The sequence below is a fragment of the Bubalus kerabau genome, chromosome 16, assembly GCF_029407905.1.
Source record: "Bubalus kerabau isolate K-KA32 ecotype Philippines breed swamp buffalo chromosome 16, PCC_UOA_SB_1v2, whole genome shotgun sequence".
In the NCBI taxonomy this organism is placed as follows: domain Eukaryota; kingdom Metazoa; phylum Chordata; class Mammalia; order Artiodactyla; family Bovidae; genus Bubalus; species Bubalus kerabau.
Window position 1 is genome coordinate 49,147,222 of NC_073639.1, and position 277,048 is coordinate 49,424,269.

Genomic DNA, 277,048 nt, shown 5'->3' on the forward strand with positions numbered 1-277,048 from the left:
ACTTCTCCTGGGACCGGGGCCCCTCACCTTCCTCAGCTGAGGGACAGGCTGAGGCCTCTCTGCGGTGGGGGGAGCTGGGGAGAGGAACCCCCTCACACACACTCCACCCCCACTGAGCCCTGGGTATAGCCCCTGAGGGGGCAGAGTGGGAGTGGATTTGGAGGGGCAAACAAATGCTCTGAAGCCTGTGAGATGGAGAAGCTAGGCTCCCCACCCTGAAGAGTGTTCTGGCAGCTCAGCCCAGAGGGTGGAGGAGCTGAGGGCCTGGAGGGCCCAGGGCGGGAAGGCAGGGCCACCTGCAGGGCAGAGACCAGCACCCAGAGCTTTTGGAACAGAAAGAACACCCAGAGCATCAGTGCTAAGCAAGCTCCCCAAACCCAGACCCACCTCCGCTGCTGTAAAAGTGCATCGGGAGAAATTCCACCCTCCTTCTCGCCTGCTGTGTCCCCTGACCTGTGGCATCACACAGGGTGACCGCAAGGCTTTGTCCCACTCCTGGTCCAGCCACGGGCTTTGCACAGGAGGCTGCTGGGTCCACAGACAATGAGAAGAACCTGAGATGTAAGCTTCCACCTGCCCCCACCCCACACTGACCCGGGTCTAGAGTCCTACCCCAAGGCTGCTAGTGCAAAGCCTTGTACCAAGGTCACAGAAGCGGAGCCCAGAATCAAGGTCATCCCCAAAGCTGACTGAGCCCCATTGTGTGTGTGTGCTAAGTCGCTTCAGCCATGTCCAAGTCTTTGCGACCCCATGGACTGTAGCCCGCTAGGCTCCTCTGTCCATGGGATTCTCCAGGCAAGAATACTGGAGTGGGTTGCCGTGCCCTCTGCCAAGGGATCTTCCTGACCCAGGGATCAAACCCACGTCTCTTATGTCTCCTGCACTGGCAAGTGGGTTCTTTACTGCTGAGCCACCTGGGAAGCTTCTGAGCCCCATTGTAACCATTACCAAAAGATCCCTGATCCTTACTGGCTAGCTCCCTGACCCCATGTCAGGCAAAAATACCCACCCCGGTACTCAACCTACAGTGCCCAAACCAACCACCTGATGCCACCCTTTCAGCAGGAGCTTACTTTGTCCTGAGGCTATAAACAGTGGCTACTAACCCACAAAAGGGGACTTTCCAGGTGGCTTTAGTGGTAAAGAACCCCCCTGCCAGTGCAGGAGACACAGGAGACACGGCTTTGATCCCTAGGTTGGAAAGATCCCCCGGAGAAGGAAATGGCAACTTGCTCCAGTATTCTTGCCGGGGAAATCCCAAGGACAGAGGAGCCTGGCAGGCTGCAGTCCGCGGGGTCACAGAGTCAGACACGACTGAGTGACTCAGCCCACACACACAACCCACAAAAGGGGTGGGCTGTCCCTTGAGCTGGCCCACTGTTCTAACAGTCGACTCTGCTTGGCCCGTCAGGAGGTCGGCGCTCTGTGCTCGTAGTGCCCACATTAGCTCTGCTTTTTGTTCTTAATAAACTCACTCCCTTATGCAATACTCTGTGTCTGGAAATTCTATTTCAGCCTGTGCCCAGACAGCCATGATACTGCAGACCAGGGCTCAGCCTGAGAACAGAGGCCCCCACCTCGGCCTGTGCTGGGTCACCCCCGGGGTGAAGCCTGGTTCTGAAGCTGAGAGCTGAGAACACACAGGGACAGAGTCACCGACTTGGCTACTTGCTGGGGGAAAGCTGATCCCGGCGCACTGGCTTGAGAACTGCCCGAACCTCCTGAAGACCCTCCCCTCCTTTTCCCCCAAAACGGAGACCCTCCTGTGCTTCTGGTGGTCTCCCCACCTCATGTTCAGAGTTCCAGCGTGCAGCCCCACTTCCAGTCACTCCAGCCTCCAAGAGGTCCCTGCACTGGGAGTCCTCCCCACTCCCTCACCCTGCCCCCAGGCTCCAGGGCTCCCTCTTCACCTCCTGTCTCTGCCCCAGTGCTCTCTCCCTTCACTGCCTTCTGGAACACTGAACATTTAAAAAATTTTGTCTCATTTGCCATCTGTCCACCTCGATTAGAATACAAGCTCCAGAAGGGCAGGGGCTTTGGGCTGCAGCATCATCTCTGCAATGCCTCAGGCACACGGTTGTGCCAGTAAGTCTTGAATGAAAGAATAATTGAATGTATGAATGAATGAATATAAGGGGAGAGACCCTAAGTGCAGGCCCAGAGGGTGTTCATCCCAGTTCCCACTCGTCTGCCCGCACCTCCATCCCCAGTCTCCATCCAGCCCCATGGCCATCCGTGGTCTTTGGGCTCCCAAATGCAAGTCCAGGCCCACACCACCAGGAGCCAGTTCTGGCCGTGCGGGGCCATCTTCCTTGAAGATTCGCACCTACCTCATCTGCACCCTGTGTCCGGACCCCCAGAAGGTGACCCCCTCTCCACCCAGCTGAACAAGCCTCCATCCGGGTCAGAGCCTCCTAACCGGCTCCTCTGACAGCCCTGCCTGTCAAGGACGCCAGGTGTGTTTTATGAGAAAGTATTAAATTTTATTTTTCAACTCAGCAGCTGAATCAGTGGGAACATAATTTCCCCACCAGGGAAGAATCTGAAGGTTGATCAGACAGGTCAGGCTGAAGTGCCAGGTGGACATACTTCAGCTGACAAGCTTATGAGTCTCCTGGGGGCCAGACTGTGGCTGAAGTCAAGGAGCGGGCATTGTCCTCCACATGGGGACAGGGCACTCTCCAAGTCTGGCTGGAAGGAGGAGGAGGAACCTCTGGCTGCGGATGGCCAAGGCCCGAGCTCCCGTCCCATCCGTGGCGAGATCAGGTCTGTGACCACAGTCACCAGCGACCAGCTCCCGGCCTCAGTTGACAAGCAAGCTTTGCTGCCGGCTCCATGAGGTCAGACCAGGGTCCCTCCCAGCCCTGCACCCTTGCCCTCACCTGGTGAATCCTGCTCCCTGATTCCTGCTCCCAGAGCACCCACAGCCTAAGGGCCGCCACTGAGCCTGTGGGCAGGGGTTGTTTCAGCTCTGGTTACTTGGCCGAGCCATCACATGATGAGTGGGAAGCCGAGGTTCCAGATCCACACCCCCACCTCATCATACCACCCCCCCCCTCCGCCCGCAGTCCAGGGAGAGCACAAGTCCTCACAAAGATGCCCGAGCCTGCGGCAAGGCTCTGAGGCATGGGACAGACAGGGGGGCAGTGATTCAGTGCTCACCGGCCCCACCATGGCCAGCCCAGCCCTGAGGACGGGTCAGCCCCTACATCCCGCCCACAATGACCATCGCTTCCCCAGAGCCCAGCCGACCCCAGCTTCTCAACAATGGCTCATGGGGCTGGGTGTGGTTGAGCCTCCACTGTCTGTGGGGTTCCTGACTGTGGGACCCCCAACATGGGACCCTCGCTAGTCATGCATTCTGGGTGGGAAGTATGGCAGAGAACTTGTGGGCAGGTTTAGACCACACTTCCTCAGAAACTTCATAACTTTGGACTCTAGGGACAAATTAATCAAGATAGAAAAGCTCCTCGCACTGATTCAAATGATAAAGGGAAAACTTGGCTCAGAAGTGAGGAAAAAAAACACATGGTTCTGGCTTCAGGCATGGCTCGATCTAGGGGCTGGATGGACCCAGTGATGTGCCCAAGGTTACTGAGGGTGCCTGGCTGTGCGCCTTCGCTCTAGTGACTCAAGAAGACCCTGTGAAGTAAGAGATTAACTGTGCTCAAAGTGAGAGCTGGCCCTAGACCAGCTCCTAGGAAGTGACCTCAGGCCCTAGGTCCTGTCCAATCAGTGTCTTTGTTTACTTGGGGGTCTTGGGCCGTGTGGTATCAGCTTGACCTCTGGGGGCAAGACAGGTCAGCCATGTGTGTAATCATCTTAAGTGGCCAAGCTCCAGTAAAAACTCTGGACCCCCAGGCTGGGGTGAGCCCCCTGGTTGGCCACACTTCACACGCTGTCACATGTCACTGTTAGGAGAGCTCAGCACTGTCCACATGACCCCTGGGAGGGGACAGTGGGAGCTGGTGGCTGGTCTCTCCTGATCTGGCCACCTGCACTGCTCTTCCTATTGCCATTTGTAGTCTGGGCTTTTCCTTGAAGTAAATCATGAGTCCTCTGGCTTCACTGAGCAATGCTGAGCCCTTCTCATGAATTGTTAAATCTGAGTGTAGTCTTGGGGTCCCCTAAGCTGCAGAACCAAAGCATTTTCACATGATTTCTTGGAGAAGGGTGTGGGTTCAATTTCAGGTACAGCTGGGTCCAGAAGCAAGAATGAAGGATCAGGTTCCCCCCTAGCCCATGCACTGCCTCTGCTCGGCCCTGTCTCCCACCTGAGCCCCATACACTAAAAAGGCTCCCTTTGCTCACAGTAGGTAGTACAGAGCCTCGGGGTGGGGGCAGGGACACCCCAGTCCTCGCACATCTCCAACCCTAGACTCTGCTGGGGCCCTGTGGGGCAGAGATGGGCTTTGTGGTCCCCAGGAGGGTACAGTCCTGGGCTTAGCATGCTGAGCAATGATCGAGGATGTCCTGGAGGTAGGGATCAGTCTCTACAAGTCTCTGGGACCCCTCAAAGTGTTTGCCCTTGATGGGGTGGGTGCAGCCAGCCCTGGCCATTTATCCATCAGAGATGGGACATAATCAAACCCCAGAGGTCTTGCTGCTTCTGCAAGCAGACTTGGCAACGATTTCTGGCTCTGTGAGCAATGCTGCAACACCCTGAACCTTCAGGGTAGTATCTTTTGGGAGTGGACCCCTGCTGTTCTTACCTGGCCGAGCACTGGCCAAGCTCAGAGACCAGCCTCAGTGGGTCAGTTCTGCCCAGCACCCGTTTTTGTGAGTGAATTGCCTGCATTTAGACTCAGGGGACATCTCAAATGTGTGGAGGGAGATGAGATACGACAGTGGTGACTGCTCTAGAGCTCTGGGGTCTTCCTTCAGCACCCACCCACCTCCACCTAACTAGCAGAAAGCCCTCTTCCACCTGCCCGGAGCACCCTGCCATCATCGCCAGAGGGACCTGAGCCCATCAATGTCCCCATGTGAGTCAAGTATGTTTTCAGGAAAAGGAAATTAAAAGGCATCGAAGTGCCTCCCACTTGCCAAGAGGTGAATTTGCCATCACACCACCCCTTAGAAGGCCCCTGGCTGGGTGGATGCAGCCAAGTGGGCTGTCAGAGGGAGGAGGGACCAAGGAAGGGGGCACATAGCCAGGACAACTTGTGGAAGGAAACAGATACAGAGAGAGACAGCAAGATCCTGGGAGCAGGAGAGAAAAGCACAGACAGAGCAGACGGAGCCAGAACCCTGCCCAGACGCCCCCTGGAGCCCTTGCGTTTGCAGCCAGAACAAATGAACGAGGTCATCTCTGTGGTCCAAACGAAATAAACTGCAAACTCAGAGATGATTCCCAGTCTTCTCTGAAATATTAATAAGCAATCCCATTGCTGACAGTGAAGGAATTGGAGTACAGGGTTTCCCAGGAGCCACTCTGGAGACCACAACCCTCTAGCTGCCCCCTGGGACCTTCACAGGTCTCACCCAGGCACAGGAGAAGTGGGGCAGTGGCCGGGGAGGGCGTGAGAGCCCTGCCGGTCTCCTAACTCTGCATTTCCAGCCACCAAAGGCGATTACCACCACTGCCTGGGAAGACGGCCATGCCATTATTGAATTTTAAATGAAGCCGAAATTGACTGCAGAGGCAAGGGGAAATATTTCATAGCACAGTAATTTTTCCTCAGAGTGCAGTTGCTACAACCAATAAAAATGACCAGCTCTGGAACCAGGTAGCGGTGCAGAGCCGACCCACAGGGCCCTGCTCCTAGTCCTGACCCAAGGCGCTGGCCAAGCCCCTCTATCTGCCCCATAGACCACCCCCCCAGACACCTCCTGGATCCTGTGTGCACCTGGCCACCTGGCCTCTGACCTTTTTCTTCCAGGACATCTCACGTGGCTCTCCCCCTGCTGCCGAGCTTCCTTGTGGCCTGGCAGCTGGTGACCCAGGAGTGAATGATGGAGAGAGAGGACCCTGAAGACTGAAGCCGTGGTCTTTCATGCTGAATCTTGGAAGTGACATGCCCTCTCTTCTGAGGTGCTATTGGTGATGGTGGTGCAGCTGTAACCTGCTCCTAGGCTGCACCGGCATGAATGCAGGGATCATTGGAGCCACCGGGGAGGCTGGCCCCTCACCCGGAAAACGGCTGGAGTGTAGACTCAAAGACAGCAATGACCCTGTGGGAGCTGGGGTCAGCAGAGGTGACTGTCATAGACGTTGAACAGCAAGGAACTCACTCAGCCAGCCACGGACCCATGGCTGTGTACCAAAACATCCCTAATCAATGTCTCAGTGGTAAAGAATCCACCCGCCAGTGCAAGAGACTCAGGTTCGATCCCTGGTCCAGGAAGAGCCCACATGCCGCAGAGCGAATAGCCTATGTGCCACAACTGTCGAGCCTGTGCTGTAGAGCCTGGGAGCCACAACTGCTGAAGCCCGTGCACCCTAGAGCCTGTGCTCCACAAGAAGAGGAGCCACCGCAGTGAGAAGCCAGGGCACCACAGCCAGAGATTAGCCCTCTCTTGCCGAAACTAGACAAAGCCTGCACAGCAATGAAGACTCAGCAGAGCCAAATAAAATAAATACATAAATTTTAAAGCTCCACTCAATAAAAAAAATTATTTATATATATATATATATATGTATAAAATACAGGTGCAGAACAATTGTTTTCTTACACCAGGGGTCCCCAGGCCACCCAGCAAGAGGTGAGTGGTAGGTGGGTGAACAGTGGGCAGGTGAACGGCGGGCACGGGAGTGAAGCGTCTTCTGTATTTACAGCTGCCTAAGCTCCGCCTCCTGTCAGATCGGCAGCCTTAGGAGCACAATAAATGTAATGCACTTGAATCATCCTGAAACCACCCCCAGCCCCAGTCTGGTCCATGGAAAAATTTTTCTTCCATGAAACCAGTCCCAGTGCCAAAATGGTCGGGGACAACTGGCTCACGCCATCGGCTCTGCTGGTCAGGCTCAGACAGGACACAGGAGGGCTGCCTGGGTGTCCTCTGGTCCATAGGACAGGGGCCTCTGCTGGGAAAGGGACTCCATGTCCAGGCGCTAGAACCATCGAGAAGCTCTTACGTTCAGGCACCTGCTCAGGACCCCCTCCGTTGTTCCTAGGAGCCTGCAGAACCCCCGGGGGTGGCCTCCTCCACCCCAATCACTATGGCCACCCTGGCAGGCCCAGAGCTCTGCCGACCTGGAGATGAGAGCCATCTCCATGACCTAGCACCTCATCTCTTAACTACTTCTTTCTGTTCTCTGCCTGCAGTTCTCATTCTCTTCTGCAGCTGAACCCAGATGGTGTGGGATCAGCCAGCTGGTCCACGCCCTCCTCAGCCATGAGCCACACTGGCTCCACCAGACGGCCGGGTGAGAAACCTCCATTGGGCCGTGGTGACAGTGTTATCAGTGGCCACCGATCATTCCCCCGGTGCCAGACCTGACACCTACCTGCCCAACAGAGGGGCCTGACCCCAGGCTTTGGTGATGGCAGAGAGGGCCCTGTGAAGCCCTTCCCAGCTGGGTCTTGGTACACCGTGCTAGGATTTTGGGGTGCCCTGGACATCATGTGGATGGTGCCCAGGTCCATGGCAGGGGGGTGGGCAGAGAAAGGCTGACAGAAAGGAAGGCAGAGAGAAAAGGAGACAGCGTTTCATCTCCTGGAGCTGGGCTTGCCACCCACCCAGCCCACCTGCCACGTCCTGAACCCAGGAGCCTGTGTACACATCTCCTCACAGGGCACAAGGCACTTTTCAGGGCAGTTCTCTGATGGTCCAGATTGGTTAAGAATCTGCCTCCCAATATAGGGGACTCAGGTTTGATCTCTGGTTGGGGAACTAAGATCCTACATGCAGCTGAGCCCACGTGCCGCAACTAAGACCCGACGTAGCCAAAATAAATAAATAAAATTATTTTTTTTTAAAAGCACTTTACAGACAAGATTAAATTAAGGGTTTTGCAATATGGAGCTTGTCCTGAGTGATTGATGGGCCCAAGGTCATCTCAAGGAAGCAGACCTGAGGATGAAAGCAGAGGTTGGAGTCATGAGCTCTGAGTTGGAGGAAGGAGCTGGGAGCCCAGGAATACAGGCGTCTCTGAAAGCTGGAGAATGCAGGGAGCGATTCTCCCTGGAGCCCCAGAGAGACCAACCGACCCACACCTTGATCTCATCCAGCAAGACTCTGTGGACTTCGGTCCTGCAGACTGCTGCTGCTGCTAAGTCACTTCAGTCATGTCCAACTCTGTGTGACCCCATAGACGGCAACCCACCAGGCTCCCCCGTCCCTGGGATTCTCCAGGCAAGAACACTGGAGTGGGTTGCCATTTCCTTCTCTAATGCATGAAAGTGAAAAGTGAAAGGGAAGTTGCTCAGTCATGTCCGACTCTTCATGACTCCATGGACGGCAGCCTACCAGGCTCCTCCGTCCATGGGATTTTCCAGGCAGGAGTACTGGAGTGGGGTGCCATTGCCTTCTCCGTCCTGCAGACTATAGGATAATAAATCTGTGTCATCTCAAGCCTTTCATTTCCTATAGCAGCCACAGGAAACTCCAACACTGTCTTCCCAGTGATGTGGCCTCGGGCTCCTGTGGATACAAGCCGGCCCAAGGTGGCCCTCACTTGCCTCCAGAGGGTCCCGCCTGGTTCAGAAAGGGGTCCTGCAGGCAGTGCTGAGTGGTCAGCCCGAGGCTTCCTGAGTCCAGGAAGGAGGTTGGTGGTGGGGTCCTACTGATCCCTGCTGAAGAGCCACATGCCTTGGGACAAAGGAGCCAAGTTGTCACTATGCTAAGTCGCTTCGGTCATGTCCAACTGTTTACAACCCCATGGACTGTTGCCCACCAGGCTCCTCTGTCCATGGGATTCTCCAGGCAAGAATACTGGAGTGGGTTGCCGTGGCTTCCTCCAGGGGATCTTCACTGGAGGAGTTGTCTCCAGCCCCACTTCCAAACTGGGACTCAGACTACAAGCTTCTGGGGCCCAAAGCCCAGGGCACGTGGAGACAGACATCGAAGGGCTGGACTGTGCAGCCCTTTCCTGAGGTTTCCTTGATGGGGCCGTGGAGACAGACAGACCAGGGACATGCCTGTCTGTCTGGAGGTGGGAGGGGCATGGAGGACAGCTTTGCAGAGGCCCTTCCTGCCCAGGGACCTGGGTCCAAGGCTGCTGCCATCAGAGAATCGCTTACTGCAAAAGCAGCTTCTCCGGGGACTTCCCTGGTGGTCCAGTGGCTAAGACTCGAGCTCCCAATGCAGGGGGCCCGGGTTCAATCCCTGGTCAGGGAACTAGATCCCACATGTGTGGCAACTGAGAGATCTTGCATGCCACAATGAAGATGGGAGATCCCGTGGGTCACAGCCAGGACGCAGCACAGCCAAATAAATAAATAAATAAATGCTTACAAAGCAGCTTCTGTGTCCCTCAAGCAAAGGCAGGAAAGTGGGGGACACAGTGAAGAGTGAGGTTGGGTTGTGGGGAGGCTGGGGGGCTGCCTTCACCCGTCCCAAGAGCAGGTGCCACAGCCTATGCATAAGAAGGCCTGTGCTCAATGTCTCATGGCAGAATCCCCATGGACCCCCAGATGACCTGGAAGCTGGGCCCCTCTGCCCCCTGCCTTTTCCAGGTGGTGCCCACTGCCCTGGGCCAGCAGCCCCTTCCTCCACCATCAAAGCACCTCCCTCCAGCCTCTGTAAAGTCTCTTTTCCTCAGCATTCTGACTCCGGCCCTCCTCCTCTTAAAAGGACCCTTGTGATCCATGGGGCCCCTGGAACATCCAGAGCAGACACCCCCACCTCAACATCCTTAACTGAACCCCACTTGCCCCATGAGGTTCCAGGCTTAGGACGTGGACACACCTGATGTGAAGAGCAGACTCACTGGAAAAGACCTTGACGCTGGGAAAGACTGAAGGCAGGAGGAGAAGGGGGCAACAGAGGATGAGATGGCTGGATGGCATCACTGACTCGATGGACATGAGTTTGAACAAGCTCTGGGAGATGGTGAAGGACAGGGAAGTCTGGAGTGCTGCAGTCCAAGGGGTCACAAAGACTCAGACACAACTGAGTGACTGAACAACAACAGCTCTCTAGGGACACAGCTCTACCCACAGCAGGATGTGATAAATGGATCTAGCCCCTGTTAATGGTGGATGAGGGAGTCTGGTATCTTCCCTTCAAGGAGAATTTGCATCTGAGTAGCCAATCCTGTACCTTGCTGATGCCAACCACAGGCCAGGAGGACAATTTGGAAGACAGGTGGTAGCAGCGTTTTAGTGCCCATCAAGGCACACCTTCGGGGGTGCCCAGCCTGGTCACCCCCTTGGCCCACGCCAACCAGGACTCTGGTGGCTACCTACCCCAGTTATCCTAAACTGAGGCCGACTTTACTTCTGACCTGAAATTAAAGCCCTGCTTGGTTCTGCTCTTGACTTACGGGCCCAAAGCAGAAGAGCTGTACTTGGCCTCCTGTCCCATCAGGTCCTCCTGCTGAAGTCAGGCCACCTTCCAGCAAGGCCCCGAGCTCCCTGCCACCGGAGCTGTCATCCCCTGGGGACATCAAAACCCAGCCCCACGCCTCCCTCATCTATGGGGCCCCAGGCTCTCTTGCCACCTCTGCAGAGGTGCCCAAGCACCAGCTGAAATTCTAATCAACCTGCAGCCTGAGAACGCTGCAGTCCCTGGACAACCCATGTCAGTCGGACACGACTTAGCAACTGAACAACGACAACAACATCATTTCTTGGGTATTTTTAAAGTGATATTTTAGGCATATGTGTGTATATGTTTTTTTAAAAGTAGATATGAGCATATGCAAGATCTCTTTTTTAAAACAACATTTATTTATAACTACACTGGGTCTTCGATGGTGGGCTTTCTCTAGTGGTGGTACGCGGGCTGCTCATTGCAGTAGATTCTCAATGCTGAGCACAGGCTCTAGACGCGGAGGCTCAGTAGTTGCCCTGTGGCATGTGAGATCTTCCCAGACCAGGGATCGAACCTGTGTCCCCTGCATTGGCAAGCAGGTTCTTATCCACCAGACCACCAGGGAAGTCCCCAACCAAATTTCTTAAGGGGCTAAAGTTGACCGGTCCAGGGATAGGAGACGCTGTCCCAGCCACGCAGCAGGACAGAGAGAGGCCAGGCCCCAGCGTCTGTTTACCCAGAATGACCATCTCTGGCCACCTCCACATAGTACTGATCCCTTGAGGTGGACACTGGTTACCATCGGGTGAGCCCTGGCTGGGTCAGGGTCTCCTCAACACATTTTCACTGTAATGGGCTAAACTGAATCTCCCCAAAATTCACGTCCACTGAAACATCAGAAGATGACCTTGTTTGGCAATAAGGCCTTTGCAGGTGTAGTTAAGATGAGATCATACTGGAGTAGGGAGGGCCTTGGATTCCATATAGGCTGTCCTTATAAGGTTAGACCAGACACACAAGGAGAAGTCATGTGAAGACAACACCCCTCCCACAGACTGGGCAGGCGGGCAGGTGGCTGCAGTCAAGGACTGTCGGGCACCCCAGAAGAGGCAGGAAGGGCCGTTGCCTAGAACCTCAGAGGGGGCATGGCCTCATGGCCCCTGGATCTTAGACCTTTGGCCCCTAGAACAACGAGAGAATAAATTCCTGTGGTTTTAAGCCTCAAAGTTTGTGATGCTTGTTATGCAGCCCTTGGACACTAATTCCCCCACATTTCTTCATTTACCCCTCACGAGGGGCTTCCCCGATAGCTCAGTTGGTAAAGAATCTGCCTGCAATGCAGGAGACCTTGGTTTGATTCCTGGGTCAGGAAGATCCACTGGAGAAGGGATAGGCTACCCACTCCAGTATTCTTGGACTTCCCTTGTGGCTCAGCTGGTAAAGAATCCACCTGCAATGCGGGAGACCTGGGTTCGATCCCTGGGTTGGGAAGAGCCCTTGGAGAAGGGAAAGGCTACCCACTCCAGTATTCTGGCCTGGAGAATTCCATGGACTCTACAGTCCATGGAGTCACAAAGAGTGGGACACGACTGAGTGACTTTCGCTTTCATCTCTCATGAGTTCAGTTCTGTTCTTGTCCCCACTTTACAGATGGGGACACTGAGGCCCAGCAAGGCTAGGTCACTTGCCCATGGCTCCCCCCATGCACAGCCCCCCTCCCTGTGCTTGTAAGAGGAAGGACCTTCCCCTCCCACAGCCCAGGGTCAGCAGAGGCTCCACGGTTTGACAACCTTCCAGTTCAGAGGTGAGGTTTATGTCCTTCCCCCCTTGAGTCTAGGAGCATAGCCAGTGGCCCCAGAAGATTTCTGGATCTGAGTCTTAAAAAGCCAAGCAGCGTCCACATGCTCTCAGAGCCCCACCTGCCATGTGGAATTCATACTCCTGAGGTCCCTGGAGCTGAGGAACCAGCCCTGGGAGTCTGGCTGCCTCCAAATGACCCAGCCCCACCGTAGACTCCATCATTCTGTTGGGGCCCCAGATACTGTGGAGCTAAGTGAGCTGCCCAGGGGCTTCCGTCTAATTCCTGACCCAAAGGACTTGGGTGTTTGGGCTGTTTCATGCCACTGAGTTTGGGGCAGTTTGTTACACACTAACAGTAACCAGAGGGGTAGAAGCCCTGCAGGGAAATGCACACACCCTCCCAGGGGCTGTTGGGCTGCACCCTGCTTGGGGAAGCTCACGCAGCTTGTGATACAAAGCATGTGATGGGCTTCAATACCCCAGCCGGGACTGTTGGGGAAGGGGTGCAGCACTGAACGGCTTTGCAGACAGAGAAAGGTCCCACATGGTGGGGACGGGGTACAAAGGAGACCCTTCATCTGGTAAGAAATTTGGATTTCCAGGGTGAAAACTCACCTCTCTGAACTCCACTGCCTGGGGGGTGGGGGCATCAAGGCGGAGGCCCTGCTACTCGGGACCATCCCTCCCCTCTGCCCCCTGCCCTGTGACGGGGTCAGGGGCAGCTTCTGGGCCTGGCAAGGATGCAGAGTGAGGAACACAGAAGGTGTCACAGAGCAGATACTGCCACCTCTTCCTGGCAGAACACCTGGTCACGCATCTAATATTCAATCCACTTCCCAAGAATCTGTTGCGTCCAGTAATACTAGAAATTTGTCACAGCCTCTTGGAAATGCGAACAAATACTCTTCATGGGTCAAAAAAAGAAAGGCGGTGGAGGGACTTCTCTGGCAGCCCAGTGGTTAAGATTCCACTGCAAGGGGCACAGGTTTGATCTCTCGTCAGGGAACTAAGATCCCACATGCTCCAGAGCACAGCCTAAAGAAGAAAAACAGAAGGAGAATCAATACTGCAATGACAGACATTCGATGGAAAGTCAATATATCACAACTCAGGGGACACTGGGGGCAGCCAGACAGAGAGTGCTCTGTGCACACGCTGTGCCTGTACGTGTCCCAGGCAGAGGGGAGGCGAGGGCATGTGGGACTTACAATGTGACGCTGCCATTTTTAATTAAAAGATCCTGAGGAGGAGACAGATGTGCACCGAGCTGGTAACCATGGTCAAGTCTGGGACTGACATCCTGGGGACCATTAATGGACAACTCCTATAAAAAGGGAAAAACATAACTCCCCTGCAGATAGAAATGAGCCTCTGTCAGAGTCTATTTAACCAGTAATTAAGGAAAGGGCTGGAAAGACTTCAAACAGTTCCCGGGGAACCCAAGTGAAGGCCGATCAGGAGAACTGAAGCGAATCCCCCAAAATGATACCAAGCTGGCCCCTCCACCTGCAGAAGGGATACGACCATCCCTCCTACAGACCAAGTTCATTCCGTGGACGAGAACTATGTCCTTGGTCATGTCCACTAACGAAGACCTGGACACAGACATAACCTAGGAAGGTCGCTAGACCAGGGGTGGACAGGCTGCGGCCCGCAGGCTGGATCTGACCCCCTGCTTTTGTAGAGAGCTTTCTATGTTGTTGTTCCGGTGCTCAGTCATGTCCTATTCTTTGCGACCCCATGGACTGCAGCACGCTGGGCTTCCCTGTCCTTCACCATCTCCTGGAGCTTGCTCAAACTCCTGTCCATTAAGTCAGTGATGCCATCCAACCATCTCGTCCTCTGTTATTCCCTTCTCCTCCTGCCTTCAGTCCTTCCCAGCATCAGGATCCTTTCCAGTGAGTCAGCTCTCTGCGTCAGATGGCCAAAGTATTGGGGCTTCAACTTTAACATCAGTCCTTCCAATGAATATTCAGGACTGATCTCCTTTAGGATGGACTGGTTGGATCTCCTTGCAGTCCAAGGGACTCTCAAGAGTCTTCTCCAACACCACAGTTCAAAAGCATCCATTTTGTGGTGCTCAGCCTTCTTTATGGTCCAACTCTCACATCCATACATGACTACTGGAAAAACCATAGTTTTGACTAGATGGACCTTTGTTGGCAAAGTAATGTCTCTGCTTTTTAATACAGTGCCTAGGTTTGTCATAGCTTTTCTTCCAAGGAGCAAGTCTTAATTTCATGGCTGCAGTCACCATCTGCACTGATTTTGGACCCCAAGAAAACAGTTAGATGACATGGATTGAAATGAAAACTGACTTTTGCCCCTGCTTTTGTAGAGAGTTTTCTTGGCACACAGCATTCATGTCCACTGTGTCCTGGTGGCTTTCTGCAGCAGAGGTGAGCTACTACCACCAGCCAACCTCCAGGCCTTTGCAGAAGCTTTGCGGATGGTCCCACTGGGCAGTCCCCAGCCTCCCAAAGACGTCTCCTGGGAGCCTTCTTGATCATTTCAGAGTCTCACAGGTTCTCTGTATGCGACTTTTCCCTTCCCACCTACATCTGCTTCTATAATAACTGAAGTTCAATAATGGGCATGGATGAACTGTGCAGTGAAAAAACATTCTACCCTGTTGCAGCACATCTGCCTGGACACGCCTTTAAGCCTGAGACAATGTCAGTGGTCCAGGCCTTGTCTGACCTCTGATGGCCCTACACACCAGCTCAGTTACTCCCACTCTCACCCTAGAACACCCCAGACCTCAGGGGAGCTCAACCTGAGGTTCCAGCCACCCCAACTCCTGCCAAGCCGAGCGGAGGCCAGCTGTCCCCCCGAAGCCCTGCCTAGGCTGCAGACTCACGAGCGAAATCGATGTTGTTGTGCCACTAAGTTTTAGGGTGATTTCCCGAGCAGCTAAGGCTCCTGGAACCGCCCGCTTTGTGTATGAGACAACTGAGACCTGGATGGTCCGAGCGACTTTTCTGAGCACAGAGCAGAGCCCGAGCTGGTGGGCGCCAGGCCGTGACCTCACCCTCAGCTGCTAAGATGGGATTGAGGCCCCAGGGCAGGAATGGCTTCTATTAACCGAGGATCCCCCTTGGAGGAGGGTGACTCAGTTCTGAGGGGACCCCCTACCCTGACCCCTGGTCCAACGGGAAACCCTTGATGGAGGGGCAGCTGCATTCCCCCAGCTTGAAGCCCTGACTGACATCTCAGGAGACACGCCTCTGACATCCAATTTTCTGCAGCTAATTTGCTAAATGCCAGTGAAATGCTTGAGCATTCCTTATCTCTGGAGAGCGTTCTCCACGTCTCGTCAGACTTCCTCATTACGTGTGTGACTATGACTTAATTGCCAGCCAGCCTCATTCATCTCCTGGAGGGAGACAGGGAGACAGACAGGGAGAGAGGGAGAGACTGAGAATCAGAAGGAGGGCAGCTCTGGAGACAGGACTGCCCTGCATGCTCGGGATGTACCAGCATACGGGCTGTGTGCCGGGCACACAGTGGGCAGCATCTACCCCCTACCCCGGCCCCAGTGACTGAGCACACTGCCCTCCCTCCAAGCTTTTCTGAAACTCTGGGAAAACTCTGGACTGAAGGCCCTGGAGCCCAACTCTGTGCCGAGGGGCAGTCAGTGGGGGGCCACTCATGGATCCAGGAAGGGGTCCCCTGTGTCCCTAGCTCAGTAAGTTAAGAGGCAGGACCACGGGACCTGCAGGAGACGCTGCGTCCCTGTGTTTCTGCAGCGGGATGCAAATTCTATTCCAAGCTCCAACTCTGAGTGAGGCAGAAATGGGGTCTCTGTTGGCCAGGGTGCCCCTTTTCCCCGATGGTGTCAGGATGGAGGTGTGTGTGCCAGGGTGAGGGCTGGTAGAGAGAAGCAGCGCCTAATCCGGGAGCGGCTCTGGTGACCAGAGCTGAAGAGCCAGCAGGGAGGGAGGTGGCCCTGAGATTGGAGCCACAGGAAGCTGTCACCCTGAGCAGGTTGGGGTGGGGAGCCAAGGTGTGTATGGGAGCCCCAGCTCCCATGGGGCTGCCTGCGAGGAGCCTGGACTCAGGTCACAGGGAAGGACTTGGTGGTCCCTTGACACACGGGGCACTACCTGTCCTGGCTGGCACCCCAAGAGGCACGTCCTCCCCACCATCCTGTCTGGAGGCCACTGGTCCGCTCTTCCCCACCGTTGAGGCTCCTGTCTGCCCTGCTGTCCCCAGCGATCCTGGATGCACCATCCAAGGTCCTCCACCAACCTTCCTTCTCTGGAGGTGTCTCCTGCACTGCTTGGATCACCCGGGGAAGCTTATCAAGGTGGGGTCGGGCGCAGGGGTCTCATCCCACCTAGTGCTTGGTGGGGTAGCAGGTGCAGGGATCCTCTTTCTCAGGGGCCCTCCAATCTTATGCACACTCCCTTCCCTAAGAACATCCCCATCCTGACCCTGACTGCCAAGTCTAGGGTCCTTGAAACTCCCTCATGATGGACAACCCCCTGGGAGGACTCCCCCAGGCACCTGAGGGCTCTGTTCTCATGATCCCAATTTACTGCAGGGAAGTGTAAATTCCCTCTGGAGGGGGAGTGGGCACTGCTCAGTCCAAAGCCCCACTGGGGACTCCGATGGACCCCAGCCCCATGGACAGCGATCCCAGGAGACAGGATGCCCGGGGCCTGGGTCCCTCCTGGAGCCAGACAAAGGCCAGCCCTCGATCTGGACCAGGTTAAATCATCCACCAGATGCCAGACTCCCCAGGGTGGGCAGGCACCTCCTTCCTTCAGACCCCAGCCCAGGTGCCTCTGCCTGAGGCCTGGGACTGACCCAGCTTGTGGCAGCCACCTGACCTTAGGGGGAGAGGATTGCGGGGAGCTGTCCGTGAGAACGGGGTCCTTTGTCCGAAGGACACAGCTCTGGGAGCTGCCTCAGTCCTTGAGGGTTTGCTTGCAAACATAGCTCTCTGTCCCGCCACCCCAGAGATTAGGCGCTTATTTACTGCAGGCACCTGGAGTTCTGTGCAAACTTCTCACGCACAGAGAAATGTTATCTGGTGTAAGAAATAATAACAGGGTGCCATTCCACATGCTCTCAAGATTTCTTGTGACTGTTTGTAAGATGTATAGGTCAACCAAGAAAAAAATGTTAACTGTCTTGTCTTTCTCACGCTCTTCTGTATAAATATAAGATGCTGAATAAAGTTGGGGTCAGACTGCATCCCTTCGTGGAGACGTGTCTGAACCTCTCAACCCCATCTTTGTTGTAGATTTCTCTTGCTTTAGTTTCTTTTCTCAGCCCCGCCGTGCACGTTCTCAGGACCTGATCGACTTTGCCGGCTGGCACCGGCAGAGGATGGCAGAGCCTCTGCCTTGTGGCTTTCCAAGTGGGGGCTTCTGGTTCTCAGATGCCTTCCAACGGGCTTCATCATGAAGCAGGAGGGGTCAAGATATACACCCATGGGGGCAATGAAAAGTTCTGGAACTAGATACAGGCCGTGGTCACACACCCATGAATGCACAAATGCCACAGAGCCATGCATTTTAAAGCGCTTAATTTTATGCTTTGTGGACTTCAACTTTTAAAATTTAGTATACCTCAAATATCAGATGGGGCATACTTATACCAAAAATGTGTTCATTGTATATCTGAAATTTTTAAAAGCCGATTGTAAAAACTCTGACCCAAGCTAGGAAATAACATGTCTATGTGGGGTGGGGGTGGGGGGCGTACTCGACCTCTCCTAGAGGGTGGGCAGCACACAGGATGTAGTCATTCTAGGAGTACAGAAACGGGGAAAGAAAAAAGACCCCAGCAGGATACCCCGCCCTCCCCTCTCCAACCCTGCTCATTTCTCACCACCGCTCACTGCTCACCTACAGCCACTCAGCCAATCGCATGGCCCCTGGGAAGGGCACTCTCAGCCCCTTTCTCCAACAGGAAACAGGAACCTGCCCAAGGTCAACCATCCAAAGTGCAGCTGTCTGGGGGTCAGAGTGGCTGTGGGCGGGCGTCCCCAAGCTGCCAGAGTGAGGAACTGCGGTGAGCACAGGAGGCTGAACCCAGGTAAGACCAAGAAAACATGTTCGCATTTCATAATTTATTTAAAATTTTTACATACTGCTATTTTTCAAGAAAAGCGAGAGGACTCAGGCCCGTCCAGCACTGCCCCCTGGTGTCCCTGATGAGGCCATGGCAGCCTCTGGCTCACTGGACACTCCTGGTGCCAGGCTGTCTGGGACCCTGGAAACCACTCACCACGAACGTGCATGAGGGCCCCCTGCCCCGAGGCAGGGCCTGCGCCCCAGGGACAAGGCGATCTCCAGGGCGGGGAGGAGCATCCCTGGTTCTCTCAGGACAGTGGGGCCGTGCCGTGTGCTGCTCCCAACGGGGTGCTGAGTGCACACTAGGACCCTGGGCCGGCAGTGAGGGTCCCCGGAGACCAAATTGGCTTAACTATTCCCTGCTGTGACTCCCAGGGTGCCTGCTGTGAGCTCACACCCTGCTCCTCTGGATGGGGGTGCAGGTGGAGTTGGGGAGGGGTGTGCCCAGAACATGGTGGGGACAGGAGGCTGCTGGGGGCAGCGAGGGTCTTTTCCTGATGGGCTTGAGAGCCACCGCCCGCCCCCTGCCCCCGCCACTGCTCGTTCAGTCCCTGCCAAATGTAAGCTAGCATCAGTTGTGTGCTTGAATAAACCAGTTTCTTAAAGAAATGGGGTCACTGCTGTAGATGGAGAACCAAGCATCCATGGTAAAACAGGAAACTAAAAAAAAAATAACCACCCTGGAAACACAAGCAGCTGCTGGCCTGCGGCCAAGGCGCCTCCTCTGCTCAGGGAGTGGACGGGCTGGAGGGATGAACCAGCATGCTTCTAACTGCAGCCCTGGGGGCAGGGACTGCTCCTGTACCCCCTCCCCCCATAAACCCCCACCTGTGTCCCCACCAGGCTGCAGAGAATGGAGGGTCCCTGGATAGCATGTTCCAGCGAGGCCAGCAACACACTGCAGTCGTGAGGGCACGCTGCCAGCACTGATCCCAGCCCCACAGGCTAAGGAAGAGGGGTGGGCTTCCCTAGACCCCGACCCACCAAGCACCAGCCCACCCGAATAGCTCTCCTATGAAACCACTTATGGGGGGTGGTGGGGAGCAGGAGGCACAGGGTCAGCTCAGCGTGAAGTGCTGGGCACAGAGGTCCTCCCGCCGGCCCAGCAGGCCCCGTGCTGGGATGAACTCCAGCGGCACCGACCCAGGCCCCTTCTTCTTCAGGTCCCGCTCAAAGATCTACAAGGAAAGGATGGACAGTTAGTCTGCACTGTGCAGCCATGGCCACCCCATCCTCTCGCCCCCCCACCCTCTCCACTGCAGCCCCGCCCCACACCCTTACCTCGAAGGCGGTGACCTCCAGCAGCGGGGCGATGCTGACCTCGGGCACGGACAGTGCCTGGTTGATGGCGCTGGCGGCCTTGGACACCTCGGGGTGGTAATGCTGCTGGAGGGCCTGGAGGGACATATGGGATTTCACTAGCCCTTCTCGGGCAGCACTGAGCAGTGGACATCCCAGCGCTTCAGCAGCCTGGGGAGGGGGACAGAGTGGAAACTCCAGACAAAGACTCCCTTGGGAAACCAAAGTGATGGGGCAAGATGGGATCCTGGAGGACAAAGGCCAGAGGAAGGAGCTGGGCAGAGACACACAAGCAGAGCTGGGCGGGTGGCCAGGGAAAGTGCCCCAGGGAGGGTGGCTCCAGGAAGCTTAGGGTGTGATCTGGGCAGTCAGGGTGCCCTTACCTGCAGCTCCCACAGGGAGCTCTCCAGGGCTCGGCTCTGGGCCGGGTCCTCCTCTGCGGGGTCATAGGGGTCGGCGTCCAGCTCTAGGAACAAGATCCAGGGCTGATCTCCACTCACCCCCATGTATTGGCCTCGCGGCCCAGCCTCCTCCACCTCCAGCTGCACTCACCAGGGCCCCGGGGCCGATGCATGAGAACCCGGCAGGCCGGGTGTCTGCGCAGCAGGTTGCAGATAAAGGGCAGGACCATGAGCAGGGCCTCAGGGGGTGCTGTCAGGGCCAGGCGGGCCAGGCGCTTGGCGAAGGCAGCCACCAGGTAGGCAGGCAGGTGCCTGGGCAGGGGAGTGGGCGTGAGACCCAGCTGCCCCCTGCACCGGCCCCCAGCTCCCCTTCCTACCCCACAGGACTTGGTGGGGCCCAGGTGGCCCCTGTCGCACTGAGCTAGGCCAGGTGTCCCCTAGTCTCACCCCCACCCCTGTACTCACGAGGATGACAGGAAGAGGTCGGCCAAGTGAAAGAAGCGGGCCCGGTACTTCACGTGGAAGACGGACGGATCAAGAAGGCCATACAGCTTCCGGTAGAAGTCGGGGTACTCCCTAGGAGGGTGAGGTAAGTGAGGGGGGCACGTGTGGGGAGAAGCCACAGAGAGAATAGATCAGAACCCCGATCTGGGGGCCTCTCTGGTGGCTCAGTGGTTAAAAAAAATCCACTTGCCAATGCAGGAGACTTGGGTTCAATCCCTGGTCCAGGAAGATCTTGCATGCTTGAGGCAACTAAGCCCGTGCACCATGACTATTGAGCCTGTGCTCCGCAACAAGAGAAGTCACCGCGACTACAGCGTGCTCGCCTCAACGAGAAAAGTCCACGTGGCAATGGAGAGCCAGCACAGCCAGAAAGAGATAAATTAAGTTTTTAAAAAATGCCAGCTCAGGTCAAGGACCTTTTAGCAGAGCTAAAAGGCCCACAAACCCCTAGGCAGACACTCACAGGTTGTGTTTATGAATCAAGATGAAAAGTCCATTCAAGGCCAGCAGGCTGACGGCTCCACCTGTAGACAGACACAGCTGTGAAGCCCCAACCTAACAGCACCCCAACTCCGGGAATGAGATTCCAGCAAAGCCAGAGGCCATCTGCCAGATGGGAGATAGGAAAAAACCTCCAGCACAAATACTGCTGACCAGCTGGGCTCCTGCTCTCAACCCTGCTAGATGCCAGCATCCAGGAATGCAGAGCACCACCCCATGCCCGGTCCCGCTCTGGGCCCGCCGGGCATCTCCTGCTCACCGATGTCATAGGCGCGGGTGAGGAAGTCGATCATGAGGCTGGGCTGCGCCAGGTGGGGCAGGATGGAGTCGTGCATGATCACCAGCACCTTCTTGCAGACGCGGAGAGGCAGCTGCGGGAAGCAGCAGGTCAGGGTGCCGGCTTCCCCATCCCGAGAGCCCCACACTGGAGCCCTGCCCTGGGTCCCTCCCCTTCTTCCTACCTGGTGCTTGAGGAAGCGGAGCCACATCTGCTGGAAGGCCTTCCTGTGCTCCTGCAGGGAAGCAGCAGGGGTCGAGGCCCCCCATGTTCTCAATCCCACTCCACCCTCCCCCTGCCTCTGATAACAGGACAGGACCTAAGCGATTGCAGCGAGAGAAAACCTCCCTCAGGACCACAGGGTCGGTGTTCATAGCCCACCCTGGCAATAACACTCAGCACCCAAGAGGTCCGGGCAGGCTGCCTCTGACCTCTGGGAACCGTGCCTGTGGGCATCCTCTCCCCCTTGGGGCCTCCTGTGATCCCACTGTCAAGGCTAGGAAGGAGGTGCTGGCCCAGGGTCGGGTGGTTCCCAGGAAGGCCAACCACCCATCTGTCCAGGGAGTCTCACCTTCAGATGAACAACCTTCCACTTGTCTGACAGCTCTGCAAGGAATGCAAGGTGTCACCAGACGTGCGACCCGGCCGAGCCCCTCCTGCCCGCCCTCCCACCCCCAACACTCACCTGTGTGCTTCACATAGAAGCTGGAGAGGGTGCTCTCCTGGCGGGGCAGGCTCACAGAGGACAGCAGCATGAAGGCATTGTTCCAGAAAGTGAGGGGCACCTGCCAGAGGCCAGGCTGAGCACCTAGATGCTGAATGCCCACTGCCTCCTCCCTCCCTGCTCCCAGGGACCTGGGTGGCTCACCTCAGGGCGCCCATCGGTGGCCCGGGCCACAGCGTCGGAAGCGGCCTGCATTGTATGGTAGCGGATGTCGTCATGTTCCAGATACTCCCGGAACTGGGAGAGGAGCAGGGAGCGGTCCTCCTCTGGAGACAGCAAGCCTCCCACCACCAACTGCATGTGGGGAGCAGGGCAGGGCACTGAGCATCTCTCTCACCCCCAGGACAGACAGCCCAGAGGTGGAGCTCACAAAGCCGAGTCTAGAGGAGCTGCAAGAGTCCCCTCAACCCTGCAACCCACAGATGGCCGGGGGAGACCCCGGGACTCACCATGAAGAGCTGGTGGGGGAACAGATAGTTGCCTTCCCACTTGGGCTTCTCCAGCGGGTGCTCACCCTCCAGCTGCACAAACTTCATGAGTGTGCTGAGGGCCAGCTCCTAGGAGGAGGGATGGCAAAGGGACCATGCTGCACATCCACCACACTTACCCCTGCAGACAGGTGCTCAGACCTGAATGCCGGCAAAACCACACTCCGGGCAGAGTCAGGAGACAGAATGAACCCACACCCTCGAAACCAGCCACAGAAAGAGAGAACATCCTTACCTAGCGAGGGGTCTGCAGTCACAGCCCCAGACCCCTGCTGTGCAGAGAAGGTGGGGCAGGGGCCATACAGGTAAGAAGCAGAGCCAATCACCCCAGCTCACCTTGACCTGAAAGGAGGGGTGAGCCAACAGCTCCCCCAGGCGGTTGCAGCAGCTCTGGTACCGGTGCCGCATCCAAATCTTGTATTTGCGAGTGGCCCCCCGGGACCCTGTAGGAGGGACAGGGTGGTCAGTCCACACCCTGACTGGTGCCAGCCCCAACCTCCCCCTGCCTTCTACTCTGGGCAACCAGGGAATGAGTGGAAATGAGTCACTGTGGCTCCAGACCTGGGGTGGGACCAGCACGTTCCCACAGGCAGGCAGGGTAGGTCCTACTTGGGCTAGGCCCTCTCTCTTCACCCCAAGACCCAGACATCCCAAGGACCAGCCACATAAACCTAAATCTTTGTGGTACTAACAGTCAACGCTCCAGAATGTCAAATCCCACAAGAGGCACAAGACACAGTTACACCCCATCCATCCTTTACTTAAACTCAGCCTCAAAGTCTGTATTACTTTGAACCCCACCCCTTTCCCCAAATATAATCCCCTGATCCCACCCACGTGCATGGCCCGTGATGAAGTTTGGGGTGGGGTTGGGGGGGCTCATTCCATGTCAGCGAAGTCCCTCTCCAACCCTGTCAAGATTAGGCCCTCCTGGACACTCACCTGTCAGGACTATCTCCTCAGAGGGCAGTTGTCCCACAAACAGTTCTCCTCGGGCCAGCAGGGCCCCGAAAAGTCGGCTACATGCGTGCACGGCTTCCTGGATCTCCTCCTGGTCCTCAGACTGTGGGGAGATGCCGGTGTTCGCAGGGTACCCCGTCAGGAACTGTGGCCCCTGCTCCCTTTCCCGACCAGGACCTCAGCCCCCTCCCCCTCTACCCCTGATCCCGGCGTGACTCCCCCATCCCACCTCTGTCAAAGCTCCCCCAGCCCCGCCCCAAGACCCTCCAACCTAGAGCCCTGGGAGGCTGGAGAAAACTTCCAGTATAGCCCGGACTCCACCTCACAATTATCTGCCCCCATCCGAGACCAAGTCCCACTTCGTTCGAGCCCGAGGAGACCCCCATTCTGGTCTCTAACCCGCGGACCCGGCCGCGACCCCCGCCACACCACACGTGCCCCAACCTGCAGAACGGCCAGGATGTCGAACACGGCGTTGGCCTCGCCGCGGCTGGCCAGCACCGCCTCCACTAAGTGGCCCAGCGCCCGCCGCGCGTCCCCGGGGCCGGCGTCCCCCTCCATGCCACCACCCCACGCGGGACAGACCAGACCCGTCGTTCCGCCGCCTGGCGCGCCACTGACGTCACGCCCCGTCCTCGCCGTCATCGCGGCGCGCCGAGCAGGAGAGGTGCGTGGTGGCCGGCATGGCGCTTTTCCACGTCGCGCGGTACGCTGGCCCCGAGGCGGCCGGGGCGGAGGCCGAGGCAGACGGCCGGGCTCGCGCGCTGCTGGAGCGGCTGCAGTGCCGGGCCCGAGAGCGGCAGCTGCAGAAGCAGCCGCCGCAGCAAGCGCCCGAGGAGGCCGCGCAGAGCGCGTCGGCGGCGGGGAGACGGCGGCGGCGACCTCGCAGAACTCGGAGGCGCGAGGGCGGCAGGGAATCAGGGAGCCCGCCCGCGCCCCCCAACAAGCGGCAGAAGACCGACGACGAGGACGAGAACGAGGACGAGGGCGCAGGTGGGGTCTCGCGAGCCGGGGCGGGGTCCTGAGACTCGGGGCCGCGTGGTGCTGACAGCCGCTCCGGCCCCGCTTCTACCGCGCAGAGAGCAGTGAAGAGACACCCGCGGAGAGCATTGTGGGCGCCGAAGCCGCAGGATCGCCGGAGGGCCGGAGCGGACCGCCCCCCGAAGAGGCCTCTGGACCCCTAACCCACGCCCTGGTGCTCGGGGGCTTCGGGAGAAGCAAGGTGCCAAAGGTGAGAGGCCGGGGGAAAGCTGCAGAGCTGGGGTGACTGTCGTTAACGCGGCTCGTGTTCGTGGAACAGCTTGGAGAACGGTGCCTGCACCTGGTGGGTGTCAGGTTTGTGTTCAGTGAGTGAATTACTGAGTAGGCTGACTATTGACGCCTCAGCTGTTTTGTCTGCGGTGGCTACTAATCGTTTGAGTTCTGTGCAAGCTCAGCGTTTGTACCTTCAATTGTAAAACTTCTCTTTTTTTATAATCTATGAGATCGACTTGGTTTCTGTGCTGCTGTCACAGAGATCTCGAAACAGCTTCTCTTCCTTGGTGTACATTTAAGGAGGTTCTACTGTGCTCACACTTGCTTACCAAACAAACAGGAGATTCTACCTAGGAGTTGCAGCTTTATCTTAGCACAAGAGATTTCAATAAACAAATACTGGAGCTAAAGGGTGTTTGGATGGTGACAGTCACTCGGAAAAATAAGACAGGCTTGGCAGAGCCCTTGTAAAGAGATCCACTTTTTTTTTTTCTTTTAGTTTTATCAGAGTATTGGAGAAGGCAATGGCACCCCACTCCAGTGCTCTTGCCTGGAAAATGCCATGGACGGAGGAGCCAGGAAGGATGCAGTCCATGGGGTCGCTGAGGGTCGGACATGACTGAGGGCCTTCACTTTCACTTTTCACTTTCATGCATTGGAGAAGGAAATGGCAACCCACTCCAGTGTTCTTGCCTGGAGAATCCCAGGGACGGGGGAGCCTGGTGAGCTGCCGTCTATGGGGTCGCACAGAGTCGGACACGACTGAAGTGACTTAGCAGCAGCAGCAGCAGTATCAGAGTATTGATTTACAGCATTTTGTTAATTTCTGCTATATAGCAAAGTGAGTCAGTTATATATTTCTTGCTCAGTCGTGTCTGACTCTTTGCCACCCCATGGACTTCAACACGCCAGGCTTCCCTGTCCTTCACCATCTCCCAGAGCTTGCTCAAACTCATGTCCATTAAGTCGGTGATACCATCCAACCATCTTGTCCTTTGTTGTCCCCTTCTCCTGCCTTCAATCTTTCCCAGCATCCGGGTCTTTTTTAATGAGTCAGCTCTTCACATCAGGTGGCCAAAGTTTTGGAGTTTCAGCTTCAGCATCAGTCCTTCCAATGAATATTCAGGATTGATTTCCTTTAGGATTGACAGATTGGATCTCCTTGCAGTCCAAGGGACTCTCAGGAATCTTCTCCAACACCACAGTTCAAAAGCATCAGTTTTTTGGCCCTCACCCTTCTTTATGGTCCAACTCTCACATCCATACATGACTACTGGAAAAACAATACCCTTGACTATATGGACCTTTGTTGGCAAAGTAATGTTTCTGCTTTTTAATACACTGTCTAGATTGGTCATAGCTTTTCTTCCAAGTAGCAAGCATTTTATATCCATTCTCTTTTAGATTCTATTCCCATATAGCTTATTACACAGTATGGAATAGAGTTTCCTGTGCTGTAGAGTAGGTTCTTATTGGGAGATCCACATTGAGTTGGGATCTGTCTTTGTCAAAGACAGAAATCAGCCTAGTTAAGATGGGGGAAGAGGGACAGGGAAGTGTGTGCCAGGCAGAAGGCCGGATTGGAGCACAGGCCCTGAGGTAGTAATGAGCTTAGTGTATAAAAAGCATGGAGGGGATTGTGTACTTGGGGGGTGAGAAACTGCCAGGTCACGGGGCCCTGGAGCTGTGCCTCAGAGCACAGATATTTTTAGAGCATGGATGTTATTATAGGTGCGAAGGTAAGTCCCTGGGTGGTTTGTTTGGCTCAGGGAGTGGCACATTTTGGATTGTATTTCTCAGTTCCTTTAAATGTCACGTGGAGAGTGAGTTGTAGGGGTCAAGGAAAAGCTGGGAAAAGCTGGGCACTCCCTGATGGTCCAGTGATTAGGATTCCACACTTTCACTGCCAAGGACCTGGGTTAGATCTCTGAGGGTTCAGTCCCTCAACAACAACTCAGATCCCATAGGCAGTGGAGGAAAAAAAGAGCTGGGAGAAGTTTGAAGCCTTGCCTGTTTCTACAGCCTCTTTAGCCTGAGTGTTTTGAGTTCTTGGCTTCCCAGGCCTTGCCCAGCTGGCTCTGGAGAATTCACCCGGTTTTTCTTTTCTGTCCTTTGTGATAGGTCCAGCCTTTCCTGCCAGTGTGGTTGGCTCAGCCAAGCTGCGTTGGAAAGAATGTAACTGAAGGCTTGGTGCCTATTGAAGACATCCCTGAAGTTCACCCAGACCTGCAGAAGAAGCTGCGGGCACAGGGCATCTCATCCTACTTTCCAGGTGCCCCAGCCCTGGGCAGGTGGACTGGGGACAGGGGTAGGGTTCCTTCTAGAGCATGTTCAGAGCCATGCAGGGCTTCACTCAGCAACTGCCAACACAGGCAGCCCCTGTACACGTCCAGTGTCATGTGTGGACTTGGTCTCAGTGCCTTCAGCCTCTTCGACACTCCCGGAGGTCCTGGTGCCGACCCTGAGGGAGAGCCCAGCCTAGAGGTCACAGACAGGGAAGATGCTATTTCTGGCCTCAGAGCCTGTGCTAATCCTGGGTGTCCCTGCACAGACATGACCTGCCTCTTTCCCTTCCCTGTCCAGTGCAGGCTGCAGTGATTCCTGCTCTCCTAGAGAGCACAGCCAATGGGTTTCTGATCAGCAGAGGCGGCTACCGGCCTAGCGACCTCTGTGTTTCTGCCCCAACGGGCAGCGGGAAGACCCTGGCCTTCGTCATCCCTGTGGTGCAGGTGAGCATAAGGACCCCTCACCGTCCAGTTGGGCATGCAGGCAGGGAGTGACCCTGCTGACACGAGCGGTCGTCCACCTCTGCAGGCCCTGCTACATCGAGCTGTGTGCCAGGTTCGTGCCCTGGTTGTGCTGCCAACCAAGGAGCTGGCCCAGCAGGTACGTGGACCCCATGCCTGGAGGTCAGATCCAGGGTCTTTGTTGCTGCAGGGGGGCCTCAGATCACACTGGTGATGGCCACTCCTCTTCCAGGTGAGCAAAGTGTTCAACATCTACACGGATGCCACTCTTCTTCGAGTGGCCCTGATCACCGGGCAGAAGTCACTGGCTAAGGAGCAGGAGAGCCTTGTGCAGAAGACGTAGGTCCTCCTGGGCTGTGGGCATCTCAGGGAGGCAGGCTCACTTGGTCAGTGCCCGGGGACCTCGCTGAGCCACCCTCTGTTCCACAGAGCAGACGGCTTCCGCTGCCTGGCCGACATCATGGTGGCCACCCCTGGCCGCCTGGTGGACCACATTGACCAGACCCCAGGATTCAGCCTCCAGCACCTCCGTTTCCTGGTAGGTCATCTGCCTGGAGGGAGGCCTACCAGGGTCCAGCCCCGGCAGGAACCAGGGATTCTCTCGGGAGGATGGCGAGATTAAAAGAATAGATTAAGAGATAAGGAAAGAATTTTGCAGTTAAGAAAATAGAGGAGAGAAAAGAGACTGATATTCCTTGGTTTACGCAGAAAGCCAATAAAGCCCCAGTACGGGACTTGCTTTGTTCACGGAGGCCGCAGGCGCCCTCTCGAATCGTGGAAGGTGCCCCACCTTAGGCACCTTCTCAAGTGGGTCTTAGAAGCCCAGGCAGGAAAGTGAACGCAGAGAGCCCCTGCGCTCCAGGGAGATCAGCCTGAAAAGGAAAGAGAACGACACAGGGAGACCGAGCTTTGGTGAGCAAGGCCCGCACTTTATTTTCCAAAGTAGTTTTTATACCTTAAGTTGTGTATAGAGGATAATGGGGGGGGGGGGAGGGGGGCGGGTAGAGTCATGCAAGGTCAGCAGTCCTTGATCCTTATCGAAGCCAGGCTTGCTTTCTGCAAACTTATCATATGCAAAAGCTTTAGGTGATTTACATCATCTTCTGGCCAGGAGGCCTGTTAACATTTTATGACCCTTTCTTCAGAAAACTTATTTTTCTCTAAAGGTGATTATTCTAAAGTCAGGCGCCACCCTCTGAAAGCATTAGATAAAGTTGCATTTCTATACGGCAAAAGTGTGGTGGGCTATAACAAGAAAAGAATTAACTCAAGGGTCCAAGGTTACAAACATTAAAGCTACTACTTATATTTCTATACACCAACTATATTCATCAATACACTCCCAGGGACACAGTAGGTAAGGGATATGGAAACTTGGCAGCAAGCATTAGCTCAACAAAGAAATCCTCTACTAGTTCCATTTAACAATTTTAACTCTCTGAGAAGCTCTGCATTGTTAGAATATCTTAAGCTTCCCGTGGTTGGGAGGCTGTGAATCTGAACAAACCTGTCAAGCAAGCTAGAAAGTCATCAGAGGGGTTTGAATTGAAACACTCCTATTATGCCCAGGAGACTTATTAACTAGAGTTTTAAGTTGATTTTCTTACAGAGAAAGGTGGTCGGGGATAGCCCCTCGTAATGTCAGAAGAGTTGGTGAAAGTCGTAAAATAGTAAAACAGATTCTGGTTTTGGGGTAGACGCTCAGGCAGGCCCAGAGGGGCACCCCTCGAGTTCTGGCTCGCCTTGCCCACCAGAACTCTCCCACGTGGCCTTGTCATGGGTGGGGACTCCCGTGCTGGCTCCCGGCAGAGGCCGGGCCTAGAGCTGAAGCTGACCTCAGCTTCCTGTCTCCTGCAGATCATTGATGAGGCTGACCGCATGATCGACAGCATGCACCAGTCCTGGCTGCCGCGGGTGGTGGCTGCTGCCTTTCCCAGTGAGGGCCCCAGGGATCCCTGTGCTGTGCTCCAGAGAACGCAGCCCCGGGTGGTGACTGCTGCCAGGTACCTAGCCCTGAGCTTGCTCTGCTTCCGGCCCAGTGGGGCTGCCCTGAGCTGGTCCCTCGAGCCGTCCACGCCGGGCTGGAGGGCCTGCTGGTTGGGCTGTAGCTGCTTTTCCAGTACCCCATTCCCTTTCAGCATGTGCTGTCCCCAGATGCCCCTGCAGAAGCTACTCTTCTCAGCCACCCTGACCCAGAACCCTGAAAAGCTGCAGCAGCTTGGCCTTTACCAGCCCCGGCTCTTCTCAACGGGGTCAGCACACAGGGGCTCCAGTGACCCCGACATTGATATGGACGGGGACTCAGGTGGGAAGTACACCTTCCCCGCAGGGCTCACGGTGAGCAGGGCACTGGGGGTGGAGAGGGGGTGCATCTAGGCACCCGGGCCCTGACCAAGCCCATGCCGTCCCCCACAGCATCACTACGTGCCCTGCAGTCTCCGCTTCAAGCCATTGGTCATCCTGCATCTGATCTTGGAAATGAACTTCTCACGGGTCCTCTGTTTCACCAACTCCCGTGAGAACTCACACAGGTGAGGCCTGGCTGCCCAGGGCGGGTGCAGGAGCAGAGGCAGAGGTGGTTCTGGCCCCAGCCCACTGGGCTTTGGCTTCTCCCACGCAGGCTGTTCCTGCTGGTCCAGGCTTTTGGGGGTGTGACCGTGGCCGAGTTCTCCTCCCGCTACGGGCCTGGCCAGAGGAAGAGCATCTTGAAGCAGTTTGAGCAGGGAAAGATCCAGCTGTGAGTACCTGGCGAGACAGGCCGTGTTCTGCTCTGGGGAGGGGTGCTCACTCAGGGCTCAGCTGGGTTCCTGAAGGTCCCCTGGTGCAGGAAATGCGCCTCTGGACTTCATAGGCGTGTCCCCTGCAGACTGGGAGTAGGGGTGTGTCACTGCTCCTGGCCTCAGACAGGACCCACAGCCCCTTGTATCCCGGCAGTCTCATCAGCACTGATGCCACGGCCCGTGGCATCGATGTGCAGGGCGTGCAGCTGGTGGTCAACTACGATGCCCCACAATATCTGCGGACCTACGTGCACAGGTGCGGGCCTGACCCTGGGTCTGGGGGCAGGGGTGGCCTGGGGAGGAACCACAGTTCCCTCAGATCCCTAAGGGGCTGGGGGCCAGTGCTCTGCAGTAGCTGTGCTTGGTTTCAGGGTTGGAAGAACTGCCCGTGCAGGAAAATCTGGACAGGCCTTCACGCTGCTCCTTAAAGTCCAGGTCAGTCTGTGTGGTCTCCGCAGGAGGCCAGGGCTGGGTTCTACTCCGGCCGCCCAGGGTGGGGCAGGGGGGCGGGGAGGAACCTCATCCCCTCGTGTGCTTCCCTCCAGGAGAGGAGGTTCCTCCGCATGCTCGAGGAAGGTGGGGTGCCCGGGCTGGAGCGGCATGACACCCCCAGCGAGCTTCTGCAGCCACTGGTCCCACGGTACGAGGAGGCCTTGTCCCTGCTGGAGAAGGCTGTCAAGGTAAGGGGCCAACTGCGGGGGCTCATCTCTCGGGGAAACCCGAAGTGGAGGGAGGAGACGGGGCTGGGAGGCCTACGGTTGGGCTCACTTTCTGAGCAGGCTTAGGGCATCTCGGGTTTGGAGGGGCAGGGCTGGCGCAGGGAGTGAGGGAGGGTGGTGTGGGCCAACCCTGTCTCCCCTCCTGCAGGAGGAGCGGAAGCAGAAGGCAGCCTAGGCCAGGACTGGGGACACATCATTGAGGGCTCCCTCCTTTCTGGAAAGATCCTGAGCAGTGGCTGCCAGACGCATGAGCAGGAGACAGGGATTCCTCAATTGCAAGAGTCTTGGTCCCCAGGTACTCGACTGCCTCAGACCAGGCCCCAGGACACACATGAGGCTTGGCCTAGGCCCAAGACCGGCAAGGGGGCACAAGGTCAGGTCAGCTTCCCGTAGGCGGTCTTCCTGGAAACAAGGCTCCAATGAAGCTGTTCACACTCGCCCAGAACTGACGGGGTGGTGTCTGCCTTCGTTTGGCTGTAAGCTGGGGGTCAGCCTTGAAGTGCCTTCAAGAATTCAGTTCTTCTAAGGACGTGAGCCACCACCCTGAGTGGGAGAGGTGGCCCTGGGTCCCTCACTGTTGGGGCAAAGCACTGGCCACTTGGTAGCCATTCCCTGAGAGGCATTGCAGAGACCCGAGGACACGCTGTGGTCATCAGTGCTTTACTTCATGATTATTCAGAGCGTGTGAGATGAACATCCAGAAAATGGCTTCAGAGCACTAACCGCTGGATGTGAGCAAGCCTCATCTCCAAAACTCATGTGCTGATGTTAAATAAAGTGTTAAACTGGGGACTAACTGTGGCTTCTCATCTCTGCCTGGACACGTGTCACTTGTTTTAGCAGAGTAACAACCCAACCCACGAGTCCTGGCGTCCCGAGTGCTCGCTGTCACCGAGTCAGGGAGGCAGTGGCCGCTACCTGGAGCTGCACTGCTTTCTGAAAAAAGTCCCTGGGAGCACGGGGTCCTGCTGTCCGGCTGTGGTCTGAGCCTGTGTGTTGGAGGGACGTGATTACAGATGGCTTGGCTCGCACCTTCCTGGGGAGCTGGAGCCAGTCTGCACAAGTGGTGGGGCGAGAGGAGGCACGGGTGTAGCCAGTGGTGAAGCAGAAGCCTCTGACCCACTTGTCAGGAAACCTCAGGCTGGATGCGTCCAGTTTATTGAAAAACAGTGCCCCAAATTACTGGAGTCTTATTTCTGATAAACAAACAGCCCCTACTGACTGGGTCTAGCTTTTGCTCACAGAAGGTAAGGTTGACTGGAATCAACTTCCGGGAGATGGACTGGGGAATGCCATAGACCCTCTCCCTAACAAAACTACTGGCAAGATCACAAAAACATAGCTGCTTAGAGTCCAGAAATTGTCCTAAGGGCAGATAGCAAATGGAGAAACATTTCTCTAAGAAAATCCAGACAAGGGCCAGCTGTGTTTGAGCTCCTGTGCCACCCCACCCCCCACCCCTGCCCAGCATGGTGGAGGCTCCCCTCCTGGTGGGTTTGGCCAACAAGCCATCAGAAGGTGCTCGGTGTCACTGATGACCCAGGAGGTGTGTACCAGACACAGGCCACCCCCGCAGCAGTGAGCCGCGACAGTACAGGTGTGGCACTGACATGGGGACAGCCCCACACGCTGGCACTGTTGGTGGGTGTGACCCGTCATCCGTGCAGCTGCTGTGTGACCCCAGTCCCACACCTGGGCACATGCCCCAGAGAATGAATGTGTGTTCACGCAGGACACAGTGTTCCTCCTAACAGCCAGGGAGTAGAAACATCCCAGGTGTTCATCACCTGATGAATGGATGAGAAGACAGGGTGTGTGCACACCAGAATAAAAGAAATGAAGTGTGGACGTGGGCTGGGGAGGGGCAGGCAAGGGCAGTGGCTGGTGGTGGGTGCAGTGCCCCGTGGTGATAGGGTTATTGGAAATCCCGGCTTGCCCCTCAGCTTGCCCTTTTCTTTACATCCAGACACACTTATATCAGAAGAAGGTGACTAAAGACAACAGCTGAGCCTGAAAGTTTTATAATAAATGCTAGCAGGACAAAAAATTGCAGTATCATGTTTACCGAGTATTGTGAGGTAGCCAGGCTAGCCCCAACCCCACTGTCCCAGCAGGGCCCAGGGTATGCACAGTGGCCCCGAGCCTGTCCACGAGTTCTCGGAAGGGGTGCAAGTGGCGGGGAGGGTACACGTGCAGGGATACAGGTGGAGGCTCTGGGCCAGGTCAGCAGAGAGGGCGGGAGGCCAGGAGGCTTCAACCAGGGGCCAAGGGTGCCATGTGCCGAGGACTCCATGTAACTCTGCCCCTGAGCAGTGGGAGTGGGGAGGGGGTCTGAGTCCAGACCTGCTGGCATCCTCACTTCCAAGGAAGTAGCCAAGTGACCGCAAGGAAACTGGACATGGCTTGCCTTAGACTTTGCTCTGAACCTGGAGATACAGAGTCGGCCTGCAGCAGCCCCTGCACCTGCTGGGCCCCCGGGGCCCTACATGTCTGGGAGACCGGAGGGAACAGTGCTTTTCAGGTGGGCTGGAGGTACAGATCACTTTTTGGTGCTGGGTTTCAACAGTGACCTGCTAGGCATTTTATCTGGAATAAAAAGACTTCAGGAAAGAGCGAAGTAGGAGGGATTAACAGTGCTGCTGCTGCTGCTAAGTTGCTTCAGTCGTGTCGACTCTGTGTGACCCCATAGATGGCAGCCCACCAGGCTCCACCGTCCCTGGGATTCTCCAGACAAGAACACTGGAGTGGGTTGCCATTTCCTTCTCCAATGTATGAAAATGAAAAGTGAAAGTGAAGTCGCTCAGTCGTGTCCAACTCTTAGCGACCTCATGGACTGCAGCCTACCAGGCTCCTCCGTCCATGGGATTTTCCAGGCAAGAGTACTGGAGTGGGGTGCCATTGCCTTCTCCGATTAACAGTGCAGTAAACCAATTAAACTCATCGAAAAAGATTTGTCATTACCAGAAGCAGGGACTGGAAATGGTCAAAAGGTACAGACTTCCATTTATTAGGTAAATAAGTACCAGGAATGTAATGTACAACATGACAAGTATAATTAACACGCTGTAGATTATGCATGATACGTATGAAAGTTGTTGAGAGTAGATCATGGACTTCCCTAGCGGTCCAGTGGCTAAGACTCCACACTGTCAATGCAGGGGACCTGGATTCCATCCCTGGTCGGGGAAGTAGATCCCACATGCCATAAGTAAGCAATCCTGCGTGTTCTAACTAAATCCTTCACTGCATGCTGCAGTGAAGATCAAAGATCCTTTATGCTGTAACTAACACCTGGCATGGCCAAATAGATAAATTATTTTAAAAAGAGTAAATCCTGAATTTTCACCATAAGGGAATTTTTTTCTATTTAATGTTCTATCTACACGAGATGAACACTCACTAACCTTAGTGTGAGAATCATTCCATGCTGTGCGCCAGGTCATTATGCTGTGCACAGTGCTGTAGGTCAACTACATCTCGATAAAAGTGGGAAAAAAGGAAAGACTGGAAGAGGGTGGGAACGCGGCCAACCAGCAGTGGCCTTGGGCCCACCAGCAGCAGGGTAGGCTGGCAGGCACTGAGCTCACGAAGGATCTAGGAGGACCTGAGACCCCAGAACTGCATCCCCCAGGGTTTAGGAACTGATCATGTTTCAGGCGGCCCCCAGAGCAGGGGGCCTGGTGGGGAACCCCCCGAGTCCAGCAGCTGCGCTGGTCACGACGTCCCTGGGCAGGCTGGTTTGCCCTCTTATGTGACCCCTGGGTCAGGCCAGAAGACAGTGTGGCCTCAGTGCAACCGCTCTGCTGCCCTCGCCTACCTAGGGGTGCAGGGTAAGGATGGGGAGTGAGGCAGCTTTGCCAGATTAGGGGGGAGAAGGCAACAGCAGGTCCTGTCATCCAGGAAAGACCCAGGTGCTGCCTCTGAGCTGGAGCTGGGGGAGGTACCATACCCTGGGGCAGCAAAGGCTCCCTCCTGCTGAAGAACAGTCTAGAATGTGCCCACAGGTGCTTCTGGGAGCTTTCTCTGGCAGGTGTGTGAAGGGGGTGCCCTGGCCTGACAGTTTCCCCTCCCCCAGCACATCGCCACCTTCTGATACAAGAGACAGAAGATGATGGCGAGGCTACGGCCACAGCTCTGAACACTTGTGTGTGAACCTGCATCTCCACTCAGAGCATCATGAGAGTCAGGCATGAAAAGGCAAAGAAGGGGGCTGTCGGGTATCACCCAATACTCCATCTATGACCAGACACTTGTCATAATCCTATAAAACTACGTGTGACCACACGACTCTTAAATAACCAAGGGTCCAGCTCATGCTCCCCTCTGTGAATCCCTATTCCCATTTCATCCCCCACAGATCTAATCCTAACTTTTTTTTTTTTGACTTATTTTATAGACCCCAGATCATGTGTCTCTGCAATAGAAATGTGCTCAAAAACTGACCACAAGACTCTTAAGTATTCAAAAATAATCTTCTGGATTGATAAACTGGTACAATTATTATTGGTATGACAAGTATACTATGATTATAGTAAACAATTACTAAAAGGCTATCTCTTCTTCAGTTAGTTCCTATATCCACAGGAGTCAATGTCAACTCTATTGTTTACCAATGTACAGATCAAAACACTGAAAAAAATACCATTCCCAAAAATAAACTGATGGAATGAGAAAGAGCTTTGTTGTTGAAACGTTCATCAATCCTTTGCTCCCTTTCTGAGCTCTCGGGTCTGTGGCCAAAAACCGCGTCCAGACCAGTGCCTTCCTAGCTGGAAGGATGAGTCCTGCAGGTGGAGACAAAGCAGAAGCCACCACTTGGCTAGAAGCAGCTGCAGCCCCGCCCCAGCCCACATGAGAGCATCTGTCCTCAGACCTGCGCCCACAGCAGGCAACTGCGGGCACAGCAGGCAGAGAGACGGATGAGGGGTGTGAAGGCTGCAGAGGCCACTCCCCTGGAGCCATCAGGGAGGCACTCCTCGGAGCCTGTTTATCCCAACACCAGAAAGAACTTTCTGGTTTCCAGAGTTATCACTGAGAAGTTAGCCAGGTTTTCCCCACACCCCTCTCAATCACTAATTTTCTAACAGACTGTTTACTCTCCCATGAAGTTTTCAAAAATCTGCAGTGAAATCTGCATCCAGTAAAAATCACCACCCCCATCCCCGGCCTTTCTTTTCTGGGCAGCTTGTGGGATTTTAGTTCTCCAACCAGGCCTTCGGCAGTGAAAGCTTGGAGCCCTAACCACTGGACCTCCAGTGAAAGTGTCAGTCATGTTCGACTCTTTGCAAACCCATGGACTGTAGCCTGTCAGACTCCTCTGCCCATGGAATTCTCCAGGCAAGAATCCTGCAGTGGGTTGCCATTTCCTTCTCCAGGGGATCTTCCCCAACTCAGGGATCAAACCTGAGTCTCCTGCGTTGCAAGCAGACTCTTAACCTACTGAGCCACCAGGGATCTGGTACTGGACTGCCAGGGAAATCCCAAATTTTTTGGATGCATGGTATTGTGAGTGTTGAGAAAGGCTATGAACAGGACATTTGCATCACCCCCAAATCTCCAATGGCCCTTCTGAGGTCAATCCTTTCCCCCTACAGCCATCTCACCCCTAAAACCCCCAAGCTGTAGTCTGACTCTATAGTTTTGCCATCTCCAGGATGTCATATAGGTGAAATCATACAGAATGCAGGGGCTTCCCTGGTGGCTCAACTGGTAAAGAACCTGCCTGCTAGGAGATGTAAGAGACGTGGGTTTGATCCCTGGGTCGGGAAGATCCCCTAGAAAGGAAATGGTAGCCAATCCAGTATTCTTGCCTGGAAAATTCCATAGACAGAGAAGCCTGGCCGGCTACAGTCCATGGGGTCGCAAGAGTCAGATACGACTGAGCATGCACACACAACTACAGAATGCAGCCTCTGGTGTCTGGCCCCTTCTTTTCTGCACAGTACACTTGAGACCCGCGTGCTGTCCCAGCACCAGCAGCCTGGTCCTGCTTCCCAAGTGCTGTGTCGTCGTCTGGAGGGAACGCAGTTTGCTTCTCCCTTTGCCAGGTGAATGACTGGGTTGCTTCCAGTTTGCAGAGATTATGAATAAAACTGCTCTCCATGTTTGCATACAGGTGATTATGTAAATGCCTGTTTTCACCTCTCCTGTGTGAACAGCGAGAAGTAAGGTTGCTGGGTCAGAGTCAATGATGGTTTAAATAATACAAGCTGCTTCCAAAGAGGCTTTATACACTTTCAAGTGCCCACCAACAGAGCATGGGAACGGGCTGTCCTACATCCTCAGGAGCCAAGGTCTTCACTGTTGAGCCAGTCTAACATGTGTGTCCTTGTATCTCACTGCTGTTTTATAATATATGAACTTTTAAAAATCAGTACATCTAATTATGAGATCTTATTCAAAGTAGTGGCCAATGTGAACAACATTTTAAGATGCCCACAACTCGAACACAAAAGTAACTGATCAAAAGTAGTAGTGGGAAAGTTGTAGGCATTGCTTTTACTACCGTGATTTGCTGCCAGTGTTCAGATTCCCAAGTAAAGCTAAAATTTCAGCTATATCCGTGAAAATAAAGATGTAATATTTTCTTCCATCAAGTTCACAGATACTGCTGACTTCTACGAGGGTTTAGAAGTCCTGCTTTCAGAGTAAATTCTGGACACATTCAGGACACACGGTTGCGAAGATTTAGAGAAGAGGCAGGACCCTATTCAAGAATCCCCTCTGCAGTGCAGACGTGCATTCTGTGATATTTCTGTCCTTGCTGTTTGTGGTGGTTGCTGGAGGTTCCCACTTGGAGCCTGTATGTTCAGGACTCGCTTTTGATGTATTTGAAAACAAGTTCACCTACTCAAGTTATGGTTTTCCTTGAATAGCAAACAGCTTCCAAGTCCTTATCAGACTGCCAGCTTAGTTAACGTGTTAAGGGGAACAATTCATTTCACTGTCTTCCACCTCAGAGGTCAGCAGGGTGTGACCTGCGGGGCGGCCAGGGATGGGGGCAATGTGGACACTGTGCTGACGGGGTAGTCTTGGGGGCAGATCTTCTTGGCCAGCCGCCCCTTCTTCAATACTCAGGCCTCCTGGTACGATGGTGAGAGGGTGGGGGCTGAGTGGGTGGAGTCTACTTCTATTCTGAGCTGTCTTCTAGGTCCTGTGGGTAACTGCAGTCTGAATCATAGGCGCTCTGGACCCCACAGGTCACAAACGGCACAATGACGCGAGTGGGGCCATCTAATTGGTTGAAATCTGGATCATAAGAGTGGTCTAGTAGCGGCTTGGTCAGGTCAGGCAGGAAGCCCTCAGGAGGGTCATAACCCTTACAGACAGCAAAGGCCTCGATGCTGGCATTCCGGCTGCTCCTGGGCTTGGCACAGAGCACGCTGGAGAAGAAGACACGCAGCTGGCTGTAGACCAGTGTCACATCCCGGCCTCGGAAGATCTTGGCCACAAAGCAGCCCCCTGGCTTCAGGACGTGTGTAGCAATGTTCAGGGCAGCTAGGAGGAGCTGTGACTGCATATACTCATCGACGTCATGGAGGCCGGTCACATCAGGGGCCCCATCGCACACCACTAGGTCCGCGGGGCAGCCCTCAAAGTGCTGGACGATCTCCTTGGCAGTGGACAGCTGGGTGATGTCCCCCTGGATCTGCACCACGCCCGGCAGTGGGGCCATAGACTGCAGATCCACAGCCACCACGTGGCCAGAGCCCTGGCCCCCAATCTTCCGACTCAGCACCTGGGTCCAGCCGCCTGGGGCCGCGCACAGGTCAATGGCCCGCATCACACCTTGGAAGAGGTGGAATTCCTCATCCAGCTGCAGCAGCTTGAAGGCGCTGTGGGCACGCCAGCCATTCTCCTTGGCAAGGCGGTGATAGACATCCTGCTTGTCCTCTGATGTCTGGCCCATCTCACAGTTTGTCCAGGCACCTGCCAAGAGTAAGCTCAAATTTTCAGTTTGGAGAAAAGGAGTGAAGCAGGTTGCCAGTCCAGGAGCAGTACAAGCCTCGGCGAGAACGCAAACCAGTGAGAAGTTACCGGATTTCAGTTTGTGTTCTCAGTTGATCTGAGTATGTCGCAAATGCCTAAGGGCAAGCAGAGTGTGGCAAGCCTGTCATCATCAAGGAAAGCGGTCGTTTGTGCGAAGCAGAGACCAGACCTGAATGTACCACGTGAGTTCTAGTATCTGGTGCCTATGTGGCCAGTCTGGCGAACTCTCTCACTGCTGTTCTGCGGGGGGCACAGGTTCAATCCGTGGTCAGGTCAGGAAACTTGGACCCTGTATACCACGTGGCATGGCCAAAAACGAAAGAAAAGAAAAATGAATTATTTCTCATTAAGTTTTCACAGTTCTTCATTGGGAAATGATAATAAATATATAATATACTGGTCTCTATCCCCGGCTCCTGACACAAAGCTCCTAGAACCCATGGAATCTCCTGAGTGTTAGGGCTGCCAGGAGGGTCTTTTGATCTAACCAGGTGACTCTTGGTGGGCTCCTGGCCAGAGGATGATCACCAGAAAGACTATATACTATGGTCAGAAGCTTGGAACCTTCAGCCTTACTCCCCATCCTCTGCAGAGTAGAAAAGGGCTAGACATTGAGTTAATAATCAGGCCCAAGTAATGGGACCTCCACTGAATCCCAAAGGACAGGTCTAGGGAAGCTTCCTGGCTGGTGAATGCAGAAAGGTGTGGAGACTGGAGCCCAGCAAGGGCACAGGGGCTCCACACACCTTCCCCACACTCTGCCCTGTGAATCTCTTCCATCTGGCAGTTCCTGAGTTATACCCTTTAATCAAAAACCAGTAACCTAGGAAGTAAACTTTTCCTGAGTTCTGTTCTAGCAAATGATTCAACCTGAGGATAGTGGAATCCTCCTGATTTATAGCCGGTGGGTCAAATGGCCAGGTGACAACCTGGTCTAACTGGCACCTGAACTGGGGTTATCTGAGGGGCTCTGCGCTAGCCCTGGGCTCTCAGCATCCAACTGAGCTCTGCCAGGACAGCTGGCCAATGTCACAGGAACCTGGAGAACTGCTTGGTGTGGGAAACCCCACACATCTGGTGTCAGAAGTGTATTGAGTACAGAAGATAGGTGTTTTATTATTATTTATATATTCTATGTACTTCATGTATGGATGTGCGAGTTGGACTGTGAAGAAAGCTGAGCACCGAAGAATTGATGCTTTTGAACTGTGGTGTTGGAGAAGACTCTTGAAGAGTCCCTTGGACTGCAAAGAGATCCAACCAGTCCATTCTAAAGGAGATCAGTCCTGGATGTTCTTTGGAAGGAATGATGCTAAAGCTGAAACTCCAGTACTTTGGCCACCTCATGTGAAGAGCTGACTCAATGGAAAAGACTCTGATGCTGGGAGGGATTGGGGGCAGAAGGGGACGACAGAGGATGAGATGGCTGGATGGCATCACTGACTGGATGGACGTGAGTTTGAGTGAACTCCAGGAGTTGGTGATGGACACGGAGGCCTGGCGTGCTGCGATTCATGGGGTCACAAAAAGTCGGACACGACTGAGCGGCTGAACTGAACTGATATACTTCATTAAGTTGTGTCTTTTGCAAATGTTTTCTCCTAGTAACTCTTTTCATTCTCTTTATGTTTTTCACACAGCAAACTTGTTTTTAAGTTCCACTTTTTTTCTTTTATAGATTGTGCTTTTGGTGTTGTATCCAAGAAATCTTTTTTAAAACTTTTATTTTTGGCTGCACCAGGTCTTCATTGCTGCACATGGGCTTTCTCTAGTTGGGGCAGGTAGTGGCTACTATTTGTTGGGGTGCCCACGCTTCTCATTGCAGTGGCTTCTCCTGTTGTGGAGAACAGGCTCTGGGCACCCGGGTTCAGTAGTTGTGGCACACAGGCTTAGCTGCTCCCAAGATCAAGGATCGAACCTGTGTCCCTTGCACTGGCAGGCAGATTCTTATCTACGGTACCACCAGGGAAGTCCCAAGAAATTTTATCCAAGGCTACAAAGATTTTTTTCCTGTATTTCAGAATTGTGAGTTTTACATTTCCGATCCATTTTGCACCCATTCTTATTATGGTATGAGGTAAAGATTGAGATTATTGCTATAAAGTTTTAAATTTCAGTTGTTTTAGTTTCTAGATCTGGTTCATGTTTTCATCTGCTTGGTCTCTGATGACCCTGTCTCTTCTCCATGCTTGTTATTTCCTCCTTTTGCTTCTTTCATCATATTAAATACATTTTGCATATCTTATTCTAGATCCAGCAATTCTAGCATCTAACATATCTTCAGCTGTGAGTCTCTCACTCCTGAGGCCTCTTTGCTATGTATACTGTGGTTTTCTATTATGAATGTACATTCTGGGGGGTCCGCTGGCCTGAGGCTTGGCGGTGAGGGTTCCTCCAGTGAGGCTAACATTTTCTGAGGTCAGTTTTCTGGGCTTAGACATGGTGCTAATGGCTTCCCTCACTGATTATTCATGAGACCACCAGCAGACCAAGCCCACCATCATCCCATGTGACACAGAGGGAACTGAGGCTGAGAGGGGAGCCTCCCGCATAGGACAAAATGCAGTTGGTATCTTCAGCTCCTCCACTCCTTCACAACTTGGGACTAAAGCCCACACAGGCGATTTCCTATTTCCAAATGTGCTTGAATAAAGTACATGTATTGTAGACAAATATATTTTATAAGATGTTCAGATCTTGTTTCTTCCATCACAGTACATCATATAAATTCAGGGGAAACATTTGTAAGTTTTTCAGGTCACATTATCTGATACAGAATTTCTTTTAAAGATTTTTATGTGAACCATTAAAAAACTCTTTATTAAAGTCACAAAGTTGCTTCTGTTTTGTTTTGGCTTTTTGGATGCACAGCATGTGGGACCTCAGCTCCCTGACCAGGGATCAAACCCACACCCCCTGCATTAGAAGGAGAAGTCTTTTTTGTTTTTTAAATATTTATTTTTGTTTATTCATTTATTTGGCTGTACCAGGTCGTAGTTACAACATGCAAACTCTTGCTTGTGGCATGTGGGATCTAGTTCCCCAACCAGACATTGAACCTGGCCGCCCTGCATTGGGAGTGCACAGTCTTAGCCACTGGACCACCAGGGAATTCCCTAGAAGGTGAAGTCTTAACCACTGAACCTCCAGGGAAATCCCTGATAAAGAATTTCTATGCAGAAAAATTCTCAAACTCAATTTGAAGGAAAAAAATTTTTTTTAATTTATTTTTCTGCATCTGGTCTTACTTGCAGCATTAAGTGATCTTCATTGCTGCCTGTGGGATCTTTAGTTGCGGCAAGTGGGACCATGGAGTCTTAACTATTGGACCACTAGGGAAGTCCCAAAAACTTTTTCCAATTTTTTTTTTTTTTTAATTTTATCAGTGTACAGTTGAAATGAAAAGTTGCTTAATTATATACAAAAAGAAACAGAGATGCCATAAAGGAAAAAACAATTATGTAAAAATGTTCTGTGGGTGTGTGTTGTGTTAGTTGCTCAGTCATGTCCAACTCTTTGCGACCCCACGGACTGTAGCACACCAGGCTTCTCTGTCCATGGAATTCTCCAGGCAAGAATACCAGAGTGGACTTCCATTCCCTTCTCCAGAGGAACTTCCTGACACAGGGATCAAACCCTGGTCTAGTGCATCACAGGCAGATTCTTTACCATTTGAGCTATAGGCAAGACCTATGTTTTAACAAAGTAAAAAGGTTCTAAACAAAGTAAAAAGACAAAAATAATCAAGGGGGAAATATATGCAGTGTTTTATTTATAGCTGCAAAGGGAAAATATCCCTAATATAAAAAGAGCCCCTCTAAATTAGTAAGAAAACAACTTACTGGGGAAATGGGGAAGAGTATGAAGGGCATCTACAGAAGAGATCATGACAGCGGGCAACAGCAGCTGAGAAAAAGTAACAGAGCTCAACAGCAGAATGCCCTTTCACTTACTCAACTGGCAAACCTTTATGATGTAAAGTAAAGGGTCCTCCCCTACATGGCATACAGGAATATAAGTTGCTATATTTGGGGAGAAATATTCTGTCAATACCTGTTAAGATTTTTTACAATTTATTCATTTTTAAAACCAATCATTTATTAAACTTTTTATTTTATACTGGAGTATGGTTGATCACAATAAACTGGAAAATTCTGAAAGAGATGGGAATACCAGACCACCTCACCTGCCTCTTGAGAAACCTATATGCAGGTCAGGAATCAACAGTTAGAACTGGTCACGGAACAACAGACTGGTTCCAAATAGGAAAAGGAGTACATCAAGGTTGTATATTGTCACCCTGTTTATTTAGCTTATATGCAGAGTACATCATGAGAAATGCTGGGCTGGAAGAAGCACAAGCTGGAATCAAGATTGCCTGGAGAAATATCAATAACTTCAGATGTGCAGATGACACCACCCTTATGGCAGAAAGTGAAGAAGAACTAAAAAGCCTCTTGATGAAAGTGAAAGAGGAAGAGTGAAAAAGTTGGCTTAAAGCCCAACATTTAGAAAACGAAGATCATGGCATCTGGTCCCATCACTTCATGGGAAATAGATGGGGAAACAGTGGAAGCAGTGTCAGACTTTATTTTTGGGGGCTCCAAAATCACTGCAGATGATTGCAGCCATGAAATTAAAAGACACTTACTCCTTGGAAGGAAAAGTTATGACCAACCTAGATAGCATATTCAAAAGCAGAGACATTACTTTGCCAACAAAGGTCCGTCTAGTCAAGGCTATGGTTTTTCCAGTGGTCATGTATGGATGTGAGAGTTGGACTGTGAAGAAAGCTGAGCGCCGAAGAATTGCTTTTGAACTGTGGTGTTGGAGAAGACTCTTGAGAGTCCCTTGGAGTGCAAGGAGATCCAACCAGTCCATTCTAAAGGAGATCAGTCCTGGGTGTTCATTGGAAGGACTGATGCTGAAGCTGAAACTCCAATACTTTGGCCACCTCATGCGAAGAGTTGACTCTCATTGGAAAAGACTCTGATGCTGGGAGGGACTGGCGGCAGGAGGAGAAGAGGACAACAGAAGATGAGACGGCTGGATGGGATCACCAACTCTAAGGACATGAGTTTGAGTGACCTCTGGGAGTTGGTGATGGACAGGGAGGCCTGGCGTGCTGTGATTCATGGGGTCGCAAAGTTGGACACAACTGAGTGAGTGAACTGAACTGATGGTTGATTAACAATGCTGTGATAGTTTCAGGTGGACAGCAAAGGGACTTAGTCATACATATACATGTATCCATTCTCCCCCTAACTCCCCTCCCACCCAGGCTGCCATATAACACTGAACAGTTCTGTGCTATACAGTAGGATCTCTATTAAGATTTTAAATATGTGTATCTTTGACCCATTATCCTAATTTAGTTCCTACTAATGGGAATCTATAGAAACAAAGCAGAACGACCTACGTTTTAAAATACTTACCTCAGCTTTCAATGACTGGAATCAAAGATCTCTCTTGGTAAATGTCACATTGCACTTGAAAATACGTGGGTTATTTTCAAATATCTTTTGATATTAATTTCTAACATAATTCCACAGTGATAAGAAAACAGACTCTGTATGATTTAATACCTTTATACCACGAAATGTTTGCACCTTGTTTTATGTTTCTGGATATGTTCCAGTGTCTCCTGGTTTATACTCTATGGGAACTTGAATAAAATTTTTATTCTGCTGTTAGGTGAAAACTGCATAAATCTTAATTATGTTGAATTGGCTCATAGCATTTTCAGGTCTACTATATCCTACATTTCTGTCTATTCATTCTATTATTTTTGAAAGCTTGATACTGAAACCAAATCCAACTAAAAATCTTAATTTATCTACTTAAAAATAATTGTGATAGTGGGTCTATATGTAACTTTGTTCTGTATTTTCCAAGTCTCCTGTAGATGTGTTATCATACTTTCATAATTTAAAAAATTAAAAAAAATTTTTTTTAAATACTCACCTCAGTATGACTCTGTAGTGGTAAAAGCCGGACTCTAAGTGAAAAACCCATCAATGGGGAATAATGAAATAAATATAGTATATGCTTGCTGTGGATTATTATCAGTCATAAAAAGAATTAAGTTGTTTATCTCTTGACTTGAATAGCTGTTGGACATCTATTATGTGAGGAAAAAAAATGGGGTGGGGTGGGGTAAATAGGTCTAAGAAGAACAGAAAGGAATTCTTATTTTTCTATGTTGTTTGAATTTTTATGAGTCTACTTAAAAACTAACTGGTTAAGACTCCATACTTCCAGTGCAGGAAGGGCAGGTTCAATCCCCGGTCAGGGAAGTATGATTCCATATGCTGTGGTGTGGTCAAAAATAAATAAATCAAAATACAAAAATAAGCCAGGTGACTTTCCTGGTGGTCCAGTGGTTAAGAATCCACGTTCCAATGTATGGGGCATGGGCTGGATTCCTGATCAGGGAACTAAGATCCCACATGCTGTGGGACAACTAAGCCTGCAATACCACAACTAAGACCTGAAGCATCCAAATACAAAAGTAAATACGTAAGTACTTTAAAAAAGGAAGTCAGACACAAATATGTAATCTCTGTGGCAGCTGGAATGAAACAAACACAGGAGAACAGCAAAGCTGGGTTTTCCTTCTTCTTAGAGTACCTCAGCATGACAACTCTGCATCGAGCACAATCTTTGACCACTCTCCTCCACATGGTTGGTGTCACCAAAACTTTGAGGGGCCAAGACTCATTTTAGATCATTTTGTTCTCCTAGTCCAAACGTGTCGTGCCCCATAGTTCTCAGGGTCATTTCTAAAAACCATATTCTTAAAGCACCCGACAACTGATGATCCTCCCAAAACTTCCCCAAGGACCCCTACATTGCATTATCATCAACTTTCAAATATTAAAACTTCACTGCTTTTGAGCATCCATAAAGGAAACTGTTATGATGATAATTGATATTTAATTATTAATCTTATGAACCATCAGTGGTGTATCAACAGGCCCAGGAGTACAGAGTCACACCCAGAAGTACTCTGTATCACGCTGTTCTCATTAAACCTATTTTTCTTCGCAATCTCATCTGCTACATATTGTTAAAGGAGAAAGTTCTATTTATCTATTACCTCAACGTCAACATTAAGTAGACACTTTTATAAATAAACTAACAACATGTCCATTTGCTTGGCTAAAGGTGAGAGAAATGTGTGTGCAAAACCTGAGTCATTTTGTAGGCGTTGGCCATCTCTACACAATACACAAAGCCCGCAGGAAGATTTTAAGATTCGACATCGCATCTGGAAAATAAACCTGGTTTTGAGAGACCCTCCACGCCCTCAGTTCTGCAGACGCTGAGACAGCACAAGTCATTCTCAGACCCCGGCCCCGTGAGTGAGGTAGGGGAACCGTTAACCTAATCTGGCAGCTTGGGAGCCTAGAGATTTGTCGCACGTGAACTGAGAGCTACTCGAAGCTAAACCAGGTTTCCGTGAGGAAGGAATCCTTATCAGCTTCGGGGACAGACTTCCGTCCCTGAAACTGCGCAAAGGTGTTCGCAGTTCTCGCTGGGTCCTGGGGAAGGCCTCCGGGGAGAGGGGGTGGGGAAGCGCCTCTTCCGACTGACGCCCCCAACGGGGTCGCCAGACGACGCGCCGACATGGAGCACCCGGAGGCGTCAGCACCGAGGACAGCGCCCTCCAGGGGCCGGCTGGGGGCTCCCGGGAGGAGAGTCACCAGGAAAAAGGTCACGGGGGGGGGGGGGGGGGGGCGCGGAGGATTGAGGGCGAGGTGGGCCGGGGGAACCGCGGGGCCACGGGCGGGCGCGGGGGCTGAAAGCTGCGCCCCCATGAGCGGCCCCCCGCTCCCCGCCCGGGTGCGGACAAGCTTCTGCACTCACCGTGGCTGCCCGGCGACGCGGCGGCGAGCGCCAGCGGGGCGAGAGCTGCGTCAGCCGGGTGACCAGGCCCTTTCAACTTACCAGCCGGCCGGCCTAGGCCAGTACGCAGGCGCAGCGTCGGCTAAGAGGGGCGGGACAAGGGTGTAGGAACCGGAAGGAGAGGCGGGATGCGGGCGGGACCTGCGCGCGGGTGCTCGGTCAGCGCCTGCGCACTCCCCCGGCCTTGTTCACCCGCGGTCACCTGGGCCCAAGCCCTCGTTCAATCGTTCTGTTTTGCGTCCAACTCGTCCGTCCGCTCCTCCCCCGTCCCGTCCACCCCCTCATCACATACTTAATTACCTGTTAACGTTGACGAAGCACATCTCGTCCTTGCCCTGATAAAACCTGCGGTCCAGGGAGGAGGGGACACACATCAACAAGTAAATAACCAATTAGAAAATAAGGCTAGGCCAGACAGGCCGAGCAGCTTGAGAAAGGGAGGTGGTGGTTGAGTGCCTGGTGGTTGAGTGCCTATTTTCAGTTGGGGGAAGGGAGTCAGAAGACGCCTAATAGGCTAAGCTGGGATATAAAGGTCCACAGGGATAATTTGTTTTCTCCTGTGACCAGGGAGATGGTCCAGTGTGTCTATCCCTGGTTTCACTCTTGCTGCCACTAAACACCATCTGCACTGCAGACAGGGTGAGCTTAAAAAATTGAAAATCGTCGTCTTCCAGGTTTCAACCTTCCCCATTTGCTTAGAATGAAATTCAGATTGCTTGTCATGACCTTGTCCCTGTTTCTGCATGGTACTTACTTACACTGTTTTGAATTCTATTATCTGTATGGAGTATGAGAATGTAACCTCCTTTTCTACTTTGCTCATAGATTTAGCTCCAGGGCCTTGAAAACAAATTGCCACATGGTGTGAAAAGAAGCGAAGCGAAAAGCAAAGGAGAAAAGGAAAGATATAAACATCTGAATGCAGAGTTCCAAAGAATAGCAAGAAGAGATAAGAAAGCCTTCTTCAGAGATCAATGCAAAGAAATAGAGGAAAACAACAGAATGGGAAAGACTAGGGATCTCTTCAAGAAAATCAGAGATACCAAAGGAACATTTCATGCAAAGATGAGCTCGATAAAGGACAGAAATGGTATGGACCTAACAGAAGCAGAGGATATTAAGAAGAGATGGCAAGAATACACAGAAGAACTGTACAAAAAAGATCTTCATGACCCAGATAATCACAATGGTGTGATCACTGACCTAGAGCCAGACATCCTGGAATGTGAAGTCAAGTGGGCCTTAGAAAGCATCACTACAAACAAAGCTAGTGGAGGTGATGGAACTCAGGGAGTTGGTGATGGACAGGGAGGCCTGGCGTGCTGTGATTCATGGGGTTGCAAAGAGTTGGACACGACTGAGCGACTGATCTGATCTGATCTGATGCTCAATAAAGGGATTCCTTGGTGGTTCAGACAGTAAAGCCTCTCTATCCTGCAATGCGGGAGACCTGGGTTCGATCCCTGGGTTGGGAAGATCCCCTGGAGAAAGAAATGTCAAACCACTCCAGTACTCTTGCCTAGAAAATTCCACGGATGGAGGAGCTTGGTGGGCTGCAGTCCATGGGGTCACAAAGATACGACTGAGCGACTTCACTTCACATGCTCAATAAAAATTAGCTGAATAAACCAATAATTTTCCATCCCTCTTATTAGCTTTGATTTTCTTAAAGAAATGAACCAAGTGTTGCTTTTTCAAAAAAAATTTCCATCACTAGTGATAAAGCTGGCATGTAATATGCTTCAATAAATATTTGCTAAAGAGGATAAAATAGGACCACAGCACAGCTGGGTAAACACTGCTACCTTGTACAAGGTAGTACTGGAGAACAAGAATATTATGAATAATAAAATGCATCCGGTCTTTCCTCCCTGTGTGGCTTTGGAACAGAGTGGCCAAGAACACATGGTCTCTGAGGAGAGAACTGGTGATTTCACTGAAAGACTCCATTCCTTCTAGTTCCTTCTATCCTGTGGGGGAGAGGCAAGGAGAAGAAAACTTCAGCTTCCAACACTACTTGGTTTCTCTGTATTGTGTTTTCACATGAATGAAATAAATACAACTAATATCTTATTTTAACTTGAACAGTAGTTTTCTATGAAAGACAAAACAAACAAGCATATAAAAAGGTCAATTTATTATACCTTTTGTTTGGTGGGATATCAGTGCCCTTTAAAACCCTACTATTCAAGTACAAATGATTATGTTTACAAAGTATTTACAATTTCAGTCTTCTTTCTTTATATTTTAAAACACAACAACTATCTGGACACAACAGTTAACAAAAAATCCTGAAGGTGGCAAAAGGGAAAGCCTCTGCCTGAGGAGGCTCACTTCAGTCTCCTGCTTCCCCCAACCCTCTGACCACCACCCGGCCCCCACTAGAACAAATGTCTCTGAATCAACGAAAAACTGGGTGACTGATATTTCCACGGTGGCCAATTCCAGTTTGACAGTGTTTGGCTGCTGTCTTTATGTTTTATGTTCTGAAGATTTCTTTCAATCATTACCACTGCACCGGGGCTGGGGGGGGGTGGGGGGTGAGGACCCTATTCTGCAAGGTAATATGGGATTCTGCCAACAGTATCAATCTGAGGAAACCTGGAAAACACCACCCTAAACTCACACTTAAATATGTAAAGTTTGACCTTTAAAACAGAAGGTCAAGAAAACAATACACTGGAACTTTTACCTACAAATGACACTATTGAAGACTATGAGGTCAGTGGCGACATCTAGATGTTACTAAATTGAGTGATACCAATGAAACTATTTTCTCTCCCATATCTTGCGACAGGAAATTGCAAAGGAAACAACTTCTTTCACTCACATGGTAAGACAGGGCAGGAGTTCCACACTGCAAATATTCAGACTCCAGTTCTGTTCTCTTAGAAGGCTTTTGAGAGACTTTTCTATTTTTCTTCTAGTGTTCTAGATTAATAGAGGACTTCTATTCAGGCAGCTATTTCTAGGATATTCTAAACAATCAACATTTCACCACCATCTACAAAGAGACCGTCAACACTCCATGACAGATAAGAACAAAACCATCAGCTGCACAAATTAAAATAAGCTGAAAAGGAGAATTCCTTTTTAGTTTTGCACATTTGAGGATTTAAAAAAATGTAGAAACTCTCCTCAGCACTCAGCTATGAAGTATTTCCTGCACGCAGTACTCTCTCATCACAGCAGGTACCAAAGCACAATGATCAAGTCAGAAGGCAAATTACAGTGTTCTGTTTTGGTATGTTCAATTTATTGAAATGTTAAATCCCTCCCACTTTCAACACCTGATTTTAACTTTTTTCCAAATTTCGTGCCAAGAAGGCAAAAATGAGCTGCTTAGTTGGTTTCACTAAGGTATCAATTGCCATACTGCTGTCCACATCAATTGATGGGAAATAAGAAAAATTCAGGACAGAACACTTTCCTTTTTGTCATAAAAAGTGATATAAAGGGGGAGGAAACTGATTAAAATGAAAAATCTCTTGGTATGCTAAAACTTTTCCTTAGTACACAGAGACCTCACACAACCTGATCTCCAGGACCAAAACTGTAAAATATGCAGCGGAGACAGAGCAGAGAGGGTGTCATCAGACGTGTGCCTTTTCCTTGGGTGGACACTTCCAGGTAAGCAGACATCATCACCCAATCAAGTCTACTGCAGTTGCCATAGTGGGAAAAAAAAAAACAACACCTAAAAGCAGCAAACACAGGGCCGCCTCTCTGCCCCTCAACCATGGGGCTGCCACGCCAAAGAGCTTGGACAGCTCCCTGCTTTAGGCAGAAACCCAAGCAGCCAATCTACTCACAGATGAGACATCATGACAAGTCTAGTATGAAGATGCCACCACATCCATTTCTGTAGATTATACTTGTAGGTACATAAACACACCACCTGTACAGAGACTTCTCACCTCCGCAGGTCACGCCTGGGCTGGGCCTGAAAGCAAAGGGGCGATGCAGGCTGCCTGCCCTCAGTGGGCATCTGGCCCCACCCTGCACTCAGCAGTGCACTCTGCAGTGTGACGACCCTTGCACAGCACTCTGGGCCCTGAACCACTCCCAGATGGGAGCCTCACAAAGTCTTCGGGAGCTGCCTCAATACTCTAAGTCCAATTACAAGTTTATCCAAAACCTGGGAAAATACTGTGGATGTACTGGGATGGGAGCAGTCCCAAAGGTTCCGTTTACATGGAAACTGGTCACTCTAGGGGAAGCCACACCAGTGCTCTTTGGAATGAAAATTCAACCTCAGGTCACTTCTGTTCAACACCAGCTGGGGACACGTTATAAATGTGCTTCGATGTGTATCAGTACTAAGCCTCTCCTTTAAGGGTCCAAACAAGTCACATTTTAGGAGGGAGGGGAAAAACCACACTGGTTTTCTCTGAGATGACCTACCTTAGATGTTAGACAGTTTTCCTCCTCCCATACTGTGTTTTCAAATAGGAATAAAGAACCAAACAGAGGCAGATGCTGTCAGACCACATTTTAGCTTCGTATGGTCTACTTTATGACTCACTGCACCTTCCAAATGGCTGCTTGCAACGTGCAAAACACTGTACACTAACAGAGAAATTCTAGCTGGCTTTCAAGACCCAGCACTATTGCTCTGGAGGAGAAATTAAAGGTCAAACATCTAGGAAAAACTGCCACTGTCACTTTTCGATCAGTCACGTAACACAGAAAGGGTGTTCGCTGAGGATTGCTGCTCCAGGTGCTGAACATCCCACAGGACCCAGTCCCAGGGTTCAGTAAATAAAGTCCATCCCGTCTTGGTGGGACGGTGGAACGCACAGGTAGCCTGCCTGGGGCTGCCCCTCTGTCCCAACTAGGGGCACGGAGGTTTGGTGGGCGTCTTTAACCTGACGGCAGGGACCCTCATCTGGAGCTTGGGCTGCTGGTTCGGGCTGTCGGAGGTGGCTGGCACCTGGGCAGGGGTGGGGACGCCAGGGGTCTGCAGCTGGGCGGCTGCTGTGGTCACCACTTGCTGCTGCATGAGCTTCTGCTGCACAACCTGTGCTGTCGCCGTCACTGCAGGGATCATCTGGACCTGCTGCCCAGCAGCTGTCGCCTGGGTGAGAGTCACAGTCTGTGGGGAAGCCTGAGCCAAAAGAGAAACACACAGTGTCGAAAATACATGTCAGATGACACACAAAATTAAACACTCTTGGGTGTGGGAAGGAGGGGTGTTTAGAAACTTAGCTAGCACGAATGCATCTGTGAAGTGTAAAAACTACCCAATATATCAAAATAGGACCTCCAGTTTCTAACCAAACAAAAGTCAGAACACTGAACTATTGGTGCTTTTAGGCTAAAAGTGGATGATGCCTCTGGGGAAACGCACAAGTCGACGACTGGGGACTGTCAGTGCTGGTGTTCAGCTTCTAATACCATTTGGTTTCTTGAAATCTACGTGCCAGCGTGATTTTGAACAAAAGAAAATTATTTTAAAGCACTGCTTTTATACTACCACATTTCTCAGCAGTAAATAAAATGGTAAGAACCCAAAAGCTAGGCTCTGTTAGGAAGGTGTGTTAGGTTGGTGCAAAAGTAACTGCTGTTTCGGATTGTGAATTTTAAATCATTGTACTAGGCTCAAACACATTTTTATTAGTCAAAATAGGAACCATTAAAATCAACACATTTTTGCCAATGGGAAGTAAGTTTGCTTATTCTTCTACCATAAAAATCTGTGCTTCTAGATTCAGTGAATTCTTGAAAAGCATTTTCTGCATCCTGCTTGTGGTGAACGTGTTTTCCCTGCAAAAAGCTATCAAGAGATGAGATGAGTATGGTGGATGAGGCAAAAGTTCACAGCCCAATTTTTTCAACTTTTGAAGCATTGGTTGTGCGATGTGCAGTCGGGCGTTGTGAAGAATTGGGCCCTTTTTATTGACCAATGCCAGCTGCAGGTATTGCAGTTTTCAGTGCATCTCATCGATTTGCTGAGCATACTTCTCAGATGTAATGATTTTGACAGGATTCAGAAAGAATTCAGAGAATCAGACCACCAGCACACCACCAAACAGCGACCATGAACATTTCTGGTCCAAGTTTGGCTTTGGCAAGTGCTTTGAAGCTTCTTCTTGGTCCAGCCACTGAGCTAGTTGTCGTATAAATAATCCACCTTTCGTGGCACGTTACAACCTGATCGAGAAATGGTTCGTTGCTGTGTACAGTAAGAGAAGACGGCACTTCAAAGCAACGATTTTTTTTCATTTGCAGTCAGCTCATGAGGCATCACTTATTCAGCTTTTTCACCTTTCCAATTTGTTTCAAATGCCCAGGGATTGTAGAATGGTTGATGTGGAGTTCTTCAACAATTTCTCAGGTAGTTGTAAGAGGATCAGCTTCTATGATAGCTCTCAATTGGTCATTGTCAACTTCCGATGGCTGGAAACTACGCTCATCTTCAAGGCTCTCGCCTCCTTTGGAAAACTTCTTGAACCACCAGTGCACTGTGTGTTTGTTAGCAGTTTCTAGGCCAAATGCGGAGAAGGCGATGGCACCCACTCCAGTACTCTTGCCTGGAAAATCCCATGGGCGGAGGAGCCTGGTGGGCTGCAGTCCATGGGGTCGCTAAGAGTCCGGCACAACTGAGTGACTTCACTTTCACTTTTCACTTTCATGCATTGGTGAAGGGAATGGCAACCCACTCCAGTGTTCTTGCCTGGAGAATCCCAGGGATGGGGGAGCCTAGTGGGCTGCGTCTATGGGGTTGCACAGTCGGACACGACTGAAGTGACTTAGCAACAGCAGCAGCAGCAGCAGGCCAAATGCGTCACTGATATTGTGAGTTTTCTTCCCTACTTTACAACCCATTTTGAATTTGAATTAAAAAAAATCACTCAGATTTGCTTTTTGTCTAACATTTCCATAGTCTAAAATAAATCTAAAATAAACAGGAAGTAATACATCATTAGCAAAAAACATTAAGCGAGAACTGTACATTAAAATGATGTATAACACAACCACATTTATTAAGAATGTATTCTGATATCAAACAGCAAATTTCAATAATGCAAAAACTGCAATTACATTTGCACCAACCTATAAGTCCTGGTTGCTGCCTGTATTATTCTACTTCTGAACTCAAGGTCAATACGAGCAGATTCTCTTTTCTTTGTCTCCCTAAAACTCATGTGTGGTGGCTTCAGCTGTCAGGATACACCTAAGATTACTGGCTGAAGGAAGAAGCCCAGAAATGAGCCCCTTCTCTGTACACATGACACTGAGTCTGAACACATCTGTTCAGGCTTTTTCCTGCCAGATTAACGATATCAAGTGTTTTCCCCAAAGTTAATTGCTTTTTCTATACTATGAAAATGACAAGCAGTTCTCTGGGAATTAAAATTCTGTTTCTTCAGAGAGAAACCGAGATCTCTCTCTGTGAGTACCTCCTAGGTGGCTCTGGTCTCCGGATCCTACCTGTTGGGAAGCAGAGGCGACCTGCTGGATGCTGGCCACGGGTGTCTGCTGTTGGACGACTTGAGGGATTTTTGCAACCTTGGACAAAAGGAAAAAAGCCAAACACAGAGGCCGAATCAGTGTGTGCACGAAAAGAGATTTCTCACCCTTTCTCTCCTTCTCAGCTCTTAATGCAAAACAAAAACAAAACAGTGGTCAGATGCCACAAAATAGCAACTCTTAAAGTGTGCTCACCTGGAACCCAGAAAATTGGTTATTGCACTTTTGCACTGAATAACAACTGTCTTCCTAATCTGTAATCATCTGTAATCTGAGGCTTTACTGGTCTCATATTTCAGACAGTCACATTTTTCTTTTCCTAAAAATCTCTGGAAGTTTACATGAGAGAATTAAGTGGAAGACGGGACATGTGGGCACCACTCCAGGCGTGCTTCCACTGTTAAGCGCCCTGGACCCCCGCCACGGGTCGGCCCTAGTCCCGAGACGTGCCACCAGGTGGTGCCTTCATCACTGTTCTTCATCACAACCGAGATATCTTTACAAAACAAAATTTTCCACCCGATGGTCACTTTTTGTAAACCTGCATATCATGCTGTCTTGACAATAAGACAATTCAGGCCATCTGTCTACTCAGGGCTTCAGGGGCACTGGCTCACAGAAGCAGAAGGGGCTCCCGAGTAGGCAGCTGCTGGGGGCCATGGAAACCCTGCTCAGGCCTCTAACTGGTAGAACAGGGATGAAAATAAGTCATGCCCAAGATAATACTGGAGAAAATGTGAAATTATATGATGTACTTGCAAATAACAAGCTCTGAGTAAACATGAATTCTCATTAAGAAATTAAAATTAATCAAAAGACATTTACTAGTTTACTATAACTTAAATCAAAAACTGTGAGTAGAATTTACTGAGATCAAAGCAACCCCTGACTGAACCCTGTGTGTTCCTCTGACAGGAAAGATGGGCAATCAGCTGCTATAGCACACGGGCCACAGCTCAGATGGACAGACACTGAATATGCTGAAATGCCGTGGATAAAACCAAGGTGACATCTATATTTTGTTTTTATTTTACCCTAGCCCCTCTTTATTTTTTTAATTGGAGGATGATTGCTTTACAATACTGTGTTGGTTTCTGCCATACAATAATACGAATCAGCCATAACCATATAAATATCCCCTGCCTCTTGAGCTCCCTCCCACCCCTCCCATAAGGTGACATCTCAAATGCATCAATAAATTTGCAGACAGTCCAGAGCTCCCAGTTCCAAAATCTAAGCAAAGAGGGGAGACCCCAAGCCATGACAAGGCTCCCAAGACCCTGTGCTGCAGGTGAAGCCTTAGACTGGGTTTTCACCACCCCCCGGGTGTGGCAGACAGGAGACGCGTCCAAACCTGCTCTCAGGGGGAGCTAACAGGAGGGCCTCATGCTGCCCCCTTCAGCTGCAATCCTGTCACTCAAAGGGTCTGTGAGGAGGTCACCTGAGACTTCAGTGGTGGGCAGGGGAGGAGGAGACACAGGCTGAGAGACCAAACCCTCAAGCCACAAGCTCATGTGGTCCTGATTGCACCCACAGAAGCCTAGCAGAAGGAAGAACCTACCTTCCACCCAAACCTCAAAGCCTTCCCACAAACAAGCTTCAAGGGAAACTGGCTCACAACAAGACAATTTCTATAAAGACAAAAAAACCCACAGTTCCTGAAGCAAGAACAGTGGAAAAGAAATAAGTAAAATCAGATGAACCTTGACTTCAAATAGAGGAATTACCAGACATGCACAAAATAGTATGCTGCTCTGCGCAGCCTGAAAACACATGTGTGAACAAGAAACTACAAAGACCAAGCAGATCTGAGATAAAAACAAACAAAACTTCAAAGAATAAGAATAAAATAAGTATCACCAAAATTAAAATTCAATGGGCAAACTTTTAACAGCAAATTAGACCTAACAAAAGGGAAAATCATTGAAGAGGAAGGCAGGTTAGAGGATGTCACTCAGAATACAGCACAAAGAGACAATGAGAGGAAAACACAAAAGACTGAAGGTGCGTGGAAGGCGGGAAATGGAGCAGCGGTGGCATCTACTGCAATAACGGCTGGCCAATGCCCAGGTTCCAGGGGATCGACAGATACCAAGCCAGGGCGTCATGGCATTCATAAAACCCAAGACAAAGAAAGGCACTTTCCAGGCAGTGCTAGTGGTAAAGAATCTGCCTGCAACGCAGGAGACACAATAGACGTGGGATTAATCCCTGGGTCGGGAAGATCCCCTGGAGAAGGAAGTGGCAACCCACTCTAGTACTCTTGATTGGGAAATCCCACGGACAGAGGAGCCTGGCAGGCTACAGTCCGTGGGGTCACAAATAGTCAGACATGACTGAGCAGGCACACCCAGAGCTTCTTTGTAGTTTGATGCTATAGGAGGTGTTTGTCCAGGTGCAAGTATTGCAGCAAAAGGCCCCAAGTCCCAGCCTGCCTCAAGACCACCAGTATTTCTCAAGCAGCAGTTATACACAAGACACTGGGCTAAATGCTGAGATTACGAAGATGGACAAAGAAAAGATCTCAAAAGAAAACAAGAAAAGACAAGTTACATAGAAGCAGTGACCTGCTAGACAGACATCTGACTTCTCATCAGCAATAAAAGACCAGGAAACAGGGACAGCTGTTAATGTGCTGAGAAAATAAATGTTCATCTAGAATTCCACACCAAGCAGAAGTATCTTTCAGGAATAAGAGTGAAATATACACATTTTCAAACACTACAGGAAACTCCAAAGAATGGACTTCAAGCAAAAGACAAGTAGTTTTACACGAAAAGTGACAGTGCAACAGAAGGAAACTGTGACCACAGCACACGTGGGTGCAGAGGCTGGAGCAACAGTGTGACAGACCAGCGCTCAGAGCAGAGCTGAGAGGGGCTCGTGCTGCTCTGTGAAAAGGCGCACCTGCACATGGACATTTTAGGAAAACTGCTTCAGAGAACCCAGAGAAAACAGGCAATTTTCACACAAGTAGAGGAGAAAAAAGAGAAAGACAAAAATAAATAGACAAATGGAAGAAGAGAAGACAAGTAAGGCAGGATGAGAACACAGAGCAAGCTGAAAACCCAAACAAAATGGAAGCCAAAGGCCACCCTTCCAGGTCTCACCACAAAGGCAAGCAAATCTGTCACATCAGCTGAGATGCAGGACGAAGGCAGTGCAGCAGCATCTACCCGACCATTTCTGTGACATGTGTGAAACAGTGAAAATGAAAGACGGAAACAATGCACCAGAAAATTCTAACACAAAATGGGTGGAGTTCTCAGTTTGAGGCAGAGCAGGCTGCCAGACCAAAACAGTACTTCAAAGTAATAAAATTAGAAAGTTTAATTTATGTGTAGCTAATAATAAAGGGCTTCCCAGGTGGTGCTAGTGGTAAAGAACCGGCCAGCCAATGCAGGAGACCAGGGTCCAATCCCTGAGTCAGGAAGATCCCCTGGAAAAGAAAATTGCAATCCATTCCAATATTCTTGACTGGAAAATTCCATGGACAGAGGAGCCTGGTGGGCTACAGTCTATGGAGTCGCAAAGAGTTGGACATGACTAAAGTGACTTAGCATACACACAATAATAAAGAACCTAATATAAAAAGCAAAAATAGAAAGGAACATAAGGAAAAACGGATAAATCCAAAATCAGAATGGGAGATTTTTTCTTCCAATTTTTGGACATGCCACGCAGCATGTGGGATCTTAGTTCTCTGACCAGGGATTAAACTCATGCCCCCTGCCTGCGTTGGAAGCATAGAGTACCAACTACCGGAGCTCCAGGGAAGTCCCAGAATGGGAGCTTTTAATACACCTGTCTCATAATTGACAGAATAAACCTGACCTGGAGGTGACAAAGGGAGCCCACAGCCACACCCTGCACCAACACAAACCATATCTCAGCACACTTCCCTGCAAGATCAGCGCTGGGCCGGGGCTGGAGTGTGAAGAGCAGCAGAGGGTTTGGCCCAGGTAAGGTCAGGACGAAACTGCTGTCCCGGGGCTGGAGGAGGAGTCGCAGTGCACAGGAGGATCTCAGGTAGTGGAGGTGCACACCTCCAGGGAGCCATCCTCAGGCAGCTGGCATGAAAACTGTGCCCGGGATCGGGGGGACGACACGACTTCCCTGTTTGTCCAGTGGTTAAGAATCCACCTCCCGATGTAGGGGATGCAGGTTTGATCCCTGGTTGGGGACTAAGATCCCACATGCCCCAGAGCAACTAAGCCCAAGCGTTACAATGCAAGATTCTGAGAGCCAAAACGAAGACCTGCCGCAGTCAGGAAACGTAATAAAAACAAACAAAAACCCTGTGAGGAATGGCAACTGGCTACAGATATGAATCTGGACTCATCAGCAGAGATGGGCTCATAGCCTCACGACTAGAGTGACCACGAGGAGAGTGGTGCAGACAGAGGGTTTTTAAAAAGACAAAACACCAAACAAGCAAAGGAACAAAAACTTGTAGCCAACTAGATCAAGAAGGGAATTTTCTTATGTGCTGAAGGATGAGTTTAAAAACTCAACCCTGCAGAATGACCAAGGAGAGCGATGTGGCCGAGCTTCCTATCTGCTCCTGCCCTACAAGGCCTCGTGAGCAGGAAGAACGGGAAGGAGGAAGGGGAAGGTGTCGCCACCAGGACTCACAGGTGACAGTGTCAACACAAATGATAGAAGAACAGACTGAGGCTGCAGGATTCAAAAGTCAACACACACAGTGCCTTAGAGACACATAAAAGAGAGGGAACTCACAGTAGAACAGCAGAAAATGCTACTACTCAGGAATAAAGCCGGGATGAGCAATAAGATCCTTATGGGAAAAAAACAAGAAACTTACTTGAAGGGCCTTAAACAAGATTTAAACAGTAAAGGGTGTCTCATGTTGGTGAATCTGAAGTCAAGGCTGCAGAGATGTCTACTCTCCCCCAAACTGATCTACAGGGTCAATGTATTCTAACAAAAACCCCATCAGTTTGATTGTGATGTGAACACTTAATATGCTGACTCAAAATTCAGAACTTCTGTTTGTAAAGTGAGTGAGAAGATAAGCTACAAGCTGGGAAAAGTATGACATAGACCCGAAGGTGAACGCCAGGATATACTACTGCACCAGGAAGCCCCGAACAGGCTCGTCCCTTGAAAGGGGCCCCAACAATCAGCAGATTCACCAAGAACAGAATCATACGGCTGCTAGAGGAAGGCAGACAGCAGGCCAGGCCGGCATGGGTGGAGGCCAGGGGACCACATAGCGTCTCAGCGGGGTGTGTGCCCAAGCCCCACACCCTGTCCCAGACATTACATGTGGCGCTTACATGCAGGACCCACAGGATGTGTGACACTGGGCTGGGCAGCACGGGGAGCAGGAGAGGGAGAGCTCATGAGTTCCTGAAGCACAGGGACGACCATGAGCCCTGGAGAAGCCTCACCAGCACAAAGGCCGCCACTGCGGTGGGCCCTCAGCGCAGTCCCCAGGCCACACTGCGGGGCCCCACAGTGTGTTTCATGGGGTGCTGATCTGTGGTCCCCCTTGTTCTACCTCTGAGTGCCCCTCTGCCAAGTCTGTTGTCGGTCCACAGGCTCCCTCCTGCTCACCTGGATCTGGGTCTGCACCTGCTGGGTCCCGGCCAGTTTCTGGGCCTGGGAGATGGGTGTGGTGAGAAACTGGGTTTTAAGGGCTGGCTGGGTGGCGTAGGTGACCTTCTGTGGTTGGCCCTGAGCAGCAATCTGCTGTGCTGTGATCTGAGGAAAGAGACCGCCCAGGGTTAGAGCTGCGTCCCCGTCTCAGAGCCACCAGGCCTCCTCCCGGGCCCTGCCTGCCCCCAGGTGCCCACAGCATTGACCACCCCAGCTCCCAGCCCTGCCTGCCCACTGCCCCCACCCCCAGCGCCCAGTCCCGGGTCATCGCTTCCTCTCCTGGGAGGTCCCCTCACAACCCAGGCTGGGCTTCATCTCCACATCCTCTTCAGAACCTGGGGCCACGTCAGCTCATCAGGTGAGTGAGTGAGTGAACTTGACAAGAAAGGAGACACACGTGCACAATTTCTCGAATCTAATTTTAAGAATCTGACATATACTCAAACACATTTAGGACAAATAGAAACAAACTATATGCACAATCTTTGCGTCTTTAGTCTGATTTTTAGCTTTCCCTGCCAGGAGAATTTAAATACTATTCAGAAAGCCATGAGTAATACACAAACCATATATTTGGTTACAAAGTCACCTCCATGAACAAACATTTTTAAGGTCTCAAAAGTCTTCTTTCAAGTCATATGAACATACAGACCAGCACATTCATAAAGCCCTTCTTCTCTCTTTTAGATGTTGGCTAAGCCTCCATGCTGACCCAGCCCTGCCTGTCCAGCACTCCCCACTCACAAGTCACTTCATTTCTCTACGTGTCAGTTTCTGAGAATGGGTGCCAGCGCCCACAGGGCCCTCAGCACACAGAGGGCAAGTTCCAGCTCCGGTTCAGAAAACACAGACACAGCACGCAGTTCAGTATCAGCAGTCAGAAATCAGCACGATGATACATCATGATCTGTAGGCCAGGCTTCATGCCACCAGAAGCAGACGGAAAACAGAATGCCTCGCACTCTGCTCCTGCTCGTCAACGGGCCTGCAAGTACAACCCCGAACCCCCACCTCCAAGGAGGACTTGCTTTGGGAGCTCAATCAGCCCAGAACTGCCTCCCAGCCTTCTGAGTCAGGGTATCAGCAACACACTGACAATACTCCTCTTGCAGTACCTTTGTCCACTGTCTCTTCCCTCCCTCCATCCATCCTCTGAACATGAGCACCAGCGTACACACACTCTCTCACATGGACACAGTCCTTGCCTGGCCTCTTGACAGCTCGACAGCCGTGGCCTGGCTCCACCTGTCCAGTACACCCAGGTGGGTCGCACACCATAGCTACACCCGTGTCCTGGAATCCTCTGGCACCTCCCCAGTCATGCAATTCCATAGACTGAGTCCATCATGGTTGCCCCCACAAGCCCTCGGTGCATGGGGGTCTCTCTCCCTCCAGGGTGAAGCCTAAGACCATCCTCTGTGCTGCCCAAGCCCACAACCATAGGGTCTCCTGTGTGAAGAGGCCAGGCAGCCAGGCAGGGCCCATTATTCAGGACCCTCTCCACCTCTGTGCATCCAATGCCTGGCAGCAGGGCCCACCTCAAATGCAGAGGGGATGCTAGGGACCCCAGTACCGAGTACCTTCTGCTGGACAGCGGCAGGGCCTGGGGCAGCCTGCGGCTGGATGGCCTTCTGCTGCTGGACGGCTTGCTGCTTGAGCTTCAGCAGCTGCTGGACGTGCACAGGCTGGGCCACGACAGTCTGTCCTGCGAACACCAAGCAGATCATTTAATTACGAGCACCAGGGACGAACAAGGTCTCAGGACTCACACTGAATACAGCTTCAGTGATTTCTTTACAGAAAATAACAGCCTGAAATGGTGCTGAGACAAATAAAGCCGTCTCTTATGACAACTTTAAATGTTTCTGGGTTCATAACAACATTCAGACAAAGGTCTGAGAAGCTGAGAATGCTAACGGTTAAATCAAGGAACACCTCCGCTAACACACACTGTGACCCACAGAAAAGGGCTGACGGCCATGGCTACTAGAAAAGGCTTGTCAGCCCCACTGAAGGCTGTAAGCAGCGGGTGATGTGCGGGGGGAGCAAGGGGCGGCGTGAGACAGGCACCTGCGGCTTTCTGCGGCTGCCCGATGGCCACACTGATCCCAGCAACGTTCATGGGCAGGGTCGTGACGCCCGGCGAGGAGACCACAGCTGCTGGCACTGACACCACCGGGGGCTTCGCCAGCGCCACCTGGGCTGGCTGGGGCGCTGGGGCCTGCATCTGCCCTTGCGCCTGCAGCTGTGAAGTGGGGACCCGGGTCTAGACAATGAAAATAATGGGAGAGTCCAGAGATATTCAGGATTCCATGCATCTGCAAACATTTCCCACCAGAGGTCAAGTGGTGAGAAACTGAAAAATTCATGAAGGTGCAATGTGGTGCTCAGCTAACGGAAAACACCTTGCTGTGGGCTGCCTACGCCCCCTGACCATCACCAAGAGACGCAGGGAGCGGAGCTCAGAAAGCCCCACGTGTGCCCGGGCACACTGCCGCTCAGCCACGGCTCCTATCCTGTCCCACAGGGCACGTGCGTCTCTGCCTCGCCCTCCACCTCAGAGCCTCACAGCAGCCCCAGACTGCCACGTCTCCTAGTCTCATCTCCTAGTCCTTCAGCGACAACCCTTACCCTGAGACTACTGCCACAGCCTCCCACGGGCCCCACTCGGGCCCCATCTCCTGAGACTTCGTTATCACACTGCTTCCAAACACTTCTTTCCTTAAGTTGTATTTTTAAAAAGGAAAATGGAAATAGACCCGTTTTTACATGTACAAAACTCAGAAAAAGAAAATATGTCTTATCTGTATGGCTCGCTGGGAAAGTGTGTAAAATGAGATGAACTTTAGGTATTTTGAAATCTGAGTCTCTTCCTTTTGTAACAATCCTTTTGCAAAGCTGCATACTATTCCACCATGTGCTTGCTATACAGTCTATTTAGTCGAGTCCTTAGTGATGGCGATTTAACCCTCTCCTAACATTCCCAATACAAGTTTGTATATTTATCACTTTGTACTTGTTCTATTATTTCTTTAGAATGTAACAGAAATGAATCACTGGGTAAGATAACATGCATGTTTCTTAGCTCAACTGACTAGAACTCTCTCCAGAGGGAGCCAGTTCCCGCCAGCAAGTCCCATTCAAGGAATGGGCTCCCCAACCTGGCCTTCAAGTGTGATCACTACTCTGCTCATTTGAATTGGCATTTTTTGTGAACACAGGCAACACCAAGCTTGCTCTCACAGTTTTTATCTACTTCTGTCCCTTCTCTTACAGACTCAGAGTAAAGCACACAAGAAGCAGAGCCTGGACCCCCAAATTACAGCTGTGTTGTGGGTGATGAGTTGTAGGATCTGGGTGTTACTAAAGGTGTGTGACTTGGTTTCTGCACCTGCAAAATGGAGTTAGCATCACAGCACCCACTCCCACCTCAGCACCAATCAGGTGACAGGCAGAGAGGCTCAGGCAGCACCCAGCCCAGAGCAGGGTTCCTAGTGCTAGTTGTCACCAGGTGTGACAGAGTGGCCCACCAGACACTCCCTCGACTCCTGCTGATTGTGACTGACCGTCCCAGACACCCCTCTCCCCCTAGCATCATCCCCTCCTTCAGAAATCTCCAACGTCTCTCCGTGCCCACAGAGCACTGTGATCCCGGAGCCTGGCTCTGGGGCCTCACTAGCCCCTCTGGCTCCTGCAGTCTCCCCTACCTCCCCTCTGCCCAGCAGCACTGGCATACTTTCCATGCGCCTGGTCTCATGCTCCCCTCATCCCCCAGGGAAACCCTGCTCTCCCTCCATGGTCTGGCTTGCTCCCCTCCTCCCTGACCTCTCAGGCCACCATAAGCTTTGTGACACTGATGTTCTGGAGCACGACTGTGTAAATGTTTCCCATACGTGTGCTGTGCTTCGCCCTCTCCAAGGAGAACTTAAAGTTCCTGGGGAAAGACCATGTCTTTACTTGTCACTCCACCATCACACCTGCAAGGGCCTGAGCAAGCAATAACAGTTCAGTTAAAATGTTAAGAAGACGCTGCTCTGGAAAAACAAGCGTATCAACGGGAACTTACGAGCCGGGCCACCTGGAGGTTGGCCACGGTGGTGCCCGTGAGCAGGGCGCCGGGCCTCGGGGCCGTGACCGTGGTGAGCTGGGGGCTCTGCTGCTGCGTGGGCTGCGGGGGCTGCACCTGCACTTGAGCCGTTGGCTGCGGGGGCCCCGCTGGGGCCTGTGCTGGGGGCGCCTGCTGGGGCAGCTGCAGTTTCTGCTTCTGCATTTTGATCAGGTGTTCCTAAAACCCAGATAAAGTAATCTTTTCATCAACATTAACTGTATTCCACTTTGTATATATCTTGGTTTTAAGTTACTGTTCTACTACCCATTAAATATTGAAGCAAACAGTTGCTACTATGCAGTCTGCAAACAATCCTCCAGGCTTTTGCCAAACATTTTTTAAATGTTCGTTTATCATGATGAAAACTAGCAACTGTGATTCTGACAGATCAGCAAATCTGTAACAAAATTTCTAGGTTCTGATCACTCATAAACAAGTTAATTTAAATCTGCAGTACCATCAAAAAAATTCTAAAAGTCTTAAAATCGTAGTCCTTCTTGAAATTTTAAAATGTATTATAAGCAGTAGCTCTAAATTTTGTATTCCAATTGTCTCCAAATTAAAGTTTAATTGATAAATAAACCCATGTCTTTAAAAGAAGTCGAAATAACAAGATAAAAATATTCTAGGGAATAAAAAATTTTTTAGGAAAACTGATATTCAGTTATTCATTCATGACTATCAGATCTCTTTCAAGATGCTGAAAAAGAAAAGGACTTTGCAACTGGTTTGGGAGAGGGCAGGGAAGAGAGGAAGGGAATCAGGTGCATGAGTGGGTCAGCGGGGCTCTGAGCAGCTGAAAGCGGGGAGCAGGCCACTGAAGGCCCTGCCATCACAGAGCGGAAGAAGCAGGGAGATGGGGGGTGGGGGGAGGCAACAGCGTGGGGAGTGGCACAGACCCGCTCTGACAACTCGCCCCTGCTGGGGTGGACAACCCTGATTCAGTGCTGCCCATCAGCACTCCGCAGCAATGGACATACTCTGGAGCTGGGCTGTCCAGTGAGAGATGGTCACAGCCATGTGTGGCCTTGCACCCCTGAGCTGTGGCTGGTGTGACGGAGGATGGAAAATTGAGCTTGGTCACATTTTGTTTCTGTGGTGTGCACTCGAGCGCCCCCCCTGGCTGGTGCTCGCAGGTTCTCAGGCCCCTCCAGCACCCTGGGCCCCTCTGTCACCTGCAAGGGGCAGGCCCGAGGGCAGGTACTTACTGTGGCAGCTCCGACAGCCAGCTGCAATTCTAAAATACCATCTTGTTTTTATTACATACGTTTTTCTGGCTCCTTTCTATGTTGAGTATTAATGCTTTTCCATTTGTGGCAGCATTTCCTTCTAAAATGAATGTATTTGGTTGTATAACAGCACAGGTGGTACAGAGGTTGGCAAAATTCAGGAACACCAGTACTCAAATGACTGACACTGAGAAATGGTCATGCAAATGAACCACTCCTAGAGAAACCAAGTGTTCACCACCTCGGCTCTTAAACTGTAGAGGAATGCTTTTCACCAACATTTTCTCAGGCTGGGAAAAGGGTCCAGAGGCCTTCAAGTTCTCCCTGGAGCCTGAGCTGCTGCACACAGAACAAGCAAGCAGGTGGGAAGATCCATCTGGAAACAGGGATTAAGGCCTCAGAGAGCGGGGAACAAGCTGGTCACGTGATCATGGAAGTGGCCCTGTAGGCAAGGTTGTTTTTAAAGACCACACACACACACTTCGCACATACAGACGATGGCAGGCTGTGCAGAACACACTCTGAATGACACGACACAACGAGGCGTCATCACACGGGATATCAGGGTTTCTAGAAGATGCTCACCGGTGTCAGCTTGCCCACAGCCTTGATCTGTGCCGGTGACTGGGCCTGGCCTTGGATCTGCGGGACCTGCACCTGAGAGGCCTGTTGCTGCTGCTGCTGCTGCTGCTGCTGCTGCTGTTGCTGCTGCTGCTGCTGCTGCCGAAGGAGCTGGAAGTGTGCGGGCGTGATGGTTTTCCCCGGGAGCTGGACCCCTGTGGCTGAAGAGGTTGTCTAGTGAGACCACAGCCCCCCGACACACACACACGCACCTGAGCCCTCAGGAGCTGTAAGAGCAGTGCAGGTCACGCAGGAAACCAACCCTGCCTTTACCTTGGGACACCTGAGTCACCAAAGACCGGGTCGGGGTCTGCACGGGGGTCAGGCTGGTAGTGACCACAGCCGAGGCCGTCACTGAGGTGACCGCTCGAACACCCTGAGTCGGTGCCAGGGACACCAGGTCAGATGTGGCCGTGGCTGGGGAACCAACTGCTCGAGGCTGGGTGTGGACCACCTGGGCAGGAGCAGAGCCTCCTGAGGTCTGGAAAAGGTGAAGGGAAGAGAACTGTCAGGCTGCTTCGCGATACTCAAGACTCTACAGTTATCGGGTGAAGAAAAAAGGCCACAAAACTCTAAAACCTAGAAAACGAAGCCTTCTGACAGAGTGCTGAGAAACCTGTGAGCACAAAACCTGTGCCCTGGGCTAGAGCAGGAGGCAACACGCAGAAAAGGAAGATCCCCTCCCCCGTCTACCACACTTGCCCTGTGTCTGTCCAGGTGTCCTCACTCGAAAGACCTTTGGTTTCCAAGAAACCATCTAGATGCCCGTGTTTATCCCCACAAAACACACAGGACCCTACTCCCCATCGTCATCCCCAGCCGGGCATGGAAGCTGCAGCCCTGAACCCACTTCCACCCACTCCAGGCCTCGTGGCATCCCAATTGAAGTAACTGCTCAAATCTTTTGTCCATTAAAAAAAAATTATTTTGTCCACTATTAAAAGTTGTTCATTTTCTTACTATTGATGCAAGAATCTTTATATATATATAATTTATTTTGGGCTAGTGTTGGGTTTTCACTGCTGCATGGGCTTTTCTCTAGATTCAGTGAGCGGGCTTCTCATTGAGGTGGCTTACTCTTTTTTTTTTTTTTTAACATTGAGGTGGCTTACTCTTGTGGAGAACCTGCTCTAGGGAGTACAAGCTTCAGTAGTTACGGCACATGGGCTCAGTAGTTGCAGCTCCTGGGCCCCAGAGCACAGGCTCAGTAATTGCTATGCAAGGGCTTGGCTGCTCTACATTGTGTGGGATCTTCCCAGACCAGGGATCAAACCTGTGTCTTCTGCATTGGCGGGAGGATTCCTTACCACTGACCCACCAGGGAAGCCTGGAAGAACCTTTATATAATCTAAACACCAGTTCTTTCTCAGGTATATTTTCCATGCCTTTAACTTTATTAATAATTTTTCCAAAGAGCAGAAATTCTTGATTTGATGATGCCTCATTTATTAGTTTTTTCATAATGAACAGGTTTTTGGTATCTTAGGAAATCCTCGCCTAAATCAAGGTAGCAAAGATGTTCTATTTTTTTCCTAGAAATTTTATAGTTTGGGGCCTATAACCCACTTTGAGTGACTTTCTATATATAGTACTAGTGAAACAGGTCAAAGTCCATTGCTTTGCACATGGCTCTGCAATTTCTCTAGCACCATTTGTTGAAAACACTGTCCTTTCTCCACTGAATGAACTCCAGCACTTTTAGCAAAAAGTAACCAACTATGTACATGTGGGTCTATTTCTGGGCTCTCTATCCTACTCCATGGATCTGTGTGTCCATCCTTTTGCCAACACCACTCATCTAGATCACTACCAGCAACACCTGCACAGCAAAGACATTTTTCAAAACTCAAGAGGGGCCTTCCCTGATGGTGGTGAAGGATCCACCCACCAATGCGGGGGGACATGGGCTCAATTCCCTGTTCCAGGAAGATTCCACAGGTCGACTAAGCCCATGCACCGCAACTGGAGAGCAGCCCCTGCTTACGCACAGCAACGAAGACTCAGCACAGCCAAATAAGTAAATTTCTAAAAAATACCCAAGAAGGACATCACTCTATTTGCCAAATGCACTGCTGACTCTGAAGCAGCTTCTTCTCATTTGGGGCACATGTTATCTTTAGGTCAGTGACTAAACTGGAACTCAGGACATAAATGTAAACTCATCAATTTCATTTGTTCACTTCTGCCTTTTATGGTAAAACACCACAGCCCAGAAGGTGTGTCTTCTGGTGAGTGCCCTGTCTTCTGGTTTCGTGCTCAGGGGTTTTGCCACTCTGCATCATTCCTTCTGCCCAGGTCTGGCCCCTTCTTGCTTCCTACTCATGGGCCTAAATATCCCAGAAACCCACCACCCTACCTCGTGCCCCATCTAGCACCGTCCACTCCTGTACTTGTGCAATGGCCACCATCCACTCACAGGCTAACCTGTCAGTACAGCACGTGGGGTCCCCCTTCCGTGGGGTCAGAGACACGCTCTCATTCCCTTCCTCCTCCTGGAGTCACAGTGGGGGATTTCAATACCCTCTCCCTCAGAAAGAACAATGTGGAAACCATTCTCTGCACACCTGAATGTTCTTGGTATTTTATGAAATTCAGACTACATCAGTAATCTCTATAACCAATGGAATTCTTTTTACAGCTTCGGCAGCATCCCAGGGCATGCACACCACCCAAAACACCCAGGAGCAGGGACAACTCACGGTTAAGGCTCCAGGAGCCACGGGCGAAGCCAGACGCTTGTTAATGGACTGGAAGGTGGCAGCGGGGACGCCAGCGATGGTGTTCACGATCACATTTCCACTCACAGTGCCTGCAGGGAGAGAGGGTGTGAGGCAGGAGGACGGGAGAGAACTCATCGCCAGCTGTGGCATCTCACCCGTGAAGCTTCTTACCCGTGGGCATGCTCGTCCCTGTGACGGACGTTTTGATGGCTCCTGCCTGCTGAAGGAACGAAACCATTTGAATTTCAGGTCAAGTTCTCCCCTGCACAGATGCTCCAAAGCCCTCCATTTCATCAGGATAAAATTCAAAGCCTTAATCGTGGTTACTTAGACCACATGGCCGACTTTAGCCCCATCTCTCCCCACGTCCTCCCCACACACCTACCCATTCTCCCACCTCCTCCCACGCTGCTGGGTCTGTGCCTCAGTCACCAAGCTCCAACCACAGTGATCCTTTTAATCCCATATCTGTCAAACTCAGGGCCTCTGTGCTTGCTATTTTCCATTCTTCTCTGACTAGTGTCACTTGACTACAGGCTAGGGGCCAGTCTGCAGAAAGTCCTCCTGACCACCTACCACTGGGCGACAGCAGCTCTCACACCAAGCAGGTGCTTAGTTTTCTGAACAAGGCAGGACAGAGCTGCTTAAGTGCCCATAAAAACACCACTGTGGCAAATGCAGTAAAGAACACGGGGCGGAAACGACTCTGTATAACAAAGCCATCCCACGCCAGGCAGCAGTGTCTTTGCATGGGGGATTCTTACATGTCACCATGCACATACAGAGAGGGCACATGGCAGGGCACGCTGCGTGAGACCGTCAGACTACCATTCTTTTTTAAACACCTTTTACTGCCTCCCTCTCACGAGTGCACAAGCTTTGGGGGTGGGTGGGGCAGGGTCAGGAAAGGGAGGTCTGCACTAACTGCTCTGCAAGTCCGCAGAGGTCGACCTCTTCACAGTTACACTTCACAAAGCCCTAATCCCAAACTTCCTGTCTACTCCACCAAGAAGAGCGGCCTCGCCTCCCACATCTCTACTGAGCTAAGCCAGCCAGGAGAGCAGAGCTGGGCCTGCGTGGGGTGACGCAGGTGAAATAGCCGCTTCCTCGAGGGGGGAGACTGGGCCTCTGAAGGGCTTTGGGCTGGAAGCTGTGGGATCCCTTGATAGGTGTGCTGGACCCGACCTCCCTGTTCCTTCTCACCAGCACTGCGGCACTGCCCACTGTCGTGATCGCAGGGGGCGCCTTTGGTGGGGGTGGCGCGGGCTGTGCAGGGGGCTGTGCCTGAGCCTGGGGCTGGACGGCAGGTGGCCCCGCGGGCTGCTGGCTGCCTGATGCTGAGGGCTGGGGCAGAGGTGGAGGCGGCTGCTGGGGCGGTGGGGGCTGCGGCTGAGGCGGGGGTGGTGGGGGCTGTGTCACAGGCGGCTGCTGTGCCTTCTGCTGGTCGGCCAGCGCCTACAGGGGCAGGAAGGAACAGCGTCATGGGAAGGAGCTGGCCCAGCAGACCACCCCAGCCCCTCTGGGCCCTGCCCGCCCACTGCACCACACCTTTTTCTCCTTGGCAATGCGCTCTGCCCGGAGGGACGCGACCTGAATAGGAGGCAGGGGTTTGTCGTAGTTGATGCCACTAAAGACAAAAAAATAGATACGTATTGCAAGTTCTAAAGCAGACAAACATTCTAGGAACCCAAATCCCCCATTTCCCATCCTGCCAGGTGCTGGGACACAACTCCTACAAAGCCCCGCAGGCCAGGGTGCCTGGTGGGTCGGCCCTAGGAAGGGGAAAGGATGTCCTTCCAACAGGAACTCCTGGAAGGTGGGCTTGGGCCTGACTCCCCTCTGCAGCGGTACTCGGCCAGGTGCCCAGGATATCAGGAGGCCCCGAGCATGTAGGGACAAGAAGGCCATTCAGCACTGTGCTCCTCAGAGCAGACTGCCTGCCCCTCCACCCAGCACAGCAAACTGCTCACCCCACCTGCCCTGAGCATCAGCCCTACTCCAAGGGAGAGGTCAGCTAGTCACCCGCCTAGTACCGTGAGCACCTGATGGTCCTGCCCAGCCTCTCACAGCACCCTTGCTTCCAAGGTTCCTGTGCCTCCTGGCCCCCATGACAGTCACAGGAAGGCTGGCTCTGCCCTGTGCACGCCCCCCCACCCCCCCCACCCCCCGTCTCAGGGTGGCTTACCAGCACGGCCCAGATGCTGTGGTGCACCTGTCTGGTATCTCTGGATGCCAGCCCTCCCAAGTCACGTGTCCCTAGCCCGCCAGCACTTTGTCTCCCATCCTCTGACTGCCCATGTCAGTCCACTCAGCCCCCCGAGGCTGCCCTGCAACCCATCCAGCTGCCCCCATATTCAAGTAAAGATGCAAAGACAATCTGTACCATGAAGAGACACAGAGAGGGGCTAGGGTGTGAGCTCCCACAAGAAAAAGGTGACACGTGACAGTGAGGCAAGGGGAGAGGCCAACATGCCGGGGGAGACCATCCCAGATAGAGCGACCCACAAGGCAGAGCCGTGAGGCAGGGACTGCCAGCCCACTCGAGGAGCAGCCCCAGAGGCCTGGGCCCTCGGTGCAGCTGGGAGGGCCGGGACTCTTAGCAAGGACAGGCCCGTGTCCAGCAGTATCTGCAAAACCTGCTTGGTTACAAGGAAAGCTTGAGCCCTAGTGGCAACTAGGTTCCATCTGAACACGTTCTTTCCTCCCCGAATTTTAAGAAGCCAAACACACAGAAAGTGGCAGGGATTTTACAGCCAACACCCAGATGCCAAGCAACTCAGACTGCACAGTTCTCTGTCACTGCTCTCTTGCACCAACCAGTCTCACTACCCATCTACCTAGTCATTTTTTTTTCCCTTTGCAAAATTTCAAAGCAAGAACACCAACCCCTAACAGCATATATTTTCAGGGCAGAGCCAACAAGACATCTGCCAGTGTAGAGACGCTGAAGGAGAAGCCACTCTCCCTCCTGCAGCCCATCAGGCCGTCAGACTGCAGGCAGGACACCCCCTCATCAGGTGAATGGAGACACCGGCCAGCCAGGCACTCCCCACCTCAACACCACCCCCAGCTGATGCCTGGATACACTGTCTGCACAATAACTCACTGAACCTGTAGAGTTTAAGAAAGCCCTAAAATGAGGTCATTTCAAATGGTTAAAACTGTATCACAAACACAGGAATACCTTTCCGCCAATACAGAAGCATGCTTGGGGTTTTTCTGAAAGGGATTCATGCCAAGCCTGCAACACAGAAAGAGAAAAAATTACTGAACAAAGAACAACGCAAAGGAAGGGAAGGCTGACAGCGAGAACAAGCCCCCACTGACTCCGCACGGCCAGCACTGGGGGACCTGGGAAGCGTACAGGGGCTTGATGGGGGGGCTCCTTTTCCCGGCGGTCATCTTCATCAGGTCAAAGTGACTCGTGTACAGCTGGGTGTGTGTGGCATTCTCATCCTGGGCGTACATCTGGCCTGTGCGCAGAGGACGGTTGTTCTTACTCTGAAACAGAACGGGGCAGCACAGCAGTCAGACACTTACCGGTGAACAGGGTCCCCAACTGGGAGTCTAATGTGAAACCTTTGGGTTAAAAACCGAGCCCCTTCTTCCTGACCTTCTCTCTGAGACCCAACACAGAACAGCAATGACACAGCGGCCGTCATCCACCAACCACACTCCCCAGCCTGTGCGAGGCCTCCTTGCCCATCCTTGGAGGAAGAAGGGGACTCCTCCAGCTGGGGAGACAGCGGTGAGGCCAAGTGGCTGGGTCACATGGCAAGCCACTGACAGCCAGGACACCTTGACTGTGATCCACCCCTGGGCACCAGCTTGCCCTCCCAGGGGCCTCTGGCCCCAGTGGACGTGAAGGCCCGGACTCTAGCATTATTTGCGCCTGGGACTCTCTCCTCCACGGGCCCTATGGTGAAACCAGGCACTTCCTTGCTCCTGTAGAACTTCAGGGTGGTCCCTTTCGGCCTGCAGGCCGCCCCACAGAGGCTGCGTGAGTCCCTCCTGTAGACGTAACACGTCTGACCACCCCTGCTTCAATGGGTGCAAGCAGGTCGTCGACGTAGGATGCCCTTATGGAGCAGCGCTCTAACGCAAAGTAGCAAATCCCCACAGGCAGAAGAGAGACACCTTGGACATTGAGTGCCTGCCAGTCACTGGAATATGGTTCATTTCTAACCCCGCTCTATACTCTGCTGCATGGGCACTTAACAAGCTTTCCAGTTTATTCAGAATACCACCTTCAAACCCTATAAACCTCCTTTGCCATTTTCTTTAGCTTCACACGTGAGCTGTAACAGAGCGTCAAGTTTCAGCTTGATGATTTACCATATCCAAGTTATGACAATTGTTAGAAATGCTTCCCAAACCTAATGGCCCTGACACTGGAAGCTCTGTTGATGAAAGCATCACAAAATGGTGTTCTGAGGAAAGACTGCTTTTCTGGTGATTATTTTCAAATGAGGAAACAAACATGTCTTATCCAGAGACAACTGTTTTTAGAAAATTGAAAACTTGAGATTTGTTAAAGGGTGCTCATAGAAAAAAGTTAAGTAACGTTCATGAGCAAACTTCATCAAAGCTCAGGATGTCTACTGCTGCTACATCTGGCCCGGCTGGTCCCAGGCAGAGACAAGGTCATCTCTCCTGTTCTGTGACTGGACGTGAGGACCATCACCCCAAAGGCCACCAGCCACAGGCCCAACACTGTGCACAGAGGCTTTCTACATGGAGGCTGTGGACCCACTCCCAAAGGCAGAAAGGTAAGGACAGAGCTACCTAGATAGCATATTGAAAAGCAGAGACATTACTTTGCCAACAAAGGTCTGTCTAGTCAAGGCTACGGTTTTTCCAGTGGTCATGTATGGATTTGAGAGTTGGACTGTGAAGAAAGCTGAGCGCCGAAGAATTGATGCTTTTGAACTGTGGTGTTGGAGAAGACTCTCGAGAGTCCCTTGGACTGCAAGGAGATCAGCCCTGGGATTTCTTCAGAAGGAATGATGCTAAAGCTGAAACTCCGGTACTTTGGCCACCTCATGCGAAGAGTTGACTCATTGGAAAAGACTCTGAAGCTGGAAGGGATTGGGGGCAGGAGGAGAAGGGGACAACAGAGGATGAGATGGCTGGATGGCATCCCCGACTTGATGGACATGAGTTTGAGTGAACTCCAGGAGATGGTGATGGACAGGGAGGCCTGGCATGCTGCGAATCATGGGGTCGCAAAGAGTCGGACACGACTGAGCAACTGAACTGAACTGAAGGACAGGGCAGATGGAGAAATAGCAAGAGACAAACGCAGTTCAAGGGGGATAAGAAAAGGTGCCACAGTGGAGACATCCTCAGCAGCCACGCTGACCGTGGGGCTGGGCCTCGTGACAACACACCATGTCTGCAGTCAGTGTCCACGAAACCTGCAGCTAGGACCAAGGTGTCCAACATCCATCAGCCCCCTGCAGCAAGGCACTGAGGCGGTCACACGGACAGACCCTTCTTCATGTCAGCTGACAGCAGAGCATGGGCCCTTCCACTCACCAACCCGGGAAGCAGGAAGAACTCGGATGGTGCTGAGGCCACCAGACAGCACACAGAACTTTCCAGAGGACACAACAGTGCGGCCACTCCCTATGAGGTGGGATCTCAGCACCCAGACCGCTGCCAGCAGTAACTGTGACCGCGCCGCCCCCTCTCAGGGCCTTGTCCAGCCCTGCACACCCTCACCCGCCTCTGCCTAGCCCCCCAGCCCCCATGAGCCGCACCTTGCCCTCCTCCCTGGGGATGAGCACATTCTCATAGCGGTTCCGGCACTGCTTGGAGGAACGGTAGATGCGGCTGCAGGAGTTGACAACGTCGCTGACCAGGTCCCAGTTGGGCGTGTGGGCCGGGGACACGATTGTGAGGTTCAAAGGCAGCTCAAGCAGCTGCTTCACGGCCTGGAGGATCAGGTTCAGGACCCGCAGGTCAAGGGCCTGCCCGTTGGACACCTCCCCCCGCCCCCACCCCCTTCCACTCCCGTCCCAAGGATCCCAATGACAGGGCTGGCCAAGGTCGGGGCCTCGGACTCACCTGCAGCAGAGCCCAGTCCTCGCTGATGAGCCACTCGGGGTTGTCAGGTCCGGACTCAGTGGTTGGTTTGGCAAAAGTCGGCAGAGGTTTGGCAAACTGTGTCTGCTGCTTCAGCAGAATGTTCTTCTTCTGCTCCTTGCCCTCCCGGCGGATCTTCAACATGCCGGGGGTCGTGCGGTCAAACAGTGACCGTGGGGGCACCACGGCCTCCCCGTGCCTCTGCTTCTTCTTCCTGCCTGCGGCTACACAGAAAGCAGCTTCAGTCAGCGGGTCAGCGGGCCAAGGTGGGGAGCGGAAAAGCCAGAGGGAAGGTCACTGAGGCCACCAGCAGCCACAAGCCCTCTCCCTGAGCATAAGCCCACCTGAGGGGTCCGTCTTGTGTCGGCGGCGCTCCTTTCTCACGTACACGGGCGGTAGCTTGGACTCGGGGATGGGTGTGGTTTCATACATGAGACACATGACCGAGTCGATGTAGATGTCGTTGTCGTCCTGGGGGGGTGTGGGTGGCGTCCAGAGCTGCGTGCAGGAGGGACAAGCCTGAGCTGGGTGGCCACAAAGGCAGCCGGCCTGGCACCGTGGGAGGCAGGGGTCTGGGGGCGTGGGGACACGGGCACTCACCGGCATGACCTCTGTCTGCCCGTCGGCACCCTCACACACAAACTCCTGCAGGAAAAGGGGACGCTTTTCAGGTCCATGCAGCCCTCGCTTTGAGCTGCGAGCAGTCAACCATCTACCTTCACATCAGTTAATAAGCCTTCGAAACAAGCAGGCAGCACTGCTATTGCCAAGACCTAAAGTGCGCTTCCGTCACAGCCGGCGTGACGGTGGGGAAAGCCAGCAGCGGGGAACGGAAACCCTCTAACCCGGCGCTGGACCACGACAGGCCCAGCCCGCCGGCCCAGGGCCCATGGACAGGAGGCCTGGGGGGCGCCCGTACCGCGCTGTAGGCGTCCTCCCGGGTGTAGGTGAGGAGCTGCTCCTGCTCCTGCTCCAGCCGCGCCCTGGCCTCCTGCTCCCGCAGGCTCTGCGCATTCCGGGCCTCCCACTCACGCACAGCGGTCATCACGGCACCCTGCGGGGAAACAGGCCATTCCCATCGCTGCCCCGCTCTTCCCCCTGGCCCCCCAGTCCTTGGGCCCCTTTTCCTCTTCCCAGTACATGACCCTCTAACCAAGCACTGAACTGCTTCAAAACCAAGGAAAACAGCCTGGTGTAGGGTTTCTGAGGCTTTGCCCATCTGATCAGTTTACATACGGGTGGGGTTTGGTTTTAATGCCTTGAATTCTGGGCGAGTCACGCTTACTTCCAACCCAGTTTAACACTGAAGAATTTGAGATTCTCACACGTGAAGATGATCAAAAGTCCAATCTCTTACCTCACTACTTCTCTCCTTTTCTTGATCAATGGAAGTATGGAATAATTCCAGGTAATTCAAAGCATATTTTTCAATTGGTGTGAGCTGTTTCAAAATGCATTTTTTGAACAGAATTAATAGCAAGTTAATAAGGATTTAGTTCCTCATATAACCCCCCACCAGCACCTGAATCAAAATAGCGACTGGTCTTGGTCCAGAATGAACAAGAAATGCCCCACAGAAAGGTCACGTGCTTAAAATATTTAGGTATAAAGAAAAACTGAAGTAGAAACCCAGAAGAGAAAATGCCCAAACCTGCCCCATGAAGTCCGCTAACTCCTCCAGCTGCGAGGGCTCCTCGTCCCACCTGGAACCACTGGAGTCAGGCGACCCGGGCACGGCCTCCTCAGCCGGCTTCTGGGCATCCTCCCCCTCCAGGTACTCGATGCTCTTGAGGGCCTGCAGGATGTGCACGCTGCGTGGGGTGACTTTAATATGCTTTGAACACTTTAAATAAGGGGTCTTGGAAAAGAGCCACGTACAGACCTGACTACACGCCCACACTGCACACCAAGCCCCCCGCCACAGCAATGAATGTGCTCCTCGGACCCTCACACACCCTGGGGAAGAGCCTCAGGACACAGGCCGAGACGCACAGCAAGGCCCCCAGACTCTGAGAACGGAGCAGAATGGGGTGTCTCGTTCCATCTCACACCCGACACCCACCTTCCAGCCCCAGTCCCACCACAAGCGCACTTCATGTGACACAGGCCCTGGTCCATGGCATAAACAGAAACCAAACCCCCAGGAAGATGGTCCTTGGCACCACCATTCACGAAACGCAAATTAGACTAGCAGATAACGCGTGCTCCTCTCTTGATAGCTGGAAGGTATACCTGTCAGGGGTTGGCAAACTCAAGACACACACGCTCACGTCGGGGGCGGTGGTAGGGGGGATCACGCAGCTTAGAGGATTCAGTTAAGAACTAGCACCTCTTTTCAGAGCAACTCGGCAAATCCTCAAAGTTTAAAAGGTAACCCAACCTCACACGATACCCAGAAATTATTTCCAGACAGACTGTCCATCTAAGCATGAGGGATAAAACACTGAAACATCTAGAAGAAAGTAAAGGAGAACCTCTCAGAACGCAAAAGCGTCAATCACTTGACAAAGACAGTGGCATTAGGACCAAGAATTTCTGCTCACAGAGACAGAGTATTAAAAAAGGCAAACCACAGATTGGGAGAATATATTTTACATGTATCCCACAAAGGCCTGGCACTCAGAATGTAGGAAAAAAGCCAACAAGCCATTAAGAAAAAGAAACAACCCAGTCTAACAAAAAAAAAACAAAAAACAGAAAAAGATGCGAACAAGCATCTCACAGAAAAGTACCCACTACCAATGAACACAAAGCTCACCAGCCAAGAGCAAGCTGCAGTTCAACCAGAGATGCGCCCACATGGCCCCCACACCTGCACCTCTGAACCGGTCCCCAGCCCAGTGTCCACACAGAGCCAGATGACGGCCCTGAGCCACATGTTCTTGGGCAGCCTGTCTCCATCGCCGCTGACCCCCGGCCATACCTGGCTCCCTGCTGACATACCTGCTGTCCCTCCACCCGTAACACTCCTAGACACTGCTCGTCACACCATCTCCATGAGGTGATGCTCTGGCATCTCTCCTGTCACTAGAACAGAAGCTCCGGGGAGGACGAGAGGTCTTTTTCTCAATACTATACCCCTACTGCTTAGAACAGTGTTCGACACACAGTGTAAGACAACCCACCAGAACATTTCAAAGAATCTGTATTGAAAGAACCCCAAGCCAACGTCTCTAAGTCACACTAAGAAGCAACAGCGAGGGTGTGTGACACACTCACATTCCTCAAACACTCATGCCTTTAGACCTCACATTTTTCTTCCACAATATCCAGTAAGATTTTTACCAATGGTTAATGATTACCTCCAGGAGAAGTAACCTACTGTTTCCCCACTATCATTTCTGTTACGAGGTTTATGTTAACAATGTTTTGGGTTTGTGGTGGGTGGGGGGGGTGGTTCTAAAGTTGAGAGTTGTTTTGTTTTTCATTTATTGTTTAAATTTTGGGTGCACTAGGTCTTCAGCGTGGAACTCGGGCTCCAGAGTGTGCAGGCTCAGTAGTTGTGTCACAAGGGCTTAGCTGTCCGAGGCTTACGAGATTTTAGTTCCCCGATCAGGGGCTGAACCCAGGCGCCCTGAATCAGAAAGTGAATTCCTAACCACTGGACGACCAGGGAAGTCCCCGTCATGCTGTTTGAGATTTTCTTAAAAGCCTAAGGCACCTATCACCTATTTTAAAAACAATGGGGTAAATCGATCTGTTCCTCCTGATACAGAAACAGCTGTAAGTATTTCTGTGCACCTGACATTACCCACAGACAACTCCTATAAGAAAATGTGAGAAATAGTGGACAGTGGTTGTCTCTGAGAGGGAAGTGAGGGCCTGATGCAGGAGACTTACTTTTCATCATAAATTTTTGAAGATTTTACCACATGCATTTATTACTACTCAATAATCAAACAATTAAGTTTCAAAAATAGAAGAGGAGGCATCCTGTAGCCAAAAGCTTCTCCAAGAGGCAGGACGGGAGCAGAGCCTCAGGGAGGAGAGCGAGGTGGCCCTGACAGGAGGGTGTGCAGGTGGGTGTGTGACGTGTCTGCACAACGGCTTGTGAGACAAGTGTGCAACCTGCAAGCGTCTGGGCCAAAAGCGTAGAAGGCAGGACTTCACTCACTCTCATAAACCTGAAGCACATCATCTCGGCACATAACCCACAAAGACGGCCGAGTGAAACAGCTGCTGTTCTCTGGGGTCCTGTCGTCAGGGTGGGACGTGGGGCTCACGCCAGGGCTGCCTTCAGCCCAGCAGCAGTGCGACAGGGGAGCACTAAGACGGCAGCCGGCAAGGGCCGAGGCGTTGGAGCAGAAGGTCACACACGACAGTGCGGGGTGGCCCGAGAAGCGTGGGTGCGAACGGTGACAGCGGGTGGCGGTGGCAGTGGGGGATACCGCTCTCTCCCGCTCCCTTCACCTCTTTTTACAGCTGAAATCCCCAACAATGAAAGCACGGATGGAGAACGCTGACAGATCAGGCCCAAGGCCTGGGGAGAGGGAACAGTGGTGCTGCAGCAGCAGACCCAAAGCTCCAGATCCAATGATGCCAAGCAGGCACCAGCCAGCCTTACCTCTATGAAAGGTCTTGCAATTTTGGGTGCGATGGTTTCTGTAACAGAAGGTTCCTGAGAAAGGACGACAAACTCCTCGGCCTTCACTGGGAAGCCAGTATCATCCATGGGTGGATAAACCTCAAACAGCTCCTGGATCGTCCGCTGAAACAAAAATGCATATCACTGAGCCCGTGACCTCTGTACCCAGAAATCCAGCAGCCACCAACCCCTCAACAGCACTAAACCCACCCATTCTGGTCACTGTGTGGCACCCCCTCCCCCGCCCCAGGCCTCCTCGAGGATGACAGTACCTGCGTGAGGAACGCCATGGAGTAGTCGTTTCCCTGAGCAGCCACTTCTCGGATCAGATCTTTGGTGCCATTTTTCAACAACTTCTCTTCAATGGAATTTCCACTCACGAGCCTGCAAACCAAACACGTACACACACACCACAGCTAAGTCCCTGGGAGCCCGAGGGCAGCCTGAGTGCTATGGCGCCCGGACTCCCAGCAGAACAGCACCCACGTGGAGTGGCATGTTGGCAGCGCTCTGAGCTTCTTCCTTCCTTTGTGTGGTAGCCAGAGGGGACTGGAGGCCTGCGGGGTCAATTGGCTGCTACCCCACATGGGGTTAGCCACACCACCACCTCCCATGTAGCAGGAGGGCTGGCCCCAGAGGTCCCCACCACCCATGCTGGCTGGCCATGTCCCCTCACTGGCCTCTACCTGGAAAGAGCCCCCAGGACGCCGGACCCCTTGAGCCCTGTCTCCCTCAGTGCTGACGACGGTGGGCAGGTGCCCCCAAGTCACTGTGCGCCTCCCAAAGGAACCCGAGTCTAGCGGCTGCAGCCCAAGGACCAGTGATCCCTCGCTGCTGCTTCATGCCACCTGAAAAGCTGCAGTAACCACTCCCTACTTCCATGATCAGGGCTTTCATTAAAATGATGTTAAACTTCACTATCACTTTGGGGAAACTTTACAGTTTTGTGAACCAGGTCTTCTTGTCCCAGAACAGAGCATGTCCTGAGTTCAGGACATCGCTCAGGTTACATCCTTTCCCAACTTTACCCTCCACTCCTGCACATCCTGCACCTTTACTGCCAAGGTCGTTCCTGAGTGTCTACAGACTGTGGCTACTGAGAATAAAATGTTTTCCCCATTACTAGCTAGTAACTGCTAAAGGGCCAACAGTAAGCAATTACACAATGAAACATTATTCAATCACATAAACAATATACCAAATTTATATATATTTGCATGGAAACAGGCTCTAAATATATTGTTAAGACAAAACAGCATTACATGGTAAGACTGCTGGCACGACCCATTTAAAAAAATCAGGGAGGGCTTCCCTGGTGGCTCTGTGGTAAAGAATCTGCCTACCAATGCAGAAGACATGAGTTCGATCCCTGATCCAGGAAGATCCCACATGCTACAGAGCAACTAAGCCTGTGCACCACCATTACTGAGCCTGTGCTCCGAGCTCCGAGAGCTGCAACTACTGCAAGCCGAGCACCTCAGGGCCCGTGCTCGGCAACAAGAGAAGCCGCCACAATGAGAAGGCTGTGCACTGCAACCAGAGGGTAGCCCTGCTCACCTCAACTAGAGAAAAGCCTGCACAGCAACAAGACCCAGTGCCGGCAAAAACCAGTAACATTATTAACAACAAATTTATATTAAAAAATTGGGGATATGTCTGGAAAGACACTAAAATGCTACTAATAGCCTACTGGGCAGGCTATCTGCCTTCTCCATGTGCTGTCGTTTTTATTTATTTCTTTTCAATGAGCAAGTAACACATTTACAACGAGAAAAAAATTAAGCTATTTAAACACAGTGTGTGGATGACTACCTCTTGAAAATGGTAAAGGTTATGCATGTGGGGGTGGGGTTGCAGCCCTGGGCCAGCCGCCAGGGACCACGCACTCTGCAACAACCCCTCCCAGAGGCAGCAGGAGCACAGAGGAAGGGGAGTGTCACGTGCCTGCACACTTGGGCACCAGATGGGCAGACTGAGGGCTGACACACAGGCAGAGCCTCCTCTGCTTTTCTCAGCTGTGTGTGGATGACCACTTATAAGATTTAAATTCTTTCAGTAGCTTGTTTACAAGTTGCCAAAGTTATAAAAATCATTTACATTTGACAATACCTGAAACAACCTAAAACCTGAGACACCCTCTTAAGGGTCAGAGACTCTAGAAGAAATATAATAGGTACATGTTAGAAGGACAGCATTTGTGTCTCAGTAGCAAACCCAGTCACCACTGCAAACAACTACATCCCAAGCAAGGCTGAGTGTAAAGAAAGCACAGACGGGATAGCGGGAACGTGAGCCCACATGAAGGAAAGGAAACGCAAAGCAGAAGCTTCTGCAGTGCGCTGCAGCCACCTCACCTGTATATGTGCACGTCCTTGCGCCGCCCTATCCGGTCACACCACTCCTGGGCCTTGGCGTCCATCACAGGGTTGAGGTCGTGATCGTAGAAGACCACCGCATCCGCCTCCACCAGGCTTACACCCGTGGCGCGGCTGTGTGTGGAGAGGAGGGCGCAGAAGATGCGCCGGTCTCGGTTGAAACTCCTCATCAGTTCCTGGGGTGAGATAAACTCCCAAGTTAGCACTCCTGACCATGACGGGAAACCTCCAACACGTTTGGATACTAATCAGTTAGAAACTGGTGTGTGTTTCCTTTGACGCATGGTTCATGTTCCAATTACATCAGAGTTTAGCATTTTATCCTGATTCTTTCAGGCATGTGCTCTATTCTTCGATTATTGATAGCTAACATCTCTACTGGTTTGAAAGTCGCCAGCCAGCCCCCCGCCCTGAACTGTCAGCTCCACGTGTAGGCCCCAGAGAACAGCAGAGTCTCCCTGGGGAGGGATGCGTGCTTGTTCATGTACCCTCTGGCAATGCCAGGAGCCTTACAGCAAAAGCCCCTGGAGTAAGGCCGAGGGAGCTGCAGCCAGCCAGGGGCAGGGCCCTCCACTCCCCTCAGGGCCGCCAGCTGAAATTGCTTCCTTCCCACGACTTCTCTCCTGCAATGATTTCAGCGCCCAAGCAGACCTTAGCAGACCAGCCCTCAGCAGACCAGTCCTCTTCCTTCAAGAAATTCTCTATCTACAGTAAGTCGCCTACATATGAACCTTCAAATTGCTAGCTTTCAAAGATGCAAAGGTGAGTTCGCATGTTCAACCATGTAAGTTAGTTCATATGTCTGGTGTACACTGTCAAGTGAGTGCATCCTCTGCAAGTGGCTGTGATTCTGTGCACCTCCCTGTACAGCACTGCACAGAGCACAGTGGTGCATCATCTTTATTTCAAGCCCAGAGTGTCCAAACCAGTGTAAAAGCAGCAGCAATGCAGCTGGTTGTGTTAGCTGGGGACCTAGGCTAACTTTGGTGGACTTACAAACAAACTGGACTTATGAATATGCTCTCAGAACAGAACTCATTTGTATGTAGGGGACTTACTGTACTGTGTTACATTACTCTTGAGGGAATTTACTGCTTAAGACTGTGGTGTATTTCCTTCCAGGCCTTCTCAGCGTAGGGAGGCCTGGGTGTACTGGATGATGTGAAGTGGGTAATGCGATGCAGAGCCCAGCAGCTTGTCTGCACTCGGGAACACTTCACCATGATACCGAGACCTGTTATGAAACACTGCTGAGTACGACTTCCTAGTTCACCCTGTGAGACACTTAGGACGGCGCCAAGCCCTGTGGCCCACAGGCCACTGTGGCCCACGCTTCTACTCCTGCACGTGGACTTTGCTCCCAACTGGGGGTTATTACAAACACTTTCACAGACAATTGAATAGATACATCTTTAAGAAGCGTGGTGCTGCTAAAGGAGTTCTAGATACAGAGTAAGGGCTTCCCTGACAGCTCAGTTGTTAAAGAATCTGCCTGCAATGCAGGAGACCCTGGTTAGATTCCCAAGTCGGGAAGATCCACTGGAGAAGGGATAGGCTACCCACTCCAGTATTCTTGGGCTTCCCTTGTGGCTCAGCTGGTAAAGAATCTGCCCACAACACGGGAGACCTGGGTTCAATCCCTGGGTTGGGAAGATCTCTTGGAGAAGGGAAGGGCTATCCACTCCAGTATTCTGGTCTGGAGAATTCCAAACAGTACATCCATGGGGTTGCAAAGAGTCGGACACGACTGAGTGACTTTCACTTCACTTCAGATACAGAATTACCAGGCCAAGCATATATTCATTTTTAAGGTTTACAACCCATCCTGTCAATTTGCTTTCTAGAAAGGTGTCCTAATTTGCACCTCCACGAGAAGCCTGATGGAATCAAGTTACCCTCAGCTAACCTGGCCAAGTAAAAACTGGCATGTTATTTGAACATGCATTTTTAAAGTGTAAGTCAGTCAGAAGGGCTTTGCTGTTTTCATGTGGCTACTTCCTGAAGGACAACCACCTCGTTCCTATAAGGACCACAAATCACCAATTTTGATTCTAAGACGTTTAGCCAACTGGATTTCCCAAGTTACAGGATTTATGAAAAAATGTCAAAGGGTGCAGCTAAAGTCCAGAGACATTAAGAGGTTCTTTCCTTTGTTGAGACAGCATGACAACACTGAGGCCGCATGGCTCCGAGAAACCAGCTTAGAAACTGGCAACCAAAGTTAACCCAACCAAATCATAAACGGGAACAAAAGAATCGATTTCCTTCCTACCTGCCGTTGTTCACTGTTGGCGTTTTCATCAATTCTTATGTAGGTGAGATAATGGAAATTCAAGAACATTTCTAAGATGTCCAACATGAGAACCATCTGTGATAAGATCAGCACTCGGCGTCCTTCAGACTTCAGCTTCTGAAGTAAGATGGCTAAGGCCTCCAGCTTTCCTGTCAAACGAGTGATACCGAGAGCATCTCATAATCCAAAGCGAGTAGGCCCGACACAGGGAGCGGAGTAGACGGGACGCCTCTGGTACCTGAGTCAAACTGGACCAGCCTCAGCTCGGGGAACCGCAGCGAGTGCAGAGCTGTCATCCGCTGCAGCTGCTGTGCGTAGGGCGCGGTGTGCTCCCGCAGGCAGTGCCGGAAGAGCCGCATCCTGTGGCTGTAGAGGGAGGGTGGCCGCGCCACCCACAAGTGCGGGGGCGCGGCCACCACCGGAGGGATCACGCACACCACCCTGAGAAGCAGAAAGCATGCATGTCACAGGTGACACCCACGGCACCTCCACCAGGCAGTCCCTCTGGCTCAGGCAGTGAAGGCTCGAGAAGGCAGAGGGCAGAACCATCTGGCAGTGGGGAGTCACGAGAGGAGTCAGGGTGCCTAACTCCAGTCCCCCTGGGGGGGAACGTGGCTGCTGGAACACACCATCACAGCAGCCACAGGAGTGGGTGCCGGCCAGTGAGGACTGCCCAGATCAAAATAAGCCGTGCAGAGTACTGCCCCCTACCCCGAGAGCACAGGGATGTGTGCGGAGGCGGGACATAAGCACTCTGTCTCCTGGATGGTCTGGGGAGGGTGTGAGCCCTGAAGCTGCTACAGCCACAGCGTCCCCAGCCAGGGTTGGGAGCCAGGCTTGGGAGGAGGAGGCCCTGCCAAGGGCAGCAAGACGACGACTCAGAGGACCCGGACTGTCGACTGGACACCCACCTCCCAACCTGCAGATACCACCTGCTCCAGGAACTCTAACCCTCTCCCTTGCTGCATGCAAACTGAAAACCATTTCTGATCAAAATTCTAATCAATGAAACCAAAGAAGCACTAAATAAATGGAGATATTCCATAACTATGGATAGGAAGATCCAGTATAGTCAAGACATCATCAGTTCTTCCCACTTGATCAAGACATTCAATTCAATCCCAGTCAGCTATTCTGTAGATAGTGATAAATTCAATCTGAAGTTTACATGGAGAAGCAACAGACCAGAACAGGCAACACAATACTAAACAAGAAAAAGTCAAATGACTGGCACTACCTGACTTCAAGATTTACTACAGTAATCAACAGCATGATACTGTCAAACAACAAAGATATCAATGGAACAGGAATGATCACCAGATTTTCTCCACAAATAAACTGCAAGGAAAAAAAGAGGGGGAAACAGAACCTATAGATTAAAAGATACATAAAAAGATATAAGTTGATTGTTGATGTATGTACCTCATTGTGACTCCGGCTTGAAATATTAAAAAAATCATGAAATAATCAGAAATGTGAATATGGAACAGACATTTGATGATATTATATCTGCTCTGTGAAAGACAAAGTCAGAAGAATGAAAAGACAAACAACAGACTTGAAGAAGATATTTGCAAAAGATACATCTGCTAAAGAACTGTTATCCAAACATATAAAGAACTCTTAAAATGCAACAATAAGAAAAATGGGGGAAGCGATAGCTACGGAGTTTGGGATCGACATGTACACACTGAGGTATTTAAAATGGATAGTCAACACAGTCCTACTGTAATAATAAAAATTTTAAAATCTTTTAAAAATGGACCAAAGACCTAAAAAGACACATTACCAAAAACATATAAATGTCAAATAAGCATACGAAAAGATGCTCAACATATTATGTCATGATGGAAATGCAAATTAAAACAAAATGCCACTACACGTCTATTAAAATGGCCGAAATCCAGATCACTGACAACACCAATTGCTGGCAAGGATGTGGCACAACAGGAACTCTCATTCATTGCTGGTGGGAATGCAAAATAGTACAGTCACTTTGGAAGACAGTTTGGCAATTTCTAACAAAACTAAACAGTCTCTTACCATAAGATCTAGTAATCACATCCCTTGGTATTTACCCAAAGGAATTAAAAACTATGTCTACACAAAAACATAGATGTTTGCAGCAACTTTATTCATAACTGCCAAAACTCCACAGCATCCATGCTGTCTTTCAGAAGGCAAATGTTTTTTATTTTTTTAAGTTGCACCAGGTGGCTTGCAGGATCTTTCTTCCCTAACCAGGGATTGAACCTGAGCCCCCAGCATTGGAAGTGCAGGCCACCAAGAAGTCCCAGTACGTGAATGTTTTTAAACAAACCGGTGATTCCAAGTCTTCTCAGGTGCCACGAGTGGTAAAGAACCCGCTTGCCAATGCAGAAGATGTAAGAGATGCGGGTTTGAGCCCTGGATTAGGAAGATCTCCTGGAGAAGGGCATGGCAACCCATTCCAGTATTCTTGCTTGGAGAATCCCATGAACAGAGGAGCCTGGCGGGCTACAGTCCACAGGGTCACAGAGAGTCGGACACGACTGAAGTGACTTAGCACACACGGAGGGGGTGCTTCCAGACAATGGAACATTATTCAGTGTTAAACAGAAATGAGTTATCAAGCCCTGATGAGATATGGAAGAACCTTAAGTGCACATTCCTAAATGAGAGAAGCCATCTGAAAAGGTTGCCTACTGTATGACTCCAACTATAAGACATTCCAGAAAAGCAAAACTATGGAGACAGTAAAAAGATCAGTGATTGCCACGTTTTGGTGGGGAGAGAGGGATAAATAGGAAGGAATCAACCCAAAGGAATCAACCCATAGGTTTCCTAGAGGGTGGAGAGACCATCTGATGCCAAAGCTGAAGACCCCAAAATCGATTCTGAACAGACTCCAAAGGACAACCTGGGGAGAGAAGTGAGATGAATGTCCACAAAACAACCACAAAAGTTGGTGGGGTGCAACACAGCGTTTATTTTTTGGGGCTCCAAAATCACTGTGGACAGTGACTGTAGCCATGAAATTAAAAGATGCTTACTCCGTGGAAGAAAAGCTATGACCGACCTAGACAGCATATTAAAAAGCAGAGACATCACTTTGCCAACAAAAGTCTGTCTAGTCAAAGCTATGGTTTTTCCAGTAGTCATGTATGGATATGAGAGTTGGACCATAAAGAAGGCTGGGTGCCAAAGAATTGATGTTTTTGAACTGTGGTGTTGGAAAAGACTCTTGAGAGTCCTTTGGATGGCAAGGAGGTCAAACCAGTCAATTCTAAAGGAAATCAACCCTGAATGTTCATTGGAAAGACTGATGCTGAAGCTAAATACTTTGGCCACCTGACGCAAAAAGCCAACTCAATGGAAAAGATTCTGATGCTGGGAGAGATTGAGGGCAGGAGGAGAAGGGGGCGACAGAGGATGAGAGGGTTGGATGACATCACTGACTCAATGGATATGAGTTTGAGCAAACTCTGGGAGATAGTGAAGGACAGAGGAGCCTGGCGTGCTGCAGTCCATGGGGTTCCAAAGAGCTGGACACGACTTAGCGAGTGAACACCACCACCAACAGTAGGTGAGTAAAGAATGCTTACAATACTCTACCTTACCTGTCGATGACATCCTGGAGGGATTCTTGACGTTGAGTCAGCGTCAAAATCAGGTCCCTGTGACTTTTCAAGGGCGATGTGTGCCTGCTTGCAGGCCCAGCCCCCTTCCCGTGACCACGGTCAGAAGCCCGGAACCAAGGCACCTGCTCTCTGCCAGGAAAGGAACAAACCCCCAACAAGTCTCTGCCGTAGATTGGGGAGCGGGAGCAGCGCCGTTCGTTGACGAAGTAAATCTGGTCCAGCCGCTCTTTCAGAAGTCTGCTCTTCTCCTCCTTCAACAAAAACAGGGATGAAAATGGCTGCTGAGAAATAACACGGCCGGTCTTACTGAGCCCTATGAGTCCCCCGTGTATGGCAACTGGCCATAGAACACGCGTAAGACTCATGGGGCCAGGCTACACGGAAAACAGTGACAGAAAAGCAAGCAGAGAAAACAGCGCCATTTTCATTGCCAACGTGAGTAGTATTTCTTCAGACACTGTGAGCATTTCTAATGTCTGAAAGACTAGTAGAAGCATACAAAAAAATGGGAAAGGTAATCTTTATAATCCTAAAGCCTAGTTGATGAGAAAAAGTGTTTTTAATTCTCTAATTCAAGGGCACACCATGTATTTGATGGCAAGTAAACAGATAAACGCCTCACAGAGGCGGGGATATATTAATATCACAACCCTCCCCCATGACAAGCAGCTTCTGAGAAGGACTCCCGTGCATGCAGGGATGCCACGATGCTGCGCTGGGATCTGTTGCACCATACCTGGGTGGGGCCAGCGACAGGAGAAGCTGGTTTGGAGGCCGCTCCGGTTTCTCCTGCGGCCAGGGGACTGACTGCCACTCGACCAGGCACACCCACTACAAATGCAAAAACGAAGGGCTGGCACACAAAACTACTGGCGTGCCCTCTAGAGGCCCTCCTTGACTGGCATGCTTCCTGGAGCATCCTTGGCTTTCACAAGCACATTTCTAGAATATGTCAACTCAAGTCTAAATCATTCAGAACCAACAGTGAGGCATTCCTGCTCTCTGGCCATGATCTGAAGTGAACGTCAGGGTCTGACTCTTTGCCAAGAGCCCTGTGTGCACCTCAAACCTCCCCACCATCCCGCTGAGCAGCAGCCACATGGGCCCTACGCACTGCTGTCCTTGACATCTCGGCTGCATCAACCCTGTTTGCCCTGGACAGAGGGATGCCAGGGCCCAGGGCAGTCTGCTCCCATCAGCCAAGCCATGTTGCCTGTCTTGACAGACACTTCTCCACAAGGACTGTGAAGGGGGTAGCTGAGGTCAGTCGTCAGTTCTCAGTGAAGGATCCGCTTGCAGGGAGCAAGGGAAAGGGTTGAGATGACTAGAGCCCAGTGGCTGGACTGGTGTCAGGTTGGGAGTCTGGGGCCTCACAGAACAGGACTGAGCACCCTCTAGGGAGAGAAAACCTCAAGTATGAAGCCAACCAAATACAAGTAGAATTGCACGTGGTCCAGCTGGACACAGAGCAGTGACCAGGACCCTCCAGTACCCACACCACCAACAGAAAGAGATGGAGTGTAGTGACCAGGGGTTCCAGTTAGGAGAGGTCCTTGCCACCTCCACACATCAACCTGAAGAAGTGCCCATGTGCAACAGGTGTGCTCCCCAGCAAGCACCACGGGAGGGTGGGTATGTCTGAAGCAAGGGACCCTGGTAGGAAGCAGGCAGTGGGGGTGCTGGAAGGAGCACCAGCCAGCTGGCAGGAACAACCCTATTCTGTTACTTGACCAAGGGAAATTCTAGCACGTTCCCTAAATGTATTTGTAACATGAACAAGCAAAATTTCTCATGATTCCAAGTCTCTTGTTAGAGCAAAATCAAAACAAAAAGTCTTAAGGTGAGTGACGGCCGGTTGTATTCAACCAGGACCTTTGGGAACAAAAGAGAAAAGAGACATAGCAGACACGGGCCGTCTGCGGAAATCAGGGGCAGCCAAAAACAGGACTGTCGGGTTCTGGGGCCTTACAGAACCCATCAACATCCTCCACCTGCCTCAGAAGCAAAAAGAGTTGGTAAGTGGTTTCAAAGCCAAGTATCCCCCCAGCTCACAGCACCACAGCACTCCACTCTACCTGGCGGGGTCACAGGCGTGGGGCTTGGGCCACTGGCTGGAGGCTTGCTTCCCAGGGCATTCAGGGCACCCGCCTGAGACACAGTCTGCATCACCACGGGGCCAGGAGGGCGCAGGTAGGACTGCCCAGGCGCTGACACAATCTGGAGCACACTGCCTGCAAGCAAAGGGCACGGGTCAGTCACGAGGTGCCTGTGCTTTCCGTCCCCAGCCACACCCACTTCCAAAGGTACAGAATGAGGTGAGAAACCAAAAATCCAGAATCAAATTTACTCCAGTGAGGCAACACAAAGTTCAGTTTGCTGGAGAAAGATGGAACTACTTCATTCTCAATGAATGAAAACTCTGAAGATCAAAGACACTTGGCTTAATGTCAAGAAAAACTTCTGCAACTCCTTGCAATGCCAGATTTCAGGCAGCGAGGCAGGTTCCCACTCACTGTCTGCTCCAAGCCTGAGCCATCATGCGGGGGTGGGGGGGGGTGGGTTCCTGCCCCCAAATTACACACTGGGTGCGTGCCAGCTGGTCAAGCTGGATGAAGAAATATCAAAAATCTCTGTGGCTCTATAACCACTGTTTAAAAAAACCTGCCATTTCCAGCCTCTGTGTGATTTAGTCCTGAAATCCTCTACTCTGGAATTATACTTTACAAAAACTAGAGTGCACCAGAAATTCTTAAGAGATGGCCTCACCTTTCTGGTCAAAAAACTGGAGAAATATGGAGTAAACCAAATGAAACCTTTTTTTTTTTTTTCCCTGCAGGCTTCCTGGGGGCCTCCACTCTGCTAACATGTGACCCTGGTGCCCACATGGAACACCCCAGACTGGGCTGACAACTGAACTGTCCACCCCGACAGGAGTCATAAACGCATGTCTGGGAGGCTGATTGGGGAGGTGGCCGGACCCCACCTCTGGGAGCTCTGGCCAAGTCACTGAGGATGAATTTTAACATCCCAGTCAAACTGTATCCCCTTGTTTCCTCCAAGAAGCAGTTACTGCAGGAACACACCGCTCTCAGCCAGAGGCAGTCTGGAAGTTTTAAAGTCTGTACATAAAAGAAAATAATTTCTCCTATGTAAATTGCTAGTCTTCTAGAGTTTTGAGGGCAATTTACCTCACACTAAAATCTGCAAGGAGCAATTATTTCTGTTTTGATTTTTAGAATAGGAAACTGTATTCAAAAATTTTTTAAATTACTATCCTGTATATAATATGGACCAAGGGCCAGGCCACTGGGTGATTTACGAGTCACCTCCCTCATTTAAAACACCTACAAGGTGAGACTCATTTAGGCCACTGCCAGGTGAAGCACCTGCGCTAAAGGGGCCAGAATCACAGCCACGGGGGGGTGCCCCAGTCAAGCCCCTGTTGGGTCACCACCCATCAGACAGCCTTACCTTGGAGCTGTAGGGGCTGGCCGGCCGTGAGCTGCCGGAGCTGGCTGTGTGACAAGGTGAACTTGTTGCCTTGGAACTGCAGTGTCACGGGGGTCTCTGGCTGGGCGACTCGGCTCGGTGGGCCTGCGAGGGAAGCCAGTTGGGCTATTTTGACCACTTCCCCACCTGCAGAGATGCAGACGAAACGGGAATGAACATTCTTTGGAAGGGCTGGCGACTGCTATGCTGACAATCACTGGTCACAGAGAATGACCGTCTGTAGCGAACTAAAGTGTCACAGGGACGTTCATTAGGTGTTGCTGTCTAACACTTTCAGAAGATATTTTAATAGAAAAGAAAAAACAATTAGAATTAACACCAGGTTTTAATGGTCAACTTACTTAATCCTAACTGGTAGAAATTTTAGAATATCAGATATTAATAATTAACCAAACCATTAAGGAACGTTTTACTTTTCTTTCCAAACAAGAAAAAGTAGCAAAGATCAAAAGTTAGCAGAAATATACTGGCCATACACTTTGAAACTCTCATATCAACCTCTTCATTTCAGAATACTTTTAAAATGTGAGAAAGTACATATCCAATTTAGCTCACAGAGACAAATGAGATTTTATCACTACAGATATAAAATACAGAACTAGCTTCAATTATACCCATAACCTTTTCAAAATTTGGCAATGTATTTAAGTACATAAATACATCACACTTTACGATACAATATTCACAGTAATTTGAACTAGATCGTAGAATTTGGTCTATAATTCTAACTGAAAAAATGCAAAATTTAACAGTGCTTAAATTCTTTCAAACAGAACTCAGATGAGATCATATGTACCTAACTCAAAAAGATACTACATTCAAGCTGGAATTGAGCAACAGCTTCAAAGGTTTCTTTAAACCCAATGGTTGATATTCGAGTCTAAATGTTCCTCCCATGAAATTCATGCCAGAATTATTAGTAATACTATAAAGAGAATAGTTAGCCAAAGACTAGAAAAACGCCGAAGGATATATTGCCCACAGAAACCGTAAACAAGGGAGGGGAAACGGAAAAGGAGACGCAGAGATTTGTGCACAGAAACATGACTCTTCCATGAGCTCCCCTCAGTCCAGAAGTGGAGGCGCCAGAGTGAAAGGTGGCCTGGCCCCTCACACTCCCCTAAGCACGGCTCCTGCAATACACCCCTCAGGACTACTACCTCAGGCCAAAAACACCCGCAAAACACATGTAAGGGCTCTCCTGCCCTGGGCAATGAACCAGGATAAGTGCTCTTCATCTGCTGGCATGAAAGAGGGGCGTGACACAAGAGAAAACTAAGGTAACTCAGGGTCTCCTCATGACCCTACTTCCCTCTCCTGTCTTTCCAGAGAAGCCTCAACATAACTTGTTGTGCTAACAAATAAAGTGCTCCAGGTGGTATCTGAGAAATGATGTAGCCCAGATGGTTCTGTCAGTACACTTCTGACTGCAGCATGGACAGAGGGAGTAGGCTAATCACACTGGCCACAATAAAAAGTTCTATTTAAAAATGTCAGTGATCTACTGCAAAACGTCTCACTTAAGTAATAACTCACTGCAGCTTCAAATCTGGGGATAAACCAAGAGACTAGCAGGAAGTGGGACTGCAGTTCACAGGCTTTCCTTCCCCTGCCCTTTGCTCTCCGAGGGGCCCTGGAGGCTGACAGGATGAGCCCAAGGCTTGCTAAGGAGAAGTGCCAGCCTCAGCCACCAAGGTGGAGCACAAGCCCAAGAGGGAAGCAGAGCTGATGGACGGGGCCACGAGAAAGGACAGAGAGAGGACAAGACCCTGGACCTTGGCCCGGAGTGGGGCCTCCCTCTGTAGGCCAAGGGCTAGAAAGGACAGTGTGGCGAAAGGCAGCACGGGACACAGGGTCAGGGAGACGAAGGGAGCGGACAGCAAGGCTCTTCACACGCCGCTCATCTGAATACAACGTCCTTGTGCAAAGAGGTGGCAGACCAGGGAGCGGCGAGGCCACTTACTCGGCAGGCGCGCCTGGGCCTGCGAGGTGAGCACCAGCCCCTGCGGCAGCGCGCTCTGCCCGGCCGGGTGCGAGGGGGCCTGGGGCTGGGGCTGGGGTGGGCCCGGGGCGGAGGCTGGGACAGTGGTCTGAGCCCGCAGTTTCGCAGGATGGGCTGGGCTAGGTGCTGTGCTGAAGGTCGAGGTAGGCTGGTGTCTCGGAGCACCGGTGGAGGCCTGAGAGGTCTGAAACGGGGCTGCTGCCGCTGCAATTGATAAGGTTGGTTTGTGCAAAGCTGTTAGAGGTTCTTCATACAATGCAGTATTAAATCCGAATTTTACAGAAATAAAACAAACAGTATTTCCTTCACACCACCTCTCCAATGAGAAGCCCTCCCTAAAAGGGGGGCGGGATGGCCTATGGGATGAGAAAATCTAATTTTTTATATGTTGTTAACTATTTTCACTTTACGTTCACCACCCTGCTACATGGTGTGTTTCTGGAGTAAACGGAGTGTCAAAAGTCGGCCCTTAGGTGCATCAGTGAGAGCCATGTCCTCACCACGTGAGAAGGTAGGCAGCACTGGCCCCCTGGCTTCCCAAAGAGCTCTTACAACAAGCTGCTCTGGCATTTATGAAGATCTCAGAAAAACATGGGACACGACCCCACAGCTAAGGGTTACAAGACTATTTATTACCTTTCCTGCTGTTTAACCCTATCCTTCTTCACAGTAAGCAGGTTACGTTGAAGTGGTGGCACTGAACACAAGAGCAGACTTCCTCAGAAGTTTCTTAAATGACTTTGAGGTGTATTTCCCGACATAAAAGAGAACGTTTGTTTCTGCTGAGGTACATTATCACCATCACATCAACAGTGACTCAACTAAGAATGTAATGTCTTATACAATTCAAAGACATGAAAAAAACTAAACTCATGTAAGAACTACACGTGGTCTCCTGGGAGAGCCAGAGCAGACAGTCCCCTTCTGCTCAGAGGAGTGGTCACACATCCCCATGGGGCCAGGGAAAGTGCGAGAGGAATTTCTTCCACAAAAACCCTTTGCAATGCCGAGCACAGCCCCCTGAGAGGCATACCTTTTGCATCCGGATTTGCAGAGAATGTGGCAATGGGTGGCCGTCCTCGAACGTGGCCCTGTGGCGTGGCCGTGGCTGTGGCAGGGGTGGCCGTCCGGGGTGGGTGTGTGTTGGGGAAAGCCACGGTGCGGCCCTCAGGCTTCTGGCCATACTGCACAGGCTGGAACAACCTGGATGCCCATATGCACGGGCAGGGAGATGTGGACACTGCTGAGACGCGAAGGCAGGGCCCCCTAGATGGGCGCTGGGGACCCAGGGCCACCTGAGGGCAGAGGGCTTCCCACCTCAGGGGCAGTTTAAATAGGGAGATTTCTAAATACAGTATTAAGAAGCAGCCGCTCACCAAGGACAGGGAGAGGGGTGCTTAATACACAAAAGTGGTACCTCTACCCCTGCAATGCTTAGGCAACATTCAGGAGTGAATGTGATGGCAATTTTTAGGTTTCCATGAATGTGGACTAGAAAAATTATATCTAACACACAGTCCATTAGACTACTTTTTTGATTAAGAGTCAAGCAGAGTGAAAAGTCAACGTGCACAATTAGGTAACAAGAAACAGCAGAAATGATAAAGGCACCTCATAGGTGCCAGTGGGGAAAACTTAAAGTGAGAGCCACAACACAGCTTCCCTGTCTGACTTTTTCACAAGGCTATATGCTCTTCACGTTTCTTTCACCTAGAAACCGTAATGGCAGGAATTTTGTATTTTCAAAACCCCCGTGCAATGCAACAGGTGGAGACAGCCAGCAGAAGCAACTAAATGAGGCTGCAACAGCCCAGAGAGGACTTTGGCTTCACCACCCCGGCTCTGTATTTAACTGAGGGCTGCAGGGCTCCTGCGAGTGCAGGCAAGGAAGCTGAGGGAAGGGTGGTCGGACCCAAGTCGTCAAGTAAGTCACATCAAGAAAAGGCAGTAAGAACAGGCTGCCAACCGCAGCGCTGGCCCGTTTCTCTCTAAATCACCAACCTGCTTTTTCCTTTGTTTCTGACTGGTGCCCAGAATTGTGCATAAATCCAATTCATGGATTTCGCCTACCTCGCCTACTTCAAGTCATTTGTGTTTTGAGTTCATCATCTAGGGTGCCTGCTCCGTCTAGTCTCATGGCACCTGCAAGATGTCCCTTTTTACCCCGGATGCTGTAGCCGGGGTGGAGCCTCTGCCAGACCTCAGGGCCCCACCCCCACCCCCACAGCACTCAGGGACCCCAATCCCGCCCCCACAGTACCCCCTCTGCCCTCCTACTCTGACGGCTGTCACTAGAGCCTGCACCAGGTTACAGGCAGTCTGAGTGCCCCGTCTCTGACCACCTCCCCACGGAGAGCCCTCCCAAAGCCCAGCGGTTCTCCAAAATGATGAAAAGGCTACTCTTCAGGCAGCCGAGTGGCCACACTGGCCTGTCCACACTTGCTGCTTATCCCAGAAACCAAGCACACCTGGGCATTTCGAGAAGCAGGTAACCAGATTAGACGATTAGCCTTTCTCTTCACAAACTGCAGCCCAAGTTCTCGTGTGGAACTCAAACCCAGTCATCCCAGTTCTCCCTGAGAGGCCAGGGTCTCTTTCAGCAGGAGGAAGAGGGGATGCCACCCAGACCCCACGACCCACAGCCAGCCAAGACCCAGTCAGAGGCAGCCAGTGAGCAGGAAGCACCGCTCCACATCATGCCACACACCTGCTGGGTTTCAGTCTGATGGCCGCCGGCCTGCTTGACGGCGGCGGCGCAGTGAACAGCTCCTCAAAGAGTTTCCGTGTCACCTTCTTCTTACCCAGCAGTTCTGCCTCATGGCGAGTCATTTTATTTTCCAAGCCAAGAAGATCAAAAATAGAAAGGTCCGTTTCCTAAGGAAAAAAAGAAAACAATTTTGCTACATGAGGCAGGAAAAAAAATGACTAGGAATCAAAGTGGATTCCAAACTCTGAAGGACAGGCCCTTACTGGCCATCTTCCCAAGAGATGCCCAGCGGGACTTGGTGTGCTCGGTTCCACTTCTTTTTTTTTTTTTTTGATGTGAACCATTTTTAGTCTTTAATGAATTTGTTACAATATTGCTTCTGTTTTATGTTCTGGATTTTTGGCCATGAAGCATGTGAGATCTTAGCTCCTGACCAAGGATTGAACTCACAGTCCCTACATTACAAGGTAAAGTCTCAACCACTGGACCACAGTCAAGTCCCAAGTTCCCCATCAGTAATATGGGAGTGATGGCACGTGGTCATCCCGAGAGGCAGTGGGAAAGAAGAGGGTGGCACTTAGAGACAGAATAGACTCAGCAGAGGAGAGGAATGAGCCTGGGAAACGCTGGTCTAAGCAGACGGAGATGCTCGGTCTTGTCAAGGTGGGGCTGAGAAGAGACCCCAGTGTGCTGGTGTGGGTGCCATGGGCATGTGGCATGTCTTTGTGTCCTGAGCCCGGGGGAAGCTTGCTCCATCTGTTCTTCTCTTAGGACTTTCTCACTCCCATCAGGATGGCGGGAATCAAAGAGGAGGGACAGCAGGTGTGGGCAAGGAAGTGGAGACATGAAAGCCCTCATCCCTTCACGCATGGATGGGGATGGGAAACTGAGCAACTACTGTGGAAAATAGTCTGGTAACTCATCTAAAGGTTAAACATGGACTCAACACATGACGACAGAATTTTTCACCTGTCACACATGTGCCTACGAGAAGAGAGCCCCACAAGAACAGAGCCCCACATGCATACAAAACTTGTACATGAATGTGCACTCAGTGGCTAAAGAAGTGTAAACCACCTAAGTGTCCATCAGCTCGTGGACAGATGAACATAATGTGGTCCATCCAGACAACAGAGGAAAGAGATTATGACACATGATGCAACATGGACGAACTCTGAAAACACTACGCTCAGTGAAGTAAGCCACTGCCGCGAACTATTTGGACCAGATGAATCCACATGGTCAGACACAGGTGGGTAGTGGGGAGGGGGAGGGAGAATGGGAGTGACAGTGTGTGTGGATTTTCTTTGAGGCAATGAAATGCTCTAGCATTAGTTGTGATGCTTGCACAATTCTATGAATATACTAAAACCAACAAACTGTACATTTCAGAACAGTGAGTTTTATGGCAGTGAGTTATCTCAACTAAGCTGTTTTGAAAATGAAAACACAACATAAAGACTTCCATTCATGAAACATTTCCCCACCCAAGCAGTATCTTCAGGTAACCTGCTTCTGATTCATCTTTATCCTCATGGCTCAGGTCTTCTCTAACTCAACAAAGGACACATCCCTACATTAAGAGTAGTGATCACAGTGGCAGCACGACATCCCTCACACTAACTCACCATAAACTGCTCACCACCCGGCCCCTTCTTCAGACCATCATGTACATTAACTGACTCCTCACAAGTGCCTGGTGTGGTGAGGAGACCGAGGCCAACTGAGCACGCAAGGCTGCACCCCTGACGAGGCAGAGCCGGGACCTCCACCCGTAACGGTCTGGTCCCAGGGTCGTATGCTAAACCTGCACAAGTCTATCCAGGCCACAGAGCTGTTCCCATTCCTCAGTGTACGTGAGACCTGATCCGTGGTCCTCGGGGTAGAGGCAGCAAAGGGGAACTCAGGCACCAGCCTGCCAGTGCCCTGGCTGGCTGGTCAGGGCAAGCTCTCAGTCTCCCGTGTGGAAACCAGCGTAGGAATGCTGCTGGCCCCCGAGGGTGCAGCCCCACCCCACTGAGACCCATGAGTTCAGCACACTTGTGTTGGGAATCACCTGACCTAACCCAATCTGTTCTGTTTTAAAATTTGGGGTTTTCAAAAACTTTCATTACCCCCAAATTCAAACACAGAAAGGTATACAACTATACCTTTTTTGGTTAAAAACAACCAAATTTTCCCACCTAGGGATAGTTGTGTGTGTATGGTTAGTTGCTAGCTGTATCCAACTCCTTCCAACCCCCAGGGGCTATAGTCTGCTGGGCTCCTCTGTCCATGGAATTCTCCAGGCAAGAAAACCTGAGTGGACTGTCATGTCCTCCTCCACGGGCTCTTCCCAACCCAGGGATCAACTCAACCAAACCCAGGCTGGACTGTTTATCACTGTGCCACCTGGGAAGCCCTAGGTATAGCTACTAATATTTTAATAAAAAGACCTAGGTCCCCACCCCCAAATTACACCTATGAAAACACCCCAAGGGTCCTGCAGTTCTAAGTCCCGCTCTCCTTCACACACTCTGCTGTTGCTCACGGGCCAACAGCCAGGGAGGAAAACCCTCAAAGCATCCTTCACATCGTGGGCTCGCCCCTCGGGTCCATTCCAAAGCAGGTTCTGGGTCCAGGGCAAGGCCCATCACAAACGCCCTTGATGTTGCCCAGCATCCAGCAATGCAGAACACAGGAAACAAGTTAGTGGACACTGATGTCCAGAAGCTCCTGGAACAGAGCTCAATGGAGACCCCTCTGGCACCCTCTCTGTACCTTCCAGAAGTCTCTGTCAAGCGCCTTCAGGACGAGCGAGGCGGAGCGGTACTGCAGCGGCCCTGCCGTGTAGGAGGACTCCGGGAGCCGGGGTGCCACCAGCCCAGGGTGGTTGCAGATCCGCTGTAGCCTCAGGAGGATGCTCAGCACGTCCACAAAGTGCCCGCTCTTCAGCGCTTCCTGGGTCCTGCGCACATGTGGGAAGAAACAGGAGCATTGCCAGGGGTGCGAGCATGTGCCAGCCGGGTTTCTCCCCGTCTGCTATCCCCACTCTATGAACGCACAGCTGGTGCATCCCCTTGACCTGGTGAGTAAATCTGCCACATGCCAACCCACCTCCATGAGGTTATGGTTCTGAGACTGGCTCACCACCCCATGAGAGAGGACGGGAGGCCAGAGAGCCAGGGTATGGGTTAGACGTCGGGGCACCCTCCATGGCATGCCCCCAAAGAGCAACAGGGCAGGCGTCCCAAAGAGCCCAGGGGTCTGTCTGGGTCGGGGAAGGAATGCCCTGACTCCACACGAGTCCTCTCACACTGGCGCAATGCTGTGCCCCTCCTGGGCCGGCTATGGGCAGAGCCTCTGACAGGACCAGGGAGGAGATAGGACTGTTGAGCCCGAGAGGAGCGTGGCCTCCAGCTCCAGGCACCCACCTCCCAAAAAGGAGCCTTCTGAGAGACCAGAGGAGGCCCTGCTCCGTGCGGGCAGAGAGGGTGGTGGGGCGCACACTCACCCAGGCTGCAGGATGACATCCTCGTACAAGGCCTTCTGTCGATTGGAGAGGCGGCACTTGAGGACATGCTCATATTTCTTCGTCAGCTGCTTCTCTACGTCTCTCTTAGTTCTCCGCAAAATGAAGGGCTGTGTCACCTGAAATGAGAGAGCTCTTCATTGTTTCCTTTCCAAAAACGATGTCACAGCCACGCTACATCAGGGGCCCGCGGGCGCGTACCCGGTGCAGCCGGATGACCACTTTGTGGTAGTAGTCCTGGTTCTCCTCGTTGGGGGCCTTCAGGGGGAAGTGCAGGTAGGGCCTGGAGATGCCGGGGATGAGGAAGTGCACCATGGTCCACAGCTCCAGGAAGGTGTTGTGCAGGGGCGCGTCGATGAGGAGCAGGCGCTGCTGGCTGAGTACAGGCGGAGAGACGACTCAGGGTGGGCACAGAATCGCTCTCTCTGACAATACTCAAGGAGAGGGACAGTGATCCTGTGAAGCCCGCACACACATGTGCGTGTGCACACACACACGTGTGCACACACACAAATTAATGAACTGAATTAGGCAAGAGCCTTGGGTCTCCTCAGCCCTCAAGTGCTGAGACAGAGGTGAGGGGGAATCCTTGCAGCTCAAAGGCCATTTGGGGGTCTGCAATTCCCTACAGTTCCTCCAAGGAACCTTTACATCAGCAACACAGAGCACAGGGCACGTGGCAGGGGCAGTCAGACCTCTGCAGGGTGAACACGGCCTCCCAGTGCCTCTCGGTCATGCCCTTCACGCGCTGCATCTCATCGATGACCAGGCACTTCCAGCGCACCCGCGTGAAGGACGCGAAGCCCTTGAAGAACTGCTTGTAGGATGTGATGCAGATGTTGAAGCTGTTGGGCTCCGTCCACTCCTGCAGCACACAAGCCAGGCCTCACCACCTCCTCGGGCGCAAGCCGTCAGGAGAGGACTGACCACCCACTTACCCTATCCCCATCAGCGTCACTCCACTCTTTTTTCTTAATAATTTGCTGCCACCACATAGAAAATGGCCGTTTGTATTTTTAGGATCTTTTTTCTCTAGGAGGCTAAGGCCCTCGTGTGGACAAATTAAGAAACTGCTTTGGGGGCATTAACAATTGCTTTTGGAAAATACAATAGCACGCAGTGTCCTGAAGTGGGGCTTGTCTTCATGGTATATAATCTTAGTGAGGGAAACATACATTCAGAAGCTGACAGGAAACACGAATAGCTATGTTGCAACTGACTACATTTAAGGTTTTAAAGAGCAGTAACCAGAGATCGTAAAAATAAAAAAGAAAAAGCCAAGAAGAGACACCTCAGAGAAAAACACTTTTTTAGTAACTACTACTCAACACAGTAGAGTTTAACCATAAGCCATATTTTTCTCTTCAATAAATAACTGTGATCTGGAACATTTATTTAGAATCTAGTACTAGAAACTGCTGGGCAGAAAATAGATACAAGTCCAAATCTGTTTCAGAAGCTCTTCTGTTTGTCACAAATACTCCTTATAAACACGTCCATGGGAATTATTTATGGATTTATAATTCAGAACCCAGGATGCATCACAATTTCTCATTTCTGCCTGTGATAACCAACAGATTTATGGTTTAAAAGGATGGTAGCCCCTCCAGAGACCACCTGAGCTCTGCGGGGGCCGGGGGAACCCTGCAGGGAACCCCTACAGGCCAGTTTACTAAGTATGGTCTGTTGCTTCCAGGGGCTCCAAGTCCAGACAACTACAAGGTCTGGGGTCTCGCAAATGAGTGATTTACAATAATTACACTAACAAGCATATGCTAACACTTTGAAGTTTGCTTCCTATAGAAATTAAGATACTTTTCTGTTTCATTCTTTTTCACGTTTAAAATAACATACCTGTCTCTTTGCCTTGAGTTCTCTATGGCTGCCAACATACAAGAGCGTTTTGAGCCCCGGACACCAACGCTTCAACTCAAGCTCCCACTTGAGTATGTTGCAGCTCCTCACAACGACAAGGTGAGGGCCCCAGTTGCCTACAAAGGAGACAGAAGTTTCCTGTGTAACAAAAGCCGTGTGTCCAGTCCAGGCGCCCAGCACTGTGCCTGGTGAGCAAGTGTGTGGGGGAGCCCAGGCACGACTGGAGCAGGCATCCCCGGGGACGGAGGGCTGTCCTCCGTCCTCCCTACAGAGCAGGACAACATGCTGTGTCTCCACTCCCAGCGCCGCCACAGGGCACACTCCACAGAGGTGCTGAAAACGTAAGTGCCCAGTAAAATGACAATTTATTCAAAACCACAGACCACTAATGTAAGGGGGGCGAAGAACCCTCATCTACACAAAACGATGCTCAGAAAGGAAGAAACCTCAGGCAGGAGCCCTGAACCCAGCACTCGGCAAGCCTCGCTACCCAGGATGGCCCTCCGTCACCCCCACACTATGGGCGCTGGTCCGACACTCATGCTTATGACGGTTGCCAACTGCTAATCAGAACACACCCAAACCACCCCAACCCATCCCAAACCACACAGTTTCAATCTCATTCTCCAGAAAAGTAAGGTTGTTTAAATTACTAGAGTAATACATACATAAATTTCAACTCCTGTGCTATAAAATAAACCTAAACCAAGTTAAAAATCAGGAACAGCAGACTTGGAAAAAATATCTGTAACGCACACATCTATAGGCATAACAGCTCATATGCAAAGCATTATACTGATCCTTAAAAAGAATTATCCAAATGGAAGAAAATATATGCACACAACGTGACTGACAAAGGGTTAACATCCAAAACATATAAACAGTTCATAGAACTCAATACCAAGAAAACAAACTCCTCAATCAAAAAATGTGCATAAGACCTAAACACACATTCCTCTGAAGAAGACATAAGCCAACAGTAACCTGAAAATACGCTCAGCGCTGCTCATTATTAGAGAAGTGCACATCAACACTACCACCTCGCCCTGGTCAGAAGGGCCATCATCAAAGAGGCTACAAGCGGGACTTCCCTGGCAGTCCACTGGTTAAGACTCCATGCTTCCAATGCAGCAGGCACAGGTTTGGTCCCTGGTCGGGGAACGAAGATCCCACATGCCACACGGCATAGCCAAAGAAAAAAGTCTACAAGCAATAAAAGTTGGACAGGGTGTAGAGAAAAGGGAACCCTCCTACATTGTTGGTGGGAATATAAATTGGTGCAACTGCTGTGGAAAACAGATGTTCCTTGGGGGTTCCTTAAAAAGACTAAAAACAGAGCTCTACCACAAGATCTTGCAATCCCACCCCTGGGTATATACCCAGAGAAATCTCTATTAGAAAAGAGTGAAGGAAGCTAGGAAGAGAAAAACAAATATAATATCGCATAGTGTAGAATCTAAAATACGGATACAGAAAAATTTATTTGCAAAGCAGAAATAAGACACAAACGCAGAGAATAAACATACGGACACCAAGGGGAGAAGGGGGGTGGGGAGGAATGAATTGTGAGGCTGGGTTTATACTATGTATAAAACAGAAATTAATGAAAACCTACTGCAGGAAAGGGAAATCTACTCAATATTCTGTGGTGATCTAAACGAGAAGAAAATCCAAAACAGGATATATGTGAGTGTGTGTGTGTGTGTGTGTGTATATATATATATATATATATATATATATATATATATATAAAACATTCACTTCACTGCACAGTAGAAAAGAACACAACATTGTATAAAGCAACTGTACTCCAATAAAAATAAAAAATATTAAATAAAAAAAGAAAGAACAGATACTGCATCCAATGTCCACAGAAGCACTATTTCAACAGTCAAGACAAGGAAGCAATGTGAATGTCCATCAACAAATGAATGACAAAGATGATGTGGTGTATGTGTGTGGACACACACATGGGGACACATACACACACACACAGTGGAATACTTCTCAGCCATAAAAAAGAATGAAATAATGCCATCTGCAGCAACATGGATGGACCTAGATATCATCAAACTGAGTGAAGTAAGTCAGAGAGAAACAAACATTATGTTATCAGTTATATTTGGAATCTAGAAAGTATATATAAAAATATATGTAACCTGAAAAAAATATTAATATACATATAACTCTGAATCACTTTGCTGTACACCTGAAACTAACACAATAATGTAAATCAAATATACTTCAATTAAATGAAGAAAAAAACCAGCCAAGAGGTAAATGAACAAGCAAGTGAACTGAAATTTCAGAAAGGACAGGAATTCCCTGGCAGTACAGTGGCTAAGACTCCGTCAGTGCTGAGGGCCCAGGTTCAATCCCCAGTCAGAAAACTAAGATCCCATAAGCTATGTGGCAGTCAAGAAAGAAAAAGAGAGAGAGAAATTTCACAAAGGAAAAAACACGAGCAGACAATAACTCTGAAAGGCAGGACTTCACAAGTATAGAAATGCAAACCAACCCCAGTGGCCCTTTCCTCCCAGTGAAAAACAAGCTTTTTTTTTTTCCTAGCATTTAGCATATTGTTCCACTTCTGGAGAGGAGCAGAGTGTCCACAAATGTGTTTATGAACATGTCTGCTGACACTTGGGCGAAGCAGGGCAGGACACGCCCCAGACTGCCCTGAGTGGTCACCACTGGGGGTGGAAGCAGGTACATGTGGACAGCTGCAGCCTGTTGTTTTACTTTAAAAAGAAAAGAAGGTGGTGAGTTTATGAGCAATTTTAATTGTGTGAACTTATCAGAACCCCCTCACTCAAACTCTCTTGGAGCTACCCCACTACTCTTGAGGAAGTGGCCAACAGTTTTATGGTTACTCAATGATGCGCCCAAGGACACTGGGCCCCCTGGGGTGAGGGCAGACAGGGGAGCCACATCCAAGGTGAGCCATCCTCGGTCTGTCCTGTGCAGAAGTGGGGCAGGCAGCAGAGGTTCGCCCACCCACCCTTCGGAGCCCGCTAAGACCTGCCAAGCACCTGCCTCTCCTCCAACCTGTCAAGCTTCCCAGTAGCAAGGTGCCCGAGTGACTCCTCCAACACTAGCAGTAGCACAAACCTGTGAGGAGGAAGACCAAGGCCCCACCCGGCCAGCAGACGGGCCTTCCTGGCTCTGTACCCTCCAGCCACCACACCAGCTTCAATACTGCGCCGTGGACACACCAGCAACTCTTTCAGCCTCTGCATCCACCACCCCACCTCCCCAAGCCCCCCGCTCAGGTGGCCACGGCATTCTCAGGCCTCTGCTCAAAGGCCTTGCGAGGCACACGGTACACAGTGCCAATACGCTGCATCCGCATTCACTGTGCCTGCCGCGGGCCTCCTGAGGGGGCGCTTCGTTCTGTTCACAGCCGCACCCCTGCGACTACGACAGTACCTGGAGTGGGGCAGGTATTAGGTAAGCACCTACAGAATGAATAACTGAGTCACTTGTTTATTCAAATAATGAAATAAAATCCCCTATTTTTGGAAGTGTATGTTGCTTCCAATTTCACGCTATTATAAATATAATAAGAAACATTTTTTTCAACTAAACAAGAGAGGAGACATGGTAGCTTTTCTATCTTGAGATAATTAAAACCAATTTTAAAGTACTACACTGAACACTTTGTGGTACTGGGTCAAAAACAAACATATTAACACAAGAAAAAAAGGTCCCAAAGTTGATTCACTTGTATTAAATGTAAGCTTTCAAAACTAAGGGCAAGGCAGAATTATTCACTGAGAACGCTAAGGTAACTGTGTCAGAATCCAGAGGGGCCACAGAGGAAGAAACTACTCCTGGGCTGAAGGAACCTCTATCCAGCAACTCAGGATATCAACTCTTCCAGCTCAAGCGGTCCCGCCCTGCCTCTAAAGCGCTGACACACAGAAGGGTCCCTGGGAGCTGACTAAGTGCTGGAACATGTATGCGCTTCTGCTGCCCTCCATCACTCCACCCCAGGTGCCAGCAGACCCTTCCTTTGGGAGAGGAAACTCACAAGCCCCCGTCCTGGTTAGAGACATGGGCACAGACTCATTTGTAGCCCCGCGGGCACGGAGGGGGGTGAACAGTGCCAAGCTGAACTTCCGTGTGAGTTCAAAGAGCCAAGGGCTGAGTAAGTGGACATTTAGGGTAAAGGGAAAAGCCTCCTGTGGGGGCAGCGGACACCCCGACCCTCTGTTGCTGTGCAGATGCTGAACCCTCACAGGGCTCCAGGCTACTTCCAGGCTACTTCCATGGAGCCCTCCTGGGAAAGAAGCCCTGTGGGTGGCAGGATCCAGCAGAGAGACAGGAGGGCAGTGCTAGTGATCTTAGCAGGAGGGCCTTTCCCCAACCAGCCCAGGGGCAGACTGCAGGGAGCGCCCAGGCGAAAGGATTCACAGCAATGAGAAGTAGCACAGAGGCCCTGCTGCCTGCTCTGCCATCCACACGGGTGGGCGGCAGAACCCTGGAAGTCACAAAGCCCCAGTCACAGCCAGCTGGATCCTATAGTACATTAGACTTAGAGAACTTGTGAGTTACTCGATGTAGTATCTATTGTGAACGAGAGTTTTGTTGGCTCCAGAGATGAGTGCTTCTAAGCCCTGTTCCCTCAAGTCCTGGATCAGAGTGTAGAGCAGAAAAAAGGAACTGAGGAAAAAGGCCTCCCCCACAACCCTCAAGCTAGATGTACCACTCACACTTCAGTCTCCGCAAATACAAACTATTTAAACAATGATAGGCTCTTACCTTCGTTACAGGCTAGGTGAGCAAAAAAGGCAATGATCTGCACTGTTTTCCCAAGCCCAGCTTCATCTGCCAATATGCCATTGAGATTCTTGCGGTAGAGTTTGGCCAGCCAGTCCAGGCCGATCTTCTGGTAATCCCTGAGGGCGCCATACAGCAGGGCCGGGGTGTTCAACTTCACCTGTGGGGCAGACGGGCCAACACACACATCTCAGGAGAACCATTACAATTCTTTCTCCAAAGTGAAGTCAGAGCAGTCACAGGATAAGCCTACTGGAAGGCCACAAAGGTGATTCATAGATAACAGAAAAGGAAAGATCAGTGATTGTTTTTCCCGACAACTTCTGCCGCTGGGATGAAGAGCTGGTTTAGAAGGAGGAACCTTCCCCTCACAGGGATACCATCCCTCACAAAGGGCGCAGCCTCACCGCAGTGCTGATCCGAGCGCTGCCCTTGGGCAGGATGGCTTCGGCCACAGCGGTCACTTCCGCGATGTCCCTGGTATGAGGTTTCCCGACAATCACTCTCTCTGCAGCTTTAAACTGGTCCATGATGAAGAGCGAGTCGATGAGAACCACATCCTTCCGGCTCTCCCGGTCCCCTGGGCAGTCTTCCATGTCTGTGATCAACAGGAAAATGGGATTTGTGGGGTCAGAGATGCTGTGATAGTATTATGAGCCCACTTAGCATGAAAAGAAAAAGAAATAAAAAAAAGAATGAAAAGAGAAGGAAAAGAAGAAAAAAGAGAAGAGAAAAAAGGAGTCGACAGAACCCAAATACTTCAAATACAGAGAACGAAGCAGCAAGTTTGTTTCTGATCCACTTTTATACAGCTAACAATGCTCTCCAGATAAACAGGTACAAACTCTTACAGAGTCTGCAGGAGCACTCTGGAAGGCCACTGGGTGAAGCTGGAAAATGTCTGCACAGTGTTAGAGCTAGTACCACTCACAGACTCACGGCCTCTAAGGGTTCGGTAACTGCCCCTCTGCCATCAAGAAAGAAGGATCAGAAGCATCTAAGTCTGGGCAAGGGGGCCAGCAGCCCCTCCTTAAGTCCAGCTTCAGCGAGGGGTCCAGAGGGCCCTTGTATCCCCAAAGAATTCTTCTTGGCTCCTCCCCTGTCCACCACCCCCCACAGGCAGCCAAGTCTACCAACCGGAACAGGTGGGGTGGAAACAAGAAGTAGACTCTATGGGGCATAGTCTGTGAACCTGCTTGGAACATTCAATAAAAGTCAGGTAAAGCCCTTAAAATGGGTGTGCTAAATTAAACAAGCATAGTGCAGCCTGGATAAACATGATAAAATCTAGGTGACATACAATCTAGAGAAGACTGTTTCTACACTGTTCACAACTTGATCAAACGTTCTGATAACTATCCCAAGTTGACCAATAAAAATAAAAAGCACAGAATTTAATAACACTATTAATGTAAACTTTATATTAAATATATTTCAACTTTTTCTTTCATCAGACTGAAGTAAAGGTAATTCTTAAACTCTATTTTAAGTGTCCTTCTTCTGTTTGGTATTTTGGCTTTTGTTTTCAAAGCTGAATTCTTCAAAGATGTCAAGACAGACCTTCTTCTTCACTTGTCTCCTCACTGTCAGGCTTAGGTTGGGGCCACTGGAAATTTGGCAGAAAGGCACCTTCATACAACTTCATCAAATCGATCAACGGTAATTCAGCTGGAAAGGATTGCAGCAAGAAAGATTATTTTACACAAACAGTGTCAGCTGGGAAGAAAGGCCCTTTGGGAGAAGGGCCCTTTCACACACAGTTGACCTTGAACACCTCAGGGGTTGGGGTGCTAACTCTGCAGAGGAAAATATGAGTATAACTTCCAGCCCTCCTTGTAAGAGGTTTCTTCACACCTGACCAACCACAGATCGCGGAGCATTATAGTCTTTACTATTTATATTAACTACTGGAAAAAAAAAATCCACGTGTAAGTGGATCCACGCAATTCATACCTGTGTTGTTCAAGGCTCAACTGTATACTCCTTTCCCTGGCTTTAAAATAATTCCTTGGGAAAAGTGTATATTTTCTAAAAGCACATTTATTTTAAAAAAGCTAATAATGATTGCCCATTACTGATACAAAGTATAAGACATTTTCTTTATAAAGTAAGGTAAGGATCTTTGAAATGAGAAACTCAACTTCTGTTCTTAAAAGAATACTCCTAAAATAACCCAAATACAACCTAATAAATGTACATAAAACTTATAGATTAATAAATGAAAACATAAAAATATTACTAATGGAAATAATTGGTGGAGATGACACATAAAAATACAAAACATCAAATAAAAGTCACGAGTAGAAAATGTTCAAAAAGGATGATTAAAGATTATTAGCCTTTTTGTATAAAGAGCTCACCCTAATTGATCAAATAACGCAGCAAACTAAAGCCCCAGCCACAGTGGGCAAGGGATATGGAGCTGTCACACACACAAAATAAAGGGCTCATGAAGTATTTAACTGAGCCTCTCCAGAAACCAGTGCCCGAATGGTCCTCCATCACACCAGCAACCATCTAAAAACTGTAATGCTGGACCAATATACGGAGTCAATTACTCTCAACACTGCAGGTGGTGGTATAAACAGGCTTATTTTTCTGGTAACCAGTATGAAAAGCTGAAGGGCTTTAAATGTCGTGCCCTCTAATGTCATTATTTCCCAATTCCATGGGTCTGTCTGGGGAAGTAACTGGAAACCAGGACTTCAGGTTCATGTTCAAACACAGTTCTACATGGTGTTACGATAAAACAAGGCAAAGAACACTGTGAGCTAGGTATCTGTGACACAGAAGCTTTTCTGAATATTTATTGTATGTCAATAAAATTGGTGGTCAAAATAAGAAATGCCACAGAGAAGTACCCCAAAAGAGTAGTAGGAAAGGCACTATCTGTTGAAGACTTAATATTCTAGTGACAGATTTGCTCACAATTTAAACTATTCATCACATGGGGCTGACAGGTAGATATGTGATAAAGCCAAGCAGAAGAAATTATGGAAGAGAGGTGGTAGGTACATGGGTGTTCATAATAAGGTTCTTTACTTCTCTGGTTTGTCTGAATGTTTTCATAACGAAATACAAGGAAATGTGCATATACATCATATAATGGCTATCAAAGTAGGAACAAAAAAGGAGAAACAACTGAAAAACTACTTCATCAATTAGATAATTTAGTAAGGTGTCTTGGAACAAACTTAATTCATGGAATCAACAGCTTTCACACATAAAAACTAGCCTGAAAATATAATGGAAGAAAAAAATCCTACTCAGAAAGTATTTCTATACTTCTTTAGATAGAAAGTATTTTAAATACTTAGAATTAAAGTTTTAAAAAATTCACATCTACATAAAGAAAGTGTTGAAAGTTTTGTGAAAGGCGTGAGAGGAGACTCAACCAGGAAGAGGCACCCTGTGGATGGATGGAGACGCGCCCCCAGTGACACCATTCATGGCGCTCACAGGCTGGTCAGCTTCCCCCAGTGGTCAGGGCTAACCAGGGTGACCACCAGACGGCTTGAAATAACAGTGAGTAGCTTATTAGGCTCCACTGTAGGAGATACAGATGCTCATGGACCACCTCCTCTGGGGAGACCAGCCTCCATGCCACCCTGTTCTGGGGACGCTAGAACAAACCCCCAGAGAAGTCCCAACGTGAGGGGACTGGGGCTCACCTGCCAACAGCCAGCCAGCTAGTTGTGGGTGGCTGGAGGGGCAGGGCACGGACCGGAAACTGGGCCTGCTGATGGCCGCATCCCCACAGGACCCAAGCCAGAAGCACCCAGCTGGGCTGCTCCCAATTCCTGCACTACAGGAAGTGGTGGAAGAGCTAAAACTCCAAGTTAACACAGACTCTACCAAGTCAGGGATGCACACGAGAATGAGAAAGAATGAGAAAGGTCTACAAGAACATAACATAAGGTGAAGCTCAAAGACTAAGGGGTGAAACAGAACACTGAATTTGAACCAGTCATGACCAACCACCACAAGTTACTGTCTTTCCAGGTGAAAATGCCCCTCTCAAGTCAAGAACAAGTCAAAGGCCAGGGAATTCCCTGGTGGCCCAGTGGTCAGGACTCCACGCTTTCATTGCTGAGGGCCAGGGTTCAACCTCCAGTCAGGAAACCAAGATCCTACAAGTTGTGCAGTACAGCCAAAAACAACAAAAACAAGCCAAAGGTGTCCACCATCAACACTTTTGTTGCTACACTTTTTTGCAAGAATGGTAATAAAAGGATCAAGATTATAAAGAAAGAACGTTCTTCTCTGGGGATGAAGAGGTTGTATACATACAAGCAACATGAGAATTCAGCAGTGTTGCTGGATTTAAGATCAACAAATAAAAATCAACTTCATTTCTATACACCAGCAAAAAAATTAAAATGTAACCTTAAAAATACACCATTTTTTACAGCTTTAAAAAATATATTGCATCTAGAACTAAATCTAACAAAAATATACAACCAGAAAACATTAGTGGAAGCTATTTAAAGAGATCTACGTAAATGGAGAGACTATTTTGATCACAGTTTTAAAAAGCTCTTCATAGAGACATGGTTCTCACCAAACACCCACTAACTCAACTACATTTACATCAAAATCCCCAATTGGTTCTCTGAAACTTGATAAGTTGATTCTGAATCATATCTGAAATAAGCCCCAAATAGTCAAGGCTCTCCTCAAAGAAGAATGAGGCAGAAGGCCTGACCTAGCTAGACCTCAAGAATTATTATAGGGCTTCCCTGGTGGCACAGTGAATAAAAATCTGCCTGCCAAGGCAGGGGGCATGGGCCAGCAAGATTCCACATGCTGCAGAGCAGCTAAGCCCCTGGGCCACAACTACTGAACCTGAGCACTAGAGCCCCTGCTCCGCAACAAGAGTGGCCACTGCAGTGAGAAGCCTGCACACCACAAAGGGCAGCCCCTGCTCGCTGCAACTTGAGAAAAGTCTGTGCGGTGATGAAGATGCAGTGCAAATAAAAATAATAAAAAAGTAATTTTAAAAAACAGTATTTATATAAAAAAAGAATTACTATAAAGCAAGAACAATCAACAGAGTGTAGTATTGGTATAAACCGATAAAACAATAAAGGTCCCAGAAAGAGCTGTGCATATCAGGAAACCTAACATCTGAGTTGACACCGGGCATCACTGGGGAAGGATGGCTGTTTCAGATGGCACTGGGACAATCTGTAATCCATTGGGGGGGCGGGGAGAGACACTGCACTCTTATTTCACACTAGAGACAAAATCAACTTGTGGTGAATGAAAAGACATCAGTATGAGGGCAAAAAAATTTTAGACAATACGGAAAGACATCCTTTTGATTTTGAGATTAAAAAAAGTTTTTTTAATCCACACTGACAAACTCAAATGCACTAAGATTAAGAACATTCATTTCTCAAAAGGCATCACAAAGAGAATGAAGACCCACCCCAAACCAACTGGAAAAAGGTCACTACAACAAACATCACTGACAAGGAAATGTGCCCAGAACATGTGAAGAACACCCACCGTGAGTACAGGAGAGAAAACGCAAAACCAAGCCAGTAAAGACAGCGGTAAGAAGACACTGCACTTCGTGGGTGATGCTCCCCCACCACAGGCTGACAAGAACAGGTGCTCCTGAGACGTGGGGCCTGAGACAACTGCTCTAACTCTGACGGGGCACCACCTCATGTGTGCATGCCTCACAAGCCGACTCCGCTACTCCAAGCAGACGCTCCCGCACGTGCACACAGGAAACACTCGAGTGATGCACACGGCACCGTCTATCAGGACAAATGCAGGGGAACCACCAACACCCCCACCAACAGTACAACCGACAACCCGCGACATGGGCGCACGCAACACTTCAGCAGTGAGAATTAATGAATTTATAGCAACACAGGACTACAGGGGACAAAAATCGGCAACAGAACTGAGAAAAGCAAGCGGATGAGCCTCCAGAGTGGTTCTGTTTATACAAAGTTTCAACATACAAGCAAAGCTGTAGGTAGTTTAGGATTTACGTGCCTGGAAGGGGTAAAATGGAGCCAAAGAAATGATAAAGGCAAGTTTCAGGCTGGCAGTCACCCCTGGGAAAAGGTTACCCCATACTCTATCCAACCCTGGGCAGTGTGGTTGGCTACAATGAACGCAATATATTTGGGCTTTTACACCTTACTCTTAAACGTTTATAATGGCTTAAATGCTCAATAGAGCACTTTCAGTAAGCTGCTCAGGCCTACCTTCTTTGGCTAGATTAGACAGCTCTGTTTGGTGATCCACGACCCCTTCATTCGCTTCTTCCTCTTCAATCGTCTCCTCCTCATCTTCCACTGAAATGTCATCACCAAATGTCAGAGAGAGAGACTCCACGTCAGCTTCTCTTCAGCTATTCATGAAACACTACAAGGCCCCAGAACTGTTTCACACAGCTATTACAGAAGTTAAAACTAAGTCCTAATTTCTCAGGCTGAATCTGGAAATGACGGTATATATTAAGTGAGCAAAAAACCAGGGATCATGCTTTCTACTTTCTCTTCCTTTTCAGGGTGTGAAATAAAGCCTGGTTTTTCATCACATGACAGAACTATTCAGGCCAAAATAGGAAGCGACGTGGAACTTCTTGTCCACCTGCAGAGCCCACTACAGAAAAATCCATGAGCGTTTTACATGGCGTCACTGCAAATTCACCATCGCCATTTTGGAGGCTCCAGCTGAAAATTCCTGGAGCTCAGCTCCTGTCCTGCACCCCTGCCCCCAAATCCTGGCAGAGAAAAGGCCACCAGCACCCACAGTGGAACTCCACCCACCCTCAGGCCACTGCTCCATCTGAACTGAGCCCTCATGACAGCAGGCCTTTCTTCCCGCTAACTCCTCAACACTAACCACCTCTCCTCCCTACAAACAAAAAGCATGCATGTGTGGGCATGCACGCACGCACGCACACACACACACACACCATCCGACACACTCCCTCCTTCACAATCCAGTTCTTCACTTCTTCACTGCAAAATCCCCACCATCCACCAAGGCATCTGGCCCCCAACAGCACAAGCCACTGAACCACTGACTCTTCCAGGCAGGGCCATACTCAACACCCTGGGGGCACTGAGGGAGCTCTCTAGCTGCACTGTCAGAGAGCCCTGCCGACAGCCAAGAGCACCAGGAGAGGGACAGACCTTCGTCATCGGTTAAAGATGTGCTCGCTTTTCTTTTTCTTCCAGATATTCCCGAATCCTGAAATGCAGAACAAAAATCATAAAGCGTGCGATCTGAAAACACAGAATGAGAAACCAAAGCAGAAATGTCTATTCAACATGCACTTAGAAGAGGTGGGACAGGCCATGACAGGCGTGTCCACATCAGACACGGGAAAGGTGCAGAGGAGGCAGAGGAGGAAGGAGACTAAAGCCACACCTGCTGTGTTGAGCTGTGTCTCCCCAAACCACCAAAGTAACACCCAGATGAGCCTAAAGCTATTAAGAACTCGCTTTATGCCCAGGGGAGACTGATTTCATAATGAAAGAGAACATTACTCATGTCTACGAGTTCCTCCAGACACAAGTAACTCTACTTTGTCAGGCACTGTATTTCACTCACATCACTTCCATCCTCTCACGCAGTGACATGACAGTCCTGAACTTACCAGAAAGTTTTCCGGTAGTACATCAAGTCCCTTAGGTCTCAACTCTTTTCCTAAAGAGACAGGTAACATGATCCGTTTTCACTAGGGCTGTGAAGGAGGTGACGTTTCTCACACAACCAAGGGCACCTCTGCTGCGCCCCCTCCACGAGAGGAGAGGGCAGCAAGGGCGAGGCCCGCCTCCCCTCCAGGAACACACAGCAGCACAGTGCCAGCCCCACCTCCACACACACTCTCGGCTTTCAGCACCGATGCTTCTGCAGAAACCCAGTCTCCCATCTGGCAAAGTTTCTATTTCATGATTTGTATGATCTTAGAGATCCATGCCTTTCAGCAGGGACCACCTCTTTACCTCAGTTTCCTCATCAATAAAAGAGAGAAACTACCCCCTCCCCCAGTGAAGGCTACCGCCTGGGTGGCCAGTAACCAGGCAGCTACTGTGAAGCAACATGGGAGCAGTGAGACAGCTAGAGATGGGGGCCCCAGGGGTCGAAGCCAGGGGAGTTCACCTCACTGTCCTCAGTTCTGAGAGCCTGCCGAAGCTGACCTCCCCGTGGGCATGGACTCACACTAGCAAATCTCAAAAGAACTGAAATGCCAGGACCAGGCTGCTGAAGGAAGATCTCCCTGGGCAGGCTCCACAGGGGGCCATGATGTCACAGGGAGACGATGAGCAGAGTCCAAGCAGACACAATCCGCAAAAGGGAAGACTTTTTAAAAAGTAATCATACCTTTCCGGGAAACTTTCTGTAAATTTAAAGCCTTTTTCCTTTTTTCTTCTAATTCTACTTGTAGTTTTATTTCCACGACCTAAACGCAAACAGTTAATAAGCATGCTATTAAGGATGTAAATTATAAAAGTTCCGTATATGAAAACATTAAAATTTGTAGACCAAAAGCCTAGCTGTCCAACCTCACTTCAGATTACAGCTGATGCTTGAACAACATGGGTTTGAGCTGTGCAGGTCACTGGTGCACACCGATGTTCTCCAGGGGTAAAGCCTACACAACCGCACACTCGGCGGCTGGCTGAACGCAACAACCGCACGCTCGGCGGCTGGCTGGACGCGACAACCGCACGCTCGGCGGCTGGCTGGACGCGACAACCGCACGCTCGGCGGCTGGCTGGACGCGACAACCGCACGCTCGGCGGCTGGCTGGACGCGACAACCGCACGCTCGGCGGCTGGCTGGACGCGACAACCGCACGCTCGGCGGCTGGCTGGACGCGACAACCGCACGCTCGGCGGCTGGCTGGACGCGACAACCGCACGCTCGGCGGCTGGCTGAACGAGTAGCCATGGACCCGCGGACACAGAGGGCAGATGATGAGTTGTATGCAGATTTTCAATTGCATGCGGAGTTGGTGGCCTCACCCCCATGCTGTTCAGAGAGAAATGTTCAATTTGGTACTCTTTAATTACAATGTATCAGCTGCATCCTGCCCAAATTCTGTCAGAGGGTAAGATGAGAACTGTTACAGAAAGAAAAACAGAGGAGCCATTCTGGAAGTATGAATCAGTCTTTAGTGACCTGCATGTGTGTGCTCAGTTGCTCAGTCATGTCTGACTCTTTGCAACCCCTGGACTGTAGTCCGCCAGGCTCCTCTGGCCATTGAAATTTCCAAGTAAGAATACTGGAGTGGGTTGCCATTTCCTACTCCAGATCTTCCCGACCACAGGTCAAACCCATGTCTCTTGCATCTCCTGCATTGGCAGGTGGAGTCTTTACCATTATGCCACCTGGGAAGCCCTTTAGTGACCTGCAACAGAGGTCTGTCTGAAGGGTCCCTCACGGAGGCTCACAGACATCACAGAACGTGCAGATCGTGGCCAATGGAGATTTTGATGCGCAAAGAGAAACAGAGAGGGAGAACCAGGCATCTTAATAAGCCAACAGTCCAGCGGCACCACAGCAGTGCAGGGACCTCGCCTTTCTAAATGGCACTTGGGGCTCTACCTGTGGGATCTCTCCAGCTCAGAGTCAGGCATGGTTCAGATGCCTGCTTTGTCAACTCTGACACAGTCTACGATTCCAGGACCCCATCAAAATTTCAGAATTTACCTGTTCAATATTTGACCAAAAGTACTCTATTTCTCTAGCAGTGGACGCAGCTATTCGCCTCAGTCGGTTCTGTTCTTCTTTCTTCCCCCTTTCCTCCCGAAGCTTCTTCTCTTCATGATGACGAGCTACAGTTCTGACAAGCTAGTAAACAGAAGTTCAAGAACTGTATGTTGTGCCCTGTGTCATGCCATTAGAAAAAAAGATGTGCTACATTTTCTTAAAATCTTCTCAGTGCATAACTGCATGTAATTCACAGAGAGACACATCCTCACCTGCACGCACAGCAGAGGAGAAAAGCTGACTCCAGCAAAAATGACTGCCAATGTGCTGCTTAACTGTCCTACAAGTGTTATTTTTACCAAGGACACATATTTTTCTCTAAAATGGAATATGATACTGTTATTTTCTGAAATACCAAAGAACCTGATTTAAGACCCTTTAGATTCACACCCTGCTGTTATCCTCATGGACTCAGCTTCTCTCTACCAAAACTATGTGGGGAAAGCAGGGGTAAAAATTCAGAGGAGGGATGTGGACAGTCTGGCACACAAGACCAATCTCAGTCCTGAAAGTATACGAAATATGAATCTAATCCAGAGGAAGAGACACACAGCAGTGGAGGGAGAAGCACCTGGCCTGGAGCTACACACAGGCACACAAGGACAGCTGCTCTGCGCTCTGGGACCTAAGAGCCCTAGAAATTTGCCACCTTCTGCATTGCGAGCATCAGCAGTAACACCTCCCAGAGGTTTCCCCCCAGGATGGGTGCCTGCTTTGAGAACAGAGAGAGGGAAATGAAGTCTGAGGCAGAAACGGAGATAAGCTGGACGGGCAGACTAGGCAGCACGGAGCAGGCAGCCTGCCAGCAGCCCTAAGGCCAGGCACAAGTGCCTGAGCTGCCCTCCAGCCAGCTGGCCTATTCCCCCTCCTACTCTCAAGCCTGGATCTGGGGCACTGAAGGTACCCTCATGCCAACTGTCAGGTGAAACTGGCCAGAAAAGAAACTAGATGCCAGGACAGAACTGCAGCAGAGGAGCCAGGTCTGTTCCCAGCAGTCCATGCTGGAGCCCTGAGGACAATCCTCAGAAAGGAATGGTAGAGCAGGTACTCTCTAAACAACAGGATATTCTTCATCCACATCATGAGTCAAGAAACCCTTTAGAGACTGGGGCTGGGAGACCTGCCATGTACAGCACGTTCTGTCCATAACACCTCCCAAGGCTGCCTGAGAACTGTGACTGCCTGTGTCCCAAACCTACCTTCTTAGCAGCGGCCACCTTCCACCTCCTCTCCTGGGCAAAGTCCGTGGCCATCCACTGCATCTCCTCCAGCAGGTAGTCCCAGTGCGATTTGGGCCGTGGGGCCTCCTGAAGTTTGGGCAGCCGGCGGAGGGACCACAGGCCTTCCTTCCTTAAATCCGCTATGCGCTGATGGATCTGGTTTTCCTTCAAGGAGCATCCAGCACACAGTTGAGGTGCGTACCACTACTTCACACTGAATCTACAATCCTGCCCCATCCCACACACATGGGGCAGAGTGCCCAGACCAACACTCACGGCAGAGCACTTACACGTAACTGCTTAGTCACCCAACAAACAGTAAGCACCAACTAAGTGCAGGCCGCAACCTGCACTGGCCTGGGCAGCCTCCAGCTGGCTCTGAGCACTCAGTCAGCACCCCACGTCTTGCCCACTCCCCACACCCAAACTGTTGACACTGGCACAGAAAAGACCTTCTCCACACCAGTCTACCTGCAGCAGGACAGGGCCCACCATGCAGTTGTTATCTTGCTTTCTCCTGATCACATACCTCCGTCAGTCCTCCTGACCATCAGGGGCTTCGTTTTAAACTACTACCCCCTTAGAAAGTAAAATCAAATGCATTCTACCAGCTGGGCTCCACACTACAATCTTCCCAGGCACTTACCAAGGCTATTTGTTCTGCCAGCTTATCCTGAGAACTGTCCTGGGGCGGGGCAGCATTCTGAGCTGGGCTCTGTGGTTTTGGGGGCACCGACACAGCTGCCCCTGGGGCGCGGGAAGTGACTGGAGACAGTGACTTGTTGGTTGCCAAGGAGGGTCTATTCACCGGGGAGGCGCGTGCAGGTGAAGGTCCCAGGCCTGAGCCACTGGCGGGGGCAACAGTCGAGGTAGTGGAGGTGGAGGGCGGGGGCCGCAAGCAGGACTGGGTGGGGTCCACGGGCGGTCTGGTCGGTGCCACCGTCTAGCAGGGGAAACAGGGCTCAGTACTGCACCCGGAACCCACAGGCCAGCAGAGAGGCACACACCAATGCACCCTCTCCCCTGCCACGCAAACCAATCACAAAGCCCATCCGCAGACCACAATAACAGGCGAAGTAAGCCATGTCCACAGAAAAGAAGTCCTGTTTGTCCACAAAACCACATTAAGGGCTCACTGTAAACTGTGCTTTCACATAATGTCTTATGTAAGTTTTTTTTTTAGCTTTTTCCAGCTTTTACTGCTTTTTTCAAATAATTTTTTAGAATTTTTAATTGTATATAGTTCTCCTTAATTGAAAAATGTCAAATTCTGAAGGGCAAATACAAATTCTTGTGGTAGGCAAACCGTAAGGTTAGGGGCCCTCCTCAGTCCTGGCTTGAGAGCCAAGCTTGTTAAGCTGAGAACTCACCTCCCTCCCTGGACTGAAGGTGAAGTTAAATTCACACAGGAACTCTGTCGGGAGCAAGCGGGGGTGCAGAGAACAGGGAAGGCAAGTTACTGCCCCCACTAAGAGGGCTGGGGACAGAGACGTGCAAACACAGCACGTTTATAACCTGCAGTGTGGAGAGGACACCACAGCCAAGGACAGGCCTCCCACAACCTGCAGCTTCTGTCTGCACATCTACGGAAATGTCCTCCACCAGCCACAGACTCGGAAAGTTCTACTGGCTGCGGCCACACATCTGTGGGCCCTGGGGCTGCTCTCACCTTCCAGGGCAGAGCTGAGTGGCCCAAGAGAAACCACACGGCCCACAAAGCCTGGAATACCGTTATGCTTCCTCTCTGTGGCCCTTCACAGAAGAAGTCTGTAGGTCCCTCCCAACCTGGAAGGAATGGAACTCCATGGCTTCTGTAAGAACTCCTCTAAAATCACACCCCACAGTACATGTGGTCAAGCAGGGCAGGAAACAAACCCAAGAAAGACATCAGTGCTGCATGAAGTTGGTACCGGGCTCAACAACCATGTCCAAAACAGAAAGACTCATCTCCACGAAAACCTCCAGCCTGCCTGGGGAGAGGCTCAGCCACCCTGGTGGGAGAAGGGGGGCTCCTTCTCAAGGCACACAGAAGGCTCTGTAGTCAATGCTGGGAGCCAGTCACAGCCCCTGCAGCGCTGGCTGGCCACCCTGGCCATGTAATCCAGCCTCTCTGGCCTCAATCTTCTCATGGCTAATGAGGACAATAATAAAGACTCTACCACAGCAGTTGCCAGGTGGAGGAAAGCAGGTGATGCCGGAGGCACCACCACCACGTGGGAGAGCAAGCATCTCCAATCACCAGAACTCGAGCTCCAAATCCAGCGGGGAAGTCTCCTCATTAACCAGTCGGGGGCGGGGTGGTTTTCCTGTGCAGCTGACCACACGCAGCTAAGATAAGCCTCTGAAAACACTCCCTCCTGCCCCTTCTGGGGCCCCAGGCCCACGCTTTTTGGCCTCACTGCTCGTCAGGGACCCCACACGGTTCACTGTACACATTTCACAAAGGCATCTGGGTGAAGAAATTAGTGGAGGAAACATGTATCAAGCCTGGAAATCTATGCCGTGCCCACCACTTATGGAACCAGCGTCCAAGGGGAGGCACCTGGGGACAGAGCCTGGTGGACAGTCAGGAGCTGCAGCGACATACTGTGACCCAGCATATCAGGTGGGACAAGGGCCATGGAGCCCTGTACTCACCTCTCGGTACAGAGAGCAGCAGGAAGAATTGAGTCATTTTCTGACATTTTAATAACAATGACTAGGACTGCAGAACCAAACAAAATTATGTTGCAACTAGTGAATTAACTGCTCCACAGTGGAGAGTGAGCTGCTAGGAGAGGGTGTTATCCGGCCACGCACCGTCCCATCCAACAAACCACCTGTCTTTTCTTCCCCCTCTAACCTGGGGAACAGCAAGGGCCCGCAGTACCTGTGGCTGGGCCGGGAGTGGAGGGGCCTGCATCTGCGCCTTCCCGGGCATCGGGATGTGGAGGGTGGGTGGCGTGGGCTGTGGGGGAGCTGTGGGGAGTGGGCCGGGCGGGGGCGCGGGGGCCGGAGCGTTGGGCGGCTGCGTCTTCACGGGGACTGGGAGCTGGGTCTGGGGCTCCGCCATCTGCGGCTGTGGGGGGAACTGCAGCGCGGGGGGCAGTGGTGCGGCGGGGAGGCCGGCCTGGGGCAGCCTGCTGGGCAGCTGCGGCGGAGGCGTGTGCAGGCTGGCGGCGTTCTGCACCGGGGGCCCAGTAGAGGGGTCGTACTGCTGCTGGCTCTGCTTCTGGCCGGCGAGCTGGGCGGCCTGCGGGGCAGGAGGCATTCCTCCTGCAAGAAAGGGCAGACCCAGCAGCCCTGACTCCGGGGCTCGATTCCACCTCCCAGCGTTGTCACAGACCCTGCGCTGACAGCACCACACACTCAAAGGGGAAATTTAACTGGCGGGAAACCTGTGTGTATTAGGTCTAACGTGATAAATGAGCACACAAACAAGAAAGAAAGGCGCTCGGCCTTTGCGAGTTAGCACCAAGCAGAGCAGGCACAGACTAACCGCAGGGTCCCTACCACAGCAGCAAGTCAGAAAATACACAGGAGGGAAAACCAGAGAGAAGCTGAGGACAGTGGGGCGTGTGGCTCTGCTAAGGTGACAAGAGCTAGTCTCCAGTGGTTTCTTCATGCTGTGTTAAGTGGGACTCAGAGGAACATCCCAGTGGCAGAAACCACCAGGATATGCTACCTGGACTGCACACGTTCAGCCTGGTGCTACTTCCCTAAGCCCTCTCTGCACTCCCTTTTTCTGAACTAAGAGAGCTAGTTCTGGTGCTGGGTCTTACCTTGAACTGTCGGCATTAACTGCTGGAGAGGAACTCCTGTATTCACCCCTGGGTGCTGGAAAACTACCCCTTGGTGACCCACTTCAAGTCGAGGTCTCTTAGACTGCTCTAGAATAATTTTCAGAAAAGGTGCAGTTTGATGTAAAAAAATAACCACAAAAGGAGTAGAAAAAACATGTGTAAGTGTTTTTATCATCTTTGAACAGAGAGGCCTTTCTATGCATGAACCAAAATGCAGAAGCCATAAAAGGTTGATAAATACACTTTCTTTCTGTTAAAAACTTGTAAATATAAAGAATAGCATCATAAAAAGGCAAAGGATAAGCGTCAACCTAAGAGACAATATCTGCAACATACACGATGGGCAACATTCAGAAAGCTCTTACAAATTAATATGAAAAGGCTCAACAACCAGACAGACGAAATGGGCAAAGAACACAAACAGCTAGCGGAGGGACACATTCACAAATGGTTAAAAATGTGAAGAGATACTACCACCTTACCGAAATGAAAGAAATCCACTTCAAAACAAACATTTCATTTTTCACCCGTAAGATTGACAAAGATTAAAAGATTGGTCATACTTAATAACATGGCCAAAATTTGAGAGAACCAGAAACTGCTAATGGGGCAAAACCTGGCCCTATCCTTTTGGAGGGCAACTTAGCACCACTAAACCCTTCACTATGCATACACTCTGATCAGCGGTCTCATTCTTGGACAGCTGCTTTTACAAACATGCACAGACATGTAGGAAAAAATGTGAAACTAAAGGTTTAATCCTATTTTTATTATAACAGAAAAAAGGTAACACTAACAAATGAATGCTAACATTATTCTTTAATGAATAAAGGAAACATCCATGCACCGGGTACAATACTTTGCAGCCATCAAAAAGAATGAGGTCCATGACTGGGAAATGTAACCTAGTCATTTAATATTAAAGGCGTAACAGTGCATATAGGATTGCATTTTAATTTTTTCAGAATGACACACCTGAAGCAATGCTTGTCTGGGAAAATGAACACATGCAGCCAGCTCTGTGGCTAGGGAATGGAGAAGGAATACCAAACCAGAGGTGAGCTCAAATTACACCCTGCTGAATTGTTTGAATCTTTTACACAAAATGTGTATTAAGTTTCTAAGTTGGAGAAAAAAATCCAGTTTGAAAAAATGAATGGCAATTTGAAAAGGCAGATGGCTTTACACTTGAGGACATGAGCCTATAAATGCACACAGAAAATGAAACTGGAATATACCTATTCAACTAACAAACTTCTAACTTCAGTACACATAAACATGCACAAGAATATTTTGTTGATTACTACCCAAAGAAAAATTAACTTTCGAAGTAGAAACGGACCAGAACTAAATTCTTTTAAGGGCCACGCTTCAGAAACAGGTGGCCACTACACTGGAACTCCCAAACTAAGAAGACAACTGGCTCTGTAGGCCCCTGAGCCTGTGCTCCATGACATACCTGCCGGGGGTCCCGCCTGCTGTCTCTTAAAGGGATCCGTTTCGATTGCACTTCCAGCTGCTGCCACCAGGGTCCCTGCAAGGGCTTGCTGCTGGGGATTAAAAAACAAACAAACAAACAACTGAGATTTTCATAATTTAAGTGCATCACAAGAATGAATGTAAACTAAAACTGTCATAATTACCCCAAACACTGACTTCATTCATTTTTGAGAAATGTTATCTACCCAATATATTGTAAAAAATAATTTAAGTTCTAACTTACCTCTGGAGAATAAAAAAGGACTTGCATTCTGGTTTTAAATGGAATTTCAGATCCATGTGAATCTAGAGTCTTTCAGAAACGAACTGGCTTTGTACACAGAACGACAGCAGAATCTAATGCAGGAAATCTTAGTTTTGTCTAGGACTACAGCTTAGCCTCCCTAATTATTACACTACCTGTTGTCACACAGCCCGCCAAAATCACAAAGCTGAATGATAAGAAGAAAGGTTGGAACTGTCTTCCTACTGGGAAATGGCACTAAAACTCCAATTAATAACAATCGAACTTCAAAATGGTACTGCAGTTAGCACCCTACTTGATATATAGCTGTGTGAAATATACACAGGTTATTTAAAATGTTCTAATGAAAAGCTACCATCAAAGACAGAAACTGGGCGCCCTACACCTTTGACATCTCTGCACCACCTTGCAGAGATACTGATTGCTAAAAATGAGGTTAACAGTTGCTAATTATTTTTAAATAATTCAACTATATCTACTCTACTTATCAAGGCATTTTAAATGCAAGTTATAGATGTCTGAACAAAGTACCTGCCTGTGAGAGCGGTTGTTGATCCTTGACATCTAGCAATGGGTACTACACCACCAGGACCAGCCATGCAGCAGGTTTTGCCTCACATGGTACAGGGACTCAGTAATGAAAAGGGAAGGTAAGCACTCCACCCCACCCCTGTTTACATGTAACAAAGATGGGGGGAGGAAGGGAGGGAGAAGGAGAGAAAAGAATGATATAAAAAAACAGACAATATGTCAACAGTGGTTATCTTTGGAGATAAGATTACAATCAATTTATAATTTGTGTGTGTGCACTTTTTCTAAATTTTCCAAATGTTTTACAATGAAAATGTATTACTTCTATAAGCAAAAAGAGGGTGTTTTGTTTTGTTTTCAATAAAAGAAACTGGTACAGGGTTCTGTGTTCAGTAATGGCCAAGAACTTCCCATTGGGCCAAACACATTCCAGATAAACATAAACTCTAAAAGAAATATAAAAAATGTGAAAAGGTGGGCAGATACAGGATGGAACTCGATACTTGCACGGAGGAACTGGAACTATCAATAGCAGAGGTTTCTGGGCTTATGGCATTTGGCACAAGGCAGGCCTCAGACCCAGAGACAGAGGGCCTCACTGGCTTGAAGACCACTAGGCTGGAGAACAGGAGACCACAGCAGAAGTGAGTGAGGGGGAATCACCACAAGGGGCAGCTGGAGCCTGATCTCTGGCTGCCTCCTAAACCACACTCGTGCCAAGGCTCCAAGCACAGGCCAGCATAACTACACTGAGATCTCAGGAGACAGGGTTCACTGTCTCAGTTCAATCACGTTAACTAAATGTGAAAGCAAAACCATCAATACTCTTCAGAAGAATATTGTATTAACAGAACTCAGAGTCTCTGCAACCTATTATTCACAACACCCATGATCCAATTCAAAATTACTTCAAAACACAAAGAGACAAAACATGAGTCATACTCAGAAAACAAATCGATGGACACCAACCCCTAGACAATTCACATGCTGGAATTAGCAGCAGGGATTTCATAGCAGCTTTTAATAAGTATGTCCAAGGACATAAAAGTATGTTTTTACGAAGGATGAGAGGCCATCTTCACAGAAAAAAAAAAAAAAATTAAAAAATAGAACCAATCTGAAAAAGAATATATATATCACTTTACACCAGAAACACTGTAAATAAATTAATTTCAGCAAAAAAATAAAAAGAGAACCAAACAGAGATTTTAGAACTGAAAAAGTGTCTGAAATTTAAAAAATTCATTCGATAGGCTGAACAGTAGAGTGGGGATGCAGAGGTCAGTGAACTGTAAACAGATTCTTGAGAGAAGAACTAGAAAAGGACTGGACTTCAGGACTCACCACAGGGTGTGGACACCAGAGCAGCAAAATGCTACTGAAGGATGGATGACAGGTAAAAACTGAGCAGAGAGCCCAGAGCGGGACTCAGACGCACACAACCCTGTCAGTTCCTGAAGACTCCAAAGCAACATAAACCGAATGAGAAGTCTTTACAACCAAATGAGCTAGAAGACTGGACATTCATATGAAGAAGCTGACAAATTACACTTCATTAAACATAAAAGACTACATCATCAAAGACACTTGTCTTGGCCTAATTCCTGATAGCCACTGTTTCTTGGTTTTCAGAATGATTTTTAATTTCCTCTTATACGTCTTCATGACTATTTTAATGGGAAAGACACTGCTGTCTTTAAAATACCAATTTGATTTTAAATAACAATCATATATTAGAACTCTTTTAAAAAATTTAAAAAAATACTTATGGGGGAGAATAAAAAAGAACAGTTGAAGGAACTGGGGATGTAGCTGTCAGAAAAGAAAAGCAGACTTATGTTATTCTGGAGGAAGAAATTAAGACCAACCAGCTGTATTAACAACCAGCTGGTTACCAATGGGTAAATTTCTATCCAATTTAAACAACACATGTAAGCTGAGTGGCACCATGGGGTCTATAGGGCTGGGTGAAAGAAAAGGACATGGTCAATGAGACGATGACCTTCCTAAGTGCCTGAAAAAGAAAAGAACTACTTGTAAGTAGACAGGACTTTGTCTCTCAATTCAAGATTCTAAAAAGAAGTCTCCCCAAGGTTATTCTTCAGTAAGGATAAAGGAGAGGAAAGCACAAACAAATCACTCATGCCTTCTTTCTCCAAGTATGTCTATTAAATCAAGTTAAGCTACCACTTTATAACTATAAACTTTTAACTATACACATAAAAACATGAACACACATATAAGAATTGAAAAATCAATCGTTGGGGGATAATTAGAAATTTAGGATTAAAATATACACACTACTCTATATAAAACAGATAACCAACCAGGACCTACTGTACAGCACAGGGAACTATATTTTTAATGTCTTGTAATAATTTATAATGGAAGAAAATGTAAAAAAAAAAACGAATATCCATATACATCTATATATACATGTGTATATAATTGAAATCAGTTTATCAACTATTTTTCAATAAAATTTTTCTAAATGGAAAAAAAAATCAATAGTTGGGATAAGGTTACAGAACTCTATTATTCATTTCCTTTAACATTATAATCACTGACAAATAATCTCCAATTAGAATTTCTTTAAGATCTAAATAACTGTAATAAAAACCATCTGGGGGAATTCTCTGGCAGTACAGTGGTTATGACTCGTCACTTTCACTGTCATGGGGCCAGGTTTTCACTGGTCAGGGAACTAAGATCTTGCAAGCTGCATGGTGAAGCCAAAAAGAAAAAATACTACCTCAAAATCTTTGAGAAGCAAACAGAAATTAATATATATGTAACATAAACAGTTCTGAACTGGGACTTCCCCAAAAGTTACCACAGAATTTAAATCGTGGGATATGAATGTTCACTGAACACTGTTTTTCTCTATTTGAAATTTTTCATAATAAAACGCTAAGAAGTAGAAAGACTTATAAGTTTACAAAGTAGTAACACCCATGTACTGATCCTGAGGCTTCATGCCCTGGAGACCTGGTACACTATGAAAGGATCCCCTGTCCCACCAGGTACTGGCCGCCTGATCCATGGGTGACCGTTTCCCCCTGGTGCCAAAACCCACAGGCCATGTTCCACTCTATGCTGCGTTTGGTTTTGCTTCCTTGTTGTTTAGTCACTAACTCGTGTCTGACTCTTTGCGACCCCATGAACAGCAGCAGGCCAGGCTTTCCGGTCCTTCACTACCTCCCAGAGTTTGCTCAAACTCATGTCCACTGAATCAGTGAAACTCTCTAACCATCTCATCACCTGCCGTCCCCTTCTCCTTCTGCCTTCAATCTTTCCCAGCATCAGGGTCTCTTCCAATGAGTCAGCTCTTGCATCAAGTGGCCAAAGTATTGGTGCTTCAGCTTCAGCATTAGGCTTTACAATGAATACTCAGAGTTGATATCCTTTAGGATTGATTGCTTTGATCTTGCAATCCAAAGGACTCTCAAGAATTTTCTCCAGCATCACAATTAAAAAGCAGCAATTGTTCAGTGTTCAACCTTCTTTATGGTCCAACTTTCATATCCATACCTGACTACTGGAAGAACCACAGACAGCTCTGACTATATAGACTTTTGTTGGCAAAGTGATGTGTCTATTTTTTAATACACTGTCTAGGTTTTTCATAGCTTTCCTTTCAAGAAGCAAGTGTCTTAATTTCATGGCTGCAGTCACCGTCCACAGTGATTCTGGAACCCAAGAAAATAAAATCTGTCACTGTTTCCACTTCTTCCCCTTCTATTTGATGGGACCAGATGCCATGATCTTAAGTTTCTGAATGTAGAGTTTTAAGCCAGCTTTTTCACTCTCTCTTTCACCCTCATCAAGAGGCTCTTTAGTTGCTCTTCACTTTCTGCCATTAGAGTGGTATCATCTGCATATCTGAGGTTGTTGATATTTCTCCCAGCAATCTTGACTCCAACTTGTGATTCATTCAGACTGGCCAGCATTTTGCATGATGTACTTGATGTACTGTGTATTTAAGTTAAATAAGCAAGGTGACAATATACAGCCTTGACATACTCCTTTCCCAATTTTGAACCAGTCTGTTGTTTCACGTCCAGTTCTAATTGTTGCTTTTTGACCTGCATACAGGTCAAGAAGGTTCCCTGGTGGCTCAGATGGTAAAGAATCCACCTGCAATGTAGGACACCTGGGTTTGATCCCTGGGTTGGGAATCTACCCTGAAGAAGGGAATGGCTACCCACTCCAGTATTCTCACCTTGAGAATTCCACCGACACAGGAGCCTGGCGGGCTACACAGTCCATGGGGTGACAAAGAGTGGGACATAACTGAGTGACTAACACTTTGCTTCCTAGTGAACTTTAACTGAAGAACGCTGCCCTCGGGCTCTCCTGTAGCCCCTTCTGCTCCACATGGTGCTGCTGAGGCCCACCCACACCCACTCACTCATTTTTACCACTGATTACTCATACAGAGCATATGAGTGTGCACGACCAACTGATCTGTTCTGCCGTAGTGGACATTTTGCTTCTTTTCAGTTTGGGGTTATCATAAACAATGCTGCTGGGAACATTATTAGATATGTTTTCCAGCTCACAAACACAAGAGTATTGTTAGAGTACGCTGTTTGGGTCAAAGGCCCTGCCCACGTTCACCTTCTCCAGATGATGTGAAATGTTTCCACACTACACTCCCATCAAAAGTGAATAAGAAGGGACTTTTCTGGTAGTGGTTAAGACTCCGTGCTCCCAATGCAGGGGACCTGGGTTCAATCCCTGGTCAGGGAACTAGATCCCACATGGTGCAACTAAGACCAGCTGTAGCCAAATAAATAAATATTAAAAAAAAAAAAAGGTGGATGAGAGGACTTCCCTGGTAGTCCAGTGGTTAAGAATCCACCTGCCAACACAGGGGACACAAGTTTGATCCCTGACCCAGGAAGATTCCACATGCCGTGTACCACAACAACCGAGGCCACACTCTACTGGAGCCCCCACACCTAGAGACTTGCCCTGCACCAAGAAAGCCAAGGCAACGAGGAGCCCTCACAACACAACCAGAGAGTAGCCCCAACCCCCACTTGCCACAACTAGAGAAAGCCTGTGCAGCAACAGAGATCCAGTGCAGCTAAAAATAAATACAAATAAGTAAATAAACAAATAATTTTGCTTAAGTGGAAGAGACTTCCACAAACCTAAATCAACAGATTCTGTCCAATTTTAATCTGGCAATCTGGTTAGTATGATAGTAAATCGGAGGGTTTAATTTATGTCATTGTGGAGATCATGCACCTAGGTTTACGGGCACTCTCTGCCTTTCACTGTCCCACTGTTCTTACAAAACTATTTATCAATGTGGTTTATAAATGCATTGATATATTACATTCTTCTAAACACTAATAGGAAAGACGTTTCACTGCTAAATTTTCTGACAATTTCCAATTTAGAAAATGTATCACATTCATTATACCACAAGCACTTAAATACTGGATTCAAATGATTATTCCCCCCTAAATGGAACCAGGTTCCTTACAGAAATGACTGATTCCTGGACTGAATCAAAGCATATGGAAGACAAACTTTCAATATTTTGTGCCAGAAGGTAAGGAAGTACTCAGAGAGTGACAGGGATGTGTCAAAAGTATATAAAGCCTGTCTGAAAGGGCTCTCATTGGTCAAATTACAGAGAAACTGAATATCAAAATAAACAGTAAGAGGGATTACCCTGGTGGTCCAGTGGTTAAGAATCCGCCTTGCAATACCAGGGGCATGCATGCATGCTACATTGCTTTAGTCATGTCCAGCTCTGCGCAACCTTATAGACTGCAGCCTGCTTGGCTCAGTTGTTGTGGCAAGCAGGGGTCAGGGCCACTCTCTAGTTGTGTTGCGAGGGCTCCTCATTGCATTGGCTTGTCTTATTGCAGGGCACAGGCTCTAGGTGCGGGGGCTCCAGTAGTTGCCACTGATGGGCTCTAGAGCATGGCCTCGCTTGCTGTGGTACAGGCAAGAATACTGGAGTGGATTGCCATGCCCTCCTTCAGGTGATCGTCCCGACCCAGGGATCGAATCCAAGTCTCTCATGTCTAATCTGCATTGGCAGGTGGGTTCTTTACCATTAGCACCACCAGGGTCGCAGGTTCAATCCCTGGTCGGGGAACTAAGATCCCACATGCCTCAGAGCAATTAAGCCTGTGTGCTCCAACTAGAGTGCATGCACAGCAACAAAAGATCCTATATGATGCAGCAAAGATCCCTCATGCTGCAGCTAACACCCAGTGCAGTCAAAATATACCTTAAAGATAAATCAACAGTAGTAGTAAAATAAACAGGAATAAAATGGGCTGGGAGCTGGGTAGCAGATGGCTGGCAGGGACATGAGAAGACTTGATGGAAGTGAACATCTCGATATATGCATGGGTTACACGGGCACTTGTCAAACTCAACAAACTGTAACTCTTGAGATCTGTGTAGTCCCTGCTTACAAATTATACCTTAATGTGATATAATTCATCATTTCTACACCAAAAAAGAAACATCACATGATTAGGTAACTAGATGCAGAAACAGTATTTGACACAATTCAACATCCATTCATGACAAACACTAGGAAAAAAGGAATTTCGTTAACTTGATAATGGATAGTTACAAACTCTATGGCTAACATCATACTTAGTGGTGAAAGACTAAATGCTTTCCTCCCAAGACCAGCATGGTAAGAATGTCTGTTCTTACCAATCCTAGTCAGCCGCACAGTGGAAGTCCATGCTCGTGCAACACAGCAAGAAAAAGGAAAAAAAAGCATATAAATAGGAAAACATAAATCTTGCTTTCTTTGCAAACATGATTTCTCTAGGTAGAAAATTCCATGGGATCTACAAAAAAGCTCCTAAAACTAATAAATGAGTTTTTTGCAAGGTTGTATAACTCACTGTATTCCCATATACTTGCAATAAACAACTAGAAAATAATTTTTCAAGTTAAGTATCATCTACAGAACCACAGAAAAACTAGACTTTATGGATAGAAATCTAAGAAAATGTGCCTAGAATGTACATGCTGAAAACTGTAAAATATTGATGAAAGAAATCAAAGAAGACAAAAATAAATGGAGAAATATATCATATTCCTGGTCTGGAAGACTGAATGTTGTGAAGATATTACTTCACCCCAAACAGATCAACCGAGTCAATGCAATAGATACTGACAAGCTGATTCTAAAATGTATATAAAGAGTGAAAGGAACCAAAATGACCAAAACAATTTTGAAAAAGAACAAAGCTGAAGAGAACAATATTGATTTCAGGGCTTACTATAAAGCTGCAGTAGTAAAGACAGTATGGCATTACCAACAAGACATATGATCAATGCAAGAGAAGAGAGCCTAGAAACAGACCCAACAGATGGGATTTTTAGCAAAGATGCAAAGTCAACTCAGCAGACACAAGATAGAATTTTTAAGAAATGGTGCTTAACTATCAATATGTGAAGAAAAAAACCTCTAGCTATGCTTGCATGTTACACAAAATTTTACTCAAGGACTTCCCTTCCCTGGTGGTCCAGGGGCTAAGAGTCTGCCTCCCAATGCAGGGGATATGGGTTAATCCCTTGTCTGGGAAGATTCCACATGCTGCAGGGCAACTAGGCCCACGTGCCAAAACTACTGAGCCCACGGACACTGGATCCTGTGCCCGGCAACAAGAAAAGCCAGTGTGGAGAGAGGCTTCCGCACGGCAACTAGAGCAGCTGCAACTAGAGGAAGTCTGTGCGCAGCAACAAAGACTCAGTACAACAACAACAACAACAACAACAACAACAAAAACTTTACTCAAAATGGATCACAGACCTAAATGTAAAACATAGAACTATACAACTTCTAGGGGGAAAAATACATCATGTATTTTTATAAAAATAAAAAATACATCAAGTACATCATGAGAAACGCTGGACTGGAAGAAACACAAGATGGAATCAAGATTGCCGGGAGAAATATCAATAACCTCAGATATGCAGATGACACCACCCTTATGGGAGAAAGTGAAGAGGAACTCAAAAGCCTCTTGATGAAAGTGAAAGTGGAGAGTGAAAAAGTTGGCTTAAAGCTCAACATTCAGAAAATGAAGATCATGGCATCCGGTCCCATCACTTCATGGGAAATAGATGGGGAAACAGTGGAAACAGTGTCAGACTTTATTTTTCTGGGTTCCAAAATCACTGCAGATGGTGACTGCAGCCATGAAATTAAGAGACGCTTACTCCTTGGAAGGAAAGTTATGACCAACCTACATAGCATATTCAAAAGCAGAGACATTAATTTGCAAACAAAGGTCCGTCTAGTCAAGGCTATGCTTTTTCCTGTGGTTATGTATGGATGTGAGAGTTGGACTGTGAAGAAGGCTGAGTGCCGAAGAATTGATGCTTTTGAACTGTGGTGTTGGAGAAGACTCTTGAAAGTCCCTTGGAGTGCAAGGAGATCCAACCAGTCCATTCTGAAGGAGATCAGCCCTGGGATTTCTTTGGAAGGAATGATGCTAAAGCTGAAACTCCAGTACTTTGGCCACCTCATGCGAAGAGTTGACTCATTGCAAAAGACTCTGATGCTGGGAGGGATTGGGGGCGGGAGGAGAAGGGGACGCCAGAGGATGAGATGGCTGGATGGCATCACTGACTCGATGGACGTGAGTCTCAGTGAACTCCGGGAGTTGGTGATGGACAGGGAGGCCTGGCATGCTGCGATTCATGGGGTTGCAAAGAGTCGGACACGACTGAGCAACTGATCTGATCTGATCTGAGGGGAAAAAACCAGAGGAAATTTTTGTGACCCTGGGTTGAGCAAAGAGTTCTTAGATAAATGTCAAAAGCACAATACATAAAAGAAAAAAATGGTAAAAGAGACTGCATCGAAACTCAAAATTTTTGCTCTATAAAAAAACAATATAAAAGAAGCTAAGGCAGAGAATAAAGAGAAAAATATTTCCAAATTTGTATCTGACAAAAAGCTTACATCCAAATTGTATAAAGAATTCTCAAATGCAACAATAAAGCAAATGACTCAATAGGGGAAAAAATGGTGAAAGAAATGAACAGATACTTCACCAAAGAAGATATACAAATGCCAAATGAACACAAGATAAGTTGTTTTCAACATCATTAGTCTTTAGATATAAAAATTAAAACCACTACTTACGTATTAGAATAACAACAAAAGAAAACTGACAAGAACAAACAGAGGGGAGGATGCAGAACAATAGGAACTCCCATTCATGGCTAGTGGGAATGCGAAATGGAACAGCCACTGTGGAAAAGTTTGTCAGTTTCATATAAAACTGAATGTATACTTATTAACAACCCAGCAATCTGTCTCCTAGATATGCAAACAACTGGAAACAACCCAAAGTCCTTCAAAGGGTGAACGGATAAACAAAGTAGGGAACATTCATACAACAGAATACTGCTCAGCAAAAAAAGAAACAATTGGTAAATTCAACAATATGAATTGAATTTCAAATGCATCATGCTACATGAAAGAAGCCAGACTGAAAATACAGCATAAACTATATGATTCTATTTACATTTTATTCCAGAAAAGGAAAAATCATAGAGACAGAGAATAAAGGTTAAGGGAGGGAGAGAATTTGATGACAAAGATGTAGCATGAGGAACACCTAGGGGATGAGAGAACTCTGTTTCTTGTGTGGTGGTGGTTATACAACTTGAGGCACTTGACAAAACTCACCAAACTATGCACCCAAAAAAATGAATTTTACTGAATTAAGCAAGTTTAAATAAGGGACTTCCAAGGTGGTCCAGGGGTTAAGAATACACCTGCCAATGCAAGGGACATGGGTTCGATCCCTGGTCTAGGAAGATCCCACATGCCTCAGAGCAACTAAGCCTGTGTACAAGGGAGCCCACGCACTGCAACTGCTGAAGCCCGTGCGTCTACAGCCCGTGCCCCACAACACAAGAGGCCACCACAACATGAGAAGTCTATGCAGTGCAATCAAGAGTAGCCTCCACTCACTGCAACTAGAGAAAGCCCATACACAGCAATGAAGACCCAGCACAGCCAAATACATAAATAAATCTAAAAAAATAAAAATAAGAATCCACATATGAATATAAGAATGGGAGAAAAAAGGAAGCTCATCATTGCAGCAGAATGCCAACTAGTGAATGTAGAAGGAATAATGGAGTTAGAAAATCCACTTTGCCATCTTTAACATGACAACTAATGCTGGCAAGGCTCATCAAGAGGTGGTAGATTAGTGGCCCACGTCAAAGGACATTCTATAAAATAGCTGACCAGTACTCCTCCCAAGAGTGAGGAGTCAGCCTAGATTAAAGAAGACCTAGATTAAAGACAGGCATGACAACTAAACACAATTGGTGATCCCAGACTGGGGAAAAACAACTATACAAAGGAAGTCCCTGGAGCAAGAGATAAAATTTGCACATGAGCTGTGGCTTAGTCATGGTAAAAGTCACTGTAGAATTTCCAGAACTATCATACCATGGTTAGACCAGATGACATTGGTGCCTGATACTACATGCTCGAGTACTCAGGGATACAAGTGCACGAATACGATGTCCACAACTTAGTCTCGAACAGTTTGGGGGGAAATGTGTCTGTGTGTACATATGAGAGAGAGAAAATGAAAATAATGCAAATGGGGTAAATGTTAACCACCGGTGAATCTGGGTACAGGATAAAAGGGGAGTTCTTTGTACTGTTATTGTAACTTTTATATGGATTTGAAATTATACCAAAATTAAAAATTAAGCATTTTAAGACATACCACCACAAAATTAAACTGCTTTCAGAACCTAGCATAATCTACTCCAAAATGACTCGACTCTGACCTGTACTTTTAGGTTCTTGGCATTTATTAATATAACACTGAATGACTTAATTTTCAAAAATTAATCAGTCTGCATTCAATTAACATCCATTTAGAAGCCTAAGGTCCTGATAGTTCAAAACTATGTTTTACTTTAGGGTTTCTTCCAGCTACAGAAATTAGCAAGTTATCTGTATGATCTTTCGTTCTGCTCTGTTTGCACTGTTCTCAAAAATACAGATAAAAGACACAAGAAAGAACCAACATTGAAAACACAGCACACAGGAATCCTGAGCACACATTCAACAGGACTATAGGTATTAGATGACATGCATGCTGAAGCTACTACTGAGTTACAGGTCAATACACACAAAAAAATAATGCATTAAGGTCTGTGTTGTCATTTACTCATGCAATTTAGTTGTATAATTTTATATGCAGGAAGACTTTTTTACTTTTTTAAAATAAGGAATGGGCTCTGGAAAAAAAAATGCTGAAGAGCAAATAGTAAATTGAAGGTTAAAATATCTGGATGAGGAAAAGTTTCGGATGAGACTACATTTTAGAACCATCGAAAAGTACCTGAAATGGTTGCTGCTGGGATGAAAAAGCAGCAGAAACATTTGGAGGAAGCTGGGTTGCTATAGCAACAGGAGTACCAGTCTGCCCATCCTTTCCTGTCACAACCTTTACCTGAGAGGAAATATTTTGAGAAAAAAAGGCAACATAATTTTTAAGACTGCTCAAAATTTTGTTAGAATTTTACTGCTGATAGCTCACCAATGTCTGGTGTTTAAAAATGGAATGTTTTTGCATCAAATCCTGTAAAAGGACACTGAACTAATTTATGACAGATTTATAACATAACACCCTAACTCAACTGCAAATCTTGCAGAAACTCCAATTTTAGTCATAAGTACAATATCCTTAGATTCTTTAACTTCAAACTTTAAAAGGGGAATGGCAGACAGTCTTCAAGTAGCAAAGCCCTGACAACTTCAGAGGCAGTTTCACCCTGGCCTACTGCGTGCAGGTCAGAATGGCAATGACAGATAAAGGGGACTGAGCCTACAGACAACATTGGTGTACAAACATAAAGAGAACTGAACTTCACTATTTCATGGCAACAGAGGGGAAACCCTCAAAAAAACCATATAAACCTTTTAGAAAATAAAAAATGGTTCATCCTGGAAAGGGTGTTAAAGAAAACACCAAATGGCAAAGCCACACATAATAAATACCAATGAGGAGATGAGCAAAGAGGCCAGCTTTTGTTCATCAAAAGCTGATTTCTTTGCAGAAGAGTTGACAGAAATTTACATTTTAGCTATATCAAAAAACAAAGTCCCACCAACATAGTGTACAGTACACAACACAAAGGCACAAAAACAGTGCATCACAGTGCACCTCACTGTCACCCTATCTCATCAGCTTCATTCTTAGGAAGTATAAATAAAAGCATCTTGAATCACTTAAGGGGTTGAAAAATCCCAACGGGGAGGATTGATTAAGCACCCATTCCAGGCACCCAAAAGTTTCACCACCTAAAAAAGAGTCTCATCTTAAATATCATTCTGTAGGTATCTGCAAAAGTGTGAGTTAAATACATGATCTTAAATCTAAGACATCTACAAATTGAAAAAATTCTGTTTTGCTGTAATAACCATATTTTATAAAGATACCTTAAAAATATATCTAGTGATTTAAATTTCATTTGATATACTGTAACAAGCTGGTGATTCAAATTCTTTCTTTAAAAATGATATCCATGCTGTTTTTAGTGGGTGGACCTACAGAAGTAAAATGTGAAATCTGGGGAATCAGCAGGAAGGTGGCCCCGCCCCTGGCTTCTGCAGGCTCTTCAGGGCCGAGCAATGCCCAGACACCCTGAAGAGCATAGGGTAAAGCTTGGTCACGACAGGTTAGTTCTCCAAACCAGGGAGGTGTAGCTGTTGTAAATGAGCCAGCATTACTCACAGCACCACTCTGCACCGTCTTCCCAACTAGACCAGCCCTTTCTTTCCATGAAGGAAAAAGCAAATCCATTCTTCAATTTTACTCCTGGATGAAATCCTCATGAGACTGCATTTTATACACACCCCAGGCTCACAGACTACTTTTCATTTGAAGTTGCGCAGACTCAACTCCACATAGCATGACCCGCTGCTTCTCACCTCATCATTGATAACCTCAGACTTCTCTTCTTCCTCCTCCTCCTCCTCCTCCTCCTCTTCTTCAAGGTCCAAATCATTCTGCCTAAGATAAGCTTGTAAAGGGGCATAATGTTTCTTCTTAAACGCTAAGAAATCCATCATGTTCCCTTGAAGGTGTTGCAGGAAGAACAGTTCGATCAAGTACTCCTTGAAGGCCTCCTTCAGCGCCTCCATCTCCCTGTAGTGATAGTCCAGGCACTGCTTCCTCATCTGAGCCAGCTCCTGGGAGGCCGGGGGGATCTCCTCCAACTTTCTGGGAGCCTTCCTCACACCTGTGCTCCCCGCAGACGAGAGGGGAAGGCTGGAGAGGCCCGGGGGCACTGCGGTCCTGGAAGGGCTGGTGGGGGGCGGTGGGGACGTCATCCCAAACGCCGAAGTCCCCCCGACCCCAACCCCGGGGAGCAGAGGTCTGGTCAGTGGTGGGCCCTGCAGCACCTGCTGCTGCTGGATCAGCTGCCCCTGGATGATGCTGCTGATCTGGGGCGGCAAGCTCGTCGTGGTGATGTGGCCGGGGCTGGACAAAGGCTGCAGGCCCGCCCCACCCGCGGCCGCGGGGCTCTGAGGCCCCAGGTGGTGGACGGTACCCCCAGACTGCGCGTGGGGCTGCGAGAGTCTCCGTTCTCTGCTGACGGTGATGGGCGCCCCCGCGTGCTGCAGCTGAACCTGAGTGCCCGGGGCCATCTGCGCCAGGCCCGAGCCCTCCTGGAACACGAAGTGGCCGCCGCTGGACGGGCTCAGGCTGATCTGCCTCACCAGCACGCTGGCATCCACGAAGCCCCCGGTGGGACTGCTGCTGCAGAGGCCCAGGCCGGGGCCGGGGGCACCTGCCCGCACGCTCTGCAGGCCCGGCCCTGGCCCGGGGCTGGGCTGGGTGGGGCTCTGAGTCTGCACCTGCTGCGACAGCGGCGAGGTGACCTGTATGTACGACGGAGACCCGTGCTCAAACCGCCTCTGCTGCGTGCTGAACTGGAATCCTGGAGAAGTGGGGCTGGGCAGAGGCAGGGGGGCCAGCGTGATCTGGGGGTTTCCGCCCACCACTGGCCCCACATTCTGAAGGGCGATATTCACGTTCTGCCCGGCCACAGGACTCCGATTCATCAGCTGTGAAACTTGGTAACCGGGGGACTGGGGTGCAGACGGGCTCACTGCCGGGGCAAAGGGTGTGGCGGGGGACTGGGGGGGGTTGGGGTGGGCCTGCTGCTCTTCTTCACTGCCGGCGAAGGCCCTTGACCTCTGCAGCTGGTGCTGGACATTCTGAGGGCCGCTGCCATGGTGCATGATCGCCCTCCTCTTTTATCCAACTTAATGTTCTCCTGAAAAATCAAAGTTAAAATCAAGTTACTTAAGGGCAAATAAAACTATCTGATCACTACTTGTTCCCAGTACCACTCAACAGCCCAGGACAGGGGTTCTTTTTTTTTTTTTTTTTTTTTTTAATTTTATTTTATTTTTAAACTTTACATAACTGTATTAGTTTTGCCAAATATCAAAATGAATCTGCCACAGGTATACATGTGTTCCCCATCCTGAACCCTCCTCCCTCCTCCCTCCCCATTCCATCCCTCTGGGTCGTCCCAGTGCACCAGCCCCAAGCATCCAGTATCGTGCTTCGAACCAGGACAGGGGTTCTGAAGGAATATTTCCACCAGCATCTGACACAAACCACTGTCTTCCTGAGGAGATGGCGCTGGAGACCACCTCCTTCAGCAGGGGAGGGGCAGGGCCTTCTGGGTCTCGCTGTGCCCGGGGCCAGGACAGCCTGGCAGGAGCAGATGGGTCCCAACCAGCTCCTGAGGAAGGTAACTAGCCATTACTTGCTCAAGGCCAGCAGGATCTGAACTCAGAGCTGGCGCTCGTGGCTGGCACACTTCTTCCAGGGAGGCGAGCAGCCCTGCTCCATGCCAGGCTGGGGTGATCTGCCTGTCTCTCCCAGAAGAGGGACGGCACCCAGGAGGTAGTCAGTGACGCCCACCGCATGCCACCACTGTGTGTCACCAGAACAGAGCCCCTACCCTTCACTCGCCGGCAGTTTTCATAAACGTCTGTGCTATGGCCCAGGCAGATACCCCTGGGTTCAGTTTAGTTCTGTTCAGACGCTCAGTCGTGTCCGACTCTTTGCGACCCCATGAATTGCAGCACGCCAGGCCTCCCTGTCCATCACCAACTCCCAGAGTTCACCTAGATTCACGTCCATCGAGTCGGTGATGCCATCCAGCCATCTCATCCTGTCGCCCCCTTTTCCTCCTGCCCCCAATCCCTCCCAGCATCAGAGTCTTTTGCAATGAGTCAACTCTTCGCATGAGGTGGCCAAAGTACTGGAGTTTCAGCTTTAGCATCAGTCCTTCCAAAGAACACCCAGGACTGATCTCCTTTAGAATGGACTGGTTGGATCTCCTTGCAGTCCAAGGGACTCTCAAGAGTCTTCTCCAACACCAGACACCACAGTTCAAAAGCATCAATTCTTCAGCGTTACCTGAGTGCAAACACACACAGCCCCCATCCCAGGTCAGACACTGTGTTCCTGGGGAGAAGGCCCTGGTTTGGGTGTCAGTCTTGCACCTCAGCCTTCTTTACAAGCTCATCCAGAGTGGGGATTTCAGGAAGAAAACCTCAGGGGAGAGGGGAACAGCCAGGACTCAGATCCACATTCCAAGAGAGTCCCCATTCCAGGAGAGTCCTGGTCAGGGGTTCACCTACTCTCTGGGAGCTGGGACACGGCTTTAAAGGGGCTTACGCCCCCACACTGCTGAGTGCAGTGGACTAGAAGGGGAGGTGGGAGAGGGAATGACAGGAGAAAGGACAAGAAAAAGCAGAGGATGGAGAGAGAGGAGGCCAATTCTGAGATGGAGCAGGGAGACTGCTCACAAGTCACATCCGGCCAGAGCCCCGAGGCCTGCAAGGGGACGAACCCTGCTGGGAAGAGAACGACAGCCTCAGCCTGTCTGCACCCCACTGTGGCTGGGTCACAGACACAGAAATACCCTCCCACCATTTAAAATTCTCAGTTTCACTGACACGCCTAGCTCCCCATCTCTGGTGTTCCTTCCACCACTCTCCCACCCCCCTGGGAAGAGCAGGAAAGTGATGCCTTTCATCTTGAGGGCATCACTATTATCTCACTGAGAAGACAGTAAGGGGTGAAAAACATTATATGCCAAAAGTTACAAGCTTACAAAGTGGAAACACACATTTGTATGAAAGCTCCCAGACCTGGGCGCCTGGCTAAAACACACATATACATGAAATCAAAAGCTACAGAACTCATGGGATGTACAAGTACAGGCTGAGAAAACATAAAAACCAGTGCCTATTCAAACTAGAAGGCACTTTCTGCTCTGATGACTATCTCTGAAGCTCAGAAAGCACAGCTGAACGGGAAACCAGGAGCACAGTAAAGAACAGCCTTAATTATCAAGCCAGGAGCCCACTCCCCTCTCAGCCCCAGCAGAGTGCGCCCAGCAAAGTAGGTGGGAACTCTGAGTTGGGGGACACAGCTTGGGAGGGGGACGTCTCCCATGCTGACTGCTTTCAAAATGAGCTTTTGTTCCTGATCTTTTTAAACAAGCGTTATGAGGAAGATTCATGTAGAACAGACACAAAAATAGGATAAGGAGAATACACTGTGATCGCTAACATGCTGAAAAAATGTGGAGGGGTAATGGAAAAGAATATTTAAAAACAGAATGTCTATATGTGTATAACTGAGTCACTTTGCTACACAGCAAAGTCTGACACAACACTGTCAATCAACACTTTGTTGTTGTTGTTGTTGTTGTTACTATTGTTTAGTCGCTCAGTCATGTCTGACTCTTTGCAACCCCATGGACTGTAGCCCGCCAGGCTCCTCTGTCCATGGCATTTTCCAGGCAAGAATACAGGAGTGGGTAGCCATTTCTTTCTCCAGGGGATCTTCCCGACCCAGAGAATAAACCCACGTCTCCTGCACTGGCAGGCAGATTCTTTACCAATGAGCCACCAGGGAAGCCCAAATCAACACTACTTCAATTAAAACAAATGTGGAGGGGGACAGAGAGATGTCAGAGGGCTCAGGGCTCAAAGTACGCTTAGCAGGGTGAGACAACGGTGGGAAAGCAGACCTCATTACCTCTGATCCAGTAATCTGACCTCTGTAAATCTCTAAGGAAACTCACCTACCAATTTTTTAAAATTATGCTTAAAAATATTTATAACAGAACAATGCCGTGAAAGTAGAAAGAGCAACCAGAAATATTCAATACTCAAGTTCTAGATAGAGAACATGAAAGTGTTTAAGTGTCAGTCACTCAGTCGTGTCCAGCTCTTTGCAACCCCATGGACTGTAGCCCGCCAGGCTCCTCTGTCCATGGAATCCTCCAGGCAAGACTACTAGGGTGAGTTGCCATTCTCAGTTTTTCAAATATACTATTGAGTGAAAAAAGCAGGATATCAATTGCACAACTTAACCCTCCACTGTTAAAAAATAAAAATTTTAAAATGTCTACTAAGATATATGGAAACATAAATACTGACCTTCACCTGCCGAAGAGGTAAGACACCTGAAGAGCCACACAATGGAGCCGCCTCAGCCGCATAAAGGCTGAGCTACAGACACACCCACACCACGAGGACGCCAAGGAGCACGGCCAGACACAAGGACCACTGACTGCTGGCCACTGAATTGACAAGACATTCTGGAACAGGCAAAACCACAGGGACAGATTAGACAGAATCTGAGAGGTGGAGAAGGAACTGCAAAAGCAGGCGGGAACTTGGCAGCATGGACCTACTTGTACATTCGATTTGCGATGATGGTTACAAGAATGTGTGTGTCTGTCCAAATTCATAGAACTGTAAACTGCACCTCAACTTTTTTAAAAGGTTCCGGACTTCAGTGAGCTTACAAGTCAAGTTAGAGGAACAAACCCAATCAACTATAATGTAAAGAAACCACTTATCTAAAACAGCATCCCCCAAAAATATGGTAGAGATACCCTGGCAGAAAGCAAAGCCACCACCAAAGGCAAGACAACTTTGAACTGGTGCTGGCGATGCTCCTAATTGTAAGGTCTGTCAGAAGCAGCTAGAGTGAGCTGTTTGGCCCACAATTCGGAGGACACTGCCCGGAGCAGGCCAAGGTCGATGAAATGGGTCAGGGCACCACCACAACCTGTGAGGAGCAGGGACAAGTCCTCCGACCACTGCGGGCAGTGCCCACCAGTGTCGCACGGCGGGGATGGGGGGCAGGCATCTGTGTGGCTGCTGCTCTCGCAGGACAATGCTGACATCCCAAAGCGGCGCATTTGGTGCCGGGAAACCACCCTAAGAAATACACACCTGGGCCCTGTCCTTAGTGCAGGTCAGGGGTCCCAGGTGAGAACTGGAAAGAGTGAGGGGGGAAAAGGCTTCAGAAGACGGGGTCCTGATAGCAGCTGCTCCCACCCCACCCCCACTAGGCTGAGGCCCAGCCCCCCAGCCCCTCCTGCCCCAGTTACTCTTCTGGGCATTGCCAGAGTCCAGGCAGCCAGGCATCGGGAATCCTCCCTTCAACAGGCAGGGCGCTCAGGTCAGGAGCCATCTCCCCCTCGGCCCCCACACCTCCCAAGACAGATCCGGCCCTCCCGCCAGTCAGTCTCCTGCTGTGGGTAGTTCTGCTCTGTAGTAAACAGCCCCCAGGATGGGAGGAGAGCAAGGAGAAGGGACAGGGAGGAGGGTGAACAGGCCTTGGACACACAGTTCTAGATAGAGAAAGTGTTAGTTGCAGGCCTTGGAGCATGGATTCGGGGCAGAAGAGACAGACAAAACATGATATGAGTGAAGAGAGGACAGAAGACACAGTGTCCGGAAATACTTTCAAGTGGAAACTCCAGAAAGCAATTTGGCAGCAGGTATAAGAGTCTTACAGCACATTCACATCTTCTGACGCAGTCATCTGACTTTTAGACCAGCCTAAGAAAAAACATCAGCGTTGTGTTCAATATGGGCTTCCCTGGTGGCTCAGATGGTAAAGAATCCACCTGCAATGCAGGAGACCCAGGTTCGATCCCTGGGTCGAGAAGATTCCCCTGGCAAAGGGAATGGCTACCAATTCCAGTATGGATATTCACTATATTATTTATAGCAGAAAGCTGGCATGCGCAACAATAAACATCACTAAACTTCGACACATCTATGCAAAACAGCATCAATACTGAATATGTGACAGTGCACACACTACTTTTCTCCTGCTGCCTTTCGCTGCTTCCAAGCTTGTCCTTAACTGGCACGTGCCATGGTCACTAGTGCCTTCACCAAATACTCTGACCCTCCTGGAGTATTTGGTGAGCATCTCCCAGCCCTGAATCAAGTGGTCATGTGACATGCTGTGGCAAAAACAGGGGCATGCTGTCTGCCATGCTGACTTTCTTCTGCTTGATGGTTCACAGGGGCACAGAGATGAAGCCTCAGGGGGCATGACAAGCAAGCTAACTTCAGGAAACGTGTGGTGGGCACTCCACCCTGCCTGGGAAGTCACGGGCATCTGGGGAGCACCTGTTAACTGCGAGAACTGGGTATATCTTGGCTGATCCAGCACATAAAACAATAAATGCAAAGAGACTGATAGATACAGAGACCAAACAGTGGTTGCCAGAGGGAAGAGATGGGAGGGGGCAAATGGGTGGTTTTGCCCATTTGCAAAGGGAAGGGAAGTAAGTGGTACAAACCTCCAGATGTACATAAGTCATGGGGCACCAGGTGAAGCGTTAGGAATGCCGGCAGTGACACTGTAACACCTTTGTATGCGGCCAGATGGCTACTAGACTCATTACAATGATCATTTCATAACGTGTGCACACGTCAAATCATCACACACCTGAAACTAACATAATATTGTACCCCAACGATCTTTCAACTAAAACTAAAAACAAGAAAACCCTTCCTCATAGAAGTGACTCCTCACCCTCCACTGCAGCCCATCACGCAAATCCCAGCAGTTCTCGGCCGTAAGACACAAGGCCCCATTGACGTATCTCTCCCTGCCTCTGCGACTTCTGGCTGTGGTTCACCCAGGGAGCCTCTCAGGGTTCCATGGGATCCACAAATGGGTGCCTCCCAAGAGCTGTAGACCAAAGAGAAAAACGCCTCCTACAGACAGATGCCATTTTAAAGACTCTCTGACTGCTGCTGAGATTTTTTAAATAAAATGGTTTTTTTTAAGCATTACTAAATTCGTAACAGCTTTCTGTGAGGCTAGAGAACTAAAATCCAGAGTTTCTTAGATCAATCCATTTTAAAAAATAAAAGTCAGGGACTTCCCTAGCAGTTCAGTGATTAAGACTGCCTTTCACGGGAGGCACAGGTTCAATCTCTGGTCAGGGAACTAAGATGCCACATGCCACACAGTGTGGCCAAAGAGTAAAGGGAAAAAAAGGGAAAGAAAAGTCAGATCTACTCCTGAGGTCCACCTACCCCAACACCTCACATCATTCACAAAAGAATTAGTCAAAGCGGGGGAATCAAACCATAAAAATATTTTAAAACAGATGACAATATCTTTATAATCCTGCAGTAAAGAAGAGTTCCTAAACATGGTGTGAAACCTAGAAACAATATTTATTTTAAAAAAGCATTAACAACTGACTTTACTAAAGAAAAATATTACAATACAAAAGAAATATGGATAAAAAAAATATTTGAAGCCTATATGACAAAAGGTTATCCATCCTTAAGAATTCCCACAGAAAGAGCCAACAACCCAAGAAATATAAGCCAGAAATTCTACAAGAAATTCAAATGACACAAAAATGCTTAACCTCATTAATAACAAAATACAAAATAAAGTGAGACACCTATTTGTTGTTTAACAGGTGAGTGAAAATCAAAACACCGATAATATTCAGGTTCAGTAAGGCTGCTGGAAAATGGGGAACCCGCCACACACACAAGGGAAGGAAAGCAGAGAGCTTACTGGAGGGTAACGTGGCATCATCTGACACAGTGCTAACGCACACTGATCAGGGAACTCAACTTCCAAGGATCTAGTCACAGGAATATACAATTGTCCAACGACATTCACTGTAATATTTATAAGGTCAAAATTGCAGTGTAAAGGCTCACCTATAGGGAACTTTTAACAAAATTTAGTATAACCACTCCTTAGAAGCAGCCACTAAAAGAATGACAAAATACTTGTATATCCAGAAATTACTGTTGTTGTTCAGTCACTAAGTCGTGTCCGACTCTGCGACCCCACAGACTGTAGCACACCAGGTTCCCCTGTCCATCACTATCTCCTTGAGTTTGCTCAAACTCATGTCCATTGAGTCAGTGATGCCATCCAACCATCTCATCCTCCGTCACCCCCTTCTCCTGCCCTCAATCTTTCCCAGCATCAGGGTCTTTTCCCATGAGTCAGCTCTTCACATCAGGTGGCCAAAGTACTGCAGCTTCAGCATCAGTCCTTCCAATGAATACTCAGGGTCAAGTTGAGTAAAACTGAACATCTGTGTAGCATATGTTAATATATGTGTATGTATACACATGTTTTTAAAACTTCAGTGTGACAATATATATGGGTGTATACATATTTCTAGCTGTCTCTATATACACATTAAAAGAAACATCTCTGGCCAATCACTGTTGCATGTAGAGTAAAGGAGAGCTGTTGGAATGGGCTCACTGATGAACCACCAGCACTGAGAACAGTGCCTGTACATCACAGATAGCCAATAACTGCCTGGAGTAAGCAGAAGAAAAGCAGAGACGGGAAAACTGCTGGAACATTAGCGTGCTGAAGACCAACACCAAAGAGACACACAGAGCCAGGGCTCAACGTGTTGTTCCATCCCCTGGGGAGTTCTCACATCGCTCAGAAGGAGATGCTGGCAATCACGGGCACCCTGGCCATCTCATGCTCGTCTGCATGTCCTCACGGCCTGCGAGGGGCTCTTTGAACCAGATGCTGTGCACTGGGCATGGGTGCTTCCTCCCTTTCAGAAATGGCCCTCTTGATAGTACAGTACAGAAATATTTTTCCAAAATACCTTCTAAAAATACTTTGTTTAGTCTGTATGATGTTATCTGCTGTTTGGATTTATTTCACGTATTTTTTTAGGAGAAGGCAATGGCACCCCACTCCAGTACTCTTGCCTGGAAAATCCCATGGGTGGAGGAGCCTGGTAGGCTGCAGTCCATGGGGTCACTAAGAGTCAGACACAACTGAGCGACTTCGCTTTCACTTTTCACTTTCATGCATTGGAGAAGGAAATGGCAACCCACTCCAGTGTTCTTGCCTGGAGAATCCCAGGGACGGGGGAGCCTGGTGGGCTGCCGTCTATGGGGTCGCACAGAGTCGGACACGACTGAAGTGACTTAGCAGCAGCAGCAGCAAGTATTTTTAAATCAGGAGATTTCCCATAAAAATGCAAGTTGTCAGCTTCGTTCATTAGAAAAATCCAAATACTCGCCACACTGGGTCGCATCCCCCCTAGCAATAAGAAGCAGGAGCTGAGCAGAAGCTCCAGGCCACCGGCTCACTGCGGTCACCACTACACCCCACACCCACGCCCAGTGCCAGGCACTGTTCATCGCCCAGGGAGCACACTATTAGCCTGGAGAAATATTTCTACTACACTATCAAGAGGGCCATTTCTGAAAGGGAGGAAGCCTCCATGTCCAATGCACAGCATCTGGTTCAAAGAACCCCTCACAGGCTGCGAAGACGTGCAGACAGAAACCTGAGATGGTCTGGCCTGCCACAAAAAAGGCCAGGTCCACTTCCTAACACAGTGGCCAGGATCAACCAGAACCCAGACCTGGGCTTCTTAACCAACACCAGAACACTGTTTCAGTATGTCTCTACAAGGCTGCTCACCAGCAACGAACCAGATGCTTGATTCAATTCAATCAACCAAATGCTTGATTAGCTCCTCGCCTATATTTATAAAACAGGCTTTTCCATTGCAAACTTCAGTAAAACAAAGTGAAATTCCAAGATAAGACTTAAAGTTGAATTTCTCAAGCACATTCACTTGTAAGCCCATCACTCATAATAAAAGAAAAGTGAATTAAAACTAAGCTGAAACATCATTTCTCATCTATCAGCCTGACAAAATTCAAAGGCCAGACAACGGATGTGGCTCTGGGGAATCAGGCCCTCCCATCTCTGTCCAACCCAACCCAGGGGTCTGGCACCACTGAACAAAACTGCACATGCTCTTACCCTGGGCCCAGCAGTTCCACTACAAATTCACCAGGAATATCCACCTCCAAAATGAAAACACATGAGCACAAAGTTTATTCACTATGACATTATTGCTATATATAAAATACCAGAAATAAACTACACATTCATAATATTTCAGAGACTGGTTGACTATATTATGGCACATTCACTTTAAAAACTTTGTATAAGAAAGGGAAAAAGAAAGAAAGATGAACTAATGGAAGGATAGAAATATACCTTTCCTGCATTCTTTTTGTACAAATTCTAACAGACATTCAAAGATTTACTGCCTATCCTTCTCAAACTCTTCTAAAAAAAAAAATGAAGAGAAGGGACTTCCCTGATGGTCCAGTGGTTAAGACTCCACGTTGTCAATCCAGAGAGCGTGGGTTTGATCCCTGATAGGGGAACTAAGATCCCACACATAGTGCAGTATCTCCCCTCAAAAAAAAAAAAAAAAAATGAAGAGGCAGCACTCCCAAAATCATTTTACAAAGCCAGCATTACTGATAGTGTAAAGCTAAACACCACCACAAAGAAAATTACAGGTTACCACCTTCAATGAACAGAGGTGAAAATCCTCCACAAAATATTAGCAAACTGAATTCAACAATACATTAAAAGGATAATACACTATGATCAACAAGGACTTATTCCAGGGATACAAGGATGGTTCAACATCAGCAAGTCAATGTGATACACCACATTAACAAAATGAAGGATAAAAATCATATGATCACCTCAATAAATGCAGAAAAAGCATCTGACAAAAATTCAACATCCATTTAGAATACAAACTCTTTTAACAAAGTGAGTATAGAGGGAACATATGTCAACATAACAAAGGCTTCATATGACAAGCTCACAGCTATACCATACTCAACAGAGAAAAGCTGAAAGCATTTCCTCTCATATCAGGAACAAGACAAGGATGCCCACTTTTGCCACTTGGATTCAACATACTTTTGGAAGCCCCAGCCAGAGCAATCAGACAGGGAAAGGGAATAAAAGACATCCAAATCAAAAAGGAAGTGGGACTTCACTGGTGGTACAGTGGATAAGAATCTGCCTGCCAAGGTAGGGACACAGGTTCAATCCCTGGTCCAGGAAGATTCCACATGCCGCAGAGCAACTAAGCCTGTGTGCCACAGCTTCTGAGCCTGCGTTCTAGGGCTGGTAAGCCACAACTGCTGAAGCCTGTGCACCCAGAGCCTGTGTTCTGCAACAAGAAAACCACAGCAATGAGAAGCCTGTGCAACGAAGAGTAGCCCCCGCTCACTGCAACCAGAGAAAGCCCGAGCAAGGCAACAAAGACCCAGCACAGCCAAAATGAAATAAAATTTATTCTTTAAAAAAGGGAAGCAGTACAACTGTCACTATCTTCAGACGACACCATATGATATATAGAAAATCCTCAAGACTCCACCAAAAAAACTGTTAGAATTAAATGAATTCAGTAAAGTTGCAAGATACAAAATCAATATGCAAAAATCTTTGATTTTTTTCATACACTAAGAATTATCAGAGAAATTAAAGGGGAAAAATCCCATTTACAATTGCATCAAAAAGAATAAAGATACTTAGGAATTTTCTGACCAAGCAGGTCAAAGTCTTGTACACTAAGGACTATACGACACCAATGAAAGAATCTGAAGATGACACAAATAAATGGAAAGCTAATCTGTGCTCACAGATTAGAAGGATTAATATTGTTAAAATGTCCATACTACCTAAAGCAACCTAAAGATTAACTGCAATCCCTATCAAAATCCCAAAGGCATTTTTGGGATAAAAATAAAAATTCCATAAAAATTTGTATGGAACCATACAAATGATGGATAGCCAAAGTATCCATCACGAATAGCCAAAGTAATCTTGAAAAAGAAGAACAACGCTAGAGGCATCAAGCTCCCTCATTCCAAACTATATTACAAAGTTTCAGTAATCACAATATGGTATTGGCATAAAAACCAACCCACAGATCAACGGAACAGAAGAAACAGTCTAGAAATAAACCCACACTTATATGATCAATTAATTTATGACAAAGGAGGCAAGAATAAACAATGGGAAAAAGTCTTGAAAATAAATGGTGTTGGGAAAAACAGACAGCCATATGCAATAGAATAAAATGGACCACTATCTTACACCACATGCAAAGATTAACTCAACTTAATGACTTGAAAGTTTGAACAAAGATCATAAAATTCCTGGAAGAAAATACTGGTAGTTAAGCTTCTTGATTCTCTCTTGGAGACTTTTTTTTTTTTTTGGATCTGACTCCAAAGGCAATGGCAACAAAAGCAAAAATAAACAAATGGGAGATATCAAACTTAAAAGCTCTGCACAGCAAAGAAAACCATAAAAAAAATAAAAATAAAAAGCAATCTACTAGATGGGAGAAGATACTTACAAATCAAATATTTAATAAGGGGTTAACACCCAAATATATGAAGAACTCCTACAGCTCAATAACGAACAATCGAAGTGAAAATGGACACACGATCTAAAGAGACATTTTTCCAAAGAAGAAACAGATGGCCAAGAGATACATGAATGGATGCTCAACATCGCTAATCATTAGGGAAATACAAATCAAAACCACAAGGTATCACCTCACGCCTGTTAGAATGGCTATTATCAAAAAAGACAAATGACAAGTTTTACTAAAGATCTGGAGAAAAGGGAACCCTCCACGCACTGCTGGTGGAATGAAGCAGTGCAGCCACTGTGGAAAAGCATATGGAGGTTCCTCAGAGACATAAAAAGCAGAACCACCATATGACATGGAGAAGGCAATGGCAACCCACTCCAGTATTCTTGCCTGGAGAATCCCACGGACAGGCAGGCTATAGTCCGTGGGGTCGCAAGAGTCAGATACGACTTAGCAACTAGATCTTCATTGTATGACAATTTCACTACCAGTGATTCCACTTTATCTGAAGGAAAAAAAAGCATTAATGTGAAAAGATATGAAAAGATTTGAATTTGAAAAGATATGAACACTCCTATGTTCATATGCAGCATTATTTACCACAGCCAAGATATGGAAGCAACCTAAGTGTCCATTAACAGATCAATGGATAAAGAAATGTGAGGTGGAGAGAGATGGATGTGATGGAATATTACTCAGCCATAAAAAAGAATAAAGTCCTGCCATTTCCAATGACATGGATGGAACTTGAGGGTATTATGCCAAGTGAAATAAGTCAGACAAAGAAAGATAAATACTGTATGATTTCACTTGCATGTGAAAGCTAAGCAAAACTCATAGGTGCAGAGAACAGATTGGCGGCTGCAGTGAGGGTTGGCTGGCAGGTGAAATGGGTTAAGGGGATCAAAAGGCACATATTCCCAGTATAAATAGTCATGGGATAACAGAGTGTGATAACTACAGTCAATAACATTGCATTGCATATTTGAAAGTTGCTAAGACAGTAAATCTTGAAAGTTCTCATTATAAGAAAAAAATTTGTAACTTTATATGATGACAGACAGTAACTAGACTTACTGTAGTGATCACTGTGTAATGTATACAAATGTCAAACCATTATGTTGGACACCTGAAACTAATATAATGTTGTATGTCAATTACACTCCAATAAAAATAAGCTGATACACACACATTTCCAGGTGGCACTAGGGGCAAAGAACCCTCCTGACAATGCATGAGACTTAAGAGATGTGGGTTCAGGACTTCTTGGGCAGTCCAGGGGCTAAGACTTCACCTTAATGCAGGGGTGCAGGCTTGATTCTGGTCAGGGAGCTAAGATCCCATATGTCTTAAGGGAAAAACCAAAAAAAATTAAAAAAACAAAAAAACAAAAACAGAAGCAATATTTTAACAAATTCAATAAAGACTAGAAAAAAATTTTTTTTTTAAGAGAAAGAGATGTAGGTTTGATTCCTGGGTCGGGAAAATCCTCTGGAGGAGGGCATGGCAATCCACTCCCAGTATTCTTGCCTGCAGAATCCCATGGACAGAGAGCCTGGTACGCTTCAGTCCACAGGGTCGCAAAGAGTCAGAAAAACTAAAGCAACTTAGCAAGCACATTCAGTTCAGTCGCTCAGTCGTGTCCAACTCTTTGCGACCCCATGAATTGCAGCACGCCAGGCCTCCCTGTCCATCACCAGCTCCCGGAGTTCAGTCAAACTCACGTCCATCAAGTCAGTGATGCCAACCAGCCATCTCATCCTCTGTCGTCCCCTTCTCCTCCTGACCCCAATCCCTCCCAGCATCGGAGTCTTTTCCAATGAGTCAACTCTTCGAATGAGGTGGCCAAAGTACTGGAGTTTTAGCTTCAGCATCAGTCCTTCTAATGAACACCCAGGACTGATCTCCTTTAGAATGGACTGGTTGGATCTCCTTGCAGTCCAAGGGACTCTCAAGAGTCTTCTCCAACACCACAGTTCAAAAGCATCAATTCTTCGGTGCTCAGCTTTCTTCACAGTCCAACTTTCACATCCATACATGACCCCTGGAAAAACCATAGCCTTGACTAGACGGACCTTTGTTGGCAAAGTAATGTCTCTGCTTTTTAATATGTTATCTAGGTTGGTCATAACTTTCCTTCCAAGGAGTAAGCATCTTTTAATTTCATGGTTGCAATCACCATCTGCAGTGATTTTGGAGCCCCCCCCCCTCAAAATAAAGTCTGACACTGTTTCCACTGTTTCCCCATCTACTTCCCATGAAGTGATGGGACCAGATGCCTTGATCTTAGTTTTCTGAATGTTGAGCTTTAAACCAACCTTTTCATTCTCCTCTTTCACTTTTATCAACAGGCTCTTCAGCTCTTCACTTTCTGCCATAAGTACGTACGTATACATATTTTTTTCTTAAAAAATATATTTCCTAGGTATGTCCACTAAGAGTCCCGAAAGCAATGATGCCCTGTAACTACCTGCTTACTTTTGCAAAACAAAAAAAAGGAAGTAATTTAGGAAGAATAAGCCAGAAATGAAGAGGGGTGAGTGCAAGCCGACTCACAGGACAGTGAAGGAAGGGGCGCTTCTGAGTACACCATCTGTATCATTTTGACTTTTACAATCAGGTTTAAAGTGCTACATGTTCAAAAAGTAAAATTAAATCAAAAAGAATGAAGAGCTCCCTAAAACTGAATATAAACAGAAATTCTGAGAAGGACAACATAATCACCAACCGAGGCTCCCTTGATGGTTCAGTGGTAAAGAATCCTCCTGCCAAAGCAGGAGACTCAGGTTCAATCCCTGCGTTGGCGAGATCCCCTGGAGTAGGAAATGGCAACCCACTCCAGTATTCTTGCCTGGGAAATCCCATGGAAAGAGAAGCCTGGCAGGCTACAGTCTACTGGGTTGCAAAAGAGCTGGACACGACTCAGCACAGCACAGCAATCACCAAGGGAACCGGGAAGGAACACCAATCAACTCCACGGCACTGGATAAGAATTAGGAGTCAGCATCAACTCATGGGTCTTTCCTTAAAACACATTTCCTAATTCTGTCTCCTCAAATGGCCTAAAAGCAATAACATCCTGGCAGAATGGAGGGAAACTGGAAGCAGATAGCTCTGCGGGACAAGCAGCAGTGTACACAGCCTCTCCTGGGGTGGTGATGGAAGATGGAGAGAAAGGTTAGGAAATTTTAGGACAGTGGTTCTCATCTTTGAAAAAATAGAGTCATGCCCTCATTTAACACTATTTGTATTTCAAAGTCATGTCAGTGGTGGGACTACAAACAAACCCAAGAAGACTAAGTAAAGCTTATCCTTTCTACCTGGGGCTCTCCTCAAACAGAGCTACTGATGCACACACACTCACAGTCCTGAAAACCAAGAAGAGTTCAGATTGGCAGGTGTGGTGATGGGCATAGGTGGGTTAAGAAAGGCCAAGGTGAAGTTCACAGCTCAGCACCGTGGGAGCCATGTCCCCACACAGAACGGGTCTCTGCACAGCAGAAATGTGCACAGCATTGGCCAGGGAACCTGAGGCCCGAGCGACCAGCACCAACCACATCTCACTTCTGTGAGAAAGCAGTCTAAGGGGCACCCAGGCAGGGACAGAGACTGACCCTGATCAGCAGAACTGTGGCAGCTACACAAGAACCTTCCTCTCACATCTAGCCACATGAAATCTCCCTCTTTTCCTGGGAAAGCACTGCCACTTTCCAGAACTTTGCTCCACAGAGAATGTTCTCTGCCCTCTACTCCCTGGTAACCAGTACTCAAGGGCTTTTTATAAGCTGTCTTTGTGCTGGCCTAAGTGACTTGATAGACACCCCCAAAATGGACCAATTACGTCTGCCAGATGTTTAACCCCAAAAAAGGGCTTAAACATGTTAAAAACAATGCTTTCACTCACCTTGAATTGCTCCCCCAAATTTTTAAAAGATGACGGGTGGATGGATGTGTGATAAAGCAGGTCAGTAAAATGTTAATAATAGAAAATCGAGTGGTGGGTATACAGGCATTTACTATAAAATTCTTTCAATCCTAGTATATCTTTGAAATTTTTCATAGTAGAATGTTAGCATCTATTAAGGTGGCAATGTCACATGTCACTTAATAAATAAAGGGCTGTAACAAAAGTCCTATTTGCTAACAAAACTTCATTCTTCCACCTTAGAGCAGGTTATGAAGGTTCCATACTAGACCTTAAAATACTCAAGTTCCAAAAGATAAAATGGACTAATTTTTAAAACTGTCTAGGATGACTAAATGCTGAGATGTGGATGCATATCGAAGTAAAAGCAATTCATTGTGTTCTAAAAAAACAAAACAAAACTGTCTAGGATGCATTACATGTGCTACTACAGAGAACTGACCTCTCGAGGGGCTGCAGTGGGAACAGGGAAGCCTGGCCCATCAACAGACTTGATGCCACCAACATCCCTTCTGATCAAAATCATGGCAGTGGTGGCAGGTCCTTAACCTGATGGGCCAGAGCCCCCTGGACTGCAGTAAGTGGGCTCTATCTCAGTTTGAGAGGAACATTCAAGACAAACCGAAGAAGTGCTTCCTCAAACTCCAGGCAATAAAGCCACAAAAGCCCAATTTATTATTCTGCTGCTCTTTCTCAGTCTTTTTTCCCCCTGCTGCTGCTGTTGCTGCTAAGTCGCTTCAGTTACTTCCGACTCTGTGCGACCCCACAGACAGCAGCCCACCAGGCTCCACCGTCCCTGGGATTCTCCAGGCAAGAACACTGGAGTGGGTTGCCATTTCCTCCTCCAATGCATGAAAGTGAAAAGTGAAAGTGAAGTCACTCAGTCGTGTCCGACTCGTCTCGACCCCATGGACTGCAGCCCACCAGGCTCCTCCGTCCATGGATTTTCCAGGCAAGAGTACTGGAGTGGGGTGCCACTGCCTTCTCCGTTTTTCCCCCTTCTGTCCCCCTAAGAAGTGTATTTAGGCCTCTCTCCCAATCACCGCCTGTGAAGTTTTAAACCACAGCCATACTGTATCTCTGTGAACTATGACCCTTCAGGAGGCCACAAAACACTGTCACATTTAATTTTTTTTTCACCTTCCTCCCAAGAACCATTCTGACCCCCTTGTGGGAAATACCACCTTCACAGAGAACACAGATTCTAATGCATAGAAAGAAACATATTTTTGTGACTTTTCTGTACATCTAAAGTTACTCCAAAGCATTTAAAAATTAAATAGACCAATTAAATAGACCCACTCCAGTACTCTTGCCTGGAGAATCCCATGGAGGGAGGAGCCTGGTAGGCTACAGTCCATGGGGTCGCAAAGAGTCGGACACGACTGAGCGACTTCACTTTCACTTTCATTACCCAAGTGCTGGATATCTGTCAGAAGTTTCCAGCCAACTCAAAAAAGAAATTATTTAATTCACAGTTTATCTATAGAAAAACTATGAATTTAGCCAAAAAAGAAAAGCAGTTAAATTCCAAACATTTCCCATATAACTCAAAACTACACTGACAATCATAATGTGTAAAAAGGCAATAACAGGTGAGGAAAATCAGCATGTCAGAATGAAAAAGGATTAGACTCACTCTTGTATTATGATTCCAAAGAAGATGGTATAGGAACTGTATGGATAAATGTATGTTTCTGTCAGTTAATTTCTAATAAGTATTTTCAAAATAAATTTAATGTTTCTTCTTTCTTTAAAGTATAGTAAAAAAAATTAAATAGACCAAATATCCAATTAAAATCCTACAGTCTCAATTTGGATTAAGAAAATAAGATTCGACTATATGCTGCTTGAGCTTCCCAGGTGGCTCAGTGGGTAAAGAACCTGCCTGCAAAGCAGGAGAGGCAGGAGACTTGGTTGGGTTCTATCCCTAGGTTGGGAAGATCTCCTGGAGGAAGGGTATGACAATTCACTCAAGTATTCTTGCCTGGAGAATCCCATGGACAGAGAAGCCTCAAGGGCTACAGTCCATGGGGTCTCAGAGAGTCAGACACAACTGAAGCAACAGCATATACAAATGCATGGTATTCCTACTGAGTGACATACCTCAATTTATTTTTAAAAATGGCTTCCCTGAAAGCTCAGCTGGTAAAGAATTTGCCTGGAATGCAGGAGACCCAGGTTCAATTCCTGGGTCAGGAAGATCCTCTGGAGAAAGGATAGGCCACCCACTCCAGGATTCTTGGGCTTTCCTGGTGACTCAGATGGTAAAGAATCTGCCTGCAATATGGGAGAGGTGGGTTCAATCCCTGGGTTAAGAAGATCCCCTGGAGAAGGGAACAGCTACCCACTCCAGTTTTCTTTCCTGGAGAATTCCATTGACAGAGGAGTCTGGCAGGCTACAATCCATGGGATCTCAAAGAGTAGGACACAACTGAGCGACTTTTCACTTTTCCTATGCTGTTTACAATAATACACTTTTAAAAGAAATGGAGAGGCTTCTCTGTGGTTCAGTGGTTATGAATCCACTTGCCAGTACAGGGGACACAGGTTCCATCCCTGGTCTGGGAAGATCCCACATGCCGGGCAACTAAGCCCAAACACCACACGAGAAGCCACTACAATGAGAAGCCTGCCCACAGCAACTGGAGAGTAGCCTCCGTTGGTCACAACTAGCAAAAGCCAGCAGCAGTGAAGGGCCAGCACAGTCAAAAATAAATAAACCTTTAAAAAATAAAATAAATGGACAGTGAGGAATTCCCTGGTGACCCACTGTTCAGGATTAGGTGCTTTCACTGCAGAAGGCCAAGGTTCAATTCCTGGTCTGGGAACTAAGATCCTGCAAGCTGCCAATGTTTTAAAAAATTTTTTTTAATTTAAAAATAAACCCAAACTGGGCTTCCCTGCTGGCTCAGTGGTAAATAATCTGCCTGCCAATGCAGGAGACATGGGTTCAATCCCTGATCCAGGAAGATCCCACATGCCAAGGAAGCATGAAGACAGCGCACCACAACTATTGAGCCTGGGAGCCACGACTACTGAAGCCCACACACCCTAGAGCCCGAGCTCCACAGCAGTGTGGACGTTCCACAGTGAGAAGCCCAAGCGCCACAACTAGAGAGTGGACCCCACTCACCACAGCTGGAGAAAAGCCTGCACAGCAACGAAGACCCAGCACAGCCAAAAATAAGTAAATTTTTTTAAAAATTAAAAAACAAAAGAAGTGGATACCAAATCAGTTAGTTTGGGAAAGTCAAGAATGAGAAGAAAGAGCAAAGAGGAACTTCAGCACGCTCGGGGTACTTCTGTACTGTCTGACTATAACACAGTGTGACTTGTTCATTCATTACTTGTATTAAAAGTCTGGCAACAACCCAAAGCCCTTCAACGAGTGAATGGATAAACTGTAGTCCATCCACACTGCAGACCACACCTCCACAAAAAGAGACACATTCTTGGTATATGCAGCAACCTGGATGAATCTCAAACGCATTATGCTCAGTGGAAGAAGCCAGACTCAAAAGGCCCCACACCGTGTAAGCTGCTTTAACTGACATCCTGGAAAAAAACACAAACACACACTTAGGGGTCAGAGGCTACTGAGCACTTAGGGAGGAGCTGACTACAGAGTGGCAGCACAAGGGAATTTTTGGGAGGGAAGGAACTTCTTTGTACTCTAACTATTGTGGAAATTAGACATCTGTCAAAATTCTCTGAATTCTATACCAAAAAAGTGAATACTATTACATATACATTAAAAAAAAAAAAGACAGCTAAGTAAAATAACAAAGTGAGGATGTCCAAAGACCTTCCCTTTCACTCAGAACATAAATGACTTTTAAAATTTATTTCTATAATATGATAATGCACCAAAACAAGATAAAAATTTCTGTTGATTAGAAATAAAGCAGAAATCACAGAGAGGGTGGGCCTGAGATGACAAGCCCAAAGGATGCTCTACCCAGAAGAAAACTCTTAAGGGTCAGGGTCTTGACTTCTAAAGGCAACAGGTACTTGGTCCCTCTACAAGGGGCTGAGGAGCAGAGCCAGGCTCCAGAGGAAGATGTGCAGGTCACAGCTACCATCAGCTGCTTGCCCAGGCACGGAGCTGGGTGTCGCTGGAGCCAGGTGACAACCAGTGGAGTGTCAGGACATGAAGTCACAAGGGCAGCAGGAACCTAGCCACAAGGGGCTTCATAAACTGCCTTAGGGAGTCTGGCTTTTTTTTCTGAGGGAGATGAGAAACCACGGAGGGCTCTGAGCTAAGCGGTGCATCACCCAGATCTGTATTAACAGTCAACTGCAGAGCAGCTCAGCTCAGGTGAGTAGAGAGCAGGGAGGTCACTGGAATAACCCAGGCAAGATGATGTAGGGGGCTTAAATGACAGCTGCACCCAAAAAGGCAGTGAGAAGCGTCAGGTTTGAGTGCCGACCAATCAAATTTGGTACCTGGAAGAAATGCAGACACCACACAAGGAGCTCTGTGCTGAGCAACAGGAGAAGGGAGTTACCTTTGACTAAGATGCAACAAGGTATCAGTAGATTGCACACAAGTAAAAGTGGTTGCTTGGAACGGGAAGATCCAGCTAGGAGCTACACATTCTGGGAGTATTGACAAGTGGCCTAGCCATGACCCTGGATGAGATCACCCCAGGATACAGACCAGAGAGGAGATGGGAGGACCACTCCGAGGCAGTACAGTTTGTAGCGGTTAAGGAGATGAGAAGGAACCAGCAAGGAGGCTAGGGACAGCAGCCTTCAAGATAAAAGGACAACCAACTGAGTTGTGTCCCAAGGGAGACACCAAGGGAGAGTGATTCAAGAAAGCCATGGGAGGCCAAACCAAAGGCTACTAACAGGGGGACTCAGCAATATAGTGGTCCCTAACCAAGGCAATGGCACCCCACTCCAGTACTCTAGCCTGGAAAATCCCATTGATGGAGGAGCCTGGTAGGCTGCAGTCCATGGGATCGCTGAGGGTTGGACACGACTGAGCGACTTCACTTTCACTTTTCACTTTCATGCATTGGAGAAGGAAATGGCAACCCACTCCAATATTCTTGCCTGGAGAATCCCAGGGACGGGAGAGCCTGGTGGGCTGCCGTCTCTGGGGTGGCACAGAGTCAGACACGACTGAAGTGACTTAGCAGCAGCAGCAGCAGCAACCCCAAGAGGAGCTGTTTCAGAGGAGAGGTGGGACCAAAAGCTTAGCCTGAACCATGTTCAAGAGAAATGAGAGAAGAGGAAATAGGAGTTCAGGATTCTTCCTAATTCTGGTATAAAAGGAAGTGAAGACCAAGAAAGGGTTTCCCTGGTAGCTCAGTGGTAAAGATATGCCTGCCAATGCAAGAGATGAGGGTTCAATTCCTGTGTTGAGAAGATCCCCTAGAGAAGGAAATTACAACCCACTCCAGTATTCTTGCCTGGGAAATCCCACAGAGGAGCCTGGTGGGCTACAGTCCAGGGGATTGCAAACGAGTCAGACAAGACTTGGCAAGTAAACAAGAAGATCTGAAGATCTAGAAAAGGTAACGGTAGCTGGGGGGTTTGCATACTGATGGAAATACTCTGGAGAGAAGAACTGAAGGCAAAACAAAATATTAGAGCCACGGGCTGGAAAAGGCAAGAAGGGGTGGATCCAACAGGAGAGATTAAATGGCCAATGGCTTACAGATATTGCCCTACTAACAGCAACTGTTGTAGAAGATTTAATGGCACCTGTTCGTGCTAACTACATGTTTTTAAAAGCACATAAAATTATATTGTACAATAAAAAAATTAAATGAAAAGGACAAGAGGCCACAAAGAAACTGTTAATTATGCTTATCTTTGGGTGGCTGAATGATTTAGTTTTAAGATGTATTTTTACTTTTTCCCCAATCATTCAGAAAGCATATTTCTATTTCATTGGTTTCACTAAAAAAGTCACAGAAACTATTTCATGGTACTTATCACGTAAAAAAGAAAAATGCAATCTATCAGAAAACACAAATAAACGAAGAGAAAAAACGTATCTATAACCCCCAGGTTAAACACTACTAGCATCCCGCTCTATTATTTTTCTCTGATAAGCTGACGTCTGAGCAGAGAGGCGGGTTGCAGACCTCTGCAGGAAGGTGAGTTCCGGGCAGGGGCGGGCGCGCAACGCAAAGGCCCGGGAGCGAAAAGGCTTCGCCACTTAAGGGATGCTAGTGGGCGGCGGAGAGGAGCTGGAGGGAGCGGCGCAGGGGTTCCTGGACGACGTCTGACAAGTCACTTTCCCTCTGCACCTTTGCTTACCCCTGCGCGGTGCACCTCGCGCGAAGAAGCAAAGTGGTGCGATCCCCATCCTGTGGAAGGAAGGAGTCGAGCATCGAACCCGGAAAACCCAAGTGAAAAGAAAGCACCGGACCTAACTTTAACCCCGCGCAGAAAAAACAACGCGAGGCGCCCCGCTCACAGGGAGGAACGAGCCGGCAGGCAGGGAACCCGCAGCGCCCCCGGCCGCCGGCGGCCCCCGTCACGACCCGCGGTCCCCGCACAGATTCAGTGCCGTCCCACAGCCAGCGCCGCTCCGGGCCTCCCTCCTCGGCGCCCCGGGCCTCCGCCCGGGGGCTCCAGGGCGAACCGAGGCCGGTGCGCGGGCCATCTAACCCGCAAGTCGGTCGTCCGCGCCACGCCCACACCTACCCCGGGTGTGGGCCGCGTTCCTCAGCTCTGGGGCTGGGTCTGGGGTCCGGGCCCAGACAGCGCCGTTCGGCTCAACACATCCGGGGCCCGGCCGGAAGAAGCGGCGGCGCGGCTGCTACGGCGAGCCGGAAGGGACGCGCGCTGCGCGCTGGCAGCTGCGCGTTGATGTGACGTCGGCGGAGCGGGAGGCGCCGAGGGGGCTGGGAGAGCTAGACCTGCGGCAAGGCGAGAGCGAGGGCCGATGGGCTGGCGGCGGAGAGGTCCCCGGTTTGTGAAGAGTGGAGGTTGCCATGAGGGCGCTGCGTAGACGACGGTGCGGGCATGCGTTCACTCCGGCCAGCCGGATCGAGCGTTAAGCGCCGGCTCTAGGTTTGGGGAGGAGACCTCGAATGCCTGTGGAGCCGCCTCTTCTAGAAGTGGGGTTGGCTGGGGCTGCCGCGGGTGGGGCGAGGGGCTGACAGCTGGGCGGACCAAGCAGGTGAAAAGGCCAGTCCAGGGTTGACTGAGGAGGAGGTGCAGAAACGGGGCGGGGCAGAGGAAGTCATGCCTCAGAAGCAAACAAAAGGACACGGGAAGACCGGGTGTTCACCTGTAAGTGTTACTCAACTCAGCTTATTGATTGCTCAAAGCCAATAAAGAGAGGCAGGAGTCAGGAGAAAGGGAAGGTGCTTTAATCAGAAAAACTGGCAATCGGAACTGCCAGTGGTTAAGAATCCCCCTTGCAGTGCAGAGGACAGAGGTTTGATTCCTCCTCAGGCAACTAAGTCCGTGTACCCCAACTATAGAATCTGTGCAGGGCAACAAGAGAGGACAGAGATCCTGTGTGCTATAACTAAGACCTGACACAACCAAAATAATTACTTTTGGAAAAGAAAAAGAAATCTGGTGTTCTAGGCAGGAGGTGTTCTTATGTCCTGAGGCCAACTCTGAAGACTCTGCTCAGCCTTGACAGTTTTTAAAGGGAAAATGCAGAGAGAACCTCAGGGAATCGTCAATCTGGAGGGTGGGCTCTGCATCCTTTTCCTCCGTGTGCAGACTGGCTGACTCTTCAGATATTGCACAAGTGATCTGCCCTCTGGATTGCTGAGGGAACCGCTGTGGGGAGAGAACTAGTCATTCTTTAACTTCTTTCTTCTGACTTCTTTCAACGTAGGAGAAGAATCAATACATTAGGCACAGGCATAGTGGGCAATAAGGAGAGCACAAGTCAGGAGTTGGGTTAAATTTCCCAGTGATCTCATTCCTGTAATTAGGTTCTTAGATGGGGAAACAGTGGAAACAGTGTCAGACTTTATCTTTTGGGGCTCCAAAATCACTGCAGATGGTGACTGCAGCCATGAAATTAAAAGACGCTTACTCCTTGGAAGGAAAGTTATGACCAACCTAGATAGCATGTTAAAAAGCAGAGACATTACCTTGCCAACAAAGGTCTGTCTAGTCAAAGCTATGGTTTTTCCAGGGGTCATGTATGGATGTGAGAGTTGGACTGTGAAGAAGGCTGAGCGCCGAAGAATTGATGCTTTTGAACTGTGGTGTTGGAGAAGACTCTTGAGAGTCCCTTGGACTGCAAGGAGATCCAACCAGTCCATTCTAAAGGAGATCAGTCCTGGGTGTTCTTTGGAAGGAATGATGCTAAAGCTGAAACTCCAGTACTTTGGTCACCTCATGCGAAGAGTTGACTCATTGGAAAAGACTCTGATGCTGGGAGGGATTGGGGGCAGGAGGAGGGGACAACAGAGGATGAGATGGCTGGATGGCATCACTGACTCAATGGACGCGAGTCTGAGTGAACTCCGGGAGTTGGTGATGGACAGGGAGGCCTGGCGTGCTGCGATTCATGGGGTCGCAAAGAGTCGGACACGACTGAGCGACTGAACTGAACTGAAGGTCAGAGGGGGACAGAAATGGGCCAACAAAGGGACAAAAGAGCTGCTTTCATAAAGAATGGAGTTGGATCCCAACCTTATGCTTTATGCAAAACTGAAGTCAAAATGGATCAAAGACCTAAATGTAAGTGCTAAAGTTACAAAACTTTCAAAGAGTAACATATATACAAATCTTCAGTATCATAAATCAGGCACTGATTTTTTATGACATCAAAAACGAAAGTAACAACAACAACAACAAAAATAGGTTGGACATCATCAAAATAAAAAAAAACTTGTGCTTCAGATGACACCATTAAGAAAAGACAACCCACAGAATGAGAGAAAATATTTGCAAATTATATATCAAATAAGGGACTTGTACCCAGAATACAGAACTTGCAACTAAATAATTAAAAGACAATTAATTCTAAAACGGGCAAAGGAATGGATAACAAGATCCTGCTGTATACCACAGGGAATTATGTTCAATATCCTGTGACAAACCATCATGGAAAAGAATATGAAAAAGATTATATATATATATCTACATATACAGACACACATGTGTATGTATGTGTATGCTCGGTCATGTCCAACTTTTTGGGACCCCATGGACAGCCAGCTCCTCTGTCCAAAAAAGTTTTCGAGGCAAGAATACTGCAGTGGGTTGCCATTTTCTACTCCAGGGTATCTTCCCGATCCAGGGTTCGTGCCCAGTTCTCCTGCATCTCTTGCATTGGTAACAGGCGGACTCTTTACCACCGTGCCCCCTGGGAAGCCCATACTTGGAATAACTTGAAACAGTATAGATTTTGTAATACTTAATTTGAGCAGACGACTTGAAACAGTATAGATCTTGTACACTTACCTGACCAACTTTTTTTTAATTACATTATAAAAAATGCATGTTACCTTAGAAAAGTTAATCTATTTGCTGTTTTACTCTTTTGCAAAAACATTTGCTCTAATGAAGGAATTTGTTTTTTCCAAAATGTACATTTCCGAAATGTACAAAATGCATTTTATAATATTTACTGCTTTATTCCTAATTCTGCTTTAAAGTATTGAACTGGGCATAAAACATTAAAATATTAATCCAGAACCTGTCTAAACTGGATGTTGCTTAAAATCTGTATTATTACCATGTTGGAAATCCAGACTGCTTTTGTGATGTTTCAAATTAAAAAAAAGTAATCCTCTTCCTTACCTATCTATCTATATATATATATATATATAGTTATATATATATATATATATAAAGCTGAGTCACTTTGCTGTACAAAAGAAATTAACACAACATTGTAAATCAACTATACTTCAATTAAAAAAACATTTTTAATGGGCAAAGGACTTGAATACATGCCTCAAAAGAAGATGTACAAATAAGCACATGAAAAGATGTTCAGCAACATTAGGGATCAGGGAAATATAAACCAAAACCACTAGGATGGCTTAAACCAAAGAGTCAGGTAAGAAGTGTTCACAAGCCCATTGGAAAAATCAGAAATCTTACCTGCTGCTAGTCAGAATTTAAAATGAAGTCAGGGACTTCCCCGGTGGTCCAGTGACTAAGCCACAGTCTGAATGCAGGGGGCTTGGGTTCAATCCCTGCTTAGGGAACTAGATCCCACATGCCACAACCAAGAGTTTACATGCCACAACAAAAATCCCTCTTGCCACAACTGAGAACTGACACGGCCTAAATAAATACTTTTTTAAAGTAAAAAATAAATGATTCAGCCACTTGAAAAAAAATGGTTTGGCAGTTCCACAAAAGAGTTATTAGGACTTAACATATGACCTAGGAATACCACTACTAAGTATATATCCAAGAGAATTAAAAACACATCCACATGAAAGCGCATATGAAAATATTCTTAGCAGCATTACTCATAATCCCCAGGAAATGGAAACAACCGAAATATCCATCAACTGATGAATAAATAAACTATGTCACACTGGGTGTGGGCACTTGAACTCCCTTTTGCCAAGGACAGCTGAGACCAGTCCGGGAAGCCTCCAGCCTGGAGCCAGTCAGCCAGGAACAGAGCGCACACGCCTGCCTCCCACCAGCTGGGCCCTCTTCACAGGGCAGGGAGGGAGGACCCCTGGGCACTCTCTCAGGGCCTGATTTAGTACTGTAGTTTGTACTGGACCATCCATGCACCTCACTGGTCCCAAAGCCTCCATCTGCCAAGAGCTGGCTGCTGTGGCCACTGGAGCTAATAAATCTGTTTAACTTGAGAATATATGTATATAATGGAAATATTATATATTATATAAAATTACATTAAATATATACAATGGAATATTAATCAGCAAAAAAAAAAAAGGATGGAATTTGACATAGACTACAACATAGATGAACCTTGAAAATACTATAGTAAGTTAAGGAAGTCAGATACAAAAGGCCACATATCATGAGTTCATTTATGTCAAATGTACAGGGATTTCCCTGGTGGTCCAGTGGTTAAGAATCTGCCTTCCAATGCAGGAGACGCAGGTTCAATCCCTGGTCCGTGAACATGCCTCAGGGCATGCCACAGGGCAACTAAGCCTGTGCAACACGACTAAAGAGCCTGTGCTTGGACATCAGTGAACCCACATACTCTGGAGCCCATGTTCTGCAGCAAGAGAAGCCCACTCACCACAACTAGAGAAAGCCCGTGCGCCCCAGCAAAAACCCAGCATAGCCAATGTCTATGTGTATGTATATATAAATATGGATTTAGGTAGTGCTGACAATTGCACCACTTTGTGTATCTACTAAATACCACTGAATTGTGCACTTTGAAAGGATGAGCTTTGTGGTGCATGAATTATACCTCAATTACAACTCCATTTTTAAAAAGATGCAAGCTAAAGTGATCCAACTCCTCAGCAAAATGCAGATGCAAATACCACCTCTGATATTAAACACACAGAAAGGGGAAAAAAAAGAACAAACTTGACTATAAAAGGGATACCATAAAGGAGCATAAAAGGGGATAATTAGTTGGATAAAAGAGCAGAGCAGAATGATTGCATGTTTCTTTTACTTTTTAAAACATTTTTGTTATTTTATTTTTGGCTGTGCTGGTCTTCATCGCTGTGCACTCAGGCTTTAAAAGTGAAAGTTGCTCAGTCCTGTCCAACTCTTTTGAGAGCCCATGGACAATACAGTCCATGGAATTCTCCAGGCCAGAATACTGGAGTGGGTAGCCTTTCCCTTCTGCAGGGGATCTTCCCAACCCAGGGATCGAACCCAGGTCTCCCACATTGCAGGCAGGTTCTTTACCAACTGAGCCACAAGGAGTGTGAAATTCTCTCTAATTGTGGAGATGGAGATGGGTGGGCGCTGATCTCTTGCTACAGAGCTCAAGCTGCAGGCTTCTATAGTTCCAGTGCTCAGCTTAGTTGCTCCTTGGCATGCGGGATCTTTCCAGACTAGGAAGATTCCCAAACACAGGGATCAAACCTGTGTCCCCTGCATTGGCAGGCAGATTCTTAACCACTGAACCACCAGGAAAGTTCAATTTTGTGTTTCTGAGCACTGATAGGGAGGCCCTTTCAATCTTCACTCCACCTCCCACTTAGTGAATTTGGGAAGTTAAAAAACTACACCCCTCAGACTCCTTGGAGGTCAGAGTCCCAGCTCCTCCCACTGGCTGCATCTCTGCAGGAGTGGAGGCACCGGGAGGTGACTTCCTTGATGCTCCTGGCTGCACTTGCTGCAGGAGTTGACAAATTTGAGTCTCTGCTATAAGGGAGGTCCAGTTGTGAGTGACTTCTTGACTTGAACCCCTGGCCCTGGACTCAGCTCTGGGCCAGGGATCACGCATCTCCAGTCATGGGGCCATTGGTGCAAACAAATGGGAAAAGGGGAGCAAAGGGAAAACAGACAGAAATGGCCAACCAAGAGACTAAAGACTTACCTGCAGGAGAAGGGATGGTTAGGGACTTTGAGATGATCAAACCTATACCTCCTGCAGTGGAAGCAGAATCCTAGCCCCTGGAATGCCAGGGAAGTCCCCTCCAAACACATATTATTTTAAAATATCACATACCTATGGATCCTCCAAGACGACTGAAATGATTACCCACTAATTGCCTGGAGTCACACTTGGGAATTGTCTACAATTTGACCCTGAAACCAAGACCATGTAACTTTTCATGGGGAGAACCCCATGATTGCAGCAGTTTTTAGGTTACTTTCTGCCCTGGTGACTTAAAAAGTGACTTACAAAACCCTATCACAGGTAAAATTAACATGCTTAAAGACAACCCCCAATATTTCTCCTTCAACCCCATCCTGTTCTCAATCACCCCACCTGTTAATGGCCCAGCTCATCAATTCATCAAACACAAAGCCTAAGCAGCATTAAACCCTCCCTCCTGTCCCAGTAGTCCAGGGAACACCTGCAGTGACCCAAAGGCACACCTCACTCGGCCTCTCCCCAACCACAGTGCCTCCCCCACGTCACTGCCAGTCTTCCTGATTCTACTGCCCAACTCCATCTATTCTCCCAAATGGAACAGCCCCTCAAAAATATCTGCCCCATTGTGCACACGGGTGTGCAACACATACATGTATCACACGCACACACAGGTATCTGTGCACACACATCACCTATACTTATATATGACATAAATACACATGTATAGACCACTTGCACAACACATGTGCATACACATGTGTCAGGAGCCGCATTAGGCATTGCTGACAAAATCGAGGCACAGCCCCAACCCCCTCTCCTTGTCCCGCAGGCAGGGTCCCGGGATGAAGGAGTTAGGTCTTGTGATTCTGACTTGTTTATTTCCTTTCTTCGGTTGAGTTGGCTGGAAAGAATGTTAAGGTGCTTATTGTTCTTGAGAGGAGCATGAGAAGGCACAAAGCCTTCTGCAGTTGTGCCTAGAGAATAATCCATAAAGTTAACCATTGACATTTGTTCAAGGATCTTTACAAAGAATGTTCCAGGATGAGCACGTAGGCCGCAGCTTGAGGCCATGGGAAGGATTGTTATCTGAGACCTGTTTGTGAGAGAAATGTTTATGGCAAAGGAAGTTTGCTGAGTTTAGGGTTTAGGAATATTTAAGAATAGTTAGAAGCTAAAAGTTTAAGGAATGTTGTAGTGTTAGCATATTTTACTGTATCTTGTAGGGATTAGGAATTTTAGAGATATTAATAGCTAGAAGCCTTTTTAGGAGATAGTGAGCTTAGGATACTAGGGGCAAGCAGGATTTAGAAAGATAAGAAATAAACTGAGGAATGTGGTATGCAGCCCATACATAAGCATGAGTTACAGTGTAATCACAAGTAAACAGGATTCTGAGAGAATTGCTGAAGCAGGAATTCTGTTTGAAGGGCAACAATGACACAATAAATCTGGGTGAGGGGGAACTGAAAATGTCAAACCTCTGACCTAATGCTTTTGTCAAAGTATAAAAGAGAACCTGAAGCTTAAAATAAACATGCAGTCCCGCACCTTGAGTCAGAGGCTGCATCATTCTCTGCCAACACGGCTCATCTCTTCAAGCTGATTCCCTGGCTGCTGGAGCTGGACTCTGGCACACATGGGTAAACACATACCACACAGCACATGAATGTTTGCATCCCAGGTGACACATGTACCCACACAGGCCCAACACACACATACATACCACTTCTCCATTTGAAAGCTCCTGGGTCTCCACTGGCAAAGTAATCCTCAAAATTCTCCAAGCCAGGCTTCAACAGTACGTGAACTGTGAACTTCCAGATGTTCAAGTTGGACTTAGAAAAGGCAGAGGAATCAGAGATCAAATTGGCAACATCCGTTGGATCATCGAAAAAGCAAGAGAGTTCCGAAAAAACATCTACTTCTGCTTTATTGACTATGCCAAAGCCTTTGACTGTGTGGATCACAACAAACTGTGGAAAATTCTTCAAGAGATGGGAATACCGGACCACCTGACCTGCCTCCTGAGAAATCTGTATGCAGGTCAAGAAGCAACAGTTAGAACTGGACATGGAACAACAGACTGGTTCCAGATCAGGAAAGAAGTATGTCAAGGCTGTATATTGTCACCCTGCTTATTTAACTTACATGCAGAGTACGTCATAAGAAATGCCGGTGTAGATGAAGCACAAGCTGGAATCAAGATTGCCGGGAGAAATATCAATAACCTCATATAGGCAGATGACACCACCCTTATGTGAGAAAACAGAGAACTAAAGAGCCTCTCGATAAAAGTGCAAGAGAAGAGTGAAAAAGTTGGCTTAAAACTCAACATTCAGAAAACTAAGATCATGGCGTCTAGTCCCATCACTTCATGGCAAATAGATTGGGAAACAATAGAAACAGTAACAGACTTTATTTTTGGAGGCTCTCAAATCACTGCAGATAGTGACTACAGCCATGAAATTAAAAGATGCTTGCTCCTTGGTAGAAAAGTTATGACCAACCTAGACAGCATATTAAAAAGCAGAGACATTACTTTGCCAACAAAGGTCCATCGAGTCAAAGCTGTTGTTTTTCCAGTAGTCATGTATGGATGTGAGAGTTGGACTATAAAGAAAGCTGAGCACCGAAGAACTGATGCTTTTGAACTGTGGTGTTGGAGAAGTCTCTTGAGAGTCCCTTGGACTGCAAGAAGATCCAACCAGTCCATTCTAAAGGAATCAGTCCTGAATATTCATTGGAAGGACTGAGGCTGAAGCTGAAACTCCAATACTTTGGCCACCTGATGAGAAGAACTGACTCATTGGAAAAGACCTTAATTCTGGGAAAGACTGAAGGCAGGAGGAGAAGAGGATGACAGAGGATGAGATGGTTGGATAGCATCACCAACTCAATGGACATGAGTTTGCATAAGATCCGGGAGTTGGTGTTGGACAGGGAAGCCTGGTGTGCTGCAGTCCATAGGGTCACAAAGAGTCAGACACAACTGAGTGACTGAACTGAAATGAACTTCTGCTGCTACTCAGCGACTGCCACCTCCTGACCCCTTCTTCCTCCATGACAGAATATCACTGTTCTTCTGCAGGGCACCACTTAAAAAGCATTCCCTGCCTCCCTTGCAGCTACAGAAGACCACATGACACACTTCTAGCCAATGAGGGGATGAAGTTGCTGGCAGGAAAGCTCGCTAAGGGAGAGGTTCAACAATGTGCCCCTTCTTCCCACCCGGGTCTCATGCTCCTTCCCTGAGTGTGGAACATGCCAGGGATGGATGGATCCAGAGGAAAGCTATGTGCTGCAGGGGGCCAGGTGGATACACAGAAGGAACCCATGTTCTCTGGCGCCTGGGACTGCTATGCATGGCCCAACAGTCACCCTGTTCTCTTCTTGTCCGTGCGGCTCTCTTGGCCACCGAGCCCCATCCTGCCAAGAGCGTCCCGCCCACTCCAGCCTCCACCCACTAGCCGGCCCCTGCATGTGCACTGACCAACCCGCGGTTCTCACAGCTCGGGGTGGAAGCAGAGCCAGGCCTGTTGCTAACACAGCACATAACCGTCTCTCTCCATGAAAGACCCACAGAAAAGACTGAGGAAAAAAGTCAAAGAAGTATCTTAAGTGGGAATTCCCTGGTGTTCTGTGCTTAGGCCTCTGCAGGGGCCCGGGTTCAATCCCTGGTTGGGGAACTAAGAATCCCACATGCCCAGCGCCGCAGCTCAAAAATGAATAGAAGTGACTAAGCCAAGTTTGTACTTATTTAATAAGAAAATCGCTTCTTTAAAAAAATAAGTCTTTACATGCTCAGGTGTGTGTAGTCAACGTGTTGAGCTGAAAAAAGATTTGCAGCAGGTTCTCCCTGTGAGGAAAACTCAGAATGACGCAGGTCTCAAGACCCTGAGGTGAAGAGGGCATGCGGGGGCTCTCCCATCTGGCGAAGGCACACAGCCAACAGCAGGGTGGCAGGTCCCGGCACGTGTCGTGGGCCACTTCCAAGACGCTCCCAGGGCCTCAGTCACTGTCCCCGACCCCGTCACTGCCTTCCAGGGAGCTGGGGGCCTGCAGAGCAACAGCACACGAGAGACAGCAGTGAAGAACCATGTCGTCCAGGGGCAGGCACTTCCTCCCGGTGTGGAGGTTGGGCTGCCCTGACCTGCCTGAGGTGGGGCTCACCCTGACTCTGTGTCTCTTAACTGGTTCAAGAACCTGTGTTAAGACTGGGAAAGCCAGGGGCTGGGAACAAGAAGGGAGGTCTTCACTGGGCTCCTTCAAACACCCAGAGGCCACCACTGCAGAACCCTGGGAACATAAAACTGGGCCACTGCTAAGCTGGACAAGTACAAGCCCCTCAGCAGTATGTACAGATGGCAAATGGCCGGAGGCCTCTATTCACAGAATCAAGCAGAGGGCAAGCCTGGCCCCAGGTCATATCCGTACATGTGCTTGACTTGGCCTCATGGTGCTTGGGAAAACTGATAATCAACCATCAAAGGACAGAAGCGCAACCCAAAGTATATAAATAAAAGGTAGAATATTTCACATAAAATCCCGGAATGCCAGTTTCTCTGGGAAAAAAACATAAGCTCTGACACCACTTGACACAATGAGTTGACTCACTAGAAAAAACCCTGATGCTGGGAGGGATTGGGGGCAGGAGGAGAAGGGGACAACAGAGGATGAGATGGCTGGATGGCATCACCAACTCGATGGACAGGAGTTTGAGTGAACTCCGGGAGTTGGTGATGGACAGGGAAGCCTGGCGTGCTGCGATTCATGGGGTTGCAAAGAGTCCGACATGAGTGAGCGACTGAACTGAACTGAACTGACACCACTTGGCTCCACCTCCACTGGCTGAACTGACCGCACCTGCCCCTTCGGGTGGAGCAAGAGCTCTCCTGTTGGCCACAGTCTCCACCAAGCCCTACTGCCTCCTGACACTGGATGCTACTTACCATCCGACCTGCACACCTGCTTTCTTTACACCTGGCCCACCTTGCTTACCTCCCTTCCCTGGATGCACCTGAGTTTACAAGCCCAGCTGAGGAGGAAGGACAGTGTCTTTCTGGATATCTAGAACATGGGAAGAAATCGCCCAGAGCTCCAGGTGGGAATCTCACCCTCTGACTGCCTGCTGGACCACCAGAAGAGAACATGGGCTTTGGGGACCTCCCTCACTGCAGGGTAAAGAATTGAGAACTAAAGTTAAAATGTTAACTCTTAGCTCCAGCACCTTGAATCATGGATATTCTCCTTCTAACATAAGGTTGGTAGTTACGTAACAGATGAGTCACACTTTGAGCCAGGGCCCTGGGAGGTACTTGACAGCAAGCCTGGCTCCCTTGCTCGCTGAGCAGAGCGGCCTGATTGGGTGATGGGCCAAAATGCAGGGTCTGCATCAGCCTGCATTCCCCCACAGATGGAAGGCAGCACCTTGGGCCTGGATAGGAACACCACCCTGGGTGAGGAGAATGCCTCCGGGCTGCTCAGTGTCCTGGGTCCAAGCGATCCCACATTCTGGAGTCAGACACATGCATACCAACCAAGTGCATGAGCCAGAGAAGGACGTCCTACTGACACCTCCATCTCACACTTGGGAAGACGGGCCACTGAATGTGCCCCTCAGCCGGGGTAACCAAGCGCAGAGCAGGTGAGCCAGCCACCAGAACCTCTGCCCTGGCCTTTGCTCCTGCCACTGCTGTTACCCTGGAGGAGTGACGCAGCTCTTGGCAACTACGCTTGCTCCTCTATAGAATGGGCACAGTCAATGACAGGTGTGGACAAGCGCCTGGCTGAGCTCCTGGGAAGGCCGGCACCAGCCCCCATGGTCCCCGTGGTCCCCAGCCCCCAGCCCCACCTTGGTGCCTAGGCCAGCGGCAGCGTGGGCAGTGGCGCTGAAGTCATGCATAGGCAGGGTGCTCAGCCACTGGGCCATGGACCTCTCCTGGCGCTCAGTGCTAATGATCGTGGGGTAGATGTGCTGCTCCTTGAAGGCTGTGACCTCTGCCTCCTCCCGTGCCCAGTCCAGCGGCTCGTGTAGCCCGTCGTGGCCAAAGCGCTGGTTGTACTTCTCAAAGTGCACTCGCTCCAGGACCAGGCCCAGCCCTGGAGCCTTGGGCACGTCCACCTTGGCCTCCCCCCAGCAGCGCTCCAGCACACTCTCAGGCGCGTAGCCCTTGACGATGGCCACCACCAGCCCCACCATCTTCCTGATCTGGTGCGTCATGAAGCTCTGGCCCTTGACCTTGATCACAGCGAACTCCATGCCCTCACGCACGAAGGGCTCCTCACAGAACATGTCGAGGATGTAGCGCCGGGCGCTGGGCTCATGGGGCCCCTTCTGGGAGGTGAAGTTGTGGAAGTTGTGGGTGCCTTTGTAGCAGGCCAGGAGCCGGTTCACACGCCCCAGTGTCTCTGCGCTCAGTCGGAACGTCTCGTCCTGCGAGTCGTGGTCCTTGTGGGCGAAGGCAAACGTGGGCAGCATGTAGAAGTAGGTCCTGGCGTCGCACTTGTTCTTGGAGTTGAAGCCGCCCGTGACCCTCTTCAGTCCTGGGGGCAGAGGAAGCGACGAGAACAGACTGATGACACCACGAGCAGCTCTGAGCGCTGGCACCTCGCCTCCCAAACCCAGATGAGCCTGAGGGGGACCTGGCTCCCCGTGCTAAACCCTCAGTCCACCAGACACTCCGTCTCAGAACCAAACCAACCAGTACAGCCAACTCTCAGGCATCTGTCAGAACCCAGGGTCGGCCAAAGTACTGGGCATCCTGCTCTCGCCTCTAGGATCCCAGGGGGACCTGGCACAGGTGCCATGGAGACCAAAGCGCCAGCTGGTGACCCTGACTCGGAACCCATGGGTCAGAAGCCATTCTGCAGGTGAGGCCAGGGGCAGCAATGTGATCAACAGCAAAAGAAGCTTAAAAAGCCCAGCAATAGGAAAGCCATCAGTGGCTCCTGGACATCTGCAGGATGAAATGAGAGGCAGGCCCGCAGGGCAGGTGGCACGTCACCCGGACCGGGGGCCTCATGGCTGAGGGCTCACTGTACTGGCAGAAGCTCCAAAAATATTTAACTGTTAAGTGGAAAAAAAAAAAAAAAGTAAAATGGGGCTTCCCTGGTGGTACAATGGATAAAAATCCGTCTGGCAGTGCAGGGGACATGGGTTCGATCCCTGGTCTGGAAAGATCCCACATGTTTCGGGACAACTAAGCTCGTGCACCACAACTACTGAGTCTGCGCACCTAGAGCCTGTGCTCTCAACGAAAGAATCCACCGCAATGAGAAGCCCGTGCACTGCAGTTAAGAGCATAGTCCCCACCTGCCACAACTAGCGAGAGCCCTCGCAGCAATGAAGACCCAGAGCGACAACAACAACAACAAAAGAAGTTCTAAAGAAAGAAAAGCAAAATGGAGAACTACAGGAAGGGGAATTCTTTCTGTGACAGGAATACACACATAGAGATTATGTCTATATTTGTACAGAAAATTTCTACAAGGATGGCGAGAACTGCTGGTGGGGATGGCTTCTGAGAGCTGGGGACCAGAAGTCCCCCGTGGCCTGGGTGCTCCCTGCTGCATAGCTGTCCTCACGCTGAAGGCACAACCAAGTTGCAAGGAGTCAGCCTCACAAGGAGCCTGGCTTAAAGTCCAACTTTGGCTTCATATTTCAAGGGGTGATTCGATGCCTCCCCACCCCGACAGCCCTCCACAGCAGCCAGCGCCTGCAGGCTGCCCCTGCCTCTCCGCCCGCCACTGCCAGTTCAAGGCTGCACCTTCCCTGTGCTCGCCACCATCTGTTTCTGCTGTTATGTTTGACTTGGGGTAATCTTATTTTTGTTTTTTGTCGTGCTTTAAGAATTCATCTTGGTCGACACTGAGCATCACAAATATGCTTTAGCACGTAATTTCTGTGGTGTGGAACATAATCTCCAAGAGGCTGGGGGAGGCTGGTAGTCGACCATACAGCTGGGCTGTTAATGGTCGTGTTGTGTCACGTAATAGAAGCAGTGTAAACAGCTGCGATTGTGCATAGGGTTTGGTATTGTTTTAGCAAAACTGGGGAACAACCCATGGCAAATATTAGAATATTCCCTGGGGAAATGACTGTTAAGAAGCATCAAGTGAGACTTTAAGAGGACTGGCTCTAGGAGGAGGTTTTCAAGAGGGATTACCCTACCAGGGAGAGAAAGACCACAGTGTAATAAAAACAAAACTATATTATACTAAAAGTAAATTCAGGCTTCCCTGGAAACTCAACAGTAAAGAATCCGCCTGCCAATGTAGGAGACACAGGTTTGATCCCTGGATCAGGAAGATCCCCTGGAGAAGGAAATGGTAACCCACTCCAGTATTCTTACCCAGGAAATACCATGGACAGATCAGCCTGGTGGGCTACAATCCATGTGGTTCCAAGAGTCAAGACACGACTTCTGTGGCCCTCTGGCCCTCTGCAGAAAAAGTTTGCCAACTCTTGCTTTAAATTTAAACCCCAAAGCAATCACTTAAAAAAAAAAAAAACTATAGCAAGTCATAGCGTTAACCAATCAAACTGCTCCTTTCTCCAGGGGATATTCCAAATCCAGGTATCAAACTCAGGTCTCCCACATTGCAGGCAGATTCTTAAACTGAGCCACCAGGGAAGCCCAAAGTGATAATTAAAAGCAATTATAAGAAACATCAATTAATCCAAAAGGAGGGAGAAACAGAGGAGGGGAACAAAGTACAGAGGAGGGGAACAAAGTAACATATGGGACAGAGAGAAACAGGAGGCAAGAAGATCTTCACCCAGCCATCCCAGTACACATTATAATAATTATTAACACCAATGGCACATATACGCCACCTAAAAGGCAGAGAGTCAGACTTGATTACAAAAAAAGAAAAGGACCTAGAAATCCCATTATCAGGCCTATTATAAAAGGGAATAATTGCCCCTGTTTTAATTGATCAAATCCAGATTTTCATACCCAAGCATTTGGTTAAAACAAGGCACATGTAGTGCCAAAGTGCTGCACCGATGGCCTGAGTCTGTCTGTCTGGCTGTGTCCCTCCCTGAAGGAGACGCGAGTCCTGAATCCTTTTCTATAACTGACGTACAGCCACTGCAACCAACCGCTAAGGACCTGCTCTGTTGTCTTATCTCCACAATAGAGAAACTCAGCGAGAGAAGGAATTGCATGTCCCTTCTCTCTTGGGACCGGCCACCACCTGGTGCACAGCCCCAGTGACACATGGCTTACCCAGAATCCGAATGTGAGACGGAAGGTGGCTGTTGATCTTTTCTAAAATGTCATCAATCAGCCACACCTTCAGGGACACAACCTGGCCGGCCGCAGACACGCCCTGCAAAGGAAGCAGACGTGGGAGGGCCAGCTGGGCCTTGCACTTGGAGCACGACGCTCGGCACGCTGGTCTCTTCAGCAGAAGGACCACGCACACGCTGCGTCTTTCCACGGAGGAATTCTGCTTCTAGAAATGCATCTGAAGGGAATAATCAGAGACGAGAACAGTGCTCTGTATACCAAGGGAGTGAATGCTGTGCCACTCATAAAACATTACAAGTCAACTTTGAAGCTTAACAAAACATAAAGCTAGGGAACAAATCTATGACATCCTGCAGATAGGAGATAAAGTCCCACCTTGGATGTGATTCTCCAGGACTTAGGAAAAAGAGAAAATGCAAGTTAGATGATAGAACTCCAGGGCAGAGCAAGGAAGAGGTCACTATCTGAGTTGCAACAGCAGGAATCCTTTGGGGATGGGGCGCTGGTTACACAACTGATTGAGCTCTGTGCTCAGGATGAATGCAGTAACCATTTGTATATTATACCTCTGTGGCCACATGGTCCTGCTTGTATCTGAGCCTGAGATGGTTGGCTCTAAGGCAGATGTCGTGGCCACTGCGCCACCCACAGGAGCAGCCAAAGAGAAAGCACAGGCAGAGAGGACATCAGGGCCTGTGGCCCCAAGCACCTAGGTCCAACCACACCTGGGCCGGAAATGCCCCGGCTTCTTGGTCACACGAGGCAACAAATTTCTTTCCACTTAGACTCGCTTGATCTGTGCATCTGTCATTTGTGACCAACAGAATCTTGAGAGATAGAGACACTAAGAGGGAAAGTGGGACAAGGACAAACAGAAACCACAGACAGGCGGCTTCGGTGCTGCACGCACCTGCCGGGGACGTGGGGACAGCACCTACCTTGTCTGTCCGGGCACAGCGCTGGAAAGACATCTTCCGCATGTCCTCCCCGTGATTCTCAGGAATACAGCCCGAGCGGACCAGGGCCGACACCAGGTCATCTTCGATGGTCTTGAATTTCGAGGACCCAACATTCCTCTGAGGAAAAGAGAAGAAAAATTGTTTTTCACTCAGTCACGACCCACAAAAAGGGGCCCCGGGCTGGGGCTGGTCCAGGGAGGGACATGTTTGGTATGCCCGCACCTGGCAAGTGGGGACCACACCTGTGGACATGGAGAGACCCTGCAGCTCGTCCCCCGACCTATGAGAAGTAGGAAAGCCACCTGTGGGTCCCCACAGTCCTAGAAATTTCCAACCCTGGGCAGCCAACATTGGCCTCACCTGAGACAACATTTCCCCTTACCTAGTCAGATATTAATAGACGCTTGCTCCTTGGAAGAAAAGCTATGATAAATCTAGACAGCGTATTAAAAAGCAGAGGTATCACTTTGCCAACAAAGGTCCAAAAGCTATGGCTTTTCCAGTAGTCAGGTACGGATATGAGAGCTAGACCATAAAGAAGGCTAAGCTCCAAAGAACTGATGCTTTTGAACTGTGATGCTGGAGAAGACTGTTTTTTTAACTTTATAATTTCCTATGGGTTTAGTTTGTGAATAAAAAAGAAAAAAAAATGAACAAAGTGTTCACAGTAATTATCAAGGCAAAGTCAACCCTAACACAGTTTCTCTGTAACGCCGTGAGCGTGTCAGCAACACCGCCAGGCCAGCACGCAGTTGATGACATCACCCCTGCAGCTGCTACTGTCGCCAGAAGTCCTCAAGTTGCAGGGTCAGTGCCTGGGGCCCCAGCTCCTCACCAGCCGCAGCTCTCTCTTCTGGAGCTGAGCAGGGTGGGGCAAGTGGTAGGACCCCAGGAGACCCCAGTCTGCACTCCACACACCCGCTGGGCTCGTGGGTCCAGGGCTGCCCCCTGGGGTCAAGGGCATGCGCAATACTGCCGTGGTGGGGAGGGGGCAACCCCACCAGGGCTGGGTGGAGAAGACTCTTGAGAGCCCCTTGGACAGCAAGAAGATCAAACCAGTCAACCTAAAGGAAATCAGTCCTGAATATTCTTTGGAAACTGAAGCTCCAACACTTTGGCTACCTGATGCAAAGAGCCAGCTCATTGGAAAAGACCCTGATGCTGGGAAAGATTGAGGGCAGGAGGAGAAGGGGATGACAGAGGATGAGATGGTTGGATAGCATACCCCCAACTCAGTGGATGTGAGCAAATTCCAGGAGATAGTGAAGGACAGGGGAGCCTGGCATGCTGCAGTCCATGGGTCACAAAGAGTCAGACACGACTGAATAACAAGTCAGAGACCAGCACCCTCCTGCTGAAGACCCATTTGTCTGCAGCACCTGGCCAAAGAGGGACTCCTCTCCCTCATCACCCTGGGAATCCCCTCCCCCAGCACCCCAGGGTCCCCCCGCCCCTCAGGTCCTGAGCATGCCCTCCTGCATCACTACAGGGAGGCAGGCCCCTGGCTAAAGAAGGAAGCCCCCCCAGCGTACTACCAGCATCTAGTGGGTGCGGATGGGAATGTGCTGTTGGTGAGGGATGCGGTGTAACCCCAGCCCAGTCCTGCAGGATCCCGTGACATTGGTGAGATCACCACCCTGACATTCTCCGAGAAAACCTTTGACAAGGAAGGGACACAGTCCTACACGCACTTCGCCAAGGCTCATCACAGTGGGAAGGTTCTTCCCAAAGTTCACCTTACAGTCTCCATGGCACCATAAGCCAGTCACTCAGCAAGAAGCTGTAAATGCTCCTCCAGCGATGGGCATGCGTATTAGGAAACAGGGGTAACAACCCTTCCACACATCCCGACATGCCCTATCACATGTGAGCTACCGTCACTCCCCACCCTTCATTCATTCCCCTGATGAGGAAACTGAGGCCAACTGGGTATGATGAGACATGGGCAAAATTCTCAAGTTGGTGATAAGGCAACAACACATGTGATCAAAGTCACCCTCAAAAAAGCATTTAAATAACCACAAAGAGCAGCAGAGGTGGTTAGCCTGTTCCACTAAGTGGGACCGAAGCACTGTTTTCACCCACTGTCACAGTCTACCAGTGGTCATCAAACTGGGTTCATGGGTGCAACCTTATAAAAAAAATAATGAAATAGGAAATAAAGTAGCTCATTACTACTGTTATTCACAGTGAAGGCTACCACAGCCCTTGGTAAGGTTGGGCATCGTTTTCTTAAACTTCTGCTTCAGTTAGATAATTTACACAGCAGTGAATTACTCCCTGGGAGCCAAGCTTAAAGAAGTTTACAGAACAAGAAACCAAAGTGTAAGAGCCACAGAGCTGACCACAAGGAACAAGAAGAAAACCCACATGCATCTATCGGGGCACCCAGACCCTTCTGCCTTCCAGGAAAGGACTGCCTGGTGGGGCCGGGCAGGGAATTCTCATGTGCCCATGCACTTGCAAACTGTCACCTTCACGACTCTGACAAAGAGAAACAGCAGCCTCTTCTGAGCATCCCTGGTGCTGTCCCAATCCTAGCGAGCAGCATCAGTCAGCCTAATAATGACTCTTCATGCCAGGACTGTGATCTTAAAGAAGAGGAAGCGAGAGAGCTCCAGTCACTTGCCCGAGGCCACAGTGCTTGGTCATCAGCAGGACTAGGACCTTAATCACCTTAGGAGGCTCGTGAACACCCCCCACAAGCATCCAAGCAATGTACAGATGACACAGGTCTCAAAGGTGCTTCCATTTGAATCTTACTTGATGGGAACCACCCAATAGAATAGGTGAAGAATGAGACCTCCCTTTCTGCCATCTCCTGAGATGGCTCACAGGGCAACTGTCACTCTGAGGTCCCCGCCCTAAGCACACGGTGGCTTTGAGAGGTCAGAGCTGCCCAGGCCCCTCGGGGCGCCCGCACCTGCATGCCGTGGTAGCCCTTCCCAGAGTAAGCCATGAGCAGCACGATCTTCCGCTTGGGCAGCTTCCTCTGCTGCTCCCCATCCTCGCTGCTCTTGAGCTTCTTGGCCTGCTGCTCGGTTTCCTCCCAGACCCTGGTGGGGCCCTGCCAGCCACTCCTGGCCTTCTTGTCCTGCTCCTGTTTGGCTCCCACGGGCATGGGGGCCTCCCCGTTCCCGGCCATTGGGTGCAAACTGAAAAGACACGGTGCGGGGTAGGGTGCGGGGCGGTGAACAACACAGAAGGAAACAGTGAAAAAGTGCCGGTGGCAGCATGGGCCGGTAAACACCCTGGACTGACCACCGCGGCGTCCAAACCCCAGCTGGGCGCTAACTGGAGATCTTGCCCAACCACTAACTTGGCCTCGTTTCACTGTCCGAGAAACGGAGCAGTGACAGCGCTTAACGCGACCAGGGCTTGGCGCTCGCCGGGCATGCAGTCGGGCTCAGTGGGGGTCAGCGTGCTACCCCAGGGTCACAGACGAGTGCACCGTCATTACCAGAGGAGGCGCAGTCCCAGGTGCGGGGTCCACGGTCCACAGGCTCTCCTCAGGGCCCAGGCCGCCGCCCGCAGGCCGGGGAGCCCCATGCAGTGCCGGGAGTGGCGGGGGTGAGGGGGCACGCGCCCGACCCCTGACCTCACCCGGGACGCACCCTCCCAGGCCCTTTAGATCCCTGACCTCCCCGGGGCCCCTACACACCAGCCCGCCCCTCCCGAACTCCCCTCGCCCCCCAACAACCCGCCACGTTCCAGCCCCGCCCCTTCTGAACTCTAACCTTTCAGGGACCCTCTCCCGCTCCAGCCCCGCCCGCGGATAACCTCAGACGTCCCTGACCCCCAGGCTGACCTCTGACCTCCCTAGTCCCGCCTGCTCCCCCTTCGTCCTCTCGCCCCACCCAGCCGGCTCTCCCTCGGGAGTCGGGGAGACCCCGGCCACCCACGCCGGGACCAGTGGGGCGCACCCTGACCCGGCCCCACTCACGGAGCCGCGGACTGAGCGCGAACCTGACCACGTGGGCGAAGGCGGAAGTAGAGAGCACTGCCGGACGGCGGCCGGACGTGGACAAAAGTCCTTCAGGGCGAGGCGGGCCGAGGTGGCTTGGGGCGGACCTTGGTGTCGGGGGCGGGACTGGGCGGTATTGGGCGTGGTTTAGGGGCGGGACCTGGTGCCGGGAGCCAGGTTCCCGGCCGCCGCCGCCGCCGCCGCCGCCGCCGACTCCCGGCCGGTTCGCGGCACTGTGAATGCACCATTTTAGAGAGAACGAATCATCCTCGCAGCTAACGCTCCCAGGCGCTGCTCCGTGTTACATGTGTCAGTTCATTCAGTCCTTTCGCCCACCCTAGGGAGCAAGCACCATAGGATCTCCTCGTTACTGAAGAGGAACCCGAGGGACAAAGAGGCTGAGCCCCTTGCCTGAAGTTTCACAGCAGCAAGCCCTGGCATGTGGAATGAGAGCCTGTCTTTCAACAGCGTGCGGACCAGCGCCTTCCCACAAGCCTGTCCTAAAAATGCACTTGCCATGTGCCACGCGCTGTACTAGTGGCTCGGATGCATGTTAGCTTATTCAATCCTCATGAAACATTGAGGTAAGTTTTCTTGTCCCCATTTTACACCGAGAGGCCCCGAAATGCCAGGGAGAGAGTGAGTCATGCTGAGGCTCCAGGGAGTGATGACCTCCCGGGAACTGGTGGAAGACAGTTGGGAAACTCATCCATGTGTGGGGTTTGGAAGACTATGGGTGGGTGGAATGAGCAACAGAACCCACAGAAGGTGGAAGGAAGTGCTGCTGAAGGCAGGGGACTCGTATCTCCCTGAGTGGGTCATTTGGTCAGCAGCTGTGTACTGAGCACCTGCTAGGTTCCCGGTGCCTCCAGAGGCTGGGGATAGATGAGGAGCAGAACCCCTGTCCACAGAAAGCTTCCATTCCTGGGGGGACAGGTCATAACAAACCAACAGTCAGAGAGTGTGTGATCAAGTAGTAAATGCCGAGTGATGAATGACTCAGAAGTACTGACGCATGCTACAGTCGGGGGTACCTGAGAATACGGTCAGCGGGAGAAGCCACTCCGGGCCTTCTTATCCTGCTCCTGCTTGGTCCCCATGGACATGGGGGCCTCCACATGCAAAAGGCCGCATCATGCGTGGCTCCACGTGCGGTTGATCCTTTAACAATGCAGGGTTGAGTATGCAGCTCCACTTATATAGGGTTTGTGTCACTAAATCTGAACTGCAGTATGACTCAGTCTGCCAGTGGTTGAATCCACGGATGTGTAACCATGGATACAGAGAGCCAACTGTCCAGTTATATGTGGATTTCCAAACTGCTTGAGGGGTCTGTGACCCTAACCACCACGTTGTTCATGGGTCAACTCTACATGAAATGTCCAGAACAAACAAATCCACAAAGAAAGAAAGTAGATCCGTGACTGCTGCCAAGGATTCTTTGGTGCATCAAACTCTACTCAGCCTCCTCCTCTGCACACAAGTCAGACCTGGTTGGACAAGAGCTCAGGCAGATGGGAGGGGACAGCTGACCTGTGCTAAACAACCCCCCACCCCACGGCCCCAGGACAGTCCATCCCTCTGGGGGAAGGGAAGGAAGAGCGGCACCAGGTCTCCAGGCATGAGTAAAGGTCAAGGTTACGTGTGGTCTTAGGAACTCAAGTGGCTAAGCGGCCTTGAGAAGCAGCAGGGCGCTTTCACACAGAGCCCCCCCTCACCCCTTACCATAGACAGAGACCCATTATCAGGGGCCGGTTCTTTCCCGCTCTCAGCCTCTGCAGCTCCGGAGGCATGGGCCCCGCTCTGGCACTTGCAGATGGACACGAGGGCCCAGGCTGAGTTGCTCTTGTGAGGGCATGACCTGGGCAACTGTAATGGCAAAGGAACTAGAGCTGCTGAGGAGAGCTGTTGAAACTCAATGATGGGGACTTTGGGTTGTGTCCTGGAGATCAGTCAGCCTCTCCCTGCCCGAGTGAACCAAGAAGCCCACTGTGTTGCAACGGAAACCCCGGGGCGGGGTGAGGGCAGTCTCAGGGGCAGGTCCAAGACCCTGAGTTGTGCCTGGGGGCCTGAGTCAACAGGCGGGGACCATAGAAGCCTGGGGCCCTGCTCTCAGGTCCTGCATCAGGTGAGAGAATGAAAGGAAAAGGCCACAGAGGTGGCTTTCTGCAAACCGGCCATGGCAGTGCCAAGCATGCCTGCTCTCTCATCAACGCCAGCAGCTCTGATCTCGCCATCTCTGACCTATGGAGTACACATTGAAGCCTGTGAGGTTGGGATGGGTGCCCAGGGGGCAGTTTGAAGTGGGACAGGCCCCTGAGTTGGGCCTCTTGGCTGAGGGTCCCTGTGAGCATGCCAGGAACATGCAATGCAAGGTCTACAGAAAGCAAGCCAGTCCCTCCTGTGTGCTTGCCGTACCCCCAGGCCTAGCCAGTTCTCCTGGGCCCTCTTTACTGTCAGGCTCCTGCACAGGGATATTTATAGCAGCTTCACCTATAAATACTGACACTGAGAAGCCAGAGGGCATCTTTTGGTAGGTGAACAGATAAATAAACTTGGTACCTCTAGACGGTATCATTCAGCACTGAAAAGAAATGAGCCATCAAGCCATGAAAAGACATGAAGAAACCACTCTGCAAACTACACACTGTATGATTCCAGCATTCTGGAAGAGGCAAAATTATGGAGACAGTAAAGGGACAGGGATTGACGTTGGTGGAATCAACAAGGGCAGTGAAATGATGCTGAAATGGTACATCACTTTACACGTGTCCAAACCCACAGCATGTGCACCAAGAGCGAATCACAACATAAACTGTGGACTCTGGGTGATGACGTGTTGGTGCGGGTTCAACAGTGGTTAACAGATGAATCCCACTGATGCAAGTTATTAATGGGGCAGTGAAGGGCGCAGAGTGGGAGAGGGAGTAGTATGTGCGAGTTCTCTGTACTTCCTGCACAATGTTTCTGTGAACCTGAAACTGCTGAAATGAAGTTTATTAACGTGACAACAAAACGCCATGGTTGTCTTAATGCTCTTTTGGCGTTTCTAACATACGGGAGAGCCCCACAGAATGGAAAGGGCTGCCTCGCTGCCAGCACGACCCTTCCTGTCTACAGAGAAGGGAGCACGCACTCCAGGAAGCCAGACTGGAGCAGCCCTGCTGGGACCCGGCCTTTTGGGGCCCCACCTTCCACTTCCTCTTAATGCTACCTTTCCAGGAACTTTCGTCTCACATTGTGGTTAGCCTCTTTGGTAACTTAATGAATTATTTTTAACCTATTGAAACAATATGTAGTCTAAAAATGCAGACCTTACCAGTCAACAATAGAGAAACCATCCAATTCAAGGATGGATAAGGAACTTAAAATAGAAAAGATCTAGAAATTGCTGACAAACCTGTGAGAAGACACTTGGGGTCACTAACCATGAGGATAGTGCAAATCAAAACCACAGCCTCTCACACCCACACCGATGTGGAGCGGGGACCCTCCTGGGATGGAAATGCTGTGGCTGCTCTTATGGTTTGGTGGCTGGTGAACCCCCAGAAGACTGAGCTCCTCAGCCTTGCCTTGAGCCTGATCCCCAATCGTCAGGTGATGCTGCAGGACATGGGGATAGGGGGACCAAGAAAGGAGGTGACAGAACAAGACAGTGACAAACCATCAGTAACAGCAGCTCAACAAATCCAGACGTTTATTTCCTTAAATTGATATTACACAATTTAACATAAAGGTGTGTGTGGGGGTGGGGGTCACACGAAACGTCTTTTAAGGTAGATTGAGAGGAGAGCTGTGTCATGGAGAACAGGACGGGCTGGCAGCACACACCCTGTGCCCTGGGAGGCTGACAGCGAACAGAGCTGCGAGTGGCTACTCCCATGGCGCTGGCCTCCCAGTGGCCCTGATTCCAGCTGATCATAAAGCAATAAATACGAACACATTCTGCATTGGAGGAGAAACTCAAGTCACTGGTGATGAGACAGAAAGGGGTCCCAGGGCTGCTTGCTGCTTTTAGGTCCAAGCACAGAGGCAAGATTTCAAGTATCACTGAGAGAGAAAATGAGGGTCTTCACCTGGGCCTGGGGTGAGACCTCAAAGCTGTGGGTGATGGACTGGGGCCCCCTCTGCATCCTTGTGAACAGGTTTGAGAGGAGTTGGTCAGGGCTGGCAGATCAGGGAAGGGCACCCTAGGGCCTAGAGGAGGGCTTTTCCGCCAATCCCACGAATATGGCCAGGACCTGGGTGTGTGTGGGGTGACTTAATGTTAAAACCTACTGTGATAGCTGGACTGGGAGGTTTTTGCACAAATACGGTCATCACCTGCTCACCATCTTCAGGCAGGAAGCGAGGGCGAGGGTAGGGCAGACAGCTAAGCGCAGACCGCACGCGCCCAGCACCATAGCCCCCCAGGTCTCGGCATTGCTGCCGAGGCTGTCCCTGCCCTGCTCCCACCCTTTCAAAACAAAACATCAACTCGTATGAGTTTTCTTAAAAAAAAAAAAAAAAAAAAGAAGAGTTACAGAACATAAGACACGTTTTAGGAGAAAAATGTGAAAGACTGCAACGTCTGTGCTGGGTTTTGGAAGCTCGGTGCTTCGTACTGTCCGTCCCTAAAAGAACATTTAAATAAGACGGCTGTTTCCCGAAGAGGGTCCCGGGTGGCGGGCACAGCACATGTGCTCGTGGGGCTGTTTATACACGTACACGAGAATACGGGTGTGCACACACGCCTCATAGTGCAGCAGCCGGGACCAAGTGGCAGCCCCGGGTCCAGTCCGCCTGCATAAAGTGCTGGGTGATTCACAAAGCTGGGTGGTGGTCTCGGGGAAGGGCAGAGGAGGGAGCCAGGAGGATACACCTTTTCCTGGGTGGATCCACTGGGCAGGCCTGGCGGCTTTGGCTTGAGTGGGCATCATGGTCTCAGGGCCTCTGTCTTCAGCATGATGGCCCTGGGGTCTGGGTGGGGTTGGGGGATGCCCATGCATCCCCACCTGCCATCGAGGCAGCCGAGAGAGAAGTTCAGATCGCTGGCTGGGCTAGGAGTTCTGCCCGTCAGCCAGGCCAGGGGACTGGCCTGTGCTGAGGTTCTGGGTGGGGCCCTCCACTGCCCTGAAGTCCATGGCCGAGGAGCCCAGGAGATGGAGACGTGGCTTGAGGCCTGGCTCTGGCCGCTGGGTGGGGAGCCGAGGTCCTTTCCCCAGCACCAGCGAGCAGTGTCAAGGCCACAGGCTTGTCTCTTTCAGCCCGGCCAGCACACTGCTCCCCGCCCCATGGATCTGCAGAGAAGGTCCAGTCCTTTCGGCACAACAGGCCGGGCCTCCAAGAGGTCAGGCACAGATGCCAGTCAGCAGGGCTGAGAGTCTCCGCTCAATGCACAGCTTACCTGCAGCGAGGGAGGGAGAGAGGGTACCCAGTGAGCGGGTGCCCGGCTGCCCCCTCCCGCTCCCCCAGGCCCAGTGGCACTGACACTTGGCAATGTTCTCCACGTCCGCCTGGTCCGTGAGAATCTGCTGCAGCCCCTCCATGAGCAGCAGGGCCTTGTGGTAGCGCTGGACACAGTCCTCCCGGCGGTGGAACATCTCGTCCAGGGCGGCCGACTGCACCTGCCGGGCGAGGGTGGAGGCTGGGTCTGGCTGGCCCCCAACAGGGTAGGAGGACCTGGAGCTGACTGCCTGCAGGCTGGAGGGCATGAGTGACGGGGCAGGGTAGTGTGGGCACCATCCAAGTCACATGAGGCCTAAACAGATGCCCGCTTACCTCAGGCAGTCAGGGTTGCAGGTCAGACCCCGAGGGTGGCTAGCTCTGCCCCCAAGTCAGCACTGCCACTGGGGAGAGGGCTCCCTCAGACCTGGTCCCAGTCACTATCAGTGCGGGCCAGCAATGGCATAGCTTAGCAATGGTCACCCCAGGAGTTTGGGGATGAGAAGGCAGACTTTTCCCAAATGTTTATTTAAATGTTGCTTTTACTACAAGTGACTTCTTTCAAAAAACAGAGATTGCCTTAGAAGCCACTCGTTTTGGAGAGCAACAGAGGCAGAACACTGAGCAGGGCCCCTCTACGCCCCCAGCTGTCTTCATGCTGTGTCTTCCGAGCTGGCCTGCCTGCACAGCTTTCTTCTACTGCAGAAGAAACCAACTCGCCTGTAAAGAGACTTGAAAACGAGGTCCCCAGTTTTCCTGGTAAGGAAACTGAGTTTAGAGAGGGGTGTGACCAGAGATACACTTGGACAATGGAGTCACACTGTGGGGCTTAAGCTCAGGTGAGCTCTGGGCTCCCTGCTGGGGCTGGAGCGGGGCCTGTGTATCACTGGTTGGCAGAGTAGACAGCATGGTGGAGCAACGCCCTCTGCAGTCTGGCAGAGCTGTGGCCATCAACCAGCCCTGCCCACTCCTTGGCCCACTCTCCCAGCTCCTCCCCACGTGGGGTCCCGCAGGTCCTACCGTCTGCACCGCGTGGCTAAAGATGAGCTTCTCGGCAGTGACGCTCTGGATGCGGTCCAGGAGCCGCTGCTTGTCCAGGAAGAAGCGCTGCAGCCGCAGGCTCAGGCTTTGGCAGGACACCACGCTGGTCTTGTACAGTTCGTTCAGTTTCCGCACCACTGCAGGAGGGGACCTTGCAGCTCAGGCTGACTGCAGGAGTGGGGACCAACAGGCAAAAAGCCCCTCACTCCACCCCCGGGGCAGCTTTCTGACCCCACCTCCTATGCATTCTGCCCCAGCAATGTGCACTGTGCCTTCCCACCCCCAGACACACAGGGCCCTGCTTCGGGGCCTTTGCACCTGGCCTTCTACCATGCCCCTGGCCATTATCCCACCTGGGTGGGGCCTGCACCAGGTAACCTTAGAAAGGCCTCCCGCATCACCTCACCCTCCCTGTCTTCCCCACGAGCTCACAGCCTCCTGCCCCGACCCTGCTGGGAGCCTGAGCCATCTGCACTCACCTTGCTTCACGGTGGACGACAGGCAGAGCTTGCCGGCCCGGATCTGGTCGATGGCGGTCTGCAGGCCCGAGGACAGGAGCTCGGCCACCTTCAGGTAAAGCACCAGCTGCTCTGCAAAACTGGAGGGTGGCACGGATGTGTCAGGCGCCTGGGGGTCCCATGCCCCAGGCGGCCTCCCCGCTGGGCACCCACTGGACACACCCACCCCCACTCGCGGCTCAGCAGGCTGATCTGGTCGGCCACCACACTCTCCTGCAGCTGGTCCTCAGGCCCCCCGGCCGCCTCACTGGCGCTGCCCTTCAGAGCCGCGATCTCCAGGACGTGCTGGACAAAGACGAGCGTGAAGCGCAGGCTGTGCAGGATCTCCGTGTGCTCTTGCTGGGGAGACGGGGCGGCTGAGCGACGGACCTTGACAGCCCTGTGACCAGCCCTGCCCAGAGATCATGCCAGGCCTCACCCCAGCCCCAGCTCTCACCTCCATCAGGGTCTCCTCAGGGAGGTCGGGGGCCTCGAAGGTCACGGCCCCCTCCAGGTTGGCGGTGACAGGGTCGGCAAAGCTGCAGCAGTGGCCGGGGGCGGGGACCTCAAGGGTGGCCTCGCTGTAGGCCCCGGGCGCCAGGTGGCGGGCGGAGGAGGAGCCGGCCGAGCTGAGGGAGCTGGAGGAGCCCACTGTGGAGAGAGGGCTGGTGAGCAGGGGCCCCCGCCACGGCTGCCCCTTCCCCACCAATCTTCTGCCACTCTGAGACACAAGTCTGGTCCCCACCACCCGGCTGCTCTCCCTCCAGGGAGTAGAGCCCACAGCGGAAGCCTCACCACTCCCAGGCCTCCGTCCACTGTCCACTGTAGGTGGGACCCTCGAGTTCAGAGGCTGGGGTTGCAGAGGCCTGTCTGTATGACCTGTGCCCGCCCAGAGGCAGCTCTGAGCCCTAGAGCTCTGACCCTACCGGGAGGACCCTCCCAGGGCCTCAGCGTCGGGGTGGTGCCCCGGTGCCCAGGGTATCACCCCTGCTGCACTGGTGCCATCAGCCACCGCCCTCCCACTTCCTGAAGGATGGCGTGCGCCACTGACTCACTGCAGCTTCGAGGCCACCAGACAGTCCTCACCTGAGAACATGGTCGTGCGGGGGCCCTGGGGTGGCGTGGTCCCGCTGGGGGGCGAGCCCACTGTGAACACTACGGGGGAAGGGCTGCTGGCGCCCCCAGCGCGAGCTCCTGGGTGCAGGTTCCCTCCGAAGCCAGCAGAGGGCGCTGGGGGAGTGAGAAGAGGCGCTCAGGTTCCTCCCGCCACGGCTCCCCCACTTCCCAGAGAGCTCCCTACCAGTCCCCTCCGGCGTACCAATCTCCATGGGCTTCTCCTGCAGGCTGTCTGTGCTGCCTGAGTCGGGAGCCTGCGTCCCAAACGCAGCCTTAAGGAGCAGATCTGTGAGGCGGCCGGTGCTGAGGGACCTGCAGGGTGAAGGGTGGTATGAGGTGCCATGAGCCACCCCGGGGGTACAGTCTACCCACTTCCCAGGGCTGGCCCCTTACACCCCACAGGCAGGGCCTGGGGAACCTCACAGCCTGGTCAGAGTGCCCAGCCCTGCCCATTCCAGGCAGTTACTGTCACCCATTGAACAGATGTGCAAACTGAGGCTCAGAAGCGGTGATGGAGGGAGTGCGGCGCAGGCAAACAGCAGGTAGGCCGCGCCTCAATTCCCCAGGCAGTGTTGGGGGAATCCTCAACACTCACCTTCCGAAGGGGCCCTTGGTGTCCTCGGTGGGCCGCAGGCTGGGGCCCAGTTGCTGCCCCTGGAAGGGCCCTGCCTCGGAGAGGTCGGGGAGCGTCCGGTTCCGTGGCGGCGTCATGACCACGCCTTGCCGGGCCAGGAGGGTCAGCAGGTTCTGGGAGCTGGGGGTCTTGGTGAACTCGAACGCGGGCACAGTCTAGGAGGGGCAGGGAAGGTGCTGAGAATGACCCACATGGTAACGCTAACATCCTGACAGGGTCAGCAGTGCTGGCCTGAATCTGCAAGGCCCCACGCCTCCGCAAAGGCCCAACCCTCACTGACCCAAGTCTTCACAGCAAAGAAGTGAGACTTGTGTGTGGCTGACTCTGTCCTGTGCTGGAGCAAAAGCACACATGCAGACATGTACCACGCTGGGCACACACGTGTGCACCTATGCCCTCACACAGACACCATCAGGTGGCTGCAGGTACTAGCCCCATTTCACAGACAGAAAAACTGAAGCAAGGGCTGAACTAAATCATCTGCCCATGGCGGCAGCTTAGGTTCTCTGGTGCTCTAGACCCTGGACCAGGGTCAGGATACTTCCCATCAAGGGCCAAGAGATGTTTTGCCTTTGGGGCCAGTCTTCATCGCGGCACTCCGCGTGTAAATGGGGAGATTTACGGAGTCAGCTACCAGCTGGTGCAGAAGATCTGGGCGCAGAGGGCAGGCCCGGCTGTGCTGGAGCATGCAGGCCCCACCTCCGGCTTCTGGGGACCCTCATGTCCTGCGGGAATCCCACCAGGGAGAAAGCCCAGTGGCCCAGGCACGTGGGATAAGTACAGCGTCACTCCCATCCACCCCCTGGAGGTCTGGGGCCCTGTTACCTTGGTGGGGGAGCCCAGGATAGGGGGCAGGGGGTTCCGCTGCAGGAAGTCAGGCAGCTTGGGCGAGCCGCGCAGGGGCCGGCAGGATTGAAGTCCGTGGGAGGGCTGGGGGGGGCTGGCCTGCGGGTGGCCAAACGCCACCCCCAGTGGGTCCGTGGGGGGCTTGGGCAGCTTGGGACGGACGACATGCAGGTCAGACAGGTTGGGGGCGCTGTGCAGGCGGTAGCCCAGCCCGCTGGTGTGGGGAGAGTGCTCAGGTGCAGAGGAGCCTGGGAGGGGACAGGATGAGCCCAGTCACAGTCGTCCATGGACGCCTGGACCAGCCCACACTACCAACCAATAGTATGTGGAGGCCCCCAGTCTGCTCAGGATTCCCTTTACCCTCACAGTCACCCAAGCCACACTGCACCCACGCTTTACTGCGTACCTGGAAACAGGCACAGAGACACTGAGACACCTGCCCAAGGTCACACAGCATGACAGGAGTGAGGGCTGAATTTGAACCCCCTGGTCAGCCTCCATAACCTGAAGGCTGGAGTTTGTTTAACAGTCTTATGGAATTTTCTTTCTCTCTTCAACTCATAAGAAATGATGATTATGGGGGCTTCCCTGGTGGCTCAATGGTAAAGAATCTACCTGCCAAAGCAGGAGATCTGGGTTTGATCCCTGATCCAGGAAGATCCCACATGCCGCGGAGCAACTAAGCCTGTGCACCACAATTAATCAGCCTGTGCTCTGGAGCCTAGGAATTGGCAATTATGGAGCCTGTGTGCTGCGACTAATAAAGAGCCTGTGTTCTGCAACAAAAGCCACCACGATGAGAAGCCTGCACAACTGCTCGCCACAACCAGAGAAAAGCCTGCACAGCCCCGAAGAGCCAGCACAGCCAAAAATAAAGAAAGAAAATTATACTTAAATAAACCTTAAAAAAAAAATGATGGTTGTGGACAGGAAGACAACCACTGTTCTAAGCAGTGACAGGCCAGCCCAGGGAGGTCAGCCCAGCTCCTGTGCCCCTCCCCAGCTCCACCCTCAAACCCATCAATCAGGCTGGGGCTGCACCCACCTGGACGAGGGGACCTGCCACCCCGCATCTCAGATGCTTGAGGGGAGGGTGCTCCACTCCAGCCTGGCCGCTCAGGGATGGTTCCGACTTGGGGGAAAGAGAAATTGCCAGGGTCAACATGGGATGGAGAGCAAGACCCTCCCCTACCTGCCCCAGGGTGAAGACACCCAGTCCCAGCTCAGAGGCTGGTCTCCCAGCAGTATATAGGCTCACCCTGGGGAGACGGTGTGTAGGGCCGGCCCCCACCCAGGGACAGCTTCCTGGCCAGGGCGGCTCCATGCTCAGCGTGGGACGGGGGTGATGGGCTGGTCCGTGCAAAGCCCAAAGGACTGGTGCTGCCTGACCTGCGGATGGCAGAGGACCTGGGGACAAGCAGGCACAAGGTGTGAGGTCCCCAGCCACTCTCGGCAAGGGCCACGAGCATGCCACGTGTCTGTCCCCCTCCATTCAAATAATGGGCTTCGCCAGGAGCTAAAACCAGCTGGGCGTCCCCAGTCCCTGCCAGGGTGACTGCCAACTCAGAGGGGCTTCCGGGAATTAATTTAAAAAGTACCCCTTCCCACTCTCTTTTGGAACTTAACACAAATCACCATCAGTTTTATACCCACACGCAGTCACCATACAGCTAGAGTGCCAGAACGTCCACGAGCAAGTGGTGGCACCGATGGTTAAGCAGTGCGCAGCCTGCACAACCGCACGTGGGACGGCCCTGCACCACCCAAGCGGGGTTCTCACCACAGACGAGCCTGGCCGGGGGGGTCCCGCACTCACCGCGCTGTCTGGTACTGGGTGGGTGACTGCAGGTTCTGCTCAATGCGCTGGTAGTTCTGCACCTGCGTGGGGACTGGGATGGGGACAGAGGCCCCACATCTGCTGCTGGAGAACGTGCCAGTCCGGCTGTGGTGGGCAAAGAGAGGTCAGGGTCACTGCAGGCGGGGCACTGGGCTGAACCCCAGGCCCAATATCCCGGGGCAGAGGCCACTCCAGCCACCTGCTTCCCTGTCTCCGCACACGGCCACTACTGCTTCCAGGGGGTACCAGGGACTGTCTGTGGGCACTCCCTCCCCGTTACTCTGCACTCAGGTGGCTTCTGGTTGGGACCAGCCAGTAGGAAGGGGACAGAGGACAATGAGTGGGCTGCTCCTGTGGGCTCTGGGCATCCCTGCCCCCTTGGCCCTATAAGCTCGGGGAGCGGGGCTGATGACACTGGTCTCTGGCAGTTCCCCCAGCCCCCACCTTGCATCCTTCCCACCACAAACCCTCCCTTCCGCTGGACCACCCATGAGGGGCCTGGCAGCCTGCCCAGCCTCTGGACATGACTGCTTCCTGCATGGCCCGGCTTGGTGCCGGCGTGCTGTGACGCCAAGGGAAGCCTAGGTGGCCCCTGCCCCACGTACCCTGAGGGGCTAAGGGAGCTACCGCAGGGCGGGGAAGGAGACGGGGTCCGGCCATGGCTGTCCAGGCCCGTGGAGGCCGCCAGCGAGCTCCTGCAGACAGAGCAACAGGCAGTCCCCACTCAGGACAAACGTGCACACGGACTCTGGCATCACCCTGGGGACCCCATCCTGCACTGGGCACAGCAGACCTGGCCCTGCCCAAACTCTGACCCGGAGAGCCGAAAGATAACCTGAGAGCAGGCACTGCCCTCCCCCCAGAACAGGGGCAAGGGGCACGGGGCTAGGGGATGCTTACCCACTGCACATCAGGCTGTCTGGGGGCGGCTTGGCACCTGCTGCCTCAGCCACCAGGTCACCTGTGGACAGGAGATGAGTCAGGCCGGACCCAGACACCTCCTCCTGGGGTGGTGGGGGCCATGCAGGGCCCAGCACTCTCCTGTCCCTGTTCTGGCACTCACACTGCCACCTCCCTTTGCCTGTCTGGACTCAGGGCTCTAAAGGAGACCCTGGTACCTCCCCTGCCCAGCAGCCTTCAGCCAACCTCAGGCCGGGCGTCCACACCTCCCAATCTGGGTCTGCCCCTCCTCCTGGATCTTCAGGTTCCCACCTTCCCTCCTGCTGTCCTCCTTGCAATGCCTTCGGCTGGGTACCAGGCCCCTCCTCTGCATCAGAGCCAAGCTGACAGGCTCAGGGTGCCCCACTGGACACCAGGCCTGGCTCCCACCCAGCCCCATCTCAGCAGTCTTGGTGGCCAGGGCCAGCGAGTGACACACCAGCATCTAGGGTCAGGAGAGGAACTGAGGACCCCAGGACAGGGCTTTGGAAGGGTTTCAGGGCATAGGCTACAACTCAGATACAGATGGGCAGGTGCTCTGGACGCTCTGGACACTCGGGGGCACAAGGCCTGTGTGTGGCCAAAGGCAGGACTCAGCTCTGACTCAATGACCAAGCACATCTGGGGTGGGAGCTTCCAAGTCCCTTCTTAGGGGTGTATCTGGCACGTCTGCAATGAGCCCCCTGCCCACCCTGTGGGGGGCCCCTTACCTGGAAACTGGGCTGGGACCATGACAAAGTCGTCGGTGTCGCAGGATGAGTCCTTGCTGCTCCCGCCTGAGTCCCGGGAGCCATGCAGGAAGCCAGCCGCCTCGGCCGGGGAGGTCAGGGTCTTCTGGAGCTCCTGCTGCATCTCCCCCAGGGACTGGGGGTCAGAGGGGAGCTCGCTGAGACTCAGGCCCAGGGCCTGGGGGAAGCAGGGCTGCTGGGGACGAGGCCAGGGCTCTGCATGATCTTCTCCCCACCGGGTCACGCTCGCCTGTGACTTCCCCACAAGGACAGTCATCTCACAGAGCCACCTGCCCCCCAGGGTGAGGAGGCGCTTCACTCCCACAAGCTCCAGGGAGACCCCCTTCCAGGTGACCCTCCACTTCTCCCTCCGTCCTGTGAAGGGTTGTACAGCCTGGCACGCTGGGGACGTGTACAGGGGGGCAAGGCTGCCTGTGCACAAGCCCTGTGCCACGCTCAGCAGACGGGGCATCAGAGAGCTGTTCTCTCCACCACCAGTCCAGCCCTGGTCCCTGCCTAGCAGGACGGACGGATGGACAGGTGGAGGCTCAAGTCCCAACACCCCCAACCCCACGCACAACCTTGGCAGACCTCACCCCACCCCTGTGCTGGGAACATGGGCTGCAAGGATCGGATCCCAGGACACAGGGACCCCTGCACACAATCCTCCCTGGGGCCCCTGTCTGTGTCCACCCATGCACAAGAAGGTTCGGAGCTGATGCAGCCCTGAACCCGCTGACGGCCATCAGGTCAGCCTCCGGGACACGACCGGGGAGGGGCCCTGAAAGGGGACTTCACCCACTTCTACCGCTCTACGATCACAAGCAGAATGTGTAAGTCTGGTGTAATCTGATCAGACAACACTGCAGAAGTAAACGTGGGGGCCTGGGTAGGACAGAAGCCCCAACAGGGTTCCTGCAGCTGTCTACATGCCCCAAAGCCGAGGGGAGAGGAGCCCGTAGCCCGGACCCTGCGTGTGACTCACCGGTGGGGAGGCCAGGTGTGAGGTGGAGCTGCTGCTGGAGCTGCTGCCAGACCCCGAGCTCGGGTACGAGGGCACGGGCACAGGAGGGGCTGGGGGAGGGTGTGGGTCAGCACATGTCAGCACGGGATGTTGCCGGGCCCTGCACACTCCCACCCCGCCCATGACAACCCCACACCCTCCAGGAAGCCAGGGAGAAGACCTGTGCGAGGCCCCTGCCCCCACCTCCCCAATCCCACTGCACCAAGTCAGCTGAGCTCAAGCGCACTCCACGGCCTGGGGGTCCCTGGGGACTACAGGCTGAAGCAGGACTGGGGAGCTGGAAGTGGGGGTGGGGCTGGAAGCCCATGGGGAGAAAGGAGGCACAGGAGTCCTAGAACCCTCAGGGGACTCACACTTCTTCACAGTGGCACTGGCATCCAGAAAGGGGTGATGGAAAAACTCATCTGCAAGAGAAAAGTTGGGGCAGGGCTCAGGAGGGTCTGACAACAGAACTCCTAGGGTGAAGGCTGGGCCCCCACCATCCCTTCCTGTGGGCCTGAGCTTCAGCAGGCTCTGGCCCCTGTCCTGGCTGCCTCACGCCAGGCGCGGGGGGAGACAGAGCCCCAGCTGGCAGCTCTTGAACACATCTGGCACCCCCCAGTGTGGTCCAGGCCGGGCTCCACCCACCCTTCCGACAGTTCCCAGCAATGCTGCCTGTTGCACAAGTGGGGGTTTTTCTATCTGTGCAGCTGGGAAAGGAGCTGTGGGAATGGGGAAACCCGCTCACTGTGGCCACAGGGGCCCTGGAAGCTGGGGGTGCAGGGCTGAGAGCTAGAAGGGCTCCTGTCCCCCAGGCCTGTCAGAAGGAGTAGGGGGCCGGGCGGCCGGCACTTACCAAAGTCCATGCGGTCTTTGTGGTTGCGCTGAAGCAGAGCCAGGAGCAGCTGTCTCAGCGGGGCTGAGGTCTCCCGGGGGATGCTGGGGGCACAGAGCACAGCGTTGACAGGGCAGCCTGGTCAGGGCAGTGAGGAAGCAGGCAGGGGTCTGCCGCCAGGGGAGGGGCACTCACGTGGGGACCAGCGTCTTGTTCTTCTCATAGAAGAGGCGGAGGTCCTGGGGACTGCTGGCCTGGAAGGCAGGGACGGGGGTGAGGAGTGAGCGCCCGCTCCACTTGGCTACTGCCCACTCTGCACCTGACCCCGAGAGATCCATGGTCCAGCACTGCCAGCCTGTCTGTCTGAACACTGAGGGCCCTCACATGCATCCAAAGAAGGAGTGCCCCCTCTCCCCACTCAGGCTGTGGAATCGCGGGGACCACACAAAGGCGGAGGCCGGGGGTGCCCAGAGGAGGTTGCTGGGCCTTCCACCCACCTGCTGTGGATGACTTCTGGGTAACTGCTGCAACTGGTTGTTTGCTTCTTGAAATTGAAAAGTAGCCAATATGCCAGCTCCAGAAGAGGGCCCTAGAGTAAGTTTGCTCCACAAATGGGCCCTGCCTCCCTTGATAACACATGGCTGGCACATGCGTGTTCATTAATCATTCACTGAGCCCTGCTATGTGCCAGGCACTGTTCCAGGCACGAGGGTACAACGTTCCCAAGACCAACATGCCAGCCAGGGACAGCCCTGTGCTTGCCCACATGGGGAAAACAGTAGGCAGGGAGGGGTGGAGGGAGCAGGGGGTGGAGGCTGGCCTAGGTCACTGGGCAGGCACAGAGGCTCTGGGGCAAGCTGGTGGCAAAGGAGAGCTGCCAGGTCAGGCCATGGGGTCACTGCAGGACGCGTGTGTTTGTGGGGTGGGCTCAGACGCACGGGCCCTCTAGGGTCCAGCGCAGGACAGGCCACTGCCTTCCAAATGTAGGGTACACCCCAGAGTTTGGGGTCCTGGTATCAATGTCCTGGCTCACTCCGGCACTGGAATGGGTAGGAGGGAGGCCATGACACTTGGTTCGGACATACACATGGACACACACAGGAGTGCTCCAGAACCAGTGGAGACTCCGGCCTTGGCTCTAAGCAGGATAGAGCCCTGAAGTGACTGCACAGTGGGAAGCTGGGTGACCATGTCATGCAAGTGGGGGGAGGCTGCAGGACTTTAACAACCCACAACTATGGCAGGCTGCAGAGACGAGCACGCACACACCTGCAGCAGAGCCCTCTGCCCTGGGCCCTCACCTGGAACGGCGCCTTCCCTGTCAGGCACTGGTACACGATGGTGCCGATGCTCCACAGGTCTGCCTTCCCGTCATAGTGCTGGGACATGATGACCTCTGGGGCCTGCGGGGCGTACAAGTTTGTGTGGCGAGCATGGACACTGAACTGTGCTGACCAAGGCCTGCCTCCAGCCAGGCATCAGCCAATCAGGACAGACACCAGCCAGGGGCCACCCAGTCACACAGACACTAGCCAGGTGTCAAACGCCATAGACATGGCGGGGAACAAATGGTATATCCATGTCGGCTGCCACCCAAGGTGAGACCACAGGATGGGGCTCAGCTCTGGACACGGGAGGGGACCCTGCTCCCGTGTGGATGGAGGCCCCCTTTGACAGGGAAAGGTAGCAGGGCCTGGGGTAGCCACCTACCATGTACATGGGGGAGCCACAAAGCGTGGCTGCCATCATGTTGCTCTGCAGGTACCGGGCGAAGCCGAAGTCGGCTGCAGGCAAGGAGAGATGTGTGAGGGGGGCGGCTGAGGCCCCTGGGCCCCCCGGGCCACAGCCACCCCGCCTCACCAATCTTGACCCGGATGTTGTTGGGGTTGGCGCGGCGCCCGCCGGGGTTGGACAGCAGGATGTTCTGGGGCTTCAGGTCCCGGTGGATGATGCCCTTACTGTGCAGGAGCCGCATGGCGCCCGCGATCTGCTGCAGGAAGAGCCGGATGGTGTCCTCGCTTAGTGTGCGCATGGCTGCAGGGAGACGGGGTTCAGGTGGGCGCAGCTCACCCGGGCACCCAGAGTGAGGGGCCTCCTACTGCTCCCTGCGGCCTCTGAACCCACCCTTCGCACCACCTGACCCTGAGCTGCTCCAGTGTGCCCTCCAGCTCCAGGGTGTCGCCCAGCACACCCTGCCCCTTCTCAGGTTAGGACCACTTCTCAGCAGCTTCCTCCACCTATTGCTCAGGGTAAACACCATGGCCAGTGGCTGCTTGACAAGCCCCAGGTCCAGCTTCAACCAGCAAAGGGCTCATCCAACAGGTGAGAGAGTAGTTCCCCACTTTTGCCAGGACCCTGGGGACGCCCGCCCCCTGTGGATAGCCAGGGATCTCTGGAGTCCAGAGCGCTCAGGACAGGCCTGTCTCCTGCAGAGCCACCAATCAATGGCCATAGGGACACCCCGCAGGGCACCACATCCCAACAGACTGAATGGAGCCCAGCTTAAGAGTGACCCTTCCAGACCAAGTCTGCCCTGCAAGGCCATCCTTCGTGGTTTTGACATAGCATGTAACCCTAACAGGGCTTCAGTCACCCTTCCATCCTTCCCAGCAGGCGACACCACCTTTAGGCCTAAGAAAGCTCGTTCACACCAGGCCACCTCTCACACTGGGTCAAGGTGAGCCTGAGCACACAGCCCATTCAGCCATGGGTGTCCACTCACTGTGCAGGTAGTCGGCCAGATCCCCGCCGTTACAGTACTGCAAAAGACCAGCCACATGTCTTGGTCAGCTGCCGGGGAGACCCTGCAGCCCAGCCCAGGTCTCCCCATCACCCAACCCCAGGACACCTGCTCCCCTGGCACTTGGGGTAGACATGCCTTGCAACTCTCAAGGAGGTCAACAGGGATGCTCACCACCCCTTCAGCCCCTGCTGTGGCCGCTGGGCTGCTGGCTCGATAAGCCCACAGACATGAGAACAACTTCTAACCCCCAGATGACAAGGGGCCTGATAAACAGGAGGGCCCAGCCTCCTGGTCCTTACAGCTGGCCGCCAGGACTCACCTCCATAACCAGGTAGACGGAATTGGCCATTTCCTGCAGGACACAGAAGAGGCAGTGAGAGGTGATGGAGAGCATGCCCTGTCCCCCAGTCTGGCAACTGTCTGGGAAGCCCAGCTTAGCCCCAGTGTGACCTGGGTGCCCGGCCTCTGCAGCTGCCCTCAACATACTGCCTGGGCTCAGGCAGCAGCTCTGGGGGTCACGCCAGGGCTCAGCCAGTTGGTTAGTGACCAGGACATAAGGACATCTGAGGGCCAAGTGAGTTTGAGTGACAGGACGAGGAGCCAATCATATCACTCTGTTTGTCAAGGCTGGGAAAGGAGCTGAGGTCCCAGGAGAGATGTCAGGGCTGGAGTGACGACCTCACCTTCCAGGGAGGGCCCCCGGTAACCCCAGAACTCCAACAGGATCAGGGTCATCTCCAGCCCTGAGGTCCTGATGGGACTTCCTGTCCTATTGAGTGGCGAGTTGTGGCCGAGTAGACCCAGCTGGTGGGGGATCCAGGCCCGCAAAAATGACACAACTGGGGTATGAGGGCCTTGTCTCTCGGGCCAAGGCAACCACTCCTGCCTTCAGACTCAAAGATGCCAAGAGGATTACAGGTCAGTGCTGCCAGCCCACTGCTAGCCAGGAGCACCAGGCCAGCTTCCGGCTCAGCCCTTGGCCACCTGTGGCCTCAAGGAGACACTGGCATCCTTGGCTCGGTCCACACCCGCAAGTCTGAGGGGCGCGTTGCCTGGACTGGTGTGGAACCCCACCAGTGTCCCTACGGGAGGTGCCCTTGAGATCCCAGGTCACCGATGAGGAAACAGGCCGGAGGAGCCAAGTCCACCAGGCAGGTGTGGACCCCCTCCGCTCTCCTGCAGACCACTCCCTCCAGTCTTCCTCAGGTGGGGCTTTCCCTAACTGCGGGGGGCTCTGCCAGCCAGGACAAGGTCCCCAAGCCCCTTCAGCACCAGTATGTTGCAGGGTCTTGGAAACCAGGAAGAGCTCCTCCCGCCGCCCCTCCCCCCACCCCGCAAAATCACCAAGTCCTCATTCCTCACCAGCACGCTACTCCCAGGAACTCCAACTTCTAACCCACCCCTTACCCCCTTGCAAGGGGGCAAGTGTGTGAGCTGGCCCTGTAGCTCTCAAGGCAAGGGGGGAGCCCCAAGGGGGAGGTGGCTGCAGGAGGGACATGTCTCAGTGGCCTCTGGGGGAGGGCACCCGAGGCCCAGATAGACTTGACCCCTCAGCAGCAGGCCACCGCCTTCCACTCCTACTCAGGTCCCAGACGTCCCCATTCCCACCCAGCAGGACAGAGGACCCTGACTCAGTCACCCTGCCCCCAGGAGGTTGGTTCCAGGCTCAGACCCACATCAACGGCGACACAAAGCCACTAGTGACACCCTCTGTGTAAACGTCAGTGCCTAGTAACAAGAAAACCCCTCCACCCCGCCTCCAGGGCTCTACCAACAGAAGGCCTGTGGGTCTGGGATGGAAATACCCGAAGGGGCAGGGATGAGGTCAACATGGAAACCTCTTAGAGCTGGCTGGGGCCCGGATCAAGCCCATTTCCACATGTCCCCACCCCGCCTCCCCAGGCTGGTTACTCTCTGTGTCCCAGCAGGCATGCAAGAAGCCTCCAAAGTGCCCAGCTGGGGCTCCTCCGGGAGGAGGGCAGGCTCTGTCCACAGAAGTCCACAGGGGCCCTGCCCCTCCCCTCAGGAGTGAGAGCGTGGGAGCTGCCTGCAGGCCCCGCCCTCCCAGGCCAGCTGTGGGCAGAGATAACTCAGGGTAGGGGAGGGAGGGAGTCCCAGGAGGTCACACGGGGACTGGTTAGGGGGGCCCAGGCCAGCGGGGAAGGCACACCGGGAGACAGGGGGACAGAAAGAGGGAGATCACGACAGAGGAAGACACGTGGAGGCTCAGGAGCAGAGTCGGAGGCTCCCAGCAGAGGACCCAGCAGAGGGCGGAGGGAGGTGCCAGAGATAAGGACCCAGAAATAACCCCGGATATCAGAACACCCACTCCCCGTGACACCCAGGCCACCTGCTCCCTCACCTGCTGTCACCCGGACCATGGCCACCTCTGCGGACGGACGTGCTAAGCAGGCTCCCAAACTCACTCACCAGGGAATACCCTTGTCTCGAGTGGCCCAGAGGCTCTGCCCCTCACCTGGGCCATGCAGCCAAATGGGCAGCAGAGCGGGGACTCAGGGCCCCTGCTTCCCAGAAAAGCCCCCAACTCACCCACCGAGCCAGGGACCGAGTGACAAGGACAGGAGACGGATGCAGCATCCATGCCCACAGGGTGTCTGTCCCCAGAGTCACCCAGGCCTGGCAGGAACGCTGCCACCACCATGCCCGCTTGGGGATGAGGGGCCTGCCAGCTGGGAGATGCACCTGTCGTCCCCCAAATCTGGGAGCATCCACACCTCACGATCACCTCCTCACCAGGATGTCCCTGTGGCTTCAATGACAACATGCTGTGTTTCGCACCCAGGAATCCACGGGACCCCCATACCCACCATACCTACTCCATCCAGGGAGCTTCCAAATGCCAGGCCAGACGCACTCTCTCCCTTGTGCTAGCCCACAGGGCTCACTGCCCTGGGGCTCGCCCCAAACCCCGCAGGTCCTACTGGGCATAGAGGGTCAAGGGTGGGGGGGCGGGGGGAGTCACACCCACCAAATCTCACCACGTGGGATTCAAGCCTAGCATCAGAGGGCCCCTTAGGCCAGGGCCTGTCTCCCGGCCAGTGGCATCAGCTTGTAAGGCACTAAACCAGCCAGCTGGCACAAGCCTCGGCCATTCCCTGAGAAGGTCAGGAAACATGCCCAAGGCCCCGCCAACCCTTATGCCAGGTCCAATGACAAGAGCCCCAACGAGAGGGCCTGCAGGGCCCCCAGTGGAACACTTTTCCAAGGAGGCTGTGTGCCCAGGCCCTCCTGCCACCTGAGGCCTCGCTGGGCATCCCCCACCACCCACCTTTCCCTGAAGAAGACAATTCTCTGGGCCCCCTGGGGGAAGAGAAGTCAGTGCGGCCTCAAGGGCACAGCTGGTCAGCCCCTGGCAGCCTGCTGCCCACCCAGAGCCTGAAAAGGTTCTGCCTCGGCCTGTTTCCTCATGAGCTAAACTTGGTCTTCACAAACTCCCCCAGGAAGTGGGGACCAAGTGGGCTCCAGAGGGCAGGTCTCCTCCTTAGGGGTCAGTCCAGACACCTGACTGCTTCCTGGGGCTGCAGTGATCGCGGAGCGAGGAGGTAGGCAGATGAGCACTACCAGCTGTATCTTGTCCTCAGGGGTCCGTTACATCATTAACAAGAATACACACACTGCTGAGGCGCTGGGCCCCCAGGCCCCCGGGGCCTGCAGGGAGCACACCAGGGCCACCACCTCCATCACTCCAGTCACCCCCAGTGCAACCTGAGGACTGCGCAGGTCCCAGTGATGTCCTCCTATTTGAGGGCAGAGAGGTCCTGCAATCCTGCTTCTCACACAACTGGTGAGGGAGGGGAAGTGCTGGGTACCGGAGTCCTGACTACCCCACCGCGCAGCCCCCAAGGCAGGGGGCAGTGAGCCCCAACCTGTGCACCTGAGGTGAATGGGCAAGGCCTTCAAGGCGGGATGACATGAACCCTCTCTCTCTCTCTGTGGTGTGCCCACAGGCCCTGGGGACGGGGTTGGCCTGGGTGTCAGGGCCAGGTGTCCTGAGCAGCCTGGCACGGGCGCCCAGGCACGTAGGAGGCTGCCCCGCCACAGGGTGCTAAGGTGCTTTGCTTAATAGGATCCGAGCTCCAGGGCTGGGCCGAGCCCACTCTGTCTGGTGATCCTGGGCTGGGCCTGGTGGGCAGGTGGGCGGGCGGGCACTGACCTAGTTACCTCCTGGGGAGTGGGCTGTCTTGGCTCCCAACAAGGTGGCAAAAGCCACAGCCAGCACCAGAGCATGGCCGCCCACGGGAGCAAGGCTGCTCCCTGCCCCCAGGCTGGGCTCTCCTGGACAGCGCCCAGACAGGAAGGGATGCCCGGCCCCACCCTGAGGAGGAAGGCCCACCCTCCGTCCTCACGGAGCCTCCTTCAGCTTCTATTGTGTGCCTGCGGCTCCCGGGAGGGGGGAAGGGGAGGCCGGCTGCTCTCTCCAGCCCCCTTCTTCCCGCATGCCGGGCCTGCCCCTGGTTCGGGAAAAGCAAGGACACTTCCAGAATGGAAAACAGAATCGACATGGTCCTCCCTGGGACGGCCAAGTCCACTTACTACTGAGCCGGGGCTCTGAAAAAAGCAAGGCCAAGGGCTACCACTGTCCTCAAAGTTCCCACAGAGAGGCAGACCAACCCCCCGCCACCCCCAACAAGGTGTCCACCAGCCCAAAGTCACAAGAGGCTGGCTCTGTCGGCCAGGCTGGCGAGAGTGAGTCATCCAGCTGTGGGAACCAGCCAGATGGCATGCAGGCCTCAGGAAGGCCCTCCTCCTGGGGCACGCTGGGCAGGGCTGGTCCCCAGATTCCTAGGATGGCCGCTCTCCCCAGAAAGAGCACATCTGGACACCATACAGCAGGCTAGTGTTAAGACCGAGGGCCCAACCCTCTACCCCTCAAGGAAAGGCCAGGGCTCCAGGTGCCTCCCCACAAGTCTGCAGGCCTCAGGACAGAGCACCACCCCCATCCCCCACCCCACCCCCCACCTCCGCCGGGTGCCTACCTACCACCCACCCACATCAGCCTGGCCTGACAACAGCCACTATTCCATATGGCCCCAAAACAAAACCACCTCAACAGACAAGAGGCAACCTGAGGGAGAAAATTTGTAAACTATCACAGAAGGGCTTTCCTTAATATATAAACAGTTCCAATATATAAAGAGTTCCTACAAATCAACGATATTTATATAGCTCTTATTAAGTAGCAAGTACAGGTCTAACCAGGCTTCCCAGGTGGTACTGGTGGTAAAGAACCCGCCTGCCAGTATAGGAGACATGAGAGACTTGGGCTCGATCCCTGGGTTGGTAAGATCCCAGGGAGGAGGGCATGACAACCCACTTCAGTATTCTTCCCTGGAGAATCCCAAGACAGAGGAGCCTGGCAGCCTACAGTCCATAGGGTTGCAAAGAGCTGGACATGACTGGAAGCAACTTAGCATGCACAGGTCTAAGCGCTTGATATATATAGACTCAAGTTGTCACCACACCACCCTACGACACAGGTGTACTGTTAAAATCTCCAATTTTCTGGGTAACAGAGAGGCACCAGGAGGCTGAGTAGTTTGCCCAAGGTCACACAGGTAAGTAAATGGGGGAGCTGGGCCCAGAAAGGCAGTATGGCACAGGGCCCATGCCATTCACCACCATGCTGTCCAGCCTTGGGAATCACAAGACCTACAGGAATACATCCCTGGGCAGGAGGCATTCCTAGTGTTCCTGTGCACAAGGAGAGATGCTGAGCCTCACTCAAAAGTGAAAAACAAAACCATACGAGATACCATTTTCCACCACTCAGAGTGGCCAAGATGAAACTCTGATAACAGATCTCCTGGCAACGATGTGGGGAGACAGGCCCTCTCGTGGGCAGCACTGCTGTGTCCACGGTCCATCCTCAATGGACCACAATCTGGCAACTGTTCCCAACTAAAATACGCATCCTCTTACTTCTAGGAATCCACCCTGCAGACACATACACATGGCAAAGGTGAATCAAGGAGAGTCACCACGACACTGCTGACATGCCAGAATCCCAGAATAACCCCATGTTCCATCAGCGGCGGATTGGTGAGGTCAACTGTGGAACATGGGGCCGTGAACGCCCACAGCTGCAAATAATACCCACAGCCACCATCATTAACAACACTAAGACACACAGTTTCAACCAAACAACTCCAGACTCTGTTTTACAGAGAAAGAGATGGAGGCACAGAGAAATTAAGATACTTGTCCAAGGACACACAGCTAGTTTAAGTGGCAGAACCTGGACTGGAACTAGGTCACCTAGCTTCAGAGCCTGGGCTCTGAATCTTGCAGAAGGAATGGGGGATAATTTTCCTGGAAGGAGAGGGGGTGTCATTTCTCACCTCGGGACTGAGACAGTTCATGTGGAGTGAAACAGACTTTCTCCAAAACACACACTTAAGCAAAAAATACCATAGTAGAACAGTGGATGGTGTGGCAGCAAAAAGGTGCGTGAGGCTGTATCCTGATCCCAGAGAGACCCTCTGGGGGAGATGGGGCTCACTGGGACAGGGGTGGTAGAGTCACCTTTTTCCACACCCCTTTTGTACTGCTTCTTCATTTTTAAGTCAAATCATTAATTGTTTTTTAAAGCCATGATTTCCTGGGTCCCATGGGTGTCTCAGTGGAGAAGGTAATGGCAACCCACTCCAGTATTCTTGCCTGGGAAATACCATGGACATGGAACCTGGCAGGCTACAGTCCATATGATCACAAGAGTCGGATACGACTTAGCAACTAAACAAAGCGTGTCTCAGACTGGTGTCTAAGGACTTGGGGAACCACCTTACACTCCAAGGGCTGAAAGCACAGAGCCCCAGGTGAGGAACCTGGAAAGGAGAGGCTGGCTGGCCCTTAAGCACTTCCTCCGCACAGGGGAAGCCATAGCATTGCCAGCCCTGGAAGAAGTGGCACTGCCCACAACCAGGTGTGTGGCCCAGCCAGGATGGGAAGAAGGGAGAGAAGTGTGTATTTATGTGTGTGTCTGGAGCGGGGGCGGGTAGGGAAGAGTGGGAGAGGAGGAAGAAGAGGAGGAGACAGGGGGCCGCTCTCTTAGCCCCAGGATACAGCTTCCAGGCACTCGCACTCGCTGTCACATTGGACGTGGGCCCTCCCCAAGTCACCTCATGTCATGCCACAGCACCCAAGGCCACAGCCCAGCTCTGAAGGGGGAGGGAGAGGACAGGGCAGGAGGGAGGAGGCCACCAAAACACAGTCGGGCTGGGAACTTCCCCTCAGCCAGGGGCTGGTCCCGTGGCCTCAGTAAACAGGTTTCAAAACCATTAGTCAGCACTTTGGCCCTCAGATTTGCTGCCTCAGGTTCCTCGGTCCCAAACTGGGTCTCCAGGGTCTCAGACCCGGGCCAAGGCTGGGCCCCACCGCCAGGCCCACAGGCCAGGGGCATTGGGGGAAGCCGGCCTCAGCTTTCTGGGCCAGCTAGGCCTGGGGTGGCCTCATCAGCTGGGTGCCCACCTCCCTCCTGCCTCCTGCCTCCTGCCTGGGTGGCTGGCCCCAACTGCCAGCAAGAAGGAATCTCCCTTGGCTCCTCCCCTCCCCCAGTCTGACGCAGGGAGACACTGGCCAATGCCAGGCCACTGGAGTAATGTCAACAAACAATCGGGCGGCCCAGACAGGTGGTCCAGGCTGGCAGGATAACCCTGGGCCTGGGCTGGGGACAGGACTCACCTTCGGGACCACTGGGTCCGACACCTCTGGAGGGCCACACAGCAGCCAGACCTCCCTCGGTGGAAAAGTGCTGGTGCCCGTGGCAATTGGGGGGCCGGGGAAGGTGGGAGCTCTCCTAACATGTCCAGAGGAAGTCCAGACACAAGAACTGGACTGAGGGTGGGGTCTCCAAGGTCCCATCAGGCCTCCAATACCCATTCAACACATAGGGGTGCCCAGCTCCTTCCCCCAACACGAGATGCTGGCCTAGAACAATCTACTCCCGACAGGGTCTCCAGCAGTTAGCTGGCCTGGGAACGGGAGCCACCAGGGCCTGAGGCTAAGCTGGGGCCAGCCTGGGGGGAGCACACCCCCTCCCCACCACAACCACAGCCCCAAGCCTTACCTGAAAGTCGTACAAAGCCACGATGTTTTCATGTTTCAATTCCTAGGACAGAAAGCCAAGTTTCCGGTGAGTGAGGTGGACTCACCCACCACCCTCGCCCCTCTGGCTTCTGGTGTCGGCTCACCTTGAGGATTTTTATTTCTTTCCCTAGGAGAGTCTGAGACTTGGCGAGATTCTTCTTATTAATGCACTTGACGGCGACCTCCAGGTCGTGTTTCTGAAAACGAAGCGTGGGTGTCCCTCAAGTGCCGAGAACCTGGCAACCCCTTGAAGGCCTTGCCCAAGCCAGGTAAGCACCTGGCAGGTCCCTGGAGATGACCGGTCAGGAGTGTATGAGGGATATGGTCCCGGGGCTGTGGGGTGGAGATGAGGGGACGCCTGGCTATGTACATGTGGGGCCCCCGGCGGGATGAAGAGGTCTCCGGGATGTGGAGGTGGGGACGGGGGGTGCCCAGCGGTAAGGATAAGGGGGTCCCTGGAGCGGAATGTGGGGGGCCCCCGGGGAGGGGGGCCGCCCTCGCCAGGGCTCTGTCCGGGCTCGCCTGCCCCTCACCTCGCGGTGGCGCCCCTTGAAGACCACGGCGAAAGCGCCGTGCCCAATCAGGTCCTTGCGCGAGAACTCGAACTTGCCCACGGCCTCCAGGCCGCCGCGGCCGGGCTCCATGGCGCGGACGGGGCCAGGCAGGCCGGGGCTCAGATGACGGCACAGACCGGAGGCGGTAGGCAGGGGGCGCACCCCATCGGGCAGCCCGGGATGCGGACGCGATTCGACTCCAACCCGATCTTGACCCGGGCTCGGACCCTAGCTTCGGATCCGACTCGGGCTCCGGCGGGGAAACAAAAGAGCCGCTGCCGCCGGGGCCCGGAGCCTGAGACGCCCGCGCAAGCGCATTGAGCGCCGGCTGGGGCGGAGCCTGGGGGCGGGTCTGCCCAGGAAGGGGCGGGGACTGGTGCGTGCCTGGCCTGGGAGGGGCGGGGCCTGGCCAGCGGCCGCGCTTAGTAGGTGGTGGCGCCGGTTGTAGGGCGGGGCCATAGTGGGCGGGTCCTGTTAGGGGCGGGACCTATCGGATGGTTAGGCGGGGACAATAACGGGCCCTCCCCCTTGGTAATGGCATGGGAGCTACAAGCCTGGGCATAGGCCAATGTTGGTCCTCCAGCCAGTTCTCCTCCAGCAGCCTTGCACTACGTCCTTTGTCTGTGCACCCTAGCGGTGCACATTTGCCATAGTCGCCATTAATACCTGGCGACCGCGTACCCTAGGGCTGGGGATTGGATAGAATAAATTCTTCGAAAAACAACTACTGCATTGCAGGTTAAGCATTTAAAATTGTGCTCAATAGTTAAAAACTTTTCCCCAAAACTGCACCAAACCGAAGAAATAGCCCAGAAGTCCTAAAGGTTAGGTCAATTCTGATGCATCTTTTCTATGGAATAATACACAGCAGATTCTTAAAGGCAGAAGTGGTCAGATAAAAAGTGCTCCAGGACTTCCCTGGTGGTTCAGTGGTTAAGACTCTACCCTTCCGCTACAGGGGTTTAATCCCTTCTTGGGGAAGATTCCACATACTATGGATCTTGGCAAAAAAAAAAAGTGCTCCAAAGTATGTAATTCAATGAAAGCAAGATTTCGAACAATGAACTGGTCACTGTCATTTTAGAAAGTCACTGGAGACAGAGATGTGTATACAATACCTACAAATGTATACATATATTTGTATACATATATAGAGGGCTTTCTAGGTGGGACAGTGGTAAAGAATCCACCTGCCAATGCAGAAGACGAAAGAGATGCAAGTTCCATCCTTTGGTTGGGAGATCCCCTGGAATAGGAAATGGCTACCTGCTCCAATATTCTTGCCTGGAAAACTCCTTGGCCAGAGGAGCCTGACTGGCTATACTCCACGGGGTCACACAGAGTCAGACATGAAAGCGACTGAGCACCTACAGGTATAGGGTACTTAGAACTATAGGTATGTATATACAGTACATTGTATAATTTATAACAGCTAACTATTGGTTACCATATGCCAGGCTATTGTCTTTTTATATATTAATACATTTATTCTTCACAGCGATTCCAGGAGGTGCTTACTATTAAATCCCTATTTTACAGATGAGAACATTTAAGGCCCAGAGAAGTTAGGTAGTAGGCTCAAAAGTCACACAGCCGACAAGAGTCTGGATTCTCACAGGAGAAACTGTTAACAGCATTTGCTTTGGGAAGAGTAAGTCCTTTTCACCTTACGCCTTGAGTACAGTGTGAATTTCTCTTATCACCTTCAAGTATTGCTTTTGGAAATGCAGAATCTTCAACAATTTCTGCTGCCACTCCCAATCTTCAGTAATAGCCCTGGATGGTTGCATCAGCCTGTGGGAATGCAGTTCTGAGGGGCAGGCTCCCAGGCCACTCAGGGAGAAACCCCACTCCAAGCCTCAGGACATGTGGGCTCTCTACCCTGGACTCGGGCCAGAGGCTATCAGAGCTGGACAATGGGTCATCTTTGTTTTCCAAGGACCAGGTATTGCAGTGCTACGAGTCAGCCATAGCCTGCCCTTATCTCCTCATCCATCCCCCCACTTCATTCAATGACTATTTAATGCCAGGAGTCACCACAGGACAAAAAGAGAGAATCCCCTCCTTCAAGGCCTTCCTTTTTAAAAATATATAATTTTATTTATTTATTTTATTTTTGGCTGTGCTGGGTCTTCGTTGCTTCATGTAGGCTTTTCTCTAGTCGTGGTGAGCGGGGCCTATTCTGTAGTTGCGGTGGGTGTGACAGCTTCGCATTGCAGTGGCTTCTCCTGTTGCTGAGCATGGGCTCTAGGTGCTCAGGCTTCAGTGGCTGCAGTGCATAGGTTCAGTAGTTGTGGATCCTGGGCTCTAAAGTACAGGGTCAGTAGTTGTGGCTGTGGCGTATAGGTTTAGTTGCTCCGAGGCATGTGGGATCGTTCCAGACCAAGGATGGAACCCATGTCTCCTGCATTGGCAGGTGGATTCTTTACCACTGAGCCACCAGGGAAGCCCAAGACTTTGCTGTTCAGTGGGTGGGATTGGGAAACAAGATGAGCAATGACTGCAGAAAGAGTTGTAAAATTTCAACCCAGGAAAGTGAAAAGAATGAGCAGGGCAGACAGGAGGGGCTAAGATTGCTAGAGGGAGTCCACCCACCCTGGGAAGGAGATCTTTACCCTTAACTTGTGAATTGATGGGGTAGAAGTTAGGAGGGGGCAGATGAGATGAAATATGCATCTGGAAAAGTTTTCTAAGCCCTTGAGGGAGGAAAAGCGGGGAGGCTATGTATGCTTGATCCCCATGGCCTTGGGCCCTGCTCAGTGGCTCAGGCTGCCACCCTCCTCTGTGAGACATGACCACCATGGTCTGTGCCAAGTCAGTCCTCATTATTCGGATTCCATATTTGCAGATTTGCCTATTCATTAACTTTTTTTTTATAACTTTCAAATCCATACTTATATGCTTTTACGGATAAAACGTTTGAGTCTCCTGAGGCCCTCATGAGAGTGAGGGAGGTGACTGCCTTGTGTTGGCAGCTCTCACATTGCAAACACGTGTCCTGTGAGCTACTTAGGGCCACACTCCTTGAATCTTTGTGCTTTTTCTTGGTGATTTCGCTGTTCAAAATGAAATGATATTAATGAATCAACTGCCTGTATCAAATAAGAACAAAAACTCACATAAAGACACCATGATGGATTGAACAGTTGGCAAAAATGTGATTGGAGGGTGGCAGGAGCCTAACTCTGTATTTTTCCTGAAGCAGATTCCGAATCTGTTAATTCGGTACTGGTGGCACCGTCATAGAGCATAGGTACTGTCGACTGAAAAAAATGCACAACCTAAAATTTGAGAGTTATGCTTTATTTGAAGAACAAAACTGAGGACTTAAGCCTAGGACACGGCATCTCAGATAACTCTGAGAGTGGACCGCTCCAAAGAGGCAAAGGGGGAGCCAGGATACATAGGAGACTTGCAACAAAGACCAGGTAGTTGGAACATCAAAAGATTACTGTTCATTAAGGAAAACCAGATATGTCGACTTAAGGAATTTAGCACTTTTCTGTGTATAGGAAGATGCAAAGACTGAGCTCATTGAAATCATTCCTTTCATGTGCACCCCAGCAATCTGGGGCCTGTATCCTGTGCATTTCAGCCGAAGTTGCCTCAGAGTGCCCCATCTGGGCAGCTGTAATGTGATGGCTTGATGGCTGCAACACCCTTTGTTTACTGAAGGATGTGGCAGGTGACAGTTTTCATTCCCAGCACCTTGAACCGTGAGAATCGGCTATCCTTGCATTATGCAGGCAATACTCTTTACAGGAAGTAATTCATGCCCACGTCAACCTTTTGGAGGTAGACTCCTATGGTCTAAGGAATTGGTGCCTCTCCACCGCAAGCCCTTGCTCCTCATCCTTCTAGGTCTCCAAACCTCCAAAAGTGAAACTTGCTCAGTTGTGTCCAACTCTTTGTGACCCCATGGACTGTAGCCCATCAGACTCCTCTGTTCATGGAATTCTCCAGGCAAGAATATTGGAGTGGGTAGCCATTCTTTCTCCAGGGGAATCTTCCTGACCCAGGGATTGAACCTGGGTCTCCTGCTTTGCAGGCAGATTCTTTACCATCTAAGCCACCAGGGAAGCCCCCCAAACCTCCAAAGGCAAGGATTAAATCCTGTTCATCTTTGACCTCCAGTGCTCAGCTCAATGCCCAGCAATCAGTAAAGAAACTTGCTGAAAGAATGAAGACCACCTCCTACTTGCTTACCCAACACACAAAACACACCACCTTCCATAGAGGTGCCACCTGCCTACCCAGACAGGGCCCCAGTACAGGTGCCACCTTCTGTGAAAGGAATAGTGAACAGGTGTTATTTCAAAGGGACTGATGGCAGCTCCCCACAGCCTTAAGCTTCAGAGTTCTTAAGAGTTCTGTGATTGATTAGTAGTGTCTGTCCCAGGAGAGGGGAGAGGGGACCGTGTGCCTTAAAACAGATGGAGGGCTCGTGTCATCGTGACTTCACCAGTGTAATTTTCAAGAAGTTAAAAACTCTTACATGAATGTGACACAAAAAGTGGGCTAGACGTTTAGTTAATTCAATGATGAGGGAAGCAACCAGATAGGAAAGATGGTTCCTGGGGGAAATTTGAGGAATTGGTTATTTACAGGGATTTGAAAAGAATGTTGGAATAAGATGAATCAGTCACATTCAGAACTGGTTATTGTTTCCCAGGGTAAAACCTTAACCTTTGATTATCTTTTCTATTTCAGAGAAATCATTTATCTTCTGTTTGACAGAAACCTGCAAGTTAACTTGGAGATTATGTCACAGACCCTTAGCTTTCAATCTATAGTCAACAGATAGGTAAACACAGGTGCAGAACCCCTGCAACAAGGATCGCAAACTTATGGTCTAAGGGGCCAAATCCAGCCCTCCTCTTGTGTTTTTCTTTCTTATTATTTTTTAATAGTTTAGAAATATACATAACTTAAAATTTGCCATCTTAAATTAACCATCTTTAAGTGTACAATTCATATCATTGCGCAGCCTTCACCACCATCATCTCCAGAACTTTTTCATCTTCCCAAAATGAAATTCTATTCCCATTAAACACTAATGTGCCACCCCGCAAAAACCCACTAACACCTCTGGCACCCACCCTCCCACTTTCTGTCACTGTGGATTTGACAGTTCTAGGTACTTCATCAAACTGGAATCCGACAGTCTTTTAACATCTGCCTTATTTCCCTTAGCATAATGCCTTGAGAATCCCAGGGATGGGGAAGCCTGGTTGGGCTGCTCTCTCTGGGGTCGCACAGAGTCGGACACAACTGAAGCGACTTAGCAGCAGCAGCAGCAGCAATGTCCTAAAGTTTCATCCGAGTTGTAGCGTGTATTCGAATTCCCTTCTTTTTAAAGGCTGAATAATACCCCATTGTATGCATATGCTACATTTTGTTTATCCACTCATCCATTGATGGACACTTGGGTTGCTTCCACATTTTAGCCATAGTGGATACTGTGGCTACGAATATGATGAGTATGTATGTGTCTCTTCTAGATCCTGTTTTCAATTCTTTTAGCTATATACCCAGAAGTGGGATTACTAGTAATTCTATTTTTAGTATTTTGAGGAGCCACCATGCTGGTTTTCACTGAAGCTGCACCATTGTACATTCCCATCAGCAATCACAATCTCTCCACATCCTCACCAACACTTATTGTTTTCTGCTTTTTTAAAAATAGCTGTCCTAGTGATTGTGGTTTGTCACTGTGGTTTTTATTTGCATTTCCTTAATGATTAGTGATGTTGAGCATCTTATGTGCTTATTGGCCGTTTGTTTATCTTCTTTGGAGAAATGCCTACTCAAGTCCTTTGACCAGTTTCTAACTGGATTGTTTGAGTTGTAGTTTTTTTTATACTTTCTGGAGATTAATTGCCTACCTTAGTAAATAAAGTTTATTGAAACACAGCCACACCCACTTGCTTATTTATTGTCTCTGGCTGCTTCCAAGCTGTACCTGGAAAGCTAAGTAGCTGCAAAGATGACTGCGTGACCCGCAAAGCCATATTTGCCATCTGGCCCTTTACAAAATGAGTTTGGTGACCCTGGCCTTGAATTATTAAGTAATCCTTCATTGATGCTCCAACAGGACCACAGAAGAGCATGGTGAAGTCATTACGGAAGCTTTGGGTCATTTTTCCAAAGAGTGGTAGAGGATACAAGCAAAACCTAGGAGTTTCTGTCTGTATCACCCCAGTCTGTGATGCCCACAAATGAATGTGCTCCTCAAATTCCACTGAAACACTACTTGCTGATGGTGTGTGGGAGGCCCTCCTCCTCCTCTAGCCCTGATCCCTCCCCCCACCATGGGTTGGACAACTGAACTGATGACATTGCCTGGGTGGGTCCCCTCCAGGCACAGGGTGGAGACTGGGGTAGCCACCTAGGTCCTCTGAGCCTGGGTTATCTCACCCAGGATAATAAAGAGGATTAATTGGAACAGTGTAGCCAGCTTCCTCAAGAGGAGTTCCCTAGAATGCCACCATCCAAGCTAATTCCAGCCAAGAGAGCACACTGCTGAAGGGAGAGTGAACCTATCCAGGAAAGATCTTTGTCCTCCCCTAGGGGATATTAAGCAAAGCTTCCCAGGGCTTAGGTTCATCTCAGGGGCTTCAGACTTTGTTTAAACATCAGCAGGGCGGAACAGCTTTTGCCCTGGTGCCAGTATTGGTTCTAAGCTTAGTGTTGGGCAGGATGGGAATTTGAAGGGGGCCCTGGGACATAGAACAGCAGACTGGTTCCAAATAGGCAAAGGAGTACGTCAAGGCTGTGTACTGTCACGCTGCTCATTTAACTTACGTGCAGAGTACATCATGAGAAACTCTGGGCTGGATAAAGCACAAGCTGGAATCAAGATTGCCAGGAGAAATATCAATAACCTCAGATATACAGGTGACACCACAAAGAAGAACTTAAGAGCCTCTTGATGAAAGTGAAAGAGGAGAGTGAAAACGTTGGCTTAAAGCTCAACATTCAGAAAACTAAGATCATGGCATCCAGTTCCATCACTTCATGGGAAACAGATGGGGAAACAGTGGAAACAGTAGCTGACTTTTTCTGGGCTCCAAAATCACTGCAGATGGTGATTGCAGTCATGAAATTAAAAGATGCTTACTCCTTGGAAGAAAAGTTGTGAACAACCTAGACAGCATATTAAAAAGCAGAGACATTACTTTGCCAACAAAGGTTTGTCTAGTCAAAGCTGTGGTTTTTCCAATAGTTGTGTATGGTTGTGAGAGTTGGACTGTGAAGAAAGCTGAGCACCGAGGAATTGATGCTTTTGAACTGTGGTGTTGGAGAAGACTCTTGAGAGTCCCTTGGAGTGCAAGGAGATCCAACCAGTCCATCCTAAAGGAAATTCGTCCTGAATAGTTATTGGAACGACTGATGTTGAAGCTGAAACTCCAATTCTTTGGCCACCTGATGCGAAGAACTGACTCATTTGAAAAGACCCTGATGCTGGGAAAGATTGAAGGCAGGAGGAGAAGGGAACGGAGACGACAGAGGATGAGATGGTTGGATGGCATCACGGACTCAATGGACATGAGTTTGAGTAAACTTGGGGAGTTGGTGATAGATAGGGAAGTCTGGCGTGCTGCAGTCCAAGGGGTCAGCAAAGAGTCAGACTGAGCGACTGAACTGAAATGAGCTGGGTGAACCACAAGGCCACACCCACCATAGCTTCTCAGCCAATCCCTTCCAGCTCCAAGCCCAGAGGGAAGGGCTACACCTGTGACCCTCAGGCAGGTCGCGCTAAACATAAACTTACCTTGCTGTTTTAGTTGCTCAGTCCTGTCTGACTCTGCAACCCCATGGACTGTAGCCCACCAGGCTCCTTGTCCATGGGGTTTCCCAGGCAAGAATACTGAAGGGTGCCATTCCCTTCTCCAGGGGATCTTCCTGACCCACGGATCGAACACGCATCTCCTACACTGGCAGCTGGATTCTTTACCGTGGAGCCACTGGGGAAGTCGTCAACTTACCATCAGTTCAGTTCAGTTCAGTCACTCAGTCGTGTCCAACTCCTTGCGACCCCATGAATCACAGCACGACAGGCCTCCCTGTCCATCACCAACTCCTGGAGTTCACCCAAACTCTTGTGCATTGAGTCGGTGATGCCATCCAGCCATCTCATCCTCTGTTGTCCCCTTCTCGTCCTGTCCCCAATACCTCCCAGCATCAGGGTCTTTTCCAATAAGTCAACTCTTCACATGAGGTGGCCAAAGTATTGGAGTTTCAGCCTCAGCATCAATCCTTCCAATGAGCACCCAGGACTGGTCTCCTTTAGGATGACTGATTGGCTCTCCTTGCAGTCCAAGGGACTCTCAAGAGTCTTCTTCAACACCACAGTTCAAAAGCATGAATTCTTCTGTGCTCAGCTTTCTTTACAGTCCAACTCTCACATCCATACATGACCCCTGGAAAAACCATAGCCTTGACTAGACAGACTTTTGTTGGCAAAGTAATGTCTCTGCTTTTGAATATGCTATCTAGGTTGGTCATAACTTTCCTTCCAAGGAGTAACCGTCTTTTAATTTCATAGCTGCAATCACCATCTGCAGTGATTTTGGAGCCCCCAAAAATAAAGTCTGACACTGTTTCTACTGTTTCCCCATCTATTTCCTATGAAGTGATAGGACCAGATGCCATGATCTTCGTTTTCTGAATGTTGAGCTTTAAGCCAACTTTTTCAGTCTCCACTTTCATCAAGAGGCTTTTGAGTTCCTCTTCACTTTCTGCCATAAGGGTGGTGTCATCTGCATATCTGAGGTTATTGATATTTCTTCCGGCAATCTTGATTCCAGCTTGTGCTTCCTCCAGCCCAGCATTTCTCATGATGTACTCTGCATAGAAGTTAAATAAGCAGGGTGACAATATGCAGCCTTGACGTACTCCTTCTCCTATTTGGAACCAGTCTGTTGTTCCATGTCCAGTTCTAACTGTTGCTTCCTGACTTGCATACAGGTTTCTCAAGAAGCAGGTCAGGTCGTCTGGTATTCCCATCTCTTTCAGAAATTTCCACAATTTATTGTGATCCACACAGTCAAAGGCGTTGGCATAGTCAATAAAGCAGAAATAGATGTTTTTCTGGAACTCTATTGCTTTTTTGATGATCCAGCGCATGTTGGCAATTTGATCTCTGGTTCCTCTGCCTTTTCTAAAACCAGCTTGAACATCTGGAAGTTCACGGTTCACGTATTGCTGAAGCCTGGCTTGGAGAATTTTGAGCATTACTTTACTAGCGTGTACCTTACTACCCAGCAATCCACTCCTAGATGTTTACACAGAGTCCCTGAATGTAAATGTTAATTACAGCTTTATTCAGAGTAGCCCAGAGGTGGAAACAAATGTCCCTCAACAGGTGAAGGCAGACATAGAGGAGTATATCCACACTCTGGAGTGGAGACAAAAACCATCTGGTCCATGCAACTGCGTGGGTGAACCTCGACACCCTGGATGCATAGCAGGAGGAGCCAGACACAGAAGACTTCTCTTGCAGGGACTCATCCTGTGTGGAATTCATCTGTCAGAAACTGGATCACTTGTTGGTTGTCTGGGTTGGGAGGATTGACTGAGAAAGGACAGGTGGAACCTTGCAGGTGACAAATGTTTTATAGTGATTGGGGTGGTGGTAGATATAGGGCTTTATACAGTTCTCCCAAGCCTTGAAATGTCAGTATTTCTTAAAGATTTTTTGATGTTGACCATTTTTAAAGTCTTTATTGAATTTGTTACAATATTGCTTCTGTTTCTTACGTTTTTGTTTTTTTTGACCAGGAGTCACATGGAATTTCAGTTGAATCAGGGATCAAACCCGTAACTCCTGCATTGGAAGGCAGATTCTTAACCACTGGACTGACACAGGAGAGAAGAGGGCAGAACACAAAGAATGACATAGAAAGAATGACATAGCCCGAGGACACAACATAAACTGATTAGAATCAAATGGGATCAGTATGGCAGTCAACTTTGACTACACCTAGATCCTTTACATGCTCATTCTAACACATCAGCAAGTTAAATGATACATCCAGAGGTGCCATGACAGTTGCAAGGCCAAAAAGACCATCAAAGACCAAAAACTCAGTGGTGGCCCAATTCCTGGAAATCTCCCCCCTTCCCCAAGTGATTGGAATAATCCTCCCACTCATTAGCCTATGAAATTACCTAGCTCATAAAAGCTAACCACACCACATTCCGAGGCCACACTCACCTTCTGAGATGTCTGTGGAATGTGTTTCTCTCTAAATAAATCCACGTCTTATCTATCACTTTGTCTCTCACTGAATTCTTTCTGCAATGAAACATCAAGAACCAGAGCTTCATTAGGTCCTGAAACCAGGTCTGTGATCTCAGTTGGAAGACTGAGTTGGGTTTTGGCTGGGTTTGAGCCCTAGCCACACGGGTTAGAGTCCCAAGCTGGGTTTTGGCCAGGTTCGAGTCCCAACGCATAGGTTCAAGTCCCAGTCTGTGGTAAACAGTCTCAGGACCACCAGGGAGGTCCCAAAATACAAGTATTTAATTGTGTGTGAATTATAGCTCAATTTTAAAAGTTAATTTTAAAAGGAAGCACTGCGGGCTCTTCCCTGGTGATCCAGTGGGTAAGACTCCACACTCCCAATGCAGGAGGCCTGGGTTTGATCCCTGGGTGCGGAACTAGGTTCCACATGCCACAACTGAGAGTTTATAAGCTGTAACTAAGACTCTTGCAGGCCGCACACGGAAGCACTGACACACTACAGTCGATGAACCCAGAAAACATCCTGGGAAGTGAAAGAAGCCAGACGCAAAAGGCCACATCTTGTATGCATTTATGTGAAATGTTCAGACAGGCAAATCCATGGAGACAGAAAGAGGATTGGTGGCTGGCAGGGGCTATGGGGATGGGGAGGGGCAGTGACTGCTGATGTGTGTGGGGGCTTCCCACTGTGCCCACTGATGCTGCCCTGGGGGGCTGGTGGTGTGGCCCTAGGATACACATCAGGAGTCAGTGTCAGCGAAGGCTGGAGGGAGAAGAAGTGGGTGACTGCTACGTCCAGTGACCCGAGCTTTACACTGCATCTTCCCAGCCCTGGAAGTCAGCAGCTCCTGAGTGAGACCCAGGCTGGCTCAGGGCCGTCGGCTGGCCAGACTGGTTCCTGCAGAAGTCAAAGTCGAATGCCCCAAGGCCTTCATATACTGCCAGGTGGGTGACTCAGCCTGACATGGACACTAGCCACCCTGCTGATGGATGACAGACAGTCAGGAGCCTTGTGGGATGTCTTAAAGTCATGCCCAAGCCTCTGCCAGGCCTGGGGCAGGGACCAGGGCTTGGGGCTTTCTCTAAGCCTCTGGGCCCCAACTCCGGAATCCTGTGAGCTCTTGCTCTCCCAGCCTGGCAAACCTGTTCTCCCTCTAGTCATCCCTGTTTTAAGTAGCACCTCGGTGTGTCTTATGATGATGCCCAGGCTCCTCCTACCTCCCAACCACAACCTGCTGTCCTCTCCCTCCTTTAGTTCCATGCACTGGCCACACCCTTGTCCAAACCCCTGTCTGGAGCCTGGGCCACCCCAGGATCCCTTAGTCCTGCTCCTCCTTTTCAGCCACACTCCTCAGAGAAATGCTGTCTTCTTCCCTCTTCACCGCCCTCATCCAGCCCCACTCCACCTGTCCCAGCCACAGGGCCTTTTCACTGACCCAGTCTTGGGCCAAATGCTAGTTTCAGCTCTAAAGTCACCTCCTCCAGAGGCTTTCCCTGATTGCCATTCCATCTAAAGAAGCCCCATTCTCTCCAGGCACTCTAACAATAGTGGGCTGTTGTTAGAACACAATCAAGGGTCTATGAAGTGGGAATGTGTCCTCAGTTGTGTCTCTTTTGTGACCCCATGGACTGTAGTCCACTGGGTTCCTCTGTCCATGGGATTCTCTAAGCAAGAATACTGGAGTGGGTTGCCATTTCCTTCTCCAGGGGATCTGCCTGACCCAGGGATCTAACCTGCATCTCCTGCATTGCAAGCCACTTTATTACCACTTGAGCCACCTGGGAAGCTGAGGGAAGTGGGTTGAGAGACCCTTAAATCCTTGTTTCACTTACTTCCAATAGAAAGCTAATGTTCACCCTCTCCAAAGTGCTTAAGATTTAAAAAAGTAAGAATCTTTCATCCCCACATCATTTTCTTCCTAGGAGACTTTGTCTTTTTTTAATTTACCTTGGCTGCTCTGGGTCTTTGTTGTTGGACAAGGGCTTTCTTTAGTTGTGGTGTGCAGCAGGCTTCTCACTGCAGTGACTTCTCTTGTGATGCGTGGGCTTAGCAGTTGTGACTCGCAGGCTCTAGAGCTTGGGCTCAATAGTTGTGGCTCACAGGCTTAACTCTCTCCACTAGTGTCGAAGCTCTAACACAGGAAACTTGAATCTGTCATTAACTTAAAAAGAACTTAGGAGAACTTCAATTAATTATTGTTGATCAATGAATGAATGAGCAAATGAATGGGAGAGGACAGGGCCTGGGCGTGTCCAGGCGCTCACCTGTCCATCCATCCCCAGAGACCCTCCTCTACTCTCTGCTGACAGAGCATGGTTCTCTCTTCCTGTGGAACCTCGTCCAGGCCCATGCCCTGGCCTCACTCACACTCACGAAGGGGAACTTATGACATTTACCGAAGTAGTCTTTTTTTGAAAAAAATTTTATTTGGCTTTACAAGGTCTGAGTTGTGGTTCATGGGACTTTTTTCTTTAGTGGTGGCATGGAGGATCTTTAGTTGCAGCATGCAAGGTCAAGCATGAGGGGGTCTCATTCCCTGACCAGGGATTGAACCTGGGCCCCCTGTGTTGGGAGCATTGAGTCTTAGCCACTGGACCACTAGGGAAGTCCCAGCAGTAGTCTTTATAAAAGGAAAAAAACAACTAGAACCCGCCCCCAACTTTGTTATACTATGTTTAACATGTTATTCAGTGGAATATTACCCAGTGGTGAAAAAAGAAACAGATGCCAACTTCCTGCAACAACTAAGATGCTTTCTACTTTCATAATATGTGTTGGGGAAAAATGAGTCCTAGAAGATGACCTAGAACATGACACCCTGTCTACAAAGCTGAAGACAATTAAAACAACATGACATTGTGATGTATGTATGACGAACATGTGGGTGATTGTCTGTCTATACTAAAACTGCCATCCAACACAAAATCAGTGCTTCCTGGGACGGATGAGACAGTGTGGGGCACAGAGGCGGGTGAAAGAAGTTACTGTTGATACCCTAGTTCTTGGCAGGGGTTGGCAAATTCATGCATTTTTATACTATAAATAAAATAAGTCCAGTTTGCTGGTGACACTGCATTATGAACTAAGATTCAACCAAATAGTGCATCTGAGGTTTAACGTGTTTTTTTTTTGAAAAGGACAATTTATATAACCATGTGGGGACATATTTTTATTTTCTTATCTCCTGGCAGCCTCAAATGAGGGTAAGTCTAAGGTCCCACATGGGTGGTCCATTTATATGAAACACCTGGAAGAGGTGAACCCGCAGAGACAGGTTGCCGGAGCCTGAAGGAGGAGGGGGGCGGGGAGGGGCTGCTAATGGGGATGGGATTTATTTCAGGGTGATGTAATGTTCTGGAACCAGACAGAGGTGGTGGCTGCACAGCACTGTGGACGTGCTAAATGTCCTTGACTTGTTCATTTTAAAATGACTGATTTTGTGTTAAGTGAATCGCACCTCAGAAAAGACACCTTGAGGGGCTCTGGCTTGGGGAGAGTTGCTCCGAGGGATCTGTGAGGAGATGGATAGCACAGCGCCCTGTTCAGGCCTGCCTGGCTCTAGGTGCTCCTCAGAAACCAACCCACATCCTTTACACTTCCACCCCCAGGTGGGTACCATTACCCTCCCCATTCTTTTTTTTTTTCTCTTTGCACTGTTCGGCTTATGGGATCTCAGTGCCCAGACTGGGCATTGAACCCGTGCCCCTAGCTGTGGCAGCTTGAAGTCCTAACCACTGGACCATTCTACAGGTGAGAAAGCAGCCCCATTCCACAGGTGAGAAAGCTGAGGCCTAGCCCAGAGCCACACCCTGGCGTCCTGGAGCTCAGCTGTGGACCAGCATCCACACTCGCCAGTATGTCTTGAGGGCAGTGCACAGGGGCGTGGCACCCCTGACGCTGTGCATCCTCCAACCCAGGTTGCTTTTCCAACTGCTGGCACCCAGAGACAGGCGGGTCAGGCAGTACTCTATTTTTTATAATTAAAAATGTTTTTTTATGCTATAATTCATATACTGTAATATTCAGGCTTTTAAAGTGGACACTTGGTGGTTTTTCGCGTCTGTAGTTCTGTGACCATCATCATTATCTAATTCCACAACATTTTCTTTTCTTTTTTTTTTTAATTTTATTTTATTTTTAAACTTTACAAAATTGTATTAGTTTTGCCAAATATCAAAATGAATCCGCCACAAGTATACATGTGTTCCCCATCCTGAACCCTCCTCCCTCCTCCCTCCCCATACCATCCCTCTGGGTCGTCCCAGTGCACCAGCCCCAAGCATCCAGTATCGTGCATCGTCCACAACATTTTCAACACACCAAAAAGAAACCCAACATCCACTGACAGGCACCACCCCCTCCCCGCCCCAGCCCCTGGCGACCACTAGTCTTTCTGTCTCTCTGGATTTAGCCCTTCTGAACATCTTGTATGAATGGAATTGTAAAATGCGTGGCCTTTTATGTCTGACATTTCTGTTCTTTTTTTCCTTCTATTCCATTTATTTATTGTTTTGTTTGTGTGCAGCTTCTTTCACTCAGTATATTCTTTCCAAGGTACATCTATGCTGTGACATATATTGGTGCCTTATTCCTTTCTCTTGCTGAATGATACTCCACATTTTTTAATTGAACAGTTAAGTGTGTTTGCAAGTTGCTAAGTTGTATCTGACTCTTTGTGATCCCCTGGGTTGTAATCTGTTAGGCTCCTCTGTCCATGGGATTCTCCAGGCAAGAATACTGAAGTGGGTTGCATTCCCTTCTCCAGGGGATCTTCCTGACCCAAGGATTGAACCCAGGTCTTCTGGTAAAGAATTGCAGGCAGATTCTTTACCGTCTGAGCCTGACTTTTTTTTTTTTAACCTACCTTTGGCTACTACACAGAATGCTGCTATGAGCCCTTATCTCAATTTCCAGGTGAGGAAACCCCAAGTCTGTGGTGAGAGGAGACCTGTTGAGGACGGGGTCAAAGTGCCTGTGTGGACAGGAGCTGGTGGCAAAGTGAGTTGGGCAGACAGACTGGCCAGTGCAAAGGCCCTGGGGCCCCTGTCAGAAAGGAGGAGAAGGCCCAGAGGCATCCTGAGAGGAGTCGTAGCTCTTTCTCCGTCCATCAAAACTTCCCTTCAGCTCCAGGCCCTGCTGTCTGAGGTTAGGGTGGCCCTAGCCTGTCAGGGGACTTCAGAGGACCGTGCATTCAGCTCACTGAGGGTCTTTGATCAGAGCAATCCTGCTGGGGCCACAGTGGGCTGCAGGGAGAGGCAGGGACCTCTGCTGAGGCAGCTCCAGCCCAGGAGCATCTTGGCTGTTTCCCTGCTGGTCTCGGGACAGGGTGGGCAGACTAGCAACTCCAGGTCACATTTACTGGAGGCATCCCAGTAACTAACGGATGCCAGCTCCATCCTTTGTGCTGTACAGGCCAGAACCCTGCAGTGTCCTTGACCCACACTTTCTCCCACATCTGGAAACCCTGCTGGCTCTATATTCAAGACACATCTAGAATCCTGCCACATCCCACCACCGGGATTCGTTTCCGGGGGCTGTTGTAACAAATGACCACCCACACAGCCTTGGAGGCCAGAAATTCAGAATCAAGGTGTGGGCAGGGCTGTGCTCCCTCTGGAGGCCCTGGGGTGGGGACGCGCCTGCCTTTGCCAGCTGTGGGGGCTCCAGACAGCCCTTGCTTGCGGCTGCATCTCTCCATCCCTGCCTGCTTCTTTACATGGCCTCCTCTCCTGTGTCTGTGTGTCCTCTCCTCTCATGAGAATATGAGTCGTTGGATTTATTTAAAAAAAAAACACAGTAATTTTACTTATCTGTTTATATGTGGCTGCGCTGGGTCTCTGTTGCCGTGCTGGCTTTTCTCTAGTTTCGGAGAACAGGGGCTACTCTCTGGTTGTGTTGCACAGGCTTCTCATTGCGGTGGCTTCTTTTGCAGCAGAGCATGGGCTCTAGGGTGCACAGGCTTCCATCGTTGCAGCTCCATAGCTCTAGAGTGCAGGCTCAGTAGTTGTGGTGCAAGGGCTTAGTTGCTCCAAGGCATGTGGGATCTTCCTGGATTAAGGATCAAACCTGTGTCTCCTGCATTGGCAGGAGTGTTCTCTACCACTGAGCCTCCAGGGAAGCCATGAGTTGTTGGATTTAGAACCCACCCTAATTGAACATGACCTCAACTCAACTAAGTATATCTGCAAAAGCCTTCTCTCTAAATAAGCTCACATTCTGAGGTTCCGGGTGGACATGAATTTCTGAGGACTGTATGCTACCCGGTACAGCACCTGCTCCAGGTGGGAGGCGCTGGTTTCTGCCACCAGCATCTCCCTCCAGGGTCACATACCCAGCCTCTAGCTGGTTCCCATTGCAATCTCTTCTCACTTCTGTAGGCTCACAGTTCTGGAAAATCCCAAGTCGGAAAGTGCACCTCCTCTCCAAGGACTCCCAGGTAACTCCAAACAGGAGCCCAGGTCCTCACGCTCCAGGGTGGACACCTTTGCCTCCCCATCTGGCCTCCATGCTCCTCCTGAACACATAGGACATCGCTTCTGCCCCAGGGCCTTTGCACTTGCTGATTACTCTGCTGGGAGGGACCTGTCTTCCCCAGATCTCCCCCAGCACCCCTTCCCTCAGTTCCTGACCTCCCAATTAGACTTGTGACCCTTCCCACACACTCAACCCCCCTTCACTGTTCTATTTTCCTCCAGGAAACCTAGCATCATCTAACGGACCTTGTTTAATGGCGTCTATTGTCTGTTGCCCTCACTGGAACGTGAGTTCCATGATGGAAGAGGTTTTCCGGAACCTCAGTTGGTACCTGGTCCTCAGGAAGCACTCCGTAGAAATTGTTGTGTGAGCAGTCATGTGCGAGGTCCTTGCCTCACCTCCAGACCTCCCTGATGAAGTGACCATTATCCTTACCAACCTCCGTCAGTGTCCTGGTGGGAAACAGAATTCCACTCTGGAGAGCTTCACTGGATGTTAATGAAGCCCAGTTCCAGAGCTGTGAGGAGCTGGGACTTCATAGGCTTCAGGGGCTACTGGAGCTGAGTGGGTGGATGGGGAGATGGTCCCAGAGCTCACAGCTGTGAAGGGGGCGGGACTGAGGGCCTCTGCTTGACGAAACCTGGAAGAGATCAGAAGCCTAGGTGCTGCAGCGTCCAGGGTCCAGAGCCTGGTGTGGATGCGGGGCACAGAGAGTGTGCAGGACACTCCTCTCAGGGGAGAAAACGCAGGTGGGGGAGGTCTGGGTAGAGAAGGTGGGCGGCTCCTGGTCCCAGGCCCACCACCAGCCGCGTGGCCCCCTGGGAACTTGGGGAGTCTTCAGGCTAGGAAGCAAGTCAGGAATCTGTCTGGAGGCAGATTCCAGTCTTCTGAGGCAGACGGGCAGCATGCTTGTGCCCCATGTCAGAGGTGGTAAGAGCAGCCACACCCACCACACCCAGGACATCCTCCTGCTGTGGCCTCTGCCATCAGAGCCAAAGTCCAGGTCAACTCTCCCTGCCTTTCCCATGACCAGGAGTGAGGCCTTGGGAAATGCAGCATTATCTTTTTTAAACTAGCTTTCTCATCTGTACAATGGGGCCACAATGCTATGAGGATGTTTCCAGCTTCCCCGCTCCTGGGGACAAACTTTCTGCCCTTCTCATGGTTACAGCTATCCTATGGGTTCTGGCCCATGAGTTATCAGTAGAAGCTTCCAGAAGGGAGCTCCTAATGGCCCCTCCTGAGCTCGCCCCTGGTATGTCGATGTCAGACAGTCAAACGTTTGTTCTGGAGCCCCCAGCCAACCCTGCGATGGAGGACCACGTAGCAGGAACAAGAAATAAACCTGTATGCTTCAAGTCTCAGAGCTTTGTGGGGCTGTCTGTCACTGCTGCAGAGCCTAGCAAGTCCTGACACTCAGGAATTCACTGGGCTGTCGTGAGGATGGGCCTGTGTCGTGCCCAGCACGCAGCTCATGCCCAGCAGATGATTCATAGCTATGGGAGGTCATCCGACCGGAATGTCTGCGCCAGCCTTATCCACTGGCTAGTTCAGCTCCTCATGATCCGTCTCCCCAGCTCCTCTGACTGCACTTTTAGCGCTTCCTCCTGTCCACTGGCCCTCCCACTCGGGCCTCCACGTTCCTCCTCAAGCATGCTGAGCCTGTGCCTCACCCTTGCGGGGCACACCCTCCCCCTAGAAATTTGTGTGGCTGGCTCTTGGGTCAGCCCAGGTGTCTCCTCCTCTAAGTGCATCCCTGGCCACTTAAAACAAAGCCACGCTCCCTCACCCCAACTCCATCACTTCTTTCTGGTCTACTTTGTCTAAAGTACCTGTCTCGGGGGACTTCTGTGGTGGTCCAGGGGCTAAGATGCCATGCTCCCAATGCAAGGGCTTGGGTTCAATCCCCAGTCAGGGAATTAGGTCCCATGCGCTGTAACTAAGAGACCGCATCCCACAACTAAAGATCCTGGATGCCGCAACTAAGACCCAGGGCTGCCTAATAAATAAATATTTAAGTTAAAAAAAAATAAAGTTCTTGTCTTGGACAAATATCCTATGACATCACATATGTGGAATCTAAAAAATGACACAAATGAACTTATTTATAAAAGAGAAACAGATTCACAGACTTCAAAAAAACCTTTATGGTTACCAAAGGGGAAAAGTGGGGGGTGGGGATAAGTTAGGAGTTTGCGATTAACATATACACAGTACAATATATAAAATAGATAACCAACAAGGACCTACTGTACCGCACAGGGAACTCTACTCAGTATTCTGTAGTAACCATATAGGTTACACCTGAAATTAACACAACATTGTAAATCAACTATACTCCAATACTAAATAAAATTAAACTCAAAAAAAGAAATAAACTTCTTGTCTGGGGACAATCAATCCTAGCTGCTCATCAAGTTAAGTCACATGTGAAATGACATTAGGGCTTTATTGTCAGTTTCGGAAACTATGATGGTGCTGTTGCTGTCGTATAGGAAAATGACCTTTTTAATTGACGTGTAATTACATATAAAAGTGTCTTTATTCTGAAAGAGACGTATACAAAGCAGTTAGGATAATGTGTCATGACGTTACTTTATTTTTAAAAATTGGGGGATACCTGCATAAATATTTTAATTCACTTTCCAAATTGTGAAAGCAAGGATCAAGTCTCATGCAATTGGATTTCTTTCACAGCACCTAATACACAGTCAGTTGCTTTTACCAGGTACTCAGGAAATAGTTATTGAACAAATGTCAAAAACTTAGCTCCTTCACTACTTCTGGTCTTGCCTGAAATCACTGCACTTGAAACTTTTTTGCATTAAGACAATGAAGTCTCCTGATGAAGCAAATTATGTTTCCAAGTAATGTAATTCACTTACCACCTTAATTGGTCCAAAAAAACACAAGTCTACATTTTTGTAAAATGCAGTAGAAATGAAACAAGGTCTATTTTATGTAAAATTACTTCAGCAAGGACAAAAATAAGTGAAGCAATATGGCAAAACGCTAACAATGATTAAATTTAGGTGCTGTGTGACTGCTTAATGAACTATTTTCTAAGCTTGACATTTTTCACAACAAACAGAAAATAAATTCTGCATAAGAGATATAAAAAAGGACTTATTGGACATTCATTCCTATCTATTTTGAAAATGTTTATTGACATTCAATTACATACAAAATCCCATCCATGGAACAGTCTTGTCCTGGAGAAGGGGCTTGTGTAGCTCAATGAAGCTATGAGCCATGCCATGCAAGACCATCCAAGATGGATGGGTCATAGCAAAGAGTTCTGACAAAATGTGGTCCACTAGAGGAGGAAATGGGAACCCACTCCAGTATTCTTGTCTAGAGAACCCATGGACAGTATAAAAAAGCAAAAAGGTATGGTGCCAGAAGATGAGCCCCTCCCCACCCCCCATCCCGATCAGAAGGTGTCCAATATTCTACTAGGGAAGAGCAGAGGGCAATCACTAATAGCTTCAGAAAGAAGAAGTGGCTGGGGGAAAGCAAAAATGATGCTCAGTTGTGAATGTGTCTGGTGGTGAACAATGCAAAGAAATAGAGGAAAACAACAGAATGGGAAAAGACTAGAGATCTCCTCAAGAAAATTTGAGATATCAAGGGAACATTTCATGCAATGATGGGCATGTTAAAGGACAGAAATGGTAAGGACTTAACTGAAGCAGAAAAGATTAAGAAGAGGTGGCAAGAATACACAGAAGAACTATACCAGAGAGGTCTTAATGACCCAGATAACCACGATGCTGTGGTCACTCACTTAGAGCTGACATCCTGGAGTGTGGAGTCAAGTCAGCCTTAGAAAGCATTACTACAAACAAAACTAGTGGATGTGATGGAATTCCAGCTGAGCTATTTCAAATCCTAAAAGATGATGCTGTTAAAGCTCTGCACTCATATGCCAGCAAAGTTGGAAAACTCAGCAGTGGCCACAGAACTGAAAAAGGTCAGTTTTCATTCCAATCCCAAAGAAGGGCAATGCCAAAGAATGTTCAAACTACCATACTATTGAGCTCATATCACATGCTAGCAAGGTTATGCTCAAAATCCTACAAGCTAGGCTTTAGCAGTATGTGAACCAAGAACTTCCAGATGTATAAGCTGGGTTTCGAAGAGGCAGAGGAACCAGAGATCAAATTGTTAACACTCATTGGACCATGGAGAAAGTAGGGGAGTTCCAGAAACACGTCCACGACAAACTGTGGAAAATTCTTTAAGAGATGGGAATACCGGATCACCTTACCTGTTCCCTGAGATTGTTGTATGCCGGTCAAGAAGCAACAGTTAGAGCTGGACATACAATAATGTACTGGTTCAAAATTGTTCAAAAGAGTACAACAAGGCTGTATATTGTCACCCTGCTTTTTTAACTTATATGCAGAATACATCATGCAAAATACTGGGCTGGATGAATCACATGGTGGAATCGAGGTTGTTGGGAAAATATCAACAGCCTCAGATATGCAGATGATACCACTCTAATGGCAGAGGGTGAAGAGGAACTAAAGAGTCTCTTGAGGAGGGTGAAAGAGGAGAGAGAAAAAGCTGGCTTGAAACAATATAAAAAAAAAACAACTAAGATCATGGCATCTGGTCCCATCACTTCATTGCAAATAGGGGAAAAGTGGGAGCAGTGACAAATTTTATTTTCTTGGGCCCCCAAAATCACTACAGATGGTGACTACAGCCATGAAATTAAAAGACACTTAACTCCTTGGAAGGAAAGCTATGACAAACCTAGGCAGCATATTAAAAAGCAGAGATACCATTTTGCCAGCTAAGGTCCATATAGTCAAACCTATGGTTTTTCCAGTAGTTATGTATGCATAAAGAAGGCTGAGGGCTGAAGAACTGATACTTTCAAATTGTGGTGCTGGAGAAGACTCTTGAGAGTCCCTTGGACTGCAAGGAGATCAAACCAGTCAACCCTAAAGGAAATCAATCCTGAATATTCATTAGAAGGACTGATGCAGCAAGGAGATCAAACCAATCCTCAAGGAAATAAACCTTGAATATTAATTGAAAGAACTACTGCCGAACTGAGGCTCCAGTATTTTGACCACCTGATGCGAAGAGCCAATTCAATGGAAAAGACGCTGATGCTGGGAAAGATTGATGGCAAAAGGAGAAGGGGGCAGCAGAAGGTGAGATGGTTACACAGCATCACTGACTCAACATGGATTTGAGCAAACCCCAGGAGATAGTGGAGGACAGAGGAACCTGTCATGATACAGTCCACGGGTTTGCAAAGAGTGAAACAAGACTTAGCAACTGAAAAACAGCAACATACAAAATAACATGTGTAGCACACATGGAAGACATAATCAGACAACAAACAGCCTTGAAACCCCCACTAAGCTAAAGCAGGGTGACATTCCCAATAATTTCCATTTCTGTCTGTGTTCCTTCCCATCCTGTCTGTTCGACCCCTCAGCCAGAAGTTATCAGTACCTGGGTTTATTATTCCTTTGCTTAAAATTTTAAAAATAATTTTATTTTTCTTTAGTTTTGGCTGTGCTGGGTCTTTGTTGCTGTGCACAGGTTTCTCTAGTTGCGGTGAGCGGGGGCTAGTCTTTGTTGTGTTGCACAGGCTTCTCATTGCCGTGGCTTCTTGTGTTGCGGAGCACAGGCTCTAGGAGATCGGGCTTCAGTAGTTGCCATGCATGGGCTTAATTGTTGCAGCTTGATGACCCTAGAGTGTGGGCTCAGAAGTTGTGGTGCATGGGCTTCTGCTCCTTGGCCTGTAGAATCTTCCCAGACCAGGTATTGAATCCATGTCATTTGCACTGGCAGTCAGATTCTTATCCACTGCGACAGTAGGGAGGTCCTCTTTTTGCTTTAATTTTAATTGAGACGTAACTTACAATGGCTTCCCTGTGGCTCAATCAGTAAAGAATCTGCCTGCAATGCAGGATACTCGGGTTTGATCAACACGTTAGTGCATTAATCTGAAGGATATGGTGATTAATTTTTACAACTGTCTGCACCTGTATGACCATTGCCCAGCTCAAGATGTGGTGCTTTCCCAGCCCCAGAAAACTCTCAGGTGCCCTCCATCACCCCTGACATTGAACGACTGTCCCGGCCTCTTTCACCACAGAGCGATGCTGCCTGTTCTTGAACTTGATAAAAATGGGTCATACAGAGCTCAGTCTTTGTGTCTGGCTTCTTTCAGGAAGAGTTATGTCCATAAGATTCACCCATGAAATTTCATCCTTCCCTCGCTTTTACAAAACAATCTTAATACATATTATATATGTGTGTGTTATATATATAATATGCATATGTGTGCACCTGTGTATATATATATATTCATATATCTGTATGTGCTTCCCAGCACTAGTGGTAAAGAACCCGCCTGCCAATGCAGGGGATGTAAGGGACACAGGTTCCATCCCTGGGTCGGAAAGATCCCCTGGAGGAGGGCACGGCAACCCACTTCAGTATTCTTCTTAGCATGTACTGCGTAAGTCACCTCGGTTGTATCTGACTCTTTGCGACCCCATGGACTATCGCCTGCCAGGCTCCTCTGTCCATGGGATTCTCCAGGCAAGAATCCTGGAGTGGGTTGCCATGCCCTCCTCCAGGAGATCTTTCCAACCGGGGGATTGAACCCACGTTTCTGTTGTCTCCTACATTGGTTGGCGGTTCTTTTTTTTTCAGCTTTGTTTGTTCTCAAGTTTTATAAAAGTGACTGTGTTTATAAAAACACAACACAATGCCATAAGAAAAGTGTGAAACTTGTTGGTGAAGGTAAATATATAGACAAATGTAGCATATCACTGCAATGGTGGTGGTAAATCCCTTTTAATTCTAGTATAAAAGTTTTAAGACAAAAGTATTAAACAGTAACTATAATTAATAAACATGTTAAAATACACAATATGAATAGATATAAATTGTGACAAGAGTACCATAAAATGTGTGTGTGGGAATGTAAACTGGTGCAGTCACTAACAAAAACGTTACAGTGGTTCCTTAAAAACTAAAACCAAAAATACCATATAGTCCAGCAGTTTTACTCCTGGGTGTATAGCCAAAGAAAGCATTAATACAAAATTGAAAAGATACATTCACCCCAATGTTCATAGCATCATTATTTACAATAGCCAAGATATAGAAGAAACCTAAATGCTAATCAATAGATAAGTGGATAAAGAAGATGTAGTGTACATATACACAATGCAATATTACTCAGCCATAAAAAAGAATGAAACCTTGCTATTTGTAACACATGAATCGACCTGGAGGGTATTATGCTTAGTGAAATAAAGACAGATACTCTATGTTGTAATTTATATCTGGAATCTAAAAAGTAAAACACACCTATGGACATAACAAAACAGATACAGACTCGCAGATACAGACAACAAACTAGTGGTTACCAGAGAGGAGAGGGGTGAGGATGGGCAAGATTGGGATAGGCGATTAAGAGGTTCAAACTACTATCAATAAAATGAAGATGCTACAGGGATCTATTATAAAGCACAGGAAAATAGTGCTTTATAATAACTTTAAATAGAGTACAGTCTATAAAAACATTGAATTGCTGTTGTACACCTGAATCTAATACAATCTAATACAATAGACTATACTTCAATTAAAAAAAAAAATGTGTGTGTAGGGTGGGAAGGTAACTTAGGGCTTTTGTATGCAGCTGAACATAAGTTATCAGCTTAAAGTTGGGTTTTATAACTAAGATAGTTTATGTATATACCAAAGTAACCACACACCAAAAAATTACCTATGCTGCTGCTAAGTCGCTTCAGTCATGTCCGACTCTGTGAGACCCCATAGACGGCAGCCCACCAGGCTCCACCGCCCCTGGGATTCTCCAGGCAAGAACACTGGAGTGGGTTGCCATTTCCTTCTCCAATGCATGAAAGTGAAAAGTGAAAGTGAAGTCGCTCAGTCGTGTCCGACTCTTTGCAACCCCATGGACTGCAGCCTACCAGGCTCCTCCGTCCATGGATTTTCCAGGCAAGAGTACTGGAGTGGGTTGCCATTGCCAAAAAATTACCTATGGAGTTATACAAAAGAGGAGAAGGCAATCAAAGCGTATCAATATTAAAAAAAAAAATCAGCAAACCCAAGGAAGTGGGCAAAAGGAAAAGAGAGTATAAGATGGGGCTTCCCTGGTAGTCTGGTGGTTAAGAATCTGCCTTAGGATGGAGGAGACACTAGTCCCATCCCTGGTCCTCTTAGGGAAGCACTGACTGAAACCGCCCACCCTGGCCAGGCACTGTAGTAACCATTGGCATGAGCTGTTTTACGACAGGAGGTCCTGGCAAGGACCATGGAACTAACAAGCGACCACCAACCAGAAGGGATTGGGAAAAGTCAAAAGGAAACGACACATGTCCGACCACCTCCCAGAATCCTTCTCACTGGCATCCATCATGAGTAATGTGTGAGCCACCAGGAAGGAGCCTGAGCCACAGTGATCAGCCAAAGACAACCCAGAAACTAATCCCATCACCATAAAACCCGAAACTGAGAGCCATGTAGCAGAGCGGTCCTCCTGGGTTCCCTTACCTTGCTGCCCTCCACCTGGGTGCCCCTTGCCAATAAACTCTCTTGCTTTGTCAGCTCGGGTGTCTCTTCAGATAATTCATTTCAGAGTGTTAGATAAAAGCTCATTCTTGGGCCCTGGAAGAGGTTTCCCTTTCCTGCAACAGTCCGGGAAGATCCCACATGCTGGGGAGCAACTAAGCCCCTGTACCGCAAATACTGAGCCTGTGCGCTGGAGCTCGGGAGCCACAGCTACTCAGGCCCACGCCCTAGAGCCTGTGCTCCGTAGCAAAAGAAGCCATCGTAATGAGAAGCCTGTGCCTCGCAACTAGAGAGTAGCCCCCCCTTGCTGCAACTAGAGAAAACCTACAAGCAGCAGGGAAGACACCCCACAGCCAAAGAATAAATAAATTAAAAAAAAAAGAAAGATGAAGGGAAATGGCAAGAGCATGAACAAAATGGCAAGAGCAAATCCTTCCCTATTAGTAATTACTTGGTGTAATTGGATTCAGTTCAGTTCAGTTTAGTCAGTCGTATCCGACTCTTTGCAACCCCATGAACTGCAGCACGCCAGGCCTCCCTGTCCATCACCAACTCCCAGAGTTCACCCAAACCCATGTCCATTGAGTTGGTGATGCCATCCAACTATCTTATCCTCTGTCGTCCCCTTCTCCTCCTGCCCTCAATCTTTCCCAGCATCAGGGTCTTTTCAAATGGGTCAGCTAATCGCATCAGGTGTCCAAAGGATTGGAGTTTCAGCTTCAACATCAATACTTCCAATGAACACCCAGGACTGATCTCCTTTAGGATGGACTGGTTGGATCTCCTTGCAGTCCAAGGGACTCTCAAGAGTCTTCTCCAACACCACAGTTCAAAAGCATCAATTCTTCGGCGCTCAGCTTTCTTCAGAGTCCAACTCTCACATCCATACATGACCATTGGAAAAACCATAGCCTTGACTAGATGGACCTTTGTTGACAGAGTAATGTCTCTTCTCCTTAATATGCTGTCTAGGTTGGTCATAACTTTCCTTCCAAGGAGTAACTGTCTTTTAATTTCATGGCTGCAGTCACCATCTGCAGTGATTTTGGAGTCCAGATAAATAAAGTCAGCCACTGTTTCCCCATCTATTTGATGTGAAATGATGGGACCAGATGCCATGATCTTAGTTTTCTGAATGTTGAGTTTAAGCCAACTTTTTCACTCTTCTCTTTCACTTTCATCAAGAGGCTCTTCAGTTCCTCTTCACTTTCTGCCATAAGGGTGGTGTCATCTGCACATGTGAGGTTATTGATACCTTCTCCTGGCAATCTTGATTCCAGCCTGTGCTTCTTCCAGCCCAGCGGTTCTCATGATGTACTCTGCATATAAGTTAAATAAACAGGGTGAGAATATACAGCCATGATGTACTCCTTCTCCTATTTGGAACCAGTCTGTTGTTTCATGTCCAGTTCTAACTGGTGCTTCCTGACCTGCATACAGGTTTCTCAAGAGGTAGGTCAGGTAGTCTGGTATTCCCATCTCTTTCAGAATTTTCCACAGTTTATTGTGATCCACACAGTCAAAGGCGTTGGCATAGTCAATAAGGCAGAAATAGATGTTTTTCTGGAACTCTCTTGCTTTTTTGATAATCCAGCGCATGTTGGCAATTTGATCTCTGGTTCCTCTGCCTTTTCTAAAACCAGCTTGAACATCTGGAAGTTCAGAGTTCACGTATTGCTGAAGCCTGGCTTGGAGAATTTTGAGCATTACTTTACTAGCCTGTGAGATGAGTGCAATTGTGTGGTAGTCTGAGCATTCTTTGGCATTGCCTTTCTTTGGGATTGGCGTGAAAACTGACCTTTTCCAGTCCTGTGGCCACTGCTGAATTTTTCAAATTTATTGGCATATTGAGTGCAGCACTTTCACAGCATCATCTTTCAGGATTTGAACTAGCTCAACTGGAATTCCATCACCTCCACTAGCTTTGTTCGTAGTGATGCTTTCTAAGGCCCACTTGACTTCACATTCCAGGATGTCTGGAATGTGGCTCTAGGTGAGTGATCACACCATCATGATTATCTTGGTCATGAAGATCTTTTTTGTACAGTTCTTCTGTGTATTCTTGCCACCTCTTCTTAATATCTTCTGCTTCTGTTAGGTCCATACCATTTCTGTCCTTTATCGAGCCCATCTTTGCATGAAATGTTCCCTTGGTATCTCTAATTTTCTTGAAGAGATCTCTAGTCTTTCCCATTCTGTTGTTTTCCTCTATTTCTTTGTATTGATCACTGAGGAAGGCTTTCTTATCTCTCCTTCGTTCGTGACACTGTACAGGAGACAGGAATCAACACTATCCCCAAGAAAAAGAAATGCAAAAAAGCAAAATGGATGTCTGAGGAGGCCTTACAAATAGCTGTGAAAAGAAGGGAAGAGAAAAGCAAAGGATAAAAGGAAAGACATACCCATTCGAATGCATAGTAATTGGATTACAATTACATAAATGTAAATGTAAATTCATAAATGCAAATAGATTAAACTTCCTCAAAGGAAAATCATTGGATGGCGGAATGGATTAAAAAACCCAGACTCAGCTATGTGCTGCCTTCCATAAGCTGCTCTGTTTAGATTTAAGGACAAATGCAGGCTGAAAGTGTAGGAATGGAAAAATATTCCAAGGATCAGGGACATACAGTGCTGCTTCAGGGCTCCCATTCGTTTCTGAGCTGTTTTACACTTTGCAAGTTGTCAGTAACGGAGAGACATGCAAATTCTTTCATATCCACAGACCTTATCTTCCTTCTACCCCAGGGGAAAACACAGATTTTCCTCCTTTTCTGTATGCATTTTCAATATTCCTTATCTATAAAGGTATGTTTTTCTCCTTTTTTTTGACCTTACAGCCAGGCATGCAGGCTTTTAGTTCCCTAATCAGGGATTGAACCTGCGACCCTGTAGCGGAAGCAGACTCCTAATTACTGGACCACCAGGGAAGTCTCTCTTTTAATATTCTTTTGAAATTTCTAATGTCTGCCTGGGGCCCTCCTTAAGCAAACTCTTTAACACCTCTTCACTTTTATAGCTCTGAATCCTAATTTTTCCTTTCTTGATCATCTTTAACAGTAGCACCTGCAGTCTTTTGCATCTGCTCTTCTCATTGTGTTGCTGAGATCCATTCCAAACTATCCTACAGCATCTCATGGTCCTCAGCTGCTGCCCAACACCGCCCTGTAAGATTTACCCCAGAACCACGATTCTTCCTGATGATGGACGTGTGAGCTGTTTCCAGATTTTTGCTATTTGGAACCGGCTGCCACAAACATTCTCCTTCACGTCCACTGCCGGAGTTTCTCTGGGGGCCATATCGAGGGGTGGAATTGCAGAGTAACTAAGTATGCTAAGGTTCCACTTTACAAAGTCATGCCAATTTTTGTTTCGAAAGGGTTGCAGAGAAGGAAAGGATTTGGAGAAGGAAATGGCAATCCACTCCAGTATTCTCGCCTGGAAAATCCCCTGAACAGAAGCGCCTGGTAGGCTACAGTTCATGGGATCGCGATTGCAAGAGTTGGAAATGACTTAGCGACTAAACCACCACCACACACCCACCGGAGCCCCCTGACCGCGCGTCCTCCGTCCCTCAACACTGGCCCACGACAGCACTTGGTACTGGACAGTGTCAATTTCAAAGAGCATTTCTTGGACTTCCCTGGTGACACAGTGGATAAGAATCCACTCGCCAGTGCAGGGTACATAGGTTTGATTCCTGGTCCAGGAATATCCCACATGCCACGGAGCTCCCCGTGCACCACAACTACGGAGCCAGGGCAGAGCCCGGGAGCCACAACCACTGAGTCTGCATGCCCTAGAGCCTGTGCTCTGCAACAAGAGAAGCTACGGCAACAAGTCCATGCACAGCAAGAAAGAGTAGCCCCCACTCACTGCAACTAGGGAAAGCCCTCGCAAAGCAACCAAACCCAGCGCAGCCAAAAATAAATAAAATAAAAAGGTAATCAAAGAATAGCTCTTTGCTGCCTCAAATTGCAGCTCCTTCCAGCCTCTTTTGTGAAGTGACTGTTCATGCTCCAGCAGGCTGGGCCAGGGTGGAGGAGGGTCCGCCCTTGGGGCTCAGGTTGTCTGCCATCCCTTGTGCCTGGAACAGCTCATGGAAGGGAGGAGGTGCTCCACAAATAGCTCTGCAGTGAATGAAGTCGGGGATGAGTGTCAGCTGAACACAGGCACGCAGCCAACGTTTTCTGAGACTGAGGCAGGAGATGGATGGGCCCCAAGCTAGGCATTTACAACTGGTCTCCTATTTACATTCCTTCAGGCAGTAGATAGATGGGCTCCTGGTTAGACATTTACAACCAGCCTCCTGTTTGCTCTCTGAAATGGAAGTAGACAGAAACGGTAAATAGCCAGGCTTTGTCTCATGTGGACTCCTTAAGATAATAGTCAGGGCAGGAACGGATAAGGGCTAAACCTTGTGTGAGTAAAACATCAAGAGGTCGTATACTTCCCATTCTGGGGCAAGGGAGATGCTGTACAGGGACATAAAGGCTCCTTGGGGTCAAAAGTCAGAGGACAAAGCCAGGTTATAATGAGCCTTGCTTTTTCCAGACGCATTTACATCGAGATCTGTCTTGGCTTCGTTTGTGGTGCACATGCTTCTCACTCTGGAGGCTTCTCTTGCGTTGCACAGGCTCTAGCGCATGCAGGCTTTAGGAGTTGCAGGACACAGGCCTTAGTGTGCAGGCTCAGTAGCTACGGCACACAGGCTTAGTTGCTCTGAGACATGTGGAATCTTGCTGGACCAGGGATCGAACCCCTGTCCTCTGCATTGGCAGGAGGATTCTTATCAGTTACTCCACCAGCAAAGTCCTCAAATTAACGATCTTAGTGCCTTTCTTTGTATGGTAAGATACAAGTGCTAGTGCTAAGTCGCTTCAGTCGTGTCTGACTCTGTGCGACCCCATAGGCGGCAGCCCACCAGGCTCCCCCGTCCCCGGGATTCTCCAGGCAAGAACACTGGAGTGGGTTGCCATTTCCTTCTCCAATGCATGAAAGTGAAAATGAACGCTCAGTCGTGTCCGACCCTCAGCGACCCCATGGACTGCAGCCTACCAGGCTCCTCTGCCCATGGGATTTTCCAGGCAAGAGTACTGGAGTGGGGTGCCATTGCCTTCTCCAAAGATATAAGAGTCCCGGCTGATTGAAATCATTCCTGTGATATGTCTTTTTTTTTTCCCTGCTCTTTCTCTCATTCTTGAATATACATCTTAACTACTTAGGGCCAGTGTCCTGTTTTTCTGCATCTTGATTCCCCTCAGGGTGTACCGCAGGGTCAGCTGCAGTGGCTCGTGGCTTTATGGCCACAATATCCTTTGTTTACTGAAAAGGCAAGTAACATTCTTTGTCTACAAATCGATGGGGGCAAAATATTTTAGGATCACCTGAAACAAAACAGACATCTGTTCTCCTTTTTCCCACATACCTAAACCACATTCTCCAAAACCTTTGGGAAGGGCACTCTCTTATCTCCTGCTACTTCCCATGCTGATAACTGATAAACTCTGGTGGTTGTTGTTCAGTCACTAAGTCATGTCTGACTCTCTGTGACCCCATGAACTGCAGCACCCCAGGCTTCCCTGTCCTTCACTATCTCCCTGAGTTTGGCAAACTCATGTCCATTGAGCTGGTGATGCTATCCAACCATCTTATCCTTTGTCACCTCCTTCTCCTCTTGCCCTCAATCTTTCCCAGCATCAGGATCTTTTCCAGTGAAAAAGATGCTCTTTGCATCAGGTGGCCAAACTTTGGTACTAGCTCCAGATCAATTTGCCTAATACATGACTTTTGTGGGGTTATTACCTCACTGTCCCTGCAGGGGTCCCCTCTGTTCTGTGCTCCAACACCCCTCACACCCTAGCCACAGTAGGTGACCACCCCCACCCCCCACCCCTGCAAGGAGATAGTGATGCCCAGCAGGGCCTTGTGGGGGTCCTGGGCATGGAGGCCTTTTAATTCCCCATTCCTTGTAGGTAAGACTCCATCCTCCATGACTTCCTCTCAGTTCCAAAGGGCAGGATAGAGGCTAATCAAAGGGAGAAGCAGCAATGAAATCACCTGAGGCCAGATCTAAGGGACCAGAGAGGCTCATCAAGATTAGGATAGAGACCAGCTAAGACACCACACTCCTCGCTGAGCCCCACCCCCCAGCCAACACACACACACACCCTAATCATGTCAGCAACCCCACCCTTTTGAGCTTCCTAGATGGCTTAGTAGATAAACAATCAACCTGCAACGCAGGAAATGAGGGTTGGGAAGATCCCCTGGAGAAGGAAATGGCAGCCCATTCCAATATTCTTGCCTGGAGAGTCCCATGGACAGAGGAGCCTGGTGGGCTCCATGGGGTTGTAAATAGTTGGACGCGACTGAAGCAGCTGAGCACACAGCACACCCCCGTTTTGAAACTTTGCAGAAGAAGGAACTAAGACTGTTACTGCCTTGATCCTTATCACATACCCCTGCCTGACTATATAGCCTCTCCCTACTCAGCATGGAGACGGGCATGGTTCCAGAAGCGCTAGCCTACTGTGTTCCCCCTTTGCCTGGCAAAGGAAGGTGCACAGAGAGCCAAGGTTTTAGCAGCAGTAGGTCCAGCTTAGCCCACACCTGGGCATCCCTGCAGAGCCTACACCTGGGCATCCCTGGTCTCACCTGTAATAGGACTTACCTGGTGGGCCTTTTCAGGAGACCCTACCCCTCCCTGGACCAAGGCAGGTTCCTAGGTCTCAAACCCAGATGCCCTCAGGGGTGCAGCAGAGCCTCTGCAGGACATGGAGGGTGCCCAATATTGCACAAACCCGAGCAAAGGTGTTACAAGCACTTATGCTTGTGAAACCATTTGCGCGGCATTTCCGGGGGGGGGAAATGCTCCAGTACTGCAACCCTGTATATCTCAGCACAGAGAGAATTCAGTGAGAGATGAAGTGATTTACTAAAATAGGATGGGGCTTCCCTGGTAGCTCAGCTGGTAAAAAAATCCACTTGCAATGCAGGAGACCCTGGTTCGATTCCTGGGTTGGGAAGATCCCCTGGAGGAGGGCATGGCAACCCACTCCAGTACTCTTGCCTGGAGAATCCCCATGGACAGAGGAGCCTGGTGGGCAACAGTCCATGGGGTTGCAAAGAGTCGGACATGACTGAGTGCCTAAGGACACAGGCACTAGAATAGGATGCTTGTGGGGCTCACAAGTGGGTGGGTGAGAATTTACTGGGCTATAATCAAAGGAAAAGTGGGGAGGGGGAGAAGACCGCCTTTGTGTTTCTTGAGAAGACATCATGCCTTCATCATCAGTTTCTCCTCCAGGTTGGGCAGGGGAGTTTTCTTGTCCCTACATTTCAAGCTGGGCCCACAAATTGTTTCTCATGTGTGCAGATAACATGTCCTAGGGATCATTAACCTACTGAGCTCACTGGGCAGGATGTGGGGCTCACGGCACCATTGTTTTACTGTTTGGGGACACGTGCTTCTGTTGCAAGGCTTTGTTGCTACGCAAGCCTGCTTGGTTTTATATTTAAGCAAATCTGCTCTCTTGAGTAATCATTAACGTACAGGGGTCTCCCATATTTTTCTACTTACAATCCCCTGGTGGGATTAACTATTTAATCATCTACTTTGTCCCTATCAGTTTTGAGCTGCAGACTGTCCAGTGGGCCGGTGGGTGGGAATTCCTCGGCTCCAGCCAAGAGGCTAGGCCCAGTCAGCACCCGCTCCCTGGGCACAGCTGGTGGGTCACGGCTGGGTGGAGGGGTGTGTGGGAGGCTGAGGAGCTTTGCTGTTCCAGGCCTGGATGGGACTGGGTGAGTCAACATAGCCACCACATGCACCTCTGCCATGCTCACAGGAGCCCACTCGGGTTCCCCGGTAAAGCCGGTGCTTCTACTCCTGTGTCTATCCCCTGGAAAACTAAAGAGCTCAGCAGAAATATACACCCACGCTCACAGCAGAGCAACCCACAGTCTCCAACCCCGGTGTCCACAGAGGAATGAGTAAACCAGTGTGGCCCAGCCGTACAAGAGAATATGATTCAACTGTAAAAATGAATGAAGCTCTGATTCACGCTGCAATATGAATGAACCTTGAAAACACGTTATGTTAAAGAAGCCAGACTCGAGACGTCCCCGGTGGCCCAGCGGCTAAGACTCTGCACTCCGCATGCAGGTGGCTGAGGTTTGAACCCTGGACAGGGAACTAGATTCCACATGCCACAACTAAAGATCCCACAGGCCAGACACATAGATTAAAAAAAAAAATTTTTTTTAAGAAAATAGTAACTATTGTATGATTTCCTCCCAGAAGAGTTTCCCTGAATAAGCAAATGTACAGAGACTTAAGGTAGATTTGTGTTCACTGTGGGTTGGCACAGGGCTGGTGGGGTGACTGATCGTGGGCACAAGGCTTCCCTCTAGATGAAAAAAATATCTGGGAACTGGGTGGGGGGTTTGCTGCACAGCTCTGGGAGTGTACTCCATGACACCAGTGGTCAATTTTATGTCGTGTGTATTTTATCATACAATTGTTGAAAAAGGTATGAGCTGAAATAAAGCATGAATACGTGAAAAGGGAAGTCAAATCTACATGTCGGTTTCCGTGGGGAGGGATCAGTAACCCCAGGTGTGAGCTGGGGTGTGGCTGCTGCCTCAGCATCTCATCCTGAGGGGAGGGGCTTGGGCTCGGAAAGAAGGACCCCCGGGTTCCCCCCAGCACTGCTCCCAATGCCCAGCTGCCTATTTCCAACTGGAGGGCCGCCTGGCCTGGGGACACTTCTGGTCTACACAGTACCTCCTGTGGTGACGGTAAGGGGTGCAGTGGATCAAATGTAAGTTACACCTCTGCTGGCCACCCTCTGACCCCTCCCAGTCGCCTGCCACCCGGCCTCCCAAATGCCCAGAGCTGCCCTCTCTCCTCCTCTTTGTCCTGCCACCGATAAGGTGGTGAGGGCAGCCTCTGTTTCCCCTACCTCTCAAGGTGGCTCCAGCCTGAGACCTGGGGCAGTTTGCTTTGCTGGGAACGCTCCCCCATACCATGCCCTCCTGTCATGCAGGTCTCATTCAAATGTCGCCTCCTCTGAGAGGCCCTCAGGGACCACCTGGTCTAAAAGTGCCCCATCCCCACCTTGACCCCAGTCACTGTGATCATCACTGCTCATGACCCTCCTTTTATTGCTGGCTGCACTGACCTGTGCACCCCTCTCTTCTGCCTCTGGATTGAGAGATTGCGACTGTCTGTGGGCATCTTGGGAGTCTCTGAGACTCCTGGAAAGGGATCAAGGGTCTAGGGGCTGTGGTGGCCAGGGTGCAGCCCAGGACCTTCTCTGGGGACCCTGAGCCCAGGCATTGTTAACGCCACTCCTGGTTCACAGAGCCCTTCCCCAACTTCCCCTCTGTGGATTTTGTCACACCCTGCACAGCTGTGCTTAGTAACACTTCTGTGTTCCATCACATCTAAATGTCATTGGTGGAAAAGACCCTGGTTCATTTACAAGCTGCTAGAAAGAGCAGCCGTTACTCTTTCTATTGAAGCTCCAATACTTTGGCCACCTGATGCAAAAAGCCGACTCATTGGAAAAGACCCTGATGCTGGGAAAGATTGAGGGCAGGAGGAGAAAGGGGAGACAGAGGGCGAGATGGATGGTATCATCGACTCAATGGACATGAGTCTGAGCAGACTTGGGGAGATGGTGAAGGACAGGGAAGCCTGGCGTGCTGCAGTCTGTGGGGTTGCAAAGAGTTGGACAGGACAGAGTGACTGAACAACAAGAAAAAGTAAAATGCAGTGGGCTGTACTTTGACCCCTCATCAATTTTAAGACACATCCTTAATTTCATGTGAAAAACTGTTCATTGAGTCCTCAGTGGAATTCGGTCATCACACTAGCAGACCCTGGTACTGCACCTGTGCCCTGGCTGGCTCCTCTCCTCCAGGAGAGGTACCAGCCCACCGGGCAGGGACATTTATCCCCAATTTACAGATGGAGCAGTTGAGTAACTAGTTGGGGTCCCACCATCAAGGAGAAGAAGAGCAGATGTATACAGGGGCCTGGCTAGGGAACACACGTCCCCAGCAGCCCCCAGCTCCTCAAACCTCAGCGCCACTCAGGAGGTGGGAAAGGGAGGTTCAGAGACCAGAAGTGATTTGCTTGGTGCCACAGGGCCATAACCTCAAGGGCTTCTAGATGGAGACTGGAAGAAGAAGGCAGCTGGAGGCCGCAGTGGGGGCTGGGCCCTGCGAAGGGCAGAGTCCAGGCTGGCAGGACAGCCAGGCTGCACAATGGCAGAGGATTGTATCAGGGCCCATGCCGCTGTGGCACGGGGCTCCCGGGGCACCGCTGGGGTGATGCAACCCTGACCGGTGGCCACCTCCCCTGGCCATGATTGTGACCAGGGTGGGCTCCTGGAGCTCACATTCCATGACCCCCTGGACAGTCCCCAGACAGCTCTCAGCCCTGGCTGCTCCGCAGAGACCCCTGGAGGATTCGTTCTTTCTGGAACTCCCACCCCTGGTTCGCCGCACTCAGTCGCCACCCCTTTTCCTTCTATTTACTCACTTTTCTCCTGGACTGCTGCCCCATGCAGAGCACACGTCTTATATAACCCTAACCTGTTGACTCCTGGACCCGATTGTGAAATAGGTCTGAGAGTAAAGGCCACGGTGCCATCCTCTCAGGGGCCACCCGTGCCCTCTGTGGGCTCAGTCAATACTTCTAGCTCAGTGCCCCTGCGTCTCTGTGACAAGCCGTATTGTTCAGGAATTGCTTGTTTGTGTCTCATGGGTCATCACTAAACAAACGGCCAGGAGATCTTGAGGCCTCCAGGCGGCTCTGTCTGCTGAGCCTGCCCTGTCTCACTCTGTCTCCCGCGGTGCTCATTCGAGGTCCGTGCATCGCTCTCCGCAGTCAGCTCGGCAGTCTCTGCTGCGCCACCTCTGGGTCTCCCAACAGTTGACTGTAAGATGCTTACCTCTCCCCTGTGAAACCAACACTGGATGGGGAGAGATTCAAACACCACGGACTGGGAATTCCCTGGCACTCCAGGGGTTGGGACTCCAAGCTTTCACTGCCGGGGGCCACAGGTTTGATCCCTGGTCCGGGAACTAGAATGCCACAAGCCTTGCAGCAAGGCCAAAAAAACAGACAAAAAGAAAAAAAAAAAGAGACCAACACCATGGACCCCAGGATGAAGGCCTGATTGAGGGAGACCCGGGCATGGAGCTTGTTTAAGTCCCAGAGAGTTCAGGCACTGCACCCCTGGTCTGGCCTAGATCTAGGGGCCAGGTCTGTACAGGACAGTCCTGGTTTTCATCCAAACTGAGCAGCTGCTCTCCCAAAGACCGCTTCCTGGGCCGGGAGGAAGAGGCGACTCCAGAGTCCCCTCTAGACGAGACTCCACAGGGAAAAGAAGGCCCAGACCAGACACCAGCGAGGGGCTCAAGTCCACCTGTGGCATTTCCCCCAAGTGTTTATTCGCTCAACAAACATTTAGTAACCCTGGACCAGGGCATAGAACAAAATAGGCCAAATCTTTATACTCTAGTGGAGAGGAAAGACAGTCAACAAAATTCATGCTGAGTATATAAATTGACTAAATAATAGGTCAGGTGGTAGTAAGGAGAAAATAAAGGTGGGAAAGGGTCTGGGTGTGTTTGTGGGGAATGAGGGATGTTTGCGATTTCAGGGAGGTGGTCAGAGAGGCACCGCTTTGAAGGTGACACTGGGGATGGGCCTGGGGACCCACGTCTGCCCTGGGGCAGGAGCTATGGTCTGGGAGGCGCTGGGTCAGCGTGGCTGGAGTGAAGGGGACAGGAGATGGGGACAGAGCACAGAGAAGGAGGGGGCAGGGTTGGGGTGCAGTTCTATCCCACAGTAAGGACTGAGATTTTACTCCACCCACAAGGCCAGGGGCTCACGTGAGGGCTTTGAGACCAGAGGGACCTGGTCTGATAAAGTTTTTCATGGGTCATGTGGCTGTCAGGTGGGGAAAAGAGAGAGCAGTCAGGAGGCATGGGGGATGGTGACTTGCAAGGGGGTCAGAAGAGCTGGCAAGCTGGGTGGGAGGTGAGAGCGGGATCTCTTCCTGAGAAGTGGGAGTGGCCTGTTGTCCATCCACAGAGGAGCAGGTTTGGGGTGCTCCAACCTCTGGTTTTCCCAAGTGGAGTAGGGAGGCTAGTTGGGTTTTCTAAGATGGGCAAAACAAGTCCTTGAACCTCATAGTTCCTCGGACTGTGGACCGACTCTTGTTACCCACTGAGAGGAAGGGTCTGCATCCTTCCCTTGTGGCCAGCAGACTTGAGACGGAAGTGACCTGTGACTTCTGCCCATTTGGGGACTCTTATCCTTGGCACCAACCACAAAGCAAGGAAATCCAGGCCACACAGGTTCTCCAGCAACCGCCAACCGGCCTCACGGGGGAGGAGGACGCAGCCCTGGCCGCTACCTGGCTGCAGGTCCAGGTGAGAACCCAGAGACGGGAGAGGGCAGGTGGCTGTGGCTGCTGCAGCTCCCTGGGGAGGCAGCTGTGCTGGGCTCATCTGCTTCGGGGTCCTCTCGTTTCTTTGGACTCCCCGCCCCCGGGGTCCTGTCACCCTTTGCTGACTCAGAGAGGGCTGGGCCTGCAGAACCAGCAGGGGCCCAATATCTGGCTTGGGTGGCAGGCCCGGGGGACGCCTGGGAGCTGAGAGGACTCTGGGCCGGGTGCTGGTTAGTCCCCAGAGCCCTGGAGGAAAAGTCACTCACAGGATTCCAACAAGGAGCATCCACGCTGCCATCCCATAATCACACCCCGTCCCCACACAAGGAGAGCCACACCTTGGGAGCAGGACCCCCAGAGCGAGACCATCTACCCACTAAGTGGCTGAGCTTCAGCAAGTCACTGCTCCTCTCTGAGCCTCAGTTTCCTCATCTGGAAAATGGACCTAAGTACATTCCCTCCCCTGTGTTTGTGAAGTGCAGAACAGTACCGGTAACTGTATCATCATGATTATTCTTTGGGGGGAGTCATCCAGAGCCCCCTCAGTTCAGTTCAGTCGCTCAGTCGTGTCTGACTCTTTGTGACCCCATGAATTGTAGCACGCCAGGCCTCCCTGTCCATCACCAACTCCCGGGGTTCACTCAGACTCATGTCCATCGAGTCAGTGATGCCATCCAGCCATCTCATCCTCTGTCGTCCCCTTCTTCTCCCACCCCAAATCCTTCCCAGCATCAGAGTCTTTTCCAATGAGTCAGCTCTTCACATGAGGTGGCCAAAGTACTGGAGTTTCAGCTTCAGCATCATTCCCTCCAAAGAAATCCCAGGGCCGATCTCCTTCAGAATGGACTGGTTGGATCTCCTTGCAGTCCAAGAGACTCTCAAGAGTCTTCTCCAACACCACAGTTCAAAAGCATCAATTCTTCGGTGCTCAGCCTTCTTCACAGTCCAACTCTCACATCCATACATGACCACTGGAAAAACGATAGCCTTGACTAGACGGAACTTTGTTGGCAAAGTAATGTCTCTGCTTTTGAATATGCTATCTAGGTTGGTCATAACTTTCCTTCCAAGGAGTAAGCGTCTTTTAATTTCATGGCTGCAATCACCATCTGCAGTGATTTTGGAGCCCCCCCAAAATAAAGTCTGACACTGTTTCCACTGTTTCCCCATCTATTTCCCATGAAGTGATGGGACCGGATGCCATGATCTTAGTTTTCTGAATGTTGAGCTTTAAGCCAACTTTTTCAGTCTCCACTTTCATCAAGAGGCTTTTGAGTTCCTCTTCACTTTCTGCCATAAGGGTGGTGTCATCTGCATATCTGAGGTTATTGATATTTCTCCCTCCACAATTTGCTCCTATGAGGATGAGGTGTGGCTAGAATCTGGGTCTGGCCTCGGTCCCATCTGGGGGGCAGCTGCAGGGCTGTGGCTTCCTCTCCCTGTGGGTTATGGGCTAAGTGTTGGTGTCCCCTCAAAGATTGCATGTGGAAGCTCTAACCCCTGACATGACGGTACTTGGAGACGAGAATTATGGTAGGTGATAAGTTGAGATGAGGTCATGAGGTTGGTGCCCTCAGGATGGAATTAGTCTCTCCATAAGAAGATGAAAAGGGACTTCCTTGGTGGTCCAGTGGTTAAGACTCTGTCTCCCAATGCAGGGGACGTGGGTTTGATCCCTGGTCTGGGAAGATCCCTCATGCTGCAGAGCAACTAAATCCATGTACCACAACTACTGAGCCTGTGCCTTAGAGCCTGTTCTCCACAACAAAGGACGCTGCCGCAGTGAGAAGCCCGCGCGCACCACAGCAGAGTAGCGCCCGCTCACTGCAACGGGAGAAAGCCTGAGTGTGACGATGAAGACCTAGCGCGGCCAAAAAATAAATAGAAATAAATTTTAAAAGAAGAAGAGACCAGACTCGCTCTCTGCCGTGTGACCACACAGTCAGAAGGCGCCACCTGCAAGCCGGGAAGCAGGCTCTGACCGGGAACCAAGTTGGCCATCACCTTGATCTCGGACCTCCATTCTCCAGGACTGTGAGAAATCAGTAGCTGCTGTTTGAGCCCACACTGTGGCTTTTGTTATGACAGCCCGAGCCGAGACCAGAGCTTAGTTTCCCCACTTGTGAAGTGGGAGCTAGAGTATAGATGTTCTGGCCCCCAGGGTGACCTGTGTAGATGTGTTTTGTAAACTTGACACTCACGCACACGGGGATATGAGTGTTTGCTCGCAAGACCCAGTCATGCTGAGGTCAGCCAGCACCTGGGACTCCACGGCCGAGCTCTCCTAAGGTCAATGCCCTCATTGACTTCCTTCTGAGGGATTTCTTTGGGTCTGTCACCATGGCAGCAGACCCCCCCCCCAGGGGGGTCCACAGCTCCTTCAAGTAAAGCCAGCACAGCGTGGGGTCAAAATCGAGACTTTGACTGAAAATTCATAATTTTACATGAAAGCCCCAGGTGTTTAAATAGGGACTCACCTAAAACTAAACATTTTGTGTGAGCATAATATCATTCGGGGCTTCTTAGGTGGCACTGGTGGTAAAAGAACTGACCTCAATGCAGGAGATGTAAGAAACATGGGTTCGATCCCTGGGTTGGGAAGATCCTCTGGAGAAGGAAATGGCAGCTCACTCCAGTATTCTTGCCTGGAGAAGCCCATGGACAGAGGAGCCTGGCGGGCTACAGTCCATGGGGTCACCAAGAGTTGGACACGACTGAAGCAACTCAGCATGTATAATAGCATTCTGTGACATTCCCACCAGAGATGCAGAGTTGAGATTGAACCATGGGGACACTTGAGGCTGCTGGCACTGGGGGCAGTCTACAGGACATCCAACCTGTGACCTTCACAGGGGCCAAGGTCGTGGAGTTCAAAGGAAAACCAAGGCTCAAAGAGAATAAAACCTCAGGACAGCTGAGTGTGATGCTGGGTTGTGTCCTGCTAGTAAAAGATGTTGTGGAAACCAATGCAGAGACTGAGCGGGGTCAGATGTGTCCTGTTATTTCCTGATTTTACAGAGACTTGAAAGTCCTGGTTGGCAGGAAATACACAGAAAAGTGTCCGAGGTTGTTGGTGTGCTCCCCAATAATTTAAGTAAAAAAAAAAAAAGTCTGGTTACTCTACCTGCATCTTTTTTGTAAACATGAGACAATTTGAAAATTTTAAAAATATGGATGTTTATAAAAAGATAGGATCAAGCCAAGTATTTCCATGGGTTTGTTTGATGCCCAGGCTCCTGGTTTTCAGCTACTGGTGGAAGCAGCTGCTGCTGCTACTACTTCTCCTATGAATTTGTCCCTTAGGACTGAACACAGAGATGCACCACTTACGTGTCTGCTATATACTTCATGTGAGACAGAGTTACAGGGAAAGTTTTATAAAATGATCTTTGGCTTTAACACAAGTGTAAAACCATCACCCACCAAGAGAGAATCTGGCTTCTTGCAGACCTGGTCCACGGCTGGCTCTCGCCCATGGGCTGTGTGCCCAGGGGACCCTATCTGGGCCGTTTCCCCAACTGCGCAAGGGCCTGGGACTGGCTCCCCTTACAGGCTGCTGGAGAATGCAAAGGAGTGGGACCATGTCGGGAGAGGTGCCCTTGCTGAGCAAAGGCAGCCTGTTCCACCCACGAGGGATCTTTAGTCCATCTGGTCTGGTCTGACGGGCAAAGAGCCCTTCCGGGTCCAGAGACCAGATGGCGGACAGATGGATGTGGGATGTGGCCTGGCTTGGCTCAGGGAACACAGGGCCAGGCCTGGAGACTGCCTGCCTGCCTGTGGCATCATGCCTGCCCATGTGTCCTGGGATGGCCCTGAGCTGACCTCTGCTACCTGGGCGGCAGGTAGGGGAGGAGCCGAGTAGCTGCAGGAGCCTGCAATGTCTTCTGAAAATGGGAACATTTCTGCCTCTCCCTAGAGCTGGGGCTGGCAACTTCCCATGACATTGGGAGTGGATCCCAACACCTTACAGCAGCCTGCAAGCCCCCGACAAAGACTGCCCCTGCCCTCCTGAGCTCCCACTCTCCTCTGGAAAATCTCTGGCCAAAGGATGGCATGTCTTCTGTTGGAGCATGCCCATCTCACCCCCAGATGTGTGCACCTACCCTTCCCCCACACCCCAGCCGGACTCTGGACTCTTCTCTCTCATCTCAGCACAACCAACTCCTCCTCCCTTGGTTTCTGCTCATCCCCCTGCTCTGGGAGGCCTTTCTGGAGCCCCCTGGAAAGCAGCGGTTCACAAACTTGCCTGTGCTTCACACTTAGAGAATGGGGGTAGGGTAACACATGGCCAGCCCTGCCCCCTAGCCTTCTGATCAGCAGGTAAAGGCAGGCCGGAGAATCTGTATTTCTGCTGGTTCTAGGTGATGCTAATGCTTCCAGCTGGACGCCCGGCCTGGAGATACCTGCTCTAAAGCAGTCACTGCAGGGTCTCTTCAGGCCATCTTACGGCCTGATGCTCACGCCCACCTTCTTATCCTCTTCCCGACCAACCCCGTTTTTGCCAGAGGTGTTTGCCTCTCCCTAGTCCCAGGGAAGAGATGTTAGTGATTCGTCTAGACCAGAGGTTCTCAGGCCAAGTGCTCTACCCTGGGGCATCTATGGCTGCTGCAGGGATGGGCAAAGAACATCCTGCTCCCACAGCTATGCACCCCCAGGAAAAGTCACTCCCTGCCAGTGAGAGCAGGTAGGCAGCCAGGGCTTCAGGGAAAGGTCACCTGCAGGGCGAAGGGTACAGCTCGCACTTTCTGCCTCTCTGGGTGGGACTCACGGCTGCCATCCTGGATAAGGAGCTATGGGGCAGAGGAGCAACGGGATGGAGCAGAGTCCCTGGATTGGCCAGCAAAGCCACCAACCCACACTTCCTGTTGGGCCACGCCCCGGGGTACACAGGGTGGCATATGGCATCCCAGGTGCCTCACCCAAGAACCTGTCTCGTTCTGCACGTCCCGTACTGACAGCAGTACTTGCACGTGCAAGTAGGCACTAAATCCATCAGGGAGGGCCGGGCCAACGTGCCAGAACCTCAGGTTCTGAGACCTGACCCAGCCTGCTGGCAGGAGGTGCGTGTCCCTGAACCGGGCCTCAACTTTTCCATCTGTGAAATGGGTGTAACAACCTGGAATGGTCATGGAGGAGTCAAGGAGGTGCTGGGCAGTAAGGTGTTGGTGACCACTACACAGACATTCCTGGAGGCCTCCCCCCCCCAACTCCAGAGTGCTGGTGGTCTGGGGTCAGGGCTACAAGAGTCCTTCCAGACCCAGAGGTTGCCCACTCTCCACCCGCCTGGGCGCATCAGGGAGCCGAGTCTGAGCCGTTACCAAGCAGGAAGAGGTCGTGTTTGTTTGAAATGCGTCACAAGACCACCACGGCCCCAGCTTGGGGACGCACCTGTGTGTGGGGAGGCTGCCTTCATCAAGGCAACCAGCAGGCCCACAGGGACCAAGAGAGGAAGCCCCAAGGGTGGGCGGAAGCACCAGGGGCGGCAGTGCGGTCCGGTGATGGGGAGGGGGTGCCCGTGGGATTCCTGGGCTGCCCTTTCCAGGGCCTGCAGAGCCGAGGGCCCCTAGGCCTAATGTAACACCCCCACCCCTGCCCATTCCTGTCAATCTCCGTGAGATATTAATCTTCTGTTAATTTCAGTGAGATGCCGTCACTCACAGGCTGAAAAGACAGCTCCGGCCTCCATTAGGGCCGTGGCGAAGTCTTCCCAGATCACAGCCCATAGTCAAGGCCAGGCGGGCACTACCCCCGCATCCACAGCCCGGGGAGCAGCGCCCTCTGCTGGTCTCTGCCAGAGCTAGGGAGGCTGCAGCCGGTGACCTCGGCCCGGGAATAGGGGGCGCCCGTCCCCACCCGCGAGGCGGGGTCCGCTCTGCTGCCACGCTTGCCTAGGGTGCTGGAGGGGCGGGCACCAGTCCTTGCACTTCGTAGCTCCAGGCCCTGGCCAGAAGGCCAACACCGAATGTCACAGCGTCAGGGCCTTTGCCGATGTCCACAGGAAGCTTAGCAGCACGGCCAGCAGTGGGCCCGCGACCCGCGGGGCAGGGGCGGCGAGGGAGGTGCAGGAGCAGACTTCGTAGGCGTCCTCCGAGCGGCTATGGTCGCGCTGTCCTGGCCGCGCGTGGGCCCCGGCCTCTCCATCCATGCCCTCGGGGTCGGCGGGTAGGTCTCTGCAGACCAGCCAGTCCCGGGCGGTGGACTGCGGGTACCCGGGCGCCACCTCCAGCTCGCCGTCCAGCACCTTCCAGTACTCCTTGCCGCGGAAGAAGTAGGCGGCACCTAGGGGAGAAGAGAGCGGGCACCTGAGCTCCAGCTGCTGCAGCACGCGGGATTCAGGCTAGACAGCAGGAGGACCGGGAGCGGAGAGCTGCGGGGCCAGTAGAGAGGATGCAAAATGTCTTAGCTGAGAGTTAGAGTCTTGCTCTCTGCCCCCGGCTAGCTCATCGGTGGGCATTCAGAACCTTAAGGGGTCTGGGAAAGCTCACGGAGCCGCCTGGAGGCAAGGGCATGAATGAAGTAACCCTGTTTTGTTTTGTTTTGTTTTTCCTTCTTCCCCTACTGGATATTTACTGAGAGCCTAGTATGTGACAGACTCTTCTAGATGCTGGGGACATTGCTTTGAAGATAGAACACAAGCTGCCCTTGTAGGACTGATGCTGAAGCTGAAACTCCAATACTTTGGCCACCTGATGTTAAGATCTAATCCATTAGAAAAGACCCTGATTCTGGGAAAAGATTGAAGGCAGGAGGAAAAGGGTACGACAGAGGATGATATGGTTGGATGGCATCACCGGCTCAATGGACATGAGTTTGAGTAAACTCCGGGAGTTGACGATGGGCGGGGAGGTCTGGCGTGCGGCAGTCCATGGGGTTGCAGAGTCGGACACAACTAAGCGACTGAACTAACTGCCCTTGTAGGAAGGTGGTGTACTTCTCACTGCAGGCAGGGGGCGCTGCAAGGACGTTTGAGAGAAGGACTGAGGTGGGTGGGGGAGGAGCCGCGTAGGTATGAGGGGAAAAAGTGTTCCAGGAGGAAGCACCGCAGGTGCAAAGGCCTTGGGGTGTGTGCCTGCGTCCTTGTGTGTCTGTGTGGCAGCAAGAGGTGAGGATGCTACGGCTGGAAGAGTGACGGGGGCAAGGAAGGGATGAGGGGAGAGGTGAACAAGCGCCAGAGGAGTAGGCCAGGGGGGTTCTGGGGAGGTCTGTGGGCAAGGAGGCGGGGCAGGCGCACCCCTGTGCCCCTGGATCCCCACTCCCCAAGTGGGGAGGCTGAGGCTGCCAGGGATTCGCCCTTGCCCGGCTCACCGTCGGACCAGCGCATGGCGTCGTCGAGCGTGCTGGGGATGCCCCTCCACGGGGGGCTCTGGGCCGGGTGGCCGGGGTCCATGCGGCGTGTGTGCTCATCGTAGCGCCAGTACAGCTGGTCCTTAAAGAAATAAGTCTTGTCATTGTGGGCCCAGGAGAAGGCGGCATCGACGCCGCCCGACGGGAGGCCGAAGTCCGAGACAGGCCGCGGGTATCCTTCCTCTACGTTATTGTCCTTAAACACCCAGTATCTGTCTCCTGGGGGGGCGAGAGAAAGAGCCGTGGGCCGGGGCTCGCCCAGCCCGCCAGGCGGGGGCCCCAGCCCTTGCTCCTCCCGCGGGCGGACACCCCAATGTGCGCGCGGCCCTGAGATTCACCGAGCACCTGCTGTGAGCCGGGCTGGGGTCCCACACCTGCAGCAGCCAGAGGATGTGGGATCTGATAAGGCAGCCACATCACAGATGGGGGTCCCCACTCCCACCCGGAGAAACCATTTTGGTCTGCGGGGTCGGTCTCGTTCAGTCAGTTCTGCAGTGAGGTGGGTGAGTATGTTCATGGGCAGGAGGGCACTGGGTCAAGGCCTTGTCTGACTACACAGAAGCAGAGAAATCACCAAGAACTTCAAATCTGTTTGTACAACTTTCCAAAAATGGTGTGATTAAGATGCTTGTTGGGTATATCCTGGGCTTTGAGCTCTAGAAATATCCTTAGCTATTCTGCCACAGAAGGGTGGGAATGTGAGAAATAAGTTTGAGTAGGTGTTGTCATGTCCCCCTACCCCCACTCAGGTTTAGCAAAAATTAGCCCAGTTATTTAGAAAACAGTGGGAAAAAAAAAAAAAAAAAAGGCAAAACATAAAAACATCCTTGGCCGGATAAAGGCCTGGAATAAACAGTTCTCTAAAGAAGATAATCAGATGGTCAGTAAGCAGCACAGAAGAAGATGTGCCTCTGACATCACAATTCACCAGGGACATGCACATCAAAACATGAGATACCGCCTCATACTCACTAGCGTGGCCATTATCAACCTCCCCCCCTCCACACCTAGAAAATAACAAGTGTAGCTGAGGATGTGGGGAAACTGGGCACTGCTGGTGGGAATGTAAAATGGTGCAGCTGCTGTGGAAAAGTCTGGCAGTTCCTCAAAGAATTAAACATGGAATTAGTACCAGATCCAGTAACCCCACCCCTGGGAAAACACACAAAGGAACTGAAAGCAGGTTCTCCAAGAGCTGTCTGTACACTCATGGTTATTCACAATAGCTAAGAGGTGAGAGCAACGCAAGTGTCCATCAACAGGTGATAAACAAGACGTGGTCCATCCATACAACGGAACATTCACTGTGTTGTGTACACGCTTGGGCCTGTCCGACTCTGCGACCCCATGGACTGGAGCCCACCAGGCTCCTCTGTCCATGGGATTTCCCAGGCAAGAATACTGGAGTGGGTTGCCATTTCCTCCTTCAGGACAATGTAATTTTACTCAGCCTTAAAAAAAAAGAAGGGTGTTTCTGACACATGCTACAACATGGATGAACCTTGGAGAAATCACCAAGAACTTTAAATCTGTTTGTACAACTTTCCAAAAATGGTGTGATTTTTGGAAACCTTGGAGGACCTTATGCTCAGTGAAGTGAGCCGATCACAGAAGGGCAAATCCCGTATGGTTCCACTGTGTGAAGTCCCTAGAGTGATCAAATCCATGGAGACAGAAAGTCAGGTAGGTGGTGGGTGCCAGGGGCTGGGAGAGGGGGATGGGGAGATAGTGTTTACGGGGGACAGAGTTTCAGCTAGCTTTGCAAGATGAAGAAGCTGTAGAGATGGATGGTGGTAACAGTTGGACATAGGGTGAATGTATTTAATGCTCCTGAACTGTACATTTAAAAGTGGTTAAGATAGTAAATTTTACATTATGTGTTTTTTTTAACCACAATTAAAAATAATTTCTAAAAAATCCTCTGTCAGAGACTGAAAACCACTGAAGGAAAGGATGGCCCAGTTGCAGAAAGGGCCCCATACAAACAACGAAAAGGGCTGTGAGTTTTTCCTCCAAGTGGGCGCCTGGCGTGGGTGACCTGGACAGGGCAGCCTGACCTGCTGCAGCTGACTCTGCCAGGCAAATGCACAGGCCCCAAGCGCCCACACTGTCTTACGTTTCAGGACAGAGCTATGGTTTCTCACGGGGACCTCCCGAGTTTTAAATGCTGAGAAATAATCCAAATTATTTAGAAGATGCCAGGCAGGTCCCACCACCATGACTGTAGCTTGCCTTAGGCATCCAGGTTGGGAGACAGTGATTCCACTGTTGGGGGTGGTGGTGGCGCCAGGGTGGGTGTGAAGCAGGTGAACTCGGGCCCCATTCAAGGGAGGCCAGGCTAAAGAGGCTTGATCAGGGCAGCAGGATGCCTTCACTCTGGGGAGCTACAGATCCCCAAAACACACCTGTATGTGTGCACAGCCATGCATATGAGATGGAGGAAGGCTCAGAGCCCTGAAGTGCCCATAGAATCGGCAGGGTTTGGTCTCCTGCTGCAGGCAGGCACCCTGCCTTCGCCCCCCAAAGACAGCATGCTCCCCAGGAATAGAAACTGTGCCTCCCCAGCCCAGTCCAGGAGAGGGGGTGTTAGAGGGTGAAGTGACGCCCCTCCTCCAGTGGACCTGTCACCCTAAACTGAGACTGGGGAGCTGGGCCTGGGCCAGGGAGGTCCTCAGTTTCCTCTCTGCACTTAGAATAAATCCAGCCTGACACCCACGGCTCCTTGGGTGTCACCCTGACCTGCATCGCCTCCCCTGAATCTTCATCTTTCACTCTGCTCCAGCCTCACCACTCTCTTCTAAGGTCTTTGAATCAGCAAGACTGTTTCTGCCTCAGGGCTTTTGCACTGGCAGTTCCCTCTGCCTGGAATGCTGTTCCCTCAGGTCTTCTGAAATTAACTTCCTTATTACTTGTGGGCACTTACTGTGTCCCCCCACTCCCCAGAATGAGGGCAGGGATATATCTGTGTTTTGCTCACTGCATGCCTGCAGTGCCTACCTCAGTGCGGGGCACACAGCAGGTGCTCAATAAATACAAATTGGCTGAGTGCACAGAATAATGAGCTGCTCTCTGCCCTGAGCTCTAGATCCACAGGACCAGTGCTCCTGGGCAGATGCAAGCTTGGAGGTCCTAGAGAGTGAGGGCTGCGGTCCCTCGGTCAGCGATGCCTGGCAGGCACCCGGGTAGGGGCCCGCCCACCTTTGAAGAAGACGATCTTGTGGTCACTGGTGCGCTCGTACACGGCGTCCACGCTGTCCAGGTGCAGCGGCAGGCCCCGCCAGAAACGGTGCACCTGTGCCGGCTGCAGCGACACCAGGTGGCGGTCTCGGGTCAGCCGCCAGAAGTACTTGCCTGGGGGACACAGGGGTGGGGCTGCAGGTGGCCGGTCTGGGGCCCAGGGTGGACCCGGTCTTCCGTCCACCGGCCGCTGGACCCCGTGGGGGTTACCTTTGAAGAAGAAGGCCTCGCCGCGGATCTGGGCCACCGCGTCAAAGTGGGCGCTGCATCTGTGGGGCATGTCCTTCCTGGGCCTGGGGGCAGAGAGAGAGGGCAGGGCAGGGAGGCAGCCCCACTTTGAGCTGAGCTGCCCTGGGGAGCTGGGCTGCACAAGGCCACCAGGACGAGCCTCCTCCAAGGACCCCCTCATCCCGCATCACCGCCTGCAGGCTCACCGACCGCAGTAGTTTAGTCAAGAGAGAAAAGTGGGTGTAAACAAGTCTTATTCTGGCCCTTCAGGTGGCGAAGATGGATCACTGGGTGAGCGAGCATCAGGGAGCACAGCAGGCACCTTCAATGCTGCCAGAGAAGCATCGGGAAGCCAGCCGGGCGCTTTCTATGGAAACGCTGAGCATACTTGCTGGGTCCTCCAATTCTGAGTCTGCAGCTCGGCCCACTGACAGCACTCACAGCAACATCATTTGTGAGGACAAAAGTTCAGGAACTTAAATGCCCACCGATCCAGAACTTAAAAAACAGGGCAGGGCAGGGGACTTGCCTGGCAGTCCAGTGGTTAGGAATCCGTGCTTCCTAACTGCAAGGGCTCCGGGTTCAATCTGTGGCTGGGGAACTAAGAGCCCACATGCTGTGCAGTGTGGCCAAGAAAATAAAAAAATAAAAAATAAAACAGGCACATGCGCACCATCGTGCAGCTCAAGCTCAGAGAATCAGGTGTCTTCACAGACACAGAGGCCTCCACGGGCCCTGGGGCCAGAGGCGTGGTGCAGACCAGCACTCGAGCATCCCACTGGGTTCACATGTGTATGTCTACATGCTTAACTTTCTTAGACGCGTGTAGAATCTCTCTGGAAGGACACGCACATCCACAATTACATGCCCTGGGGAGTGGGCTTGTCCATCAGCGGTGAGGACTAACTTTTCACCGCAGGTACTTTTTGTGCCTCTGGAGCCGTGTACACTGACAAGTGTTACTTATTCAATAAGTAAGTGCAATGAAGAACAATAACAACACAAGATAAAGCAACAGCTGTTGATCTCAGTGGAAATTCACCACGGACAGCTGAGTGAGAAAAGCATAAAAACATTCTACTCTTAGAAAACCAAGACGAACCACGGAAGCCTAAATACATAGATTTCTGTTTGTGTGTTTCATGTGAGCATGAAGTGGGCAGGGAGGCTGTGAGGGTGGAGGTGGGGGGTGGATGAGGATGGCCCCTGCAGATTCGGTGGCACTTGTTCCATCGGGGTGGGGTTGGGGTGGGGGTGAGCATAGGTGGGCTCTGGCTGCTGCTTTTACTACTGAGTGAGACGAATCCGAGGCTGGGCCTTAAAAGACAGGCAGCTGTCGCCTGGCCTCTGGCACTGCCAACCCTCCAGGCGCTCCCTTGGGACACCCACTCTAGGAGTCCAGCCTCCAGCACAGGCCACAGAGGAGTGCCCAGCTGAGTCAGCCCAGCCCAGGCACCAGACCACAGTCAAGATGCCCCCAGAGGATTCTAGTCCCCAGTAGATGCTCCCAACACTGTGGAGCTAACCAGCCCCCTGCTGCTGCTGCTGCTGCTAAGTCGCGTCAGTCGTGTCCAACTCTGTGCGACCCCATAGACGGCAGCCCACCAGGCTCCCCCGTCCCTGGGATTCTCCAGGCAAGAACACTGGAGTGGGTTGCCATTTCCTTCTCCAAAACCAGCCCCCTGTGCCCTGTCCAAATTCCTGACCCACAGAATCCATGAGCCTACTGACATGGTGGTGGTTTGGTGCCACAAGGCAGGGCTATTTGTTACACAGCCATAGGTGACTGTGACAAAGGGGGAGAGGGAATCGTGGGTTTGGAAGCGATGCCTCTGCACAGTTGTGGGCTGGGCGGCTGGTTGCCCCTTCTGTTGGGGAGGCACCCTGACTGAGACCGCCCACCCTGGCCAGGCACCACAGTGACCACTTGTGTGAGTCAGTTTATGACAGGAGGTCCCGTAAGGAACACGGGACTAATGAGCCACCAACTGGAAGCGCTCGGAAAAGGTCAAAAGGTGACACCATGTGTCCTACCACCTCCCAAGACCCTTCTCACTGGCATCCATTATGGCTGAGCAATGCATGCGCCACCAGGAAGGCCTCTGAATCAGAATGATTGCCCAAAGACAACCTGGAAACTAACCCCGTGACCATAAAACCTGAGACTGGGAGCCATACGGCAGAGGAGTTCTCCTGGGTTCCCTGGCCCTTCTGTTCTCTGCCCAGGCTCCCCTTCCCAATAAAGTCTCTTGCTTTGCCAGCATGTGTGTCTCCTCAGACAGTTCATTTCCAGGTGTTAGACACGAGCCCACTTTTGGGCTCTGGAAGGGGTCCCCCTTCCTATAACACTTCCAGTTCTGTCCATAAGAAAAGAAACCATTTCTCAGGGTTCAGCAGGCCCAGATGACCCTGGAGCTCAGGACTCTAAGCCACTGCTGGGAGTGGTGCTGGCTGCAGAGCGGAGACAGGGGCCCACGGCTTACGGGGTGCTGGATCGATTGTCAGGGGGCTCTGGCAGGAGGGGTGGCTCCTCAGACTCTGGGGTGTCCGGCTGAGCCGTGGGGGACACCGACTCCCGCACGCCTGTGGAGACAAGGAGGTTGCATTGAACCTGGCATGCCTGCCTCCCTGTAGACCCCACCACCCTTTCTGGAGCTGCCAGGATGGAATCGAGGCCACCGGGTGGGCAGGCACTGCGCCTGCACTGAGTCAGGAGCTGGAGTGTGGTGGTGAGCAGGACAGGGGAGATGCCCACCCTCCCACCCAAGCCTGAGCATCAAGATGCATGAGCAGAAGGCATGGGTGCCTTGATGACTTAAAACAAGTGTTTCAGAAAACAAGTATTTAAACAAAATGCACATGAATGTGCATAGCAACATTATTCATCATGGCCAAAAGGTGGAAACAACCCCAATGTCCATCAGCGGAAGAATGGATAAATAAAATTATTCAGCCGTAAAAAGGAGGGAATTACTGATGCATGCTATGATGGGGATGACCCTTGAAAACAAACACTGAGTGAAAGCAGCCAGACACAAAAGGCCACTCATTGCAGGATTCCATTTATGTGAACTGTCCAGAGAGGCAAATCCATGGAGACAGAAAGGAGCGGAGTATTTGCCAGGGGCTGGGTAGAGACTGCTAATGGGGGAGGCGGGAGCAGGAGGGGGGTGGGGGGATGAAAAAGTTCTAGAGGTGGATAGAAATGATGCTTGAACAACACTGTTAATGTGCCAAATGTCACTGAATAGTTTGCTCTAAAGTGGTAAAAATGGTAAATTTTACTACAGTTAGGGAGGGAGGTTCAAGAGGGAGGGGACAGAGGTGCACCTATGGCTAATTCATGTTGACGTATGGCAGAAATGAAACCAGTATCGCAAAGCAATTATCCTGCAATTAAAAAATAAATAAATTCAAGGAAAAAATGTCCACAGACGTCAAAGGCAGCAGTGAAGCAGAGCAGGGGCCTGGGTGGAGGGGAGGGGCTGCAACGGGGCATAAAGCGAGGCTGAACCCCCCCACCCAGGTGAGAGGCTCTGTCCCAGGCTTTAAGGGAACTGCTTTGGCCGCTGTGGGTGGGGGTGAGGGGGCCCGGTGTGAAGATGGGGAGGTGGGGGGAGGGTCCATCACTGCCCCACCCCCAGGCTCCTGTCAGCTCCCAGGACGGGCTTCCTTCTGCCACATTACCTGAGGTGACCCCTGGCTCTGGGCCAGTCCTGGCTTAGCTCTCCCATCTCTAAGTAGGGGTGCAGTATGGACTCCACAGCTTGTAAAGACTGGATGACTTAGTACATGTAAGTGCTTTGCGGGGACCCTGGGTCACCATCAATGTCAGCTGTCACAACCTGAAACCCCCTGGGGGTTGAACATGGGATCTTGCCCGGGGGGTCTGAGACAAGCTCTGTGAAAAGCCCCTGGTGACAGAATCACCTGTTTATTCATTCCACACATACTGAGGGGCAGCCAGCGTGTGCAGGTCCTGGATGCTGGGCACACAGTGAAGATAGAACCAGCCCTCCTCCGTGGGGTTCTGGGCTCTGGGGGTCCCCAGCATTGCTGTCCCCATCCCCCGGTGACCCATGCTGGCTCTCAGGGGGAGGGCTCACCGTACAGCTGCCAGACGCGCACCCTGTCCTCATAGGGGAGCCCGTAGCGCAGCGGGTCACCCACCGGGCCCTGGTAGTACGGCTGCATGATGGAGCGTGTGGCTGCCACGTGGCTCAGCCCGATGGCGTGGCCAAACTCGTGGACAGCCACCGCAAACAGGTCCATGCCGTGGGCATCTGGGGACACAGGAGCCGGTGAGTCAGGGGAGGGGCTTCCAGCTCCTGCTGGGCCACTGGGACGGGACCTGTGGGGTGGGATGTGATGGGCCCGCCAGGATGGTTGTGGAGAAGGCCCCAGTCCTGGACAGAGGGGTTCTGTGGAGTCATTCAGGTTCTTAGGAGGCTCGATGGGATCTTCAGGGGTGTCTCAGGCCCTGAGGTCTCTTGGTCTCTCCACCCCACGTGTGCCACTCATAGCTTCCATGGGGTCCCTGCTGTTTCCTCCAGCTGGGATGGGTTCCTCAGCCTGACATAGAGACCACTCTCTCAAGGGTCCCTGCCTCCCGTCTGTAGTCATGCCCTGTGCCACTTGGCTCTGATCCTCCTCCCACCTTGAACCTGGGGGCCTGCAACTTCTTTGGCCAGTGGGACTTAGCAGAAGTGGTGATGTGCCCAGGCCTGCCAAGGCCTTGCAAGTTCCCACTCCATCTTGGAAGTGGAGACCAGGATGAGGACAAGCTGGGCTCACAGAGTCACATCCCAGCCAGGGTTGGCCAGGCAGGCTGCCCGTGCCAGAGACGGCTGGTGAGATCAGCCTGGACGAGGACCACAGCGCTGTCCTCCTGAGTTGGACAGGTGCCCATGGCTTTAGGCTGGGGGCGGGGCCTGGCTCGGGGGAGGCCTTGGTGGTTTCCAGTGCTGGGGCACTGGTGTGACTCCCTACACCATCACGGGTCAACTGGGGGTTGGGGGGTGATGCAGGGTCTCCGGGGCTGCCCTGGACATACCTGAGGAGCGGAATGTCCAAGCCTCATCGTCGTCGAAGTGGGTGTCCCCTGCGGTGTGGTGGTCGCCCGGGAAGAAGGCGTGGGCCACCGTGCCGCCCGGGCCGTCGAAGGGGTAGCGGTCGTTGTGGTCGGCCGTGGAGAAGTCGATCTGGATGTCAGCGGCGCTGCCGGCCACCTCGTGGAAGTTCAGGGGTGTGATGTCGCTCCAGACTTTGAGTGCGTAGTGCATGAGCGCCCGCACTGTGTCGCGGCCCAGGGGCGAATCCCGCGGGAACGTGCGGACCCTGGGGTGGGCGGGGTCAGAGCCCGGGGTCAGGCCGCAGGGACAGGCCCAGCGCCCCCGCCCAGGCTGCAGTGCACTCCCGGGAACATTCTGCCTCAAGTGGGGCACCGGGGACCTGATTTGGAAATGGGATTTGCAGATGTCATCGGGGCAAGGATGGAGATGAGGTCATCCAGGATTAGGGCGGCCCGGTGGCTCAGACGGTAAAGAATCTGCCTGCAATATGGGAGACCTGGCTTCAATCCCTGGATTAGGAAGAACTCCTGGAGAAGGGCATGGCAACCCACTCCAGTATTCTTGCCTGGAGAATCCCATGGACAGAGGAGCCTGGTGAGCTACAGTCCATGGGGTTGCAAAGAGTCGGAAACAACTGAGTGACTAACACCTTCACTTTCTGTATCCAGTGAGTGTCCTTATAAGGGACAAAAGGGGACACAGACATCAAAGGAGGCCATGTGGAGACGGAAGCAGGGATTGGAGCCATGGACCCAGAGCTGCCTGCAGCATCTGGATAGAGGCCAGGCCGGACTCTCCCTCACAGCCTCCAAGGGACCACCCTGCCACCCCTGGATCTCGGGCTTCTGATCTCCAGAAGCAAGAGGACAAAATCCTGTCTCTTCAGCCTTGGTTTGCAAGTGTTCATTTTGGCTGCCCTCATGACACCCAGACCCCAGGAAAGCCCTGCCCACCTCCATGACAGGTTCCTCTTGTTCCACTTGGTCAGGGCTGGAGCCTGGCGTCTCCTTCGAGCCAGGGCCATGGCTGGGAGGTCAGGGAGGGAACATCGAGGGGTTTTCATCAGCGCCAGGGTGGCCTCATCTGCAGGGTGGGTGGGCAGGCAGAGGTCAGGAGTCTGGCCCCATGCACACTCATCCCCAACCGGGCATTCCCAGCAGCTCCCTGAGAACGGGCTCCAAGCCCCAGTCCGGTCCCCTTGGCTCCCCGCCCAAGGTGTGGGGGGACGAGGCCTGGGTCTCCAGCTGCATCAGGCCCCACTGCCAGGGGTGTGTCCACAGACAGGGTGGGGGCTGCCCAAGCATTTACTAATGTATGGCAGGGGCCCCAAGCAATCAGAGGGGGCACAACCCCAATTGGGACCATTGCCAACACTTCCTGCCTCTCACAGGACACACAGCCCAATGGCTCTGTGTGTGACACACATGTCTGGGGACAGACATGTTTCGATCAGCCAGCCCTACTGAGAGTCTTTACAAAATTGGAATTTGTTGTCAAAATGTAAAAAGTGGAGCATTGCATACACACCCCAGATTTATGGTTTCCCTTGGAAAGTGGGGAGTTTTGACAGCACAGGGCTGCCCCCCATCCCTGATGGGGCAAGGCTTAATTGTGCCTGGGTAGCCAAAACTGACTCCCACACCTGGTCTGCCTGGCCCATGGCATGGAGTTTGAGATCCGCTGTAAGTGTGGAAATGGGGTCTGGGCGCAGCTGGCACGCTCACCCACTGCCATGCGCACACTGGGGATGATGATGGGGAGGGAAGGGGGATGATGGAGGACCCCCAGGCAGCGAGAATCCTCCCCCCGTCCCAGGACAGCAAGGTAGGCTGCAGGGGTACATGGGAGAAGCCAGGTTGGCACCCATCTCCCACTGAACCCCGAGGACTGACCTAGGACGCCAGTAGCCTCCAGGCCTCCGAACTGCTGCATGGCCATGATGGCCTTGGACAGCTCCTCTGGTGTCTGCAGCTGTCCCGTTTCGGGGTCTGCTGGGGGCAGGTAGCCAAACCTGCTCAGCCACTCCTGCGGGCAGAGAGCAGAGTGAGGGGTGGGAGATGGGGATTCAACCACCAGAAGAGTCATGGCCCGGGGCCCCATTGCTGTAAGGGGCAGGCCTTTCCCAGCTCAGCTCAGTACTCTAGCCCCTGCCCACTAGCCCACAGGGTGTCTCTTGCTCCTTCCTTAAATTTCTTTACAGGAGGCTGCAGAAGTGTCTTGATAAACTTGATGCCCCTTAAATGGGATGGGCTTCAGCAGTGCCCAACCTGTACAACTGTTCATGGCAGCCTGCCCCACCTCCCTCCTCCTGAGACAGCAAAATGCCCAAGGGACACTTACAAAATTGAAATTTTTAAAAGGTTATTTAACATCATGAGTGCCAAATTCAGGCCTCGAGCTGGCAGTGAGGCAGCAGTTCAGGACCCAAGCTCTGAAACCCACACTGAGAAGGGCAATAGGCTCAGAAGCCGGTTTTAAGAATCTGGTCATGTGCTGTGGATGCACAGAAGTTAAGGGCCAGGCTGCCTGGGTTCAAATCCTACCTAGCCCCCTCCTCACTGTGCAACTGAGGCAAGTCAGTGCTCTCTCTAGGCCGTTTCCTTACCTGTGGAAGTGAGGATGAGTTAGAACGTGGAAACCCTTAGGTCAGCACCTGACACAGGCACCCTCCACATAAAGGACGTGTGGTGCTGGTTGTCAGGGGACAGGTCTCTGCAAAGTGCCCCGGGGGGAACCCCTGAGCCAAGCAGGAAGCAGGAACAAGGGCAACCCTTATGCCACGGACACACATAGAACCCCCTTCCCTGGCCCAGTCACCTTTACCATCTGGGGGGACAGGGAGGCACTGATGCCATCCATGGGGACCCCCTGGGGGGCTGCTGTTTCTTCAAAGGCAAATGGTGCAGGCGCCCACTTCCTAAGCTGGGTGACAACCCCGTGAAAAGCACTCAGCCACGTGGACGCAGTGCCAGGGGGCAGGCTCACCAGCCAGTCTGGGGAAGACCCATGTGTGGCTGGAAGGCAGGGTTCTGGTGATTCTCTGAGCTCCACTCCCTTCCAGACCAGGCTTCAAGAGAGGTACTGACTCGCAGGTCTCCTTTTTCTTTTTCTGCTCTATTCATTTACACCACCTACAGGGCCTCCAGGAAGCTGGTGAGTACATAGCTCCTGCCTATTGACTCCTTGCCTCGGGGATTTATGCCCCCCACCTCCAGGGGCCTGGCAGGTGCTTAGTGGGAGGGGGTCCATACTCTGGGAATACCTAGGAGCCTCAACTGACCAGGAGTGTCCCCAATTATTTGCATATAATTTGCATACACCTGCAGGGAACCAGCCGGATTCCCCCCTCACTCCCCACCCCTGCTTTCTAGGAAACACTGAGTCCTTGCTGGGGTTCTCTCTGTTCCTTGACTCCCTCCCTAACTTCTGGGGGCCTCCAAGAATGTGCCCAACTGGGGGACACAGGAGGCCTCTCTCAGGTCTGGGAGCCCCTATTAGGTTGTCGGGCAGGACAGTGAACAGCAACCACAGGGTGCTCCCAGTGGACACACCCGAGTGACATCCTGTGCTCAGACGAGTAGGTGGAAAGGCTCAATCTCCACTCTGGGCTTTGCCCTCTGTGGTGCTGGTGCCTCCGCACCCCTGAGGACCTGTCTTTTGGGAGGATCTCCCTTCACATCACTTCAAACACATTAAAATGCAACCCAGGGGCTTTCCTGCCAACACAGCAAACTCGGGTTTTATCCCTGATCTGGGAGGATCCCACATGCTGTGGAGGAATGAAGCCTGTGTGCCACAACTACTGAGCCCACACGGCACAAGTACCGAAGCCCATGCACCCCAGAGCCCCAGCTCTGCAGCAAGAGATGGCACCGCGATGAGAAGCCCATGCACCCCAGAGCCCCAGCTCTGCAGCAAGAGATGGCACCGCGATGAGAAGCCCATGCACGGCAACTAGAGAGAAGCCCCCGCTCAACGCTCCTAGAGGAAAGCTCGCACAGCAACGAAGACCCAGCACAGCCAAAAATAAATAAATAAATAATAAAATTATTTAAAAAATGTATCCCATCATTTATCAACAAGATTTACTGAGCAAGTCTCATGGCTAATCACTGGGCCCTGGAAACGCCCAAGAGAGCATTTCATGTTTCAGATGTGTATTTTTATTCACATACCTATACAACAGAAAATAACACAACACTGTAAACCAACTATGGGCATATGTGCATGCTAAGTTGCTTCAGTTGTGTCCAACTCTGTGCGACCCTATGGACTGTAGCCTCGCCACGCTCCTCCATCTATGGGATTCTCTAGGCAAGAATACTGGAGTGGGTTGCCATGCCCTCCTCGAGGAGATCTTCCCAACCCAGTGATCGAACCTGCCTCTCTTACATCTCCTGTATTGGCAGCCAGGTTCTTTACCACTAGTACCATCTGGGAAGCTCAAATCAACTTTACTCCAATAAAAATAACAAAAAAAGACAGATGTGTATTTGTGGCTACACATTTTTGGGGACAATTTTTTAAAGATATTTAAAAATCTTGATTCTGCCATTTTCCTTCTCAAAGTCAGAAAACACACACACACATTTTGCAGCTCTTTGTTAACACTGCAGGCCTGAGCTAAAGAGCTGGGGGCCATTCAGCACCGCGAGGCTGCCTCCTCCAGGAAGTCCTCCAGAGTTTCCTTAGATAGGTCATGATGCTAGGTGAGGATGCTGGCCCCTTTTCCCCTACCAGGTAATGATTTATTCAGGTGAGAGCCTTTCCCCACCCAGGCCAGTTGCTTTGGGCAGGCTGGGGCTGAGACACCCTGGGAGGACCACCCACCTCCCAACTGTTACACTATAGGTTGGGATAACAGCTGGGTGTCTGACCCAAGCAGCCCCCTGCTCCCAGCCCTCCCAGGGCTCCATGACGGTTACAAAGGAGTGGCTTCCTTTGGTCTTGCGAGCCTTGCTGGGAGGCCATGCACATTTTTGGACTTCAGGCCTCAAGAGTACTTCAGGTGGTTTGGAAATATTTGAGAATGTTGCAAAGCAGGAGGTTTTAGCTGGGGGTCTGAGTGGCCAGGCTCTGTGCCCACTTGCAGACCAAGGGCAGGACTGGGGCACGTGCTGCCCTTGGACAGGCACTGCTCTGGCCGTGATCAGCAGCTGCTGGTACCTGCCCAGACTCCGGAGCACTGCCGTTTGTGGCCCCTGCTGGCTGCAAGAGCATGAGAGCATGCTGATGGGATCTGGGGGGCTGGTGGGAGGGAGGGGTCCCCACCATTCCCCTCCCCCTCCCCACAGGCTTGGGCTCAGCTGGCCCACCTGCCCCCAGTGCAGCCACTCCCCCATCACAAAGGCTATCCCCTCTCTTCACACCCTCACCTCACCTCACCTCCTCCCCTTGGCCCCCACAGAGCTGGTGGGCTTCTGCATTAATTCCTGGACTAGCTGGAATAGGCGGAGAAGGCAATGGCACCCCACTCTAGTACTCTTGCCTGGAAAATCCCATGGGCAGAGGAGCCTGGTAGGCTGCAGTCCATGGGGTCGCGAAGAGTCAGACACGATTGAGCGACTTCACTTTCACTTTTCACTTTCATGCACTGGAGAAGGAAATGGCAACCCACTCCAGTGTTCTTGCCTGGAGAATCCCAGGGACGGGGGAGCCTGGTGGGCTGCCGTCTATGGGGTTGCACAGAGTCGGACACGACTGAAGTAACTTAGCAGCAGCGGCAGCTGGAATGGGGGCTGGGAACAACCCTCAGCTCAAGGGGGTTGGTGGGTGGTGGGGGCCATTGGAGGGGGTGGGGGGCATTGGGGGTGAAATCCTCAGGAGATGTGTGACAACAGGGCAAACCTCTGGTGGGTTTAGGGGGAGGCTGCTGGTCCTGAAGAGCCCACGGGGACCTCAGCTCAGCCCTAAGCCTTCCTGTTCTCCCCTGTTCAGTGGAGACACGTGTCCACACAAGAAGCCCCCATCGCTGCTGGAAAGGAACAGCTCTGGAGCCCAGGGAGGGAGGGGATGTCTAAAAACTCCTTTCTCTGTCTCTCTTCCTCTCAACTTGCCAGCTCATCCCGATCTTCAGGGGAGACAAAAATTCCCGAATGGCTGGGGTTTAATTTTTTTTTCCTGGTAGTTAGTACAGGCTGGAATATCAGAGGGGAAACAGGCTGAGAACTTAACCTCAGAGCTGAGGTCCCTGCACAGGGCAGAGGCTGCCCAACACCCTGCCTAGGCCTCCCCTGGAGCCACTGCAGCCCCTCCTCCTGCCCCCTTCCACGGCAGTGCCCGTGGAACATCAGCCCCTGGGGTGGGGGCCCAGGCCTCCTGTCCACCCAGCTGTCTCCAGTCCCGCCCCTTGCCCCCTAATACCTACAGAGCCTGTGGGTCGCCTGGGCCAGCCCCTTCCTGTGCTCACCCACTGGTCCTCCCTCTGTCACCACGGCGACCGTGTCTCCAGGGCAACCAGGCTGTGTGGGCAGAGGGTGAACTTTCCAGAAGGCCAAGAGGAGGGGGGAGGGGTGGGAGGGGGAGCCCCAAACTTGCAGGGGCCACTTCATCATGGGTAATCCCTAACAGCCAAGGACGTGCTCTCTTCCTCCTCCCTGCCAGGACCCCCGTGAGCTGAGCCATTACTGCAGATGGGGAAACTGAGGCCCAGAGATGTTGGTGCTCTACTCAAGGCACTGGCAGGGGGTGGGGTGTTGGCCCCTCCTACAAACTAGACGAAGTCACCTACCATGCTTCCTATGGCTTTCCCAACCCCCCAGCCCCTGCCTGCTTGGTTTTATTTTTCTCTGTATTGTTTATCACTAATGATGTTTTAACGCACACACCACAAAACTCCCTCCTGACCTCATCAGAGTCACAAGCAAGTGGGCCATCGCCCCCACAAAGAGGCCTCGTGTTTATGTCCTGAGCAGTCCCTCCGCCCAGCGGGTCAGCCTTCAACCCATGGCCCTAGCACCAGCTCCCAGGGGACTCGGTAAACCAACCTGCCATGGATGGCTGGACTGGAGGGTGAGGGAAGGCCTTGCTGTAATGTGTGTGGACGGTGCCAGTAAACAAGAGGCGCTTACGGTGTGCAGTGCCTCCTTAGGTCCTCCCCCAGCCCTGGCCTGGCCACTGTTGCCCCATTTTCAGGTGGGGAAATGGAGGTGCAGAAGGGTTTGCCCTGTGTGACGGCAGTGGAACCAGGATGGGAGTGAAGCGAGCTGACCCCAGGACACCTGTCCGACGGGCTGTGAGGGGCCTGGGGCCAGTGGGGACCGTGGGGCCAGACGGCTGAACTGTCTGGCACCCACTTCATGCTCTGTCACTGACTGGAGTCTGCCAGCCTCATGGGGGTATGCAGAGTGGGTGTCATTGGTCTCAGGGCGCCGACGAGGAAACGGAGGCCAGGGCAGTGCAGACACCGCCACAGCATCAGGGACAATGGAGGTGGGCAGGCAGTGGCTTTAGAGCACCCACCCCCAGACCCAAATAATAACAGACCCTCAGCACCCACTGAGTGCTGCCACCTCTGACCTTCACCCACTTATCTGCCACCTACACACCGCCCGCCTAGGTGCAGCTGCAGAAATGGCCCGCGGTCACATGGTGTGGCTCTGGCTCGAGTCTGTGTGTGACCCCCTTGGATGTCCAGCCGATAAAGACCCAGAGAGAAAGGACCTGGGGGCCCCCCAGCAGGGTGGGAATTCCTCCGGGGGCTGCTTATGGTTGGGATGATCCCTCATCCCAGCATCTTCCCCAGAGGGATGCTCCCAGGCCCCCATCGGACAGTCCATCCATTCATTGGACACCCTCATTGAGGGCTCCCTGTGCCAGATGTTGGGGGGATGGCGAAGACCTGGGGAGATCCCACCCTGCTGTCCACCCAGGAGGGACAGTCTCGTAGGAAAGACCAACACTAAACATGTGAAAAATAGGTGTCATGGTGATAACTATGATAAGTGATCCTAATGAGCAATGATTATTGAGTTATGTTCACAGCAGCTGTAGGGGGAAACTGTGAGGACAGGGGTGTGCGGTCCGTGGGGGTCAATTCACGTTTGGCACACAGCAGGTGCTCAATAAATAAAGAACTGCTGCAACGATCTTATCAGATCAGATCAGTCGCTCAGTCATGTCCGACTCTTTGCGACCCCATGAATCGCAGCACGCCAGGCCTCCCTGTCCATCACTAACTCCTGGAGTTCAGTCAGACTCACGTCCATCGAGTCAGTGATGCCATCCAGCCATCTCATCCTCTGTCTTCCCCTTCTCCTCCCGCCCCCAATCCCTCCCAGCATCAGTCTTTTCCAATGAGTCAACTCTTCGCATGAGGTGGCCAAAGTACTGGAGTTTCAGCTTCAGCATCATTCCTTCCAAAGAAATCCCAGGGCTGATCTCCTTCAGAATGGACTGGTTGGATCTCCTTGCAGTCCAAGGGACTCTCAAGAGTCTTCTCCAGCACCACAGTTCAAAAGCATCAATTCTTCGGCGCTCAGCCTTCTTCACAGTCCAACTCTCACATCCATACATGACCACAGGAAAAACCATAGCCTTGACTAGACGAACCTTTGTTGGCAAAGTAATATCTCTGCTTTTGAATATGCTATCTAGGTTGGTCATAACTTTCCTTCCAAGGAGTAAGCGTCTTTTAATTTCATGGCTGCAGTCACCATCTGTAGTGATTTTGGAGCCCAGAAAAATAAAGTCTGACACTGTTTCCACTGTTTCCCCATCTATTTCCCATGAAGTGGTGGGACCGGATGCCATGATCTTCGTTTTCTGAATGTTGAGCTTTAAGCCAACTTTTTCACTCTCCACTTTCACTTTCATCAAGAGGCTTTTGAGTTCCTCTTCACTTTCTGCCATAAGGGTGGTGTCCTCTGCATATCTGAGGTTATTGATATTTCTCCTGGCAATCTTGATTCCAGTTTGTGTTTCTTCCAGTCCAGCGTTTCTCATGATGTACTCTGCATATAAGTTAAATAAACAGGGTGACAATATACAGCCTTGACGAACTCCTTTTCCTATTTGGAACCAGTCTGTTGTTCCATGTCCAGTTCTAACTGTTGCTTCCTGACCTGCATACAAATTTCTCAAGAGGCAGGTCAGGTGGTCACGTATTCCCATCTCTTTCAGAATTTTCCACAGTTTATTGTGATTCACACCGTCAAAGGCTTTGGCATAGTCAATAAGGCAGAAATAGATGTTTTTCTGGAACTCTCTTGCTTTTTCTATGATCCAGCGGATGTTGGCAATTTGATCTCTGGTTCCTCTGCCTTTTCTAAAACCAGCTTGAACATCAGGAAGTTCATGGTTCACATATTGCTGAAGCCTGGCTTGGAGAATTTTGAGCATTACTTTACTAGCGTGTGAGATGAATGCAATTGTGCAGTAGTTTGAGCATTCTTTGGCATTGCCTTTCTTTGGGATTGGAATAGGGGCTATGCCCATTTTACAGATGAGGAAACTGAGGAGCAGAGAGGTCAGGACACTTGCTCACAGTCACACAGCATAGGACAGAGCTAGGAAGGGAACCCAGGCTCTTGGGCTTCAGGGCCTATTTCCAGGAACCCTGTGCTAATAGAAGTAAGACAGCGTGGAGGGGCTCCTTAAACGGGTGATTGGTGGGGTGGCGTTGGGCAGAGCCCTGAAAGGTGAGGAGCTGGCTAGGTGATGAGCCGAGATAAAAATTCAGGGCAGTGGGAATAGCCAGTGCAAAGCCCCGTGGTTGGAACCAGTGTGGGAAGTTCAGGAAACAGAAAGGAGCTGGTGGGACTGGGGTATAGAGAGAAGAGAGGGTGGAGAAGTGGACGAGTGGGCCAGGTAAGGAGGGGAAGTGGGGTTGGCATCCTGCCCAGACCACAGTCCTTCCCTCAGGAGAGCAGTATGGTGTCTGGAAGGGACCCAGAGGGCTGTGAGCTAGTGTGTGACAGATGTGTCTGTCACCCTTCACGTGCACAGCACAGACTCTGCACCCGGAGTGTCTCACTGGAAGCTCTGAGCCACCGTTAACCAAGAGGCAAAAACCACGTGGTGCACTCAGAGCACCCTCGGAAACCCTCAGGAAGGCACTGTGTCGGCGAGCACCCCGGTGAGCCCCTAACTGCTCCCCAGCCTTCCCCCCATTTCCACACTCCCCCTCAATGTGTGAAGGCAGTTTGCTTCCCACAAGATGCTGTTGTGAGCGATTCAGGGGCATCAGTCAGGTAATATCCCAACTGTTCTGTTCTCCTGGCCCCATTTTACAGATAAGGAGACTGAGGCCCAGCACAGATTTCCCCCCAGACTGGTAGGCAGCAGCCTGGGACCCTCGCCCAGAGGCTAGTTCCAGAGCTCTTGAAAGAGCAATGACATTTCCTCAGCGGCCAGGCTGGTCACCAGCCTGTTTAGTCAGAGTCCACACTCCCAGGGCTCAGACCACAGGCATCCAGCGTGGTTGTGCCCACACCACATGGGCCCCTATGAAAGTGCCACAAAGACTTCTCAGTCATTCAGATGCCCAGGGCAATGAGTGTCCGGGAAATGAACTCACTTGTTGACAACATGCCTGCAGGGTGGGAATGGTGAGGGGGGGTCGGGGAGGGGACCAGCTGGGTCCTAAGACCTTCACATTTAAATTCAAGCTCTGGAGGGGTGGGCGGGAGACCTGGGAGCTGAGGCTCTCCCCCTGCAGCTCAGGGAGACTGCCCTTGTCCCCTTGGGTTGGGTTCCCTGACTGCACCGAGAGGAATATTCCTGGCTCCAAACCAGGTCTGACGCGGATTCTGAGCAAGTGCCCACAGGCTTGCCTGGGTGCTGGTACTGAGAAGCAGGGACCCAGAGGCCACTGGCTGAGGCCAGGGTGATGGCTACCCCTGTCACCCCCTCCCCACCCCTGCAGGGGGACAGGTGCTCGCAGGTGTTCCAGCCCCTGCCCAGCCTCTGGGCCACTGAGGGAGGGCCCTGCTGATTCTTGGCCACCCTTACACGTTCTCAGACACAAACCATAGTCAGAACCAAAAGAACTGCTGACACGTGTGGTGTGAGGCACAAGAGCTCATAGACTTTGTTGCTGAGATAGAAACCCGAGAACAAACTTTAGAGGTGTGTGCTCAGTTGCTAAGTCATGTCTGACTCTGCAACCCCATCGACTGTAGCCTGCCAGGCTCCTCCTCTGTCCATGAGATTTTCCACGCAATGATACTGGAGTGGGTTGTCATTTCCTTCTTCAGAGGATCTTCCCAACCCAGGAATCAAAACTGCATCTCCTGCATTGGCAGCCAGATTCTTTACCACTGAGCCACCAGGGAAGCCCAAACTTTAGAGGACTGGTCGGCAAATCTGTCAACTTGTGACATGTTCCGTGCATGCCTGTTGTCAGGCTCCCGCAGGGCTGAGCCCCTCACATACGCTGCAGTAACTGGGCGTTCTGGCCGCTCCTGACTATGGTGAAATATTAGGAACAGCCGGCACGTCCAGGCCGGGGTCTGGCTAACGGATGTCAGTCACATCCATGCAGTGAAATGCGATGGGTGGACAGAAAGAACCAGGCAGATAAAGGTGTTCCAATACTGACCGTTACCCAAGACAGACTGGGAAGTGAAAACAGCAGAGCACAAAGCAGTGGACAGCAGGTTGTCATCCATAGAAATAAGGGGCTGAGGCCCCATGCCCTTCTATGTGCCCAGACAACCTCTGGAAGAATGCTTAGGAAATGAGGGAGACGATCGCCCCTGTGGACCCTTCTATATGGCCTGAATATTTTGCCGTGGATATTACTTACTCAGAAATAAAATAATGAAAACGGGCCCAGAAGGACTTGTGGCTCAGCCGACAACCCCAGGAGGGCATGGGGCTCTTTTGTCCCGCTCCACTGCGGCCTGAAAGCCTGCTGTTGGGCCCGCGCAGCGGGCCTCAATCCGGTGCTTTGTTTTCCTCTGATGCTCCGGCGGCGGCTGGGCCAGGGAGCCCCTCCCGGGGGCAGCCAGCGCTTGAGAGACCCGCTGGGCACGGCTCTGTCTGGCAGAAGCTGGGTCACACTTACAAAGGGGCCCTTCTCCTCACTGGCAGCCCTAGACCTGAATATCCAGAGTCAGTGGGCCCCCAGGGGCGGTCTGCAGAGGGTGGGTAGAAAGGAGTTCCCCCCTCCTCCTTGCAAATCCCTGCTGGTCCTCCTGCACCTCTGGGTCTGATGCACTGAGGTGTCATTCCCCGGAAGACCACCAGAGACCGCCCTCTGCTCGCAAATTGGGGGCAGGATGCAGGAAGGTTTCTCCCACACCAGCCTGGAAGAGACCTGGCCTTCCCCTGGTGAGGGTCTCTCCCGGTAGGGGCAGCAACCTCTGCTCTTTATCAGATGGGTCGGATGCCAAGGCCCTGCAGTCTCTGGGGCTCCAGACTGAAGGGCCACATCCCCTGCCTAGTGCCTCCCACAGGGTGTGGGGCCGGGGGAGCCCCTGGTCCTGGGGAAGCCAGAGGAGCAGACAGAGGAGGAGGCATGGAGGTGCAAACCCGGAGGAATGTACCTGACCCGCTCCCTCTGGGTGGGCATCGAGAAACTTCACAACAGCACTGGGTCTGATAAATGAACTCGACTGGGCCAGGAGCTCCATGTCCTGATAGTGGGGGCCTGATCCCCAGTAACCCTCAAAGCTGGAAGGTGAGAGCCTGGTTCTACTGCCACCCAGCCCAGACCTAGAGGTTTGATGCCCTCAGAGCCTGCACCCCAAGAGGGGATTCAGGACACCCCAAGCCCCAGAGCAAAGGGGTAAAGGCACCTGAATTTCAGAGCAGTTTGGCTGGGAGTAAGAGGCTCTGGGGGTCCCTCGAGTGCAGACAGCACGGACTGTGGCTGTGCCCTCCCAGATGGCTGCAGGGGGGCTGGGGCAGCTGGGTGGGGGTGGCCAGAGACTGTTCCTCACCCAGAACCTGTGGCCAAGTCCTGCCAACTGGGGCTGTGGATGCCCCCCAAATGCTTGCACTGGCTTGAAATCCACCTAGAGCTCGAGAATGCTAATAGCCTGGGAGAGGAGCCCTGCCAGCACCCTTCTAAGAGACTGCCGAGGGCCAGGTGCGGAGGCAGGGAGCCCAAGTGAGGGCAACTGCAGGGCGGAAGCCTCAGAAGGAATCTGCTTAATCCATCGGCCCCCATGTGCCCACGCCCGGCCTCCCCGGGCTTGGGGGTGGAGACCCATAAAGTGTGATCTAAATCTTCCAAGTCCCAAGGAGGAGGCTCCAAGCCTGGCGGACTGAACGGGGGAGGGGATGTGGGAAGAGGCCACTGCGCAGCCCCTCGGTATGGTTTCCAAGCCAGTGGGACACAGCTGATACTGGGCGGGGGGAAGCGCAGGATAAGGTGGTGGGGCTACATCCGAGCCTGCGAATTGGAGGGGGGGCACCTCATCAGGTCTAGGACGGTGACAAGGGTGGCAAGGCAAGGCTGGCCGTCCTGGGGGTAGAAGGGAACAGGAAATAGGGCCAAGATCCATGTCTAGTGGAGGGTTGGGGGGTCGGTTCCCTTGTTCCTCAACATCCTCAACGGAGCAAACTCAAAACCACCAGCTTTGCGGGGCGCCCACACTCCGCAGCTCCGTCCTTTCCTCTGTTGTGGGTGCGCACCTCCCACCCCCGCCACTCCCACTGGGAACGCACGCGGGACGCCCAGCTCTGGGCGGCTGCGACTGCTGTCCCATCCGCCTCAGGGGCCTCTTTGGGGCTGCACGTAGTCTGGAACAGGGCTCCGGCCAGGTAAGCCGCCAACCTCCGCGGGTTCCTGCGACTGCGGCGGGCTCCCAGCGCACGCAGCCTAGGAGGGATCCAGCGCGCCTCTCCCAGATCCGTGTTAGACACTCAGCCTACGCCCCAGCCTCAGCTTTCCCGCCCAGGAAATGGGTCCAGGGCGTCCTGGTTCCCGTAGGCGCCAAGGCGCCCTGATGGGGTCTCCCCGGGCCGCGGGAGCCCGCCTCCCGGCCGCACACTCACCACTCCTAGGCTGAGGTCCTCCGTGTGGGGCGCGGGCGCGGCGCAGCCCCCACCGGCGGCCAGCGCGAGCAGCAGCAGCGGCAGCGGCGGGACCCCGGCCCGGGGGAACGGCGGGCCGGGTCCCCGGGCGGCGCGGCGCCGCATCGCGCTCAAAGGGCGGGCGGCGCAGCGGTGGCAGTCCACCCGCGCCCGTGCGCCCAGCGCCCGCGCCCGCGCCCGGCTCCCGGCTCCCGGCCCGACTGAGCCCAGCACCGCCTCCCAGCGGCGGGGCGGGACATGCTAATATATGCTAATGACCGCCGCCGGCGCTCGCCCCGCCCCTCCTTAAAGGGTCCGCGTCCCGCTCCAGCCAGAGTCCCGCGCCCCCCAGAGGATGCTGCTCAGATTTCACACACGCCCCGGCCCGGCGAATCCACACGGGGACCTTGGCTGCGGCCGCCCGAAGGAAGGCACTTCTCAAGTGTCCTCGGACGGCCCAGAGAGAGGCGGAGGCCTGCGGGCGGGAGCACAGAGTCAGAAGCTAGGGGCCGCCTCCCGAAGGACGGACCCTTCCTCTGCCTTCAGACCGCGCCAACGCGGACCTCGAGCTGAGCACGGATTCGCGGTCACTGGTGGGGACCCGGAGTGGCAGCCGCAGCGCGCCCGGCTGACGCTTGGGGGAGCCTTTGCACCGTGGTAGAAAGATGGTGGGGGCTGGGTGGGCGTGAGCGGTGGGGGTCTGGTGAGGGGCGAGGTGCGAGAGTGGGAGGGGTCGACGTAGAGGTGGGCACCAGGAGGGGGTCGGGGGGTGGAGCCGGGCTGCGCTGAGGCCGGGGGCCGGGGGATCTTGGAAGGGGCTGGGATGAGAGAATAAGACGCTGGGGCGGTGGGACCGACTCTGGTGGGGTCTGGGCGCTACTGGGGGTCAGCGAAGACCAGGCGTCTGCGCTTATTGTGGATGTGGGGAGGGCAATGTTAATAGCTGACGTCTGTTGGGAGGTTAGTGTGTTTGGTGCACTAGTTAAGCGCCTACCGTATATACCCGTTTACTTCTCACATCTTTCGAGATAGAAACTATTATTCCATTTATCAAATGAGGAAACTGAGGCCTCAGAGGAATAAACTAACTTGTGGGAGGTCACAGAGCCAAAGGATCAAAGGATCCCCAGGGCATGTGGGGGCCGAGGTTCCAATGCAAATATTCCTACACCTCAGTTACAATTCCTACAACCGCTCGCCTCCCACACCCCACCCCCACTGTCAGCTCCTGCTGTCGATTGTGGTCCAGTTCTAGAGGCCCAGGCACTTCTGAACCCACGTCCCCGACTCTGAGGGGAGCGGTGGCCCCTACTTTGAAGTGTGGTTTGGGTTTCAGGGCAGAGCTCCCTCCCTACTGGCTCCCCTCTGGGGAGGTCTTGCTTATCCTACTCCCCCCCAACCCCCACCCTTACTCTCAGAGCCTCAGTGGCCTGTTCTGGAGCATGGAGATTCTACACCTGCTCAGAAGACCGTTATATTGATCTGCTGAGATCAGGTTTAGCAAGGACCCTTCTCTGACCATTCACAGGCATACCGCCCAACTTTGCTCAAGTGCTAGTGACAGAAACCTAGCTCACACTGGCTCTGGTCGGGGAAAGGAAATCTATAGGCTCAGTAAACGGGGGCATTTCGGAGCACACTGACGTCAGGCAGGGCTGGATCAAGTTGCACAAAGACGTGATCAGAATACGGTTTCTTTCTCCATCTCTGTGTTGGCTTCATCCTCAGGCAGCATTTCTCTAAACAGCAGCAAAGGCAGTTTAGCAAACCCAGCAGACTGACTCTCAAGCCACAGTCCCGGGGCCATCTCTTATTGGATGCTGTGGACCACGTGCCCATCTCTGAACCAACCGTGTGGTCAGGGGATGGAAGTGAGCAGAACCACCTGCCCTGGTGGTGGGGAGGAGGGGAAATTGCCACCTAAATAAAGGAAACTTGAGATGCTGACATCAGAGTAGAGGAGGGTGGGTAGCAGGAAGGGCTGTATCCAGGGATGCCGAAGAGATGCTAGAGCAATCAACCCCATGATGTAACAGAGTTCTTCCTGCATTTGAGAGCTTTGAGAGGGACACGGACTGAAGGGCTCTAGGAGGCACTGAGAATGGTGCAGAGTGAGGGCTTGTGGCAGTGGCTTAGGGTCACAAGCATAAGCAGAGCCTGCAGGCAGACATGGTTCTCCCCAGATAGGTCCAGATGGTGGCTGGGGAATGGTGCAGGACACGTCGGGGGGGGGGGGTGTCACTTCATGGTGGGGCTGTGTGGCTCACCACGGCTGCTGCTTTCTCTTCAAGCCTGCCAGTGAATTTTGGCATTTGAATGTGGCCTGAATCCAAGCAGTGATGAGAGGCCACTTTCACCCATCAGATGGGCAACGTTGAGAAAGTCATCTATCATCATGTGCCAAGGAGGGAAGGGGGGACTTCGGTGCTCCTGGAAGGGGTGCCAGTTGGTGCAGTCTCGCTGGGAGGCCATCAGGGAGCAGCTATTAAAATTTAAAAAGTACATTTTCTATGGCCCAGCATTCTTGGTTTCTGCCCTAGAAAAACACTCCCGTCTTTGCACAAGAAGGCTGATGCAGGATGTAATATTAAAAAAAAAAATCAGAAATCACTTAAATGTGTGTGGTGATGCTGGCTGGCTGTGGTCAAGGATGAAGGGGAGGGCAGGAGTGGGGCTATGTCTCACTGCAGAAAGGAGCGCCTTTTGTAAGACCCACAGGTGCTGTGTGAGGTGGTGGCTGCCCCGGGCTGACCACACTGGAACATACCCCAGAGATGGAGCACTGCACTGAGTGAGAAAGAATGGACTAGATCCAGGGGTACCAACTTGATACGTTGTTGAGTGAAAAAAACCAAATTATGATAATAGTTTTTCCAGTAGTCATGTATGGATGTGAGAGTGGGACCATAAAGAAGGCTGAGCACTGAAGAATTGATGCTTTTGAACTGTGGTGTTGGAGAAGACTTGTGTGAGTCCCTTGGACTGCAAGGAGATCAACCAATCAATCCTAAAGGAAATCAACCCTGAATATTCATTGGAAGGACTGCTGCTGAAGCTGAAGCTCCAATACTTTGGCCACCTGATGCAAAGAGCTGACTCATTGTAAAACACCCTGATGGTTGGGAAAGATTGAGGACAGGAGGAGAAGGGGACGACAGAGGATGAGATGTTGGATGGCATCACTGACTCAGTGGACATGAGTTTGAGCAAACTCCTGGAGATAGTGAAGGACAGGAAAGCCTGGTGTGCTGCAATCCACAGGTCACAAATTGTCGTACCTGACTTAGCTACTGAATAACAACAGCAATGATTTAAAAGGAAAAACAGCAGGGAGTGGTAAACCTTCCCAAAACAACTGTATATTTACATTTACCTGTTGTCCCATATGCAAACACACATTATCTCTTCCGAGCTCCTTGATCCAGCCTTGCCTGCCGACCATTCTTCTTTTCTCTGACTAAGCACCTCCCTTAGAAAAATCCCCCTCTGAATCTGTCAGGCCAGGGGGTTTAGTGATGGTGACCCCACCCCAGCCCAGGTTGGGTCAGTTGCTGACTTCCATTCCCCTGGCCATCTGCTTGTTTCAGGGATGGACACAGGACCCACATCCTCCACTGAGAGACAGCACTGGGGCTGTGGTTTTAGCTAGTAGTTTCTCTGCAGGCCGGGCTGGCTAAGCTGGAAGGATGCGGGCTACAGCTTTCCTGGCCCTATGTGTACACATGTGTAAAAGCAGAGATAAAAATCTGGAGGAAGTGTGTGAAAGCAAAGGGTGATGACCTCAGGCGAGGGGATGACCCAAGCTCCACCTGCATCCCTGGGAGCCCAGACAACGTCCAGGTGTGATGCTCCCTCCTGCCGCCTGCACTGCGGCTCTTGGTCCTAAGGGCCTCAGGCTTCAGGATGTCCATCCCCGGTAACTCTGAGCTCGTGACTAACTGTG

General features: G+C 50.8%; 6 protein-coding genes, 3 long non-coding RNA genes, 1 other non-coding gene and 1 pseudogene across 23 annotated transcripts; 3 read left to right on the forward strand and 8 right to left on the reverse strand.

Moving 5' to 3' along the window:
- Nucleotides 1-18,286: 18,286 nt before the first annotated feature.
- On the reverse strand, nucleotides 18,287-24,088 carry NOC4L (nucleolar complex associated 4 homolog). Its single transcript, XM_055550469.1, has 15 exons — nucleotides 23,904-24,088; nucleotides 23,442-23,562; nucleotides 22,836-22,942; nucleotides 22,461-22,568; nucleotides 22,156-22,305; nucleotides 21,973-22,072; nucleotides 21,859-21,893; nucleotides 21,472-21,522; nucleotides 21,270-21,381; nucleotides 20,973-21,033; nucleotides 20,471-20,581; nucleotides 20,157-20,317; nucleotides 19,988-20,070; nucleotides 19,587-19,700; nucleotides 18,287-19,483 (listed from the first exon to the last, which is right to left on the reverse strand). The coding sequence occupies exons 1-15, from the start codon at nucleotides 24,018-24,020 to the stop codon at nucleotides 19,364-19,366; spliced, it is 1,551 nt and encodes a 516-aa protein (XP_055406444.1). The 5' UTR covers nucleotides 24,021-24,088; the 3' UTR covers nucleotides 18,287-19,363.
- Nucleotides 24,089-24,110: 22 nt separating this feature from the next.
- On the forward strand, nucleotides 24,111-31,749 carry DDX51 (DEAD-box helicase 51). Its single transcript, XM_055550468.1, has 15 exons — nucleotides 24,111-24,452; nucleotides 24,539-24,690; nucleotides 26,835-26,985; nucleotides 27,297-27,442; nucleotides 27,528-27,599; nucleotides 27,693-27,799; nucleotides 27,890-27,998; nucleotides 29,318-29,463; nucleotides 29,599-29,797; nucleotides 29,876-29,991; nucleotides 30,081-30,197; nucleotides 30,395-30,496; nucleotides 30,612-30,675; nucleotides 30,786-30,920; nucleotides 31,108-31,749. Exons 1-15 carry the CDS (start codon nucleotides 24,143-24,145, stop codon nucleotides 31,132-31,134), a joined length of 1,953 nt encoding a protein of 650 aa, XP_055406443.1. The 5' UTR covers nucleotides 24,111-24,142; the 3' UTR covers nucleotides 31,135-31,749.
- Nucleotides 31,750-32,629: 880 nt separating this feature from the next.
- Nucleotides 32,630-46,953, reverse strand: LOC129630120 (putative tRNA (cytidine(32)/guanosine(34)-2'-O)-methyltransferase; annotated as a pseudogene).
- Nucleotides 46,954-47,032: 79 nt separating this feature from the next.
- LOC129630121 (uncharacterized) lies at nucleotides 47,033-48,927 on the forward strand. The gene is made up of 2 exons (XR_008703542.1): nucleotides 47,033-47,236; nucleotides 47,682-48,927. It is a non-coding gene; the product is annotated as an uncharacterized LOC129630121 (long non-coding RNA).
- A 47-nt stretch (nucleotides 48,928-48,974) lies between these two features.
- Nucleotides 48,975-159,763, reverse strand: EP400 (E1A binding protein p400). Of its 8 annotated transcripts, none has more exons than XM_055550463.1 (53): nucleotides 159,227-159,762; nucleotides 135,980-137,331; nucleotides 122,188-122,275; nucleotides 120,708-120,815; nucleotides 119,816-120,201; nucleotides 117,593-117,889; nucleotides 116,926-117,111; nucleotides 115,667-115,807; nucleotides 114,335-114,413; nucleotides 113,607-113,656; nucleotides 113,140-113,197; nucleotides 112,204-112,293; nucleotides 107,537-107,644; nucleotides 106,384-106,574; nucleotides 105,959-106,136; nucleotides 101,174-101,310; nucleotides 100,015-100,184; nucleotides 99,521-99,695; nucleotides 99,302-99,438; nucleotides 98,569-98,755; nucleotides 95,809-95,975; nucleotides 94,135-94,304; nucleotides 93,063-93,305; nucleotides 91,061-91,225; nucleotides 89,665-89,820; nucleotides 88,326-88,420; nucleotides 87,569-87,840; nucleotides 84,208-84,410; nucleotides 83,949-84,118; nucleotides 81,656-81,852; nucleotides 79,574-79,685; nucleotides 79,281-79,424; nucleotides 76,368-76,511; nucleotides 76,074-76,157; nucleotides 75,636-75,770; nucleotides 75,317-75,361; nucleotides 75,061-75,214; nucleotides 74,699-74,940; nucleotides 74,392-74,565; nucleotides 71,994-72,130; nucleotides 71,814-71,870; nucleotides 70,178-70,256; nucleotides 69,833-70,084; nucleotides 68,801-68,846; nucleotides 68,609-68,718; nucleotides 66,183-66,390; nucleotides 65,874-66,070; nucleotides 64,018-64,236; nucleotides 62,022-62,217; nucleotides 61,532-61,656; nucleotides 59,910-60,056; nucleotides 54,291-54,368; nucleotides 48,975-51,963 (listed from the first exon to the last, which is right to left on the reverse strand). In XM_055550463.1, the coding sequence occupies exons 2-53, from the start codon at nucleotides 137,294-137,296 to the stop codon at nucleotides 51,691-51,693; spliced, it is 9,279 nt and encodes a 3,092-aa protein (XP_055406438.1). In that variant the 5' UTR covers nucleotides 137,297-137,331; nucleotides 159,227-159,762; the 3' UTR covers nucleotides 48,975-51,690. The 8 variants fall into 8 exon arrangements, with proteins under 8 accessions (XP_055406438.1, XP_055406437.1, XP_055406436.1 ...); XM_055550462.1 differs by having other exon boundaries at nucleotides 68,801-68,849; XM_055550461.1 differs by having other exon boundaries at nucleotides 122,188-122,278.
- Nucleotides 82,091-82,220, reverse strand: LOC129630440 (small nucleolar RNA SNORA49). The gene has a single exon (XR_008703706.1). It is a non-coding gene; the product is annotated as a small nucleolar RNA SNORA49 (small nucleolar RNA).
- On the reverse strand, nucleotides 130,770-135,195 carry LOC129630122 (uncharacterized). Its single transcript, XR_008703543.1, has 2 exons — nucleotides 134,388-135,195; nucleotides 130,770-131,752 (listed from the first exon to the last, which is right to left on the reverse strand). It is a non-coding gene; the product is annotated as an uncharacterized LOC129630122 (long non-coding RNA).
- Nucleotides 159,764-168,755: 8,992 nt separating the features above from the next.
- PUS1 (pseudouridine synthase 1) lies at nucleotides 168,756-179,293 on the reverse strand. Of its 4 annotated transcripts, none has more exons than XM_055550315.1 (6): nucleotides 179,171-179,293; nucleotides 178,151-178,382; nucleotides 175,207-175,344; nucleotides 174,245-174,347; nucleotides 170,863-171,554; nucleotides 168,756-169,067 (listed from the first exon to the last, which is right to left on the reverse strand). In XM_055550315.1, exons 2-6 carry the CDS (start codon nucleotides 178,370-178,372, stop codon nucleotides 169,020-169,022), a joined length of 1,203 nt encoding a protein of 400 aa, XP_055406290.1. In that variant the 5' UTR covers nucleotides 178,373-178,382; nucleotides 179,171-179,293; the 3' UTR covers nucleotides 168,756-169,019. The 4 variants fall into 4 exon arrangements, with proteins under 4 accessions (XP_055406290.1, XP_055406292.1, XP_055406291.1 ...); XM_055550317.1 differs by having other exon boundaries at nucleotides 179,194-179,288; XM_055550316.1 differs by having other exon boundaries at nucleotides 179,036-179,173.
- A 261-nt stretch (nucleotides 179,294-179,554) lies between these two features.
- On the forward strand, nucleotides 179,555-186,208 carry LOC129629586 (uncharacterized). Its single transcript, XR_008703283.1, has 3 exons — nucleotides 179,555-179,775; nucleotides 185,188-185,374; nucleotides 186,084-186,208. It is a non-coding gene; the product is annotated as an uncharacterized LOC129629586 (long non-coding RNA).
- On the reverse strand, nucleotides 182,872-205,893 carry ULK1 (unc-51 like autophagy activating kinase 1). Of its 4 annotated transcripts, XM_055549666.1 has the most exons (30): nucleotides 205,474-205,519; nucleotides 205,045-205,137; nucleotides 204,921-204,962; nucleotides 204,536-204,650; nucleotides 197,154-197,186; nucleotides 196,814-196,850; nucleotides 195,952-196,125; nucleotides 195,802-195,875; nucleotides 195,393-195,494; nucleotides 194,589-194,732; nucleotides 194,287-194,345; nucleotides 194,113-194,195; nucleotides 193,631-193,681; nucleotides 193,239-193,327; nucleotides 192,236-192,389; nucleotides 191,487-191,547; nucleotides 191,192-191,281; nucleotides 190,566-190,691; nucleotides 190,008-190,156; nucleotides 189,795-189,881; nucleotides 188,729-188,997; nucleotides 187,865-188,058; nucleotides 187,472-187,581; nucleotides 187,240-187,383; nucleotides 186,611-186,804; nucleotides 186,341-186,513; nucleotides 186,136-186,254; nucleotides 185,636-185,793; nucleotides 184,662-184,797; nucleotides 182,872-184,577 (listed from the first exon to the last, which is right to left on the reverse strand). In XM_055549666.1, exons 3-30 carry the CDS (start codon nucleotides 204,950-204,952, stop codon nucleotides 184,522-184,524), a joined length of 3,213 nt encoding a protein of 1,070 aa, XP_055405641.1. In that variant the 5' UTR covers nucleotides 204,953-204,962; nucleotides 205,045-205,137; nucleotides 205,474-205,519; the 3' UTR covers nucleotides 182,872-184,521. The 4 variants fall into 4 exon arrangements, with proteins under 4 accessions (XP_055405641.1, XP_055405639.1, XP_055405640.1 ...); XM_055549664.1 differs by lacking the exon at nucleotides 204,536-204,650 and having other exon boundaries at nucleotides 205,474-205,893; XM_055549665.1 differs by lacking the exons at nucleotides 191,192-191,281; nucleotides 204,536-204,650 and having other exon boundaries at nucleotides 205,474-205,893.
- A 42,692-nt stretch (nucleotides 205,894-248,585) lies between these two features.
- Nucleotides 248,586-261,168, reverse strand: MMP17 (matrix metallopeptidase 17). The gene is made up of 9 exons (XM_055549809.1): nucleotides 261,036-261,168; nucleotides 260,097-260,226; nucleotides 259,125-259,408; nucleotides 258,178-258,354; nucleotides 256,555-256,654; nucleotides 254,054-254,136; nucleotides 253,805-253,957; nucleotides 250,568-250,825; nucleotides 248,586-249,541 (listed from the first exon to the last, which is right to left on the reverse strand). Exons 1-9 carry the CDS (start codon nucleotides 261,079-261,081, stop codon nucleotides 249,228-249,230), a joined length of 1,545 nt encoding a protein of 514 aa, XP_055405784.1. The 5' UTR covers nucleotides 261,082-261,168; the 3' UTR covers nucleotides 248,586-249,227.
- Between the last annotated feature and the right edge of the window lie 15,880 nt (nucleotides 261,169-277,048).

Bases quoted from the DNA above. Each gene is read 5' to 3' on its own strand.
- NOC4L (XM_055550469.1), bottom strand. From the start codon at position 24,020: ATGGAGGGGGACGCCGGCCCCGGGGACGCGCGGCGGGCGCTGGGCCAC. The intron at 21,523-21,858 runs GTGAGACTCCCT...GCTTCCCTGCAG, and splicing joins GGAAGGTTGTTCATCTGAAG to GAGCACAGGAAGGCCTTCCA. The intron at 20,582-20,972 runs GTGAGTGTCTGC...TCACCCTCCTAG, and splicing joins TTGATTCATAAACACAACCT to GGAGTACCCCGACTTCTACC.
- DDX51 (XM_055550468.1), top strand. From the start codon at position 24,143: ATGGCGCTTTTCCACGTCGCGCGGTACGCTGGCCCCGAGGCGGCCGGG. The intron at 24,453-24,538 runs GTGGGGTCTCGC...TCTACCGCGCAG, and splicing joins GAACGAGGACGAGGGCGCAG to AGAGCAGTGAAGAGACACCC. The intron at 26,986-27,296 runs GTGCCCCAGCCC...TTCCCTGTCCAG, and splicing joins CATCTCATCCTACTTTCCAG to TGCAGGCTGCAGTGATTCCT.
- EP400 (XM_055550460.1), bottom strand. From the start codon at position 137,296: ATGCACCATGGCAGCGGCCCTCAGAATGTCCAGCACCAGCTGCAGAGG. The intron at 75,362-75,635 runs GTACGGGCGCCC...CTTTTCCTGCAG, and splicing joins GGGAGGACGCCTACAGCGCG to GAGTTTGTGTGTGAGGGTGC. The intron at 51,964-54,290 runs GTAGGATCCGGA...CTTTTGGCTCAG, and splicing joins TCGCCTCTGCTTCCCAACAG to GCTTCCCCACAGACTGTGAC.
- PUS1 (XM_055550314.1), bottom strand. From the start codon at position 178,776: ATGGGGCTCCCCGGCCTGCGGGCGGCGGCCTGGGCCCTGAGGAGAGCC. The intron at 175,345-178,150 runs GTGCGGGCGCCC...TCTTTTCCTCAG, and splicing joins AGGGCTACCACGGCATGCAG to AGGAATGTTGGGTCCTCGAA. The intron at 174,348-175,206 runs GTAGGTGCTGTC...CTTCCTTTGCAG, and splicing joins GCTGTGCCCGGACAGACAAG to GGCGTGTCTGCGGCCGGCCA.
- ULK1 (XM_055549664.1), bottom strand. From the start codon at position 205,584: ATGGAGCCCGGCCGCGGCGGCCTGGAGGCCGTGGGCAAGTTCGAGTTC. The intron at 193,682-194,112 runs GTAAGTGCCGGC...TTTCTCTTGCAG, and splicing joins CAAAGACCGCATGGACTTTG to ATGAGTTTTTCCATCACCCC. The intron at 187,384-187,471 runs GTACGCCGGAGG...TCACTCCCCCAG, and splicing joins GGAGAAGCCCATGGAGATTG to CGCCCTCTGCTGGCTTCGGA.
- MMP17 (XM_055549809.1), bottom strand. From the start codon at position 261,081: ATGGCCATGCAGCAGTTCGGAGGCCTGGAGGCTACTGGCGTCCTAG. The intron at 260,227-261,035 runs GTCAGTCCTCGG...CCCACCCTGCAG, and splicing joins GGAGGCTACTGGCGTCCTAG to ATGAGGCCACCCTGGCGCTG. The intron at 250,826-253,804 runs GTGGGCGGGCCC...TCGCCCCCCCAG, and splicing joins CAAGATCGTCTTCTTCAAAG to GAGACAGATACTGGGTGTTT.